Source organism: Mercenaria mercenaria, chromosome 3, assembly GCF_021730395.1.
Source record: "Mercenaria mercenaria strain notata chromosome 3, MADL_Memer_1, whole genome shotgun sequence".
NCBI classification, from domain to species: Eukaryota; Metazoa; Mollusca; class Bivalvia; order Venerida; family Veneridae; genus Mercenaria; species Mercenaria mercenaria.
Window position 1 is genome coordinate 76,605,261 of NC_069363.1, and position 264,991 is coordinate 76,870,251.

A 264,991-nucleotide genomic window follows, 5' to 3' on the forward strand; every position below is an offset into this window, starting at 1 on the left:
GTTTTTCATTAATTGCTAATGACCTAGTTTTTGAAAACACGGCCCACTTTTAAAAATGACCCGATATCCAAGGTGAACATTTTCAACAATTTTTATGAAAATCTCGTGAAAAATAGGGCCTCTAGAGAGGTCACAATGTTTTCTATTTTTTCGACTATGCCGTTTTGCCGACATGACCCAGTTACGAACCGACTAGTATCATCAAGCTGAACATTTCCCCAATTTCATGAAGATCCTTGAGAAAAATGGGCCTCTAGAGAGGTCAAAGGTTTTTCTATTTTTGACCTATTGACTGTTTTTTACCTTACGTGACAAGTTTTTGAACCTGATTAGATTCATCAAGATGAACTTTTTTTAATTTCTGAAAATCTCTGAAAAATATGGCCTCTGGAGGTCCAAGGTTTTTTTTTTTTTTAGTCTACTGACCTAGTTTTTAACCCCCCATGCCCAGTTTTGAACCTCCCCAGTATCTTCAAGGAAAATTCTGACCAAAATTTTTTGAAAATCCATTGAAAAATACGCCCCCCAGAGAGGTCACAAGGTTTTTCATTTTTGACCTACTACCTAGTTTTTGCTGCCATGACCCGTTTCAAACTTGACCTAGATATCTCAAGGTGAACTTTGACCCAATTTTTATGAAGATCCATGAGAAATATGGCCACTGAGGGTCACAAGGGTTTTTTTTTTTTTTTTGATTACTATAGTTTTGCCCCACTGACCCCCTTTCAACTTGACCTAGTATCATCAAGGTGAACATTCTGACCAATATTCATGAAGATCTCATGAAAAATATGGCCTCTAGAGAGGTCACAAGGTTTTTCTATTTTTAGATCTACGACCTAGTTTTTAACCCCACGTGACCCAGTTTCGAACCTGACCTAGATATCATCAAGATGAACATTCTGACCAATTTTCATGAAGATGCATTGAGAAATATGGCCTCTAGAGAGGTCACAAGGTTTTTCTATTTTTAGACCTAATGACCTAGTTTTTGATCCTACGTGACCAGTTTCGAACTTGACCTAGATATCATCAAGATAAACATTCTGACCAATATTCATGAAGATCTCATGAAAAATATGGCCTCTAGAGAGGTCACAAGGTTTTTCTATTTTGACCTACTGACCTAGTTTTTGACCCCACGTGACCCAGTTTCGAACTTGACCTAGATATCATCAAGGTGAACATTCTGACCAATTTTCATGAAGATCTTGTGAAATATATGGCCTCTAGAGAGGTCACAAGGTTTTTCTATTTTTAGACCTACTGACCTAGTTTTTGATGGCATGTGACCCAGTTTCGAACTTGACCTAGATATCATCAAGATGAACATTCTGACCAACTTTCATAAAGATCCCATGAAAAATGTGACCTCTAGAGTGGTCACAAGCAAAAGTTTACGGACGCACGGACGCACGGACGGACGACGGACGACGGACACCGCGCGATCACAAAAGCTCACCTTGTCACTTTGTGACAGGTGAGCTAAAAAAAGCCATGAAGGCCCTATATCACTCACCTGATCTAATTCTTACCCCACATGACCCAGTATACAATTTGACCTAGATTTTATTTGGACAAAACTTAACAGTCTGAACAAGTTTATTAAAAGATCATGAAGAAAAATTGTTTCTACAGGTGTTAACCAAGTTTAACTTTTATGTTTTGATTAATATTTGACCTAGATTTCGTAAAAACAAACATTCTGATTAGCTTTTATGAAGATCAGATAAAAAATGTGGGCCCAAGAATACTGACAAGCTTTTCTCTGAGAATTTCTCCTCGTGAATTATTGATTTACATTGTATACAGACAATACCTGGCCATGTTTTATAAAGATCACGTACAAAACAAGTTTTTTTTTTACACCAAGTGGCCTACTTTTTGACCACAGTTAACTAAGTTTCAAATCTGCATTATATTTGACACAGACAAATATTATGACAAAGTTTCAGGAAGATCATGTAGAAAATGCGGCTTCTGAAGTCTTAGAAGGGTTTATTCTACAATTTGACCTAGTTTTTGACCCAAGATGACCTAGTTTCCAATTTAACACAGCTTTCATAAAGACAAATATTTGGACCATGCTTCAAGAAGAAAATGTTGTTTATGGCGTCCTGAATGTAAACAAGGTTTTTGTAAGATTAAATACAGTGGCCCAAGATGACCCTGCTACAAACTTGACCTACATTTTATACAGACAAACACTGACCATGTTCTATGAAGATCAGACAGAAAGTTTGGCCTCTAGTGTTAACTAGACCTAATGTACACCACTTTTCTTAACTCAGACGACTCAGTGTATTTCACTGAGACAAACTCACTGAATGCGAGATTTGGCCTAAACATTGACCTCAACATTGTTAACAGTAAAATTGTTAATTGAGATGACATACATTGGACACAGCAATCACAAGAGCTCTCCTTGAGCACTTTTGCTCAGGCTAGCTAAAAAGCAAGTAAGCAAGCAGTTTAATTATACCTGTAGGTTCAAAAGTCTAACATATATACAAATACTTTCTGCATTCTGACTGATCAAACTTTTTGAAATCATAAAAATTAACTGATTTGATATTTCCAGTAACAGATCAACAAAGGAATGAGTGAGATCAATGATGCGAAAACCTTTTTGAAATTCTTTTTTCAACCAGTATAAAATGTTCTTAACCACAGATTTTTTCGACCATTAATAAAATATTTTTAAGTACAACTGAATCTTGGTATCTCGAATTCTAAGGCATCAAGCCTTTTACTTTGAGATATCCGAAATTTGACTTAAAATGAGAATCGGACTTGAAAATGTCTTCAAAATAGCTGGAATTTTGAGATATTTTAATTAAGTGAATTCAAGACATTGAGTTTTAACTGTACATAGATGTCTTGAAATTACTAGTAAAAAAATAAAACATAAGAAGTGGCATTATCTAATTTATTCTAAAAAGAAAATGTGTTGAAGAGAATGGTTACCATAATACATGCTGACCAATCCAACACGCGCATAGCCCTCGTGAATGACTTCTAGTGCGATATTTAACTGATTTGTTGTTTAAATGGAAAGAAGCATACTTCTGCTATTTATCATTTTGATTCTAATATCTTGTAATATGTAAAATAGTGAATTTTGGTTTCATATTTTGATAACATTTCAATGTCTGCAAAAACTGTATTTTAACACCAGGACACGTGTGTGACTGCTTCAATGATTCTAATGGCATATCTGCCAAGTGTCCTGAAAAAAAAGAGTGATTTTTCTTTACTGCCTCTTTCCATTTTGAAACTGATTCACAATGCTGTTACCGTATTCATTAAATAAATGGCAAGAATCACTCTTTGCATAATTTGGTTTACTTTCAGCTTATATTTGCCAGAACTCAAATGAAGATATACGGTACTTGTTCACATCAAGCAGACCGAGTCTGGAAAAATCAATACTTTTATGCCAGAAACTTGACAATATATTACATTATCTTCCACTAAAATCTGAGAAATTGGAAAAACAATATCATTTCTGTTCAGACACAATTCATTCATACTGAATCTAAACAGTTAGGCCGGTGTTCAACACCAAAAGCAAACTAAAAATTATGTACAAAATTCTAATAGCACATCAGGTTTCAATCCTTATTTCATTTAAATATGTTGGCAATAGGATATGTCATCAGTATTTTATGATTTTCAACCTTTACCCTGCTATATTTCTAAAATGGACTGGTCTATTATTCAATTTGGGCAGTACCACTTATTATTCAAAGGGACGTTCACTGAAAATTTACTGACTGAAAAGCTACCAGTGCAGACCATAATTTTGATCTGCCTTTGACACAAAGGCAAAATTACTTGCTGCCAGCAGGCTCAAGGTAAAATGAAAAACCAATTCACAGAAGAAAATTGTTGTTGTGGATACTTTAAAATGCTCAGGATTTATACAAATGATTGTACTATTCATCATGTATATCTGTATGTCGAATAAGCAAATGTTCATGAATGATAAACTTCCAACCAAGCTAATTCCAAATTACTCCAAAGAGAGTCACACAGTTTATGCGAGTGTATAAAACAATATAGGAAGCTCATTTTCTTTTAACATTCTGTTAAAAATATCTTGACATACAATATTTTTCTTAACAACAGGCGTATGTCTAAAGTACACTCTAAGTGAAAGTTTTTGTAGGAAAGAAAATGTTTTAGCTGCTTTTTTACTAGTGTATCTTTTCAAAACTCCTGTACTATTACAACCAGGAACAAAAATCTCAAATCAACTCTTAAACTAAATACAATGAAAATACAGATATCTTTTTTTTCAAACCATAGGGACATAACTCCAGATCTAAACAGAAAAACAGATTTATCTGAACTTGAAATATATTTCTACTAATTCAATTACGTGGGCATGAAATTCATATGCTTGGGACAAAAACGGCTATTTCGAGGGGAGAATATAAATTCATGGTTTTCAGCTTCTGGAGATAAAATGAATGGAAATTTTATTTCTTTTTTGGGGATTTGATTTTATGGATTGCTGCAGCCATGAAAGCCACAAAAATTATTTCCCCATAAAATTCAATTATTTTACAGTACAATTATTTTATATATGTACAATGTACACGTGTTAAGGACGTTGTAAACACTTAAAAAATGTTATTGAAATATATATATCCAGAGGCATGTCCTTTTTAAAAGACACATGTCTACTTCTAAACAGGTACTGTGAAATCATTAATATTTTTGGGGGAGTAATTTTCACGGATTTCGTGGTTGAGTCAATCAATGAAATTTAATCCCAACGAATAAGTAAATTTCCCATTCATTTCATGTTCAAAAGTTGTACTGCCCAAACTGAATAATAGACCAGTCCATTACAGAATAACAGACCAGTCCATTATAGAAATTTAGCAGGGTAAAGGTTAAAACACTCTTGTACCAGTTTATTAATATGGTACTTTGTACCAATAAAAATGATGCGAAATTACCCAATATACAGTGACCAACAGCAATCTAAGATTTCATTCAAATCAAACATGCTTGAACAAGGATTTTAACATAGCACTTGATTAATTTTAGCACTTTTCAATGACAGGTAAAAAATGTCCTTAACAACATCACATGTAAATATATCTACCTGTACAACAATTAGGCTAAATAGCAGTTTTTCAAACAAAGTCAATCTTAACTAAAATGTGTTTAAATAGATTTACAATGTACACTATATGTTTAGAAAAAATATTTTCGCTTATTTCGCGCTAGGACCGATGCGCGAATTTAAGACCGCGCTATTATTATTATTTTATTCTACTTTTATTTCTAAAATTGAAAATGCGCGAATTAAAACCTGTGCGAAACAGTCCTTTTCCATGTTTGCGCGAAATTTCATGCTAGCGAATTCAAATGATTTCACAGCATGTCTTATTCCCCAAGGCTGGGAAAGTAGCCCCAAACAATGGAACTTATAAGTTTTAATTTCTAGACTGATTTCTTCATTTTAATGAAAATATATGTAAAATTTCTAAAAAGATCTGAAATGTCAAAGGATATTTTTTTGGTGGTAAAATGTTTTCATTCATTACATAATTTCATTGTATTACGGAAGTCATAAATGAGCCGTGCCATGAGAAAACCAACATAGTGGCTTTGCGACCAGCATGGATCCAGACCAGCCTGCGCATTCGCGCAGTCTGGTCAGGATCCATGCTGTTCACTTTTAAAGCCTATTGGAATTGGAGAAACTGTTAGCGAACAGCATGGATCCTGACCAGACTGCGCGGATGCGCAGGCTGGTCTGGATCCATGCTGGTCGCAAACCCACTATGTTGGTTTTCCCATGGCACAGCTCAAATGGTACTCGCTGTTCATTTCCATTTTCCCATTTTTTATTTCGGCATTGTCTGGGTGTCACAGAAACTTTTTTTTTTATTTAGGTTTTATGGCGCACCAACACAGTATAGGTTATATGGCGCCAAACAGGACTACAAATTTTGGTTTCATATCTCATTTACATTGAAATAAAAACATGAGGTATGGAATCAAAATTTGCATACCTGCTGGAATCACAGAGTTACAGCAAAACCAAGTGATAAGACCCTAGTAGCGGCCTCTTACGATCATGCAAGGGTTAGGCAGTGGTTCCAATTCTTTTCATACACAGATCGTCCCAAAACCACATAGGGCATAACTGAGCCGTGCCATGAGAAAACCAACATAGTGGGTTTGCGACCAGCATGGATCCAGACCAACCTGCGCATCCGTGCAGTCTGGTCAGGATCCATGCTGTTCGCTTACAGTTTCTATAATTGCAATAGGCTTTGAAAGCGAACAGCATTGATAAACCTATCTTTACTCAGGTAGCCCTTTTTGGGACAAGCTATACTGAATAAAATAAAACAAAATTAATATAAACGACATTATATTTCCAAGACAAACAAATAATTGAGCCGTGCCATGAGAAAACCAACATAGTAGGTTTGCAAGCAGCAAGGATCCAGACCAGCCTGCGCATCCGCGCAGTCTGGTCAGGGTCCATGCTGTTCGCTAACATTTCTCCAATTCCAATAGGCTTTGAAAGCGAACAGCATGGATCCTGACCAGACTGCGTGGATTTGCAGGCTGGTCTGGATCCATGCTGGTCGCAAACCCACTATGTTGGTTTTCTCATGGCGTGGCTCATATAAGCTACCTTTATTGCTGAAAAATGCCTAAATGACCGACTAGAATACGAAACTGCATGAAACTTGGTGAATGCGATTAAGGATCCACTACCTAAAGTTTCATCAAATCAAGCCTATATATATTAACAAGACAGCAATTATGGCAACTGCCCACATGACCGTTTTATCCAAGATGGCCCAGTTTCCAATATGCCCTACATTCCATTAAGTAAATCATTTGGACATTGTTATATACAGATCTGGTAAAAAAAGGGCCTCAAAAATGTTCAACAGTGTTTTTTTTTATCTGACCTTGTGAAATAGCTTTTTAGGGTGAAGTATCCACAAATTTTGTGCTAACCTAATCTTATACAGAATTTCAAAATTCAGCCATAGGACCCAAAAAGTAGTTTTACCTCAATCTTTGTCCAACATTTTTTTTTTATTATCAGACAGTTATACTCAATTTAGCAGACATTTACAAACTATCTATCATACGGATTTAATGTGTATATAACCAGCTTTGATTTTATTTATAATATTTATTACAGCAGGCAGTAATACAGCTTATGTGTGCTAAAATTTGTTGGCTAAAATCACATACCACTTTTCCTGTACCTAAAAATGTAAGCTTCATTTTCAGGAATAACATTAATTTAGTCTCCAATAAATTTGGAAAAAAAAAGATGTAATTTTGCCAGTATTTAGTTCCTGCTGCCTTATCAGTTTTCTGAAAATTCTGATTAACGCAGATGACACAGTTTCAATCTTGACCTAGATTTCATACAGGCAGACATTCAAAGTTTCATTAAGATCTAGTGGCAAATGTGACTTATAGAGTTGTCAGAAAGGTTTCTCGATGATCTGACCTCATGACCACATTTCTGATGCCTGACAACCCAGTACTGAACACCTCTGAGAAACTGGGCTAAACTGTGCCCGATCAATACAGAGTGACCACAACTGTGCACATTAGGATTATATCGAAAAATGTAAGAATGTCATGTGAATGTAAATACACTTACAAAAAATATATGTACATGTAGGTAATTCATAGAAAACGTGACAATGTAATTCACTGACATCTAACAATGCTTTAACTCATTCCCTAGTACGGCCTGAATGTAATTCATGGTCAAAAATTTGAATTTTTTCTCACTCATTAAAACAGAAACACTGTTATACAGCCAAAAAATATATATGCTGAAAGACATCGAAACTGAAAATACACCTCAAAGTTCAATAAAGAAGTTAGTGTGAATTCCAAACATTCTTTAAAACCTTATAGTTTCTAAATCTACCTAATAAATAAACTCTGTTTGGCGATTTTAATTGTCAATAAATAATCTAACCCTTATCATGCTGGACACGATTGAGTCTGCCTTTGGGACCAGTGCAGATCATGATCAGCCTGCATATCCAAGCGGTCTGATCAGGATCTGCACTGTTCGCCATTTAGTCAGTATCTTTTTGGTGAGCACCCCTTTTAACAGCTAATGGTACTGTCCAAACTGAAAGATGAACAGGTTCATTATAGAAATTTAGCATGATAAGGGGTCAGGTATCACATAAGTTCTGCCATTTGAGAAGCGTATTCCGTTCCAAGCAGGCCTCGACACAACAATGTAAACTCCTTAACTACAGCTCGAACTTTCATCTTACTACTTCTTTCCCTGAAAAATGAAGAAAAGAAAAGATACAAGAATGAAATGTAGTCAAACATTTTGTTTGATCTATATTTTCTGTAACAAGGCTTGTTCATTATTTCTTTTAAAATACAATAGGGTTGTCAAAATAGTAGCCTGCTTTGGATGCTGAATTCAGCTTGAGTGGATTTTGCCAGGTTGGATCCTGGCAAAATCAATGATCAACTAGAGATGCTTTTGAGAAAAGCGCATGTCTCCCGCAACTGCCTAATCATCTAAATAGTAAGTCAGTCTTTATATACTGTTTACTTAATCCACATGTGCATGCATTTTCTTGACACTAAAAGGACGCCTATACTACTAGTATAATAGGCGCCGGTTTAGGGGTAAAACTGTGCAAGAAATTTGTGTGTTTTTGGTAAATCAAGGGCCATAATTCCGAAGTGCCTAGATCGATTTGGCTAGTTATCGATCTTGGCCCAGCACTTATTGGCAGACACATTTTGTTGAAGTTTGGTGAAGATCGGATGAGAAATGTTCGATTTAGAGTGTGGACAAGCTTTGTGGCACGCACGCATGCACACACACACCCACACACACACCCACACACACACACACACACACACACTGGAGTAAATCAATATGTCTCCCACACCACTGTGTGGTGGGAGACATAATGACAGCCGAATACAACATTTAACATCTGGCTACTGTTATAATGACCATTTTTCTTTCATACCTTCCCCATTTTATTTTTTGTACAGTTTCTAACCAATGAACATCGATCGTAATCGTCATGATTTATCAATTTTAAAACAGACCTGAGTAAGTTTTGTGTCTGCTATTTTAAAGAACTCAATCAAGTTAGAGTGACTGGAGCTGCTTTTGAGAAAAGTGCATGTCTCCCAAAACTGCCTAATAATCTTGAATATATCTGAGTCAACCATACAACAAGACCTGTATCAATGGCATCAGTATTTTCGGTAATTAAAGGGCCATAAGTCCGAAGTGCCTGGGCCGATTTGGCTAGTTATCAAACTTGGCCGTGGACTTATTGTCAAACACATTTTGTTCAATTTTGGTGAAAATGGGATGAGTACTGTTCGACTCAGAGTGCGGACAAGATTTGTGACAGACAGACACACGGACATACAGACAGAAGTAAATCAATGTATCTCCCACACCACTGTGTAATGGGAGACATAATTAATGAAGTAATTCAGCAACATGAACGATGCAGGATTTAAGGTACAATATGGAATGTTTTCTGCCTGTTCGCATTTAGTTGTAAAATACAAGCCATATTTTATTGAATTTATACTGGACTGGTATATGATAAAAGATACTATCATTAAAATAATATATCATTTTGAAGAACTTCAATGGTAGTAACACTTCTTAAAATTCATAATACCTCTTACTAGACTATTAGTTTTTGAATATATGGAAGAAAATTTTGGTAGGGTATTTTCCACTGTAAATTTCAGGCATTAAAGACATAAAAAAACTTTAAAATTTTCTATTTTGAACTTATTTATAAAATGCACTATTATAAAGTTTTCAGGATATCTTTGTTAGCATACAAGCTACCTTTCCATTAAATTGCAAAGGGAAGTAATTCTGATCATAAAAAAACATTTTGTAGTTTCCTATAATCTTAAAATTTTGTTCCATATATTGTAGGTATATGATTTCTTGCATGAAAATGTCAAAAACTGTTAAAATAGTCATCCCTGACCTAAAATCTTTGGCCTCTAAGTTTTGACCTTGACCTCTTAGTTAGACAAGGTACAAACCCATAGTCACTGAAAATGGTTTGAACCAATAGGGTAAATGAAATAAACAATACCATGCATGCAGCTATGGTTACTCAGGAAAGGGATTCTAAATGCAAATAAATCCAAACTTTGGCTGATATTTACATTTCTGAACTTGTACAGTTCTTTCAAGTTTACCTAGAATATAATATTACCTAGAACTCTCTATATTAGGGGTGTAACGATACATCGAACTATCGATGCATTGCGATACTAAGTGTCCCGATAGCATGCATCGATAGAAAAGTCACGATCCAATAACAATCGCCGATAGTTCCTTCAACAATCGATAGGTTCGATAGTTTTGAAATTTTAGTAAATACAGAAATAATTTATAATTTATAAACCAAGAAACAGAGCCAGCTTTCATTTGCGCCTCGGAAAATGTTTACGTCTCCATTACAATAATTACCCTCACGGAATTAAACTACCATAAAGGACTGAGAAGTCTGGGAGATAATTAATAAATTTAGTTTCTTAGAAACTTTGATTAAATATATTTAAATAACCTGTTAATTTTAGATGAGAAAATGTACTATGGACATGGAGAAAGAAGGCTACTTGTATTATACAGGAAACTGTTCGGTAGGGCCCTTCATTTAGTGCTGGTACACCTTAATCCGATCCGTTAATTTTCGTCTTTTTCGATGCTTTGGGTTATTAAACATGTTGACATTCGCAACAAATGGCCGATTCGTTTGGAGTATCCTTGCATAGGTTTATTGTTTTACTTATTGTTCCAAAGCCAAGGAAGGCGAGAAATATTTAATGTTAGAATTATTTCTGTCGTTTCAGTTATACAAACATCTCAATGTGTGTTAACAGCAATTATAAACAGTGATGTCTCTTACACTGTTAACAATGCCAGTTGGTAGCTTTACTGTATAAAATATAATGGCCGATAACTATTGCAATAGTATCGCAATAGTAACCTGCAATAGAATAGTATCGCAATAGTTTTTTTGCAATATCAATAGTATTGCAATAGTCAAAATTGGCCTCAATAGTCACCCCTACTCTATATATATATATTACCTAGAATATATATTCAAGAATAAATTACCTAGAATATATATTATCTAGAATATATATTACCTAAAATATATATGTTCAAGAATAAATATTACCTTGAAATATTTGATATGGAATGACCTTACAGCCAAAATTTCAATCCTTGAACTGAGAACCCAAGAAAAACATTGATAAACCTATCTTCACTCAGGTAGCCCTTTTTGGGACAAGCTATACTGAATAAATTAAAACAATTTAATATAAATGACATTATATTTCCAAGACAAACAAATATGAGCCGTGCTATAAAACCAGCATAGTGAGTTTGCGACCAACATGGATCCAGACCAGCCTGTGCATCCGCGCAGTCTGGTCAGGATCCATGCTGTTCGCTAACAGTTTCTCCGATTCCAATAGGCTGTAGGCACAGGCTGGTCTGGATCCATGCTGGTCGCAAACCCACTATGTTGGTTTTCACATGGCACGGCTCATCTCATCTAACATACCTGAGAACTGCCTTGATAAACTTATCTTTATCTTCACTAGTACAACGTACACTCGGGTAACCCTCCTTGGTGACAAAATCTTGCGACCATATCCTCATTTGTTCCAGAAAGTGTTTACTAAGGCAGAACAACACATCAGCAATACTCTCCATAATCATACGAGGAGACTCACCACCGACAGCCTAATAACAGAACATTTGCAATCTTTTATATCCTGTGGTAACAGTGTTATTTGTTGAAACGCAACCAAATTCAGAAAATTATAACCACACCCTTCCCCACAATAGGATAAAGATTTCATCCTTGAAAAAGCATTGTCTGCTTAGAAAAAGTACTTATACTATAAAAACCAATATCAGTTTGGTCCCAATATCTCATACCTGACTAAAGTTAATTAGGCACAGCAGCTTACATTTTTTAGCCCATCATCATCAGATGGTGGGCTAAATCACTTTGTGTCCGTGGTCCGTCCGTTAACAATTTCTCGTTATCGCATCTCCTCAGAAACAACTGGGTGGTTGGGGGGGGGGGGGGGGGGAACCAAACTTTGTCAGAATGATGTATTTGTACCCTAGTTGTGTCCCCCTGAAAATCAGACTGGCTCAACAAATTTTTAGTGAGATATGGCCCTTCGTTTATTTTTATAATTTACATATAAAATATTACCTATATAGGGAAAAACTTTGAAAATCTTCTTGTCCAAAACCACAGGGCCTAGGGCTTTGACATTTGGTATGTAGCATCATGTAATGTACATCAAGGTTGTTCAAATTATTTCCAGGGGTCAAATATGGCCCTGCCCTGGGGGTCATATGGTTTACATAGACTTATATAGGGTAAAACTTTGAAAATCTTCTTGTCCAAACCACAAAGGCTAGGACTTTGATATTTGTAATGTAGCATCATCTAGTGGTTCTCTACCAAGTTTGTTCAAATTATACCCCTAGGGTCAAATATGGCCACGCCCCAGGGGTCAAGTGGCTCACACAGACTTATATAGGGAAAAACTTCTAGAATCTTTATGTTCATAACCTACAACATTCAAATTTGGACTACATGTATAGTTCTGAATGGCAAGATGAACCTTGACATGAGTTGACCTTTATTTTGACCTAGTGACCTACTATAACATTTCTGTAGCTACAGCCTTCAAATTAGAACCATATGCATAGGTTTGTGTACTGACACAAACTTTGACCTTGATACTGACCCAATGACCTACTTTCACATTTTTGAAGGTACATATTATTTATTATTATTTGGGTTTTACGGCGCACCAAAACAGTATAGGTTATATGGCGGCAAACAGGACTACAAATTTTGGTTTCACATTTTATTTACATCGAAATAAAAACAGGCTTCAAATTTGGACCACATGCATAGTTTTGTGTTCTGAAATGAAATTTGACCTCGATTTTGACCTAGTGACCTACATTCACTTTTCTCAAGCTACAGCCTTCAAATCTGGACCACATGCATAGTTTTGTGTACCGAAATGAACTTTGATCTTGTGATTGACCTAGTGACCTACTTTCACATTTCTGAAGCTACAGGCTTCAAATATGGACCTCATGCATATTTTTGTGTTTTGAATTGAAATCTGACATTGATTTTTACCTAGTACCTACTTACACATTTCTCAAGCTACTGCCTCGAAATTTGAAGCACAGGCTTAGTTCTGTGTACTGAAATGAACTTTGACCTTGGAAGTGATCTAGTGACCTACTTTCACATTTCTCAAGCTACAGCTTTCAAATTTGGACCATATGCACAGTGTTGTGTACCGAAATGAAATTTGACCTTGATTTTGACCTTGAACTAGTCTTGAAATCTGGAACATTCAAAAATAGCTCAATGGTGGGCATCAAGATCACTCTGTGATCACTTGTTTCTAATAAAAGTACCTCATTTATAACATAAGATATAGAGTAAAATACGTTTTATATTTTAAGTACATGTCAAATAATGACCTTGACCCAAGCAAAACAAAAAAGCAACAGAGCCTTGGTTCCTGTGCAAGATATCTAAGTACCAAGTTTAGGCTGAAGTTTTACTTAATGTAACTAACCAAAAACATTTTGTTCTATCTAAGTAACACTGTCCTTGACCTTGATTAAAACTATCAAGAATGCAACCAAAAACAACGGTCTCTATTAAAGCTATTTATAGTCTTGACCTTGACCTCAGTGACCATATTGTAAAACAATCTCCAAAAAAACTATAAAGGTACTAAGTTTAGTGGCAATTTTATCAAAAACAATGTTCATTTTAGTCAGTTGGTACAGTCTGAAGGAGAGACTGTTGTTACATAATGGTCTTGCCATAGCTGTTAGCATTTTTTCTTATAGAAATATTAACTGGCTATTATTAGTTTCAAACTGATCTTGCAAAATGTGTGCACACTATTTTGTTGTAAATCTACAATATATGCATTTCACAGCAGTAATGGGAAGGTGGTAGGTAATTAGACAATAAGCAGTCAAGTGTACATGATGTATATATCAATGTTGTTTGGCTGTTAACTAAAACGTTACTGCAACACAATAACTGTCTATTTAGAAATCTGTTCATTATATATACCTACCCTCAAGATTCTGTCGCTTTGACATATGATTTTGTCCATAAGAACATAACTAAATACTTACCCACATGATTCTGTCCATGGGAACAGAACTAAATACTTACCCTCAAGATTCTTTCCATGGGAACAAAATTTAATACTTACCCTCATGATTTTGTCTGTGAGAAAATAACTAAATACTTACCCTCATGATTCTGTCCATAGGAACAAAACTAAATACTTACCCTCATGATTCTGTCCATGGGAACAAAACTAAATACTTACCCTCATGATTTTGTCCATGGGAACACAACTTAATACTTACCCTCATGATTCTGTCCATGGGGAAAAAACTAAATACTTACCCTCATGATTCTGTCCAAGGGAACAAAACTAAATACTTACCCTCATGATTCTGTCCATGGGAACAAAACTAAATACTTACCCTCATGATTTTGTCCATGGGAACACAACTTAATACTTACCCTCATGATTCTGTCCATGGGAACACAACTTAATACTTACCCTCATGAGTCTTTCCATGGGAACAAAACTAAATACTTACCCTCATGATTTTGTCCATGAGAAAAAAAACCTAAAAACTTACCCTCATGATTCTGTCCATGAGAAAAAAAACCTAAATACTTACCCTCATGATTCTGTCCATGGGAACACAACTTAATACTTACCCTCATGATTCTATCCATGGGAACACAACTTAATACTTACCCTCATGAGTCTTTCCATGGGAACAAAACTAAATACTTACCCTCATGATTTTGTCCATGAGAAAAAAACAACTAAATACTTACCCTCATGATTCTGTCCATGGGAACACAACTTAATACTTACCCTCATGATTCTGTCCATGGGACACAACTTAATACTTACCCTCAGATTCTGTCCATGGGAACCAATTAATACTTCCTCAGATTCTGTCAGTGAACAAACTTAATACTTACCCTCATGATTCTGTCCATAAGAACACAAACTAAATACTTACCCTCATGATTCTTTCTACTGGAACAAAACTAAATACTTACCCACATGATTCTGTCCATGAGAACCTCAACAGGTGACATAAGTAACAATAGTTGTCTCATGACAACATGTTTGACTATTCTAAGGCTTGTCAGTAAAATTGATTTCTATCTTGGAATAGATGTATTATCCAAGTTTATTGGGACTTGATGTGACCTTGTCCAATTTCATCCAATATCTGTGTGAAGTTTCTACCAAGTATCTACCTAAGTTCTGGAGACAGTAATTTCCATGCAAAAACTAAAAACCGCATTTTCCAAATCCAAATTGCGTATAACTTTCTGAGTTATGGGACATACATCTTTCACCATGTTTTAAAGACCTTGATAACTCGAAGATTTATTCAATTCAACATCTGCACTGAATTTGGGAAGAAAAATCTGTATCTAGATTTTCAATGTCAAAGAAGGGGATAATTTTGTTAAAATTCAATCCAGAGTTATTGGATTTGATGCCCTAACATTGTGTTACTACCTGAAAAATGATTGTGACACTTTAACATAGTATCTGTTATAGTGAAAACACAATATTGTATGCTTTGAAAAATACCTAACCAAAATTTCTTAAAAAAGGGGCATAACTCTGGAAATACTGCAGGTAGGGGTACATACCTTGTCAAAGTAATGTACACTGTCACTATGGGAAATTACATCAAGTTTCATTTAATAACCTAAAGTAATGACGAAGATATTGAATCTTGTCATGCTAATGAAAATTGTAACTATGAGCAAGAACAGTGAGTTTCAATTGAATATCTCACCTAATGAAGAAGATATTGGACTAGCTGAACAAAACTTTTAACTAAACCTTCTAGGGTAAAAGAGACACCAGATTTCAAAGTTTACAAGAGCTCATAGAACACGAAATGCTCCCCCCCCCCCCCCCATTCATTCAGTAACTGCACAAGAAACAGAAATCATTGACCTTTGATCTACTGATCTTAAAACTTAAAATCAATAGGGGTCATCTGCTGGTAAAGACCAACCTCACTTTGAAGTTTCATGATCCTGGGCCCAAGCATTCTTGAGTTACCATCCGGAAACCGTATAACTGTTTCGGTTCACTGAGTCCTTGACCTTTGACCTACTGACCTAAAAATCAATATGGGTCATCTTCTGACCCCTATCAACTTTCATGATCCTAGGTCAAAGTGTTCTTGAATTATCATCCAGAAACCAACTCGCCTACATACTGACCGACCGACTGACATCTGCAAAACAATATACTCCTCTATCTTCGAAGTGAGGACATAAAAAGGGGGCATAATTCTTGAAATAATGCAGACAGACTTACAAAACTTGTCATGTTAATGAACACTGTCATTATGAGCATGTGCAAGAAGTTTCAATTGAATAGCTAAAGTAAGGAAGATGATACTGGTCTCCATAAAAATCTTTAACCAATGTGGATGCCAAAGCGAAAGCAAATCTGTCTTATTCATCGAATAGAAGAGTTAACGAGAGCTGTCATAGGAGACAGGGCGCTGGACTATTTCAAGATAGTGACATTGGGTACATCTGACGAACCTGAAGCTGTCACTAGGACCAGTGTTAACAAGAGCTCGTCGAACACGAAATGCCCCCTTGATGCATTCAGTAATTGCACAAGGAACAGAAATTATATGCTCACTGTAAACAAAGTTCTACCATTCTGGTTTAATCTGACCTTGACCTTTAACCTATTAACCTAACGAGATTACAGAGTGATCTTGGCGCCATCCACTGAGCCATTTTTGAATGTTCCAAATTTCAAGACTAGCTCAAGGTAAAAATCAAGGTCAAATTTAATTTTGGTACAAAACAATGTATATGTGGTCCAAATTTGAAAGCTGTGGCTGAGAAATGTAAAGAGGTCACCAGATCATTTCAAGGTCTAAGGTCATTTTGGTAGACAGAACTATGCATGTGCTTCAAATCTGGAGGTTTAGCTGAGAAATGTGAAGCAGGTAATAGGTAAATCAATGTCAAATTTCAATTAGAACACAAAACTATGCAAGTGGTCCAAATTGAAGCCTGTACTCAGAAATGTGAAGTAGGTCACTAGGTCAAGATCAATCTGTCAAGGTTCATCTTGCCATTCAAAATAAACAGTGGTCCAATTTGAATGATGTAAGTTATGGACATGAAGATTCTAAGTTTTTCCCTATACAAGTCTATATGAACATATGACCTGGGGGGTCATATTTGACCCTAGAGGGATAATTTGAACAAACTTGGTAGAGAACCACTAAATGATGCTACATTACAGAATATCAAAGCACTAGTCTTTGTGGTTCGGACAAGAAGATTTTCAAAGTTTTTCCCTATATAAGTCTTTATAAACCATGTGACTCCCCAGGGTGGGGGCATATTTGACCCCAGGGAAATAATCGGAACAATCTTAGTAGAGGACCATTAGATTTTGCTACATACCAAATATCAAAGCCCTAGGCCCTATGGTTTTGGACAAGAAGATCAGAAACTGTTTTAACTGTTCCTGGCCAATGTGACCTTGACCTTTGACCTAATGACCTCAAAATCAATAGGGATCATCTGCTGGTCATGGCCAACCAAACTATCAATTTTCCTGACATTAGACACAAGCATTCTTGAGTAATTGCCTGGAAACCATTTTACTATTCCTGGTCACTATGACCTTGACCTTTGACCTACTGACCTCAAAATCAATAGGGGTTATCTGCTGGTCATGACCAACCTCCCTATCAACTTTCGTGACCCTAGGCCTAAGCGTTCTTGAGTTATCATCCGGAAACCGTTTTACTGTTAAGGGTCACTGTGACCTTGACCTTTAACATACTGACCTCAAAATCAATAGGGGTCATCTGCTGGTCATTACCAACCTCCCTATCAACTTTCATGATCCTAGGCCCAAGTGTTCTTGAGTTATCATCCGGAAACCGTTTTACTATTCAGGGTCACTGTGACCTTGACCTTTAACACACTGACCTCAAAATCAATAGGGGTCATCTACTGGTGATGACCAACCTCCCTATCAACTTTCATGATCCTAGGCCCAAGCCTTCTTGAGTTATCATCCGGAAACGGATTGGTCTACATTCCGACCGACCGACCGACCGACATCTGCAAAACAATATACCCCTCCTTCTTCGAAGGGGGGCATAAGACCTACCGACCGACCGACCGACATCTGCAAAACAATATACCCCTCCTTCTTCGAAGGGGGGCATAAAAATGTGGATGAAGATATTGGATAATAGCTTAAGTCTCAAAAAATTAAATCAGTACAAAAAGAACATAATTCATGCAAAACTTCTGCAAAAGTAATGCACCATGTGTCATATCATGTGGCTAATAATTTGGAACAGCTATTTCTAATCTATTTAGTAACACTGGAGATACAGCTTAAGTGCATTGCAACTTGAACCAGAAATTCTGTTAGTAAAAAGAGAGCATAACTCAGAACATACTGGTGCCAGCATGACCAAATTTGTGTTGAATGATGTGAGTGATGATATGGAACAACCATTTCAAGTTCGATTAAATCCATTTAGTAACAGCAAGGAAACAAAAAGAATCAAAATTAAAGTAATTCTAAGTAAAAACGGGATATAACTCATAAGACATTTGTGCCAGAGTGACTGATCATGTGCCATACGATGAGGATGACGATCTGGAAAAACTCATTTAAGTTTTAATCAAAATCATTAAGTAATGACAAAGATATAGTGAAAGTGCACCACAATTAACCTGAAATTCTAAGTAAAAAGGGGGCATAATCCATAAAACATTGATGCAAGACTTATGGCCCTTGTATCATATGAAGTGGATGATGATGTAGAACTACTCTAAGTCTGAGTCAAATCTATCTGGTAATAACAGAGATAAAGTGAAAGTGCATCAAAACTTCAACCTGATATTCTGAGTAAAAATGGGGGATAATTCATGAAATATTGGTGCCAGAGTTATGACCCTTGTGCCATATGATGTGGGTGATGATGAGGAACAATTATTTTAAGTTTAAAGCAAATGCATACAGTAATAACAAAGATAAAGAGAAAGTGCATCAAAACTTAAACCAAAGTGTGGACGCTGAAGAAGGCCGACGCCAAGTACAAAAGGGGGACAACTTATTAAATGCAGGTGTCACAGTTATGGCCCTTGAGTCAAATGGTGTAGGTGGTGATGATGAACAATTATTTGGCTCTTGAGTCAAATGATGTAGGTGGTGATGATGAACAATTATTTTAAGTCTGAATCAAATTAATTGTGAAATAAAAGAAACATAGTGAAAATGCATCAAAATTAACATAAAATTCTAAGTAAAAAATTAGTGCCAGAGTTATGAACCTTGTGTCATATGATGTGGGTGATGATGTGATAACAATATCTTAAGTTTGAATCAAATCAATTTAGTAATAACTGAGATAAAGTGGAAGTGCATCAAAACTTTAACCTGACATTCTAAGTAAAAAGGGGTGATAATTCATGAAATATTGGTGCCAGAGTGACCCTTGTGCCACATGATGTGGGTGGTGATGAGGAACAATCATTTTAAGTTTAAAGCAAATGCATACAGTAATAACAAAGATAAAGAGAAAGTGCATCAAAACTTTAACCAAAGTGCGGACGCGGAAGAAGAACGACGCCAGGTCAAGCAGGATAGCTCTCCATACTTCCTATGGTCAAGCTAAAAACCAAGCCTCATAATCCTATCCATGAGAACATTATCATAAACCTACCCTCATAATCCTGTCCATGAGAACATAATCATAAACCTACCCTCATAATCCTGTCCATGAGAACATAATCATAAACCTACCCTCATAATCCTATCCTTGAGAACATAATCATAAACCTACCCTCATAATCCTGTCCATGAGAACATAATCATAAACCTACCCTCATAATCCTATCCATGAGAACATAATCATAAACCTACCCTCATAATCCTGTCCAGGAGAACATAATCATAAACCTACCCTCATAATCCTATCCATGAGAACATTATCATAAACCTACCCTCATAATCCTGTCCATGAGAAACACTAACCCTTATAAACCTAACACCTCATAATCCTATCCATGAGAACATAAATCATAAACCTACCCTCATAATCCTATCCATGAGAACATAATCATAAACCTACCCTCATAATCCTGTCCAGGAGAACCTCACCCTGTGACATTACTACCTCCTGTACTGCGGCCACATCTTTCTGCGAGATCAATTCTGTCTGTAAACAAAGATAAAATTAAAATATTTTATAATAACTCAACCCTTAAACTGCAATCAGGTGCTGGTTAAATCCCTATTCATCACATTTTTGACGTCGTGGGAATGAAATAAAGACATTAACCTTTAGCCTGCTAAATATCTAAAATGGACTGGTCCCTCATTCAATTTGGACAATACCATTAATTATTCGAAGGGGTGTTCACTGAAAATTTACTGACTGAATAGCAAACAGAGACAACCATGATCAGACTGCACGGATGTGCAGGCTGATCTTGGTCTGCACTGGTCGCAAAGGCAGAATATCTTGCCGCCAGCAGGCTTAAGGTTAAATAAATTTGATAATAAACTAGTGTAACAAAGCTTTGACGCTGATGTCGTTTCTGGTAAAGGAGACGTTGGACAAATTTATTTGGTCTATAATAGGAAAAGATAGAAGAATGTTTGATGTTTCAGCAGGAAAAGCTTACATGTGATGAAAACAATATTTCATTTGTCTATCCACATTGAATTTATTAAACTTGTTGAATAAAACTGATAAAATGCTCGGCAGAGCCTCACATTCTATTATTTCGTTCAACATGTTTAATAAATTCTATACCAAAGGACTCTTATATAATATCCTCTATATAATACATAAAGTTCCATCAATGGATCAAACATGGATGGCTCGAATTCTCAAATCACACCTCTGGTCCAAATGATTTTATTTTTGTGCAGATAATACCTTTTCAACTGAACAAGAAAAGGTCTGAGTCATACCACAATTACTAACAATTTTCCAAAACTACAAACTCTTGCCATTTCATAAACGGGCAATTAAGGGAATGTAAAACTGCCAACAATTAGATCTCCTTTTTTTTATACTGTGAAATCATTAATATACGCTGGCATTAAGGACTGTTTCGCGCGGGATTTAATTCGCACTTTTTCAATTTTAGAAAGGAAAAAATATAATAAAAATATAATAATAGCGCGGTCTAAAATTCACGCATCAGGCCTAGCGCGAAATACGCGAAAATTCGTCCAATGCGAATAAAAATGATGTCACAGTATTTGCTCTCCACACTGTCTGACGTTTGAACTCGTATCTTTATATTTACATACTGCCTGATTTAACCCGTACCCTGCTAAATTTTTACAGTAGATTGGTCCGTCATTTAATTACTATTCAAAGGGGTGTTCACTGAAAATTTACAGACTGAATAGTGCAGAATATGATCACATTTCCAACAATGCAAACAATCAATATACCTTGTTACATATGCATTGCATCTTAAATATTATATAATTATATTCCTCTGATAAGTTAGATCTTAGTATATAATAAATAATATCACACCACTGGAAAGCCAGTTGGTTCAAACTACCGATGGCCAGAAGAAATTTCAGAGAGCCCCCTTTAAAGAACAAACAAGAGGGTCATAATGACCCTGGATCGCTCACCTAAGTAATATGAGCCACATGTTTTAAATGTCAAAATGATGATTTTTAGAAATTTTTTTGGAAGATTTTCCGATGTACAATCAACTAACGCCTGGGGCGGGGCCAATTTTACCCCAGGGGGTCATGATTTGAACAAATTTTGTAGAGGTCCACTAGGCAATGCTACATGTGAAATATCTAAGACCTAGGCCTTCTGGTTTATTTTTAGAAAATTTTTGAAGAATTTCGTATGTAAAATCAAGTGTCCCCTGAGGCGGGATCAATTTTGACCTCGGGGGTCATGATTTGAACAAATTTTGTAGAGGTTCACTAGGCAATGCTACATGTGAAATATCTAAGCTCTAGGCCTTTTGGTTTATTTTTAGAAAATTTTGAAGATTTTTCTATGTACAATCAAGTAACCCGATGGGGCGGGGGCAATTTGACCCCTGGGGTCATGATTTGAACAAATTTTGTAGAAGTCTTCTAGGCAATGCTACATGTGAAATATCTAAGCTCTAGGCCTTCTGGTTTATTTTAAGAAAGTTTTTGAAGATTTTCCTATGTAAAATCAAGTGACCCCTGAGGCGGGGTCAATTGTGAACAAATTTTGTAGAGGTCCATTAGGCAATGCTTCATGTGAAAATCTAAGATCAGCCTTTGGTTATTTTAGAAAATTTTGAGATTTTCTATGTTAATCAAGTGACCCTGGAGGGGTCAATTTTGACCCGGGTCATGATTTGAACTATTTGTAGAGGTCCACTAGGCAATGCTACATGTGAAATATCTAACCTAGGCCTCTGTTATTTAAGAAAATTTTTGAAGATTTTCCTATGTAAAATCAAGTGACCCCTGGGCGGGGTCAATTTTGACTCCGGGGGTCATGATTTGAACAAATTTTGTAGAGGTCCACTAGGCAATGCTACATGTGAAATATCTAAGCTCTAGGCCTTCTGTTTATTAAGAAAATGTTTGAAGATTTTCCTAATGTAATCAATGACCCTGGGCGGGTCTTGATTGAACAACTTAAGAAAGTCACTAGCAATGCTACGTGTCAAATATCTAGTCTAGGCTTCTGGTTTTTGAGAAGAAGTTTTTAAGATTTCCTATGTAAAATCAAGTGACCCCTGGGGCGGAGTCAATTTTGACCCCTGGGTCATGATTTGAACAAACTTGGTAGAGGTCCACTAGGCAATGCTTCACACCAAATACCTAAGGTCTAGGCTTCTGGTTTTTGAGAAGAAGATTTTTAAAGATTTTCCTTTTGGTTGCCATGGCAACCAGAGTTCTGCATGGAATTCAATTCTTTGAACAATTTTGAAAGGGGGCCACCAAAGAATCATTCCTGTGAAATTTGGTGTAAATCTGCCCAGTGGTTTTCAAGAAGATTTTTTTAGAAATTGTTGACGGACGATGGACGACGCACTACGCATGATGGACGACGCACTACGCACGACCGACATCAAGCGGTCACAATAGCTCACCTTGTCACTTCGTGACAGGTGAGCTAAACATGGTTTGCAGCAACAATGCTAGTAGTGCAAACAGACACTGAAGTTAACATTTATTCAAATTTACATTATCAAGCTACCAGCCCAGGATTTACTCTAGGTTATCTTGACAAATGATGCCAGTTTAATTATATTTATCCTGTCATTTGCAGTATTTTCGACCCGATATCAGGGTGCCTTATAACTTTTTTGATATACTGTCAGTTGATCATGTGACCAGTGATATACGGTCAGTTGATCATGTGACCTTATGATCGATATTGTTGTCATAAGAAATTTTGCAATGAAACCATCATCATTGTGTTGGAAATGTCCGAACTAAGAAAATGAGAGGTGAAATAATGAGTTTTTATTCAAAAACATAGAAGTTATTGCGATTTTGCCGGTAATCTCGTCATTATATAAGTGACGTCATTACGAATATGACGTCATTAAAGCGGTTGTCGCACACTTATTTTTGTAAAATAAATTGCCAAATATCGGAAAAAGAAGTAATGACAAGATAAATAGAATAATAGGTTAGTGCTTAAGATGGAGGAAGTTTATCTGGCTCGGCTCCGGACGTTATCAGGTTCGCCTTTGGCTCACCCGATAACCTCCTCCACCTCGCCAGATAAACTTTCTCATCTAAGGCACTAACCTATTATTCTCTATATATTATGTAGAAGTACTCTGACCCTTATAACGCTGGATAAGATTGATTCTGCCTTTGCGACCATGCAGTCTGCTCAAGATCTGCACTGCTCCCAATTTAATCAGTATATTTTTGGTAAGCATCCCTTTTAACAGTTAATGGCACTGTCCAAATTGAAAGCTGGACATGTTCATTACATAAATTTAGCAGGGTAAGGGTTAAGCCGAACAAGATTCTATTGAACATAATGCAAAAGAAACTTGTACATCACTTACCAGGAATGAGCAGGAGGCTTTCACAGTATGGTTTTCTGGTAACGATAAACCCACAACACCTGAACAAGAAGAAAAATCAACATATTTAATCAATAAACTTACATAACATAATTATGCTTTTGCAGCTGATAATGAACTCGCAAGCTATAATGAGCTGCGCCATAAGAAAACCAAAATAGTGACTTTGCGACAGCATGGATGCGCAGGCTGGTCTGGATCCATGCTGTTCGCTAACAGTTTCTCTAATTGCAATAGGGTTTGAAAGCGAACAGCATGGATCCTGACCAGACTGCACAGATGCGCAGGCTGGTCTGAATCCATGCTGGTCGCAAACCAATTATGTTGATTTTCTCATGGTGCGGCTCATAATGTCACTTACAGTCAGAACATTCCTGAAGATACAATGCTCCATTGGCTACGACTGTTTAGATAAATCACGACATCATCTCAGATAATGAGAAATGGCAACGACAAACCGTAATGACGCATGTTTCCAATTTTTTTAAAATCTCACATTGCTACGACGTAACATAAAGGCAGAACTTCACAGGTTACACAATGCTCCATTGGCTATGATTGTTTACATATAGCATGTCATCATATGAGATAATGAAACCTTTAAACCAAGAGTCAAAGTTAGTTTGCCATCTTGTTTCTGAGAAAGGAATTTCTTCTTGGGTCAATTAAAACAATGTGAATGAAGGAGAAAACACAACTGTAAACACAAGATATATATCAGGGTTAAACGATTTCCATTTGGTATTAAATACATGGTTCTGTTTAAAGTACAAGTTCAAACCTTCGGCCTCCGCACACTTTGAACCACCCGTATGTTTCATTTACAATAAAAAACTACGTAATCAAAATTTATATCTAACAAGAATGATAACATAACAAAAAATACAAAACAGGGCTTTAACTCCAGAAAATATTAACGGACATGGAAGTCCCTAAAATATACACATGTCCACTTCATACTGATGAAGTATACCAAGTTTCATTTTAAAACTCAATCCTTCAACTGCACTTTGGAGTTACAAATTAAAATAACAAAAAGTATTTAGAGTGCCTCTAATTTTTGGTAGATACTATAAAGGGCTTACCTGCTTGAAATAGGCCATTTATATTGTTTCCTGATTCGAAGAGCATATGTTTAGTTTTCTTTAAGACCTGCAATACAACATAAGGTTTTAACCTTTTGTACATTACACTTGCTAAACTCAGGTAGCTAATGGTTTCAAACCAGAAACAATGTATTAGGACTCTCAGTCAGACGTACACAGAATCCAATGTGATATATACACAGAGAATCTGATGTCAGACATACACAAATTATGTCAGGCATAAAAAGAATCTGTGATATTTACACAGAGAATTTGATGTCAGACATTCAAAGATTATGTCAGACATACAAAGAATCATATTTACACAGAGCATCTGATGTCAGACATACAAAGAATCTGAATGTCATATTAACACAAAAGAATCTGATGTCAGACATACATAGAATCTGATGCCAGACATAAAAAGAATATGGTGTCAGACATACAAAGAGATCTTCATAACCTGATGTGAGACATACAAAGGGCAATAACTCTGCAGTTACTGAAAACATCCTGATGAAAGACATGGATGTCCCATCTCCCTATAGTTATATTATTTTTGTGCAAATTTTCATGAAGATCCATCAATAGATTACTTAGACACAGTAAAAAAATCCATTTTTTTCCCCAAATCAAGGGGAAAAACTCTGCTTTAACTGAGTCAAGGAGGATAATACAATATGTGAGTAATGGCCACATGCTTATGAATCATTATGTGATTTTGGTGGTTCTAGTTGAAAAAACTTTTTGAATTATGAGCATTTTCAATTTTTTTTAATAAATCAATGGTAAAACAAGAGCTGTCTCCATAGGATGACACATGCCCCCGATGGCACTTTGAATGAATAGTTATGGCCGATGTTAGAGTTTAGGACCTTTGACCTACGGACCTGGGTCTTGCTCGTGACACGTCGTCTTACTGTGGTACACATTCATGCCCAATAATTTTAAAATCCATGAATGAATGACAAAGATATGGACCGGACACGCCCATCAATGCACTATCATGAAATATGACCTTTAACGTCTAAGTGTGACCTTGACCTTTGAGCTATGGACCTGGGTCTTGCGTGCGACACGTCGTCTTACTGTGGTACACATTCATGCCAAGTTATTTGAAAATCCATCTATGGATGACAAAGATATGGACCGGACACGAAAATTGCGGACAGACCGACAGACTGACAGACGGTTCAAAAACTATATGCCTCCCTTCGGGGGCATAAAAACTCTGCTTTTATTGGGTCAAGGGGGATAATACTAAATATAAGCCAAGGTTATGTGCTAATTAATAATTATGTAAGGTTTGGTGATTCTAGCTGAAATACTTCTTGCACTATAAGCATTTTCATTATTATTATTTTTCAAAAAAATCAAGGGGAAAAACTCTGCTTACACTGTGTAAGTATGAGCAACAGTCATATGCTAACTAATAATTATGTAAGGTTTGGTGATTCTAGCTGAAATACTTCTTGCACTATAAGCATTTTCATTATTATTATTTTTCAAACAAATCAAGGGGAAAAACTCTGCTTACACTGTGTAAGTATGAGCAACAGTCATAAGCTAATTAATAATTATGTAAGGTTTGGTGATTCTAGCTGAAATACTTCATTCATTATAAGCATTTTCATTTTTTTTTTTTTTTTTCAAACAAATCGAGGGGAAAAACTCTGCTTACACTGTGTAAGTATGAGCAACAGTCATAAGCTAATTAATAATTATGTAAGGTTTGGTGATTCTAGCTGAAATACTTCATTCATTATAAGCATTTTCATTTTTTTTTTTTCAAACAAATCAAGGGGAAAAACTCTGCTTATACTGTGTAAGTATGAGCAACAGTCATATGCTAATTAATAATTATGTGAGGTCTGGTGATTCTAGTTTTTGAATTATGTTTGTTTGTTTGTTTTGGGTTTAACGCTGTTTTTCAACAGTATTTCAGTCATGTAACAGCGGGCGGTTAACCTAACCAGTATTCCTGGATTCTGTACCAGTACAAACCTGTTCTCTGCAAGTAACTGCCAACTTCCCCACATGAATCAGAGGTGGAGGACTAATGATTTCAGACACAATGTCGTTTATCAAATAGTCACAGAGAACATACGCCCCGCCCGAGGATCGAACTCGCGACCCCGAGATCCGTAGACCAACGCTCTTACCTACTGAGCTAAGCGGGCGGGCTTTTGAATTATGAGCATTTTCAATTTCAGATGGACTCACACACAAACAGCCTGACAGACAATGCCAAAACAATATCCCTCCTCCTTCGGCAGGGGTTAATAAATTCTAGTTAGCTATGACTATAGGCAGGGATAATAAATTATATTTAGGCTATGGCTATGTGCAGTCAATCAGAACCATATGAACAGAAATGAGCTACAATTGAGTGACTAATACCAAATACAATACATGTACCACTTTGTTAGAGAAAATAAAGACCCTTAACTCTGCAAATGTCATTCATATAAGGTCTACTAAACCACAACATAGGTTGATGAAGAATATCAGAAATAATTTAAGTTCATACCTGAGCAAGCAACAACATGAAGTTCTCTACAATATCTGTGTGCTGATGTATATCTGTAAATGTGAAAACATTCTGTATAAATGTGAAAACATTCTGTATAAATGTGAAAATATTTTGTAGCAAGAGCTATCTTCAGAAGATAGCAACACTTGACTATTCAAAAACCATGTCACTCAAAAATATTATGGGATGTGGCCTTTCTCCACTAGTAAAACTGGAAATTTGATATATCCTTCAGAGAACCTAGGGCCTTTCTCCACTAGTAAAACTGGAAATTTGACATATTCTTCAGGCAACTTAGGGCCTTTCTCCACTAGTAAAGCTGGAAATTTGCCATACCCTTTAAACAGTCATAACATGTTTATGCGCAATTGTGACTTCCACTCAGCATAATATTATAACCTTAAATGTTAATTGATCAAAACATGCTTTTTCTATATATTACATTTAATGTATTTCTTAAACAGAACAAATCAAAAATCACAAAACAATAAAAGCCATTTGGTTGTACCCTACAAAACAGACCATTGACAGTAGAAATATATGTTATACAAAATAATATGTGTATTTCCAAACATAATGACCCCTGTTAAAAGTCTTTCCTACTTCTTCTGAACAATTTAGTATTTAAAGTCAGGATACAATTCCATAATAAAAATACACATTTTGGAAAGCTTACCAAATGAATCATAAAACGACAACAGTTTTGACATAGGTAACCAAACACCTCAAATGAACCTTATAAGACAACTTTTTCAAGATCAGTTATTTACAGTTTCAAGGTAGGTAACCAAATACCTTAAATGAACCTTATAAGACAACCTTTTCAAGGTCAGTTATTTATTTTAGTTTAGCAAGCACTTTCAATGAACCTTAACAGACCACAGTTTCAAGGCTGTTTATTAGTTTTCTGTTTCCATATACCTTAACTGAACCTAAAAAGACAAACAGTTTCTAGATTGTTTATTAGTTTTAAGTTAACAAGCTTCTTAAATGAACCATAAAAGCCAAAAATTTCAAGACTGGTTATTAGTTTTAGCTTACAATCACCTTAAATGAACCTTATAAGACATTTTGTTTTAGGTTACCAAACACCTTAAAGGAACCTTAATAGACAATGGTATCAAGGTTGTTTATTAGTCTTAGGTTAGGACGCACTTTAAATGAACCTTAATAAACAATAATTCAAAGGTTTTTAATTAGTTTTAGAATACCAAACACTTTTAATGAACCTTAAAGGGAAAGGCAATGTTATTTTGATGTTGATTCCATCTGCTAGGATTTCTTTAACCATTTAAATATGTGAAAGAATTTTCAAAATCAACTTAAAAATAAGAAAGGTATGAGCATTTAAATATTTGATCAAAAAGGCAGCCATTTTGTTTCCATGGCAACAAGAAACAAAATGGCAGATTTATTAAATTTCTAGATACATATTTGAACTGTATTTACTTATTATTGTAAAACAATTTCTCCATCTTTTCAAGCTATAATGAAAGAAATTAGCATGTTTTACATAATACATTCAAGAAACATTTAAAACAAGGCAGTCTGAAAGACAGCTAAATCCCCCGCCACTGCTATAGATAGTGAAAGGGTAAACCTTTGATTTTAGCTGTGACCTTGACCTTGAACTGACATGGCTGACTCATGAATTCTGCACAACGTCTTGATGAGGTGATCATTTGACCCAAGTTTCATGAAAATCCTTCAAGGGGTTTAGGAGATACAGAGCTGAAACCTTTGACCTTCAGCTGTGACCTTGACCATGAGTTGACATGGCTGACTCATGAGTTCTAGATGAGGTGATCATTTGACCAAAGTTTAATGAAAATCCTTCAAGGGGTTTAGGAGATACAGAGTGGACACCAAATGGAAGGCTCAAACCTTCGACCCTTAGTTGTGACCTTGACCTTGAGCTGGCATGGTTGACTCATAATTTCTGCATATCGTTCTGATGAGGTAATCATTTGACCCAAGTTTTATAAAATTCCTTCAAGGGGTTTAGGAGATATAGAGCGGACACGAAATGGAAGGCTCAAACCTTTGACCTTCAGTTGTGACCTTGACCTTGAGCCAACATGGCTGACTCATAAGTTCTGCATATCGCCTTGATGAAGTGATCGTTTGACCCAAGTTTGATGAAAATCCTTAAAGGGGTTTTGGAGATATAGAGCAGACACAAAATGGACGGCTCAAACCTTTGACCCAAAGTTGTGACCTTGACCTTGAGCCGGCATGACTGACTCATGGGTTCTGCACATCGTCTTGATGAGGTGATCATTTGACCCAAGTTTTATAAAATTCCTTCAAGGGGTTTAAGAGATATAGAGCGGACACAAAATGGAAGGCTCAAACCTTTGACCCCGAGTTGTGACCTTGACCTTGAGCTGGCATAGCTGACTAATAGGTTCTGCACATCGTCTTGATGAGGTTGATCATTTGACCCAAGTTTGATGAAAATCCTTCAAGGGGTTTAGGAGATATGGAGCGGACACGAAAGTGTTACGGACGGAAGGACGGACGGACGCAGACCATTCCTATAATCCCTCCGCCACGGTGAGGGATTAATTAATCTATTCAAAGAGTTATTTGCTAAAAAAAAAAAACTCAGCAGTGTGTAAATGACATCATAAACACACAAAATGGCTGCCTCCATGATCAGCAATTTTCTTAAATTTCAAACTGCCATATCCTTTTTCAATAGTGGTCCGATTTTAAAATTTCTTTCAACTTTATGAAAGGCTTGATAATGGCTTTTATATGAAATTAACCTATTGTAAGGATTTCGTTGTCCTTTAAAAGACAGCCACTTCAAATTTGACATCACAATCATTATAAAAATGTGAAGCATCTAGGTAGGTTTATCATTCTCCTTGGGTGGGTGGGGATGGGGGAAACAATGTGAAGATTTTCATTTTTAAGAGTTTTAAAGTGGTTTCTGTTTCTACTGTACAAATGCTCATTTAAGTACCTTCTCTGTGTTATTTGTCTGGGTGTATCCGATATGTGGGTGTATAATAGATATTAATTCCTTATCATGTTTGCGACTTTTTTTACGCATTTAAAAATATTATAAGTGCTTAAGTGTTCTAATTTAAAATCTCCTTTCATTTGAAAAAGTTTATTTCAGTTCTTTCTTTGAACTATATGTACCAAATTAGGATAGGTACGAGAGATGTCCAAATAAATTGTAGACACTGGGAATAAATCATTTTTATTGGTGTTCAATAGTAATCATAAAACAAGAGCACCGCCTTACAGGTGCAGATGCTCATCTGATTTTTTTGTCTCTGTATAATAGAAATATTGACCTACCCATGATTTTTTAAGTCCAAAAGGGTCCATAATTCTTGCAAAAAGCAGGATAGAGTTATGTTTCTTGCTGTACAGAGTCAGCTTTTGATGGTGAACAAGTGTTGCAAGTTTCAAAGCAATAGCTTTAATAGTTTAGGGGAAAAGTTGACCTAAACATAAAACTTAACCAAGAAATCTGATATTTTCTAAGTCCAAAAGGGGCCATAATTCTTGCAAAAAGCAGGATGGAGTTATGTTTCTTGATGTACATAGTCCGCTAATGATGGTGAACAAGTGTTGCAAGTTTTAAAGCAATAGCTTTGATAGTTTAGGAGAAAAGCTGACCTAAACATCAAACTTATCCAGGCAACATTGACGCCGACACTGACGCTGACGCAGACGCCAATCAAGTGATGACAAAAACTCATAATTTTTTTTTGAAAAATCAGATGAGCTAAAAATAACTCTCAAAACAAGAGGGCAATAGTGACCCAAAGTCGCTCACCTGAAATTGACTATTTGTCCGTAAACACATGTATGACACAATGACTCCTGATCAAAAGCACCCTCCTGAACAAATTTGAAAGAAGACATGGACAAAATTTAATGAAGATCTGATGGAAAAGTCATTTAAGGGTTATTTCTATTTTAGTGAGTGTCCCTTAAGGGACTGAGTGCCCCCATTTGAAGTAATTCAACACATGACCTTATAAGAACACTACAGAAGCAGACCAAATTTGATGAAGATCCATCATTGGCTTCATGAGGTTTTCTATTTTTAGCTCAAGTGGCCATAAAAAGTGGCAAAGTGCCCCATATGAATAAAATGAAGAGAAGGCCTTATAATGACCAAGACTGATGAAGCTCCATTAAGCAGTTCATGAGAAGAAGCCATTTAAGTGCTTTTTTACTTTTACCTCCCGAGGCCCCTAAAAGGGGCCAAGTGCCCCAATTTGTTCAAATTTGGGAGAGAACCTTATAATGATGCTACAGACCCATCAAGTAATTCATGGGAAGAAGTTGTTTAAAGGTTTTTCTAATACAGCTCTAGAGACCCTTATAAAGTGTCAGGCAGAACCAATAAAAAAAATAAAAACTTAATAAAAAGCAGGATGCTATAGACCAAGTTTGGTGTAATTCTGACCAGTAGTTTTAGAACAGATGTTTACGTAATTGTGGACCATCCACCTACACTAGTCAGCTAAAAATGTTTTGGAGTTTTTATCGAGGTACATTATATGGAATCAGTGCAACCTATACAGCAAAACATGTATAGAAATTGAGATCCATCTTCACACTATTATAAGAAAACATACTGGCAACATTTCCTCAAGAAGTACTGACTGGTATACTCTGATGCCACAATGCCAAATTTCAAGTAAGTGATATCATTAGTAGTTGAATACGAGTATAAGTGATTGAACGCATCTTGTAAACACGGTAACGTCGTAAGATGATGCAGCCCACCCGAAAGACATCAGATTCTGTTTACAATATGGAATAACTCCTACGAAGAAGCTGCAACATGTTGATAGGCCACAGAATGTTAAAGGAGCAGAAGTTTAAAATTGACATTTCAGATTTTCAACTGGACATCCAAAAATCACGCCCTAAAGATAACAGAAAAGCTGCAATGATACCAATATATATTGGTGGTGCAAGACATTGTAAACGCCAACAGGAGGTAAATGCGGTAAGTTTCTGTGAGTTCAGAATGCGGCAACTGTACAGCAAATGCTTATCAATGTGTATCTATGATAGGTTCCCTAGCCATCGAAAGTATATCCACTATGCAGGGAAGTATTTTAAGAAAAAAATTAACATTACGCAGCATGTGGTTGAGGATTATGACGTACTCTGGTTGCTCTCAAATTTGATTTGACAAAAATCCATAATTCTCAAACATATTTTCCTGTAACTTTTCAAGTGTGTTCCCAAACGCAAATCTAGTGAATTGATGTCATTCAGTTTTCTTGTTATTCCCAATGTCTATGACTTAACGGGCCGACCCTTGTATTTCAAGTATAACAGAAGTTTTCAAGAGCCCTTTCTGTGGTTTTTAAAATGTTTTACAAGTTTATAGGTTTAATTTGGTTTCAGTTTTTATTTATTCAATTGTTTATTAAAGTATTTTTAAGACATTTTTTGCGTGGGTTCATGAGAGAAATGTTAAAATTCTCAGAAACTTTCGTAAGTTCTTTTGTGGTTTTAAAAAGCTTTAAGAGTTGAAGAGTTTTGATTCAGTTTCAGTTTTTATTTAAACAATTGTTTATCATTGTACTTTCTGTGCATTTATGTCCAGGATCATCACAGAAAAATCATAATTCGCTAAATTTTTCAAGAGGCCTTTTTGTGGTTTCAAAAAAGTTTCACTTCAAAAGTTTCAGTTTCAGTTGTTTATTTAATTATTTTCCGTGCTTAGTTTCCACTAAAGCAGGCCAGGCAAAATATCATTTTTTAGATTTATAACCTAAAGTATGATCCACCTAATACAGACTATAGCTAATTCTTCTTACCTCCTTGGAAGAGTTCTAATGTTTTATTACATACAGACTGTAGTAAAACTTTCACCACATTGGAAAATTCAGCATCGCTATGGAACATCAAAATAAGCTGAAACAAAGTGAATGTATTATAAAACACTTTATTATTGCAGATCGATTCACAAAAATTTTATTTTCAGCTTTATCAACAAAAAAAATACTGTTTTACAGTATATTACAAGCGTTACAAGTGAGGTCAAGTATTGCTATACCTGTTTGGTAAGATCAAATATTACTACATGTTTGGTAAGACTGAGTGTTGCTACACCTTTTTGGTAAGATCAATGACTGCTATACCTGTTTGGTAAGATCAAGTATTGCTATACCTGTCTTGTAAGATCAAGTATTATATACTATACCTGTCTGGTAAGATCAAGTTTGCTATACCTGTCTGGTAAGATCAAGTATTATATACTATACCTGTTTGGTAAGATCAAGTATTGCAATACCTGTTTGGTAAGATCAAGTTTGCTATACCTGTCTGGTAAGATCAAGTATTATATACTATACCTGTTTGGTAAGATCAAGTATTGCAATACCTGTTTGGTAAGATCAAGTTTGCTATACCTGTCTGGTAAGATCAAGTATTATATACTATACCTGTCTGGTAAGATCAAGTATTGCAATACCTGTTTGGTAAGATCAAGTATTATATACTATACTGTCTGGTAAGATCAAGTTGCTATACCTGTCTGGTAAGATCAAGTATTATATACTATACCTGTCTGGTAAGATCAAGTATTGCAATACCTGTTTGGTAAGATCAAGTATTATATACTATACCTGTCTGGTGAGATCAAGTTTGCTATACCTGTCTGGTAAGATCAAGTATTATATACTATACCTGTCTGGTAAGATCAAGTATTATATACTATACCTGTCTGGTAAGATCAAGTTTGCTATACCTGTCTGGTAAGATCAAGTATTATATACTATACCTGTCTGGTAAGATCAAGTATTGCAATACCTGTTTGGTAAGATCAAGTATTATATACTATACCTGTCTGGTAAGATCAAGTTTGCTATACCTGTCTGGTAAGATCAAGTATTATATACTATACCTGTCTGGTAAGATCAAGTATTGCAATACCTGTTTGGTAAGATCAAGTATTATATACTATACCTGTCTGGTAAGATCAAGTTTGCTATACCTGTCTGGTAAGATCAAGTATTATATACTATACCTGTCTGGTAAGATCAAGTATTATATACTATACCTGTCTGGTAAGATCAAGTTTGCTATACCTGTCTGGTAGATCAAGTATTATATACTATACCTGTTTGGTAAGATCAAGTATTGCAATACTGTTGGTAAGATCAAGTATATATACTATACCTGTTGGTAAGATCAGTACTGCTATACCTGTTGTAAGATCAAGTTTGCTATACCTTCTGTAAGATCAAGTATTATATATTATACCTGTTTGGTAAGATCAAGTATTGCAATACCTGTTTGGTAAGATCAAGTATTATATACTATACCTGTCTGGTAAGATCAAGTACTGCTATACCTGTTTGGTATGATCAAGTTTGCTATACCTGTCTGGTAAGATCAAGTATTATATACTATACCTGTTTGGTAAGATCAAGTATTGCAATACCTGTTTGGTAAGATCAAGTATTATATACTGTATTATATTACCTGTCTGGTAAGATCAAGTACTGCTATAACTGTTTGGTATGATCAAGGTTTGCTTTACCTGTTTGGTAAGATCAAGTATTGCTATACCTGTTTGGTAAGATCAAGTATTGCTATACCTGTTTGGTAAGATCAAGTACTGCTATACCTGTTTGGTAAGATCAAGTATTGCTACACCTGTTTGGTAAGATCAAGTATTGCTATACCTGTTTGGTAAGATCAAGTACTGCTATACCTGTTTGGTATGATCAAGTTTGCTATACCTGTCTGGTAAGATCAAGTATTATATACTATACCTGTTTGGTAAGATCAAGTATTGCAATACCTGTTTGGTATGATCAAGTATTATATACTATATTATATTACCTGTCTGGTAAGATCAAGTACTGCTATAACTGTTGGTTGATCAAGGTTTGCTTTACTGTTTGGTAAGACAAGTTAAGATCAAGTAAGATTGCTATACCTGTTTGGTAAGATCAAGTACTGCTATACCTGTTTGGTAAGATCAAGTACTGCTTTACCTGTTTGGTAAGATCAAGTATTGCTATACCTGTTTGGTAAGATCAAGTTCTGCTTTACCTGTTTGGTATGATCAAGTATTATCTACTATACCTGTCTAGTAAGATCAAGTACTGCTATACCTGTTTGGTAAGATCAAGTATTGCTATGTGTGGAACTGTCTGATACATTTGGACTAGAAGTTCAGCTACATCTTTGGACAGTGGAGCAAAGTCATCCATCAATGTCTGCAGAGATCGCTTGAAAAGTTCACAGATTGCCTGAAATAAATGCTGAAAATCTCATGCACACTCTACAATCATATGAAATTTTGCGGATTAGGCCATACTGATATGGTGAATTTTGTGGATTTTAATTGTTTCAAAGATTAAAAAAACAGAACTTCTTATTTCTTTTTAAGGCTTTGATTTCATCGTTTGACTCAACCATGAAATTCACAAAAATTAGCCCTCACAAATATTGATGATTTCAAAGAATGCAAAAGAAGTTGTGAAAAAAATTGTGCTAATGGGTTTATATGGTAAGAGTTTGCCCCGAGCTTGAAACTGAAACAAAAGTTTGGCTTGTTTACTCTCATCTTGTTTTTTTTTGCACAAAATTCAGCAGTTTTCGATAAAAAAGTTTGTTTTTTTCCTAGGGATATCAATTTGTGAATGAAAAAATTTACAAATGAAATCTACATGTCGAGATGAAATTTTGTAGACTGATACAATTATAAGTCCACAAATATTAATACCCAACCACTAAGGATTCTACATTATTTTTTGTAGTTTTTTTATTACTTCCCTTTAATATGTATGATTTCATCAGCAACAATGGGTGACTTTAATGCTTACTGATGGTGCACAGTCCAATGTTGAGCGGACTGTGTCACAATAACAAATCTGTATTAAATTTACATGTATGAATTACAAGTAAATACCTCAACGACACCTGCGTCATAGATCCAATCTGACACTATAGTCTGGAGAATGGGTGCAATCCTCTGAAGTATCACAAATACCTGTAATAATAAAATGTAAGCTTTAAATATATTGAGGATACTTGTTTGCTTTAGGAAAGATCAAAATACCTTTCACCAAGTGAACTGCAGTGGCATAACCACGAGTGAAAATTAAGTCCTGGTGTTCACGAGTGGAAGGTATTTGATTGTGCGAACAAGTAAATAAAATATCTTTCACCAAGTGAACTGGAGTAGCATAACCACAAGTGAAAATTAAGTCCTGGTGTTCACGAGTGAAAGATAGTTGATTGTGTAAGCATGAAAATAAAATACCTTTCACCAAGTGAACTGCAGTAGCAAAACCATGAGTGAAAATTAAGTCCTGGTGTTCAAGAGTGAAAGATAGTTGATTGTGTAAGCATGAAAATAAAATATCTTTCACCAAGTGAACTGGAGTGGCATAACCATGAGTGAAAATTAAGTCCTGGTGTTCACGAGTGAAAGATAGTTGATTGTGTAAGCATGAAAATAAAATATCTTTCACCAAGTGAACTGGAGTGGCATAACCATGAGTGAAAATTAAGTCCTGGTGTTCACGAGTGAAAGATAGTTGTTGTGTAGCATGAAAAAAAATACCTTTCACCAAGTGATGGAGTGGCATAACTGAGTGTAAGTCCTGTGTTCAGAGTGAAAGATAGTTATTGTTAAGCTGAAATAAAATATCTTTCACCAAGTGAACTGGAGTGGCATAACCATGAGTGAAAATTAAGTCCTGGTGTTCACGAGTGAAAGATAGTTGATTGTGTAAGCATGAAAATAAAATATCTTTCACCATGTGAACAGGAGGGGCATCTGGTAAGATCTGGTTTAGGTCCCTGTAATTAATGATCATTTATCTCCCCTGTTCAAACTGGTCTAGGTCCTGGTGATTATAAAATTTAATTATATTTACAACTGTGACCATTAACCTCCCTTGTACTTACAAGTGTAAGTCTGCATACCGCGGTTACTAATTAGACTAAGACATTAGTGTAGGTCTCAGATTTAACGTGATTGTTTATCTCCCCTATACTTACTGGTTTAGGTCCCTTTGATAAACTGTGATTGTCTATCTCCAATATACTTACTGGTTTAGGTTCCTTTGATAAACTGTGATGGTTTATCTCCCCTAAACTTACTGGTTTAGGTCCCTTTGATAAACTGTGATTGTCTATCTCCCATATACCTACTGGTTTAGGTCCCTTTGATAAACTGTGATTGTTTATCTCTCCTATACCTACTAGTTTAGGTTCCTTTTATAAACTGTGATTGTTTATCTACCCTATACTTACTGGTTTAGGTTCCTTTGATAAACTGTGATTGTTTATCTACCCTATACTTACTGGTTTAGGTCCCTTTGATAAACTGTGATTGTCTATCTCCCATATACCTACTGGTTTAGGTCCCTTTGATAAACTGTGATTGTTTATCTCTCCTATACCTACTAGTTTATGTTCCTTTGATAAACTGTGATTGTTTATCTACCCTATACTTACTGGTTTAGGTCCCTTTGATAAACTGTGATTGTTTATCTCTCCTATACCTACTAGTTTAGGTTCCTTTGATAAACTGTGATTGTTTATCTACCCTATACTTACTGGTTTAGGTCCCTTTGATAAACTGTGATTGTTTATCTCCCCTATACTTACTGGTTTAGGTCCCTTTGATAAACTGTGATTGTTTATCTCCCCTATACTTACTGGTTTAGGTCCCTTTGATAAACTGTGATTGTCTATCTCCCATATACTTACTGGTTTAGGTCCTTTTGATAAACTGGGATTGTTTATCTACCCTATACTTACTGGTTTAGGTCCCTTTGATAAACTGTGATTGTCTATCTCCCATATACTTACTGGTTTAGGTCCCTTTGATAAACTGTGATTGTTTATCTCCCCTATACTTACTGGTTTAGGTCCCTTTGATAAACTGTGATTGTCTATCTCCCCTATACTTACTGGTTTAGGTCCCTTTGATAAACTGTGATTGTTTATCTACCCTATACTTACTGGTTTAGGTCCCTTTGATAAACTGTGATTGTCTATCTCCCCTATACTTACTGGTTTAGGTCCCTTTGATACCTGTGATTGTCTATCTCCCTAATACTTACTGGTTTAGATCCATTTGATAAACTGTGATCTTCTATCTCCCCTATACTTACTGGTTTAGGTCCCTTTAATAAACTGTGATTGTTTATCTCCCCTTTACTTACTGGTTAAGGTCCCCTTTACTTACTGGTTAAGGTCCATTTGATAAACTGTGATTGTTTATCTCCCCTATACTTACTGGTTTACATCCCTTTGATACCTGTGATTGTCTATCTCCCCTATACTTACTGGTTTTGGTCCCTTTGATAAACTGTAATTGTTTATCTTCCCTATACTTACTGGTTTAGGTCCATGTGATTTAAACTGTGCCTGTTTATCTCCCCTATACTTACTGGTTTGGGTCCCTGTGATTTAAACTGTGCCTGTTTATCTCCCCCTAATTCTCTGTCTGTATCAAGAGAAGCAAACAACCAGCTCAGCATGTTTATCTTCAAAAGAAGTCTGTTTTTCACTGATGATGAAGGCTGAAATATAGTAAAACAGACTCCTTACTATTGATCAGGGTTGAAGTATATAAAACTAAAATTGGGGACCAGTCTCAAAATGCAACCTTTTCATTGGTCAATTTCAAGACTGAGGGCAGAATAAACCAATCAGATCACTGAGTTTTGAGACTGGTTTTCAAACTCAATTTTACAGCCTTGGCCAAACAGCTTTTATATTTCACTAATATTTTAGGAAAGTCTGATACTAGGCACTTAAGAATTATCTTTTAAAATAAATTACTTGCTAAATGATCAGCATTTTTGTAATGTCTCAAGTTTCAAAAATATACGTAATACTGGCTCTAATTCTTGAAAACAGTCAAACATTGTTTGCCCGGACTCTACGGGAATTGCGAAATTTGCATCAGTTATGAAAAGTACTGCTCCCCTTGTATATTACTTGTTGTATTGATTATTGCTCCAGTTCTTGGATAAATGGTGTAAATATAGGACTTTGATGACCCAATATGTCACTGTATGGTAATACAGACAATACTGGTCCTATACATGATCTGTTGTATTGATAAAAGATCTAGAACTCGAGTAGGTGACATAATTATAGTGCCCACATGTTCCAATATGTCACTTGATGGTGATTCCAATAAAACTTCTATATAATCATGACATTTTACGTTACCTGTTGTTTTGATAATTGCTCCAGTTCTTGGATAATTGGTGTAAGTATAGGGTCCAGATGTCCCATAATGTCACTGTATGGTAATACAGATAACACTTGTCCTATACATGACATTACACGTATATTCTCACGTGACTGAAAATCAAAAGGAACAAATATGACTATTTTCCCTTGCAAACATAAAATCTGAAGATATACTGTTTTGTTTTGTTTTCAAAATTTTTCTTAAAGTATGACCCACATAATAGCGTACCTCCTTTTTGAAGAGAATTCAATTCCTACAATAAACCTATTATAACTGAAATTTTCAGGAGGCGTAGGTTCAAACCCCACTGGGACCAAATTTTTTTCCTTACATTCCTTTTTTTCTAGTAAGTTCATACCTTTTTCAAGACTTGTTATTGATTTATTGTACAAAAGTAATAAAGTTTCATTTGATAAGTGATTTCTTGTTGTACAAAGTGAATTTACCTCTGAGACAGAAGCGGGTAGAATTAGATATCTTTAAAAGTACTCAGTTACGTGTGGTAAAAGTTTTCTATTTTGCCTTTACTCTTTATATTACATATTGTGGAAGAAATGCAGGTAGGTTTTATTTCTGCCTGAAGGTAATTTTCAAATGAAGTTAGCAAAATTTAAAACAGTCCCACAGGACTCAATGTTAATTTTTCAATGTTTGAGTTAAAAATCTGTCTCATTAAATTCTTTTACTTGAAGCACCTAGAAAAAAATGGTATTCACAGTTTTATTTTGTGTTTTATAATTGTTTACCAATAGCATGAAGTTTCTTTTATTAAAATTTATTGTATAATGAATTCCCTGTGAACGTTTTGGACAGTGGCCATCACTTCAAAATTTGTCTCTACTTGAGCTTGAGGAAATATCATGAATTCTACAAAATTTATAAAAAAATCGGCATGGTAAAAGTTGTTTAAATTTCGCGTACAAGTCTCTAACTGGATAAAATAAGTTGCTGTAACATTGTTTTGAACATTTGAAATATTCATTATAAGGTGGGTCATGTCTTAACCTGAATTCTAGGGGAAATTTCTTTTGTTTATTTTAATATTTTTCAGGAAGAAAGGTACTTCCAATAAATTCATATAATCTATTGTTAAGAGATAAAAATGTACAGTCAACATACATTCTCAAGACAGAATCTTTAAAATGTTATGTGAATGAATGTTTGGGAATTTTTTGTTGATTATTTCCTCAAGGAAATTCACAAGGAAAGTGAAATCATTCATTAACTATGCTAAATGTCTTGGTTTCTATTTACAGAATTAGTTAAGTAATGATAATTTTTGATAGAAATACCTTGAGATTGCCCCTTTCTAGTGCAGCCTGAAAGAGATGGTAACAATGAGAAAAGAAAAACAAGATATTTGTAAAACAAATATTACATACCCACAACCCAGAATGGCCTGTCAAGAGATAGCTGAATGTGTAATTTTCAGTCTCATGTAAGTGGTGAGCTTGACCTTTTAATAACTGTTCATTTTAGCCTCAAGGTTACTGTAAACTTAACTTTAACCCCTCATCTATTTTTTTAAAAATATACCCTGAAATTACCCCTTCCTAATGAAGCAAGAAAATGTGGGGGATGATCAGAAAAGAATCAAGAATGCTGCCAACACTCTATGACACATGCCCATTATAAGATTCTTTAACTTATTGCAAGTGCAGGTGTGAACAGACACCATCTGTGAACAGTGATGACATGGCTCTTAAGACCATCTGTTAACAGAAAACATCTGTGAATAGAGATAACCTGGCTCAGAAGACCACCTGTGAAATATGATTAACTAATTATGAAGACCATCTGTGAACAGAGATAACCTGGCTCTGAGGACCACCTGTGAAATATGATAAACTGGTAATGAAGACCATCTGTGAGCAGACATAATTTGGCTCTGAAGACCACGTTTGAAATATGATAAACTAATTATGAAGACCATCTGTGAGCAGACATAATTTGGCTCTGAAGACCACCTTTGAAATATGATAAACTAATTATGAAGACCATCTGGGGAGCAGAGATAACCTGGCTCTGAAGGCCACCTGCGAAATATGATAAACTAATTATGTGAAGACCATCTGTGAGCAGAGATAACCTGGCTCTGAAGACCACCTGTGTAATATGATAAACTGGTTATGATGACCATCTGTGAGCAGAGATAACCTGGCTCTGAAGGCCACCTGCGAAATATGATAAACTAATTATGTGAAGACCATCTGTGAGCAGAGATAACCTGGCTCTGAAGACCACCTGTCTAATATGATAAACTGGTTATGATGACCATCTGTGAACAGAGATAACCTGGCTCTGAAGACCACCTGCAAAATATGATCAACTGTTTTTTAAAACTAGCTGACATAACCTGGCTCTGTAGACCACTTGTGAACAGAGATAACCGAGCTCTGAATACCACTTATGAACAGAGATGACTCAGCTCTGAAGACCACTTCTAAACAGAGATGACCTGGCTCTGAAGACCACTTCTGAACTGAGATGACCTGGCTCTGAAGACCACTTCTGAACTGAGATGACCTGGCTCTGAAGACCACTTCTGAACAGAGATGACCTGGCTCTGAAGACCACTTCTGAACTGAGATGACCTGGCTCTGAAGACCACTTCTGAACTGAGATGACCTGGCTCTGAAGACCACTTCTGAACAGAGATGACCTGGCTCTGAAGACCACTTCTGAACAGAGATGACTCAGCTCTGAAGACCACTTCTGAACAGAGATGACCTGGCTCTGAAGACCACTTCTGAACAGAGATGACTCAGCTCTGAAGACCACTTCTAAACAGAGATGACCTGGCTCTGAAGACCACTTCTGAACTGAGATGACCTGGCTCTGAAGACCACTTCTGAACTGAGATGACCTGGCTCTGAAGACCACTTCTGAACAGAGATGACCTGGCTCTGAAGACCACTTCTGAACTGAGATGACCTGGCTCTGAAGACCACTTCTGAACAGAGATGACCTGGCTCTGAAGACCACTTCTGAACTGAGATGACCTGGCTCTGAAGACCACTTCTGAACTGAGATGACCTGGCTCTGAAGACCACTTCTGAACTGAGATGACCTGGCTCTGAAGACCACTTCTAAACAGAGATGACCTGGCTCTGAAGACCACTTCTGAACTGAGATGACCTGGCTCTGAAGACCACTTCTGAACTGAGATGACCTGGCTCTGAAGACCACTTCTGAACAGAGATGACCTGGCTCTGAAGACCACTTCTGAACTGAGATGACCTGGCTCTGAAGACCACTTCTGAACTGAGATGACCTGGCTCTGAAGACCACTTCTGAACAGAGATGACCTGGCTCTGAAGACCACTTCTGAACAGAGATGACTCAGCTCTGAAGACCACTTCTGAACAGAGACGACCTGACTCTGAAGACCACTTCTGAACAGAGATGACCTGACTCTGAAGACCACTTCTAAACAGAGATGACCTGGCTCTGAAGACCACTTCTGAACTGAGATGACCTGGCTCTGAAGACCACTTCTGAACAGAGATGACCTGACTCTGAAGACCACCTGTGACAGACATGACCCGGCTCTGAAGACCACTAATGAAAAGAGATAACCTGGCTCTGAAGACCATTATGATCTTGATCCATTTTAACCTCAATCATTTGCTCTAAATATTCCTAAACCTGCACCTGACAGCAACCTGCACATACCATCATTGCCTGTCCGAAGCATGGTCTCCATACAAATGTCTGACTGTATAATCGACAGTCATTCTATTTCTTGTCAACAAACCATGAACTGGGCCCAACATATAACACTGTTGGCCGCAATAACAAATCTGGTCATTGCAAAGACTATTAAAACCATAAAGCGGTTTAAAAAATATTACAAACAGGCAGTGTTTTACTTCTATTAAACAATTTCAAAGAAGATTTAGGTATTAAAAGGACACTAAAATCTGACAAATATTTCAAATTTGAACGATTTGGTCACTTTATGTACAATTATCAAGGTTTAAAGAAATAGGAATATCTGAAAATCAATGAAAACTTCACCTGACAGGCCTGTAATATCTGTGGTACAAAAGGCTGGATGTGTTCCAAAGTTTCCCTAGTGACATCTTTAAGGGCCATGGTTGCTGCCATAGCAACCTCAGGGTTCCCAAGACCCTGTAGTAAAAGTGGTATTGCACAAGACAAGGACTGTGGGTGATAATTCATCCACTCTCCAAATGAACCTGAAAAACCCCCACAAAAAAAAAGGATATAAATAAATATGTGGCTGCCATGGCAAACCCCTGGCTCCTAAGGCCCTGTAAGAAAAGTAAAATATCATAGGAGATAATTTAATCGCATCATTACTATACCTTTTAAACTTTGCAGTCTACTAATTCAAGCCCCACTCCAATATATAGCAACTTTGGCAAAAACACAAATATTCATACCAACAAAATCAACAGCTTTCAAAGTACTGGACCAGCAAAATTGAAATAAAAACATACTAAAGTAATTTTTCTAATTCATGAAGAAGCTTTGAAACAAATTATAGCTTTTATGTATATCTTAACTAGGCCCACCAAGCTCAGTCGAAAGAAGACGCAAGTTTGATCTCCTAGAAATGCAATCTGAAAGAGAGTATGTCAGAAATTCTTGTTTTCCTGTTCTGAATCGTATTGGAAAGTTTTCAGAAATTCTTGTTTTGTCCCTATGACTCATATGTGGAAGTTTTTAGTTAAGACAAGACCTTTCAGTAAAGATTTTGACGTAGGATTGCCGTTATGGACCATCCACCTATACTAATAGCTCACACTGAACACAAGAAATTAATCAAAGCCTTGAGATGTCTGGTGGTTGCGGGTTTTGCTAGAGTTATTTTCATTTTAAATGCAAATCTATAAATATACATGTATAAGAAACAAATACTAATGTACCTCATATCTAAGATAAACTCTGCCTGACCTTACATGAACAGCTGGAAGTCAGTGATGTAACCATGGGCTGGAATACCTAATCATTGACAGATCTTATATAATCTAAATGGCCAGTGTGAATGGATTGAGGATGAATAAGAACTGCTTGATCATTGATAATTCATCCACATTTTTTATGAATGGGACTACTTTGTGTAGCACATGAACATCCTTTGGATGTGATTTGGAATCAAATAAAGATACTACATGATTGTCAGAAATACACTTAACTTTGGTAGCGGGATAAACCCGCAACCAAAAAAAGACTTTGAAAAATATTAAGGACCTGTCTCAATACAATCAGTGGTTAAGACTAAACAAGCACTGATGACCACTTACCTAGCATATATAAAACAGTGGAGATAAATTTAACATTTGTAAACGGTAATTTAGGCAAGAGTTCTAGAACAGATGGCAAGTAAATTCCTTCCTCTAAATCCACGCTCTCTGCCACTGAATTAAACAGGAAAAATACTGCCTCCATCAACTGAAATATATTTTGAAAGTCATATTAAAAGAGAGAATTTTCTGAAGAAAAAAATGCTTTCAGATGGGGCAAATTAACAAAGATTTTGAAAAAATTTAAAACAATGTCCTCAAGCTACATGTTCACCATTTTAAGTGATAAAACATAACTCTATATATTGGTGTGATGCAGGTAGGGAACTTTAATCATTGCGAACCTGCTTTTTAATCATCAGCAGTTAACCCTTACCCTGCTAAAATTCTATAACAAACTTATCCATCTTTCAATCTGAACAGTGCAGATTATGATCAGACTGCATGTATGTGCAGGCTGATCATGATCTACAATGGTTGCAAAAGCAGAACCAATCATGTCCAGCATGATAAGGGTTAATTATATACCTTACTATAACATACAGCAACAAATACCTGTCTATATAAAGTAACAAATATAAGTCAAAATTACACAAATACTATCTGACTTTCTAAAATGATATTCGCTTAATTGTGCCAGTAACTTGTTAGTAGCATATTAAAAATCTCTAGCTGAATGTCTGATAAAGTCGTAGAATGTAATAAAACATCATCAACAACAACGTTATCATCATTATCATAATCATCATCATCCTTGCCATGGTCATGGTTGCTTTTAAAGTAAACACTTCTTTTTATCTTTTTTTTTTAAATATATTTTAACATCATTGCTGTTAGTGGCATCATCTTTATCATCATCATCATCATCATGATCATTTATTATTGTAACAATATCAACTCTACTTTAAACCTGGAATATGCATTTAACTTACAACATTAAACAAGCAATATTACAGCGAAAAAGGTAACAGAACAATTCAGTGAGGAACAAGATTTCAGTGAGGAACAAGAATTCAGTGAGGAACAAGAAGTTATGCAAAACTTACCTCCCATCTTATACTGAGCTCCTTGTCTGTTTTCACAAGAGAAGCTAGTGCATTGCAGAGATATCCTAATAATGGTTCCCTCAATATACTGTATGCATACATCTACAATATACACAAAGTAGAAATAGAAAGACAAGATATTTAACAGACAAGAGTTTTTGTAAAACATATAACTATGGCCTCCATGACTTCCAAAATGTAAGACAGAGTAATAGAACTTGCTATGTGAGGTCATCTTGTGGTGCCAAAGATGTGTGGATGTTCTGAAAGCATTTGGCCTTGCAGTTTTTGAGAAACCTGCTTACATGGTAAACTAGCTACAATTTCAAGGTTAAAATGGGGCACAGTTTCAACAAAATAAAAGCTAGAGTTATGTAACTTTCCTCAGAAATAACTCATGATGCTGAATGCATGTTTGAAGGTTGAAAGAATTTGGCATTGTAGACTTTGTAGTCCTGCTACATGCAAAACTTCTATGACACGGATGGAGACGGAAGTGTGACAAGAAAAGCTCCATTTAAAATGATCCGGCTAAAGATTTAGTTTCAAAGCCACTGTGACCTTGACCTTTGACATACTGACCCTGAAAACAATAAGGACCACAGGTAATCTTCCTAAGAAATTTGACATCACTAGCCCAAAGCATTCTTCAGTTAATGATTAGAAACTGTCTGCAATCTCAAAGTCACTGCAGCCTTGTCGTTTGACCTACTGACCCTGACTGGTCACAGTCAACTATGCCATGAACAATGACCAGTGTAGGCCAAAGCATTCCTTCGTTATTGATAAAAAACTGAAGCATCCACGGACTGATCACAAACCAACCTGAGCATAACACTCCTTCTGTGTCCAGTAATACAAAAATCAGCTATACAATAACTCTGACTTTCAACAACAGCTGTCAGGAAAGTGTGCTCGATTATTTGAAAATGTTTGCAAATAATGAAGAGAAACTTTGAGAAAACAGTGGGTGCAACAGAAAAATTTTAGAAAAATATTTGTTTTAATTTTGAATGAGAGTTTTATGTGTGCATGTTTATAATATAAGTATTTGTGAAACAAACATAAGAAAGATTGTACAACAACAAAAAAAAGAGAAAATTTTTAGATATCAGAAAATAATGGCTATATTTCTTAAGACGATTTTGAAACTTACTGTAAAATCATTTAATTTTGTGTGCATGAAATTTCGTGGTTTTGTTCAAAACGGCAATTTCATGGGGATATCAATTCGTGGATTTCAATTTTTAAACATAAAATGAATGTGAATTTTACTTTTACGTTGGGACTAAATTTCGTGGATTGACTCAACCAAGAAAATTAGTCCCCCACGAATATTAATGACTTCACAGTAATTACTGACAATTTATATGTTATGGAAACACATAAAAATTAGTTGTTTTTACTAATTTTGCCATACACTATTGAAAAGCATTTATAGCGGGGTATCAGAGGTAAACTGTCTTATTTATCAAGCTTTATATTTAATGATAATTAAGTATGTATTCTTCTGTGGTGTATTGGTCAAGAATACAGGAAAATTTTCATCGGCAACATGGCCCGGGTTTGATTCCACACTCAGGCTTATTTTTATTCTTTGATTTGGAACAAAAACTCAATTCATAATAAGACCAAAATTCAGTTATAAAGAAAGATCATTTTTCGCTAAAATCTGGAGGTCAGTGCCTTAAAGATGAAGAATGACACTTTTCATGGGTTGGATTGCATTTTAACCCCTAGTAACTTTGATCTTTGTGCTTTCTATGTGAACTTTGATTATACTAAGGGCAGAAATTAAGGTATAACAGTCAAATAGAAATGTCTTCATAAAACTTTAGCCATCACTATTACAAAATCTGACCACAATGAGTTTGACCTTTGGGGTACCCAACCGAAACCCAAACAATGTCTGCCCCTTTATCCAGGGAAATCACCACATAAAGTCTGATGACAATAGGATCTATGTTTGTATACAAATCTGTTGTATTTTCTATTTTTAGAACAGATAAGACAGCAATTCGGTTGGCAGATGCTGAACGTCCATGTTTTCTGTAAACAGTGATGTTTTTCTCACGGTCTAAACTTTCTTAAAACGCAAATTATATCAATAGATTTTTTATCACTGGAAAGTTCATAAAACAAGCAATTTAATGATTGCTTTTGATTATCATTTTGGGTTAATTTAATGAATGCTTAACTCACAGTGCTTTTCTAAATTTTGAACATCATTATGCAGCTATCAAAATTATATGTCATTTAAAACGGTTATTCATTTGGAAAGGATATTTGAATTCGAAAATATGAAAATTATAAGTGTTTCAAAACTTTTTTGAATTCTGAAAATCCATAAATGAGCAAAAAAGTTATTAAGAATTAAAAATTCTGATCTCATACACAAACGATTTAAAAACATTTGTTTTGCCCACCATCAGATAAACAGATGTTAATGCGTGATGTCACAGCGATCTCTCCTATAGGAGCAGAAGTAGAGAAAATACTTCGAAAATGAGGAAATGTGCCATAAAACTTATAAGTGATGGCAAGTCCAATAATTAAGTGTTACTTGTCTAACTATTCTTTATTTGTAAGGTGATTCTTGTTGGATTTAACAAATTTCTTAAATTCAGTTATGGCCAAGACCAATGATGTATCTAATAGCAAAGAAACTATTGCACCAAATGGTGAGGCATCATTTATTTGGGAGACTGAGAATTCAACTTCTGAAGAAAGCATCATTGTGGGAAAAAAAATTCAGCAAAATCTGGAGCTCTAGCAAAACCCTTCTACGCTAGACTATGACTATGTGTTATCATAAATTTGTATACAAAAAAAATACCTCAGTGTTGTTTTTTTCACACTGAGGAATGAGGCCAGGGCCTTTGAAATTGGAAAAAAAATATGTTGTAAAACGTCTATTGGGAATTTAATAAAAAAAGTCATGTTTTTTAATAAAATGTTTCATTTAAGAACTAGAAATGTGTCCATGGGACACAGATGCCCCCACAACATGACAAAGGACACAGACCAACATGACTGAATGAATCTGGGCGCGAAACCCAAGGTGCACAAGTGCACATGTTGACCAACATTCCTGTTAACTTTGGTGACTCTAGGTCAAATACTTTCGGAGCTACACGCCACATAACATTAAAATGACCAATTTTTAACTAAGTCAGGGGCCATAACTCCTAAACGACTGAATGAATCTTGATGCGAAACCCCAGGTGCACAACTGCACATGCTGACCAACATTCCTGTAAACTTTGGTGACTATAGGTCAAATACTTTTGGAGCTACGTGGGACACAACATCAAAATGACCAATTTTTTACTAAGTCAAGGGCCATTAAATCCTACACGACTGAATGAATCCCTACGCGAAACCCTTAGGTGCACAACTACACATGCTGACCAACATTCCTGTAAAGTTTGTGATTCTACGTCAAATACTTTTGGAGCTAGGCGTGACACAACATTCTCGGAAGGACGGACAGATGGACAGGCAAGGGCAAATCTATATGCCCCCCCAAAGTGGGGGCATAAAAAATGGTCATAAATACATTGGGTTAGCATACTGATATATGTTTCAAATGTTAAAGGTACAGTCTTTGTTGACAAAAGTAAAAGAAATATTTTTTTCTCTTAAATTTTTGAGAATTTTAACTTTCATATTGGGCAATAACATAATTAATTATTTGCAATTGGAATTGGGGCCTAATTTGGCCCAAAATTGGCTTGAAAAAACAACAACATACCATTGTATCACCTATGTCCTGTCTGTAACATCGGAAATGTTCTTTTTCCTCTGTAACACAAAGCATACCATGCGAATTTATCAACATTGTGTAAATTTAGAGTATCTGCATCTTTATTTAAATACGCTTATCATATCATTGTTTTCTGCTGAAACAAAATTATGAAATTAAGAAACAATGCTTAATCTTATTTAATGGAGCATTTTCTTCAGAAATTTGCTGGTCCATAAACTAATAAATTCCATATATTATGAAAACTTGGGTTAATGGAAGATTGAATGCTCTTTGCAAGCCCTTTAGTTCATATTATTTGGTATTAATCCAAGATTTCATACTATTTGATTTTAATCCAAGATTTCATACTATCTGGTATTAATCCAAGATTTCATAATACCTGCTATTAATCCAAGATTTCATACAATCTGGTGTTAATCCAAGATTTCACACTATTTGGTATTAATCCAAGATTTCACACTATTTGGTATTAATCCAAGATTTCATACTATTTGGTATTAATCCAAGATTTCATACTACATGTATTTGGTTTTAATCCAAGATTTCATACTATCTGGTATTAATCCAAGATTTCATACTATCTGGTATTAATCCAAGATTTCATACAATCTGGTATTAATCCAAGATTTCATACAATCTGGTATTAATCCAAGATTTCATACTATTTGGTATTAATCCAAGATTTCATACTACCTCATATTAATCCAAGATTTCATACAATCTGGAACTGATCCAAGATTTCATACTTTCTGGTACTGTTCTAAGATTTCATACAATTTGGTACTGATCAAAGATTTCATACTATCTGGTACTGATCCAAGATTTCATATTATTTGGTATTAATCCAAGATTTCATATGACCTGGTATTAATCCAAGATTTCATACAATCTGGTACTGATCCAAGATTTCATACTATCTGTTACTGATCCAAGATTTCATAAAATCTGGTATAAATCCAAGATTTCATACAATCTGGTACTGATCCAAGATCTTATACTATCTGGTATTGATAAAAAATTTCATACTATCTGGCACCAATTTTACTCTCAACAGATTCCCGTTGGGGAGAAATTACTTCAGACTTTGTTCAACAAGAGCTGGTAAGACAGCCAATGCTCGACTATTAGAAACATTGTTGCAGTTGTTCAAAAGGGGACATAATTTGACCAAAATGCATGTCAGAGTTATGGGACTTGATGCTATCAACAGGTGAAGTTTCAATTTAATATCTGCATTAGTTTTGGAGATAGTAACTTGCATGTAAAACTTTAACCAGGATTTTCTAAGACCAAAAGGGGGCATAATTTGTAAGTTGGTAGTGAGGTTGGTAATTGATCTAGAAAAAGAAAAAAAAAACAAGTGAATGAAGTACCTAATTTTCTCTACTGCAGTATAACATAATGAACTGAAATCTGTCAATGATGTATAAACAAAATTGTATTATATATACAATATAATATAACAAAGCACTTGGATTAAAATTTGCATATATAAAAACGTACAGCTGTTTTCACTTGGAATTTTTTTGGCCAATTACAAAAAGTTATCATAAAAGTTATTTATAGTAACAACAAAGTGAAATTAACCCTTTTAAAAATCTATATAACGTAAGTCCACAAAACACTCTTTACCAGGTACAGATAGATCAAAATACACCTAAAACTGGATGTACAATGCATGTTGTACCACAGAAAAGTGGTCTCGATTTTTCCCTACAGCCAGTAACAAGAAGTTACAATATAGTGTATTTATAGTAACACCAAAGGGACATAATTCTAAAAAAAGTGTGCCTCATGGTGGTGAACATTTGTGCCAAGTTACACCTAAATCCCTCCATGCATGAAGAAGAAATGCTCCAGACAAAGTCATTCTTGAATTTGACAATTGAGCTCTAAGTATGACCTTGACCTTAGACCTACGGACCTGGTTCTGGTGCAAGACAATTCGTCTCATGGTGGTGAACATTTGTGCCAAGTTACATTAAAATCCCTCCATGCATAAAGAAGAAAGACTGTGACTCAATGCAGACTTGGAGTGCCGGTATAAATTACAGACTCCGGTATTTACCGGATTAACTAATTTAAACGAAAAATATCTTAAATGTATATATTTTGCAACCATGGTGATACTAACCCTAACCTTTAGTCAGTATATCGTGCATATTATACACTAAATGCGTGCGGACATGCAAAAATATGCATATGTTTGCCATGCGCTTCAATTGATAATCACTTCTGGACATGCGCAGAAGACCGCTCCAACTCTGCAATGAGTTACATCGAAGAAGAAATGCTCCAGACAGTCATTTTTGAATTTGACCTTTGACCTCTAAGTATGACCTTGACCTTAGACCTAGGGTCGGGGCTTTGCACACAACATGTTGTCTCATCCAGGGGAATGTTTGTGCCAACTGATATTTAAATCCTATTTTGCAGGACAAAGTTATAGACCGGACAGGTAAAAAATCCTATTGACCTTTGATCTCAGTGTGACCTTGACCTTTAAGCTAGGGGTCTGGGTGTTGCGCATGACACGTCGTTTCATCATGAGGAACATTTATGCTGAGTAATATTGTTATCCCTTGATGGATGACTTTCTGGACCGTACGGGAAAAAAAAAATTTATTGCCCTTTTGGCCTCCAATTGTGCCCTTTTGTTCTTTGAGCTAGGGGCTGGGTTTTTTGCGAAGACATTTGTCTCATCAGGGGAATTTTGTGCCAAGAAATTCAAAATCCTTATGGGGCAGAGTTATAGACTGGACAAGGAACAGGGGGCCATGGGGCCCTAATCGCTCCATGTTATCTTGCATTGAGGAAAAGAAGGACAAAAGGTCCTCGAAAAAATATCTAAGCCCAAAAGGGGACAGTACAAAAAAGGGAAAAAATTTAACCAAAAAAGAAAAAAAAATTCTTAAGGTACAGTTTTAAAATGTCAAAAAACACCTACAAATTGGAGGTCCACTGTTGTACCACAAAAAAGTGGTCTCGGTTTTTCCCAGGCCCAATAAAAAAAAAGTTACTAAAAAAAAGCTATTTATAGTACGTAAAAGGGAAGAATTAAAAAAAAAAATTATTGTAAGTAAAGGAAAGAAGGATTCCCAAAAAAATCTGTTGACAAAAATGAAATTTAAATCGTATTCATTAGTTGGGATACCCTTTTTTTAATTTAAATAAAGGGGGGGTAATTTGACATAAAATCAGTCCTAGTTATCTACCCTGATTGGCTGTGCCCAATTTAATGCATAATGAAATTTAAAATAAGCCCTAAAAAGTACTTATGATATAAATCCATTTTGATTACAATGGGGGAGGTAATCAATTAAAAAACTCTAAACCCCTACGCTTGGATCTGATTTGTCAGGGAAACCCCAAGGAATTTTTTTGTTGAAGCTATTTGGAAGTTTGTTCAATAAAACCATAATGAAGTCTCTATATGGCTGAAAAACCCAAAAATACCCAAATTTTGGCCCTTTTAAGGGGCCATAACTCGGGAACCCCATGAAGAAATGGGGGTTTCAAAAAAGGGAACCAAGTTTTTGTGGTGATAAAAGTTGTGTGCAAGTTTGGTTAAAATCAAATCATAAATGAAGTGCTATTGTGCAGACAAGGTCAAAATAGCAAATTTTGGGCCCTTTCGGGGGCCAAAACTCTGGAAACCCCATAATGGAATCGGCCGTTCAAAAAGGGGAACCGAGATTTAGGGTGATACAAGTTTGTGCCATTTTGGGAAAAAAACAAATCAAAAAAAAGTTGCTATTTGCAGAAAAGGGGTCAAAATAGAAAATTTTGGGCCCTTTCAGGGGCCAAACTCGGGAAACCCATAATGGGATCTGGCCGTTAAAAAAGGAAACCCGAGATTTATGGTGATACAAGTTGTGTGCAAGTTTGGTTAAAATAAAATCAAAATGAAACCTCATCGGCAGAAAAGAAATTGTGGAGGGACGAGGGCGATCACAAAAGCTCCCCCCTGTCCCATGGGGACAGGTGAGCTAAAAAAGCCTATTGACCTTTTGCCCCCCCAATAGTACCTTAACCTTTGAGAAAGGGCCCCGGGGTTTGGCATGACATGTTGTCTCATCGGGGGAACATCGGGCCCAGAAATACTGAAATCACTTAATGAATGACCAGTTAGGGCCCAGAAAGGGAAACGACTTTTTTCATTCATGTTACATTGATGCTAATTGTGCCCTTTGCCCTTTGAGCTGGGGTCTGAAATTTGGCATGAAATCATCTTATTATGAGGTAAAATGTCCCCAAGTGATATTAAAATCCCTTGACGGAGGGGAGGTTTATGGACCAGACGGGAAAAAAAAGCCTTTTTGACCTTTGCCCTCCAATTGTGACCTTTGACCTTTGAGCTAGGGCAGGGGGTTTTTTTGCGCACAAATGTGGTTTCATGGGGAAAAATTTTGCCAAGTATTATTAAAACCCCTTCATGGATGAAAGAGTTAGGGGACCGGACACGAAACGCCCCTGTTCATGCCATGTTTACATTTGACTGCAAAGTGTGACCTTGACCTTTGAGCTAGGGGTCTAAAAGTTGTGCAGTACATCTGGGGGAAAATTGTCCCATGTGATTTAAAAAACCCCTTCATGGATGGGGATTTTGGGCCCGGAAGGGAAAAAAAGCCTGTTGACCTTTGCCCTTAAATTGTGACCTTGACCTTTAACTGGGGGGTCCGGTTTTGGGCGCATGACATTTTTTCTAATGGGGACATTTGTGAAAAGAAAATTTTTAAAATCCTTCATGGTAAAAGATTTTTAGGCCCCCGGACACGAAAGTACAGACCGAGAAAATGACGGAATGACAGAACGACGAAAACCCCAAAACAAGATAAAAAGGGTTTTTCTTCAACCAAGGTAAAAGGGGACTAATAATTTAAAAAAGTATATCCCTTTAAATGTGCTGTTGTATTGCATCCCAAATTTTAACCAAGGTGTGACCCCCCACGCAGGGTGATAAATAAGTAGACAATTCTTCGAATAGTAGAGGTAAAAAAGATCCAAGTATGGTTACCTGCAGACCAGGTTTCATAAACCTCGTCAGATGGGTACTGTACTTTGATCAAAAGGTTTTCTATCAAGCCTAGGTAAACAGGCTGGAACATGGGCAGAAGAAGCTGGTACTTCTCTGGTTCCAGGTCTTGTAAATTATCCTGAAATAAATGTAAATTATCCTGAGATATTAGCAAATTATCCTCAAAATACTGTAAATTATCCTGAAATAAGTGTAAATTATCCTGAAATTACTGGAAATTATCCACAAATAATTATAAATAATCCTGAGAAAAATGTTAATAATCCTAAAATAGTTGTAAATTATCCTGATATCAACTGTCATAAATCATTGTTAAGTACTAATATCTTATTATCCTAAAACCCATGTACCTTATCACAATATTATTGTAAATTTCCACAAACTTGTCTGAAAAAAAAGTTAGAGCAAGAACGTCTCTAGAGTAAACCCCTTTTAAAACAGCTTATATTACATGGGTTTCGTTTGAGGGGTTAATTTACAAAGACGTTACAAAATGGGAAAAAGAATTTTCCCCCAGCGTTTCTATTGGGCCTTTTTCCCCCAAAAATCATTTTCCGACCTCCTTTTTTTTTGAAAAATTGAAATGTTTGTCGGGGTTATTTTTTCATTTATAAAAAGACAATGATTTTAAGTCATCTTCTGTTTTGAAAATACTGTTTTTTAACAAAGAAATTTTCCCTCTGTTTAGATGTCACAGCACAATTTCCCTCCTCCTATTAGGCCCTGCCACCATCCCCCTAGAACTGGAAAAGAAGACTCTGGTCTTCAAAGAGTGAAGCCTTATCTAACACTTTTTTAAACCCCGAGGGCCTGAGGGCCCCTATATCGTCACTGGTTTAATTGTTTGGTTAAAAAACTTGCTAAGCTTTCTAAAAAAACAAAAAGTAATGAGGGTCTGGTAAAGATTTTCAAGATAAGTAAAGAAATCTGTTAAAAAATTTTAAGGTGGCCCCAAATCTCCTTTGTGTCTTCAAAAAAAAGAAAGAGGTCAGTAGGTAGGGTTAAAAATTTTTAAAAACCCGTATTGAAATTGTATCAAAAGTTCTACATGGGGTCCAAATTTCCATGCTGATTTAAAAACAAGAGGGCCATGTTGGCCCATATCGCCAACAGGTTAATCTCGACCCGATTCGAACTTTATCTAGAATCATAAAAAAATCATTCTGAAAAATTTTCATAAATACTGAGTCACACCCGTTGCCTCTAGGTGTTACAAGCTTTTCCTGTCTGGCTACTGACCTAGCTTTTGATAAAGGGACCCGTTTCAAATTTGATCTACAAATCATTAAGACAAACTTTGCCCAAGTTTCATAAATAATGGCCTCAATTTTCAAAATTTTTTTTCCCTTTGTTTGGACTCGCCCTATTTTTGATTCCACATGCCCGTTTCGAATTTGATCAAAAATCATTAAGACAATGTTTGACCAAGTTTCATAAATTTTTGGTCACAACGGTTGGCCTCTAGATGTTCCAAGCTTTTTCTTTGCGGCCCTAGGCCAGTTTTTGACCACACAGACCCAGTTTAAATTTTGTCTAGGATCAAAAGAAAAACTTCGACCAAGATCAAAAAGATTGAGTAAAAAATTGTTCCCTCTAGAGTTTAACAAGTTTTTCCCTTTGATTTGATGGGGTGACCTATTTTTTGCCCCCACAGATCCAGTTTCAAATTTGCCCAGAAATCAAAGACTTGTTCTGCTATGTTTCAAAAATATTGGGTCAAACTGGGCCTCTAGGTGTGTGTGTAAGTTTATTTATCCCGCCCCCAAAGGAACCCTCCTCTGGGGGTTTTATCAAAGGTTTAGTCTTCTTAGTTGTTACTTTCTAAAATTTACGTCTTTAAGTTTTTTACATTCATTTATTTGTCTACGTTGTTATTCGTCAAGTTGATTTAATCAAAAGTTGGTGATCCTACGTTTTAATCGTCAAAGTTATTTATAGACTTCTTAACTGGTCGTCTCAGTACAGCTCGATACCCCTGGCTTTTGACGAATCTATTTAAAAACTAATTTTTTGTTCCCATGTATTATGTTTCTGCCTATTTGAGTCTACGGTTCGTCTTCTAAGGGTTAAAAAAAAGTCTGGTTGATCCATCTGCAGGGGCCAATGTGTCCCCAAATTCCCCGTCCCCCGGCATCGACAGTCTCTTTCTGTCACGAAACCAGCTGGGTAAAACAGAAATTTGACAAAACAAAAACTCTCGGGGGATGGCAAATCCGGTGTCGATTTGGGGGTGTCATGGGGCCCCGACCCCAATTTTTCTGCATTGACATGCGTTGTTCCACCGAGGACTCCTTGCCCAAAGTGTTGCATCTAGAAGTCCTCATCCCGTTGTTGACAAGTCCCAGTTGGTGATACCGAAGATGTTTCCAGGTCATTCAGGCGGGTTTTCCGCCGATCTCAAACCCCGGTTCCCCGAGAAAGGCCCAAACCCCAATATCAGTTCAACCGACGTGGATCGGTTTTTGTTCTCTTTCAAAGGGCCCCTCCTCAAGTCAGTCATGTGTCGCAAATAGGTCAAGTGAAAATATACTTTTGCCCCAGAAAAGGACATATTTTCCCTTCCATGACGTGAATGTTCTGCGCTTGGGGAAAGTGCCTCTGAGGTTCACAATTTTTCCCTTTGAACGGCCCTAGGACCTAGTTTTTTTACCCACATGCCCCGTTTCAATTTGATCTAGAGATATAAAGAAACTTTCTGCGGTATAAAAAGATTGGGTCAAAATTGGGGCCCTCTAGAGTGTTCACAAGTTTTTTTCCTTTGATTTGACTGGGTGCCTATTTTTTGATCACACTGACCCAGATTCGAATTTGACTAAAATCATAAAGAAATCATTTCTGACCAATTTTCAAAACCCCGGGGTACAACGGGGCCCTTAAAGGTTTCCCCCGCTTTTCCTTTGATCAGCCTACTGGATTTTTGAATACACAGGGCCCAGTTAATTGTCCTAGAGTCATAAAGGGCAAAAATTCTGCCCAAAGTATCAAAAGTTTTGGGGTCAAATTGGGGCCTCTAGAGTGTTCACAAGTTTTTCCCTTTGATTGAGGGGGTGTCCTTTTTTGGCCCCACATGCCCCAATTAAATATGACCAAAAATCTAAAGACATCATTTGACCAATTTTTTTAATTTTGGGTCACAACTGTGGCCTTAAGTGTTCAAAAGTTTTTCCCCTTTGACCGGCCTAGACCTATTTTTTGATCCAACATGCCCCAGTTTTCTAATTTGCCCTTGAGACTAAGACTAATATTCAGAAAAAGTTATAAAGATTGGACCCAAAAAAGTCCCCTCAGGTGTTCAAATGCAAATGTTCGGACCCCGCACGACGCCGTCGCATGATGGAGCCGATGACACCGGAAAATGACCGGTCATATAGTCACCTTGTGACTTTGGCTTGGTGACAAAAAAAGAAAGTAAGTCAAAAGGGTCGATTAAGATATTCAATTTGATTTTAAAAATCGATAAAAAAATTTAAGGTGGTTCAAATTTTTCTTTACGAAATTTAAAAAACGAAAACGTGGGTCAGTAGGTCACGATTTCAGTGGTCAAGGTCAAGTAAAAAGTGCCCCCAAATTACTTGGGGTAGGAAAAATTATATTAAAACAGTCTAGGAAAAATGATCAGAAATTTTTTAAGTTTCTTTCTATAGAACTCGTACAATGACCCCCGGGGTGGGCCTCTTTTCACCCAGGGACAATTTGAACAATCTTTTTGGGGAACCATAGGCAAGTACATCCAAACAAAGCCTTAAATTTAAAAGGATTTTTGTTTTTTTTCCTAATAAGCATGTAAAATTGGGACCTTTGGGTGGGGTTTTTATATTGGGGGGATAATTTGAATAACTTTTTTTAGAGGTTTACTAGGAATGAAAATACCAATTAAAAGTTTCCCCTTAGTTTCGACAAGAACTTTTTAAATTTTTTCCCCATTCAAGTCTATGAAAAAACTGGGCCCCCCGGGGGGTGGGGCCTTTTTCACCCCAGGGTAATTTTTGAACAATCTTGGAGGGGCCCAAAAGGAAATTACTGCCAAATATCAAAGGCCTAGATTTGCGGTTCGACAAATTTTTTTAAAGTTTTTTTCCAATAACTCTATGAAAAATTTGGGCCCCCCGGGGCGGGCCTATTAAAAATGGCCTTTTGAACAAATGCATAAGGACCAGGGGGTTTGTTACTGCTAAATATTGGCTCTACCCCTTGGGGGTTTTGGACAAAAAGATTTTCAATTTTTCCCTATATAGTCAATGTAAACCCATGTGACCCCCGGCGGGCCCCTATTTGACCCCTGGGGGATTTTTAAAACAATTTTGGTAGAGGACCACTAGATGAGCTCATCCCAAAATAAAAAACCCCTATATCTGGGGTTTCGGGCAAAAAGTTTTTTAAATTTTTTCCTTTTGGTTCCCGGGGAAACCCAAGTTCTGTAGGAATTCAATTATTTGAACAATTTCAAAGAGGACCCCCAAGGAACGTCCCTGTGAGTTTCGAAAAATTGGTTTTGGTTTGTTAGGAGGAGATTTTGTTTAAAGGAAAGTGGGCGGACGCGGACAAGGACCACCATTTCGGACGACAGAAGCCCCCGGGACGGACAGACCCCGGATGGGATGTCAAAATAGTCACCCTTTGGCTCGAGGGCTCTTGATTTTGCTATAGAGGCCTGATTCAAATACTAATTTACATTATTTTTTTAATTTTATAAAAAAATTTTTTCATATCATCTAATAAAATGTTGACAGTATTTTATATCGTTTTGGGTATCATTAAAAAAAATTTAAATCCAAGTTTTAAAACCCAAACAGAAAGGGTCATACAACCCAAAATGGATCTATTTTTAGCTCTCCTTCTTTTTGCCAAAATATTTTGCCAAATCTCCCCTTGGGAACAGGAGGAAAACCAAATAATTTATAACAAAAAAAAAACCTTTTTTATTGTTATAAACAAGATCCTCTTGACAAAAGGGAATAAAAGTGTGTTAAGGTTTTAGCCCAAAATAGAGACCCCTTTTTAAAGAAAAATTCAATTCCTACCAAAACCTATTTACTAAAATGTTAAGGGGGGAGGGGGGAGGAGGAGCGTAGGTTTAAGCCCCAATGGACAAAAAACAATTTTCCTTTTTCCCTTTTTTTAGAAAAGTTTTATTTTTTTTCAAGACTTTTATTGATTTTTAAATTGTAAAAAAAATTGGAAATTGTTAAATTTTTAGAAAGAAATTTCTTCATTCAAAGTGAATAACCTCTAAAAATTTTTAAGAATAACCAAGCAAAACATTTTTTAAAACATTATTTTAAAGGGCCCAATCCTTAAAACCAAGATTTTAAAGTAAAAATGGACTAGTTTTTTATTCAATAGGAAAATCCTCTGTTTTTTGGGGGGTCACTAAAAATTAAAGAAACTAAATTTTGATTTTGGGTTCACTGGTTGAAAGCAAACATTTGCACCAGGGGGCAAAAGTTAAACAATACAATTATGTTTTCAACCTTTTAGTATTATTGACTGAAAATTAAAAAATTAGAAAAAAATCATAATGAAGGGGCATGTGTGTTTTTTTCACTGTTATGTCGACCCTTAATTTTCAGAATATTTTTTAAACCACAAAGCTAAAAAACCACTAACTCAAAAACTAGATCCGATTCGTTATGGAAAATACACAGCAAAATTTCTTATCTAAACAATTAAGTGAATTAATTCCCCTTTTTGTTAAAAAAAAAAACCCAAAGGGAAAATTTATATAAAAAATTTTCCCACAAAAAGACTTAAAATCTGTTTCCCTTTTTATCACTCATCTTTTTTATGGAATGGACAACTCAAGACAAAAAAAAACAGAGTAAAAGTTTATGGATATAATAATTTCAAGGTAGGTGAAACAATTTGCACATTTAATTTTATTTTAAGGGTAATTTCTAAATGTAAAATGTTTCCTAGGCAAAATCTTTCTTTATGTAAACAAATAGAGCCGTGCCATGAGAAAACCAAATAGTGGGTTTTCGACCGCATGGATCCGCCCCCCCTGCGCATCCGCGCAGTCTGGGCGGGTCCCCTGTTCCTTTTAAAAACCCATTGGAATTGGAGAAAATGTTTGCGAAAAGCAGGATCCCGACCAGACTGCCGATGCGCAGGCGGGGCTGGATCCGTGGTCGCAAACCCACTATGTTGGGTTTTCCCCCGGACGGCCTATGTGGGGTTGGTCAAAAAAGCTATTAAAGGGGAAAATGAACTTTTGAAAATAAAATATATGAAATTTATTTGTCACAACGCTTTTTAACCGAAAATCCATGATAATAAGTCCCCCATGCATATTAAAAGAGTACAGTATAGTGTGTTAAAATGAAAAAAAAAAAGTTTATTAACCTCAATAAAAGGCTTTTTTTAAAAAAAAAAGTGCTTGAAAATACGGAAAGAAATAATGTAGAGCACAAACAGATGTGATTTCCTCTGTAGCTCTGGTGAAAATTTTAGTTTGCAGAATCAATAACAAGCTGCTTTTTGTGCAGCTGTGTAAAAATTTCACTGTTTTTTATTTTTGAATGTCTCAAGAGCCCAAAGGTGACAAACTAAAGGGCCCAAAGGGAAAAAAAAAAGGGCTTGAAGAGGAGGAGGGATAATGTTGGGGAAACTTGGGAATTACTTAGTAAAATTTTCTCAACCCCTTTTCCATGTATATTTTGGGCCCTCTGAAGGGAAACACAAAAAAGAGTACTCCCCTAGTTTTTGATACACCCTTGCGACTCGACTTAATATAATACAGAATGGTCGAGTGGCAGCCTGGGTAAAAAATCTTTGATGACAAGATGAAACAACATTCCTGGCTACTGTTTCTACAATGTGTGAGGGCAGATCCTCCCTTTCCCCTTCACATTTCTTTAATTTAAAAAAGGAAAAACAAACTTTAAAGTTGTGGGGACAGAGTATGTGAAGAACATAATGCCAAAATTCCCCCTTTAAACGCTAGGGCTTTACCCCAAAAAAAAAGGCCCCCCCTAAAAAAACAGGAAATTTCCCGGAGTTTATGACAAAATTTGTTTTAGATTCCCCCTGTAAACATGGCCCTTTAAAGCTCAATGGTTAGTAAAAAAGCATAGGGGGCTGGCCTACAGAAGAATGAAAAGATATTGTAAGACTAAGGATGTTTTGTTGTGCAGTGGGCAGTAAGAAAGGTCAGTACAGGAAAATGAATGGAGAAATTCTTCATTGTGAAAGATGTCTGATGTTTAGTTTAAACTCCCAAAAATTACGTGTTACTCCCTTTTGAAAATGATTTTTAAAAAAATTTATCAACCCTCAGTGTGATGGGTCTTTTAAGTTTCTTTTTAAAACGTATTTTTTTATTTTATACAGAAAAAAGCTCAAATGAATGGCAAGAAAACAAATTTTTTGATGTTTGAATTGTTGCTTTTGCATTACAGAACTGTGTTAGACAAGAAAATTCCACATTAAAACAGGGAAAAAACCCGATGCAGGGAAATTTATCTTCAAAAAACACAAACTTCTAGAAATCCTGAAAATCATCATACAAAGTGAGGGGGGAGCACTTCTTTATATCCCCATTGATATTTTGGGTGGAGTTAAGGAAAAAATTTTGGGGGGATAAGGAAAAAACCTTACCCATCAAAAAAAATTTATTTCTCACTTGTTTTCTTTTACTGCCAACTTTAACATTTTGTACAAGAAAAGTTTTAAGTCAAAAATACCTTATGAAAATAAATGGTGCACCGAAACTGAGCTTTATATTTTCCTTCTGAACAACGGCCAGCGGGAAAAAGTTTAGAAAACTCACATGCAGCTTTTAACACCCCCCTTAGTCTCACTAGCTCGGGAACTCTAAAAACATTTTCCCCAAACAATACTGTATCCCCTGGCACTAGCCTTTTTTTCAGCAGTTGAGTTCGTGTTCATCGGAAGACTAAAACTTGCATCGCATTGTTTTTATGGGGGAATAATAGGAACAAGGGTTTTTACTGAGGAATACTGAAACTTGTAGATTTTACATTTTGGAACCCGCATGTCTTGTAATTATTGCAAAAAGAGTCTTAGGCTGGGTTCTCGGAATCAACCCAAAGGCTGAAGAACAACAGTATCCACTGCATTTTGTTTGATTCTGCGGTGGAAAAAACTGTGTTTCCACAAGAAAATAAGACAAAAGTTTAGTCTTCCCAAAAAAAATGTGGAAAGGGATCAATAAATGAGCCCGGATGGATTTGGGGTGTTGTTTACTCTCTGCCTTATTCTTTCCTAAAACAAGACCCACAGTACCTTAGGAGCTGCAGAAAAACATCAGGCCCTCACCCCCTTGTCACAACCATCAATCAAAAAAAAACCCCGGTCACCCAGAAACACGCTAAAATTTCTAGGACAATGTTTCGAACAAGAAAAACGACTATGGATGCTTTAGTTTTTACACAATTCTCTTAATTTCGTGCAAAAAAAAAATGTACAAAAAAAACAATATGTAGATGCTAAAGTATAGTCAATGGAAAACATTTTGAAAAATTTCCCAAATGGATGAAAGCTTGATTTAAGAAAAGGATATATCAATGCTGCCCCCATAAATCAGGGCGCTTTTTTACATTTAAAAGAAATTTTGAAAAAAAAAAGTATGACTTGGTAGATTACTTTTAAAGTTCAAGAATGCAGGGTGAAGAAGAAACCCAACTAGATTCACAATTTAAAATTAACTGGGGTTGCCCCGGGATTTTTCAGATACAATTCGTAAAAAATTTCCCCAGAAATTTTCCCACTGCATTAACAGTTCCTCAAAAGAATATAACCCGTAGTGCAAAGAAAAGCAGGAAAATAAGTGATGCACTCTAAAAAGAACATTTTTAGTACTACTGCACGGATGCTAATATAGATGTTTGACCTGATTCATCGTGTTCAATTTATAAGAAAACAAATTGTTTGTTATAATATTGTTTAGAAAATAGGGTTAGTTGTTAGTCAAGGTATTGCCAAGAAAGTGAATACATGTATTTTATTTTTAATTTAAAAATCAACCCCAACTTGTGCCTACCTTACACAACAAATATTATGTTTACTTTGCTATTATGTTAAATAGACAGTTTCATCTGTTTTGTACTCATTATGTCTTTATATATAAACAAAATTAACTGCTCAAAAAGTCGAAATATTCATTAAAAAATGTAACAATGCATTTCTGTGTGTATGTGTTTGTTCTCAGCTTCCTTTTTAACAATTTTTTGATCATATAAACAACGGTTTCTACTTGTTGCAGTGCGCACAATGTCCAAATTTATAGTGCTGCCTCAATGGAATATTGTGCTGTGCCATGTGACTATCCCTCCCGCACATTACCTAACTTGATTAAATTACCCGGGCCCGTGCTGAATATCCAGGGAAAACCCATGCCTACGAGGAAGTATAGTACCCTTTTCTGGTCCTGGTATACATGGCATGAGAGCAAAAATACCAATTCCCCTCGAAGCCCCTATATAGCCCTTCAATGTATGTACAGAGTTCTGCTGTTTGGGTTTTAGTCACATGGGGCCAAAATAGGTATATAGTGCTTTTCCCGGGTTTTAAAGTGGAAGAAGACCTTGGTTTTCCCCCCCCCGGGATTATAAGGGTGTGGGCTGGCACCTTTGGAACTACACCAGCCCTGGAGGACCATTATTTTACATTCGATCCTTTTATTAGATTTCCTCTTTCTTGCCATTTTAAAGTCAAAACCCACAAAATGTAGCAATTTTAAAATTTTAATGATTGAAAGAAGAACCCAGGGGTTCTCCCGGGATTATTTAAAAGGGGCGACTGACACCTTACAAACTACCCTCAACCTAGAGGTGCCCCTTTAAGATTCAAAGGGGGAACCCAAAACCCCCTGTTGCCAGCTTGTTGCTTTCCCCACATAAAAAATTTTACAGCCAAGAGAAGTTTCGAAATCGTCGGGGCAAATGGTTTTTTGTAAGAGCTTAACATTGGCTATGTGGCCCCTCGTTGTATTGATTATACATGTATGTATTGAAACTTCGAGTAAACCAGAAGGGGAAGGCTACTCTACTGTTTCATACAGGGTAATGCCTGGTATACTTGAAAAATTTTTAAAAATAAAGGCAAAAAAATAAGAACACTTTTGAGTGAATGCAGTTCCAGCTGCAAGAAGTCATATCCTCGGGCATGTCTTTCTGTGAAAAAGGGGGATAACAAAATACCATTCTTTTTAAACAAAGAAAAAAAAAAATTCAGATCCAATTCAGCGTTTGCAAAGTTTTTACTTTTTATCAATTAATACCTTAGGTTTCCACTGGACCTTGACCTTTTTTGTATTGACCCCTAAAACAACAGCTTTATCCCCCGACCACAGGCAATAATCCATTAAATTTTGGAAACAGCCCAAAGTGTTTTCAAATTACGAAGCGAAAAACATTTTCAGTCTCTGGGTCACTGCAGCCATGATCTTTGATATGCTGACCCCCAAAACAACAGGGTCATCTACTGACCACAGGGAATCATTGTATACCAAAGCATTCTCTAGTTTCTGAACCCTAAATGATTTCCTTTAAAAGGTCACGTGCAATTGACCTTTAAAGGATGACTCCAAAAATAAACATAGGTCCCCGACTGAACATAGGCAATATCTTAAAAAAATTTTTTAGGTTGAGGCCCCACCATTTAAAAGGGTTTCCAGTGCAAGACTTTCGTTAATAATAGATTTGATTGTTTTGTTTGTTTTTGGGTTTTTTAAAGCCTTTTAACGTATTTTAGTTTTTTAACACGGCAGTTAACCGAAATAAGTGTTCTTGGTTCGTCCAGTAAAACCTGTTCTCTGAAATAACTGCCAACTTCCCCCCATGAATCAAGGGAGAGGGGAAATGATAATTTTAAAGGGACAATGTCTTTTATCAAAAGAACAGGGAACATACTGCCCCCCCAAGGGGCAAAAATGACCCCTGATCCCAATTTGGGGCCCTCCCCATTGGTAAGCGGTGGTTGTTTAAAAATATAAAAAAGTCTTAAAATATTGTATTAATCAATTACCAAAATGGAAAATATCCTTGAAGATATCAGTACTTTTTGTGGTCATAACACCCTTGTCATACTGACCCTCAGCTGACCTCACCAAGCATCATCCCCCGGGAAAGGGCGAGGGCCCACCATTATTGATGGGGAAATTTTTTCCCTCTTAAGTGTCTGTAACTTGACCTTGAGGGACTGACCACGAAACAATTTGGGGTCCTCCATTGGCTAAAGATAATCATCCAGTGAAGTTTGACCCGCTTGACCAAAGTGTTTCCCAGTGATTGAATAAACACCAAATAGTCAACCTCTGAGGTATTGACCAGCACAACAATTGGTGTCCTCCATTGGCTAAAGATAATCATCCAGTGAAGTTTGACCCCCTTTTTCCCAAAATGTTTTCCCCCCCGTGATTGAAAAAAAACCCAAATAACCCCTGAGGTATTGACAGCAAAACAAATTGGGGGCCCCCATTTGGCTAAGACAAATTCAGTAAAAATTTTTACCCCCCTTTACAAAGTTTTTCCAAGGGTTAATGAAAAAACCCAAAAAGATCTAGTAACCACGCATCAAAAGACTGGCAACAAAAAAAACAATTCTTTTTCCCGACCCCAAAGGGGAGGAGGCATTTTATTTTCATTTTTTATACAAGCTTTTCTCAGATTTTACCAGAAGAAGTCATACCAAAACTAGACTAATGAGTTTCTGTATATCTGACTTCTTGTTTTTTGTCTTCCCACATGACAGTCTATAATCATTTTGTGTGGTTCTTGCTAAGATCTACAATCTGGGGGAATGCCTGGAAGTATCCTGAAAATATAAAGAGCACAGTCAAATTTTGTTAAATGGTTCTCCATAATGATACTACAAACGGGCAATACCCTGGCATGTTCCCGAAAAAAAAAAGAACACAGCAAGTTTTTGTTTAGAAAGGTTCTTGCTAAAGATACTACAATTGGGGAAACCCTGGATTATCCTGAAAATTAAGAGACCAGCAAGAATGTTTAAAGTCACTCTAAATTAAATGAACTACAATAGGCAAATTAAAGTAAAATTGTTCTCCACTAATATATCAATTGGGCAATACCCCGGCTGTATCCTAAAAAATAAGCGAAAGAGTCAAGTATATGTTGGGAAAGGCCTTGCTAATGTATACAATTGGGGAATACCGGCTGTATCCTGAAAAATAATAGGACACAGTCAAGTCTATGTTGAATGGCCTCGCTAATGATACTACAATCCCGGGGAAAACCCCGGCATGTATCCTGAAAATAATGTGACCGTCAAGTCTATGTTAGAATGGCTCTCTGCTAATGATACTACAATCTGGGCAATACCCTGGCATGTATCCTGAAAATATATAGTGACACAGTCAAGTTAGTTTGAATGGCTCTTGTAATGATACTACAAACTGGGCAAACCGGCTTATCCGAAAAAATATAGTGAAAGAGTCAAGTTATGTTGGAATAGTTCTCTGCTAATGAAACTACAATCTGGGCAATACCCTGGCATGTATCCTGAAAACATATAGTGAAAGAGTCAAGTCTATGTTAGAATGGCTCTCTGCTAATGATACTACAATCTGGGCAATACCCTGGCATGTATCCTGAAAACATATAGTGAAAGAGTCAAGTATATGTTGGAATGGTTCTCTGCTAATGAAACTACAATCTGGGCAATACCCTGGCATGTATCCTGAAAACATATAGTGAAAGAGTCAAGTATATGTTGGAAAAAGGTTCTTGCTAATAAATACAATTGGGCAATTTCCCCGGCAGTATCCTGAAAAATATAGTGACACAGTCAAGTTTATGTTGGAATAGTTCTCCACTAATGATACTACAATCTGGGCAATACCCTGGCATGTATCCTGAAAACATATAGTGACACAGTCAAGTTTATGTTGGAATGGTTCTCCGCTAATGATACTACAATCTGGGCAATACCCTGGCATGTATCCTGAAACTATATAGTGACACAGTCAAGTTTATGTTGGAATGGTTCTCTGCTAATGATACTACAATCTGGGCAATACCCTGGCATGTATCCTGAAACTATATAGTGACACAGTAAGTTTAGTTGGAAAGGTTTTTTCCCCTAATGATTACAATTGGGCAATACCCGGCATGATCCTGAAAACTATGTGCACAGTCAAGTTTATGTTGGAAAGGTTCTCCCCTAATGATACTCAATCTGGGGAATACCCCGGCAGTATCCTGAAAAATATATAGTGACACGTCAAATTATGTTGGAAAGGTTTCCACAAGATACTCAATCTGGGCAAAACCCTGGCTGTATCCGAAAATAAGTGACACAGTCAAAATTTATGTTGGAATAGTTTCCCCTAATGATAAACAATCTGGGCAATACCCTGGGATGATCCTGAAAAACATAAGTGAAAGAGCAAGATTTAGAAGGTTCTTGCTATTATATACAATTGGGCAATACCCCGGGATGTATTTTGAAACTATATTGACACAGTCAAGTCTATGTTAGAATGGCTCTCTGCTAATGATACTACAATCTGGGCAATACCCTGGCATGTATCCTGAAACTATATAGTGACACAGTCAAGTTTATGTTAGAATGGCTCTCTGCTAATGATACTACAATCTGGGCAATACCCTGGCATGTATCCTGAAACTATATAGTGCCCCAGTCAAGTTTATGTTAGAATGGTTCTCTGCTAAAGTCTACAATCTGGGCAATCCCGGCATGTATCCTGAATATATGTACCAGTAAATTTATGGGAAAAGGGTTTTGTAATATACTACAATCTGGGGAATCCTGGGAGTATCCTGAAACTATATAGTGACATCAAATTTTTTGGAAGGGGTTTTTGCTAGTACTACAATTGGGCAAAAACCCTGGCATGAACCTGAAAAAAATATGGACAAATCACTTTATTTTACATGGTTTTCCCCTAATGATACAAACCCGGCAAAGTTAAAAGGGGACCCCCTGATCGGAGGGCAGCCACTAAGGGGCTTTTTAAAAACGTCTATAAACTGATATTCATCTATTTTTCATCCCATAATTCTGGTACTTGTCAAAAATCACAAAAAATTAATGCTTTCACCTTCGACTTCTGACCGTTTAGGGGTGTTTCTTTTTTGTTTAATGTTACATTTCCAGGATACACGATTTAATATACCTTCACAAATTAGGTTTTTAGCAATCAAGAATCTGGGATTGTTTTTCAAAAAAGAATTTCATTTTCTTTGGGTCACGAAAACCCCTTCCTATGAAGGGAAAGAGTGCTTTCGAGTTTCGACTTTAAAAACTTACCATGTCATGGTCATTTATTGCTGAATTTAACATTCCTTGTAATTGTAGGACCAAGGGAAGTAACTTCTGTATTGTGTATGGAAACCTGAAATGAATATAGAATAATGACCCTAGGTTTTTTTCCTTAAAAGTTTTCCTTCATTCAAAGCTGTTCTTTTTGCTTGTACAATGTTAATAAGTAAAATGTTGATGATGTATCTAAAACATTTTACATAAAGATTATCAAAAAGCCTGAATCGAAATATAAGATTTGAATACTGTTTCCTATTATTTACCTATGTGGAAAAAAATTCACAAAAATATTTTGAGGAAACTGCTGAAAAAAATGCAGAATACCAACAGACGATCTAAGAACACTATAAGGTTAGTAACTATATCAGGAGAAAAATTTACATGGAGTCACTTGCTTTAATTCACAGACTCCCAAATTCTAATGTGTTGGGTTTGAGTCCCAGCGAGAGCAAAAGTTAACACATCAACACCATTATAGACTTTCCAGCTTTTGATCGTTTATGGAAACCTCGGGTTGACCCTCCAAGCATTATTGTAGGCAAAGATGGGCACCTGGGTAGAACCATCGACCTTCAGCAAGCTGGCTGGATGGCTTGTTTACAGGAAAGAATTGAGAAGCACAAGTGAGGCTGCGAATCCAAATATGTGACGGGAAAGTGTTTCAATGTCAGGCCATGGAGGCCCTAGGTTTATAACAAAACACAACTAAGACAAAAGTTTACCTATGAGAGTCCGGGTGAGAGAAGACTTTGACCAGTGTATCTACAGCTGAATCAAAAAGATGCGGACTGTTGAGACTCTGGAATACTTGAATTATTATCTGTTCTGCCTCGTTCATCTGGATGCCAAAGTCAACCCAGCTCCCAAAACATTTGAGGGCGTGTTCATACACATCGCTGGGAGAGTTTGGGCTCATAAGGTTGGTCAGTAAGGCTAAAACTAGAAAACAGGAGAGTAATGTAGAAACCAAAATCTATCCGACAGGTGACTAATATTCATGATTAGCTGTATGTGGACAATATATAACATTCTTATCAGAATACGAGATACAAATTTCTCTAAAAGTGAAATTAATCTTTAATACATTTAAACTGTAAATATATTTTATAAGTCTTTCCAATGAAATATCTGTTTATTTCTATATTTACTTTTGAGGATATAAATTCCCCTGTGTAATAGTGCAAAGTGCAATGTATTTATCAAGCCAGCACAACTTTAGAATGCATTAAGCCAATGAGGCTGAAATAGTAGCAGAATAATGGCCGTCGAGATTTCCGCACTTTTGCAAGTAGCCTCTCACCACAAACAGTAAATCATGGGTTTACATTTTATGTCTGTATGTCGTTTGAGAGACCATCTCATATGAAGGTGTAACACTGTTAACAACCCTCAACCCCCTATGCCATAAATACCATCCTCAAACTCCTTTGTCATAAATATATTATTGTTGCTTTAGAAATCACATTAGCTTTACCAAGGTCTTACACAGAGTTGTCATTCCTGACCTCAATTTCATCTCTGTCAACTTTTACTTATAGTATGTCAGTGTAATTATATAAGCATCAACAGTAGTGGGGGGGCGGGGGGGGGAACAGCATATGCTTTGGCTCCCCTCTAACCCCCTCCAGTCTTCTGACCCGAATTAAAAAAAACAAGAGGGTCACTGACCCTAAAGCGCTCACCTGTGTATAAGGATTCAAGTGTGTTTTTTTTTAAGTACAGAGTTAGGTTTCTTCTATGTTAGCCTATATTATATACATGTTACACACACTTTTGAACCTAGGGCAATAATTCGAAAATTTATGGTACACATTACAAATCTGATATCACACGCCAAATATCAAGGCTATAGCTATTATTGATTCAGATATATTTATACAGGGAAAAGTGACCACACTCCCTGGCAGCCATGATTTTTGACAAATCGGAATAATTTGATCAATCTTGGTAGAGAATCACACAAGAACCATTTGTGTAAAATTATTTAAAAATCGTGCTTGCAGTTTCAAACAAGAAGATTTTTAAAGTTTCCACTATATACATAAAGGGAAAAGTGACCACGCCCTCTGGCTGCCATGTTTTTTGATGAATCAAAATAATTTGATCAATCTTGGTAGAGGTTAACACAAGGACCATTTGTGTAAAATTATTCTAAAATTAGGCAAGCAGTTTCACACAAGAAGATTTTTAAAGTTTCCACTATATACATATAGGGAAAAGTAACCACACCCTCTGGCTGCCATGTTTTTTGACAAATCAAAATAATTTGATCAATCTTGGTAGAGGGTTACACAAGGAACATTTGCGTGAAATTATTTTAAAATCGGGCCAGCAGTTTCACATAAGAAGATTTTTAACTTTTCCACTTTATACATTTGGGGAAAAGTGACCACACCCTCTGGCAGCCATGTTTTTTGACAAATCAAAATAATTTGAACAATCTTGGTAGAGGGTCACACAAGGACCATTTGTGTAAAATTATTCTAAAATCGGGCAAGCAGTTTCATACAGTCAAGAAGACTTTGAAAGTTTCCACTATATACATATCGGGAAAAGTGACCACCCCTAAAGTGGCCATGTTTTTTGACAAATCAGTATAATTTGAACAATCTTGGTAGATGGTGACAAGGACCATTTGTGTGAAATTATTTCAAAATCGGACCATCGGTTTAGGAGAAGATGTTGTTCGAAGTTTTTTCTATTTTTAGCTCTGGCAGCCCCTGTGTGCAACCAAGCAGAACTGTTTGAATAACTTTGGTAGAAGACCACCTAAGGAACATTATGGCCAAGTTTCATCAAAATCCATTCATTGGTTTTGGAAGAGATGTCCTTTAAACACAAATGTTGACGATGGACGGACAACTTGACGCACACACGACGCACACAGCATGATCACAATAGCTCACCATGGGCACAAGCTAAAAATCTAAGCAAGAGCACCGCCTTGCGGGTGCAGATGCTCACCTGATTTTTTTTCTCTGCTAATAGAAATATTTTCCTACCCTGATTTTAAGTTCAAAAGGGTCATAATCTTACAAAAGAAATGTAGATTACGGTACTTATTGTGCATCAGCTTTTAATGCAAAATATTGCTCTGAGATTTAAAGCAATAGCTTTGAACATTCAGGAGAAAAGTTGACCTAAACACAAAACTTAACCAAGAAATTTGATATTTCATTAGTCCAAAAGGGGCCATAATTCTTGCAAAAAGCAGGATGGAGTTATGATTCTCACTGAACAGAGTAAGCTTATGATGGTGAACAAGTGTTACAAGTTTCAAAACAATAGCTTTGACAGTTTATGAGAAAGTTAACCTAAACATAAACTTAACCAAAAATCTGATATTCTAAGTCCAAAGGGTCCATAATTCTTGCAAAAAGCAGTTTTGAGATTAGGTTTCTTTGTACAGGTCAACTATTGGTGAACAAGGTTGCAAGTTTCAAAGCAATATTTGACAGTTAGAAAATGATGACCTAAATCATATAAATTAACCAGGCAACACCGACGCCGATCATTGATTGACAATGAATCATCATCTTTTTTGCCCAAAATCAGAATTGAATAAAAGGCCATAATGGCCTACATTCGCTCACCTGTATCTTTGCAACTTAAGGACATAATTGAAGGAAATTTAAACCAAACAGGAAAAAATTCTTACAAGATACAGATATGTCAATAACCTAAAAATGGGGTTACATCCATGCTGACCACGAAAAATGGTCTAGGTTTTTCCCAGGGCCAAAATAACAAAAGTTATAAAGCATTTATAATAACATATAAGGGAAGTAATTAAAAACAAAGGGCCATGATGGCCCTATATCGCTCACTGTTAGAGTTGCACTTGAGGACAAGAAGGTCTCAGAAAAATTATCCAAGTCCGAGGACAGTACAACAAGGAAGAAATTAACCATCCAGATCAGTATCTTATTAGGTTACGAGAACACCCTTTTAATTTGAATAAAGGAGGTAATTTGACATAAAATCAGCCCTTAGTTATGCTACCCTGATGGCTCATTCCGAAACTAATGACAATAATGGAAATTTCAAATAAGTCCTAAAGTACTTATGATTAATTCCATTTGATTACAATCAGGGGAGATACAATATAAAAAAAGTCGGAACCTACGATTGATCTGATTTGTCAGGATCCAAGATTTATGGTTGTTGAGATATTTTGGAAGTTTTTCAAATAAAACCATAAATGAAGTATCTATATGGCTTTTCAAAAGCCAAATAGCCAATTGTGACCTTTAAGGGCCAAACTCTGGAACCATGATGGAATCTGGCCAGTCAAGATAACAGATCTGTGGTAAAATGTTGTGTGCAAGTTGGTTAAAATCAAGTCTAATGAAGCTGCAATTGTTCAACAAGGTCCAAAATAGCTAATTTGGCCCATTTCAGGTAAAAATAAGCAAGAGCTTGCGGGCAACTCACTAAAGGTATTCGACAGTTGACAGAAAGTAAAGCCAAATCATAATGTGGTACGAAGTTGTGTGCAGTTGGTTTAAATCAAATAAATGAAGCTGCTATTAGCAGACAAGGTCAAAATAGCTAATTCTGGCCTTCAGGGCCATAACCTGGAACCCATATTCGGAATCTGGCCAGTTCAAAAAGGAACCAAATCTTAAGGTGATACAGTTGTGTGCCAGTTGGTAAAATCAAGTTATGAATAACTGTATTTCAGACAAGGTCAAAATAGCTTATTTTGGGACCTTTAGGCCATAATCTGGAACCCATAATGGGATCTGGCCAGTTCAGAAAGGACCGAGATCTTATGTGATACAAATGTGTGCAAGTTTGGTTCTAAATAAAATCATAAATGAACCACTATCGTGAACAGGCAATAAGAAATTGTTTGACGTTGACGGAGAACGGACGAAGGGTGATCACAAAATGCCACTGGTCACGATAGTGTGAACAGGTGAGCTAAAAAATAGTAAGTGAACAAAAGAAGGGATCTGCCAAATAAAAACAAGAGCACTGTAATGCAACGCAAATGCGGAGCAATTACACACAAAACAAGAAAATGCCCTTTGAACCTAATGTGACTTGACCTTGAAGTGAGACCATCCGAAAATGCGCTCTGCACGTCGTTTCGATGAGTAAACATTTGTGTCAGGTTTCTTTGAAATCCTTTAGGTTCAAGAGTTACAAAAGCGGAAGGGAAATGACTAACCAACAAGCAGATGACCGACACCGAGGCGATATATCAATATTTCTTCGGGCTTATAAATGGTTCATTAGATCTTATGGTGATATAGTTGTTGTCAGTTTTGTTAAAAACCAAATCACAATGACTGCTATTTGAACAAGGTCAAAATAGCTAATATATGGCCCTTTCAGGGGCCCTAACTCTGGAACCCTTTTATGTGATCTGACCTATCATGAAAGGAGCCATGATCTTATGTGACAGCAGGGTTTCCTCAGGTCAATTCACTTTGCCCCAATCTAATTGCAACCAGGAAAAGTTTGCGCAGTGCTCAAGTTGAGCCAATATCTGTCATGGGAGACATACCATTTTCTTTTCAATCTCTTCATTTGATTCTTTACAGTAACCATGCATTTGTCTTGAACCAGCTATCCTAATATCACATTGAATCAAAAATAGTTTTAAAGTCTTCTCAACTATTTTCAGAACATTTTCTAAACAAAATAATTGCTCAATCTATAAAATATCCTATATATATTTGCCATTTTATTATTCCCTTTACGGGTATTTTCCCACTAAAAGATGTTTTCAAAACATGACATTTTTCCTAATATCACATTGATCAAAATAGTTTTTTTAATCTTCTCAACCATTTTCAGAACTTTCTAAACAAAGTATTGCTCAATCTATAAATAATCTCTATATAGTTTGCTATTTCATTATCTCCTTTAATGGTCTTTTCACTAAATAGATTTTTTAAACATGAATATTTATATCCTTATTCGTTTTAACTTTTATTTCAAATTTATTAGGTCTTTATAATTTCAAAGTTGTTTAAATATTATTTATAAGCTTGAAAAGCTTTTTTAATATGTTAAGTTTCACTTATATATATAACTAAATTTCTATTTCCTTTCATACAATATTGTATAGCGATATCCACTAAGGTATTATTACACATTTGTTTTGAAGCTTGGGGATAGGCTTTTTAAATTATCCCCTGTACTCATGCTTTACGTTGGGCAGGTTCAAAAAACTGCTTTAGTTCATTTGTATCTCAAAAATTCTTCATGAAATTATAACGACCGCGTAGATTTATTAACAACCTTGTACAAATTTTATCTATTAAGATCGGAAGTGTTTCTTTTCATCGCGCTTTGACGTGTCATTATTTCCGGCATTTACTCGGCCTCGAGTTTCTTCGGCGAATGGATTGTCATTAAAATAACCTGTAAATTCATCTCGCGTTTTTTGCATCATATAAAAGGTGGTGCACATAGACGAAGCACGCAGCTAATATTTCGTACATTGCTTTCGTGAAAGTAGGAGGGCTAAATTGGCGACTTCAGATTGACTGATAATGTTCTGGTGGAGGAAAAACTCTAGTGACTCTAGCGAAGTTTAAATTAGACCCGAGTGTAAACGATATTGACACGTTGTGTAGTCTTCGGTAGTGATTAAATATCGATACCTTTATTGCGTCATTGAGAAGATCAGATCGCGTATCATGTAGGCGCCAATGAATTCGCCATGATGACTTTTAGCGCTGAAATTTACATTTTGGTCGCATTTGGCCAATTGGCGACGAACGGGAACCCTGGACTGACAAAAGGTTTTATGTGCAAGTTCGGGATTAATTAAACATTAATGAAGCTGCTATTGTGAGACAAGGTCAAATAGCAAGTTACTGGCCTATCTGTGGCCATAACTCTAGCCATGATGGAATCTGGCCAGTTCAAGAAAGACCAAGATTTTGTGTGATACAAGTTGTGTGCAAGTTGTTAAAATCAATCATATGGATTGGCCATTGTGCAGAAAGGTCAAATGCTAATTTTGGCCCTTTTCAGGGGCCATAACTCTGGCACACCATTATGGATCTGGTCGTTCAAGAAAGGAACTGAGATCTTATGGTGACACAATTTGTGCCAAGTCTTGAAAATTCAAATGAAATGAACCTGCATTGTGCAGACAAGGTCAAAATAGTTGTTCATTTGGTTACCCTTTCAGGAACATAACTCTGAAACCCATAAAGGGCCATAAGCTCTGAAACCAATTGGCTTCAGGCCATATCAGGAGGAACCAAACTTATGGGATACACGTTTGTGCAAGTTTGGTAAAAATCAAATCCTAATAAAGCTGTTATTGTGATAAGAGTCAAAATGCTAATTTTGGCTCTTTCAGAAGCCATAACTCTGGAACCCATAATGGAATCTGCCAGTTCAAGAACGAACCAAGATCTATGGTATACAAGTTGTGCAAGTTTGGTTAAAATAAATCATAATTGAAACCAATATAGTGAGAAAGAATTTTGACGGACGCACGCACGCACAGAACGATGGACTAGGGGTGATCACAAAAGCTCAACCCATATAGGGCTGACAGGTGAACAAAAATTAACAGTTAGAAAGGAAAAATTAGAGTGATGCGATATTATGGCTATTGTCAATTGAGAAGAATGCTATCTTTTTTAAATACCATTTCTTAATCAATCCTAGAACACATTTCCACTATTGACAGGTGAGCTAAAAATAACAGTAGATGAAGGAAAAAATTTGAGTTGATGTGATATTATGTCTATTGTCAATTAGAAGAAGAATGCCTTCTTTTTTTAAAATACCCCTTTATTAATCATCCTGTGACACATTTCCAACTTTGAGACGGTGAGCTAAAAATACGAAGTATAAAGGAAAAATTTGAGTTGAAGGGTGATATTATTCTATTGTCAATTAGAAGAAGAATGCCTTCTTTTTTTAAAATACCCCTTTATTAATCAATCCTGTGACACATTTCCAGCTTCAACCCCCTCAACCACACTTTTTTTCATTATTGTTTTTTAAATGGCATTATTTTCCATTATATAGATTGCACACTTTTTGAATTTCAAAACATGAATAAAATTTGTACGATCAACTTACTTTTGGTCATATTTTGGGTAAGTTCGTGCCGTAATTTGCTCTTCTGGCATTTGTGGGTAACTGTAAAACGAAAAATACTCTGTAAAATACCAGTTGTCTCAATTATAATCTATTTCTTCTGAAAATCGTTGTTGTTATAGTTAAATACATTGTTATTACATGTACTGAATCATGATAGAATTTACATTAACTTAATACAGGTAATGATATTAATGAAATTTTAGCCATACTATAAAATTATCGATATTTGTTGGCAATTTACAAAATTTCATTACTTGTCAATCTGTGAAATCAAATTACAAAAAAATAAAAATAAAAATTCTCATTTCATTTTCTAATCAAAGATTAAAATCCATGAATTCATACCCAACAAAATAGTTCCTTTTTCACCAAAATCATGAAATTTCAAACCCATGAATTGATAGTTACCTAAATCATGAAAAGTGAATACTTATGTCAATTTGTTACTATCTACAACGAACTACTTCAGAAGTTAGTACTACCTTTTCGGGAGCACGAATTTCCAAAAAACATACATCTTTGGGTGGACTGAAATAAATAAAGCAAACAATTCAGTTAGTCTTACATTTTAAGTACAACCTCATATTTAATCTTTACCCTAAATTTCTAAAATGGACTGGTCCATCATTCAATTTGGGCAGTACCACTTATTATTCAAAGGAGTGTTCACTGACAATTTATGACTGAAAAGGGAACAGTGCAGAAAAGATCTGCTTGCATGCAGGCTGATGTTGGTCTGCACTGGTTGTAAAGGCGCAATCACTTGCCACCAGCAGGTTAAAGGTTAACAGTACTGAAAGATTAAGAGAGATTAATTTACCGTAAAGTCAGATTTCTGCCGAGGCCAAAACTCTGCTTTATCTGAACTTTGCATTGTTTTGCTTGTTAGAATATTCTTGACATATGATTTGTTAAAATATGTAACTATCTATGACAAAAACAGAAACTTTCACAAAGACTTATTTTCATAAAGACAGACAGTTAGCAAATTAAGTGAAAATAAATCCCTCACAGAACTTTCTCATTTTACAGTACTTCTCAATATAAGAAGTAAATTGTCAAAACATAATTAAAGTTACAAGTATATGTATAACACTAACATACTAACATGACTGGATTGTTAAAACAAATTATAAGTCTTTAGATCGACTGTTCAATGTCCATCTTTTTAAAGTCCTACCACTACCTTAATTTAGAAAATTATGTGCGGAGGGAAAAAAACACAAAACTGTTTGTAACTGCAGATGGGAATATACGTCCTGAGGGTAACTACAGACAGAAGCAAGTTTCTGTGGAGTTACCGTTAACATGTACAAAGGAGCTGAATAAATCCATCTGTACCTACACACAGTCAAAGATACTTTCAATGTATTGAGTATTTGAAAATAAAAGAAACAAGAGGCCCAAGTGGGTCTAAGTCGCTCACCTGAGGTCGACTTTAGCCCAATTAGATCTTGCTTTAGATCTTGCTTGTGAAAAAGTATTAAATATAAAAAAGATTTTTTTTTAAATTTTCAATTAAGAAAGACTTTTAAAAGTATTTCTACTTTTAGCTCCAGCTGTCCCTAAAAGGGGCCAAGTGCCCCCATTTGAACAAACTTGGGGGAGGACCATATAATTATGCTACATTTCAAGTTTGATGAAGATCCATCAAGCAGTTCATGATCAAAAGTTGTTTAAAATGTATTTCTATTTTTAGCTCTAGCACGGCCCCTAAAAGGGGCCAAGTGCCCCCATTTGAACAAACTTGGGAGAGGACCATATAACAATGCTACAGACCAAGTTTGATGAAGATCCATCAAGCGGCTCATGAGAAGAAGTTGTTTAAAGGTATTTCTATTTTAAGCTCTCGGGGCCCCTAAAAGGGGCCAAGTGCCCCCATTTAAACAAATTTGGTAAAAGACTATATACTAAATAATGATGCTAAAGACAAAGTTTGATGAAGATCAATCCAGCGGTTCATGTTAAGAAGTTGTTTAAAGATTTTTATATTTTCAGCTCGAGCGGCCCCTAAAAGGACTTAGCACCCCCTTTTGAATAAATTGAAAGAGGACCTTACAATGATGCTACAGACCAAGTCTGATGAAGATCCATCAAGCGGTTCATGAGAAGAAGTCATTTAAAGGTTTTTTCTATTTTTAGCTCTAGCAGCCCCTAAAAGGGGTCAAATACCACCATTTGAATAATTTGGTGCAAGTCTGATCAGTAGGTTCAGACGAGAAGATGTTTAAGTAACTAGATGCCCACGGGCAACATGTCGAGCCCATCAGCTGTCAAAAGGACTGGGAGTTGCACAGGACACTCTGTCACATTGAGGCAAACATTTATACCAAATAAAAACAAGACTGCAAAAAGTTACAATATAATTTATTTGTAGTAACAACAAAGGGAAGTAAATCTTAAAACAAATAAAATTATAAGTCCACACAAAAATCCTTACCAGTAGAGATAGGTCAAAATACACCTCAAAATTGGATGTAGCATGCATGTTGTACTACAGAAAAGTGGTCCTGATTTTTCCCTATGACTAGTAATAAAAAAGTTACAATATAAGCTATTTATAGTAACAACAAAGGGAAGTAATTCTAGGTTCTTGTGCATGACACTCCATCTCATGATGGTGAACAACTGTGCCAAGTTACATCAAAATCCCTCTATGCATGAAAAAGAAATGCTCTGGACAAAGTCATTCTTGTATCTGACCTTTGACCTCTAAGTGTGACCTTGACTTTAGACCTAAGGACCTGTTCTTGCCATGACACTTTTCCCGTCTCATGGTGGTGAACATTTATTGCCAAGGGTTCACATCAAAATCCTTCCATGCATGAATGAAGAAATGCTCCGACAAAATTGGTCATTCTTGTATCCTTTGGCCTCTGAGTGTGACCTTGACCTTAGACCTTGGGCCCTGATTCTTGTGCATGACACTCCATCTCATAATTGTGAACAATTGTGCCAAGTTACATCAAAATCCCTCTATGCATGAAAAAGAAATGCTCTGGACAAAGTCATTCTTGTATCTGACCATTGACCTCTGTGACCTTGACCTTAGACCTAAGGACCTGGTTCTTGTGCACGACACTCTGTCTCATGGTGGTGATCATTTATGCCAAGTTACATCAAAATCCCTCCATGCATGAAGAGGCAATGCTCCGGACAAAGTTGTTATTGAATTTGACCTTTGACCTCTAAGTGTGACCTTGACCTTTGAGATAGGAACCTGGGGTTTGCGCATGACACTCCGTCTCACTGAGGTTAACATTCATGCCAAATATAAACAAGGCAGTCTGAAAGACAGCTAAATCCCCCGCCACTGCTATGGATAGTGAAAGGGTAAAACCTTTGATTTTAGCTGTGACCTTGACCTTGAAACTGACTGGCTGACTCATGAATTCTCGCAAAAACGTCTTGATGAGGTGATCATTTGACCCAAGTTTCATGAAAATCCTTCAAGGGGTTTGGAGATACAGAGCTGAAACCTTTGACCTTCAGTTGTGACCTTGACCTTGAGTTGACAATGGCTGACTCATGAGTTCTTGATGAGGTGATCAGTGAACCAAGTTTGATGAAAATCCTTCAAGGGGTTTAGGAGATCTACAGAGTGGAAACCAAATGAAGGCTCAAACCTTCGACCCTTAGCTGTGACCTTGACCTTGAGCTGGCATGGTTGCCTCATAAAATTTTTGACACAATCATTCGATGAAGGTAATCACTTTGACCCATGTTTTAATAAATTCCCCTTCAAGGGGTTTAGGAGATATAGAGCGGACATGAAATGGAAGGCTCAAACCTTTGACCTTCAGTTGTGACCTTGACCTTGAGCCGACATGGTTGACTCATAAGTTCTGCACATCGCCTTGATGAGGTGATCGTTTGATCCAAGTTTGATGAAAATCCTTCAAGGGGTTTAGGAGATATAGAGCGGACACAAAATGGAAGGCTCAAACCTTTGACCCTAAGTTGTGACCTTGACCTTGAGCCAGCATGACTGACTCATGGGTTCTGCACATCGTCTTGATGAGGTGATCATTTGACCCAAGTTTTATAAAATTCCTTCATGGGGTTTAAGAGATATAGAGCGGACACAAAATGGAAGGCTTAAACCTTTGACCTTAAGTTGTGACCTTGACCTTGAGCCGGCATGGCTGACTCATGGGTTCTGCACATTGTCTTGATGAGGTGATCATTTGACCCAAGTTTTATAAAATTCCTTCAAGGGGTTTAGGAGATATAGAGCAGACACAAAATGGCAGGCGCAAACCTTTGACCTTGAGTTGTGACCTTGACCTTGAACCGACAAGGCTGACTCATGGGTTCTGCACATCGTCTTGATGAGGTGATCATTTGACCCAAGTTTCATGAAAATCCTTCAAGGGGTTTAGGAGATATGGACCGGACACGATTTTGTTACGGACAATAGGAAGGACGGATGGAAGGACGGACGCAGACCATTCCTATAATCCCTCCGCCACGGCGGGGGATTAACAAGATTGCTCCATGCATGTCAGTTATGGTCCTGACAAACAAATCCGGACGGATGCACACACGGACGCACGCACGCACATACACCGAACAGCCATTTGGACGACTATGTCTTCGCTTCCGCAAGCGGGCTCAACAAAAATGTGGACAAAGGACGATGGACGCCTGACCATCCACCCTATGCAAATAGCTCACGATGAACCTTTGGTTCAAGGTGAGCTAATAAAATTAAGCAAATGAACTTCTTACTTTTTACAACTTCTTTCTTACACAATTGTACAATGTATTGTGAAAATTTACAGATTCATTCACAAATGTAGCTCCTTTTGACATCTGTCATTAACAGCATAAAAGTCATCCTATCAGCACCAGTGAATTGGTAACTCCCTACCGATATGCAAAATGGTCAGTCTTGCTATAAATTGTTACAATTACACAACTAAAACTATTTTTCTTGGGGATTTTTTTCACTTACGTTAAGTGGTGATGAGTCGTCTTGAAACATGATGATCAGGGAGTCTATGGGATTAGGCCAGACTTGAGGCATTGAATGCAGAGCTAACGATGATAGCTGAAATATTCCAATGCATATTCATTAGACATTGATTTCTTTTCAACTTTATTCCATTAACAAAATTAATACTTTTTATTCTAATTTACCAAACGTTAATTTAATAGTATGCAAAATTTATCCGCCATTCAAAATTAAAGTATCAATATTAAGACCACAAAACTTTTTAACTATCTGACTTTGATTGAAGTAAAATAAGTAAAGTTGAAAAAAGGAAATGGAATATGTAATTTCGCTGCAAATTTCGGGTGTTTTTCTACCCCGGCGTATGTAGCTCAGGTTAGCAAAATCATCTAAATTGTACACTCTTGCTGTCAAAGTAAAAAATGATCTATCAATATTAGTGTAGTCTGCTAATAAAATTACATTTTTCCCCACTGTATTATATATTTCATCCATTTAAAGACACTGGACTCCAGATTTTGTCAAAGAATGACGTACCGGTACTTTAAAATTGAAATTTGGTCATATTAAGAACAACATAATATGACTTTTTGTTTCTAAACTATCTTAAAACTAGATGCCCACTGGCAACATGTCAAGCCCACCCTTTGACCCCAAACTATGACCTTGACCTTTGTGATAAAGTCTGTCTCTTTGAGTCATATATTCATGCCAAATATAAACAAGATTCCTCAATCAAGACAACTCAAGTCAAAGTTATGGGCTGGACAAGATCTGACATGATCTTTGACCTCCCCAACTGTGACCTTTACCTTTGAGATAGGATCCTCAGATTTGCGCATGACACTCAGACTCACTGAGGTTAACATTCATGCCACATATATGTATGATTCCTCAATGCATGTCAAAGTTATGGGCCAGACAAGATCTGACATTACCTTTGACTTCCAACTGTGACCTTGACCTTTGATATAGGAACCTGGGATTTGCGCATGACAACCCATCTCACTGAGGTCAACATTCACGCCAAATATAAACAAGATTCCTCAGTACATGTCAAAGTTATGGGACAGACAAGATCTGACACGACCTTTGACCACCAACTGTGACCCTGACCTTTAAAATAGGAACCTGGAGTTTACACAGGGCACACCGTCTCACTGAGGTTAATATTCATACCAAATATAATCACGATTGCTCCATACAAGTCAAAGTTATGGTCCAGACAAACAAATCCAGAACGACCCATGCACTGATGCACGGATACGTGGACACAAGCACATACACCGAACAACTATTTTGACAACTATGTCTTCGCTTCTGCAAGCAGGCCCAACAAAAATGCGAAATTAAGAAGAGATTTCTCAAACTGGGGCGCCTCCAAAATAAAAACTCTCCCACCTTCTTGGCCGGAGGAATTCATATTCAACTACAGTTAAACCATTACAAACGCTTTTCAAATTTTAACTGAAAAAAATACAGAGTGTCCATAACATATTATCTGTCAGTAACTAAGTTTCAAAGCCTTCTTAAGAAATATAACAATAATTTCTTGATATCTAAATAATTTTCTTTTTTATAATAGAATAAAAATCTTGAAGCCAGTGCCTTTAAAATTCATACGTCTATAAACATTCTATTAATGATAATTTTTGAACATATTCTTGGAAACGTTACCATCCATTTGTTCGCTTCGATGTAATTTATATTAATTTCAATGGTAAAAGAAGACTCAATAAGTCTCTCCAGATACTATTTTAGACACAATTTAAAACCTTGGTAGAACCCTCAACATTCTGCAAACAAGCTGCTGGCTTCCACACATGAAAGAATATCTATATCTCAAGTGAGATTTCAAGCTCATGGAGGTGAGGGACAAGACAGCGACATTAACCACTTGGCCACAGAGACCGTTATCAAACTGAGTAAGTATAAAGACTTACAGCAACACAGAGTCGTGTCAGGATGAGTTTTGGTCCAGTAGCTGAATTGACAATCTGTTCAAGGATTCGGCTGCGCAGAGATTCATACTGGTCAGCAGGTACTTCATTCCTATAAACAAATGGGTTTATATTAACCTAACAAATGAGATGTCAATCTTAGTATCTCTTTAACCTTAACCCAGCTAAATTTCTAAAACGGACTGGTCCATCATTCAATTTGGGCAATACCATTTATTACTCGAAGGGATGTTCACTGAAAATTTATTGACTGAATAGCGAAAATTCAGACCATAATCAGCCTGTACTGATGTGCAGGCTGATCTTGGACTGCACTGGTCACAAAAAGAATTACTTGCCGCCAGCAGGCTAAAGCTAGTAAAGGTTAAAGAAAGTACAAAACCATTTTTAAATTAATTTGTCCCAGAGATATCATGAAAATGCATCAAAATTCACCTTAAATCTAAGTAAAAAAAAGGCACAATTTATCAAAAATTGCTGCCAGTGTTATAGACCTTTTGTCATATGATGTGAGTAATGATGTAGGACAACAGTTACTGTTCTAAGTTTGAATCAAATCCGATCAAAACTTTAACCAAGGTGCAGACGCAGAAAGATGCCAATGCCAGGTTGAGTAGGGCAGCTCTCCATACTTCTTATAGTCGAAGTAAAAAGGCCTCTTGTTACTTCAGCATTTCTGTTAGTTTGTTTAAATGGGTTGAACTGCTTTTCAACAGTATTTCAATTATGTAAATGTGGCAAGTTCACCTAACTATTTTTCCACTGATGTACTTGTTCTCCGCAAGTACTGTAAAAGCAGAAATTTTCGCGAGGGTTAATTTTCGCTACATTCGTGAGGCCCTACATCTCGTGAAAATTAATTCTCGCGTAATTTTTACAATGTGTATAATTCAAAGAAAAGTAGGATACCACTTTTACAATTTCGTGAATATTAAACCTTGCGAACAAATTCAAAATTTCAAATTCGCGAAATTCTGACCCAGCGAAAATATGTGCTTTTGCAGTAGCTAACAGCTTTACTATATAAGTCAAAGGTGAGGTATAAATCACTTCCAGAAAACAATCTTCAGTCAAATCATCACAGAGAAAATAGACCTGGGGATACTACTGGTGATTTCTGACTTAATTGCCTATTGCAACACCCATTGCGGTACATGTTACGGGATATAAGAATCTTTCATTGGTTGAAGGTGCAGATGAAAATAACTGGCTCATGGATAACTGTCTGGCATGAAAAAATGGAAGTGAACATGCAACTTTAAACCAGGCTAAAATTGTACATGTACTAGTAAATGGGTCATTATCCTACAGACTACACATACTTGCCACTAATAAACTCAAACAAACAAAGAGCCATAACTCATTCCATTTTACTAGATATGAACACCTAATTATAGTTCTTTCATTCAGCAAGCCAAGGAATACATAATATCTTACCAGTATCTGCTTATTTTAACATGTAAAGTGCTTGCCCCAAAATACTGGACTTGAAGACTCTAGAAAAAAGCATATACAATATATGAGAAATATCATTTAAAGCTACATTTCAGAGTAATCTATTTCACATACAGTAAGGGTATTTTTCTATTTCCCTTTGATTGAATAAAGCATAACAATACAAAATTTGAAACCCTGCCACATTAGATGGACAGCTTGGTCTAGATAAAAATTAAATAATACATAGCACTTCAACATATATATAAAAAAATTAAAAAATACTTGTCAAAACACTGATCAAGGAGGAAAAACTGGTCAAAACAATCCTTTTTCAATGACTGCGTCTTCAAATTTACCCAAATACACTAATTTAAAATTACATTACAATTAGGTACACTTAGAACATTGCTACTACACTGAGGACAGAATTTTATGATTTTTCAAAACACGTTTGAGAAAATGCGTTTTTAAATTTTGATTTTAAGTGAACTGTTTGATTTGGGTTAAGCGCAGTTGTTCACAAGTATTTCAGTCACGTTATGACAAGCAAATTCAGTACCGATGCTAATCTGTTCTCTGCAAGTACTTCCAATTTCTCCACATGATTCAGAGGTGTATGACGAAATGACTCCTGATACAATGTTTACTACTAAAGTAAAGCCTAAGACATACAAACAGAATCAATGACCCCCCGCATTAACATACTCTCATCAACTGTAAGGTACCTTTTTATTTTATTTTATTTTATGCAATGTATTACCTTATCTGGTGAAAGAAGCTGCCAACAAAATGACCACGCTGCAGACGACACCTGAGCTGCCGTCAGCCACTGATGAGCTTCTTGCTGCACTGAGGCATTACAGTAGAAATTGTTTACAGCCTGAAATAATAATTAGTTCCAACATTAACCCTTACCCTGTTAAATTTCTACATGTAACGAATTTGTCCATCTTGCAATTTGGACAGTACCATTAACTGTTAAAAGCGATGCTTATCAAAAAGATACTGACTGTCAATATCCATGTCCAAAGAGGGCCATAATTCAGCCAAAATAAATGACAGAGTTATGTACTCTAACCTACAGATCTATGGAGATCATGATGATACAAAATGTAAGCAAGTTTTCAAGTTTTAAAGCCAGCTGTCAAAAAGTTTATACAGAATTTGGACTTGTGTGAAAACCGAATAGATTTCCAAGTCCAAAAGGGCCATAATTCAGCCAAAATACTTGACAGAGTTATGTACTCTCGCCTACAGATGGAGATCATGATGATAAATAAGTGTTCAAAGTTTCAAAGCCATATGTTAAATAGTTTTGACAAAACATGGACTTGTATGAAATCTGAACCAATTTCCCAGTCCAAAAAAGGGCCATAATTCAGCTAAAATAGACAACAGAGTTATGTACTCTTGCCTACAGATAGAGACTGTTATAATGAACAAGTGATAAAAGTTTCAAAGCCATTATGTCAAACAGTTTCCACAAAATATGAACTGGTACAAAAAACTTAACAAAGATTTTAAGTTAAAATGGGCCATAATTCAGACTAGACAGAATCTTTGATAGAGTTATGTACTCTTGCCTAAAACTGGACACGATGATGGTACACAAGTGTTGAAAGTTTCAAAGCTTTATCTCAAAAGGTTTTCTCAAAATGTGAAATGGTACGAAAAACTTAAAGTGGAATTATGTGCATTTTTCATGTAAAAACATAGCTGAAATAAATTAGTGTGTAAAAAGGGTGGAGGAAATTATAGCTTTTAACCCAATATACCAAACTCTTCCTGTTACCAGTACGAAATAATAGCTTTCCAAATATTACTTTTCTTATTTTGACTGGGGCATTCTTTTTAAGAAAAGTCAAACTGCACGAAAGAGTTGTTTCCCTTCAACTACAGGAACCTCTTCCTATAGGTAAGGGAGATCACTTTGTAGAATATTGAAGAAAAGAGCTATTATTTTATTAGTCCGATTTCTTTATTTCTAAAGCATCAACTTCAAATACTTATGCGGCATTATCGTTAATTTAACTTATTTAAATGCACAGCAACCGAATATTGCTTTCATAAAACATTCACCAAAATCACACTATATGCAGTAAGATGCGCATACTGCCACTTTAACCAAGGTGTCCTGCCGATGCCAACACAGGCGCCATGGTGAGTAGGATAGCTCTAATTATTCTTCAAATAGTCGAGCTAAAAACACCATCAATGATAAAAAAATAATAACATATATATGAAAGCATACTTTTAGCAAAATAACAACATCCTTTGGGATTTTTCACTGATCCATTTTTATTGGTTGTGTAAGTTTGGCACAAGTACATCTGCAGGCAAGAGCTTAGTGAATTCTTGAAATATTTCTTATACCTTTTCAACATTTTCTACTGTGAATTCTGTCCCCATAGCCATTGTTGACTATCAGTTCTTCTTATACATCAACTTTCTTTATGTTTTCATACTGTGTGTATTCAACCTGAGAATCAGAAACAAAATACTTTGACATTTTGAATATTCATAGCATAAAATAATCTGAACTGATATTTAACACAGAGCTTGACCTTAAGGATGTGTGCTAGAATTTGGTGCGAAAATTTTCCCAATAACAGAATTTCTTCAAACTTTGGATATTGAAGGGCAATCATCTAAGATTAAGAAACAAAAAAATGCAATAAAAATCATAGGTCACTGGTATCAAAAAAGAGTTATCTGCCCTTGAAAACGGCATTTCCCCCAAAAATATATGAAAGATCACAAAGACTAATTCTCAGATAATCATGTACTACTGTTTTTGTTGCTATACTGTCATTACTACTGTTTTTGTTGCTATACTGCATTGCAATATCTCACCACATCAGCGTGTTACACTTGGGCAACCAAATATTTGGTTCGGGCAAGTAAACAAGAGCTGTCAGTGGACAGCGCGCTTGACTATTCTCAGTGCTTGATAGTATAACATAAGCAATGAGTAAAACTTTAACATTACAATAAGCATATTCTATGTCAAAAAGGGGCCATAATTCAGTCAAAATGATAGAGTTGCCTCCTCCTTTATACAGGGTCATGATGGTAAACAAGTATGCAAAATATGAAAGCAATATCTCAATGGACTTTGAAAATATTTGGGGTGGTACGCAAACTTTAACATTTATTCTAAGTCGAAAAGGGGCCATAATTCAGTCAAAATGCTTGATAGAGTTGCCTCCTCCTTTTCACACACTGGGGTCATGATGGTAAACAAGTATGCAAAATATGAAAGCAATATCTAAATGGACTTTGAAAATATTTGGGGTGGTACGCAAACTTTAACATATATTCTAAGTCAAAGAGGGACCATAATTCAGTCAATATGCTTGATAGAGTTGCCTCCTCCTTTTTACAGACTGGGGTCATGATTGTAAACAAGTATGCAAAATATAATAGCAATATCTCAATGGATTTTGAAAATATTTGGGGTGGTACACAAACTTTAACATTTATTCTAAGTCGAAAAGTGGCCATAATTCAGTCAAAATGCTTGATAGAGTTGCCTCCTCCTTTTTACAGACTGGGGTCATGATGGTAAACAAGTATGCAAAATATGAAAGCAATATCTCAATGGACTTTGAAAATATTTTGGGTGGTATGCAAACTTTAACATTTATTCTAAGTCGAAAAGGGGCCATAATTCAGTCAAAATGCTTGATAGAGTTGCCTCCTCCTTTTTACAGACTGGGGTCATGATGGTAAACAAGTATGCAAAATATGAAAGCAATATCTCAATGGACTTTGAAAATATTTGGGGTGGTATGCAAACTGGGAGACAATCAAAATCCCCTTGATCAAAATCCCCTTCATTGAAAAATGATAGGGTGTTACAAAATCCCCTTCATACTTTTGCAGGGGGTATCATAATCCCCTCTGTGATTTTTACTTATTTCATCAAGTTCAAATACAACTATATACAACTTAAAAGTCTATTGCATAAAGCATGTAAATACAATGCCTTTAGCAAACATAATATAATTTGGAGCACTAATATCTATATATCTATAATGTTAATCACAGAGGGGATTATGATAACCCCTGCAAATGTGTGAAGGGGATTTTGTAACACACAGTCATTTTTCAGTGGAGGGGATTTTGATCAAGGGGATTTTGATATACACTCATGCAAACTTTAATATTCGTGTGACGCTCACGCCGGGGCGAGTAGGATAGCTCCCCTATTCTTTGAATAGTCGAGCTAAAAAAATAGTTGAAGGTGCCCTTTGGGAAAGTGTACCACAGAGTTAAAGTCAAGCCCCATAACAATAAAATGAAAATATTATGGGTAACATGGTATCCTAATGTGTTGGATGCTAATTTTCACCTTTCTCAATTAGAACAAGACTGATAAAATATGCCTCTTCAGGGTTTCCGCTGCAATTCGCCAAAGTCGCCAATGGCGAAAAAAAATAAAAATTGGCGAAAAAAGTTTTTGCTGTAAATGTGTTTTTTATAATGTATATTATGTCTTATTACTCTCTGTCTTGCCTAAGAAATCAGTATTACCCGCGGGCGTTTCCGTTCATAATACACAATACACAGCGTGTCACCAAACGAGGGATTAGCGATTCAGCATCAATTACACAAGCTGCCACGTGCCTCTCGATCTTTTGACTTCAATTTAAACATGCGATAAACCAATGACAGCTTTGGATGTAGAACGCGTGACGTATTTTATCGGCAAAATTATTAAGCTCCGCCTTTACATATGTCATCGTTGATTGAAGTAACATGGCGCGGTAGTAAACAAATGAAAGTCATCGATGTTTCACGGACTGAATTAAAAGACACTGATAGCAGATGTATACATGTTTTAACAAGCGGAATCACGAAAGTAGTGTCAAAGTAACTATTTCTAAGTTATATTTTGTAGCAAAACTTCGGAATGAACGACTGAGGGGACATCCGCGATAAATTCCAATAATTTTTAATAATCATGATCGTAGATTGATTTTGGCAAATTCCAATGAAAAACTGCGATAAACAAGCAGAAATCAATGGTAAAAATTAACTCTGGCCATAGAAAATAAGTTATAAATTTTCATTTTATAAATAATGCTAGACTTGATTGCCTTTTTTTTTTCGTTTGTCACACATTTTTGAGACCCCAATTTATTTCCGATTAATTTTGGTCATTCAGAGGAGACCTACCTATGCAAATTTATTTTTTTTAATTTTTGCTGAGAAGTTACCTGCTATTTTGGCAAAGAAATAATAATAATATTTTCTCAAAATTTAGACCAAGAAATACACCAGAGGCTACCATTCCATACCTGTATTTTATAAATTTTTTCCAGGGGGAAAACCCTCTGCCCCTCACTCATAAAGAGGGTACTAACCCCGCCTTTACCTCAAAATTTTTGACCTTAAAATCCACCAGAGGCCACCATTTCATGCCAGTGTTTCAAAATGTCCCAGGGGGAAAGCCCCCTGACCCCCCCCCCCCCCCCCACCACCCGCCACTCCTCATCAAAAGGGTACTAACCTCGCCATTATCTCAGAATTTTGAAAATAAAAATGCACCAGAGGCCTTCATTTCATGCCTGTATTTCAAAATTTCCAAGGGGAGAGCCCCCTACACCCCCACCTCCCCCCCCCCCCAACAATAAAACTGTAAAAATGACAAATTGTTGCAACATGCACAGTGTGCTGGAGAATACACTCATTGGAAGCCCCCTCCCCCTATGTGTCATTGACTTCGATATTTTGTGGCGGAAAAAAAAATGGGGCCAGTGGAAACCCTGCCTCTTGGTAAATATGTTGGATGCTAATTTCACCTTTATCAACTAGAACAAGACAGATAAAATATGCCTCTTGGTAAATAAAATCTTTTAGATAAAGGCAGACTTCAGGAAAGTTGGAAAATACCCCTCTTGGTAAATAATGGTAGTAGACTCATCATGACACTTGGCAACAGGGGTTGTTTTTTCGGCCATTTTTATAGCTGTTGTTCGGCTATATTCCCAATGCCAAAAAGTATGTTTGTTTCCCAAAATGAGCGCAAAAATTTCCAATCTACATGATTGTACATTCTGAAAAAAATTTCATCAAAATTGCACAAACATTGACCAAATTATGGACGATTTTGTAATGGAAGTATGTTAAAGAAGTTGTACAATGTGAAACAAGTGTATGAGAAAGTACTTCAACACATCCTTACTATATCCTATGAGACTACATATTTCCCAATTTGGAACATTTATGCGTCAAAACTCCCAATTTTGGGGGTATAGGCTATGTTCCCAAATTAGCTAGAAAAAACCCTGTGCAATTTCCATTTGATTTCTTTTCTCCTTATGCAATTGGCATTTTTCAGATGTAAAGTAGCTAAAAGCGCATATAACTTTTCGTTAAAGACGGAAAAAGCCGACACTGGCATATGGTAAACAAGTAATTTGATGATTGTCATTTCGGATACACTACCTTAATGAGTCATCAACTTAAATTGAAACAAGAGCACTGCCTGCCGGTGCCATCACTCGTCTGTAAGTGCTGGATGCAAGAAAAAAGTTATGGTTCTTAGCCTTCTTACTCATCTTACCGGTAATTGATGACAAAAAAAATGCATGAAGTTTCAAAGCTATAGTAAATATTCAAGAAAAGTGAACTTATTAAAACAAAAAACAACCAAGAAATACTGATTTTCTAAGTTAATACCCTCCGGGCATATAATAATAATGTCAACTCCTCTCTTGAGTGTTTTAAATAAATATGGCTAGGCAGGTTATTCCAAAGTAAAAAGTTCTGAGTGTGGATAGAATGAAAATTTGCGGTAATCAGAGGTGACCTGTATGCCCTTTTCTCAAGCCCCGTAACTGGTATTTCAGTTCTTGTAACAGATTTAAGTTTCAAAAGAGTTTTGTTATAGTTTGATACTCTAACATCTAAACTTAAAAAATCCCCATGAAGAAAAATTCTGCAGACTGTTGTCAATCAATAATCCAGACTTTCACATGATGACACTCACTCTCTGAAACAGCCAGATGCTTTCTCATTGAACCGAGACTTTATTATTATTATACCAGATTTCATGATAAAGACGTTCAAAGGCGACTGACTTGTGATCATTTGTACTAGCTCTCAAAAACTATGGCTTTTTTTAAAAAAAAGTTCTTTTTTAAAATTAAGAACAGATATGTAATTGTGTTTGCAGACAAAAAAGTTTTACAATAAGTGGTTTCTGTTTTCTATATAAGAAGGTTATATATTACCCAAGTGATTTTAGATAAGCAAATTTTGTGCCTATTTTTCTGTTGTGTATATTTCTATATTTTAATGTGAGTAACACTATTTTCTTTTTATTCTTGTCGAACTGTCGTATGATTTGCCAAAACATGCATAAAATTTAGAAACAGAAAATAGCTGCAAGTGCAAATTTTCCAATGGCTCGGATCAATGTGAAGGCTTGAGATGATGAGAAACATTTGTGCCAAGTTTCTTTAAAATCCTTCAAGCAGTTCAAGCGTTACAGAGTGGATACAAAACAAAAGTCATATGACCTGCTTTGACCCCTAAGTGTGACCTTGACCTTGAAGCAAGCCATCCAAAACATGCACTCAGCAAGTTGTCATGATGTGGTGAACTGCTTTGACCCCTATGTGTGACCTTGACCTTGAAGTGAGCCATCCGAAACATGCGGTCGTGGGTTCCTCTTGACGTGGTGAACATTTGTGCCAAGTTTCTTTAAAATCCTTCAAGCAGTTCAAGAGTTACAGAGTGGACACGAAACAAAAGTCATATGACCTCTGACCCCTAAGTGTGACCTTGACCTTGAAGCAAGCCATCCAAAACATGCACTCAGCAAGTTGTCTCGATGTGGTGAACAATTGCGTCAAGTTTCTTTGAAATCCTTCAAGGGGTTCAAGAGTTACAGAGCGGACACAAATTGCAACAGACAGACAGAGTTAGTGTTTCCTGCAGACTCTTAAAGGGGCATGGTGCTTCCCTTGAAAAAGGGCATTTTTAACACGCGGTTTGGCATTGAAAGGGCATTCATCCAAGAACGCTTGCCGGCGTCATTTTTCATACTATTTTCTCATTGAATTTGAGAATCTTTCATATCTCAGATATGGGATAGATATTTTGTATTATTCTTTATAATGCATGCCTACCTTTCTTTTGTTTTAAGATGACACTGATGATTCATACTTTCAAACATTCTTATACTGTTAACCTCATGAAGTGTTGGCTTGCATTTTCAGAGACAGATATCAGGTGATAATTAATAAGCAACAAGTTTTATTGAACAACTATCAATGCGCAACTTTATTTTGTCAATCATATCATTTCACCACTGATTTAGGTTAAGAGCATAGGCAGTTCGTCAAATCTACATGTAATCAATGACTTTGTACCTATATTGCTGATTAAACCCATTGTTCTTCGTTGCCAGTAAGATTTAGACGACAGATCGACTCGGAAAGTTATATTTTGCTAGTGTTTTGGGATGCGAAAACGAAAGTAGAATGCGACCTAAAAAGTATATGCTGTGAAATTTGCTAGATTAGATCGTCTGCCACTATTTTTATCACTCCCCCGTTGCTCGGAAGTTTTTGCGATACATACAGTGACTGACTATGAATCTGTTTTTTTTCCATCTAATCATACATTATTCAGTAATATAAACATAAATGTGAATACCTATGGTTCATTGCATGTAATAACTCAAAATTTCGGCTTGCTTGACGCATGCGGCCGTGCACTTTCATCTTAAATTTCGGCCTTATAAAATCATTTTGACAAATTATTTACGAAAACAAAACTAGGGCCTTGCATTTTTAGTTTATTCATTTAAATCCCGATCAGTTTTTATAACTTAATCGCTAAGTTATCGGTTATTTTCATACCGATGTATGTTTTTTCAAATTTTCAAGATGGCGGCGACTTCTGCATCGGCGCGCCATGAATGTGCTTTGGAAAGTACGACTTTCGTAATATTATAAATCAAGACATCGGTCGATTTTAATGAATTTGGTATCATTCTAAAGCTTAAACGTTTATCTTATTATTTTTATAACTGATATCCGTAAAGGAATGAAATAAGTCTTGTAGATAAAATTGATATAAAATATTTTGAGTCTGGTCAATTTTCATGGGTTGGTCGGCGATCAGCAAACCTTCAATATTTTATTTTCAAAGGCCTAATTAGCGCATCGAAAATGTGCGATAATCAATCTACATTTTAAATGATTACAACCTTTTAAAATAATTATCGTTGAATTGACCTTTTTCAATCATATCTTCCGTAAAAAGGCTACATGTAGCTTCACCGTCGACGTGCTAAAAACAACAAATTTTCATCTACTGTTCCCAATCTAACTATCATAAAACAGTAATTGATTGCATAATCCTGTCAGTTCTTAATCAGGGTCATTCACGGTTGATGTGTCGACCTGTTGATCACAGCTGCTAATTGACATGGCCTGCTGACATTGGCTATCCAGACTGGTTTTGAAAGGGCACTTGTCAAGATAAATACACAAGCTTTATAGAATAAAAGGGCACGTGGTGCAAACGGGCGGTTTGAAGGGCAGCTTGGCGGCACTTCAAATGGGGCATGGCGCTGTGCCATGTTAAAAAGGCCCGCAGGAAACACTAAGAGTGACAACGGGGTCGTTACATGCCCTTCAGGCATATAATAATATCAACTCCTCTCCCGAGAGTTATAAACATGGGGTGCATGTAGACTTGTTAGTTAAGGTGAAAAAGGATTCTAAAAGACTTACGGGTTCAACATCAGCTAAAGTGAGAATTGGCTAAAAGAATGTTAGCATGGTGTGATTAGAAAAGAACAAGCACTAAATGATAAAAAACATTGCTCTCTGGTCTAAGTACTGGATGGTTGCCATGGCCATCTTGAAAGTATCAAGGTTAGGTTATTCCACACTAAAACTAGGTGTGAATTTGCCTGAAGGATTTTTATTACTTATTCAACAGAAAATCTATTACCGGACGGCTAGAAAATCCCCTGGAGATTTCCTAGCTGTCCGGTAACTGGACGGCTAGAATGCAGGCTAGGCGTCTGCCAGGGTTGGCAAAAACCCGGGTTTTAAGTATATTGCCCAGCCCAGTGGTTACCGCACAGCTAGACGTTTCCTTCGTCGGTTGTTGTGTAAGCCTGTTGTAAAGTTTATAGCAGAGATCTGCAAAAATTTCTCTGTAGGTAAGATCATAATTTATGATTATGATGACTAAGTATTCATCCCTTTGTATAATTCTGACATTTTTCAATCAAATTAAGAAAGCAAATATATAATCATAAAGATTCAACATTCATACATAAAATGTGTCCGAAAACTAGGCCACTTTTGCAGTAATAGTCTAAAATATCCAAATGTTGCAACTTTTTGAAGGAGGACGTCTTCTAAATAATAGGAATCAAACTGTTCTTAGCGTAAACATAATGCTCAAAGCATACTGAAGGCTCAAACACGCAATAAATTTACCTTTTTCAACAGCTGATTTGCAGAAGGAACGGGCACCGGCTAAAATTCGGTGCATACACAAACAATTCCCCGTTTGTAATGTCCCCTACGGTCATCTCCCGCTAAATTGCGAATAACGTTCAGCCAGGGATGCGGCGCCAGACAGATATAGTTTTCGTTTACGGAATGGCCAAAAATAATAAAAGGGGGATGAAAACGTTGATTTAGTACCCACTTAGAATGCACAGATTTAAGACATATTCGATTTATAAATCATGCTAAAACAAGCATTCTAACATGGCTAGATTTGACTTTCAGTTTAACAAAGAAGGAATCAAGCTCTACATGTATATTTTGCGATAAACAACGGTTGACGCGCGGACCGGTAAGAGGGCATTATGACGTCAATTATCACGTCAAATTTCCGCATGACGTCAGATACATTACTCTACGGGTAAATGAAGACCAGCATAATATTTATTAAATTATGTCAGTGAGCATGTCAGAATGAAAACAATCAAGGCCTTCGAGTGGTTTATCGTCTAATTCACGACGGTTCAGAGTTCATATGGGTAAGAATTGAACCACGGGGCGTTTATACATTATGGAGAACAAGAGTGCCAGAATGTCACAATATACGCCCGTCATAGCAAATATACACTATCACCTGTATCAATTATTCTATTTAAATATCAATATGATTCTGTTCTATTCTTTTTGTTAAACTTATCTTAAAATGCTTTATTCTGGAAAGGTATCTGTTGTGATCTATGAAATTGCAAAATACTAATAACTTACCATCCTCAAGTTCTTGTATCATGTTTTCTGGTGTTTTACGTCTGGTGGCGTTTTTACGTAAAACTGAGTCTTTGTAGGAAACGTTGGATTTATCAATGTGTCTGAAGCTGTAATTGTTATGTACATGGTTGTCCTTGATTTAGCAGGCATTACTATGTTGCTTTATGGGTATATGACTACTGGTTGATGGATTATGTTAAAGAACATTACTAAAACGATCCCCAGTTTTTCTTAAATCTAATGTTTGCCAATTCAGATTAGTTAATATTCATGGCATAAAATAAGCTCGGTATTTGGGCAAAGGGGAATAAAAAACCTGATGTAAAGCCATTTTTGGGGGAAAACTGCATGATTTAAAAGAATTCTTTTTAGGAGAAGGGGCCAGTTAATGACCCCTTTTATAGAAGAGTTAAAAGAAAACGGCAATATCCGGTTATAGCCCCCTCCGTTCACGGAATGTGCAAAAATAATAAACGGGAGTTGAATACATGTATATTGATTTAGTAACCCCTCATAATGCATAGATTTAACACATTAGATTTATCATGCTGAAACAAACAATACTTATACATATGGAGAAAAATTAGTAAGAGCATTTAATACACTCTGTCTGTCTGTCTGTCTGTCTGAGTTTCTTTGTTGCCTAACCCTTTACAGAGAGGCAGACACTTCCGTCTGCGTCAATGTACAAAGATTGTTTTTGGAAATAAAAGGAAATCGGGCAAAGAGCATTTTGTAATCACATCCTCACGATCATCTGTTTATGAATTTGTTGAGTATTTCTTCGCGTAATCTAAGATAAGATAAGATAAATTTTATTTTAAGTCGGCCAGACAGAGGAACATTAAAGCAAAAGCGGCAAACACTTTTTAACCGACTATATAATAACAAAGATAAAACAGTTAAAAACATATAGTAAGTCAAGCTGTAAAATAAGAGATTAGTGTAATACAAAATTACAAGTGCCAGTACAAAATTGACAGTAAACCTGTGAAAGATCTGCTGCCTTGACCAAAGCCTAAGAACTACTAAAAGAAACATGAAATAAAAATGAAAGCAAAACTGGCGCAAAGAACTGAATAAAATATGCAAAAAAATATCACTAAGATCAGATCTAAAAATGAACTGAGCAGCAGCTCTTACAGTAGCACATAAAACATGGCATGAAAAAGATAGATATGACAATACAGACAGAGAACATAAAAGTATGCAAATTTTTACAAAAAATAATAGAATGGAAAAATGCAACTAAAGCAACTAAACAAAGAAACTAGCTAAAGCAGCTAAACATGGAGAACAACGCATAGATCTATGTCGACTATACAGGGAAACAAGGTATCCAAAAGGTAGCTAAAGCATGCAAAGCAAGTCAAGTATTGACAGCACAATGAAAAAAGCACAGTAAATAACTAAAGCAGTTAAACATGGAGAACAACGCATAGATCTATGTCGACTATACAGGGAAACAAGGTATACAAAAGGAAGCTAAAGCATGCAAAGCAAGTCAAGTATTGACAGCACAATGCAAAAAGCACAGTAAATAACTAAAGCAGCTAAACATGGAGAACAACGCATAGATCTTTGTCGACTATACAGGGAAACAAGGTATACAAAAGGTAGCTAAAGCATGCAAAGCAAGTCAAGTATTGACAGCACAATGAAAAAAGCACAGTAAATAACTAAAGCAGTTAAACATGGAAAACAACGCATAGATCTATGTCGACTATACAGAGAAACAAGGTATACAAAAGGTAGCTAAATCATGCAGAGCAAGTCAAGTATTGACAGCACAATGAAAAAAGCACAGTAAATAACTAAAGCAGCTAAACATGGAGAACAACGCATAGATCTATGTCGACTATACAGGGAAACAAGGTATACAAAAGGAAGCTAAAGCATGCAAAGTAAGTCAAGTATTGACAGCACAATGCAAAAAGCACAGTAAATAACTAAAGCAGCTAAACATGGAGAACAACGCATAGATCTATGTCGACTATACAGGGAAACAAGGTATACAAAAGGTAGCTAAAGCATGCAAAGCAAGTCAAGTATTGACAGCACAATGAAAAAAGCACAGTAAATAACTAAAGCAGCTAAACATGAAGAACAACGCATAGACCTATGTCCACTATACAGGGAAACAAGGTATACAAAAGGTAGCTAAATCATGCAGATCAAGTCAAGTATTGACAGCACAATGAAAAATGCACAGTAAATAACTAAAGCAGCTAAACATGGAGAACAACGCATAGATCTATGTCGACTATACAGGGAAACAAGGTATACAAAAGGTAACTAAAGCATGCAAAGCAAGTCAAGTATTGACAGCACAATGAAAAAAAGCACAGTAAATAACTAAAGCAGCTAAACATGGAGAACAACGCATATATCTATGTCGACTATACAGGGAAACAAGGTATACAAAAGGTAGCTAAATCATGCACAGCAAGTCAAGTATTGACAGCGCAATGAAAAAAGCACAGTAAATAACTAAAGCAGCTAAACATGGAGAACAACGCATAGATCTATGTCGACTATACAGGGAAACAAGGTATACAAAAGGTAGCTAAATCATGCAGAGCAAGTCAAGTATTGACAGCACAATGAAAAAAGCACAGTGAATAACTAAAAGAGCTAAACATGGAGGAAAAAAGCATAAAATTATGTCAACTACACAAGCAAAGCAAGGTACACATACTAATTGTAGCAAACTATGAGGAACAAGGCATACATCAAAAATTCAAAATCAGTTAACAAAGCAAAAACTTTCAAGGAAATAAAAATAAAAATATCAAAATAAGAAAGCAAAAGAACACAATGAGAGTACAAGCATAGAATTAAACTCGTTGGGTGTTATGAAAACGATGCCGTCCGGTCCTGCAGAACAAGCTGTTAAGTATGTTTGCACATTGAACATTTGCAGTCTTGACCATTCCAGTGTGAAATTAAGCTTTTGAATTGATTAAAACTAGATATTTTCCTAAAATTTTCTGGGAGCGTGTTCCACAGAACTGGAGCGGCATATCTGAAGCTGTTCTTACCATACCTAGTTGTTATTACCCGGGGAACTTCTAGTAGGTTGGAATACCTAAAATTGTAACCAGTATCATGAACATGACGAAGAGCTCTTTCTTGTATTTTTTCAATCTTATTTGTACTTTTATTTGAACAAAAATGCCATGTCAGAGGACAGAACCTGAAGTTTAATAAGATAAAAGTGTGAAAAATAGTTAACCTACTTAGTTTACATAGATTTCTGCCTATTCTTTTCAATAGTTGTTTAGTTGTTGTGCTTCCTTACTACAAATAGTACTAATATGATTTTCAAAAGTGAGAGAAAAGTCACAGTTCACTCCTAATAGTTTACTACATCTTCACATTCTATATTGGCATTTTTAATACTGAGCTTAGGCTTCATAGAGTGTGTTTTATTTCCAATAGCTTGCTTGAAACTTATCGGGGTTGGCCTGCATACAATTAATAGAGAACCAGTTTATAAGAACATTGCTTTCATTTTGAAGGACTGTAATTACAGTGTCGAAATTTGATGAGCTAAAAGAAAGGGTGTTGTCATCTGCATAGTTGTATAAAGATCCTTGTTCAATAAAGTAAAATATATCATTTAAGAAGATATTAAAAAGCAGAGGTCCAAGGATCGAGCCCCGAGGCACCTCTTTAACTACCTCAGCCCAGCCACTAGTAGTATTTCCTATTTTAATCTGTTGTTTTCATGTTGAGAGGTAAGATGTTAACAGAATTTTCAGACAAGCCATATGATTTAAGTTTACAGAGTAATATATTATGGGGAAGATAGTCAAAGGCCTTAGAAAGGTCCATAACAACAGCAGCAACAAACTTATTAGAATCTAATGCAGATTTTCAGTCTTCAACTACATGTACATGTAGTTTTAAAAGGGTGGTCTGACAGCCATGACCTTTTCCAAAAGCACATAAAGATTTATTAAATATTGGTTAATTGCTCAGCCAAAACTTTTTCGAATATTTTTGAAGGTGCGGGTAAAATGCTGACATGCCTGTAATTAAATTTTAAAAGAGGATCATTTTTCTTAAAGATTGGAGTAACTTGAGCTTGCTTTAGTCGATCTGGGAAAATGCCATTGTCAATAGAGCTTTTTATAAAATTTGTATAAAATGGGACCAGTGATTGTGAGCCTAGTTGAAGTAATTTTATTGAAATTTTGTCAACACCTGTGGCTTTCTTTGCATTAAAATTGCATATAATTTTAGAGACTGTAGACTGACTTATATGATTAAAATTGAAAGAGTTTGATGTAATATTTTGACCCAAGATTTTGATTATACTTGGATGACTAGCCTGATCAAAACTGACACCTTACCAATATCTCTGGCAACATTTGCATATTTTTTTTTTCAAAAATTTCTGCAACATCTGTATTGTCTGATACTACTTTGTCATCTTCGTTTAATATTATTTTGGACTGATTGCTTTTGCTTTTATTTGACATATAGGGTTTGATCGTCGTCCAAAAATCTTTCTTCTTACATTCACCTATGCATCTTTCCTGAAAAAAAAATATTAATTGAAATACGTTTAGGTTTATTTACATAATTTCTTCTCTTCCTATATTCTTCCCATGTTTTAGCATTTTTATATTTCAAAAACTGTGTGAAACATTTTCTTATTGTAGATTGCTTTTCTTAATTTTCTGTTCATATAAGGCAGTTATACAGGCTTTTTGTAGACTTGTTTAAGAGGTGCATGCTTATCAATAATATTTATTACATCTTTCTCAAAGTCGTTATAAGCAATATCTATGTCAATTACATAAATGTTCCTACCGTCAGTAATCATACTCAATTCATTATTAAAGATTCCATAATTTTTAAAACTTCTAAAATTTACTTTTTGTTTCTCATTTCCTGGTACACTACTATTTATCACAGTACTGATCATACTGTGACAGTCACTAATGCCGGTTGAAAAATTCAGAGTTTTGAAACAGAGGTTCTTATGATTTGTTAAAAATACATCTAAAAGAGAGGGAATACAATCTTTTTTAAAACAGGTGGGGGTTTTAATAATATTTGATAAATTAAAAATTTCCATAATGTCCAGGAGTGGTCTACTTTTGGATTCAGACAAGAGATCATAATTCAGATCCCCTAGCACAGCATAATAGTCATAGAGACTATCACATCTATCAAAAGTTTTACAAAAATTTTCATCAAATAAATTATTTTGCATACACGGAGGTCTGTAAACACAGAAAAAAAAAACACCATTTAGATTTGTTCAAATTTACCTCATATATAATGTTTTCAAAATAGTCAGATTCAATATCTGTCCGTCTGCGTGATGGAATGTCAGTACGGATAAAAGACACTAACCCTCCTCCATAAATGTTCCTGTCTCTTCTTTCCAATTTAAATCCCGGTATTTCAAAAATGGCATCACGATAAGTACTGTCCAATTTTGTTTCTGAGATAAATAAAAGATCAACAAGTTTATCAATCAGAATTTCGTAAATTTCATCAAATTTGGACTTAAGAAAACTAATCTTCAGATGGGCCACTATTCTTTTTTTTGATCTGGTCAATAATATATGATGACATCCGTGGTTCAGTTGATAGCTGATGGTTAGTTTCTTTAATAGTATTTTGTTTCTTTGTGTGTATCTTTAAGTCAGTTGATTTTGGAATACAAAAGATATAATTTGAGATTCCAAGGGAAATAGTACTTTGTTTCCTGCTGGGTATCTTTCAGTTAATTGATTTTCGAATACAAAAATATGGTCACTGATTCTTTGGTTTTTGTTATAATACTGTCAGGTTTTCTTTCTCTTGGAATCAGTGACCATATTTTTGCATTCGAAAATCAATTAAATGAAAGATACTCACAAAGAAAAAAGCAGGGGTATCATAATCCCCTTCATGAAAATATTAGGGCTATCATAATCCCCTCATGAAAGTTACAGGGCTATCAAAATCCCATTGATTAACCCCCCCCCCCCCCCCCCCCCGCCTCCCAACCCCCACCCAAACCCCCACTGAAGAAAATATTAACAACGATAACTTTCAAGTTAATATTTGAAGAATTGTGTGGTTCCTATATCCATAAAGTGATAATAATTATTGGACTAACTGTATTATATAGAGGATATTACATGAGTGTCTTTTCATATTGAATTTATTAAACGAATTGAATAAAATAATAAAGTACGCGTCTCTGCCGAGCATAATATTCTTATTCTTACGCCGGATAGACCTGGGCCCAGTTGTTCAAAACTTTAACCGGCTGTTCAAATAACCGCTGGTTAAACTTTGATTCAAAGCACTAGTCTTGATGGGAGAAACAAGTATGATGTTTTGATTTTATTGTAAAGATTTTTCAAAGTTCATAATTCTTAACTCATACAGCTGTTTTTCTAAGTCTTCTAAAATGTTGAAAAATAACCCTAAAAGTTAATCAACTGTTAGCTTAATCGCCTGTTAAAGTTTCGAACAACTGGGCCCTGGGCAGTGCCGGGAAGCCAAACGAACGCCTATAGCCGGTTGTACGCGGCGAAACGGCGTACGCCGCAAAAGTGAAACGAATTAGCCCATTATTCATACATCAGTACGGAAGGTCAGAGGGGACAAGTCAGCGTTTTTTGACAGGTAGACACGTGTAAACATTTTTTTCTACTCCGAATAGAATGCCAGTGCGGGATAATCTCATGACCGGTTAATATCATGTTAGGGCGATATTGTATGAGTATGATACATTAAAGCCCATGTAAATCTGTTTCAATTACAGTCTGTACTGCGTGAGTAACACAGTACATTTCTTCTTGATAAAGAAGAAATCTGTTTATACAAGATGCTGTTGTACAGATTGAACACAAATATATCCTTCTATGTTGTTTAATCTAATTCAATTTTACTCTATTTTCAGTGATTTCTAGGAAGGCGTAAATCGATTTGGATGCTGAAATTGCGCATTGGATCTTTACAATTCTTTCCTACTCGATCTGTTGTTTTATTGTACGAGAAATTCATTTGATACATTAAATATTTTGTTCAGTTTTTGTGTTAAGTTATACCCTTACTCCAAACCATATAATGCAGGGTGTTCGAAAAGAAAGGTAACTCTTTCATACTTTCAGAATTTTGATTTAATGTTGGAGAATTTGCATCAAAATACGCACACATATAAGATAAAGATGCAAGTTTTGTGGTAAAACAGTGGAATAAAAAATATGTCAACCAATACTACTATCATTTTCACATTTTTAGTACAAAGTACCTTTTGTGTCAAATGCATCATTTCGATAATTAATGACATTCTCAAGATGACGGCCCTTAATCAGCTTTTCCTGTTTAACTTGCACTATGAAATTGTAATTGACATTTCCACACATTTCTTCATTGATCTTCTTCACTTCCCGTTTGATGTTTTCCACAGCATATCTTGTAAATTGGCTTTGGTCTGTAAACAGCCGACCTCAGGTAGCCCCAGAGAAAGAAATCAGGACTGTGCAAGCCAAAATTGTCCACAATCCTTCACTTATGGGTATCATCGGGAAATCACCTTATCGCCGAAGGTTTCATGAAGATAATCTAATACAATATGAGATTATGTGCCGTCGCACCATCCTGCATGAACCAGACATTTTGTATATTCCGTTCGCTTTCGAAGCGCTGTAACAAACTTGTTTTTTCAAAGCGACAGGTACCGTTGTGAATTCACATTGTTCTTAAAGCCCTGCTCACCGGCTATTCAAATTCTTTTGTGTGTATGCAACCCATGATTACAATAGGTAGCAGTTAACGGCCACGTGCCACACTTTAGCACGCAAAACCACAGATATTTCATATAGAATTTTATATAAAATAGACTCTATTTTAACAAGTGGCACTGTTCATAGTCAGGGTTTTCATGCTTTTTCAGTGATAATTCAAGGTTAAAAGGTAGGACGGGAGCAGGGCTTTAAACACATATGGACCGATTACTTCGTGCAACAACATAGCACACCAAACCGTTAATTTCTCACTATGCAATAGTCTGTAAAACAATGAAGCTGTTCATTGCCCAGAATCTCATGTTTTGCTTGCATACATGGCCAGACAGCAGGAAATGCGACTCGTCTGTAAACCATATATCATGAAATGCGTCAGCGTAATCGTCGGCAACGTCAACTGCCCAGCGACAAAAATCAAGTCTCTGAACCTGATCTGTGATATTTAAACTCTGCATAATCTGAATGTTTTAAGAAAAAAGTTTAAGGTCCTTCCTTATTATGTCATGAACACAAGTTTTAGGAATTCCGGTCTCTGAGGAAGAACGTCTCACTGACTTTTTTGGGCTATTCAAGAGTATTTCCCGAAGCGAACTCACGTTTTCGTTGCTCCTACTGGACCTCGACCGACCTGCTTTTGGAGCATCCGCTACTTACCCGCGTCGATCAAATTTATGTTGATGTGTTGGTAGAAATTTCTAGTTGGTATGTCGAAAATCGAGTTGCATGCCGAAATTTTGACTTTATACTTTATATCATTGTAGAATCCTTATAAACGCATATTAATATACATGTACACGCATAATTTTATTATATATTTGTATGTTGTTAAAGGACTTTTAATACGTCTACTTCTGGCGCAAGACATCAGAATGAGTCAATGTTTACTATACTTTTTTCTAAAATAGATATTCTGCACTAAACAATGCTCACTGAATAGCGCCGCGGCAGTGTAAATCCTACTTAATCCTGCTTAATGCTAGCCGTGCTCTTTGTGTGGTATTTAAGGAGTTTACTACCCATTAAATACTGCAAACGTAGCATTGTTCTCTGTACAATGTTCACTGAATAGCGTTTACAGCTATGTTCTGACCGATTAATGCTGACCGTGCTCAAGGGGTAGTATTCAATGCACAGCGTGAATTATCCACTATGCAGTGTTCTCTATATAATGATCACTGAATATCGTTTACAGCTATGTTCTGACCGATTAATGCTGACCATGTACACGGAGTAGTATTGAAGGCACTGCATATACTATTCACTCAATATTGTCCCCAAGCAGTATTCTCTGTACAAAGCTTACTGAGTAACGTTCACGGATAATGTTGACCGATTAATGCTGACCGTGCTCACGGTGTAGTATGTAAGGCACTCACTGCGTGTATTGCCCACTAAGCAGTATTCTCTGTACTTTCCTCACTGAGTAGCATTCACGGCTTATGCTGACCGATTGATGCTGACCATGTGCACGGACTAGCATTCAAGGCACAGTGTATATTGCCCACTGGGCAGTATTCTCTGTACAATGCTCACTGAGTAGCATTCACGGCTAATGCTGAACGATTAATGTTGACGGTGTACATGGACTAGCATTCAAAGCACAGCGTGTATTGCCCGCTAGTCAGTTTTATCTATACAATGCTCACTGAGTAGCGTTCAGGGCTAATGCTGAACGATTCATGCTAACGTTTTATTAGAAATGGGAGAGATGGTATCTCTTGTTTCTATCGTATCTAAAATGCTGTCCGCTTTAAATTGTTGGGATATTTTCTCTTTCGTTTTGTTTGATTGTGTTTGCTTGGAGCGCAGTATCTCGGATGATCTCGGAGCATTTTGTAATACGTAATTTGTTGTTGTTTTTTTCTTCAAATTCCAGTGCAACACGGAGGGTTTCCATTTATTTGAGAGAAATAAAAGCAAAAAAAAAAAAATATTCTTAGCGTTGTGTTTTCATATCCTAATCCGTAATACCTTTGAATCTAAATTTCATGCTCTCTGTATTTCATCATTGCCAGGTAAAATACACATCAGAGGAAATACAACTAATGGCAGAGCTTTTGCGAAATGACGCTTTGCGCGAGAAGAGAGAAAAGGCCGCAAAACATTCTGGAGTCCGAGCTTAAACAGGTACATATTTAAGGGTCTATAGTTGTAATTACATGTACTGTAATTCAGTAACTAACATTCTTATTACAATATTTAGTATTTAGTGACGTCAGCATATAGGATCTTATTATTTTTTTTTGTAAAATGATACAGAATCTACAGCATATCATCTAAAATGAAAATAAGAAGTATGTTTATAAAATGAACAAATATATTCCATCTTATTTTATCTTCTTTTTTTCAGGGACTCCCGCGAAGTCGTAAATCGATTTTGGATGCTGAAATTGCGCATTGGATCTTTACGACAGGCGTAAACTCGGACTAGTTTTTTAATACTATCTCTAAAGACACAATAAAGCTTTTATGTATAATTTTCATCATATTTTGGTGTTAATTTATACCCGAACTCGTAATGTCTGCTGTGACAGTCCTCGAAATTTTGAAATTGCAAGAAGATTAAAAAAAAAAACTTTTTACAAATTTGAACATTTTGAATGCTCGTTTATTACGCTTTTGCCATAAAAAGATGGGTCTGGGGTTGAGAACCAGTCTCAGAACTCTAGCATCTGACTGGCTTATTTAAACTCAGTCTTTAAACTGACCAATGAGAACGATGATGAATTTTCGAGACCCGTCTCAAACCTAGGACCAATGTCGTGTATTTAGCAATATTCTATATTTAGAATCTAGAATGAAATCATATTATATTAAATATTGTTTATGTATAAATCAACTGACAAATGTAAGTAATTGCATCACTATTATTTCAGCTAAATACTTTTTTCTTCATATATGTTTGTGTCCGTTTCACGCGGTATGTCAGAAATTTTGACTGCTGAATTTAGAATTTGCATTATTCCCCAAAGGCATAGGTGTAGGAACAAGGGGGCGGGGCAGGGTGCGGGGCAGGGGACGCCCCGAAAAACATGATATGGAGGGAAGTAGCCGGGGAGGGTCAACACATGCTTTGGACCACAGCGTTTGGATCCAACACTAAATTTTTGCATTAGAATACAGTATAAACATTTCATGTTGAACATGATTAAAGCTAAAAGTGTTTTCGATAAAATAGTAAACTCAACGGTTGCTCAAAACGTTTTCATGACTAACAAGGATATACAGCTCTGGAAGATTTATCCCCTCTCAAACTCCCTTAATTACCTAGAAAGAGGCAATGAAATAAGAAGAAAATAAAACAAAACAAAAAATATCACTCACGACAAAAGAAAAAATCAGAAAATTTTGTTTTGTTTCCGAGCGAGTCACGACATCACAACGACAAAGCAGTTCTGTATTTTTGCGTGACATAATTTTAGAACGACAAAGAAAAAATGATATTTTGTCATTGCCTTGTTTTGTTTATTTTTCATTCCTCAACAAAGACAATACAACAGTTAGTGTGTTATCAAGGTTTGCATAAGTGCCGTACTTTCGTTCTGTCGCCGCGCTGCATACCTCGGTTTGGATGGCGCGCTATAATCAATGAGAGAAAGAGCATAATAGCAAATGTTGTCCTGAAATTGTAGCAGAGGAGAAAGAAAAAGGAACAGCAATTTTCGTTGTGGCAGAAATCAGACACCACATCTAGGAAATTCAATTACATTAACATTACAAACAAAGAGACCTTATAGACAAACAACATCATTTTGCAACAAGGTTGTCGTTGTTCGTGTGTGTGTTAAGTAATAGTTATAGTATGTGTGAGAGTGTGTTACCAGGATATATCAGAGCTAGGGGTACATCGAGGGTATTTTTCTCTGCACATATCGTCGAGGCTGGTAGGCCGAGACAGATATGTGCAGAGAAAAATACCGAGATGTACCCCTAGCTCTGATATATCCTCGTAACACACGAGCATTACATATTATAACTGTTTTATCGCATAGTTTTATCATTAAAATTTATATATTATTTTCATTTAAATTTGTTTATTATTATTTTTACTCTTTTGATTCCCTTTCTGCGCCTCGCTGACTGAAACACTAGAACTTCTGTTTTAGAAAATGTGTTCCCCAGATTAAAGTATCCAACAGAATTCTGCATTGGTTTTAAATCTTTGCATTTCATTGGCCAAACATATTGTAAAACTTGTTGTTTTGTTTGTAAAAAAAAATCAAATAGAGAAATCTCAGAATTTCATGTATTGCTGAATTTGGTGATAACTATCGAGTTTTTGAAATATTCTAGTTTATTTATTCTTTTACTTTATAAATGTAGGTGTTTGTGATAATTCTTTCTCTGTGAACTGTAAATTGGAGCTAAAATCATCTTTTCTTTGAAAGGAAAAAATTATACTCCCTCGATAGGACCTCAATAGAGAAAAAGTGTTGCGATATATATCTGAACAGTTTTACTGTGCTGATATATATATATCGCAACACTTTTTTTCTAATGAAACTCTATAGAGATTTCTGTGTTGATATATATCGTAACAGTTTTGTAAAATATCAGCACAGGTTTTGTACTAATAATGTGTGTTACCATGTTTAACATACTGCAAAGATCAAAGCAAAACTGCCGCACTATGCGATAATTTATGTTTATATGTGGTGTAGGTTTTCAGTTTTTACGATAAAAATATTGAATATATGACCGTGACCGTGCCTTTATCTTCCAGAAACTATATTAGGAAGATTTGGATATTGTTTTATCGTTTGTCTTATCAAACGATCGTCTTATCTATAGGAGCATAGAGTATATTGCATTTCCGCCATATCTATTATGTTGTTTACAATCATCGGTCTACTAATTTGTCTTGGTGGCTCGCTGTCAGCTCCATCGGTTAGGAGAGGGGCACTTTCCTCCATTGTCGAGAGGGGCTGCATTTACACGGCACAGTAAGAGCATTTATAGATGTATATTATTTTTCGTTTGACATACTTATAAATATCTTGCGTCCCTTTGAAATTCTGAGTTCTTACGTCGTAGAGTGTAAATATATATGTAGGTACGCATATTAGTTCTTTGACGATTATTGTTGTTTTTGCTACGTCACTGCGTCTTTCGGCGATTTCTACTTCTACAGAGTGTAATTTGATTACGGAGCCCGATTGAAATACACAATCAAAGCCTTGAGACGTCCGGTGGGGCGGGTTTGGTAGAGTCATTTTCTGTTTCAGTGCAACTATTGCGCATCTCTATGCCATTCTTTAACAGCGAATACCTGAATTTACATTTTCTTTTTAAAATGTCATGTCATCTGTACAAAATGTAATTTTATAAAACAAAGAACAACAAATAGTTTGCATACAAAACAAAAGCAAGACTTCACTGTAAAAAATTAACATTCTGTACCTTTACTTCGTAAATATCTTACATATTGCTTTATTAATGATCTATTTGTGACACTGTATTTGTAACAAAACAAATGCCAGACTAATAAAATCTTATATGAAAGCTACAAATCTATAGTGATATTTACGTGACCTCACATGTATCAAGAAGTAACCTAGTCTAAATGGTCAGCTGGACGACTCTTATTCATTATCATGGATCTTATAAAAATAATAGATATTATATAAATCAAAATGGTCAGTCTTAATGGAGGTTAAATTAGGACTGTTTGATAATTGATTGATGTTTGATGTGGTTAGGAATAAAATAAAGATTCTATGACTGTCAGAAATTCACTAATAACTTTGGTTGTGGGTAAACCCGCCCACAAAACGTATAAGGTTATGAAATATAAGTGTTTTATTGTTTAAGTAATGACTTTCATTTACATTATCTCCCTTACACACTAAAATATTTAAAATCTAGTTATGTCCGGAATAATTACTACGACTACCAACTGAAACGTCGCCAGGTAACGATTGCCATGACAACGACAGCTGCACCAACGACGCTTAGTACATATATAGTGGCTACAACACATCTCAACTGGGTGTCGCATTTGTACGACACAATGAGAAAAGATTACGTACCAATGGAACTATTTAAAGGTAGAAATAGGAAATATTCATGATATTTTATCGAGCTTCCTGTGTAATTTTACTGTTAAAGTTGCACTGATAGTTGTGTGCTTTTATCTTTTACATCTGGTAGGTTTTATTCTGCCAGTTTGAATTCGGAAAATGTCATTTGGTTTCAGATGGAAAGCTTTTATATCAATAAGGCATTGTTAATTTCTTTTTCCAAGTTTTGAATGAAGAAAATCCCGACATACTTTCGTGCTTTTTTTTGGCAGGCTTACTGGCTTGAATTCTATTTTTGTTCTTCAAAATAAGCACCATGATGTGTCATTACTTTTATGCATTTAAAAATGTTGCAACATTCTTGATTTAGAAATTTCTTTTTGAACTATATCTGTCTATACATAAAAAAAGATGTTTTTTTTAGACAAAAATGAATTAAATCATTTTTAGCATATACATTTGACATGTTAATATTTCTAATCCTTGTCAAATCTGCTTAAGTATTGAGATAAATTCTAATGAATTAAAAACGCACACCATGAAAACATTTTAATAGCTCGTTTAGCTCATTCGTCGAAGTCCACAAATGAGCAAAATTTCAGAAAACTGTAGGGGATCCTCCGTGGACGGGTGGTTTAGGTACCTGACTTCGAATCACTTCCACCTAACTGTTGTAGGCTCGAAACCTTGCTCATAGTGTAGAATTCTTTCATGTGAGGAAGAATCCAACTGGCATACGAAGGTCAGTGGTTCTACCCAGGCACCCGCTCGTGCCAGTAGAAGTACCCGGATGGACATCCGATATCTCACTTCACCATCAAAAGCTGGAAAGTCACATACCTATACAAGTATCGCTGTGACGTTAAACCCAACAAAATACTTAAAATCTTCTGCCCTAACCATCAAGAATTTACTAAAGGCTCACAGATAGATAGATAGATAGATTTATTTCGATAATTGAACAAACATAACATAGTTACAATACATGCATATAATAAAATTTATAATCACATATAAAAGTTGTCATATGAAGTAATGTGTTATGAACTATGCCAGTCACATCAATATCAAGGATGACACAAGAAAGAGAAAAACAATCTCTTATTTCCATTGTGGTCCTTGGTACCAATGGTCTGACATAGAGAGGCATGAAACATTAACATGAATATATATAAAAAAATTACTGAGTTCATTATTATAAAATAACGTATATGTTATGCATATGTAATTATAATTGCTCAAACTAATCAATTTATGATTCTTGATTAAACGAAAGACAGATGAATAAATAGACACCAATATCACATCAATATCACAGTACATTGTGAAAATATAATTTCTTAAAAAAATGCATTACAACCAGGGACTAGATAACAGAAAAAAACACATAAGTTCAGCAACGAAGCTTATCGTTAAGAAAGTGGTCCTTTACCGCCCTTTTAAAACTAGATATGTTGGGCAATTGTCTTATGTGGGGAGGCAGCATGTTCCATAACTTGCAGCCCAAGTAGGAAAAAGACTTTAGACCAAAACCTTCAACTTTCGGTGGCACAAATGACCCATTTTGGCTAGATCTAGTTTGGTATGCGTGAACAGAATCCTGTTTAACGATATGATGACCCATGTAATCAGGGGATTGACCATTTTTTATTTTAAAAACATGACAAAGAGTAATTTGTTCAACTCATCTGGAAACGGGTAACCAGCCTAGGGAAATAAAATGATGTTGTTCAATATGACATCTGTGTTCAAAGTTCAATACAAATCGGATCAATTTATTTTGTGTAACCTGTAGTTTGTCCTTCCAAAATTTTGTTAAACCAGGATACCAAAATGAACAAGCATAGTCAAAATGGCATTGATAAAGGGATAAAACCAAAAGTCTTTAAGTATGTTCATTAAGATAGGCCTTCTTTCTATAAAGAAATTTTAACCTGGCATTAGCTTTCTTAATAATGGAACTAGCCATAGATTCACCAGTTAAACTCTGATCTAAGGTTGCACCCAAGTATTTGACAGCTGAGGTAGGATTAATATTTTGACCATTACACTGTATATTAAGGTCCCTATTAGTCCTAAGTTTAGGCTTGGAACCAAATATAATAGATTCAGTTTTACCCAGATGTAGAGACAATTTATTATCAATTAACCATTGACTAACCATTTCAAGATCTTTAGCTAGATCATTTTCAATAGATGACTTAGTTTTACCAGAGACCATTATAGCAGAATCATCAGCATAGAGTAACAGTTTATTTTTAACCACTGCAGACATATCATTCACATAAATTAAAAAATCATAATGCCTTTACTTAAAATACGGCTACCACAGTTTCCGTTATAAACATAAAATACATTAATTTCTTGTTAAATCCTACTTCTGATTATTACGTTATTTAACTTTTGTTAAAGGTTTTAATATTGCTGAATATATAAGAATTTTTTTTAATCTATAGTTTTTATTACCTCCCTTTATGCCTCTAAATATAACAGTTCGTGTTCAATATTAAAGTAGTGTTTTTCTAACCATGTAAGTAGGCCTTCGCATAACATCTATTTGGAAAACTGTTTTATCTGCTTTAAGATGAATATTTAAAGCATTATTAACCTTATATATACATATATACCTTGATAACAAATAAAATAGGGTTATTATAATAGTAACTTGATCTGGGATGCAAGCGCACCGAGTGTGATCCGACCTGGCAGAATCCACGAGAGCCGAATACAAAATCCCAGATCTAGCTACTGTTATAATGAACCTTTTATTATATACCACCATATTTTGTTTGTCGTTGAAAGTTTTAATGTTTTAACAGTGAGTGTAGTTTTGTGCGCGTTATATTTTATTAATGAAAGTAGCCTGGCAACATACAATACAAAAGGTACGATATGGATTTTTATTCTGCCTGTTCATATTTACTAGTAAAATACAAGCGATATTTTTGACAGAATTATTATAGGTAGATAATAAAATAAAATATCAGAACAAAAATTAAATCTTATATTTGCAGCCCTAGTCAACTGCGGAAAAGAGTACTCCATGTATGCCATCAACGCATCCAATGATTTAAAGTCCAGACTAAATGTTGACTACGGTACAGTGCCAGGTCTGGGATAACTGTTTTGTGTGATTCTCCTGTGTGCTGATCTGGATTTTTTCATGCATGTAATTTATTTGAATTTTTTTGTTTGGTTACATGTTATACTGACACAATTTATGTTACACAGATGGCAAATAAAGTCTGTAAGAACACCGTGTGGAAGCAGCAAAATAATGGCAGACTATGGTTTGATTGAGCCTGTTAACGATAGGGACTGAAATGTGCAACATCACGTTGCACCGTTGTACACTGTGCTCTGCTACAGTAAAAGTATAGCAAGTCATATCCATACAGTTTACATCATAAGAAAACTTTTTGTGGGATAATAAGACATACCGTCACAATTTAGGTGATATGTCCTACACAGTTTAGGTAAAAAAAAAAAAGAAACTGGTTGAACAGACGGCCATGCCCACACAAGTAATGTCACATGGATTATTTGTTTGCATGTCTTATCCGAATAATTTAGGCCAAAAAGAAACTTACGTTTGAATGACAGTCATTCCCACAAGTAAGCTAAAATGGATCTTTTCAAACATTCATGTGAAAAATTAAAGGAAAGGCGAGCACCTCGCGATAAGTCTCAGTTGAAAGAATTCTATCAGTATCAGTATATGAGCTTTTTTTAATCCACTGTAATGTATTCAAATATCTCTTACAAGGTTGAAAAGATAAGCAAGACGGGATTGTCAGAATAATGTGTATAGTTGATATATTGCTGATGTAATAAGTAAGCGTCTCCTTTCCGATAATTATAGTTCAATTGCTGTAGATAATAGGATTTTGGTCATTTATGGACGATTTGGGTTAATTACAGTGATAGTTATACGAATAAGGTCAGTAATTCGGTCGAAAATGTGCTTCCGTGGTGTAGATAGGAATAAGATCAGTAATTCGGTCGAAAATGTGCTTCCGTGGTGTAGATAGGAACAGTAATTCGGTCGAAAATGTGCTTCCGTGGTGTATCGAAAGAAGTCCATAATAAATAGATCCTAATTTTCCCATATTTTTTGCGCAAATTCTTGTAGAACGAGTGCTGTAATCACCATTTTTCACCACTAGTATACATTCTGCATGAAATGAGACGGTTTTCATGTTCATACACCCCACATGGCAAGTTTTGCAGAACGAAACCGGAAGTAGGTGTTTATTGCGCGGACGTGAGCAAATATGCGCCATTTTTAGGGTAGAAGACCACAATTGACTGGCATTTCACTAGGAACTACATAACCCCATATTTTCTTTTCATTTTTTCGTTACTTTGTGATAGAATTTTCATAAAAAATAGGTGTATGAAAAAGTGATGTTCTCTGAAGATACGTAAAGACGACCTGAAGTTGTCGTTTTTTATATGAAACAAAGAAGGATTTGAATTAATGACCTTTAACCTTAAAGGGAACTGCAAGTACCTGTTGTAAAATACTCGGTACTTGTTTGGACCAATCAGAAACAAGTTCTATAAATAACACCAATTAAAGCACACTTCTGCTAAGGTATAAATAGGTAGGTGGATGACAGAGAGGTCATTCTGCCGTCTATATACTCTGCGTGGTACTTCTATGCTTCATTGTGTCTGAAAGGGCGGATGGACCGTTATTAAACTTAAACACTGACTGAAAGAGATCATTCTGTATTCAGTGATTGATGTAGACACATCGGGGATTCAACTAATAATTTATCCCAGTACCTTGATGAGGAAGTTATTGCAACTTCGCTGTCAGGCCGGATAAATTATTAAAAAGGCGTTTGAAGGTCATAGACTAAAGAAGAGTTGCAGAATTTCAACAAGGCTTTGAGCTATAGGGCAGCGCATAGGAGTTTTACCTTAACGGTAGTGGAATGTTATAAACGTTAGCTAAACTAGGCTGAGCATCGGAAAGCTGAGGCAGAGACATAGTGGTTGGTAATCTACTGAGATAGTAGGAGAGTTCAGCTTATAGACACGGTTCAGCGTTATTGGCGAAGTACAGCCAAGGCATCGGGGTTATACCTATATGGTAGTTGAATGCTATATGTAATACGTTGGCGCTGAGCATCCAGGAGTTAGAGCAAACATTGAGCTGTAGCTTCAATTAAGAATTTAAGAGGACATAAGCTGAGCATCTATAGGTTATAACACACTAAATACATGTAGTTGTTGTTCTTTATTCTATATAAAATTGACCTATTTCTAATGACCGCAGCACACATCAGGACCCATTTTAAATGTCTGTAACTTACATTTTCTTGAAGAATATTGTCAGTGCTAACTAAAAATCAAATAGAAAAGTGGGGGTCATGTTTGATGCGAGAAAAATAATTTCAGTCAAACACACAAACTGCAAAATCAGCTAAAAAGTGAGACCCCAAATTATACAGGTGGTGTATGATCTAAGTTTCCATGAAAAATTTTGTCATGTTATTTCATTATTTAGATGCTACCTACATGTCAAGTACAGATCTGTCATATGATTTTTTTGCCAAAAAAATTGCAAAGAAAAGAAGGGAAATAGCTCTACAGAGCAAAAAACTGAGGACTATTTGTATCCGCCATTATGCGTTAGTGTCTGTATGCCTATACGATATGACTCGTATGTTGTAGATTCAAAGACATTGTCTGACGGGAACTTCAACAAAAAGACCAGTCAAGTAAAGTGTCATCAGCCTATACGATTTTGAGCCGATTTACATTAGTTTAAAACATTTATTGATTTGCCTGATACCTGAAATTATGTAGCTCATAATTGAAATCGTTTACGAATCATTGGTCACGAATAGTTTAGGCAAGGTAGCCAGAGAAAAATTTTATACTGTATACGAGATATTTGGTCTCACTAGCTATACGTTTTAACAAATGACATTCTACATCATTTGTCAGCTAGTCTAAGACATAGTTACCTTAGTGCATTGTTCAAGATACTAAAGGCGTAGGCACTTCCCTGGGTCTTATAATACGTATCCTGACAGGGATTCGTATGAAATTATGGATGGTTTACTTTACAACCATTATTATGAGGGCTATTAACCTTTACTCTGCTAAATTTCTGAACTGGACTAGTCCATCATTCAGTTTGGGCAGTACCACTTCTTATTCAAAGGAGTGTTCACTGAAAATGTACTGACTAAATAGCGAAAAGTGCAGACCTGCAGGCTGATCTTACCTTAGTTTACCTTAGTTGATTTCTGGTAGAAGGTGTAATTCCTCTGACACCAGCTCTCGGCAATTTATATCTTGTCCGGTAGTTATTTTTGCCTCAAAGTTATATAAAATTTCTTGGTTTTGCCAATATTTATCCAGCCTCGATTCAAAGGTTATTAGTGTCCCTGCACTTATCACATTATCTGGCAGCGAGTTCCACATATCCACCACACGATGACTGAATGAATACTTTCGGATGTCTAAGCGGGGTCTAGATTTATACAATTTCATGGAATTTCCTCTGGTGGTACAATGTTCATTCAGTGTTAAAAGTTCCTTTTCGTTGAAATAGTATTTTTTGTTAAGCAACTTGTACACTTCTATCATATCCCCTCTTGCTCTTCTATAGCTTAGTGTCGGTAATTTGAGTTTGCGGAGTCGTTCTTCATAGTTGAGGTGAGATAATCCAGGGATCATTTTAGTTGCTCGTTTCTGCAGGTTTTCAACCATTAAAATGTCCTTTTTCTTGTAAGGGCTCCAGATAGGGTGTGCATATTCAACATGCGGGCGGACTAAGGCTGTATACAGTTTCTTAAAAGTTTGTAGATCTAGGTATTCAAAGGACCGCCGCATAGCTCCAAGCACTGAATTTGCTTTGTTAACCTTTTCCACGAGGTGTTGGCTGAATGATAACTTATCATCTATTACCACGCCTATGTCTTTTTCAGCACTGCTTTTTTCCATTAACTTTGAGTCAGGTTTAAGTTTGTATGATCGTTCAGGTTCTTTCTTGTTGCTGATAGTCATTGTTTTACATTTATCTGGATGAAAGCGTAAAAGTCACTTGTCAGACCATCCACTCATACTATAAATATTTTGTTGCAGTAGATGCTTGTCATTTTCGTTTGAAAGTTCTCTGAAGATCTTTGTATCGTCCGCATAAAGGTATAGTTGGCTGTGATTCTGGATATTCTCGGTTACCGGTATGTCATTTATAAATAGCGCAAACAACATAGGCACAAGCACTGATTCCTGAGGAATACCACTCGATATTGGCTTCCAGTCTGATTCATAACCATTCAATATAATTTTCTGCTTTCTGTCTGAGAGGAAATTTCTTATCCAGTTAATGTATTTTTCACCAAAGTTGTAAATTCTAAGTTTATGAAGGAGACGTCTATGTGAGACCTTATCAAACGCTTTCATGTAATCACAGTAAGCTATGTCGATGGATCCACCTCTATCAAGAATATCTGTCCATTTATCAAGAACTGCCAAGAGTTGTAAAACTGTTGACCTTCCAGATATAAATCCAAACTGTTTATCACTAAACATGTCCTACTTCTTCATGTGTTTCACCATATTTTCTCTCACAATTTTCTCTAAAAGTTTACATAGTATGCATGTCAAACTCACAGGTCGGTAGTTCCCCGCATCTTTCTTGTCACCTTTCTTGTAGATTGCTGTTATGTTTGCGGTTTTCCATTCCTTTGGTATCTCGCCAGTGTTTATGCTGTTTTCAAAAATTATACTAATGGGTAAAGCTAGGATATCACTAAGTTCTTTCAAAATCCTTGGGCTTAACTTATCTGGTCCTGGGGATTTGTTGATCACAAGTTCATCTAATTTTTTCTTAACTATGTCAACCGTTATCACGATTTCATTTTCCATTGGGCAATCTTTTACTCTAATGTCTGGGAGCTCATCTTGTGGTTCTACTGTGAACACTGATGAAAAGAAGTCACCTAAAACATTAGCCTTTTCTCTGTCTGACTCAGTCAATACACTCTTGTTTTTATCTTTATATAAATCTGATATTGAAGACTTAGTTTTCGACTTTGATTTCACATACGACCAGAATCTCTTAGGATTTTCCTTAGCCGCCAATGCTATATCTTCTTCATACTTTCTGACAGCATCTCGTGACAGCTTTCTTACTTGGTTTCTGACTCGCTTATACTGTTCATAAACACTTTCATCTTTACTATCTCTGTATTTCTTCCACAATCGCACCTTTCTTCTCATTTTGGTCAATGTCTTTCTATTCAGGTGAATACCATTTTTCTTACTAGGTTTGCTTGTTCTAATTTTCTTCAATGGTATAAATTTCCCTGTAGCTGTATTCAAATATTGATATTCAAAATACCGACTGTAATGCAATGTGTATATTTCATTGTGTTTATTTCCTTAATATTACCATCACATTCTGCTACATTGTAAAAACAACATTGTTTTTGCGATCCATTCTTTCTTGCAACGAGCTCAAAATTCTATCTTTATCCGCTGAATTTTCACTAACCTTATTTGTCTCTGTACTCACACCTCCTACCACACCAACTACTGACTTTCCTGTGTCTTTGATCTCCTTCAAGAGTTCTTCCTTCATGGTTCATATATCTGCACGCATGTCGTCCATGTTCTGTTCCATCTTAGCCATCCTGTCCTCCACCATTTTTGAAAAGTCTGAAAGATAGTCTGAACAGCGATCTTCAATAGATTTAGCATCTTTCAAAATACTAAGTGATTTCGACATGCATTCATTACAGAACCATGGCATATCAGGTCTGCTGCTTATCGCTTTATACACTGTCTTTGTGAATCCAAGACATTTCAAGCACCTGTGGTTTCCACAATATTCACAAGTCAACAGACAATCATTCACATCATCAAATTTTCAATCACAGACATCACAATTCCAAGTCTCAATCTTGCTAGGGGATTTCTGCCTTTCAGTACCACCATTCAAATTGTCTCTAGACCCTGACCTCCCTCTATCTTGTTTACTTAGGGACATTTTCCTATCTTTGTCTTTGTTTACATTTTTACCCATGGGGGCCGCCATTTTGTTTCCGCCATTTTGTTTCAAGTCACTCGCTTCAGAGCCTTTTTCTGCCATTTTCTCCCAATTTTTTACCTGTCTTTCTCATCAGAGGGTTAAAATAATACCTATATTATACTTGAGGCTTAACTTTACAACACTCTACCACCTATAACAATCAAAATTATTTAATTTTTCTGTCTCTTGTTTTTTCACCACACAACCGGAACTACTTTCTTCCCTTATGATCTTGGTCTGCACTGGTCACAAAGGCAAAAACACTTGCCGCCAGCAGGCTAAAAGTTAATGCCCCATACTGCTAACCTGACTCGGCCATATTTTCTTCTTATTCCGAAAGACGAACTTTCTGCGTGTCATGTATTAGATCAGGTAGAAAATGTGTAAGAATTGACAAAATTACCTACTTTTTACACCTAACTTTTAGGTTGTCCGTGCCCACGAAGTTGGATTTGACACAAAAGCATGATCGGATGAAAGCAGTGTCTTCATAACAAGGTCCTTCTACGACTGACTGAATAAACTAGTTGTTAAATTTAGATGACCTAATTTAAAATGTTAACACAAACATGCTGATTAAGTAGCGTGTACAAAAATGTGGCGTCTGGTATGTTAAGAAGGTTTTTCTATAATTTGACCCAACGATCTACCGGTATTTTCCGAGAAAAACATAGCTAAACACTTTATCTACATTTTATAAAACGATACAGGACGGTAAACATGTCTTAACTTGGATGATTGTGTTCAGGTGAAGTAGCAATTTTCTTTTGGAGATACAGGTCGTTTCCAAACATATAGGCCGAAGGTCCTGTACCGCCCACCTGACCTAGTTTGACTACAGCTGACTCAGATTCCAATTTGTCTTAGATTTCATTTATACAAACATGTTGACTATAGGGTTCAAACACGTTTTTCTATGATTATTACCTTGTGACCTAGACTGACCCTATCTGACCAAGACTTCAAAAGACAAAAATATCATCCATGGTTTCATGAAAATCAGAGAGAAAATGTGGTAAGATCAAGTAGAAAGTAGAAGCTGCATTTATAGAAAAGTGCACGTCTCCCCAAAAGCATAGTCGTATAGGCAAGAAGTCAATAGGGGACAAAAGCAAAAGTGAAAGAGACACTGATGGTTGGCTGCAATAGGGATCATCTACTTGACATGTCCAATCATCCCATTAAGTTTCAACATTCTGGGCTAGGTTCTCAAGTTATCAATTGGAAATGGTCTTCCATGTTCAGGCCCATGTGACCTTGACCTTTGATCAAGTGTCCCCAAAATCAATAGGGGTCATCTACTCTGCATGTCCAATCATCCTATTAAGTTTCAAAATTCTGGGTCAAGTAGTTCTCAAGTCATTGATTGAAACGTTTTCTATGTCCATCCCCTTGTGACCTTGACCTGTGATGGAGTGACCTCAAAAACAATAGGGGCCATCTACTATCCTATGTCCTATCACCCTGTGAAATTTGAATTCTAGGTCGAATGGTTATCAAGTTATTGACTGGAAATAGACTTGTGTTCTGTCAGCTGCGACCTTGACCTTTAATAGAGTGACCCAAAATAACAACAGGGGTCATCTACTCTGTAAGTCCTATCACCCTATGAAGTTCAAACATTCTGGGTCAAGTGGTTCTCAAGTTACTGATCAGAAACGGATTTCCATGTTCTGTTTGCTGCGACCTTGACCTTTAATAGAGTGTCCAAAGAATCTATAGGGGTCATCTACTCTACATGTCCAATCATCATATGAAGTTTCAACATTCTGGGTCAAGTGGTTCTCAAGTTACAGACCAGATATGGTTTTCCATGCTCGGGTCCCTGTGACCTTGATCTTTAATAGAGTAGTCCTAAAAACAATAGTGGTCATCTACTCTGAATGTCAAAGCATCCTATGAAGTTTCAACATTCTGGGTCAAGTGGTTCTCAAGTTATCAATCGGAAATGGTTTTCCATGTTTAGGCCCATGTGACCTTGACCTTTATTACAGTGGCACCAAATTCAATAGGGGTCATCTAGTCTGCATGATCAATCATCCTATGAAGTTCCAACGTTCTCAAGTTATTGATCGGAAATAGTTTTCTATGTTCAGGCCCCTGTGACCTTGACCTTTGATGGAGTGACCCAAAAAACAATTGGGATCGTCTACTCCATAAGTCCTGCCACCCTATCAAGTTTGATGGTTCTAGGTCAAATGGTTCTCCAGTTATTGATTGGAAATGAAGTGTGAGGGGCGAACGGACAGGGCAAAAACAATATCTCCCCCAAGTGGTGGGAAGACATAAATAATGCCTCTGGTGTGTTAACAAGGTCTTACAAGACCTGATCTGGTGACCTAGTTCTTTTACGTTTGATGATCGAATTTCAAGGTCACCTGCATTTCGTAACTATCATTCCGACAGTTTCATGACAATCAGGTAGAAATTGTGGCCTCTGTTCATGTTATTTTTTTCAAGTTCACATAGTGACCTACTCTTTGATACCACTAAGAAAACAAGGCTTTTTCTAAGATTTTATCAAAACTGACAGTTTAGACTAAAGAGACCCAATTTCGGATTAGAAATATATTTTTATTAAGGCAAACATTCTATGTTTCATTTAGAACTGGTAAAAATATGATAAAGCTTTTTCTGTGAACTGACCTTGGTGAACTAGCTTTTTAAAATTCCAGATGACCAAGTTTCAAACTTGACCTAGATGTTATGATGAAAATCCTTATTGAGTTTCATGCATATCAAGTGTAAAACCTTTGTACTCCTTGATAACCCTGTATAAAACACATCTGCACATTTTAGGCAGATATTTGGACCAATTTTCATTAAGAGCCGAAACTGTGATCACAGAGATGTTGACGGACGCACGACGGACGCCGGACATTGAGCAGTCACAATAGCTCACCATGAGCCTTTCGCTCAGGTGAGCTAAAAATTGTTGATGAAGCATGAAGGTCTACAACTGATACAGGGTGATCACAATACCTCAACTTGAACACTTTGTGCTTAGGTGAGCTAAAATGTGTTATCTAATTAACTTTTCAAGTGAAAGGATTAAAAGAAAACAATATAGATATGAAACAATGCATTGACTGCATAAAGTTTATTTTCATCATTTCTGCAAGTTAATACCTTTGGCTTGAGGACATAATCAGTGCTCTACACAATATAATACTAGTAATAAAAGCTTAACATGTCATAAAATTTACTCTAATATTAGAATAACATCTGTTTATATCAATCTCTGTGTGTTTCTGAACTTCTGTAACAACTGAAAGAACTTCCAAGAGTAACCTCCCTTTTTGTGATAAAAACAAAAACCCATTTTTTTTCAAAGAGGCATGCTAGTAAATAACCATCAAAATATCTAAGTTACCAGAAGAGATGGTGAAAGTTCATAACATTTTAAGATGCTAATTCATACAATTTTTTCTTACTATAACTAAATTTGTATAATTTTACATGCACTTTTATAAATAAGTACTTTTTGGAACTTTCCAAAACCAATTTGTTGTCATTTTCTTTATAATATCTCAATAATGAAAAAATCTGACTTACATTGGACAGCAGTGTCTCTTTAATGTAACTAAAAAGACATACTGGTACTTAAAACAGTCCAAAAAGATCGCTCAAAGACTGTTTTCCACAGTGTTTTTAAAAAAACTAACTGGTTCACAGAAATTACAGCTGACACTTTTGGGGTAATATCCCTTGAAGAAATTTTTTTAAAGTTTTTAATTTTTACCAGTATTAGTGAGTATTAGCCATATAAAGAAAAATCCCAAAATAAAAATAAAAATTCAGAAACACACAGAAAATAGACAATTCACCTGCTTTATTTTTCGTTATACAACATAAATTTATTATGAGTGTTTACTGATTTTGTTTTACAATTTACATATTAAATAAGGCAATAAGACTTCCCCAGGATGATCACATAATATCTCAAAACTTCAAATACATGCAATAAAACACATCTCGTGGGCTGAGTGCGAAACTATTGCATCTTGTTCTTTGTTCATATACAGTTACAATAGTTTCGCGCTCAGCCCTCGAATTCTATCTTTGGTATACAAGTGGATTTCGTGAGATTCTACAGATTTTTTCACTGTAATTTACAATTAAAAGTTCTATATTTAGCCTAAAACAACAACATTAAATACCCATGATTCTGATCAACTAATAGGAGAATTTTCCTACAGTTAATTAAGTCATATGTTCCTTTACCTAACAAAGCAGGCCTGGCTGTATATAGCAACAAAAAATTAAACCATTTTTTCTTTTCCCTAAATAGATATCCAAAACTTCTAAATTCAAAAACGAAAATTCCCTCCAACAGTAAAATTGTTTGAAAAAAAAAAGGTTTTAGAACAAAAACAAAATGTACTGCTGTTCAAAGATACTAAAAGACAGTAACATCAAAGATTGAACTTACTTCCCTAAAAAAAAAGAAATTTACATTTCTTACCACCAAATTTGAAACTTGAAACTTATCAAACAATTCTAAAACATGAATGAAACTGTAATGACAAGTACCCTCAATTTTATTCATACTTTTGAGGGTGCCTTTTTATCTTTTTTTTATTTCCTGAAAGATAAAAATAAACTAGACAACAGAAAAGTAGAATGGACAGATGTCACACTTAGGAAGCCCTTCTTTATGATTGTTTTCGTAGCATCCTACTCCATAATCACATAATATTATTTGGTCAAAGCAGAAATTTAGCCAAGCATGATGACAAGTCAAACCTTATTAAAAACACATTCACCAGTGAAAACTGGTTTGTAATTTTGTATAAATATTGTGCACACTTGAAACAATTGTATTATAGAGTTACAATCATGATATCATAAAATCAAACAGTAACACGTGTAACTTATGGATATATTTACAGAATGTCTCCATGAAATTGCATAGTGTTATGGCCAATGCTTATTTTTAGACACAGTTTTCCTATTTCGCTTCTCAGTTTATCAGCATATCATAACAAACTTATTGCTTTACACAAGGTATTTAGCAACATTTAAAGAACCACTATCTGTTTCCGAAACTTTTTTCAAGTTCTTCTGAATTCAGTCAAGCATTAGTACTAAATATCTGGTATTATCTTCAGCTAGTTTGAAATGGAACAAAAAGACACAAAGAAATAAACATTTAAAGATGAACTTTCAATGTAAAATGAAAAAATAGTTTTTGACAGTTAAAACCAGATAGTAAATCTTTAAAAATTGCAGAAGCAAACATATTTAAGAATATGAACATTTAAAGGTTTACTTCCAACATTAAATGGTAAAAAAAGTTGACATTTAAAGCTGATAGTGATTCTTTAAAGGTTACAAAATGCATGCAAACATAATTAACTGCATAATACTGAAAGACTCCACTCTAGTAATAAGGCAACATTTTTTATGAAATGCAATAAATATTTCAAAAACAACAAGCATATATATTAACTTCAGATTCAATCCCAAATATCAATTACTTTGTCCTTTAAAAACCTACTGGAATCAAAAAACTTCTTTCAAGCAGAATTTCAAAAGTTGATAAAGATTTGGATTTTCTGGAAGAGAAATAATGTTGATAAGATAAAGCGAAACGATCAGTCATATCAAAAGCTATTGTTGTTAGTGTGTGGCAAATGTTATGTTAAAAATCTGCCACTGTGTGTACATAGGAGATACAGAATATATTTTTCCCCAAGAACAAAATAACTAAACAACACAAAAGGTATTTATTTCAAATAGTGCTTAAAAACAGTTGAATAAAATGCAAAAAGGTCAATTTTTTTTAACAAAAGGCTGCTTATAAACAGGAAGTTAGTTGAATAAACATTTTTAACAGGATTTTTATGGAAGACTTGGCTTTTACAATACACAAAGTTTGGAATATGTTTTTGTTTGTTTTGGGTTTAACGCCGTTTTTCAACAGTATTTCAGTCATGTAATGGCGGGCAGTTAACCTAACCAGTATTCCTGGATTCTGTACCAGTACAAACCTGCTCTCCGCAAGTAACTGCCAACTTCCCCACATGAATCAGAGGTAAAGGACTAATGATTTCAGACACAATGTCGTTTATCAAATAGTCACGGAGAACATACGCCCTGCCCGAGGATCGAACTCACGACCCTCGCGATCCGTAGACCAACGCTCTACCTACTGAGCTAAGTGGGCGGGCTTAGGAATATGTGTTCTATCCATTTAAACCTGATATTTGTATCAAGCTGAACACACAGCCATTCTTTTTGCATGTTTTCTTGTCAAACAGAAGTAACTTTTTCTCAAGTATCTATTCTACCATAACAGAGAGGCTGTGATTTCATACTTAACCCTTACCCTGCTAATTTTCTATAATAAACTTATCCATCTTTCAATCTGGACAGTACCATTAACTGCTAAAAGGGGTGCATACCTAAAGATACTGACTGGATATTAACAGTGTAGATCATAATCAGACTGCACAGACGTGCAGTCTGATAATAATCTACACTGGTGGCAAAGGCAGAATCAGTCGTGTCCAGCATGATAAGAGTTAAATGGTTATTTGTATGTGTGTTTAAGCACGATTTTATTCTTTATTTCAGGAAGTTATTTATTTATTTGGGTTTTACGGTGCACCAACACAGTATATTTCAGGAAGTGTCTGAATTCAGAAAATTGAAAGTTTTACACAATTTAGCAGTACACATTCAAAATATACTTGTAAAACTCAATGTAAATTGACCTGTAGAAAGCAACTTGGTTCTGTGTTTCTCTATTTGTATTTTTGTAGTGACTCCATACCATTAGATCTAATATTATTCACACTGATACAGTGATTTACTTTGTACTAATTACCACACTTCCCAGAACTGCTCTTTGTTTCAGTACAGGTTTCTTGTAACCTTAATATGCCAACAACAGCAAATATATGCCGTCAGTGTGTGAAAAAATGAATGAAACCTCAACAAAAGAAAGAGAAACGGAATATACAAAGGCATTACAATATGTCAATACAATGTCCTGACTCGTCCCAGTCACATCACAGATGTATTTTGATACTTTACAAAACAAAATAATCCAATCTTTGTAACCACAGCCACCAGTGTGTTAACTTGGTTACCATGATAACAAAATGTCCTATACACATCAACGTATACAATGTTTTCCAATAATAAATTAATTTCTATGTATACAAAAAATGTCTGTATTTACAATATATACAATAATTAAAAGCTTATATACACAGCTGTACAAAAAAAAAATCACATTGAACAAAATCAAAATAAAACAACGAAAAGTGGACATTAAAACTTTGCCGTGGTTTAATTTAACTTGTGCTAATATGGTAAGTTGAAAAACATTGATATGAGTTTTAAGAAGCTTCAACTGCGAAAATAAACCGAAACTTTCAGAGTTTCAAAATCAAAAAAGAGGTCCAAGCCATGCTCGAAATACAAAACTAAATGATGGAAGTGAAGATACTAGCTACGCTTTTCTTGCAAGATATTGTAGTGTGAACATAAACAGGAGATGTTGCAAATGGGAGAAACAGAGGAGAGGGACAGAACAACTACACACCTCGTTGTTTCAACCTCGTTAAAAATGCTGGGATCGATTATAACTTCGTCACAGATTAAATTTTTTTTTCATTTTGCTTTTTATTGGAGTTTGTTTAAATGTTAAAGCAAAATAAAAAAAAAAGAAAATGTAAAATAAATCAATAGAAAGAATAACAAATAACATACCTGGCAAGATTTACAAAATTTATGCTTTGATGTAGGACTCTTGATATCTTACGATGTGAAACTTTTAATATTTGAGGGGGGATTTATTTGCGTGGTTGCTTCAATGCACAAAATGTAATCCCAACAAACACATCAAGAATACGTTCTTTTATCCTGGTAAATGGACATCCTTAAATTCATGACCCAACGAATTAGCGGCTTTGTGCAAAACCCCGAAATTTTATACCCAAAACATGTAACCATTTCAAAACATACAAGATGGTTAAAAATATGTCCGATATCTATTTGATAAGAATACTAACTATGATAATTTAACAAATAAGATTCAGTTCTGGTGAAATATTTCTGCCTAATGGAAAAGTCAGGTTAAAACAACTTAAAATGGAGGTTGCAAGCCTGATTAAAATTCAGCTTCTACTCTACGCTACTTTTTCTAAAACTATAAATTCTCTGATCAACAGAGCCTTATGTACAGAAGAGGGTCTTTAAAGAAAGAAATAGTAGATCTACCTAAATAAACAACTGTTGTTTAAATGTTTCAGTTTATATTTTATAAAAAAAGTCATGCGATATAAAAAAAAACTTACGAGAAAAAACATGAAAGAGACATGATTTTACTGTTATATAAGTTCATTGTTTTCTGAAAGTTCGTAGTTCACATGTCATTTCTTTCTCTTTTTTTTTGAAAACTTGTTTGTTTACATGTCACGATCTAATGTAACAATGACCAAGAACTTTTTTCATTCAAAATTTAATAATGATTGATATCAGATCTCATTAAACGCATCTGAGCCGCACACTAACAGTTTCTCTATTTGCAAAAGGCTCTGACAACGAACAGCATGGATCCTGAACAGACTGCGCGCATGCGCAGGCTGGTCTGGATCCATGCTGGCCGCAAATGCACTATGTTGGTTTTCTCATGGTGCGGCTCATTTCAATAACCTACAAAAACTAAGGCGACCCCTTAAAAGTCCTCTTAAGACAGGAAAAGAAATGCAAAAAGTTTATACATAAGAAACAAACGATAAGATCTATATCTAATTTTGGCACCTATTCGGAAAACAGTGATCACACAACACAATCAAAAAATAAATAATGTATACAAACAAAAATGCATAAAATGACAACAAAATAATAAACGAAAATGAACAAAAGTTATCCCATGCATTACAAAGTTCATATTCCTTTCATCCCAGTTGAAAAAAAGAAATACTGCAGTTTATTTTCTTTCCTAACACTGTGAATGCTTTAAGCCTATGGGAGGTAGAATTGGAAAAAGCCACTTTGCATTTTGCAGTTTATTACGTTCTTCAAAAGTGTTATAATGTGTATGCATTAATGAAATGTATCTCTCCGTTCTAATTTACAAGTAACGAAATATTACTAATGTAGATTACACATCACTCTGGATAAGATATAGTTTTACAATGTTTCTTTATCAACTATTACTTGATAAACGACACAGCTAGAAAGTGCTGAAAACTGTTTTTATTTTATTTTAATTTTTTTTTAATAAAATGTCTCCAATTCTGAAATTTTAAAGTATATGTTATTAACAGTATTCTAAAATGACTCTCTAAACGTTGAACTTACATATCTGACAAAAAATTACACAAAGTCATGGAAGTTTTTATTTGAACAGTTGTATCAAATTTATTTTTTTTATGTCATTTCTATTTTTATAGTAGACATACAACATCATGTGTTTATTTCATATCTATTTCTAAAACAGATGTATTTATATCATGTCTATTTTTAAATCAGTTGTATGTGCATTTATTCCAGTCTATTTTTAAGACAGTTTTCATCATCATAATTATTCAATTATATTTTATGTATTTTTCACTTTATTTGTATCATAATATGTGTTTATATCATGTCTATTCTCAAAACAATTATGTCGTTACATACATCTACAACATGTGTTTATTTCATTATTTTTTAAAACAATTGTTTCATAACAATATGTTGAAAACATATGTTTATATAGTCTATATTTAAAAACAGTTGTATCATATAATACATTAATATGGCGTTTATTTTGAAACATGCAGAAATCACAGTAAACTAATATATTAAAACTATTAATGCTAGTATCTCAGCAGTTCTCTAAACCTGAGTCTTCTCCATTTTTATAATACTACAGAGACATTTGAGGTTTCTTTGCATTTTCTGTAGACTGTAAATGTAGAATATGTTTGCAATTCAGTGCGGTCACCAATTCAGTGAGGCCACCAATTCAGTGAGTCACCAATTCAGTGAGGCCACCAACTCAGTGAGGTCACCAATTCAGTGAGGCCCAATTCAGTGAGTCACCAATTCAGTGAGGCCACCAACTCAGTGAGGTCACCAATTCAGTGAGGCCACCAATTCAGTGAGGCCACCAACTCAGTGAGGCCACCAATTCAGTGAGGCCACCAACTCAGTGAGGCCACCAATTCAGTGAGGCCACCAATTCAGTGAGGCCACCAATTCAATGAGGTCACCAATTCAGTGAGGTCACCAATTCAGTGAGGCCATGCAGATTTTCGAGTTTCATAATCATCTGTCAAATTCAAAGTACATACAAACAAAATTGTTTAGTCTGCTTTGAAATATTTACTCAACCACAAGACAGATTGCTTATAAGACGGGGGTTTAACTTCACGCAAAGAGCTCAGAAGAACGATAAGCATTATTTTTAGCTTGTATGCAAAAGTTCAAGTTTTTCCTATATGGAATGCATAAAAAAATAATCAAGTCATTGATAAAATTTCTCAACCTTTTGCTTATTTGCAAAAAAAAAACCAACAACACAAAAACATAGAACTTACACAAGTTATTGATCCACTTTATGTAGTGTTGAAATTTTGGTGACACTTTTTCATTTGACAGTAGAGAAATTCGGTAGATAGCTTTTGTTTTGCTGAAAGTTCTGCCTACATATATTTCTACATTTACATTTTATTTCAAATGCCTACCTTACAACATTAAGCCAGATATATAACTCTATTCTTCATAATGAAAAGTTAAAAAATCCTTTTTTTTATCTGTCTCTAACTGTAGAATACAATATGCTTTTTTTCTGAACTGGGAAACTTTTGTCATTTTGCTGATGTGCCCTCTGCAAGCTTTTGTCATAATCATGTTTATAAAGATGGTTAAATAACTGACTGATGCTTAAAAAGCACAGATTTTTCTACTATATATACATGTACTAAAGAAAGTTTAAGCTACCAAAGGTCATTTGTAAGGAACCTACACATGTTAATGTCAAAGCTGCAACTGTTTTCATGTGTTGTTGTCACAATGATACAGTTCAGTAAATATGGTGACTCTCCAGCTTTTTTGGTAGTGAAGAACCCAAAGGTGTCCCTATGGCACTGTTGTTTTGGCATCAGCGGGGTAGAACCACACACCTTCCTGCTACACAACAACTGAAGCAAATTCTATGTGACTATTATCAGTGTATCAAAACGTGTGCTACATATGGCCATATAAGACATTACTGATAGGTAACCTTACATTTATGTCATTAATAAATTATTAGATTAACATTACAATTCAAACATGGCTGACTTAGCAGTAAAATGAACATCATATATTAAACCATTATTTGTGAAGCTTTTTAATATGTAAGTGAAACTAAATTCCAAAAATATCTGTCCTTTCTGAACATGATTACTTAAAAGAAAGCAAAGTAATAAACTTTCCAAAATACATGTATTTACATAACTCAAATTAACTGTACCTATATGCAAACCAACAATCAGCATCCTGATTTTTTTTTTATTGAAACAAACTGTATACTTCGAGATATGAAAACTATAGTCTGTTTCCAATAATATGTTAACAGGTCTTTTCGATAAAATCTGTCAACTTTCATTATAAATGTTTTATACTCAACATTTTTATCATGATTTTATGAGGTAGATTATGACACAACACCGATTTGTAGAAAAGAACTGCATAAAACCCTGAGGTTTTGTTAACAATTTATTTCTTCCTTAAATCTAAAAACACAAATGTTTCTAACTGATGACAACAAAAGAGAGAATTAACTGGGTCTGTTTTGTCAGTGCAACTAAACCTATGTTCAGACATGTACTGAAAATCCATTTACTAGTAATTTACGGAGCTATTTCTTTTTTTATCGAATTAAGGGAAACAATCTTTTCATTCTTCATTCTCAAGTCAAGGGAGTTAATTCAAAGTAAATTTAAGAATTTTGCAGCGACTTATACTGATATAAGGCACCAAACAGTTCCATACATCAAGATCTGTTTCTTATGCAGTTCCCCCTAAAACAATACATACATCGACCTTGTAAAACTTTTTAACCACCTTTAAAAATTTCATTCTAACAAGAAAAAATTTGATAATTGTTTTATGAATGAGTAATAAGCATGATCTTTTCAAAATTACATTTGAAATACTCTACATAAAAAAAAAAATGTGTGCTATACATAACTGTGTACATAACATGAAATGGTTGTGAGTCAAAGTTCACAAGTTTGCATATTTTATGCATAGTAACAGATGAGGTGAAGCATGTGTTTGTTTCGTATGTAGATGGATGCTACTTAGACGACAAAACAATGTTTAAAAAGCCTGTTGATGCTTCTGTATCAATGCAAAATCTCTTAAAGACTAACAATCAATGTTTTTATCAATATCAGTATTATTTCGTTTTAAAAGCCTACTGATGCTTCTGTATCAATGCAAAATCTCTTAAAGACTAACAATCAATGTTTTTATCAATACCAGTATTATTTCGTTTTAAAAGCCTACTGATGCTTCTGTATCAATGCAAAATCTCTTAAAGACTAACAATCAATGTTTTTATCAATATCAGTATTATTTCGTTTTAAAAGCCTACTGATGCTTCTGTATCAATGCAAAATCTCTTAAAGACTAACAATCAATGTTTTTATCAATATCAGTATTATTTCGTTTTAAAAGCCTATTGATGCTTCTGTACCAATGCAAAACTCTTAAAGACTAACAATCAATGTTTAAATCAATATCGGTAGTATTTCATTTTAAAAGCCTGTTGATGCTTCTGTATCAATACAAAATCTCTTAAAGATTAACAATCAATGTTTAAATCAATATCAGTATTATTTTATTATTCCAATTGCATCTGAAAGTCAAAAATACCAATTATTTTGGAAGAATTGCTTTGCAAAATCTTATGAATAAATCAACATACCCCGTATATATTTTTACAAGTCTGTTGATAAAACATCAAATTTGAATTCAAAGAGTATAAATGATGAAACAGCAATATCAAGTAAAAAACAATGCAGTTAATCTTTTAAGATAAACTGACATTAATAATCAAACCAAGAATATCTCTGCTTATGAGGACAATTAAACAATTTAATTTAAAACCATGGACTACCTTGTTCAAAGTATATTCAATTTTTGACCAGTCTTAAACTAGAAAAGTTCTACCTTTTCTCTATATAAACATGTGTGCAATTTTCATGAAAATAAAAACAGAAATATATCAACAAACTGGTTATTAAATTAAATTTGCATAGTTTTGTTCAATATGAACATATCAACAGCTATACACAAAAAAGTTGTCAAGTGTAATGTTTAAAACTTCGCACATTGAAATACTGTCCATTTGAGCCATTGATGCTCAAGCATTCGGGCTGTAACACTGAACACTTATATGCAGAAAACAGTAAATAGAATACTGCCAATTGGATATTATTTGTTTATTTACATCATTTGAGTTCAAAGGCTTATTTAGTATGAGAATTAATTTTGTGAAAAATAATCTTGACAAAGGCAGAGCACAAAAAACCATGAAAATTGTGACTTGATTTCATGCTTGTGGTTATAACATCTGAAACCTCATGGGTAATGACAGCTTTTAGATTACTCACGATCATATCTGCTGTCTTTAAAAGTGCTAAAATGGTCCTGAAAATGCTTCACAAAAGCACTGACCTCGTGCAATTATTGCCAAATCTGGAAATGATTAGGGAAAACCCAAACTCGTGTAATTCTTATCCAATTTTTGGCACACGTTACACTGTCTTTAACATATCGTCTTAAGTTTTAAACAGCATTCGCTGCTCGAGGTGAACCAGTATGACTCAATTTGACATTGCATACAGCAAACGCTTGAATGACCATGGATTCACAGATTTCGAACCTGAATATTGTAGATGCACACATCATGCCAAAAAAAGGACAAGCTTACTATCAACTGACTCTTAATCCAATGAATATTTTATGGTTAGACAATGACTTGATTCTTTCAGATTTACCTTTTTTCTTAAAAAATCAGACTTTGTGTGAATTCCATTAATTCAATCAAAAACAAAATAACAACATACATAAGAGATGAAACAGCTTTCAACTCACCTTAGGCTTTCAATTAAAGGGGAAAATAATAAAAAATAAATAATAACAACAATGGTTAATCTATCACAGCCGTTCTCAGCACTTAATTGTGCACAATCTCAATTTATATTCCCCACCCACAATAAACCCACCATGATGACAACAATATTTTTTTAACATTATTTTTACATGTCCGATTTATTGTGTTCACATCATTTGTGTGTTCAAATCGTTTGTATATATCATCCTTTTTTTAAAAGAAAAAGAAAATTTGTGCACAATGTTGCCAAGTTTAAATGTGAATCTATTCCTTTGTTGCTGAAATTATTTCTTTAGAGTGCAAAAACAAATGGCAATATGCTCTAAAACTTTTTATCAAAAACAAAAACAAAACCTTTATGTAATAATACAATATCTGCCAGGACAAACACGATGACAAATATAGTCTTACTGCATCAGTTCAGACTGTTGTATTCCTTAATCACCATGGTGATAATTAGCCCCACCCCCTTCAGTTTGACTGCCCCACCCCCAAATGACTACCGCACTACTGTGATTGTCAGGTGCCTTGAGGTTGACCCTGTGCTGGTTGTTTTGGTGTTGGTGGCCCTGGAGTTGCAGGCCCCTGGTGTGAGGGGGTTGGAACATGGGAGGGGCCAGCTGACTGCCCCGCCCCTCCATTACCCGTGTTGTTACTGTTACCGTTGCTGTTTCCATTTGTATGATCCATACCCTCTGAGTTATGAATCACTGGAAATATTCGATCTGAAAATAAACCTTTAAGATGTAAACAGAACTTGGGGAGGTTAAAGTTCAAAGTCTACAGTTTCATTGAATTGCATTTACATTACAGCAAGACTACAGAGAAATTCTCAGATATGCTCCATAAATGCTTATTTTGAACTAATTGTAACAGGCATTTATTCAAAACCTTTGGTACACCAAGAAAGCATTTATATTCATGAGGTGCAGGTTGTATCAATGCACAGAATTAAATCCTAGTAAACAAGTGAAATTCACATTCATTTCAATGGTTGAATTCCACTAATTCCTACCAATATAAAATTATAAAGCATATTTGGCAAAAAACATAAAACATTATTTGGCTTAACTTACTTTCCAGGCAACAGTCTAATTCCTTCTGTAAAGGGTTCAAAAATCTGCTACATCAGGGTTTCGCATTCAATGCTCTACCTTAGACTGTAGAACCACCTCTATTCTTACTTACCTTCACTCATAAGAGGTTCATCTGGGTTTACATGCATCATAGTGGCAAGCATACTATTGTAGTCCATGTTATCATCTAATGGGATCCCGAAAGGTGTGGTCCAACGAGGTATAGGCGTCGACCTTGGTGTCGTACGTGGCGTTGCCACGGGTGACGAGATCAAACTCAGTGTTGTTGGACTGATAACTCCACTGAATGCATTGACTGGACTTATATTTGGATACGAGAACAACTGAAACAGAATAGTTAAGCAACTTGCCATGAAATCTGACATACATTGATCTTTCAAAATGCAGATATCAATTCAATGTGATAAACCATTCCTAACATATAAGGACAAAACAAAACCTTTTGTTGGGGGATAAAAACACAACTGTTAAAGGATTAAAACATGACCACCATATATACAAAAGGGCTTGAGTGTTTTTGCTACCTACTTCCCCTCCCACATCAAGCTTGTTCATTTGTGAAAGTTTGAAGCAAATCAGGCTAAAAGTGGGGGAGGAGTTTGACACACAAGATTTCAGGACATACTGACAGCAGCAATTAAGGTGTGGGGGCATAAAAATGTCTACTAGAAATCCATATAAGGACGCTACAGACAAAAGTTTGGTGAAGATTTATAAGAAGTTTCTCACTGTTCTTTTTTCTCTATTTTTAACTTTGACAGCCCCTTAAAGGGATCCAACAGAACTAATTACAAAAGGGCCATGATGACCCTATATCGCTCACCTGAGTTAAATTGCTCAAAATGATATGATCAAGTTTTGACATAGAGCACATAAGCTTACACATTAAATATCATCAGGATAAATATTTTCTTGTAACGGTCCCTTTTGACCTAGTCAGGGCCAATTTCCATACCAAGTTTGAAGGTCCTAGGCTCAAATGCTGCATTTTTGTACTAGCATGACTATTCCTTACCCTGGAAGACTTAAATAACATTTGAAACCAATCTCATTAGATGCTGCTTAGATATATTCATTTACATAAAATAAAGGGAGGTAATTTGTCATAAATTCAGTCAAAAGTTATCTACCCTGATTGTCCGAGTCCATCTGATGGCATAAATTACATTTCAAATCAGTATCTTCATTGGTTACTAAGATACACCCATTTTAATTTGAAACAAAGGGAGGTAATTTGACACAAAATCAGTCCATAGCATAGCTATCTACCCTGATTGCCTCAGTCCAACTAAAGACAATAATAAAATTTCAAATGAGTTCTATAAATATTTACCGAGAAAAATCCATTTTTATAAAAATCAGGGGAGGTAATCATGCATTGGTATACAAATGTAGAAGATACAGAGTACACGCCTATACAACAATATATTATAAAAGTATTCATATTGATAAATGTTAAATTAAGAGTAATCTAACATGACTATTTCCTACCATGGAAGACATAAATAACGTTTCAGACCAATCTAATTAGAAGCTGCTACAGTGTATTCATTTAGATAAAAAATAAAGAGAGGTAATTTGTCAAAAATTCAGTCAATATGTATCTTCACTGATTGTCCAAGTCCATTTATTGACATAAATGAAATTTATAATCAGTATCTTCATTAGTTACAGAGATATACCCATTTTAATTGAAATAAAGGGAGGTAATTTTACTTAAAATCAATCCATAATTCTCTACCCTGATTGTCTCAGTCCAACTAATGACAATAATGAAATTTCAAGTGAGTCCTATAAGTACATACTGACATAAAACCATTCTGATTACAATCAGGGGAGGTAATCAGATATAAAATAACTCAGGAACCTATGATTGGATCTGACAGATTGTCATGGAATCCAAGATTTATTGTTGTCAAAGATATTTTGCAAGTTTGTATCAAATCAAACCATAAATGAAGTCTCTATATAGCTGCAAAAGCCAAAATAGCAAATTTTGGACCTTTTTGGACCTGTGCAAGTTTGATTAAAGTTGATTGTAAAATGTGGTCTCTATCGTGTTCACAAGCAAAAAATAGCAAATTTTGGCTCTTTAAGGGGCCATAACTCTGCAATCAATGAAGGGATCTAGCCAGTTTTCAAAAGGAACCGAGATATTATGCCAATACAAGTTGTGTGCAAGTTTTATTAAAGTTGATTGCAAAATGTGGTCTCTATCATGTTTACAAGCCAAAAATGGCAAATTTTGGCCCTTTAAGGGGCCATAACTCTGGAACCCATGATGGGATCTGGCCAGTTTTCGAAAGGAAATGAGATATTATGCCCATAAAAGTTATGTGCAATTTGAATAAAATCAAATTAAAAATGTGGTCTCTATTGTGTTCACAAGGAAATTGTGAATGGACAACGGACGGACGATGGACGAAGGGTGATCACAAAAGCTCACCCTGTCACTATGTGACAGGTGAGCTAAAAATATCATTGAGACATTCCTTTATAAGGATGCTACAGGCCAAGGTTGATAAAGATCCATCATGTTGTTCTTGAAAACAAGAGATTTAAAGGTTCTTCTATTTTTAGCTCAGGAGACTCCTTCAAGGAGCTAAGCAGAACCATTTGAACAAACTTGACAGGTCCATCATGATCAATCAAATAGTACATATGTAGACACTTTAAGGTTTTCATTCTGTTTCTAGCTCCAACAGCCCCTAAAAGTGGGAAAATGGACTTTACAAGAGCTGTCTGATGACAGCCCACTCGACTTTTCTCAGTGCTTGACTCTGAATTTGAGCTTTGCCAGTAAAAACTTTCTAAAACGTTAACCAAAAAAAGTTAAAAAGGGGCATAACTCTGTCAAAATTCAAGTCAGAGTTATGGGGATTGTTTTGTGCAAACTTAGTAAATAACTATTTTAAGTTTAAGTCAAAAGCTTTCATAGTAACAAAGATATTTGACTTTATCAAAAACTTTAACCAAAAAATTCTTAGTTAAAAAGGTGCATAACTATGTCAAAATTCAAACAGAGTTACGGGGGATTGTTTCTTCTGGTGCAGACTTTGATAATAAATAATATTTTAAGTTTCAAGTCAATAGCTTTGATAGTAACAGAGATATCTGACTTGATCAGAAACTTTAACCAATAGCGACAGCAACGCTGGGGCGTGAACAATAGCTCTGCTTTTTCTCCAGACAGTCATGCTTTTTTGATACATATCAGAATTTGTGTTGAACCATCTAGTGGTTCATATTGTTTAAAGTTTCTTTTTCTATTGTAAGCTCTTAAAATACTTCTTAAATTAAAAGCAGTTTCAATTTTTTTTAACCAAATCAAGGGGAAAGACTCTGCTACTGGGTCAAGGGGGATAATGCATTATGTGAGTAAAGTCAGAGGCTAATTAATAACTATGTGAGGTTTGGTGATTCTAGCAGAAATATGTTCTGACTTAATAAGCATTTTCATTTTTTTCCCAAACAAATCAAGGGTAATAACTTTGCTTTTGCAAGGGCATGGGGGATAATACTAAGCGTGAGCAAATGTCATGTGCTAATTCATAACTAATTGAGTTTTGGTAATTCTAGCTTAAATACTTTTTGAATAATAAGCATTTTCATTTTCAGACGGATGCACACACGGACATCCGGATGGAAAACGCCAAAACAATATCCATCTGCCTTTGGCAGGGGATAAACCTGAGAGAGGTCCATGCAAGAATGCTTCAGACATATGATGTGTTGACTATAAAATTTTTGTTAAAGATTCTTACAATTCTTCACTGCGGATGGAATACCTTAACAAATGAATTTAATTATTTTTGGAGTTCATGTGACATGACCGCCAGAATGTGATTGGAAAATCCATGAACTGCACAAGCATATTTTTTTGCCTCATCTTTTCTGCAAATATATTGTCAAAAGACATTTGATAATTTTATAGATTGATAAACTGGTAAGTGCCTTCTTTATTTATATTTATAGAGCCTTCTGGCTCTAACACCTTGAAATACACCTCAGAATTTTTCACGTTTTAAAAATCATGACATTAATTTCCTGTCCCTTCCAAGGGTCCTGAATTAAGAGGAGACCTCCTTAAAATGTTACATTGTTATCTATATAAGCAGTAAAAACACTCTGTTACCTGATGTCCCTGTGGGTGTATGTGTGCAAAGCCGTGTTCCGGCCTCTGTAAGACTGAGAAAGGACTAGACATAATAGATCTGTTGGCTGGAGGGGTACCAGGAGAATTACTCACTTGCTGACCACCGCTGCTGCTAATAATGGAGCCTGGAACCAACACAATATGATTTTATAAAACTGAAACAAACTTAAAACACTGCTCTAGTAATATTGACAACCGGCACCTATACACAATTTTCATACATGTATCATCGCATACTAATTGAACACATTTTCTACATCTAAATTATAAGGTACTTTTTTAGGCATGTATGGACTGAATGACTGCATCAGTGATAAGATTACCTTATTCAAATCAAGAGAAAACATACTTAATGTTGATACAGAACAATGGAGGATGGAAAAACTCATTAGATATTCTGACACATACTTGACATTGAAGTGGAACTGTTTGTGCTAATAACTGTCCCATCTGACGTTCTCAAAATAGCAACCGGTCGTGCCAATGTAGGAGGTGGTGGGGGTGGGGGTAACATCCCCGGGGTATAATAGTGAGGCATCTTGCTTGAGCTCTTCCCTGGTGGAGAAGGGGGCGTTGACTGAAAAGAAAATTAAAAGTACTCTCATAAATATAATATAATTAAAATAAAATACAAGGCAGTTCACTCTGCTCTTTCTTTACAAAGACAACATGAATTGCTTTTAAATTTCACACACCTTCAAAAGTCCTACTAAAAACACCCAAAGAAATGTGGTAAAATAAAGTGGGTGATGCAGACATACAGAAAAAAATCCTCATTTTCGAAAAGCATTAAGTATTGTTACATAAAGAAATGACCTTCAAAATGAACATACAGCTACTTTCACACCAATGATATTTTAGGTGCACTGACATTTTTTTTTGTTAACACGAAGTGTACCAACGCTCAACTATTTAAAGGCTTTGTCATCAAAAAAACGTAAAATAATGACAAGAGGGTCATGATAACCCTGAATTGCTCACCTGAGTAATATGAGCCACATGTTCAAAATGGCAAACTGATGCTAAAATATTACAAAGTAGGTCCGTTAGTCATATTTATGGTCACTGAAAGTCAGTTTTAAGACAGGTGTGCAAAACTGTACATGTCATCCAAATTTAAAGGTTGTATCTTAAACAAGAGGGCCATGATGGCCCTATATATTGCTCACCAGAGTTGGTTTGGCCTACTGACCTAGTTTTTGACCCTACATGACCAAGAGTTGAACTTGACGTAAAGATCATCAAGACAAACATTCTGATTAAATTTCATTAAGATTTGGTTACAACTGTGGCCTGTAGAGATTTCACAAGCTTTTCCTTTGACTTGACCGGGTGACCTAGTTTTTGACCCCACATGACCCAGATTCAAACTTGACCTACAGATTATCAAAACAAACATTCTGACTAATTCTCTTGAGTTTCAAACTTAAATTGTGGTCTCTAAAGTGTTGAAAAGATTTTCCTTTGATCTGGCCTAGTGACCTAGTTTTTGACGCCACATGACCCAGATTCAAACTTGACCTAGAAATGATTAAGACAAACATTCTGACCTAGTTTCATAAAGATTGAGTTACAACTGTGGCCTCTAAAGTGTACACAAGCTTTTCCTTTGATTTGGCCAGGTGACCTAGTTTTTGACCCCACAAGACCCAAAAACTTGACCTAGAAATGATTAAGACAAACATTCTGACCAAGTTTCATAAATATTTGGGCACACCTGTGGCCTCTAGAGTGTTTACAAGCTTTTCCTTTTATTTGACCAGGTGACCTAGTTTTTGATCCAACATGACCCACTTTCGAACTTGACCTAGAGATCATCAAGACTTACATTCTGACGAAGTTTCATAAAGATTGGTTCAAAAATGTGGTCTCTAGTGTGTTCACAAGGTTTTCCTTTGATCTGACCTACTGACCTAGTTTTTGAACCCACATGACCAAGTTTCGAACTTGACCTAGAGATCATAAAGACTAACATGCTGATCAAGTTTCATAAAGACTGGGTCAAAAATGTGGTCTCTAGAGTGTTCACAAGCTTTTCCTTTGATCTGACCTACTGACCTAGTTTTTTGATCCAACATGACCCAATTTCGAACTTGACCTAGAGATCATCAAGACTTACATTCTGACCAAGTTTCATAAAGTTCGGGTCAAAAATGTGGTCTCTAGAGTGTTCACAAGCTTTTCCTTTGATCTGACCTACTGACCTAGTTTTTGATCCAACATGACCCAGATTCAAACTTGACCTAGAGATCATCAAGAATAACATTCTGACCAAGTTCATAAAGATTGGGTCTCAAATGTGGTCTCTAGAGTGTTCACAAGGTTTTCTTTTGATCTGACCTACTGACCTAGTTTTTGACCCTACATGACCCAGTTTCAAACATGACCTAGAAATCATCAAGACTAACAGTCTGACCAAGTTTCATAAAGATTGGGTCACAAATGTGGTCTTTAGAGTGTTCACAAGCTTTTCCTTTGATCTGACCTACTGACCTAGTTTTCAACCCAACATGACCCAGTTTCGAACTTGACCTAGAGGTCATCAAGACTAACATTCTGACCAAGTTTCATAAAGATTGGGTTATAAATGTGGTCTCTAGTGTGTTCACAAGCTTTTCCTTTGATCTGACCTGCTGACCTAGTTTTTGATCAAACATGACCCAGTTTCGAACTTGACCTAGAACTCATCAGGACAAACATTCTGACCAAGTTTCATTAAGATTGGGTCAAAAATGTGGTCTGTAGAGTGTTCACAAGCTTTTCCTTATATCTGACCTACTGACCTAGTTTTTGACCCCACATGACCCAGTTTCAAACTTGACCTAGAGATCATCAAGACTAACATTCTGACCAAGTTTCATAAAGAATGGGTCGAAATGTGGCCTCTAGAGTGTTCACAAGGCAAATGTTGACAGACGACGTACGACCCACGCCGACGTACCCCGGACAATGACCAATCACAATAGCTCACCTTGAGCACTTTGTACTCTGGTGAGCAAAAAACAAGAAAGTAGGTCAGTAGGTCAAAGTCACAGTCAGGTGATCCCTAATCACTTGGGGTCATCAGGTAATTACAATTAAACAGTCTAGAAAATATGATCTTTGTAAACCTTAGGACCCCCAGGGCAGGGCCTCTCTTCACCCCCAGGGGCACAATTTGAAAAATCTTAATAGAGGACCATCAGATGATGTCACATGCCAAATATCAAGGCTCTATGCCTTGTAGTTTTTGACAAGAAGATTTTTGAAGTTTTTCCTTTTGGTTGCCATGGCAACCAGAGTTCTGCATGGAATTCAATTCTTTGAACAATTTTGAAAGGGGACCATCCAAGGATCATTCCTGTGAAGTTTGATGAAATTCTGTCCAGTGGTTTTCATGAAGAATTTTTTTTTAGAAAATATTGACGGAGAGATGACACACGACGGACGACGGATGACGGACATTGAGCGGTCACAAAAGCTCACCATGGGCCTTTGGCTCAGGTGAGCTAAAAACATAAACATATCTAACAAATAAGCAACATCTTAGCCTGCACTGTTCCCTATTCTGTTAGTTAATTTAAGTGAACACCCTCTTGGATAATAAATGGCACTACCCAAATTGTATGACCAGTTCATTTAAAAATTTTAGCAGGGTAAAGGTTAAACAGGTTTGTATTGTTATGTCCAAGGCCAATGCAACCTTGAAAGTACCTAAATGTGCAAGTCATATGGTGCTGCTGGTATCAAACAAGTATCAAAGCTTGGTAAATTATTTCTATGGTAATAAAATCACACTAATCTCTTTGTTGACTGTCTAATAAAGTATCAAGAAACAAGTGTTTCATACTGTCCCAATGACAGAGCCTCTAACTGTCATATAGGCCTGCAGTCTCAGATAAGTAATTACTTCCCATTACCTATACAGGGCTGTCAAGAAAACACTTTCAACTGAAAAAATGTTTATTTTTAGAATTTAGAATAAATAAAGTCCGGTACAACCCAAGTTATTATTTTTTTATGTGGTGTAACATCACACTGACCCAACATAGGTCATATGGCGACATTCCAGCTTTGGTGGTGGAAGGAGACCCAAAATGCCCCTCCATGCATTATTTCATCACAAGCGGGCACCTGGGTAGAACCATCAACCTTTCGTAAGCCAGCTGGAAGAATTCAATACCCCTAGTGAAGCTCAAACCCACAATGGCGAGGGGGAAGTGATTCAGTCAGTGCCCTTAAGCACTCGGGCACAGAGGCCCCCTTGTACAACCAAAGAAATATTTAACAAATTATGTTGTTAGCACTGACCTGGCCTTGCTGTGAGGGATTATTGGCCTCTTGGCACACTAGGGATACAAAATCCTGGAAAGTGTCACTGTTGTGACCACTGTGGCCTGGCTGTTCCGGAAACTTCATCTGTCCATGACCATGACTCGAATTTAATGACATTGGCTGCATACCTGAAAATAGATTTTTTTAAGAGTCGGTGAGCACTTAATTCATACACAACACACATCAGCTTTGTGTTAGTTTAAACTGCTTACAAAACACAAGTTTACAAGAAAAAACAGAAGACTGGAACTAAGTTATTACCTGGTTAAACGCTGTATAAATAATTCTTTTTGCTTCCGGAATTAATAAAATATACAAAAGATGCAAATAATGTTAAATCCTGATTAAATACTTGCAAAACAGCTGAGCCCTTTCACCTGGATTAAAAGCAGGTGCACTGCAATGCATTTAATACTACAACATTATCATATAACTTTTTTTTTTCACTGCTATGTACCAAAACAACTTAATGTAGATTAAATGCAAATAACTTGAAATATGTTCACTGAAAATTCTATTTTGCTAATGGCACTTCAATTGTTTGTACAGAAGCTGAACTTGAAGATGAAAATAAATCACTTAGTTATTAACATTGAACAAATAGCTGAAATTCAAACTAGAAATCATATGAACAGAACTAACACAGACTGGTTCATAAGCATTAAAGCTTTCAGAACAAACAAAATAAAAGTCTCATAAATAAAAATTCTACCGCATAAATCTGTACGGTCAGATTCATAATTATTTTGTATTAAACAGATAAAACATTTCATAGTGACAAGCTTCTAGCACTATAGCATCACATCTCTTAATAGATTTAAAGTGTAGGGTACTAGACCCTGATGACAATGAGCAATTTTCCGTTGCATTATGTTTAAACCAACATTTCGGCATTCCCGAACATGTGCTAATATGAGCCACAACTGTTGAATAATGTCAAAATACTATAAATAATCATTTGGAACTTGCTGATAATCTCATTATGGGTCAACTACCTTTAATTTCTACCATTATATTCACTATTACTGGAGATATGCTGAAATGCAATTGATCCAACTGTGACAAATATCACTGTTGTCACAGACTCGGGATTCCAATGTGCCTTTATAAATCAAAACAAAATTCACTATTTTTCATGGTGGTTTTGGTAATGGTGAACCATCCTGTTCCTTGAGCCAAGCAATTCTTTCTATAGTACTTTTATGCGCCTGGACTTTTGGCAACAACAAAAAGCATAGCTCAAACCCATGATCCCATAACCCAAGCAAAATGTCATAAACGCATGCACAATCTATATAAATTGGGGGTTTCTTTTACATCAATTTCATAATAAATAAGCTTTCCCCTGAATTGTAGCAATCTACAGATAAACGTAGAAGGTCCTTAATGCAGCAACATCCCCGTCGTATGCACGACTTTGAGGAATTTTCAAACATGTATAATGTTTTCATTTAGCGCCAAACAGATGCTTATGGCATTCAGTTTTAATGCTTTTATGTTAAATCTTCTTGGATCATCTTGTGCAGAAATATAGGTCTAAAACAACTTGAACAATAATAAGTTTACTAAAAACACAAAACGTTTGATCTTATCAATAAAAAGGATGAAAAAACACAACAGCTGAAAATCAGGAAAATCTGCTTTTTTTTCTTTTTTCTGAGACAGAATTTTTTTGCATTAACATATTCATAAAAAAAAAAAAAAAAAAAAACAACATTTTTTTCTGAAAATGCATAGAAATACAATGAACACATCTGGAATAAAAGAGAAAGAGCTGAAGTAGGGATACCACCATTAAGCAGATGGAACGCATTGCAGTAACACACAATCCTCAAATCACTCTTTGTGTTTATGATTACCTTTTCATGATAAATGAAATTGCTTATTTTGTACTACATATTTCTCCTCTAATCCTTATGAACCAAAGTGCAAGCTTTGAAATGTGTAACATTAAACAATAAATGTAAATAATTTTTCTGCACTGTAACAGCTTTAATAGATATAACACATTTTTACTTGTCAAACAAAACTGTAAAAACAACTTAACTCTTACTACTGCCCATTTATTTTCTTAAAAAACTGTTTTTGAAATTTTTAGGAAACAATGCTATTTTTAGTAACATCTGAAAGTGTAGTACTGAACACAGGGGACAAAAAATCAATAAAACAGTTGAATGCATTTATTTACAACTGTAGTGAATCTGTGTTACTGCAAGTATACGGAGGAGGGTAAGAAAGATAATTATGAAGAACCACAACCATCTAGAGAGAAATGATGAAGGTATTATCGTACCAACTAGAGTGGTGAAGATCGGCTGAAAACTAGCACTGATCACAGACGCATGCCGTGAACTTCTCGGCGAGCTTTTCTCCTCGTCATCACTGTCCGAGATTTCTATATATGATGAATGGATGAACAAATGTATGAAAACATGATCAAATGAATGTGACAGTATGAAAATTTCAGTTCAGATTTAGGGATATCATTCTCTATCAGAAATTTAAACAATAAAAATATGAAATATTGCCCTATGTAACTTACTGAATTATCAAACTGCTGTTTAAAGCTGCCATTTACCTTTTTTCATGATGGTCTAAAATGCTTAATACATTATTAACAATAATACAACTTTCCTGATATTTATTTCACTATTATTCATAATAGCACGTAGGAAGCATTTTCAGACTGAGGGGGGTGGGGGCTCACATTTTGAAAATCAGCTGACCTATAACAGACACAGATCACAGATTTTTTTTTTAGTTGTGTGTGCTGCTTAGCTCATCTAAAACAATTACAAAACTGCAGGGAACAGCTAAAATTGACTTGCTGTCAAAAAACTGCTAAGATAATTACTTTAATCGGTACCCCAACCCCCTCCGTTCCTATGGCCCTGATAATAGTATGACAAAAATTTTTAGAACAGTCAATACCAGTATCTAGATGTGACTTTTTCAAAATATGAACAATTCTTTACTTTTTTTCTTGAGTTAAATGTAACATCAACATAGTAATAGGTCATATGGCAACTTTCCAAGGAAAACCCCAGGTGCACGTCCAAGCATTATTTCAGGCATGGGCTGACACCTGGGTTGATATTCTGTATGCAAGTTGAATGGCTTCTTCAAACAGACAGCTGCGAGGGGCAAGTGTATCAAAAATCAGGGACTTAACCAATCGGCTACGTATATGTATATGGGTAAAGGTGACACAAAATATTCTAAATTGCAAAAGATATCCCTAAATCTAAACTTCACCAATGAAAAAAGGGTATGTTTTGGGAAGTTAGAGTTACACAGCAAATGAATGATATGAAAATGACTCCAATACTTTGACTTTGATGAAATGTGATTAAACATTACTGGGTTGAAAATAACACAGAATAATATTATTAAGTACAAACAATTTTCAGTCAAAATAACATTCAAGACTAGCATGTATGACTAATATGGAATCTTGATAATATAAACGAAAATAAAAATCTCGAAAATTCTAACTATGAAGGCTTGCAACTAGTATATATAAAATGTTACCATGTATTAAATTAATCCATGTATGGAAAAAACGAAGTTCAAAATTAATTCATTCAATACAGAATGACAAATTTTTGCAGACCCAAATGCATAAAAAGTAGGGGTAACTTAAAAGAAAATAAACCTTCTGAAAAGTAATCTACGTAAAATCTTTTTTCTTTTTTTTTTCTTCTTTTTTGACAAAATTCAAGCAATTTTAATCACAAATACATACTACTATATATACCTTTCCGTAAGCGTTTAGATTCGTGTAGTTTTTTGTTTCTTATTCTGAATTGTAACATTTTTCATATAACAGAGAAGCCTTTTGATTCCACCAAAAGAGCAATGGTTTTACGATTTCTGATGAAATACATAGATAGGTATGACTAAAAAGGTTTAGAAAATGAGATCAAAATCACCTGTGGCCCTGAGATGATGTGGCGGGGTTTCACGATCATGACTAGAATCCACTGCTTGACCTACATGGTTAGTCAGAGGCCTAGGGGGTGTTCCCACATGATCCGATCTCACCTCATGGTGGGAAATAACAGGCGCGAACCCTTTACCATCCCCAGAGGATTTGGCTTTCAATGTGTGTATGATATGAGGGGAAAGCAGCTCCGAAGATGAATGTGCTGCTACAAGACCTAATGAATGAGTGGATGAAAAAGAAATAAACACATTCCAGTTGAATACGAAGCATACACATCAAATCATTGTTATGTTGTGCGATTATCAGTCTTAACATAATGTGGTGTGATATCAATCTTTGTTATACAGTGAAATTTCAATTTCTGTTACACCGTATTACAGTATACTTTAAAAAAATTTTACAGTGTAATATCAATTATTGTTACACAGTGTAATATCAATCTCTGTTTCAAAGCATACTATCACATTTTGTTACATCAATTTTTGTTACACATCGTTATACCAATTATTCATACACAGGGTAATATCAATCTTTGTTTCAAAACTTATTATCACATTAATTTTTGTTAAATCATGTAATATCAATTATTGTTCAATAAAGTCATAATTGAGCCGCACCATGAGAAAACCAACATAGTGGCTTTGCGACCAACCTGGATCCAGCCCGGCCTGTGCATCCCCGCAGTCTGGTCAGGATCCATACTGTTTGCTTTCAAGGCCTATTGCAATTAGAGAAACCTTTAGCGAACAGCATGGATGCGCAGGCTGGTCTGGATCCATGCTGGTCGCAAAGTCACTATGGTGGTTTTCTCATGGCGCAGCTCAATTATCAATTTTGTTGTAAAATTGATGGAGTGTGTAATTTTGATTGTTGTGAAACCTTAGAATATATTGATTTTTGTTTAACATGTAGAACTGGTTTTTGCTACACCGTGTAATATCAATGTTACACTGTAAAATATACAGTTTTGTCAATTCATATTACATGATGTGACAAAATTTATATTGATCTTTTCGTAAAGTAATGCTGATATGATGTGATCATGGTGTAATATCAGTTTTTGTTACACATAGTAATTATTGATATGTGTATGGTAGTGCAACATTAATTAATTGTGCATAATTGTTCTTACAAGTCTTTTGCATTCTACAGGCAACTTTGTAACTATTTCGTTTCTTTGTAGGTTTTTTACAGTATGGCTACACCCTATCTTAGCCCTTTTTGTGCTCACTGTGACCGTCTTGGTGAAATTCCCTCTTAATTCTGATTTTGTCATAATTAAACAAAATTTGAAAAGCCTTATGAGTTATCTCCTATCAACAAGGTCTGAATAAATTCTAGGTATCTGGAATGGTATACTACAGTACCAGTAAGAATCACAAGGGATCAACAATATTAGCTTATTATATCCCAATCACCTCCCCCCCACCCCCCACACCCCGGAAACATTCCTGTTTCTGATTATGTGAAACCTAGTGTTGTTTAACCATTTATAAATCTTTTTTTTTTTTGGCTTATTTTTCTTGGTGCAAAAATATCTGATATTAGGGAGCACTGAGCCTAACAGACAAGCTGTAAATTTCTTAATGTTGAATGATTTACACCATGTCACATAATAACACAATTTTGTCTATGCGTTCAAAACAAAAATATCAAATATAGACAAATATTTTTTATATGCATGGCTTAATGCTAACCTTTTTCACTTAATAACTCAAAAATATAGTGTATTTTGTCTGGACTGAAACATTATGTAATGTATAATATTAAGCTAATACATGAAGTTTTGTGAATAAAATTGACAAAAGGAACTTTCAGCATAATAAATATATTGAATCATCAATTGTCATGTTTGAATTTCATTAAATAAATATAAGCTGATTAAAAGTGTATGTGATTATAGATCCTCACATGAAAAAAAAAAAAAAAAAAAAAAAAAAAAAAAAAAAAAACGAAAAATTGATATCACACCAGAGCGTAACAATCCATAGGTAGTAATGTTAAATAGCCTCAAATGCAAACGTAATGAAAAACAAACCAAACTAAATCATCCAATTGTGTGAAATGTTAATTTACTACATTGATGATAATGATATCATATGTGTAAAGATAATTTTCCGACTAGCGCCGACAAGTTACAATATCGCTACAGCCTAAGAATTAATATTTTTAGGACATCATCAAATATTTAGCAAAAGTAGAAATTCTGGAACAGTAATTATAGATCTACAGTCTTTTAGTAGCTATAAGGTAATTTATAACTTTTCGTAAAAAACTGAAAACACTATACAACAAATTCTGCGGTTACCTTTAATTCCAAAATGACGCAAGAAAAGGGAAATAAAAGTAATCTATGAATACCCTACAGCATTTGATAACAGATCTATAAAGCCTACAAGTTGTTACGAACTACTTTACTTTTAAGATGCGTGGTTATATCGCTGTATTTTCTAGAATACGATCTTACAAAATTTTTGCATGCTATAAATGATAATATTTTATGACTATTCTGATATGCTTAAAACAGCAATTGCTTGTCTGCTTACAGATAACGTTTTCCAAGAAAAAAACGAAAAAAACATGGAAAACTAAAATTTCCACATCCTCTTCCTGACATGCAAACAGGTTAAAATGATTTTCGCAAGCCATGACACTCAAACAGCAAAATACAGATCCCACTTTCAACTTACCTGGATCCATATTCGGGTCCTGCCAACCGGACTGACCGGCCATGCCTCCGGATTTGTAGTACGTAGACATTTGCTCGGTATCATCACCAACGCTCTCCTGATCTTCATCCGCCGATGATATTGAGCTCATTGTCGATCGTTTCAATCGTTTATGAGGATTTCCTGAGGGACTGAGTTGGGACTGGCCATTCGGCATTCCGTGGTGCGCCGACATGGCAACCATATGTTGCTGGTTAGGGTCCTGAGGATGGGGACTGTAGTTATAGTAACTAGGGCTGTCAATCTTTGGGGGCGGCAACATGGGATGTGTCCCGTTCGGAGGCATCATTATAGATGCTGAAAGTATACAAAACAGAAAAAAAAGTCATAAAAATCAATTCTGACTAAAAATGTTTTAACCACATTAAAAAAGTATTTTTTTATCTTAGAAATTTCTAAGACTCTTCCATATTTACTCACTTAACTTACAATAAAGATGGAAAGTTTGCCTCAAATTTGAAAAAGAAGTTCATGACCCTAATTTTTTTGTTATACCATTAAAATAATAAAAACACAGACATACATATAGATTATGAGAACAAAGTAAAGCAATTGAAAAACAACAAAGTATGGGATGAATGAAATGAAAAATGATTAATGCAGGGAATACACTTTGAAGATGGTAAAGATGTCACAAAAATGTCATATATATGGAATCCTATTTGTGCCACCAACTTCCGCCTTTTTAAAAAAAAATTCAGATGAAGTAATGACTTATACAAAAAAAAAAAAACGAAGTATAAATTTTCTGTTTCATGTTACCCGACGTCAGTAAAATATGTTAATTTTTTTAAATGAATCCAAAACGTATATCATACAATTTGATCATTTTTATTGAATATGACACAGCTAAAATGCCAAGTCTAAATTTTGTTGCTTCAGTGTTTCAATGTTAACACCAAGATGACTATTTTCTAGTTTTCAATCACAAAACATGATGGCACATATCAGACACCGTAGAAAAGAGATATAGAATGAAGAGGAAAGGAAGAGATTTTACAAACCGTTAGCCTCTTCCTCATATTGGTCTTGGTCGCCATCTAACGGGTCTAAGGGGTCTAAAATGAAAATGAGGTTTGAAAATGATATGAGATATGTGGTTTATCAAAATGACGTTTTAGTTTGCAGCACACAATAGACATCACAAAATTATAAGTAGCTTAGCCAAGCAGTGCACTGATAAAACTTTTTGCATTTTTTCAATTTTTGGTGTTTTCTTTTTCTGCTATGATGAGTGTATCTTTCTCCCTGTCTGAACAAAACTATAAGTAGTTATGATATTCAAGTTAGGCAGTTTCGATGTAAATACGAAATATATGGGTGTGTTGTAAGTGTGAAAAGGTAAATGGCCATTATGTGTAGTTTGAACAAAACCATGTATTTCATAACAAAATGAAAAAACTTAACTGCTATAATATATCAATATGAGCAGTGCCATGGGAAAACCAACATAGTGGGTGTGCGACCAGCATGGATCCAGACCAGCCTGCGCATCCGCGCAGTCTGGTCAGGATCCATGCTGTTCGCTAACAGTTTCTCCAATTCCAATAGGCTTTAAAAGCGAAAAGCATGGATCCTGACCAGACTGCGTGGATGCGCAGGCTGGTCTGGATCCATGCTGGTCGCACACCCACTATGTTGGTTTTCCCATGGCACGGCTCATATGTATTTATACCTTATATGTACAGTTCTGGCTTCTAGAATTTAATCGTATATTTTGAAATGAAACTATCAGGTTGATAATTTCAACTTTTCTAAACCCTTGTCACAGAGTGCAACTAGAAAATCTCTACATAAACTAAACAGCGCCCTTACCATAAAACACAAGACATACAATAAAGAAACCTAATTTGATCAGTGCAACATGGATATTATCCTATATACAATTTGCTGAGAAATCCTGTGCAAAGAAATTAATTTTTTTTTTGTAAAATCTGTCTTTATCGGAAAGATTCATGTCAGTTTGATAAATAAACATACATTCTCACGAATCCGCAATATTAAAACAAAACAACAAAAACAACAAAACAAGTCTAGAAACATTTCTGATGGATATAGATAAATACACAAAACAATACTTTGATCAAATTCAAGCAACAATTCATCGTAAGTTTTCTCCTCTTGCAAGATTTACATTTATTTTAAAGGTTAAAAAAAAAATAAGAAGAAATTTTTTTCCAACACAGTCAATATACTTTGTCAAATGTAAAATATATTACCCAGGACATGTACACACTTTTGTAAGCAAATGCCTAGTAATAATTTTAAAGACTCCTAGGCCTGTGCCCATCAATGTTTTAAATCGTAAACTTTCAACTCTTAAAAATGCTGCATTTTCTTTTTGTTAAATTAACACAGCCAGTAATGAAACTTTGCATAAACCTACAATTTGCAGGTACTGACATCTCTGTAAAACTTCAGCACTTAAAATATTTGAGCCGCTCCATGAAAAAATCAACATAGTGGCTTTTCGACCAGAATGGATCCAGACCAGCCTGCGCATCCACGCAGTCTGGTCAGGATCCATGCTGTTCGCTTTCAACGTCTTTTGCAATTAGAGAAACCATTAGCAAACAGCATGGATCCTGACCAGACTGCGCGGAAGCGCAAACTGGTCTGGATCCATTCTGGTCGAAAAGCCACTATGTTGGTTTTCTCATTGCACGGCTCATTTAAAAAAAAAATTCATCACTTAAAATGTACTAAAAACAAAGATAAAGGAAACTGAATATTTGCCGTTCTTTAGTCTATAAGTTTCAGACTAAAAATATTGATGAATACAGACCGATGGAATAAAATGACTTTTTTTGTACTGGTAACATTGAATTTTCAATTTCCACATAAGTATTCTTACTCAATGTTAATTTTTTAAAACTTCATAAGGTTATGCATGCATTCGATCAGGTCAAATTCTTTGAAAAACAATTACACATGCAATCCATCTTATTTCAAATTTCATACCAAAGAATTACATTATTTTAAAATAAATATACAAACTATACATAATAAAAAGTATGTTTTATTGTCTCCATCGCATGCAACAGTTCCTGTCACGGCATGAGAAATTGCATTCAAGGTCACGCAACGTCACCTTTCCAGAATTTATGCAAATTATTATTGTACTGGTTTCAGTATTATAATTCTACTTTAGGAACAAATTTTTGGTAAAGTTACCGTTTATCCCATTTTTATTACAGACCCTATCTAATACCTTCTAGTATGATGTGGCTGGGTGTGAGCCATGGAAGACATGCTCTCTTGTTGGTTAGATATCTTCCCTGACCGGTATCTAATACCTTGTCTGATTGAGAATCATAAGCCCCAGTTTTCTGGTGTAAGAGTTTTTTGTTTGCCCTTTTTGGTTGGTTGGGTTCAGAATCACACTAACTGAGGTGATATGGCAGGCCCCCCTCCTGGCATTATTTTAGGTGCAAACAACATTTCTGTCAACTGTGTCTCCGACTTTCCGTAAGCCAGCGGGATGGTTTCCTCACATGGAAAAATTCTATACCCTAAAGCGAGGTTTGGATCCCACAGCTGCGAGTGACAGGTGTTCCAAAGTCAAATTCACTTCAACTCAGACCTGCAACCTCAGTGTTAAAGAGTCATAATATGTCCCACTTCTACACCTCCCAGTTATATTACAACTTGCAATTTTTCTTTCCCAAAAAGCTGCCACAAGGGTAATATTTTCATATATAACATTTGCAAATGAACAGAGAAAGGAGGGACGTCTAAAAAATTGAACATTTAGTCTATAGATAATTACTAATATTACACAAAATGTTTTCTAGAGAACCCACAACTACTGTGAAATCATTAATTTTCGTGGATTTCGTGGTTGGGTCAATCCACGAAATTTAATCCCAACGAACAAGTAAAATTCCAATTCATTTTGTGTTCAAAAGTTGAAACCCACGAATTCATGTCCCCACGAAATTGCCGTTTTGACCAAAACCACGAAATTTCATGCCCACGAAATTAAATGATTTCACAGTATCACATACTTGTATCAACAGTAACTGTGTTTTATTTAATACCTAAGACAATTAAAAATTTGTACACCATAAAAAAAAAGGCAGATTAACACGTAAAAAAATAACATATCATGAAACAAAGTAACAAATATTCATTCTGTAAGACTACTGGTACAAAAGCAAGCGTGCATAAATCTTAATATGGGCCGCGCCATGGGAAAACCAACATAGTGGGTTTGCGACCAGTTTTTCTAATTGCAATAGGCTTTGAAAGCGAACAGCATGGATCCTGACCAGACTGCGTGGATGCGCAGGCTGGTCTAGATCCATGCTGGTCGCAATGCCACTATGTTGGTTTTCTCATGGCACGGCTCATATGGAGATATTCACAAGATACATTTAACCTTTAACCTGCTAAATTTCAAAAATGAACTGATCCATCATTCAATTTGAGCAACAGCATTAATCATTCCAAGGGGTGTTCACTGAAAATACACTGACTGAATAGTGCACAGAGGAAAACCATGATCAGCCTGCACGGACATGCAGGCTAATCTTGGTCTGCACTGTTCGCAGAGGCAGAATCACTTGCCGACAGCAGGCTATAGGTTAATATTCTTAACATTTCTGTACAAGAATTAAAACAAGAGGGCCATGAAGGCCCTGTATCGCTCACCTGACCTATTGACCTAAAGATCATCAAGATCAACATTCTGACCAAGTTTCATTAAGATATGGTCATAAATGTAGCCTCTAAAGTGTTAACTAGCTTTTCCTTTGATTTGACCCGGTGACCAAGTTTTTGCCCCCACATGACCCAGATTTAAACTTGACCTAAAGATCATCAAGATTAACATTCTGATTAAGTTTCATGAAGATACAGTCATAAATCTGGCCTCTAGAGTCTTAACAAGCTTTTCCTTTGATTTGACCTAGTGACCTAGTTTTTAACACACCTGACCCAGATTTAAACTTGACCTATAGATCATCAAGATTAACATTCTGACCAAGTTTCATTAAGATATGGTCATAAATGTGGCCTCTAAAGTGTTAACTAGCTATTCCTTCTATTTGACCCCCGTGACCTAGTTTTTGACCCGACATGACCCAGATTCGAACTTGACCTAAAGACCATCAAGTTTAACATTCTGACTAAGTTTCATGAAGATATAGTCATAAATGTGGCCTCTAGAGTGTTAACAAGCTTTCCTTGATATGACCTAGTGACCTAGTTTTTGACTCCATCTGACCCAGATTTAAACTTGACCTAAAGATCATCAAGATTAACATTTGGACCAAGTTTCATTAAGATATGGTCATAAATGTGGCCTCTACAGTGTTAATTAGCTTTTCCTTTGATTTGACCTGGTGACCTAGTTTTTGACCCGACATGACCCAGATTCAAAATTGCCCTAAAGATCATCAAGTTTAACATTCTGACTAAGTTTCATGCAGATATAGTCATAAATGTGCCTCTAGAGTGTTAACAAGCTTTTCCTTTGATATGACCTAGTGACCTAGTTTTTGACCCCACCTAACCCTGATTTGAACTTGAGCTATAGATCATCAAGATTAACATTTTGACCAAGTTTCATTAAGGTATGGTCATAAATGTGGCCTCTACAGTGTAAACTAGCTTTTCATTTGATTTGGTTCGGTGACCTAGTTTTTTATCCTACATGACCCAGATTCAAACTGGACCTTAAGATCATCAATATTAACAACCTGACCAAGTTTCATGAAGATACAGTCATAAATGCGGCTTCTACAGTGTTAACAAGCTTTTCCTTTGATTTGACATGGTGACCTAGTTTATGAACCCAGATAACCAAATATCGAACTCGTCCAAGATTTTATTAAGGGTAACATTCTGACCAAGTTTCATTAAGATTGGGCCAAAAATGTGACCTCTAGAGTGTTAACAAGCTTTTTCTTTGATTTGACCTGGTGACATAGTTTTTGACCCCAGATGACCCAATATCGAACTCGTCCAAGATTTTATTGAGGGTAACATCCTGACCAAGTTTCATTAAGATTGGGCCAAAATTGTGACCTCTAGAGTGTTAACAAGCTTTTCCTTTGATTTGACCTGATGACCTAGTTTTTGACCCAGATGACCCAATATCGAACTCGTCCAAGATTTTATTGAGGGTAACATTCTGACCAAGTTTCATTAAGATTGGGCCAAAAATGTGACCTCTAGAGTGTTAACAAGCTTTTCCTTTGATTTGACCTGATGACCTAGTTTTTGATCCCAGATGACCCAATATCGAACTCGTCCAAGATTTTATTGAGGGTAACATTCTGACCAAGTTTCATTAAGATTGGGTCAAAAATGTGACCTCTAGAGTGTTAACAGTCAAATTGTTGACGACAGACGGACGGACGGACGGACGGACGACGGACGACGACGGACGCCGGACACAGGGTGATCACTAAAGCTCACCTTTGAGCACTTCGTGCTCAGGTGAGCTAAAAACAAGAGCTGTCCATAAGACAGCCAAGCTCGACTATTCGAAATATTGTCACAGAAGCAGGAAATTATTACCCAAAATGTTAAATATCAAAAGAGTTTTAAGTTCGAAACAGGACATAATTTGACCAAAATGCATATCAGAGTTATGGGACTTGATGCTATCAACTAGTTTAATAACCCCGAAGAAACATGTTAAGTTTCAATTCCATATCTGCATTAGTTTTGGAGATAGTAACTTGCATGTAAAACTTTAACCAGAATTTTGTAAGTCCAAAAGGGGGCATAATTTGCTCAAAATACATGTTAAGAGTTATGGAACTTGACCCAGTGAGGTTGGTAACTGACCTAGAAAAAGAATAAATAAGTTTCAAAGCTATATGCCTTTTGGTAATAGCTGTATGTACTTGCACGCAAAACTTTAACCAGGATTTTCTAAGTCCAAAAGGGGGCATAATTTGACCAAAATACATGTCAGAGTTATGGGACTTGATTCTATCAACTAGTTTTATAACCCCGAAGACACATGTGAAGTTTCAATTTAATATCTGCATTAGTTTTGGAGATAGTAACTTGCATGTAAAACTTTAACCAGGATTTTCAAAGTCAAAAAGGGGGCATAATTTGCTCAAAATACATGTCAGAGTTATGGGACTTGACCCAGTGAGGTAGGTAATTGATCTAGAAAAAGAAAAAATAAGTTTCAAATCAATATGCCTTTTAGTAATAGCTGTATGTACTTGCACGCAAAACTTTAACCAGAATTTTCTAAGTCCGAAAGGGGGCATAATTTGGCCAAAATACATGTCAGAGTTATGGGACTTGACCCAGTGAGGTAGATAATTGATCTAGAAAAAGAAAAAATAAGTTTCAAATCTATATGCCTTTTAGTAATAGCTGTATGTACTTGCACGCAAAACTTTAACCAAAATTTCTAAGTACAAAAGGGGGCATAATTTGGCCAAAATGAAGGTCAGAGTTATGGGACTTGGTGCTATCAACTAGTTTTATAACCCCGAAGACACATGTGAAGTTTCAATTCAATATCTGCATTAGTTTTGGAGATAGTAACTTGCATGTAAAACTTTAACCAGAATTTTCTAAGTCCAAAAGGTGGCATAATTTGCTCAAAATACATGTTAGAGTTATGGAACTTGACCCAGTGAGGTTGGTAATTGACCTAGAAAAAGAATAAATAAGTTTCAAAGCTATATGCCTTTAAATGATAGCTGTATGTACTTGCATGCAAAAACTTAACCAAGGTGTGACGCCGACGCCGACGCCGACGCCAGGGTGAGTAGAATAGCTAGACTATTCTTTGAATAGTCGAGCTAAAAAAATGACAGCAGCAAAGATTCAATATACAATATAATCTCGCAAACAAATAAGCAAAAATAGCAAATAAAAGTGAAAATGTGTGTGTAGTATGTAATGATTGATGGATGAGTAGCGGCTCAGGGCACTGACATCATTATATCTCTGCATGCAAACAGTTTCCACGTGCAATACACGTGCAATCGCGTTATATTCATGTCTAGCAATTACAAATGCATCTGCTTCGTAATTTTAAACTTATCATTACCCCCTCCCCCATCCCTCCAAAACAAATGGTCCTTTTTAAAGATAATTTAAAAACTCAAGTTCTTTTACAGGCACAATTTTTTTTAAAACATTTGACACAATTTCGACAATGAAAAACAGCAGTAATTCATGCAGATTTTTCAAATATTTCAACCGCATAAAATTTGTCCTGGTTATTTCAAAACAAATGTTTCCTGTTATTAATTATTCTCTTTTACAAAGAAATTTTCCGGAAACTGTTTATCTTGTATCAGAAAACGCAAAATAAATAGAATCTACATTTCAATTATGGGGCATATGTGTTTCTAACATTTCAATAATTAACTTAGGAATTGGCAGTAAGCTACATAAGTCAATCGAAAATATTTAATTCCGTCTGCTGCATTTTAAATAGTTCTGTGAATAAGCTAAGCAGATACAGAAATAGCAAATTGCTTGACAATATATACAAATTCAAACCTCGATAGTAATTTCTTTAAACATCTATACAAAAATCTATACAAATATATTGCATTATCATAAAACAGTAAAATGGTGGAAAAATTCTAAATGATGGTTTGAATTACAGAAAACGCAAGACATAAAATTGCTACAAAATTTAGGAGCATTTTCAAGATCTTTCTCTATATCAATGATAAAGTTACTTAGGAGTTTTTGCAGAATGGTAGCATCTTTCATGAAATTAAATTAATCGAGGTTTGAAATTAAATACTGCATATAAACGAATGATATTTTTGGCCATGCTGATACTTACGTCTTGTGACCCGCATTAATTCTCTAGCACTGAAAACCCCCGTGGCCATAATGCTGTCATTGCCTGATACCCCTGAATGAATGTTGCCCGGCACTGAAACATGAATGGTTAGCATGAGACAAAAATGATTTACAAAATGTATGACTGAATTCACCAAAAATAGGTCTAACATAATTATTTTCCCTTGATGCCCATTTTTTCTGTAGCAAGTTTTACTTAAATGCAACCAGTTACCTCTATCAAACAACACTGCTTGGAATTTAAGACAGATATTTTGTCTTTACTAAGAGACTGTCGCTTTAGAGAGGTTGTCGCTATATAGAGTTTGTCACTATAGTCAGGTTGTCACTACAAAGAGGTTAATTTACTACAAAACTCATTATAAAACCAGAGTTGGGAGATCAGTCTCAAAACTCCAATATCTGATTGGTCAACTTGAAATTGACCAATAATTGAGCAGGATTCTTAACTGGTCGCCAAACTCTGGATTATAACCTCTGACCCTGATCTAGTGCCAGTGAAAAAGATCTGCCCCATGTAAATACCCCAATCACCTATCAAATAAAGAGCCCATTAAAGCTACAAAATGATACTCTTGTTTACAATTTTCTTTCAGGACATTCCTTCAGCAGACAATCAGGATAACTGTTGTAGGGCTTGTTAGTGCATGTGTGTATCATTATAAATGATAGATATAAGTAGCCTTTCCCATTAATACCCATATATCATACATGTTATCTTATCTCTTTAGAAAGTCTTAATCTGTTGCAGGAATCTTCAGCTAACTAATCTTGCAGACTGCTTCCAGGTGTCTAAACACATTTTTCTACAGCATAGACATATTCTAGGTAACACAGTCAACAGATCTATTTATGGTAACACAGTTTAAGTGAAAGGGTAGAGCAAAAACAATCATGGACTTAACTTCGACCCACAATGCCTAGCCACTGCAGAATTTTTTTTCCAGTTTCAGTTTGTACTGTTAGGTTTTAAATTAAACCCAAACAGTTTAGGTCATTTTGATGACCTTCCAGCTTTAAATGGTGAAGGTCAAGACGAAAGGCCCAAGATAACCCTCAGGACAGGCTGGCACCTTGTTGATGATTATAGAACCACAATCTTGAGTCTGCAACCTGTAGAGGACTGAGTGGTAATTGATTTAAGTTCAGCGACCTTAACCACTCCAGCAATGAGGACCATTCAGATCAAGTATTTTAACACTAATTTTAAAGCATGCAATTAATACATCAAAATGTCTTCCTTTTTCTTCTGTTCACATACAATCTATTTTTGATGGTAGCAATTTATCAAGCACATTTAGATAATTAAATTATACTTATCAAAGACAAATCAACTTTATCTCTCTAGTGAAAACATCAAGGTAATGGGGCGGATACATGCTGTAATATGATAAGTTAAAATGCAATCTTGCTTCTGTTTGAGCATGGGGACTCCTTCAATATGTGAAGTTATCTATATCTTGAAAGTCTGAAGTGTATTCTCGAATTTCATTCATTTCTACGATAACATACACAAGTGATGATAACAACGATAATTCTTCGATTTCATTCATTTCAATGATAATTCAAATCAGACACGATAATAGGTGATAACAGGCATCAATGATGATAACGGGACTTGGGTCGTTCTACTTCCTTATTTTCTATCGTGTAATGCATCAATTTTCGCAAATACGTGTCTGCGTCCCATGGTTGCGTATGAAGCGTATTGATATCCTATCAACTTTAAAAGTACGTCTTTGATATCTCTGTAACAATCAACTCCTTTAAAACAACATAAAACGTTTATGTGAAAATTTCTTTTACCAATATCAAAAGTCTCTTCAGAGTATAAGAATATTCTCCGCAATCAAATTATCGCTTCATTTCAATGAGAATGCACCCATTATAGATATAACACAATATCATAAAAACTGCAACTGCCTCTTTATATACCAGATCATTGTAAAATATATTATTCTCTCCGATATCTGAGAAATGAGAAATTTGGTTACTTATCTGATTCAAAATAAGCTTGCTAAACAAGTATACAGAAACTTTTCTTTTAAACTTTATCCTGCTAAGTTTTTAAAATGGACTATTCCATCATTTAATTTGGGAAGCACTACTTATTATTCAAAGGGGTTTTCACCTAAAATTTAATGACTCAATAGCGAACAGTGCAGGTTGAGCTTGGTCTGCACTGTTGGCAAAGGCAGAATCACTTGCTAAAGGTTAATAACAGAATAGTACAAAAACTTGAAATATACCACCCTGCACTGATGGACAGAACATACCAAGTTACCAAGTTTCAAGTTTTGTTGCAAATAATTATTATGAGCTGCGCAATGAGAAAACCAACATAGTGCGTTTGTGACCAGCATGGATCTAGACCAGCATGGTTCCGCACAGTCTGGTCAGGATCCATGCTGTTCGCTAACAGTTTCTCTAATTGCAATAGGCTTTGAAAGCCAACAGCATGGAACCTGACCAGACTGCGTGGTGCAGCTCATATATGAAACTGATACATACATCTTTTGATGAATTAAAGAAAAATTCGCACCACCTAATTTGTATCCAGTCGTTTTCAGAATTCTGCAGGGCATTCCGTTTCCTTGATCAATTGGAATTTATCTGAAGCTCTGTGTACTTTTTTTAATTAAACCTACCAGTACAATTTTCCTGTTTAAACTTTTGTATCTTTGGTTTATACTAATTAAGTTTATACTAACTTAGTTTATACTAATTGAGTTTAACTCGCTTTTAATGAAAGCGTCAAGTTTATCTGTTCCAATCACATCCTAAATAAACCAGTATTGGTATCATATGAGAAGGTGTGGCTTTAAATAAAAAATCCATGCAAATCCATCAAAAAGCAGTGAAATAAATCTACTACAATAATTTTTCATACATGTTCCATTTATGCAATAATCAGATACACATACTCAAGGTGGAATCAAATCGGGGAAAATCTTTGATTGCTCGGAATGATGAAGTTATTAGGGCTTTATCTCCCTTCAAACTATAAACATCTGTTGGAATCAATCTACTACATATGTGTTCAAATCCTTAGAATATTAGCGAACGTAATTACGTGAAATATCTACAACTGGTAATACCAGGTATATGTGCTTGGAATGTTCAAATTGCATTTCCGTGTAGCAAGGACAATGTTATATATTAATTTACAGTAAAACAGTATTCACAATATTGTTATAAAAGTTAGCTGCAAATAAAAGTTTTTTTCTGTTCATTTCCACCCCCACCCCCCCACCCCAATTACTGATGGAAAAACTCGTTTTTTTAATTAACTGACATTTTGTGAAGTAATTAATAATGCTGGTGATAAGACCCAGATCTGCATAAAAACGCAACAATCAATCGTAAAGTATGCATCAAATATGTAAAATTAATCAATTTGAGAGTGATGCCTTTTTTAATTACACATTTTGTATCAAACTGTTCAATCCCTGTGTTGCATCAAGACTGTAAAGTAGGTAACATTCACAATGGTTTTATTTTCACAAATTTTCGCAAAAACTTGTGCAACATCCCAAAAAGTATAACCTGAGCTACGAGTCAGGAACTTTTGAATCAGCAGTACCCAGGGCTCTTGTCTGACACAACAGCTTTACCTCGTAAGACACTCATACCAGTTTTTTAAGAGTGATTCAAAATAAACTTCAAGATGACAAGCTTAAATACATGAGCAGAAACTAAACTAAATTCTAAAGAAAATAAAATTGGCACAAAAATTTGCCCAATTAACAGTAAAATGGTCTAATGCAGAAGATAGGCGGCGAGTCTGAAATGTGCAGAAATCAAGCCTGTCTCAAGTTCTAGTGTATAATAAGCTAACTGCAGAATTATTGTCATTTAACAAATCTTTTTAAAGTGGTACTTAATTATTAAATGTCCATTTTAAGAAAAGTCATATTTTCATCAAACTCAAGATTCATGAAAGAAATTAAGAACAGAGAAGGCAAGTCACAATTTACCCCAAAACAGTAACACCATTTTTGAAATTTATGAAGTTGTTTCCCATTATGAAATCTTCTATAGAATATTAAGACAAAAACTGAAATGACATCATAATGCAGACATTTATACATGATATTTTTCTCAAGAACCGCAGACATTTTTACAAAGAAGAAAACTACAAAGGGAGGTAATTCAAAATTAACTTTACATACTTCAACTTTCTTAAACAAACCTACTTTCTTTTTCATGGCCCCTAGTCATTACTTACAGGTCAACTCTCATACATTTTTTGTTATTTCAAGATCTGTGAAAAGACCAAAATACTTAAAAAAGAAATTGCATTGCATTATTTTATCATGAACAAAATGTGGAGGAGTGACTTTTTAATTATATCATCTTTTCCCTAACAATATACATCTGGAGACAAAGTTGAAATGACCTGTAGCTTATACAGAAAAGAAAACATCCGTCACGCTAGCTGTATATGCTGTTTTTTGACTGATACCGCAGACATGAAGACTATTTTCGACTTCGTAGCTGAAGAGTGCACACTCCAATTCGTTCTAGACTATGTTGTAAGACAATGTTTCTCTGGAATTTGACAGAAACCCTCAGGGTAATGTGATTTATGAAATAAGATTTATAAATATTTGCCTGAGATAATGTTATAGGCTGGAGAGGTCCAAGCAGTGGATTCTGAGGATTTACCAGTCCAGACATTTCATTGCGACATTAATTGGAGATTTAGTTATACTGGACACTGGTGCGTCTCTAATCTCCTCCTATCAAAATATGTTAGTTTTGACATTCATAGACTTATTGTTATGATTTTCAATGAAAAAAACAACAAAAAACAACATTACACATAAGCTTATATTAAATTCTTACAAACAAGTTAGTCTGGGTATGGTGAATAATTCTTTCTAAATCAAGTTTCTAAAAATGCTTATGTCAATCATAGATGGTGAAAAATATGAGTCAGGCCTTTAATTTCCCGTTTCATTTCATATTACAACAATAAAACACAGTCTTGCTTGCTTAAATACCAATTTCTTTGTCATTTTTTTTGCAATTCTTTGACTTTAAGTTGTAAAATAGATCATAAATAATTTTGGTTTTTTCCTTCGAATGATTTTCAAGCATTATCTGTGCCTACAGACTAAAAAGACTTAATCTGACAGAAATACAGTCGCAGCAAATTATTTTTTTAGCAAAAATATTTCATGCAAATAGTTGAATTGAAAACTATGAAAATTAATTTTGAAATAAAAGGAAATGCGTAAAAGACTTCCAACAGCTCACTGTAGGTGAAAGATTTTTTTTTTTTTTCAAAATGAAGTACAGATATAACCTTTAATATTGAAGTGTTACTTATTTATCGATTTACTGTTTTCCCGAGCAGTGATTATTCGTAAGTAAGACGGAACTGAAAGATTGGTCTACAAAATCCATCTACAAATATAGAAAACTTGTTGAAATTTTGACCACAGATTGATCAAATCTAGCAAGTTTCAACAAACTAGTACCGACAATAAGAAAAAATCTGTCGTCATGAACTGACAACGTGTAACAACAAAAATGGTAAAAGAGCCAATTACTTTTGTAACCTACGGCATTGCCCAGACTAATTAGTCACTAATTTACAACAAATCACTTGCCTCCATATTAAATACCTATTTTACATAGGTTACCAGTTTGTTCACCCTATGAACGGTCTTTCAGTGGTCATTTACCCTCGTAAATGACACCTAATGAATTGAAATAAATTCAAATACTAATTTGCTGTCAAGTGAAATACAGGTGGACAAAAGGACAAATCCTACCTAAATTGGCAAAAAATTAAACTTGATGCCAAATACCTGTAAGATGGGACAAAACAACAGGTGTGTAAGTAAATACAGTATCAGTAACAATATATCAACAAGAAACACCCGGCACTAGCCCACCAAATTCGATTAATATTATTCTAATTTATTTTTGCTAGATTGTGAAATAAAACCTTTCAGCAAAATTATTTTTTGAATCACTCTCCAATTTGCTTCTTTGAAACAACTGAGTCCTTGACCAGGCTCAAAACTTCTTCATCTAAATAATTGTTCCCGAGCACAAATTTGAAATTGACCAATACAAAAGGCTGTCATAATTCTGAAACAGGTAACCAGTCCTAGTTTTAAAACCTCTGAGCTAGTGCTGCTGTCCTACAGAGGGGACACTGCCAAGAAGGAAGCAGACACCTTACTCGGCAGCCCGTTGACCAACAAATCATTCACCAAATTAACTTTGATCACTTAACCATGTGACTGATGGTTCCATTTAATTCAGGTGGATTTTTCTTTAATAATCTTTCAACTGGCCAAGAATGGCCAAAGAACTAATAATAACTAATGCCAAACTAATATATGCAAGATGCAGCTGAGAAACAAGGCCATCAAAAGACATTTCGCAACAAAGAAGAAAAAAACTCATCAATGACAATTTTGAATGCAATGTTCCTATAGATACCTCCCTACATATGGTTTCATTTTAACAAAACTTATGTAAGGAAATTTCCTATATATACATCCCAAAATATGGTTTCATTTTAACAAAGCTAATTCAATGAATAAAAGCTTACATAAGGAAATTATTAAAACATCCCAAATATGGTTCCATTTGTCAAAGCTTACTAAAGGAATTTTCCTGTATATACATCCCAAATATGGTTTCATTTTACCAAAGCTTACTCAAGGAATTTTCCTGTATATACATCCCAAATATGGTTTCATTTTAACAAAGCTTAGTCAAGAATTTTTTCTTTAACAAAGCTCACTCAAGGAATTTTCCTATGAATACATCCCAAATATGGTTTCATTTTAACAAAGCTTACTCAAGGAATTTTACCTATATATACATCCTAAATATGGTTTCATTTTAACAAAGCTTACATAAGGAATTTTTCTTTAACAAAGCTCACTCAAGGAATTTTCCTATATATACATCCCAAATATGGTTTCATTTTAACAAAGCTTACATAAGGAATTTTTCTTTAACAAAGCTCACTCAAGGAATTTTACCTATATATACATCCTAAATATGGTTTCATTTTAACAAAGCTTACATAAGGAATTTTTCTTTAACAAAGCTCACTCAAGGAATTTTTCTTAAACAAATCTTACTCAAGGAATTTGTCTTTACAAAGCTTACTCAAGGAATTTTTCTTAAACAAATCTTACTCAAGGAATTTGTCTTTACAAAGCTTACTCAAGGAATTTTTCTTAAACAAATCTTACTCAAGGAATTTGTCTTTACAAAGCTTACTCAAGGAATTTTTCTTAAACAAAGCTTACTCAAGGAATTTTCCTATAAATACATCCCAGATAAGGTTTTATTTTAACAAAACTTACGCAAGGAAATTTCCTATATATACATCCCAGAAACAAAGCTTACTAAAGTGACAAACTGAAGTCTTCTATTTTGTAAGAAGCTGTACAATTTCAGTTTAATCATCCCATACAATCTTTTTCCAAAACAGGTAACAGCAAGTAGTGTTATAATTCAGTCCCACAGAGATGTGTGATCAAGAGTCAAAAGCAAAGAATATCTTGGTTATTAAAACTAAAAGCAAAACCAAAGAAGACTGAAAAGAGTAAAACTATTATCCTGGTTAAAGAGAAGATCTTGGTTATTAAAGCAAGTCAAATTAAGAGCAAACCTTGGTTATTCGTGGTATTTACCTTTAATATCCTGGTCATGATGATTCATCGGTATCTCTTGGTAATCAGCACGTGGGTCTCGAGGGTCCGGTACTGAAGTAGAGTTAAAGTAGGTCAAGGCTTTTTTTTTAAATGTAACAACTTTTAAAGGTATACTAGACCTAAATTTCTATTAACATAATTTATAAACAAAATTCTATAATATTAATTTTGTCAATGTTCGTAATTTAGAACCAGATTTTAATGACTGACAGACCTGGGTCCAATTACAATTATAATTTAATTACTTTTGAAAATAATTGAACCCAGGTCTGATGACTGACCCCGAACATTTGGGCTGTTGTACAAGAATATCAGTGGGTTGGGAGTCCTGAACATTTCTGTATTGAAGAATATAGGCAAAATGAATGTTGCTTTTTTAACTAAAGCTATCACTAAAGGTGATTAATACCCCAAAGATGCCACTTTAATAAAGGGAAAGTATATAGTAGTGACCATGATCTTTGACCTTTAAGTGTAATCTTGACCTTGAACCTAGCAATCTAGACTGTGCTCTGTACATGTCGTTTTGATGAGGTTAAAAACTGATGCAAGTTTTGCGTACTTTGTATCTGGGTGCATAAGAACTGTCCTTAATAGTGTAGTATTCTTAGAATGCCTGTAAGTGGGGCTGTACTGCACTTTACCATTATACTATAAATGCACTACATTTATACTTTTTATAATATCTGAGATGTGCCATGGAAAAACCAACATAATGGCTTTGCGACCAGCATGGATCCAGACCAGCCTGCGCATCTGCACAGTCTGGTTAGGATCCATGCTGTTTGCTTTCAAAGCCTATTGCAATTAGAGAAACTGTTAGCGAACAGCATGGATCCTGACCAGACTGCACGGATGCGCAGGCTGGTCTGGATCCATGCTGGTCGCAAACCCACTATGTTGGTTTTCTCATGGCGCGGCTCATTTGTGCTTTTAAACTGTCAAACTGACATTTTATGTTTGATGCTGCTATAAATGCCAACATTTTTTTAAACATTAAAAATTTTAAGCATACCAGTATCTTAGGTCAAGGTCAAAATGTTTTCAAAAATAACGTCCAACTGTTAAATATTCTCTTTTGTGTGACCAAAGTCTTCATACTTTAATGCTTCTTTTTAACAAAGTATCTGCGACCAAAATAGTATCCTTTTTTGTTCTGCGATAAGTAAAGTTCCATGAAATATGTCTCAAATTTCACGGAGAAAATGGTGAAACTGGGAAGAATTCCTATACCTTAAGAAGCTGTAGATACTACGTATTGATCAAAATTGCCATAAACAATGGCCATCAACTTACGATATACAAATTAATGTGTCCCTATAGGTACAATATACTCCAAACATGCTCAATGCATTGTTGTTAACTAGTGAAAAATGCTGATCTATGTAGGCCATTCGATATAGAATGTAACTCAGACTCGGGAAATTTGCGGCAGCCGAATATGGTGATAATATAAACATATTATATAGGCAGAAAGAAGAGGACTATCCCTTGAAATAAGACAGTACAATATCAGCGATTCTTAAAGGTGAACTACGCTCACCATATACTAAAATATTTTATCATTACATATTTATTTCAATCTGGAAAAACCTATATATTTAATTTGGCTAAATATTATGAACTTAACTGTGAAAGTACATGTGAACACAAAAGCAGCCATTTGTTAAAAACAACTTCCATGCTTTTCTTAAGTGGTTTCATATATTTATACTTTGTTTTACCTTTAATTTAAAATAGTCTGTACTAATTTAAACCTAACAAACTACTCTTTTAACAGGTGAAATTGCTCTTACTTTCAAATATGAAATTTGGGCATAATATGTCTTTAACAAAAACTTGCTTGACATTAACTAAATTGTTGATGCATGCATTTGAACTGGAACCGCAACTGACACTAAAGAAACATCTATTTCCCAAAAAGTCCCATAATAACTTGTAATATTAATGGTATTAAATAATCAGAAAACCAAAATTAAATTTCAAGATTTTTTTTTTGTATTACTAGGCAGCTTAACAAATTGCTCTTCACTAAATATCAAAATTGCCAAAAATATTTTAAAAACTTTTTCCCTGATCATCGTTTTATCTGTGTCACATTATTTTCACAATTTGTGAAATTTAATTCATAAAAGAAACAAAAAACAACTTCTTTTTTTTTTTCAACTAATGTATAATTTTCTGCAATGTTGCACTTTTTTACCCAGAATACACGGTGCATTTTTCGTCTAACATTTCTGTTGTGTTTTTTTTTCTACACTAGATGACAATGAACTTTTTTTTCACAAGCTCGTTTCAAATCAATGTCATTTAAAATATCACATGGACTATAAATAACAATTGGTCTTCGACTTTACAATGGCATTTAAATACCAGTAAACAAAAACGCTAGCTTTACCGACTATTATCTCCCGATTTATGAAAGATTTTTGAAAAGATATCTTTCACGAGTGAATAGGGAAAAAAATCGTAACAAAAGAAATATTGTTATTTATCAAAATCTGCAAACCGACATTTTATCTGAACATTTGTAATGATGTAACAGCAACTTTGAATATTATTGTACTGTAGTGTACCGGTATCGTAAGACCCTTAGAATCGCCTGATCTGTATTTATACAGTATAAAAGTTATCATTTCTTAATTTGAGATTTTATTTATACCATTCAAACGAAACAATATATCTCTTTAAGACATGCAAATTGATCAATACTAAATTTAAAGTGCTTGTATGAAATTTTAATGATTATAACGGGTATCGTATATCCGTGTTTTTTTTTCTTCTGATAACTAGAACTTTATCAGCAAAACTAACTTGTAACACTTACAAAGCTATTTGACTTGCAAATCAGTCAAGTTCAATACCATTCTAGTACATATGGATTTTTCTTGCGTAATCTTCAAGATTAAAAAAAAAACAACCTCATTTCAATGTGTAATAAAAATGCAGTTTCATGAACCATTTAAAGAGGATCATAAGAAGTCACACTTTTCCTTGGATCAGTCTTTCCTTTCAGTTGCAAATAGTATTAAAAATTTTGTCATTATATTCACAAAATGGAAGAAAAATTAAATCTTATAATTTCTTTGAATGGAAATTTTAGCTAGCTTCATTTATCAGTATACAATAATCAAACCAAAATTAATTTTCTGAGCTTCAGATCTATCTGCCCGAGAGCAATGGTATATATAACTAACTAATATCAAAGTAAAGTTACGGTAACAAAAATTGTTATGGAGAAGAAAATCTATCCCTTTAAGTTTTATATGCTTAAATATAAGCATGCCCGATTAAAAGATCACTGATATTTATTTACATATAAGGTTAAAAAATATTTGAACCGTGTCAGAGATCCGATCAGATTAATTGTGTGTAAAACGTTATGTGCAAAATTAGATATTATGTATATCGTAACTAATTAAGAAGATTAACGGATCAAATTGCAAAGTAAAAATATTAAATTTGATATTCGTAACATGTCAAGGTCATTAAATCCCATTGAACAGTAGAAAAATGATAGTGGCACAAACATGCCAACTTGACAGTTTCTACGATACGCTGGTCAGTAAATGGTGTCCATAGAAATATGTGTCAAAATTCTACGTCTCATGTTTTTATTACCTCGTAATCTTCTCATGTGTATTGTCATTTAATAAAATTTTAATGTCCTTTTTTAAAAAACCTTTAGTAACTAATTAGGCGTAAAAAAAAAATTGTTTGTTTCCGGTATCCCGACCTACCCTAAATTTTTGGCCCGACCCAAATGTTTTTATGGCCTTGGAGAATATTTTTTTCAACTTTTTAACAAAAAGATGCAAAACTGCATTTTTTATTCTTTAAACATGGCCAGTGATGTTAGAAATCAACTTACTGATGCTCTAAAGGCATAACCCCCTTATTTGTAATCATTTTTTGACAAAAAATTAATTTCTGAAAAGTCTCCGTTAATAAAAAAAATTTTCAAAAAAAAAAAAAAATTCCGACCTACCTACCCTAATTTTTTTGAGCATGTTACCGGAAACAAAGAATTTTTTTTTTAGGCCTTATGACACTCGTAACATTAAAGTCTCGAAGAACTAAAAACCCCTTACATGAGAACCCCTTCCTGATACTGTCCCACCTCTCTGCTGTCACAAAAAGCTTCAAGTTTTATTAGGAATTCCAACCAGTATTCCAAAGTACCCCTTTAAAAACAAAATCATGAATTATACCTAGGCAGAGAAGATAAACTGAAATTTAAAAATTTTAATGTACCAACCAAGGCTTCAAACTTGGAACCGGCCACCCACACGTCAAACCCCTTCAGACACAAACCTCTGATATTAGACCATTTTAAGGATAACAAATGAAAAAGCAAAGGTACGCCTATAATTAGATCATACAAGACGTGGAGTCTCTCCTGTCGACAGATCTGTTACATTTCAATATGTCTATCAATAATTGCCACTGTCTGCTGTTAATGAAATGAAGCCCCAATCATTTTCAGAGAAAATATGCCCCAGCAAATTATCAATCACTTCTACTCTCATCAACGGTACAACTCTTCTATGAAATTATCTCTGTCTTTCAAATAAAAACTTTTTTTCCTATCTTCCTATCTTCCCCCCCCCAATACTTTGAAATCATAAATATTCGTTGGGAACTAATTTTAGTGGACCTGGTAGTTTCATTAATTCAACATGTTTAATTCCAGACATATTAACATGTACCATGTTATATTTCTAAAGTGGACTGTTCCATCATTCAGTCTGGACAGTGCCACTTACTATTCAAAGGGGGGTTCAATGAAAATGTACTGAATGAATAGCAAACAGTGCAGACCATAATCAGCCTGCACGGATCTCATGGTGGTGAACATATGTGCCATGTTACATCAAAATCCCTCCATGCATGAAGAAGAAATGCTTCGGACAAACGAATCCGGACTGACGCACGCAGCCACAATGCAGGCATATACACCTAACAGCCATTTGGACAACTGTGTCTTTGCTTCCACAAGCGGGCTTGACAAAAATTACTAATTCAGCAAAATTTTGTAATTATTTTAAACATGACTTTTCACATAAATGAATGAATAAAGCTGCATCTATCATAAGCTTTGAATGTACATTTAGACAACTGTTGTAGAATAGACAACACGTGTTACCATAACACCATCCCAGTTTTTTTCTCAATGTGCTATTCTGACAACTTGTATATTAACCAGTAGTTTGTTTAAGCATTACTTTAGCCATTTGGGACGAAACTTTATGCAAATGCCGTCAATTCATTACATTTCTTTCAATTCGCCATTGCATCTAGACCTGCTTAGAGGCCCATAAACACACAATGGTAAATAATATATAAGTATTAACCTTACATAGATAAATATATAGACTCCCATGTTGACAATTTTCTATGCCGAAAGGAACCAATCAAACACAGTAAAAGTAGATAAGAATGAACCTTCCACACTGTAATTCAATTTTTTCTTTAATTAAAATTCCGAGGAAAAAGTTGCTATAAACAGTTACAGTACTATAGAGAGCAGCATGATGTTTCTTAAAGATGTCTGAAGCTCGTTACCCTACATTTCTTTGTCCTTCCCCCACCCCATCCCCCTACCCCCCATACCCCTCCAACCCCTATGCTATATCTTAATTTTGATTTTTGTGACATTAATCATAAAAGTCTAAAATTCTATCAATAAAGACTCCAAAAGTCCACAGTTAAAAAAAGGTACCCACTATTATATAAAATAGTTCATATATTGTGGGCACTTTTTTTAAAGACAGACTTCTGGAGTCTTTCTGACAGAATTTAGAATTCAGACATTTAAATACAGATGTAATGGAATGCTCATACGTACATACTTCTGCTTACAGCACTGAGCTTAGACTTGTATGTACAACAGTAACCAGTTCTACAAACTTATAGAACACTTAACAAAATGCTTTCAGGACCTACATTAAATCCTGCTGTTATCACACTCTCATTCCTGATGCAATCTGAACCCATGACCTCAAGGATGGAAGTACAATGCTCAACATTACCATACTGCTGAGTTTCTTATGAAACCTGACACAAAACAGATGTCAAAACGCTCAGCCAATTGCAATGAACATCAAATAAAGTTCTGCCCTTTTATAAACATGGATATTTCAAATCTCTCGACTTTTCAGAACTTGATCACAGCGCAGTTTTTTATCAACACTTTTTTTTACATCAGAAAACACTATTTGTTAACGTATTTTAAAGATAGGAACTTTCAGAAAAAAAATCAGGTTACTAGACATATTAACAAAAGTAGCCATTAACATCTTTAAAACATTTTTGATTTTACGATTAACTTATGTCTGTTTTATTATCTGTTCTCCTTCTATTTGACCTACTCCTGTATGTAACGGTTCCTGCCGGTTCCTGGCTTCCGTTCTAATTAGGTTTCAAGTAACCTGTATAAAGGCTAATTGGAAAATGGTGTTAGTTCAAGAGATTTTACCACTAATCATAACATTCCCACCTGGTTAGAAGACTTCAAATATTACCCCGATAATTTGGTAAATAGAAATAGCTGCTTCCCTGTGCCTTGTAACAACATAAAGTACGTGCCTTGTAACAACATAAAGTACGCAGAATACTTTTCATGTGGATGGCGACCACTATATCCACTGTTCCTTTATAATTTTTTTGAACGACTTATATGTTTATCGAGGTTTAGTACAAGAGTTGTGTCATACTTTAAAAGTTATAATATGCCCAAATTTCAAATTCGAAAAAAATTAACAAGTAAACACTGTCTAAGTAAGCTCAAGATAGACATGTTTATGTGTATAAAAACTGAATTAATCCATGAATTCAAGGAACATTTTAGTTCCGAATTTAAATAACAACTCTTAAGACTGCGAAAGAAAATTACCAGTGAATGTATAACTTTCATCTTCAATTGCACTGTTTTGTTTTTGTTGGTAAATAAGCTATAATCAGTGCTTGACACTACTTTGCAGAAGACAAATAATGTGGACTAATTTTTGCGATGTTTGTGACTACGTCAGTCCACAAAGCTTTTTTTCGAACGAAACAAAATAAAAATTTCCTTTTTCTCCCCTTTTAAATAGCTGTTTAAAAATTTATACTGAACGACAGAATTTTATGCCAACAAAATGATTTTATAGTAAGCTATTAGCAGCACTTGATGTTTCTTCGAGAAGTTGAAATGCTTTAAATTACTACCTGGAGCTACCTGGGACTACTTTGCATACCGATTACATTTTTTACCTGCCAAAAAATGAAATTTCTAGTCTTTATAATTAATGTGTTTTTTCTCTTTCATTACAGAAATAATTAGCCTGCATTGGAAGAAAAATTTCATTTTACATATGTAAAAGCACTTAACTGGTTGACTTTCCTGAGATCTAACAGACTATGTGTAATTCTTTTCAACATTAATAGGCAATTTGTTGGGAAAAAAATCTCAAAAGATGTCATAATAGAACTGCCGTTTACCCTATAGTTAGTGTTTTATCAACTAGTGGTTTTCACACACGGAGATAAAAATGTGATGTAATTCAATTATCTGAAGTGTGTGTTGTGTTTTAAGCTGATAGTGATTTCTTGAACCTTCTCTGCATTGAATTGTTCTTTCTCTGCCGTTGCTCTTTTTTTTTCCGGAACAAATAAATCTTATTTCTTCCTAACATCATAATACTTGAATTCTAGCCTTCAAAAGTTGTATGCCAGCAGATGCAAAAATTTTTGTTCATGATTGATAAAAAGTACTGGTAAATACTGTGAAATTGATTAATTTCGTGGACAAGCAAAGTTCGTGGTTTAGACAAAAATGACATTTCGTGCGGATATGAATTCATGGATTTCAGATTTTGAAAATAAAATTAATAGGAATTTTAACTTTCTCATTGGACTGGTTTCTTGGACTGACTAACCACAAATTCACAAAAATTAGAATATTTATCATTTCACAGTATCATATAAAGTAAATGACATATGAGCCGTGCCATGGGAAAACCAACATAGTGGCTTTGCGACCAGCATGGATCCAGACCAGCCTGCGCATCCGCGCAGTCTGGTCAGGATCCATGCTGTTCACTTTCAAAGCCTATTGCAATTAAAGGAACTGTTAGCGAACAGCATGGATCCTGACCAGCCTGCGCATCCGTCTGGATCCATGCTGGTCGCAAAGCCACTATGTTGGCTTTCCCATGGCACGGCTCATATACTGACATCTGATTACTCCAGTTGGAGCTTGATTACCTTTTCTCCGTACATGCAATTTCTACATTCCCCCACTGTTACGGAAAGGCCGAGTTATAATAGTCGAAGAATGCCACTATTACATCAGAGAATAAGCGATTGCTTGTTGTAATTTTGTTAACAAATTAGAATCTTGTTAATAATATCTCCTAACTCACTGAAATGTTCTGTTGTTCCTTATTATCTACCATCACAATGATTAGAAAGTTCTTTTTTCCATTTTTAAAGCACAGGCATGTTGCATTGAGATTATTTATGTCTTATTGTTTTGGGGAATATAGAAAACTTCAATGTCCTCTTCTTAATGTACAATGTATGTATTTTTGAACTGATTAAATTATTTTTGTATTCTGTACCACTATTGTCAGCCCCTGGTAGTGGTAAGTCATATTAAAGTTTTTCACTTCAAACCTTAAATCGAATTCATGAAAGAAACGGAAGGAAGACCAGACATACAACTAGAAATGTGTCCATGGGACACAGATGCCCCCACTACATGACAAAGGAAACAGATAAACTTTGGGAAAACAATACGCGCGACAAAACATTAAAATGACAATTTTTTCCTAGGTAAGGGGCCATAACTCCTATAATACTGAATGAATCCAGACGCGAAACCCCAGGTGCACAACTACACATGCTGACCAACATTCCTGTAAACTTTGGTGACTCTACGTCAAATACTTTTGGAGCTAGGCGCGACACAACACTAAAATGACCAATTTTTACAAAGTCAGGGACCATAACTCCCACATGACTGAATGAATCTGGACGAGAAACCCCAGGTGCACAACTACACATGCTGACCAACATTCCTGTAAAGTTTGTGACTCTACGTCAAATACTTTTGGAGCTAGGCGCGACACAACATTCTCGGAAGGACGGAGACAAGGGCAAATCTATATATACCCCCACCCCCAAAGTGGAGGCATAAAAAAGCGTATGCACTGATAAAAATTGAAATAATTATAAGTTAATTATTTATTTAAAAAAAAATCATTCTCTCTAGGAGGTTTATTTGAATTAACCTACCCTTAACATGTCCAATTTTGTACTTTTTGACTGTTGAATATTTTCTACTTTGATCAAGAAATACATGTAATAAAGAAAATTGGCTGAGTTCTTATTAAAAGTTTCTCAAAGATTAAACTACTGAAGATTTTGATGCTTATAAATGAAGTGCCTTGAAAGCACCTTCATAGATAAAAAAAGTCCTCATTTGGTTTTCATGAAACGTGTGATTTTGTTAAATACAGTTAAACCTGTGTTAAGTAGCCAGCAAAAGGAGTACATAATGTGGCCACTACAGCAAGGTGGCTGTTTTAAGTCAGTTGGAAAATAGAGCAAATGTGGGAAGACTGCTGAATAGCAGCTTAACCCTTATCATGCTGGACATGATTGATTCTGCCTTTGCGACCAGTGCACATCAAGATCAGCCTGCATGGAGTGCAGTCTGATCATGATCTGCACTGTTCGTCATTCAGTCAGTATCTTTTTTGGTACTCACCCCTTTTAAGAGTTAATCGTATTGTCAAATTGAAAGATGGACAGTTTTATTGTAGAAATATAGGGGGGTAAGGGTTAAGGCAAGTGTCAGCTTAATACTGGTGACCACTTTAGCAGGCTCCACTGTATTTTAGATCTTTTTTTTTTATATCTATTTCATTTTGACCAAAGTTTTACTCATTTTGGACTTAACATATATGCAGCTATATGCTTACACATCAGATTATGCCTATACTTACCATAACTATGTATAAAGTTGGCAAGGTAAAGATCTAGCTCCCTAACAGATACTGATATATGGTGAGGATTCACGCACAGATTCGGATGTAAACAGTCCGGTGACTTTTCAAGTCTTTCCCCGTCTGTGCTTTCCAACGGAATAGCTTTAAATAATATCACCATTACTAAATCCAGTCTCCATACTTTGTCTGCCTGTCTCAGACAGTCTATTCGCCGCATTTTCCCTTTCTGATCAGGATTACTTAACACACATAGTGGTGGTCTTTTACCCGAGATACTAAGCACAAAGTCTTCTCTACACTCCTGTGTGATGTCTTTTCGTAGTTTTGCCAGGAGCCTTGAGGCCCACTTTTGTTTGATTTCTGGTTTTTCATTCTGAAGATGGAAAAATACATGCTAAATATGTGGAACATATAAATTTGTTAAGTGACCTGATGAATATTTTGCATGCTACTGTTTGGAATAAAAATTTCTGTACCCAAGGTTATAAAGTGTATGGAACCATCTCATTTGACACCACTTGACACACAACTTTAGTTTTACCCTTTTCAGGAAAGTTCAATCCAGTTATTTTTTCAGTAATTAGACAATTTGAAGACAAGTCTCAACAAGAGCTGTCTGATGACAGCGCGCTCGACTATTTGAAGAATTGATTGAAGAATGGGGTCAAAATATTTCCACGGATATTCAGACAAAAGGAATAAATAGATTAGACAAACAATGTTCCTGTATTACTTTGATTTCGTAAGTCTTGCACTAAATGGCAATATATGAGCCAATTTCAAAGTCCAAAAAGGGCCATAATTCAGTCAAAATAGTTATGTTATCTTGCCTACAGATGGAAATCATAATGATAAACAAGTGTTCAAAGTTTAAAAGCCATATGTCAAATAGTTTTGACAAAACATGGACTTGTATGAAAACAGAACCAATTTCAAAATCCAAAAAGGACCATAATTCAGCCAAAATAGATGACAGAGTTATGTTCTCTTTCCTACAGATAGAGACTATTATACTAAACAAGTGATAAAAGTTTCAAAGCAGAATGTCAAACACTTTACAAAATATATGAACAGGTACGAAAAACTTAACAAAGATTTCTAAGTCAAAATGGGCCATAATTCAGCCAAAATCCTTGATGGAGTTATGTACTCTTGCCTATAACTGGACATGGTGATGGTAAACAGGTGTTGAAAGTTTCAAAGCTTTATCTCAAAAGACTTTGTCAATATATGAACTGGTACGAAATATTAACCCAGATTTCTAAGTCAAAAAAGGGCCATAATTCAGCCAAAATCCTTGATGGAGTTATGTACTCTTGCCTATAACTGGACATGGTGATGGTAAACAAGTATTGAAAGTTTCAAAGCTTTATCTCAAAAGACTTTGTCAAAATATGAACTGGTACGAAAAACTTAACCATGATTTCTAAGACAAAAGGGGCCATAATTCAGCCAAAATCCTTGATGGAGTTATGTACTCTTGCCTATAACTGGACATGGTGATGGTAAACAGGTGTTGAAAGTTTCAAAGCTTTATCTCAAAAGACTGTCAAAATATGAACTGGTACGAAATATTAACTCAGATTTCTAAGTCAAAAAGGGCCATAATTCAGCCAAAATCCTTGATGGAGTTATGTGTTCTTACCTATAACTGGACATGGTGATGGTAAACAAATATTGAAAGTTTCAAAGCTTTATCTCAAAAGACTTTGTCAAAATATGAACTGGTACGAAAAACTTAACAAAGATTTCTAAGTCAAAAGGGGCCATAATTCAGCCAAAATCCTTGACTGAGTTATGTGCTCTTGCCTATAACTGGCCATGATGATGGTAAACAAGTGTTGAAAGTTTCAAAGCTTTATCTCAAAAGACTTTGTCAAAATGTGGACTGGTAGGAAAAACTTAACCCAAGGTGTGACGCCGACGCCGACACCGTCGCAGACACCGTGGTGAGTAGGATAGCTCTACTTATTCTTCGAATAGTCGAGCTAAAAAACTCTAGCCTCTGATTTCTTAGCACAAATTTAAAATTGACCAATGGCAAGATTTCATTCTGAGACTGGTCTGCTTACTCATCTTCCAAAAACTTAGAACCTGGATATGGATAGCTAATGAAGACCAGCTTGTGTGTAGAATAAAGTCAGTTTGTCTATCTTCCTTTTAGTTAAATGAAATTTTTCCACAATATTCCAGTTAACAGTATGTAATTAAGTCAGTTAATGCAACCAGTGATCTACAAGTTGCTGACAATTTTCTTCAAAATGAATCAAGCCTTTTGGAGCCTTTGCACTACCAACTAGGCTAACCCTGCTTGATGTTCTATTAAGAAGACAAAATTAAGATCACCTGTAACTCGTCCTTGACCCTACGCTCCTCCTCCATTGACATTCGTTTCTCATGTTTCTTGAAGTGTTTTCTTTTAGCTGCCTGTAGGTTGAACCATGTATAGGAGAAAGACTTCACATGAGGCAGTAAAGCCTCAATAAACGGATGAAATTCATCCTGGAACGAGAAAAAATATACAACTTATAGTTCAATCTCTACAACAGACTAAACAATTTTTGAAAAGTTGATGAAATTTTCTCAACACTGTACACTCAGCTGGTTGCTGTCTCTGTCTTATACATTAAAAGCTTTTGAAGGAAACCAATTCCTCAGATGATTAACTAACCATAATGTAAAACTTGAAAATGATCACTATTCTTTAATACATGATCACTATTCTTTAATTAATGTGTAATTATTATTCTTTAATGTGTGATCACTATTCTTTAATGCAAGATATCAACATTCTTTAATGTGTGATCACTATTCTTTAATGTGTGAGCATTATTATTTTATTTGTGATTCTTTAATGTGTAATCATTATAATTCAATGTGTGATCACTGTTCTTTAATGTTAAGATCATTATTCTTAAATGTGTGATCACAATTCCTTAATGTGTGATCACTGTTCCATAACATGTGATCACTATTTTTTTAATGTGTTATCACTAATGTATGATCACTATTCCTTAATATATGATCACCAGTCTTTAAAAAGTGTGATCACTTTTCTTTAATGTGTGACCTTTCATGCGTGACTGCCAATCTCTTAATGTATGGCAACTATTCGCTATTCCTTAATAATGACCACTTTTCTTAAATGTATGATCACTATTCATCATATAAATTGTTATTTTTCTCAGATATCATTACCTGTATCATTAAACAAGAGCACCGCCTTGCGGGTGCTGACGCTCATCTGATTTTTTTTTTGTGTAATAGAAATATTGTCCTACCCATGATTTTCTAAGTCTAAAAAGGGCCATCATTCTTGCAAAAAGCAGGATAGAGTTATGTTTCTTGATGTTCAGTGTCCACTTATGATGGTGAAAAACTGTTGCAAGTTTTAAAGCAATAGCTTTGATAGTTTATGAGAAAAGTTGACTTAAACATAATACTCAACCAAGAAAATGATTTTCTAAGTCCAAAAGGGGCAATAATTATTGCAAAAAGCAGGATGGAGTTATGTTGCTTGCTGTACAGGGTCAGCTTATGATGGTGAACAAGTGTTGCAAGTTTCAAAGCAATAGCTTTGATAGTTTAAGAGAAAAAGTTGACCTAAACATAAAACTTAACCAAGAAATCTGATATTTTCTAAGTCCAAAAGGGGCCATAAATCTTGCAAAAATCAGGATGGAGTCATGTTTCTTGCTGTACAGGGTCAACTTATGATGGTGAACAAGTGTTGCAAGTTTTAAAGCAATAGCTTTGACAGTTTAGGAGAAAAGCTGACCTAAACATAAAACTTAACCAAGAAAACTGATTTTCTAAGTCCAAAAGGGGCAATAATTCTTGCAAAAAGCAAGATGGAGTTATGTTTCTTGATGTACAGGGTCTGCTTATGATGGTGAACAAGTATTCCAAGTTTCAAAGCAATAGCTTTGATAGTTTAGGAGAAAAGTTGACCTAAACATAAAACTTAACCAAGAAATCTGATATTTTCTAAGTACAAAAGGGGCCATAAATCTTGCAAAAATCAAGATGGAGTTATGTTTCTTGCTATACAGGGTCAGCTTATGATGGTGAACAAGTATTCCAAGTTTCAAAGCAATAGCTTTGATAGTTTAGGAGAAAAGCTGACCTAAACATAAAACTTAACCAGGCAACGCCGACGCAGACGCCGACGCCGACACCGACGCCGACGCCGACAACCGCTCAAGTGATGACAATAACTCATCATTTTTTTTCAAAAAATCAGATGAGCTAAAAAAGGAATTTTGTAACCGTTATAAATCAAGTGAATGCTTCTATCAACCAAAAAAAATTTTCTTACAAAGGTGTAGTCCATAAAAAATTAGAACTTATACTACAAATTTGGGGAAGCCCAAAATTGTTTCCAATATATTTGAATTTCGCTGCATTTATACAAGTGGGCATCATGAGGACTGATTGACAGCATAATTCTCTGTCATAGGTCTGTTCCTCACTTACTGTTGTTTATCATATGACTTCCTTCTTTGCTTTTTTGAATATACAGAGCAAAACCATCTGTTCAACAAAAATTAGCCTTCCAAACAAGACTCCACTCTTCAGATGACCAGTATTTCAAACAAATAAAAAGCCTTAGAGAATGACCACTCTAAACATCACATTATGTACAACAAATACAAAATTAAAGTATCACTTATCAAACACAAATCCGGCAATGACCTGCAGCCACCTTTTGCAGCCCTAGGTTTATGTCTGAAGGGCAGAAATTGAACCAAGCATTAATTTATACTGTCTGAAATATAAATAATCGCCTGTCCTCTTAACTAGCTATCTACCTTTTGAAGACGGAGAATTTACATCCAATTACTGTAATGTTTTATATACTTTCTTACACCTACACCTTAAAGGTGGTCTATCCGATTTTAATCAAATAACAGTTTTGTCGGACACTTTAGGTTTTCTCTGTTAACGTCTCATCATTTAAGCTTTAACTTATGCTCATCGAGTACTTACAATGCATGCTAGATTTTCACTGAAACTATTTCTTAAATTTATTTTTTCTATCCTGGTTGCCCAACCAAGATAGCAATCTTTATTCCATTGTGTTAATCAAGAGTCGCGCCGACATCATTTAGGTCCTATGGCGAATGTTTCAGTTTTTTTACACATGGGGAAGACACCATGTGCCCCATCATGCCTTGTAATGGGCATCTGGGTAGCAAGAGTGACCACCCACCTTCCATTAGAATTCTACGCCCCAAACAAGGGTTTGAACACATACTGGTGCGGGGCAAGTGATTCAAAGTCAGTGACCTTAACCACTCAGCCATACAGACCCTCCAACAAAGATTATTTTTCTAGTGTAAGTATAAATTTACATACTGATACCAATATAAAAACAGTTGTATTACAATTGTCAAATATTTACATTTAAGTTATTTGTTAAGCCAAAATACATAAGAAATGCAAGTTTGTATTTGTCAAATAATTATTACCTCCCCATTGCTAATCTAGGTTGTGCCACAGACGTATAATAAATGGGTTCTAAACCTACACAGTATAAAACCCTGCCTTTTGGTTCAGATTGTTGATATACCCAGATATATCTTTAAAATGAAAATTAAGTCTAGAAATTATACCGAAATCGGAAGAAATACTTAGCTTTTTTAAATACATGTACCTTAATATGAACAATTAAACATACACTTCTAATAGGAAGTTAACTCTAATTGTTATGGTCTTATGGACAATTTTGTTCCTTTTAAGACCACTAACAGAATGTAGGAAAATAGAAAAATTTCCTAAAATGTTGCACAAATGAGAATGACCACCTTTAAAACCTGTTATTCAAATTGATGCAAAGCTCTATCACCTTTATGTTGACATTACACTCTTTTGGGATGTTTTTACTTAACAAAAAAACACCTTATAATTTCATATATTTGTATGTGCTGTTATTTGTAATTTTGCACATGTATATGTCATTATTTTTAATGACCATCATTATCTTTAATTACTGCAAAGTTGTAAACAGTTACAGAATGGTACATGTACAACCTGGAGCAATGATATCTTTTTCCTAGGTACAACTGTTACTTTTCTTCATCTAATGTTTTTAACGGTGTATGAGACAAGTAATTTGAACAAAATTTCAGAATTTTTTCCAAACTTAAGAAAAATCCCCAAGAAGCTGTATCAAAAACAATGATAGCTTTATGGACCTAAACCAAGACAAAAATGGCCGCATTTACATTAAACTACAACTAGTTTCAAGCTTTTGATGGTGGACGAAGATCCCTGGTGCCCCTTTGTGTATCTTTTCAGACACCGGCAGACACATTGGTGCAACCACATACCAGCTGGATGACCTCCTAACACAAGACAATTTTGTACCCAAAGCAAAGTTTAAATTCCACAGCGGCCTCAACTTCTTGGACATGCAGGAAGATTACATCATCTAAACAGCATATAAATTTTATTTCATAGTTACCCCATCCAACATTACAAAGAAGCTATTTGACCTATATAATCCAAGAAAAAAAAAAGCTTTCAAGAAAACTAGGTACAGATACAGAACATTCAGGGAGTAAACCAGCATGTTTAATTTGCCGTGAAACAATATCCAGGTGAGCATGTTCTATAAGAGATGCATCAGATCTGAATGGAACTGATACAAATCTTTGATCAACATGTAGATAGGACAGGTACCATCTGTTTAATATACAACATTCTGCTATAGGCTACTTAAAGAAAACATTCCAATCAGTTGAACAAGTAGCTTCAAATGGCTGCAGACTGTATGATAATGAAGATAAAAATGTTATCATTGCATTTTGTTTGACATGTCAACATTCTGAGCAAGGTAATGCAAAGATTGTTGATACCCAGTATAACTTAAGTGCAACTGGACCAGGGTCTCTCTAAACTATTTTTAACCTTTAGCATGCTAGATAAATTGTCATCTGCTGGAAATGTCGTCTGCTAAAATTGTAAAGTTCATTCAATTTGCTCCAAAATTGGAAGAAATATTGTCAGAGTAGCAAACAGCTTGGAACCTGATCAGACGTCGATTTAATCGGCGTCTGATCTGGTTCCAAGCTGTTTGCAAAGGCTGTTAAATTCGCCTGCAGCAGGCTAAGGGTTAAAAGACCATACCCTGACCTAATTTAACACTGCAGCTACCTAAACCTTTACCCTGCTAATTTTCTAAACTGGACTGGCCTATCATTCAATTTGGTCAGTACCATTTATTATTTGAAGGGGTGTTCAGTAAAAGTTTACTGACTCTAAAGATTAAACGATTGAGATGATCATACTGAAAGCTGAAAATATCCATCACATCATTCAGACAGGGCAAAACTCTTATCCAGATATGGTAAGAATTTCTTAAATCTTGTGAGTACATAGAAGACGACATACTGTAACTGACTGTCATGAGAAGAAGTTTCAGACTGTAATACTTGCAATATATAATGAAATAAGTACTTCTATCATTCATGGAAAGTAATCATGATGTTTAAATAAGTCTTGCTTTATTGCAAACTATCAAACTTAAAACCATATATACATAAAATATTAAATTTCGTCAGAATCTGTTACTCTGCTGCAAACTTATTCAAACATATATGAAATTTCATCAAAATCTGTCAAAAGTTCTAGTAGAATGAGTAATAGAAAAGAGAGAATTTAACTAAGTCCAGCACCCAATAGCCAAAATTTGCACTGGTCATTATTCAGAATTTTAGATATTAGACCAAGTATACAGTATTAGTAAGACTTCCAGCCCATATTTGGGAGAAAAGGGATGGGATGGCTGCTAAATTATACCAGATCATAGAATAAGCCATCCCGTTAACCAAGTGAGTAACGCTAAACATCCCGACTGAACTCCGGTAAATGAACAAATCATAATATAAGCCAAGTGAAGGTTTATGTACAACTAAAAGTCATTCATAATGATAAAGAATGGCAGATAAGATCAGTTGTAAGCAGTATGTATACAGATGCATACATACCTGTGTTCACAGAACGCATTTACAGCATATTTCTAATACCCAGCTGAACTATTACACCTTGTCTTTGTTACACATGTACTTCTCATTGCTCTTTCTCTCTCATTCTCTCTCTCTTATTTTCTATATGAGCCGTGCCATGAGAAAAACAACATTGATCCAGACTAGCCTGCCCATCCGTGCAGTCTCAGGTCAGGATCCATGCTGTTCGCTTTCAAAGTCTATTGCAATTAGAGACCCCATTAGTGTACAGCATGGATCCTGACCAGACAGAGGATGGGCAACTGTTAGCAAACAGCATGAATCCTGACCAGCCTGCGCATCCACATCCTGTGGATCCATGCTGGTCACAAAGCCACTATGTTGGTTTTCTCATGGCATGGCTCATATTTTCTCCCAACAAACAAAATCATAAGCATGCAAACTTTTGTTTCGGAGCTCCAGGCACATTCCACAGGAATACAATCAAAACACTGTAAAACTTCTAGAAATGTTGTATGGGAAACTACACTTGGATATATCAGTTTGCTACATATATTTGAAAACCTTGTTTTTCAATAGTTCTTCAATCATCCAAAAGTGAAAACTTAAGGTAGCGGACCCACAGTGACAACCAGCAATGACTACTTGTAGAAGCATTTGCAGTATGCGATTAAATTTATTGCAATTTTGGCATTATCTGGTTGTTACCAAAAACCGTGTCATTGCAAGAGTTATATTAACACCCGAAGAATGCCGCAAAATAGCATACGAGAATACGCTATATAGCATGGAAATCATTGAATGTGACTTCAGGGTCCACTATCTTTAAAAACCTTTACCCTGCTATATTTCTAAAATGGACTGGTTCATCATTCAATTTGGACAATACCATTTATTATTCAAAGCGGTGTTCTGTGAAAAATTACTTACTGAATAGCGAACAGAGCAGACCATGATCAGCCTGCATGGTCGCATAGGCAGAATTACTTGCTGCCAGCAAGCCTAAGGTTAAATTATAACACAAGTTACCAAGAAATTTTCCACACGCAGCTGGATACATTTTTAACTTCAGAAAAAGGGTATTAATACTGACTGAACAAAGTACACAATCATATATTTGTATCAATCATTAAAGCAACCACTGGGACCAAAATAGGGACTTCCTCATTTAACGGTATCCTGAATAATGTTACAACCAAACTAAGAATGATGGCCAGTCTTTACATGACAAATTCCTTGAAACGACAAGAAAATACAAAACTTACTATCAATATTACTACCTCCTTATAAGGATTAAGCAGCTCAGTAGGGAGAGCATTGGTCTACCGACCGGGGGGTTGCAAGTTCGATCTCCGGGCGAAGCGTATGTTCTCCATGACGATTTGATAAAAGACATTGTGTCTGAAATCATTCGTCTCCACCTCTGATAATTCATGTGAGGAAGTTGGCAGTTACTTGTGTAGAACAGGTTTGTACTGGTACAGATTCCAGGAACACTGGTTAGGTTAACTGCCCGCCGTTACATGAAATACTGTTGAAAAACGGCGTTAAACCCAAAACAAACAAACATGTAAGCATGAATTTCAATTTTTCTCTCTGACATTCTTCACAGAATCCTCACTTTTGATTTTTAAAAAAATCTTCATCTTTAAGTGCTGACAGTTCCAAATGCTGAAAGAAATGGACTTCGCCATCAGTCACATCTCAAGAGCAAACAATACACCCTGACATGCTCCAGAAAATGTACAAGAAAACAAGGCGAACAAATAATATACCAAACTGTTTATTGCAGAAAATTTCTGTTCAGCTCTACCCTACCCAGCAGGCAAACCATGTAGATTTTTATTAAGAGATAGGGAAAGTTAAAACCTGCTGAAACATCAGATGAGCCATGCCATGATAAAACCAACATAGTGCGTTTGCGACCAGCATGGATCCGCACAGTCTGGTCAGGATCCATGCTGTTCGCTTTTAAAGCCTATTGCAATCAGAGACCCCATTAGTGAACAGCATAGATCCTGACCAGACAGAGGATGCGCAGGCTGGTCTGGATCTATGCTGGTCACAAAGCCACTGTGTTGGTTTTCCCATGGCAAGGCTCAGATGAAAATGATCTAAAATTGTAGCGCATCCCTGTGTGAGAGTAAGTGGGTCTTTTAAAATAGCAACCAGAAAACATGAAATAAACATGGTGGTAATAAAATTTTGAAAACATTGGCAAAAAATTGAGAATCTTATAACAAGTAACTTTATTATGCAATTTATAAAACAGAAAGTGTCAAGAATTGTTAAAACTTCTGAAGATTATATAGCTCATGTCTAGATAAACAAATAAAAACCTGCACATACTTAAATAGAAATTATGAAACTATAAAACTGCTGTTTTTTCTTTAAATTCACTTTTAAACAGTGTTTATATCTGGCAACTTAACTATTGATACATGGTGTAATATTCTTGCAGTACAAGACAGAGTCAGAACTGCCAAAAACGGACAAAGTCATATTTTTTAATAAGAAATTAAGAACATAAAATATATTGTCAACAGTGAACACAATGCACAATGCCATGTTCTAAATAATCAGCCACTTTATATCTTTCTTTATCATCTTCAGAGTTGTTAGGAATTGTATTTGATTAAACAATACAGGGTAACACAGTAGTTTTAAGTATGTTTTCTACCCGGCTATTGATCTCGGGTATTTATCTGAGTCTTAAAGTATTAACTTCCATTTAAACTAAATTAATATCCCAACCAGGTCATATGGTCAAAATAATCTTTGCTGACCATTTAATTCATTTGTTGACGGATAAATACGTAATTTTAAGCGCCTCATCGAATAAACCTGGGAAATGCTGTGTGAGCTTAAAAAAATAAGTACATCAAGTCTTGCGGTGACAAATTCTGCACATTTTTACTTTAATAGACTAAACAATGATGAAACACACTGTCAAAGTCGGACATGTCCTTTTTACTGCTTACAGTTAAATGCAAAACAAAAATGCCTACAGTAGCTTTGTATATAGACCTTTATGTTAGATACATGTCTCATTTAATCTACATTAATAATTATCATCTGAATATTTCTTACTGTATTTTAACAACTAAATAATTAATTTACTACCATGCTGGCATAGTCTGCGTACATCACTTCTCCGCCTCCACCCCACATCTGGATGCTGGCAATGTATAATCCTTTTATAGTCCCATACTTATTTTCCACAACAAATCATTCTCCATGTCACAACAGTAAGGTCACACTGTCTAACATTTTCCTATTCCATATTTTAATATCAACCAAAAAAATTAAGTGCAAAAATCCAACTTTCATCTATTCAACAAATTTATATAAAAATAAAAAAACACCTTCACATGAGAAAGCCAAGCATAAGCATTGGTATTAATTAACAATTAATCCGCCACATACTTCATAACAGTGTTTCGTTATTATGAGAAGGTATTTCATTTCTTCCTCTTTTTTTTTCAAAACTGTATGGTTACAACAACTACGGTGCAAAAAAAACTCTGTGTGTATAGTAACATTATTTGCTTGAATATTAGCTACCGTCAGTTAGAAAATGTACATGTGTAACGAGTAATAGAATATGAATAGCGGGGCAATCATAATAATCCAGCTATATTGTTCTTTCGTGTTTCCATTCAATATGTTATTATATTTGATCTGTGCGGCTAAGTCAGGAATAAATACGATGTCTACTCAACCGAAAATAAACCTTGTTAAATTACCCTAAATCTCCAAAAGGATGAACATTATGTTCAGACACAAACTATTAAGACATAAAACTTCTGACTTATGTTATTGGAGAATAAATATGATCAAATATTGCCGTGCTATGCAAATTTCACTCTATTTATCAGCAATTTTATTTATATAATACAGACGTTTTTATTTTATATCAATATTGGCTATATCCTGCGTTTTATCAAAAAGTTATTTATTTATAACGGTTCACAATATAGCAAACTAAAAGCCGACAATTATTTTCAGACGGTACATTTGCTGTCTGAATGAATGTGTGTCCTTATAAATACATAATTAGATGTTCGCAGAAATTGTTTCTTTAAATTATATTTATGGATTAATTCATTTAATGAAAAAAATATCAAACGATATACGATTAAGATCAAAGTAAGACTTTAGTTTAAGTTAGCGAGATCTTGACGAAATAAATTTTAAAGAATAAGAACATAATTACAGACTTTGCAGTCCGGAAAATAATTTTCATTACAATTTAAAATCAAAATTAATTTAGACAGAATGAAATGACACAGATAAATATAAATATAGTCCCTTTTAATAATTCCTACTCAATTCAGAACTACATTTTGCAATGTACATAAATTCTCTCATAAGAAAAAATAGTTCTGATATACAACAGACTTAACAAATTTTAAATAAAGACGTGTTCAATTGCTTTTCCCTTTCAAGTGAAAAAGGAAAAACCTATAATATTGGAATACAATGAAGCTCTGGCAAGCAGAGTTATATAATCTGACTTCTTCGGCAGAACTATTTTTTACAAAGTGTAATGAGACAGGCAGGGCATGCCTAACTGCCTTGTGGTTTTGGAAGCTCAGTGCTTAGTACTAGAGTGTAAGGCTTAATAATGAATTGGGAGGTAGCATGTTTGATCCTTTAGCAAAATATAATATCCTCTCCGGGGATTTTAGTTTTAACAGCCTCTGAGATGATATGCAACTACGTTTGAAATAACTGATACTCTACCATAGAATTAAATGTGTTAGTTGTAAGTTAATAACAGTCCGGGAACACTGAGTCTTGTTAGGCTAATTGAGATACTGTTAAAAAGCTAAGTAACACATAACAAATAAACAGAAGCCTGAGCCCTGAAGGTAAATGTCAATTTCTTCAAACGATACAGCCAAAACTGGAGGCAGAATGACCCTTTAACTGTATCATAGTAACCTTAAAGCTTTATTGGAATGATGGACATAATCCCCAGTTGGAGACTGGACTCATACTGATACTGTTTTGAAGCAATACATGAACACAGAACTTGGAGACAAGAGTCAACATTTCAACACCCGATTACCTATTTCTGGGAACTATTTGGAAACTGACCAGAGCAGTAACTGCTGTATTCAGAGACTGGCCTCCAAATTTTAACCCTTACCATGCTGGACACGATTGGTTCTGCCTTTGCGACCAGTGCAGACCAGGATCACCTGCACATCTGTGCAGGCTGATCATGGTCTGCACTGTTCGCTATTCAGTCAATAAATTTTCAGTGAAATCCCCTTTGAATAATAAGTGATACTGCCCAAACTGAATAATGGACCAGTCCATTTTAGAAATTTAGCAAGGTAAGGGTTAAATCACTTCTACTACTAATTTTCTCAAGAAGAAACTTTATGCAAAACTGAGTAGAAATAAAATGGTAAGTACGGTATGAACTAATGTTTCAAGAAGGGAAAATGGCATGCCATTTTCAGGGATCAAACTTTAAGTACTACCGGTATATTGCAGCAATCTAATTAAAATTTCTCTGAAAAAAAAAACCACTATCCTACAAACATCTACCTGAGAAAAAGGTCCTTCATAGTTTTCACACACAAATTTTTTTAAAAAGCTAGTAAAAAAGTTCATGTCAACAATCAACAAACAAAAAAAAAGCTATGAAACACCAGGTACATTGTAACATATTACTATTATAGCCTCTAACACAAAGACTATGAATAGTTCAAAATAATCTCTAATACAAAATGTTATGATGAGGCATGTTTTCCATTGCTCATGAGTACAATTCCAACATGAGCAAGATTTATCTCAATTCCGCACCAAACAGAAGTATGTTCAAGTGGATCAGACACATAAACCTTTCAACAATTTCACAAAACTTGGATAAACCATGATTTATAAAGACCTGCAAAGAGCAACTGATTGAAAAGCTGAATAAAAACAAAAGATAATCATACAGAATGTATATTAACACACTGGTACTACAGATAGTTATCAAAAGATTTCTCTTTGGGAGGCAATGTCACCCGTGAGGTAGCTGAACCAGGAAAAGCTGTTACATTATTTAAATAGAATTCTGATGTGCCTGCCGCCTGGGTACTGCTTCCCATATAGTTGAAGGCTTGATAGCGCAGTAAGTGCACTGTATGATTGTGAAGTTTTTTCTGTCTTTGGACAAGCCTTGTTAAAGAAAGAGACATTTCATAGTTGTGCTGACAATATGAAATACATTTGTACTATAAACTAGTCAGGATATAATTATCTACTTAGTACAGTAAGAAAAACAGCAGGAGGCTTTGCTCAGATTAGTTGCAAAATAACAGAAAAATATCTATCATTATAACTGGACATAATATACTTCTAGGTCATAATTATGCAAAATGGTTTTTCATTGTAAAATCATGCTTGATTACAAAAAAGCAACAATTCTAGGGATACATTCATTGATGGTTCTTATTATGCTTCCATGCCTGGCTGATCATGAATGCTTACATGTATTTCGCTTTTGGTTACGATACCTTAACCTTTAGCCTGCTGTCAGCAATTTTTTCAGCCTTTGCGACCAGCACAGACCAAGATCAGCCTGCACACCCATGCAGTCTTTTCATGGTCTGCACTGTTCGTTATTCAGTCAGTAAATTTTCAGTAAACACCCCTTCAAATGATAAATGGTACTGTCCAAATTGAAGGATGACCAGTCTATTATAGAAATTTAGCAGGCTAAAGGTTAAACACAGCACAGTGTCCGTGTTTCAATATTAGTCACTATTTACATAAAATGCTTCAACATATTTCCAGCATGTGTTTGTATCATAATACTTTAAAGAGTTAAAGCAGCTGTCTCAATCAATTTGCCAAAAACAAACCATTTAGTTCTCAATTTGTAACTTTTCACAACTTTTTTTCTCAAATTACATGTTTTCATGACTATCAAATATATTTACCAAATTACACAAGACGGAAATTCCCAATCTGACTAGTACAGTACCAGACCCATTCAACATAATAAAAAACACTGGACAGCAAAAATCAAAACTTAACCGTTCAGTCCCTGATCAACAGTATTGTAAACATCTTCCAGTGTTTGAAGAGAGTCCCCTGAACAGAACTTAAGGTTTAGGAGTATATCACCAAAACATAGAAATATTTTATAAATGAACAACTCGTTACCAATATTTTACCTGACCATTACATGTTCTGCCGTACTGTCCTGTACTAAAAATATTCTGAAAAAGTTGTCCCCCTTTGAAAATGAATACAATTTGTAAAGAAATAAAAATAAACAATTGTTATAACAATAGTTATGTGGAATTTCAACACTCGCACTAGAATATCAAAGAATACTAGATATCAAATCATGTAAATTAATGGGTGATATCCAGGTCTAGTACTCATATAGGAAACTAAATGCAAATCCAAGCAAACTTTTAGCACAACATGTTTTTAAAACCGAAACTGCCATAAGGAATAAATCTTGGCCAATCATTTATTTGGGTTTTACGGCGCACCAACACAGTATAGGTTATATGGTGCTGAACAGGACTACAAATTTTGGTTTCACATCTAGAATGTGTCTGTAGGACACAGGGTGTGCCCCCCACTGGTACATTTGTCACAAATAAGGGGAAATAATTCAAATGTTTGATGGGGTATTGCCTGAAAAAAAAATTATGAAAAGGATTCATTATTCTATACCACATAATTTTTGAGCTATGAGCATCACAAACCAAAAATCCACTATTTTGGCTATTTCAAGGGCCATAACTCAAGGTCACATTATGATAAAGACTCAATCAAGGTTTCATGAATTTACATTAAATACTTTTTGAGTTAGGCATATAATTTGGTGAAAATGTGCATTTTTGACTATTTCAGGGGCCATAACTTTAACATAGGGGGAGAAGCCAGCAAATAAATAAGAGGTATGCAAGTTAATATCATGTTTAAGACTCATGTAAGTTTTCATCCATTTATATCTTATACTTTTGGAGCTAGGTGCGTCACAAGATGAAAATGTGCATTTTTGACTATTTCAGGGGCCATAACTCTGAAAATAGGGGGCGGAGGCAGATAAAAAATAGGAGATGTGCAAGTTCATATCATGATAAAGACTCATGCAAGGTTAATCAATTTATATCAAATACTTTTAGAGTTAGCGTGTCACAAGGTGAAAATGTGCATTTTTGACTATTTAAGAGGCCATAACTCTAGAAATAGGGGGCGGACCCAGATGAAAAATAGAAGGTGCGCAAGTTCATATCATGCTTAAGACTCATGCAAGGTTTCATGAATCTATATCAAATACTTTTGATCTAGGCGTGTCACAAGGTGAACATGAGCATTTTTGATTATTTCAGGGGCCATATCCCTAAAAATAGGAGGCGGAGCCAGACGAAAACTAGGAGGTGCGCAAGTTCATATCATGATAAAGACTCATGCAAGGTTTAATCAATTTATATCAAATACTTTTTAGTTAGGTGCGTCACAAGGTGAAAATGTGCATTTTTGACTATTTAAGGGGCCATAACTCTGAAAAATAGGGAGCGGACCCAGATGAAAAATAGAAGGTGCGCAAGTTCATATCATGATAAAGACTCATGCAAGGTTTCATCAATTTATCTCAAATACTTTTTGAGCTAGGCGCGTCACAAACTTAGGACGGACGCACAGACAGACGGATGCATAGACAAGAGCAAATCTATATGCCCCCACCACTCATGTGGGGGAGAGAGGGGGGGCACAATAAAAACATGAGGTATGGAATCAAAATTTGCATACCTGCTGGAATCACAGAGTTACAGCAAAACCAAGTGTTAAGACCCTATTAGTTGCCCCTTACGATCATGCAAGGGCAAGAAGGGCAAGGCAGTGGTTCCAATTCTTTTCATACACAGATCGTCCCAGAACCACATGGGGCCTTGGCCAATCAATATTGACCTAAATTGGGTGGATCTGCGAAAACTGTGCACATTATAATATATCCACCCAATAAGGGCGGAACAAATACTAATGGGAACATAAAACAACTGAAGACAATCCACATTTTTGTTAACATCAACATCTGAGAAAGCAATGATCAAAGAACAGTATACCTGTAATGTTACATAAATTATGCACTTTCATTATATGCTGTCTGTATGGATGCTTCTCTCCCAATATACCTAGCACAACATGTACATGTATAATTTACCTGTGTTGCCTGCTTTTACACAAAACATAAAACAGTTTGAAACATATGTTTACATTAAGAGCTCAATATCTGTTAGTTCCTCGTTTTATTAGCTTTGAAATGATAATTATTATGGTAAAAGATGATAGGATTTATGTTTACTCAACACTTACGTACATAACCGATAACATAATGAGGAAGTGAAATATATATACCCTAAGCCATATACAAAGATTACTCCTTAAAGTAACTATTGTAATGACTAAAAAAATAAAAATTGTACAATCAGTGAAAATAATATACATTCAGGTTTTGTTCCGTACTTTGGTAAGATGACTGTTAGTTTTGAGAATAAATCTATTTTAGCAGCATCTTGGTCCAATTTTAGAGAAAAAAATACCATTTTCCCATCAGATAATTATATTAATACCAACAGCATATTTTGTTATTTTTCATACTAAATGAACCCTTTGCAGAGTATGAATCTCTTTTTAATCAAAATTAGTTATAGAAAGGATATTTTTTTATTTGGGAATAAGCTAAAATATCTGCCAGAAGAAAAAACTGCATTATCTAAGGAAAATTAACGATTATGATCATTATCAAAATGCAAACTCCTTTGCTTTATTTCTAATTTTATTTCCAGAACAGAGACAATTTGCCCTTATTTATCAAGCATAGGAAATTTCCTAGTTCTTAAACGTGACAAGCAATACTGAATATTCAAACTGTAGCCCTTATCATACTGGACAGTGGTCGCGATTGATTCTGCCTTTGCGACCAGTGTAGATCATGATCAGCCTGCACATCAATGCCGTCTGATCAAGATCTGCGCTGTTCGCCATTCAGTCAGTATCGTTTTGGTAAACACCCCTTTACACAGTTAATGGCACTGTCCAAATTGAAAACAAGACAAGTTCATTACAGCTATTTAGCAGGATAAGGGTTAGTGTTGCTTTTCTTTCTGCAATCTGATGCAAGTCACTTATTCTCACATTGTGCCGACTTCTTTATACTAAGCTTTCAACATATTTGATTGAAAACTTCCCTGAAGGGCTACTAATCCTGGACTGGATGCAACTTTGGCAGTCATATCCTCATGTGTACTATGAAAGTAGAACAGACAGGACAGATTATTCTTGGTTCTTAATTCTATTACAAGTATACAGATTTGTGAAAGTTAAAACAATTATGGGAGAGATCGTAGCAACTAGCTCAGTCTGTAGCATACAGGAAATATACTAAGCTTTCTCCCCTCATCCACTCAGCCATGGGTTCAAAGCCTAACACGTCTCTGAATGGACACTAATTCCCGTCACATTTGGTGTTCATCACAGAGGTCACGGTAGTCCATACTTAATGTCTTTTTTTCTATAAACTGTAAAATATCTCTAATGTTCTCTTTTCCTGAAAAAATTTGATTGGCAAACATAATTTGGTGTTTGTGAACTGGGAGGGAGACCTACCATGGTTAAGTTATCGAACATTTTGTACATGCGTACAATTTGGAGATTATCTGTGCGAGTCATCCAGGAAGTAATATTAGCATCCTTACTTTTACAAATTTGTGTTTTGGTAACATTGGTCTCATTGCACAATCTTATCCTCAATGAAGGACTCCATCACGAATAACTGAAAGACTTTAAGTCACCTTGTTATAGTGAATGTTCATCTACATATAAATAAATTTTGGACAAGATAAGTGCATTAATTCCAAAAGCACATATTGTATAAAGTTTTTAAAATTAAAAAACTAAACATTTGTGCTGGAAATCTTAATTTTTTCTGGTGATATTACTTGCCAACATTTTATAAAAGATTCATACATCTTCTCAGTTACCCGAGCAGAAGAACCACCAACCCGAGCCTCTGTATCCCTGCTGGAAGATTCTCCAATGAAGCGAATAGGTGAGGTTCATGTGGTATAAAGGGGAAAGGGTTTGCTGGCTTGTAAACACAGAAATCAAATTTTGAAAACTGCAAACCATGAAGAGGTGTTAAAGATAAAAAAGAACAAGTTAGCCAACACAACATGATAAGTCTTATTAAAATATAAATTAATGAATGCACACTTCCTTTTTACCTTACAGTAAATATTTATTATTGTCATTGACATAAGCGGTATGAAGTCTTACCTGGATTTCCAAACTGACCCATTACGATTCCAGTTTTCAAGCAAAAAATCGTTTACAAAAGAATCTCACCATGAAGCATGAATGAAAAACCACACAAACTCAACCTGTATGCATCTTATCAACAAACTGAGTAACAATATTGACTCGGAATTTTCTAAAAACACGTTAGAACACGAAACGACGGCCATCTTGAAAATTAGTTCTGGCAAAGAAACCCAAAAAAGTTGGCGAACAACCCAAAAATTTCGTTTGCCAAAACTTTATCTGGCTCATATACAATTCTTCAACTCACTGGCAACAAACACACTACAATCAAAGCTTACCATGTATAGATTAAAGAATCAAAGTTTGTGTAAGTCCCAAGTGGAAAAGTCGAAACTTCTTTCACATACCATGGTCATTTTACAAAGAATTTCTGCTTTATCACATTGCGCGTTCTGTTCAATGTTTCATTCAAATGTGAAACGAATCCTTCAAAAACACTTTTTCGTTCGCTTTAGTCTTTCACTGTAATTGTGTTTACAAATTTGTCGGTAATTCTTTGACCTTTAATCTGGCCAACATTAATGGCGTAGTGTTTTCATCTTGGGGCAAATTGTTGTTGTCTGACTCCATATTTGGACTATACGTATCCTTACTCTTGAAGTTAGCCAATCAGCAACGGGATTACCTGTAATGCTGCGGTTGTTTCCCTTTGATTAGGTGCGTGAGAGGATGCTGCGTAAATACCTGTATCGGTTGTTGTGAGAATACAAACGTTTTAAATATTACCATAGCATATTGTCACGACAGTCTGTTTATAACGATATTTCTGCAAGCCCGTGCAACATTTGTTCTTTATATCGTGTCCAGTTATTCACAGATATGAATTCTGAAACCGAAAGTAGATAACATTTTGAACCTTTATGGGCCCCTTTAAATGACAGGGATTCCCTTGCTGCAGAATTTCCTTACCGGTATCAGGTTGCCCAAATTAATTACTTCCCATTTCGGAAAATCCCTTATGTTTTCTTTATACTGCACTTCTAAGTATTTTTTTTTCGGATATGGAATCGTTTGGTGTACTATATCCCAGTTAATTCCTAGTCTGTATTTGTGAAAATTAAAAAAAAATCAAATATGTATTAAAGGATACGTGTACATCATGTACATGCAAATAATATTTCACTTTTCAGGTACTGCGAAAGTGACTATAATATAGAGTCTAGTGGACATACGAATTTTGTGAGATGTAGTAAATTCCCAATTCTTTGAAAAAAAAAAAAAAAACACAAATAAACCCACAATGTTTTGATACTGAAATAAGAGAGAAAATCAACAATCAACCTGCGATTTTACCAGTATCTCGCATTTTATTTTTGTTCAATTTATTATTTTCAGTTATACGCTGTGCGTTAAAACTAGGATGAAAATATGATCCCAGCTGCGGGCGGGTAGCTCCAATTAATAAGAAATGTAGTAGATTTATTAAATTCATTTAGCTGGCACTAAGTGAATGGAAAAAAAACGCCATCTTTTAACTGCATGTTATTTCATTTCATTAATTCAATTAGGCCTGCTTTAGAAAAGTTTTGTCAAATTGTCAGACTTTCACAATAACTGTAAAATTTTGTCATGATTCCATAATTTAACTGTCCTCCCCGATTCCCGCATCATACTATGTGTCAAAACTAGCCACCCGTAACATACTGCGGATGTAAATGCATTTGCCCCATGATAGACCTATCACGTATTTTGAAGCCTTGTCAAAGAGAAACTACTCGATCTGTTTTATCAACATATCCTTACAACGTTGCATCTCAATGTCAAAGTGGCTGACATAAAACAAGTTCATATATAAAACATAAGTATGCAAATGTCGATATAAATTATTATTTTTGTTGGGTTTGGGAGTTTTTTGTTGTTGTTGTTCATACTAGTACCTTAAGTTCATTTTACCAAAAAAAAAAAAAAAAAAAAAAAAAAAAAAAAAAAAAAAATGAAAAGCTGCAATATGAAAAGGATGCATGCTACATGCTAAATACATTGAAATTAAGCGGTGGACAGAACATAATTGTATTGTGTTGCATTGCTGTTTGAATCAGTAATACGATAATACTTGTGTTTTAATCTTACTGAAAACTGAACTATTTGAAGTTAGCTACACATAATATCTTTTAATGTGATAGAACATCATATCGGATATAAACAAGTAAAACTGCATTTTTTTCTCATTTCTAAACTGTTTACAATTCCAGTGGTACATTTTTAAAAGAGAAAAAAAAAATGTTTAGTTGGGTTAGGAGCATTGATAGTTGAGTATTGCGAGATGAGAGTTGCTAGATAAGCATTGAGAGATGAGCAATGCTAGATGAGAATTCTAGACTCAGTATTGCGAGATAAGTATTGTCAGATGTGGAATGACAGTTGGGCAATGCGAGATGAGAATTCCAAACTGAGTATTGCGAGATTAGTAATGCGAGGTGAGTATTGCAAGATGAGTATTGAGAGTTGAGCAGTGCAAGATGAGAATTGAAAACTAAATATTGCGAGATAACTATTGCAAGATGAGCATTGACAGTTTGGCAATGCGAAGTAAGAATTCTAGACTCAGTATTGCAAGACAAGTATTGACATAATGAGGATTGAGCATTTAGAGTTGAGCAATGCGAGATGAAAACTCCAAACTAAGTATTGCAAGTTAATGAATACGAGGTTGGTATTGAGCGATGAGCATTGACAGTTGAACATTGCGAGATGAGAATTCCAAACTGAGTATTGCAAAGTGAGTATTGAGAGATGAGCATTCAGAGATGAACAATGTCATAAGAAAATTCCAAACTGAGTATTGCAAGATGAGCATCAAAAGACGAAAATTGCAAGATGAATATTGCGAGTGGAGCATTGAATAACGAGCAATGCGAGGTGAATATTGTATATTGAGTATTGCAAGGTGAGTACTGCGGTCTGAGCATTGCGAGAAAGCATTTCAAAATGAGCACTGAAAAAAATGTTGTTGTATTTTTTCCCCCAAAATAACTTATTGCGAAATGACCGCTGCAAGACAAGTATTGCTAGATTAGTATTGCAAGAAAATAATTGTCAGGTGTATTACAACATTTGCTGACAGTATTGCGGTGTTTAGACTTCGGGAGATATAGGCCACATGCGGTGACCATAAACTTTGCCCTACATACGATGCTGCGTGCAAACTCCATGATAAGAGAAATCAGTAACGTTGAAAAAGGAGAAGCTATGTTACAGAAATTTTATTTCGTTTTAATTTAAAGAAGATTCGTTAGGCAGTATTTCTGTCTGTAGTAAAGAATTTTATGCCAGGTTCCATGTGCGCAAATCCAGGCAATTTTAACCGTTAGCACCTGCAGCTTATTACAGTAAAACATATTGCGAGGCACAGATCTATCAGACAAGTTAAGTGATATATCTTTCAAATTAGAAGCAAACTTTCGCTTTAACTGATAACGTCGATTCTTGACAAAATGATTCAATTATTTACACTGATTTATCTGGTAGATAAGCACGGTTAAATTGGGATTTATGAACGCACGAGGGCTGTTGCGGTCAACCCATTGACAGCACCCCATTAGCCCAATTAACAAAATTTGCTACTGGTATTGAATTATTAAATGCTCATATATCTGTCTACAAGAAGCTTTATAGAGACAACAGTTTATTATATTATTCTAATTATCCATAACTGTGACCGTAAATTAAGTTGTTTTCCAATAAAATTGGTTGTTTCCCTTTACTATAGAGCAGTTCTTCACAAATATTTTCTCATTTTTATTTAAGATAGTGGGTCCGGTAACGACGATCGACAATTTCCGTGCAATGACGTAATTTCCGCACGCGATTTCAGCATCCTTCGGACATAGTCGTTATAACCGGAAGATGCCGAAATTATATACGATAATACGCAATCAAACCGACGAAAGTTGATTTAACACCCATAAAAATCAGTCCTTGTATTTACAAAAAAAAAATATATACACAAAATTACAAAAAGGAAGAACAACTTCTATTAAAAATGATGGCTCTTCCAATTACAAAAATGTACCTTAATACACTGTATATCTTCCCAAAATTGTTTTTTTACATACTGAAAAAATGTCAAATGGAGTCTAAGAATAATATGAGCCGTGCCACGGGAAAACCAACATAGTGGGTTTGCGACCAGCATGGATCCAGACCAGCCTGCGCATCCGCGCAGTCTTGTCAGGATCCATGCTGTTCGCTAACGGTTTCTCTAATTGCAGTAGGCTTTAAAACCGAACAGCATTGATCCTGACCAGACTGCGCGGATGCGCAGGCTGGTCTGGATCCATGCTGGTCGCAAACCCACTATGTTGGTTTTCCCGTGACACGGCTCAATTATTTTTATGTTTTTCTCTTACACCTCCTGGCAAAACCCTGTGAACGATTTCGTTTTCATAGTCAAATTGACAATATATAAAATGACAGTATAGTATTATGTTTTGTTGATCAGCTGATGACTACGAATATTCGAATACCAAACATGCTATTCGTTGCCACCCCTGGATAATACCTATTTGTACATTATACATGTATATTCAGATGATACATTAATTTTGACAGAAACTGTATTTTCTTATATATGTGCACAAACTGTTCGATATTTTCGGTAAAAGAAGACAAATTAATACTTGCCAAAAGTTCTACGCACTTGGGTTTATTATTGAATTATATATTCAAATAACTGATGATACCGTCATTTAATGCACATATCAATTAAAATTGTAATGCAAGTAACACGAACTCAGAAATTTGCAAATACTTTGTCATCAAAACTCAAAGTTGCAAAGAAGTCTGTATTGACACGCAAAGGATAGGCACAAATTCATTCGAGTTCGAACAAAAAAATTCAGATCTCATGCACAATGAATAGTCTTTTGCAAACACTGAACTTCATAATTGTTGTTGTGCAAATATACAAAACAAAACTGAATTTCTATGGACTGACATTAAACTACTGAGTGTTTGGACATGGTAAGACTAAAGTCTAAATACAACTGTACTGGTAAAAACCGCTGGTAAATGGGTTAAAGTTTCTAGTATATCTACAAGTAATTTTTGTTAGCATTTTAATTGCATTTGTATTTAATAAAATATTTTTTTTTGCCACAAAGGTTATTAAATGGATAGTATAAAACTTCTTCCAGTCTTATAGCGTTTTGAACATTGTCATCGCCCCTATCTTTTACAAGGACTATCGGAAGAACATGCTATTGTTATCATTTTGTAACTTGAGAAGATTGCTATATAGCATGCACTTAAGGTTCTTGTCCCATATCTCACATTTATTATATGTACATACTGTGAACGTAAGATCAAAAAGACGGTATAGAAGGACACCGCTACGCACTAGGCTTTAGGTATATATTTCAATTTAGTATCAAATATTTGGAACTGGCCTGGAAGACAGCAGGTTGTACACGAAACAAGAAAAAAAAGTCAGTATACAGTATCCATAAACGAACACATTAAAATAACGACTTATGGGTCAGTCTGTTAATTCTTCAATGTTTGTCTTTTTTCTATTTTTTCCAGTCCGCGTGTACAGGTACCAGAAATCGTGCTTACAGGGGCACACTGAGGATCATTTTGGCACTGGCGCTAAGTCGCTGTGAAGCATCGAAAAAAAAACAACAATTCATGCGAAAAAGTCATACAAACGTTGTTCCAGATATTCAGCAGTGTCTATATCAATCAGAGATGAATGTTCAACCAGAGGGAAAAGTGCTTCTTAACGAGGTCTATGACCACGCGAAGACCACATAACGTTTTCGTTCAGTTTTCTGAACGAGGTAATTATTTGCTTGTAACCAATAAAATCATAAAGATATGAAACGTCCTATTAGAAAACCAAACTTTGTTGTCGAAATTTGGTAGAGAAGAAAACAGAAGACGCAAAATTATAAATCTCGTAAGTCCCATTCTGCTCTCGTTTGACAATTTTTCGTAAATGTAAGTTTTATGAAAACCTAATTACTGTTGAGCTTTTCTGAAGTTTGAATTAAGCATTCGGGTAAGATATACAAAAAGCCAACGTAAATATGAGGAGGACCGAAAGAAAGCGAACAAAATAATCTAATGAACGTATACGCTTTGTTTGATTTTATATTTGCAACTCAAAGTTTATGACACATTCTAGCATAAAACTGCTGTTATTGTCACTTTTCGGGGCTGTTTTAACAGGAGAGAAAACGTGTGTTAACAGGGAGATTCTCGCGCTCACGTGCTGTTATAACACCTTTTTGTTTATATATGCGCGTTCCGTGGTAGAGCGTAAACGTATTACAGCTCCAAAACGGATAATTCAAATGGAAATGATGTCAACGTGGAAAAACAACTCGGATATTCCCGCGCATTTCATGGAAATTTAATGACGTTGAGGGATAATGTATTCATTTATTCGGTTTTTCGCATCCCTCGGGATTCTGCAGACGTCATAACATAAAAAAAACAACATGCGTTATCCCTACATTGGTACAAGCAAAACAAAAAAATGCATGCTGAAGCTAGAACAAGACAATCTCTTTAATAAATGCACATCAGTATCCTGTATGTTAAATAACCGACGTTTTTAGCTTTTTTAACCATGCAGTGAAGTTTTGTATGTGGTAACGCGTTTCATAATTTCGTGTTATGAAATGCCACCACAAATCAGCTAGGTCAGAAAATTAAGGAATGTTTTAGAACTGAAAATAATGGTAAGTTCTCTTACTGCAAAAAAGAAATCAGTCAACTTTGTTGTTGTTTTAACTTCTTAGTTATTTGCTGCTTTTTTTATATTTATCTATTTGCTAATTTTGCTTCTATGCCCGCTGTTAAGTTTGTACTGCTCGAAGCCTTTTGTTTAGTTTAAGCGATATTTATTTTTGGAACAACATACACATAACATGTACAACGCATTTTTACAGGTCAAATACATGGATTGGAAAACAAGCTGATAGCTTATATATAGCCTTTTGTTTGCTTTGCTGACTACCTTGTTGCTTACTAATTATAATTATATTTTTTTTTCAGTATAAGTGTAAGTATGCTTCATCTGCAGGAGTCTCAGGTTTTGTTGATGTGCTGTTCACGTGTGTATTGTAATATATAATATATCTGTGACTTTTGCTTTTTTCAATTTATTTAATTTGTTTACTCACAAATTCAATGGTAGAATTTTATCTAGTGAGTTTTAGTAACCATTAGTGTATTATCACCAGTGCTATATTTTTCACGTCAGTAGGAATGGTTATCTTCTAATACTTGGTCTGTTCAGCATTTATTATGTTTGCAATAATATGTCTGTCATTATTTAATTTGATTAATTCAAGTAAAGCTAGTCTGCTGGCGGTAAGTGATTCTGCCTTTACGACCAGTGCAGACCAAGATCAGCCTGCACATCCGTGCAGTCTGATCATGGTCTGCACTGTTCGCCATAAAGTCAATATCTTTTTTCTTTTCTTTTTTTTTTTTTGTTGGTAATCCCCTTTTAACAGTTAATGGTACTGTTCAAATTAAAAGATGGACAAGTTCATTATAGAAATTTAGCAGGATAAGGGTTAAAGCTAGTGTGTAACTGTGTCTATTTCAATGATCATATAAGCTTTGTTTTAACTTTGTTCATTATTTCTTGATTATGTTTAACAGTTTCAGTTTATAAACGGTTTATATAATGTGTTATGAATTTGTGATATAGATGGCACTTGCCGGATTTAAACCAAAACGCCTACTTCAATTAGTTATCTTTATATCCTAAACTGTTATTATCCTAAGCTGTTATTGAACTCACAGATTTGTAGGTATGAGAGCGTTGCCTAAAGATATTACCATCTTCCTATAGTTTATATTTCATTATGATCAAAGAAATGTGCTTTCTCACGCACTGGAAATTGTTTAGAAATACCTGAATGTTTTTTATATATCGGAATTGCAATCGGCAGTTGGTTAGTTGCGTCAAAACATCTTGTTTTAGGATAGAAGGTCGAAGTTAAATATGGTACCTGGCATGATTTTTTTTTAAAAAGGGTAATGTCTGTCTTTCTTTTACAGAAATATACATAAATACATACTAATGCGAAACACATACAGTCGTTAATGTCAATATAATGTGATCAGCATCTATCTATGTAACAAAACAACTTGGAAAAAAGGAAAGATAGAAATTGTTTGCGTACTTGAAGGTGAGTCTCATTGAAAAACATAATAAAATCTGTGAAAATATCCCTTGAACGCACAGAACGCAACCAAGCAATACTGTTTGATTGAGTCTGTTCATGAATGGTAATGCAATGTTCAACACCCTTTTACGCCCCCTAGCATCGGCATAAGCGGAATTCGTTTACAGTACAAATGAATATTCTCTATGATCCCAAAGAACCCACAGAGTACAAAACATTGAACAACATAACTCGTGCAGAACTACCTTAAATGTTCACTGTTGCCACATATATGTACCACATGGGTCTATGACCTTCTGGTTTAATGAAAATACTTTAGTAAACTTGACACAAACTAATATTTATAAAAATGCCAAATCAAAACATACATGGTGCTAAGTTAAATAAATATAGATATTTCAGTAATTGTCCAAACACTCTTTATTACTTTCCACATTTTTGTTGTGATAATTCGACAGTTTTTTTTTTTTGTTAAATGACTGACTTTTTAAAAAAAAACATTTACGTTATTTTATGTTATAGATATGAGTATTGCTGGATTAAGGTGATGTACAACGCTTGGCTAAAATCGTCAAAGATACCTTGTGTATCATAAATTATGAAAGTATATAAATCTTAAAATTTGAAAGGTCTTTTTAAATGTCTAAACAACATTATAAATATAAAATAAATATAAAAAAAAAACAACAGCAAATGATCATATAGCTAGTGACTACTAAAAGATATAGGCCACTAAAGAGAGCAAGTGTCCAACCCATATATTGTTGTAAGCGGTCACACATTAAACCGGACTCCACCTAAAAACCGGAATACACCGGAATACACTTTCCATAACCGGAATACACCTGCATTTTTTAAATTAAAGGTATTTTTGAAGGGTTTTTGATATAATTTAATATAATTTCCCGTGCGCTCAACAAATTTTCAACCTCGTATAAAACGTTTTGCGCATTTTAATTTCCTTTTGTAAATTAATTATTTATTTTGTAAGTGATCAATATTTATGCTTATCTTTTTACTTTTTACAAATAGGGTGAGAGAAAAATGAATAAAATTATAAAAAAAAAATGCGTATTTTGATATTTTTGAAATTTTAATATGCTATTAACAACACTTCGTTCAAAGCATATGCTGAATTAAAAAAATACCTGTAGTAATTTATCAGATATTGGCTATATAGCAAGTGGCGGGTTAGCTGTTTTGTTCAGTGTGCACTTTCTAAAATAATAAAAAAAGACATACTTTTTAGAGAATAATACTTCTTAAAGGTCTTCTGTGAAAAACAAGAAACGCTAACGTGTAAGTTTGGTATTTTTTCAACACATCATTTGTTACTTGAATTTTTTTTTTATCCAGCACTATTATGCATAATGAATTAATGAACTGTACTAAGATAGACTACTCTTCTAGTAATATACGCTGTGTCTGTCATGTCGCATCGCTTTGTTCATTACACGTCAAAACAATGTAGCTTTCAGTGAAACATCCTTTATGAACTATAAATAAATAAATTCTGATTGGTCAGACTGACATCTCATTTCACGAAATACCACATGGCACTGCACAGTTTTTACTTGAATTTGTAAAACTATTTCGTAAATCTGTTATTACTATGAGATTTTAACGATTTGCACACATTATGTATATATAATTAAAATGATAATTAGTAGGACCATGTGTTTAAATATTTAAACACGACGAAGATGTGATACACGTGCGGAATAAATTCACGGGGGCGTGGCTCGATTGAATTATTCTACGCAGGGTATAGCCGACTTTGAGTGTTTAAATATAATAAAACATGGTTATGCAATAAAAGACGACGTGACGTCAACTAGGCGAAGAGATTACACGTTCCGCGGAATAATGTTTCAAGTTTCAAGTTTATTCAAATATATTCCACTGGGCTTTAAGTCCATCGTGACAAACATTTACATAATATATGACGAACAGTGATATATATGGGATAATATAGATCAGGAATGTGTTTTAATTTTAAAACCATTAGAATCGCCACACCTCCGCCTTCGTCATGTTGAAATTAATTAAAACGTGCTTCTTATGTACATGTATGTTATTTCGTAAATACTGCACATGTGATAACAAGCCTTTAGTTGTGTTATATATATTTTTGGATATTTTGTAGTCTTTGTACATTAACTTTCATTTCATGTGTATTTTCCACCTTACATGTCTGAAACGTTTTCAGTGTATTTCGATATACTTTGATGTTTTCGTCTGTCGTCGTAAAATATATTGCGAAGATTTAATAAACAAATGAATCTGTCAGATCCTGGAATAAATCGTAACAAAGACAGGATCCTCAATTTCAGTTGGCTACAAAATTGTATTTTTAACTGGAAAAATGTGTAACGCTCTCATATTTCCGGTTGAAATTTCAGTTTTGTAGCCAATCGTTTTTCTTGCAGATTCTTTTGCTTATCAAATTTCTTCATGCATTATTTATAAACATTTTTTTTTGTATTTTGTATGATATGTACGATAGTTTGTACATTTTGAATTACAAACATTTCTATTGTGCCATTTTAAGTTACACACAAACATAAAAAGCTCCAATATGAGACATAATGTTTGGATAAAATTCCGAATAGTTTTGTATTTCGCAAATAGCACGTTGTGTATAATTTACCGTGTTGAATGCGCATTCAGAAGTAAAATGCTATAAAGTCATACTATGATTTTTTCAGACCTATAGACAAATTTCATTGAATATTTAAAATCCCTTAAGGTAATTCTGCACCTTTAGATCGAATTTTTTTCTACAATGTAGAATTTGATTAAACTCTGATTTTTCAAAACTTCAGAATATACCTAGAAAATTCAGTAAATAAAAAAGATAGGATCGTGTGCTTGATTTTTTGCTAGACTGATTTGAAATTTGGACCTCACGCAATATTTCATAATGGGAGTCTATGGGAAAATCATAACTTTCATAACATTTTCGCGAATAGAAATTTTTCTACAATGCAGATTTTGATGAAACTTCTCACAGTTGTAAATAAATATATGGCCTATAATTTGGTGAAATAAAATGTATAGGTCCGTGTGCTTATTTTTGAGATATTTGACCTAGATTGAAGTGAACCGGGCATTTCACGCTAATTTTAAGACATTTTTTGAAGATTTTAACGTGTCATATATTTTAATATCATATTTTGACTTTAGTATTATAGCAACAGTGCCATTGTAATAAATTTACTCACAGGTTTCGATTAAATCATAAAATTATTTTCATTTCCGTACGCCGAATCCAGGCTTTATTCTACGTTTTCCGGATAAATGACGTTACGCCATCACTTCCAGTTTATCAAACGTGCAGAACTACCTTAAGAAACAACGGAATACATATGAGCCGCGCCATGAGAAAACCAACATAGTGGCTTTGCGACCAGCATGGATCCAGACCAGCCTGCGCATCCGCCTATTGGAATTACAGAAACTGTTAGCGAACAGCATGGATCCTGACCAGCCTGCGCGGATGTGCAGGCTGGTCTGGATCCATCTGGTCGCAAAGCCACTATGTTGGTTTTCTCATGGCGCGGGTCATATCCTGTTCTCGGTCACCTCCAGACCAGTTTTCAGTAGAATAATTTTCTCGGGCTATGCTCTCGTGCAATTATTCCACAGGCATATAACGTCTTTGTCGTGTTTGAATATATCAAAACATGGTTCTGCTATGTATAGTTTATGAAATAACGGGGTATAATTAGAATGTACATTTGTTTTATGCTATTTACTGCTTCATTAGATTATTATTATTAAGTTATTTGATCCAATAATGATTCCCCTTTCTTCAGTGCTAAAAAATGATAATACACTAGTGTACTAAAGCTTTGACGCCTACGTCGTTTATAGTATAGGAGACGTTGGTCAAATTGGCTTGTTTATATATTCTAGCATAAAACTGCTGTTCTTGTCACATTTCGGGGGTGTTTTAACAGGAGAGAAAACGTGTGTTAACAGAGAGATTCCCGCGCTCGCGTGCTGTTATAACACCTTTTTATATATGCGAGTTCCAAGGCAAAGCGTAAACGTCATTCGGCCCCAAAACGGATAATTCAAAACTAAATGACGTCAACGTAAAAAACAACTCAGTCATTCCCGCGCATTTCATGGAAATTTAATGACGCTGAGGTAGGATGTATTCATTTATTTGTATTTTTTTCCGCGTTTTTATGCTAGAATAGCGTTAGCGCATGTTCATTTCGTGTTATAACATCTGCAGAATCCCTCGGGATACGTTGATACCCTCGCCCTACGGGCTCGGGCACCAACTAATCCCTCGGGATTCTGCAGACGTTATAACACGAAAAAACATGTGTTATCCCTACAGTAAAAGAAAGTAGAATTTTTGATGTTTCGACAGGAAAGGCTAACATGTGATAAAAAGAATATTACATTTGTGACTTTCCACACTGAATTGATTAAGCTCGTTGAATAAAATTGATAAAATGCTCGGCAGAGCCTCGCATTTTATTATTCTATTCAGCTCGTTTAATAAATTCAATATGAAAAGACACTCATGTAATATCCTCTACGTATCATCACTCTGCAGAGAGTCAGACAGATGTAGAATCAAAATCAAGTGAGTGTAGAGTGATATAAATCAATTGCACATAGAAAGAAATAATGATATTAGCTCTCTTTAGAAAATCGAATAAGTAAAGAATGGAATAAAAAGATTTCACACTTCTACAGAAAGCTAAACAGACGTAGTTCTGTCTCTTTTTAGAAAGCAAATACAATGAATTAAATAATGATATCTTCTCTCTGTAGAAAGCCAAATGAAGCAGAATTAAATAATGATACCATCTCTCTACTGACAGTGAAATAGAAGTAGTATCTTCTCTATGAAGAAAGCAAATTGACTCAGAGTTAAATAATGCTATCTTCTCTCTGTGGAAAGCTAAATGAAGCAGAATTAAATATTTATATCTCTCTATAGCAAGCTATAATGAAGCAGAATAAAATGATGACATCTCTCTATAGAAAGCCAAATGAAGCAGAATTAAATAATGATATCTCTCTGTAGCAAGCTAAACGAAGCAGAATTAAATAATGATATCTCTCTGTAGTAAGCCAAACGAAGCAGAATTTAATAATGATATCTCTCTATAGCAAGCCAAATGAAGCAGAATTAAATAATGATATCTCTCTGTAGCAAGCTAAACGAAGCAGAAGTAAATAATGATATCTCTATAGAGCAAAGCAAAATGAAGAAGAATGAAATGATGATATCTCTTTATAGAAAGCCAAATGTGAGCAGAATTAAATAATGATACCATCTCTCTACTGACAGTGAAATAGAAGTAGTATCTTCTCTTTAAAGAAAGCCAAATAACTCAGAATTAATTATTGCTATCTTCTCTCTGTAGAAAGCCAAATGAAGCAAAATGTAATAATCATATCTTCTCTCTATAGCAAGCTAAAGAAACAGAATGGAATGATAATATCTCTCTGTAGCAAGCCAAATGAAGCAAAATTTAATGATGATATTTCTCTATAGCAAGCCAAATGAAACAGAATGGAATGATAACATCTCTCTATAGCAAGCCAAATGAAGCAGAATGGAATGATGATATCTCTCTATAGCAAGCCAAATGAAGCAGAATTAAATAATGATATCTCTCTACAGTAAGCCAAATGAAACAGAATGGAATGATAACATCTCTCTATAGCAAGCCAAACGAAACAGAATGGAATGATAACATCTCTCTATAGCAAGCCAAATGAAGCAGAATGGAATGATGATATCTCTCTGTAGCAAGCCAAATGAAGCAGACTTTAATCATGATATCTCTCTATAGCAAGCCAAATGCAGCAGAATGGAATGATGATATCTTTCTATAGCAAGCCAAATGAAGCAGAATTAAATAATGATATCTCTCTATAGAAAGCCAAATGAAACAGAATTAAATAATGTTATCTCTCTATAGCAAGCCAAATGAAGAAGAATAAAATAATGATAACATCTCTCTGTAGCAAGCCAAATGAAGCAGAATTTAATAATGATATCTCTCTATAGCAAGCCAAATGAAGCAGAATTAAATAATGATATCTCTCTATAGCAAGCCAAATGAAGCAGAATGAAATGATGTTACCTTTCTATGGCAAGCTAAAGAAACAGAATGGAATGATAACATCTCTCTGTAGCAAGCCAAATGAAGCAGAATTTAATAATGATATCTCTCTATAGCAAGCCAATGAAGCAGAATTAAATAATGATATCTCTCTATAGCAAGCCAATGAAGCATAATTAAATAATGATATCTCTCTATAGAAAGCCAAATGAAGCAGAATTTAATAATGATATCTCTCTAAAGAAAGCCAAATGAAGCAGAATTTAATAATGATATCTCTCTAAAGCAAGCCAAATGAAGCAGAATGGAATGATGATATCTCTCTATAGCAAGCCAAATGAAGCAGAATCAAATAATGATATCTCTCTATAGTAAGCCAAATGCAGCAGAATGGAATGATGAGATCTCTCTATAGCAAGCCAAATGAAGCAAATTAAATAATGATATCTCTCTATAGAAAGCCAAATGCAGCAGAATGGAATGATGATATCTCTCTATAGCAAGCCAAATGAGGCAGAATTAAACAATGATATCTCTCTGTAGCAAGCCAAATGAAGCAGAATTTAATAATGATATCTCTCTATAGCAAGCCAAATGAAGCAGAATTAAATAATGATATTTCTCTATAGCAAGCCAAAATGAAGAAAAATGAAATAATGATATCATCTCTCTATAGAAAGCCAAATAAAGCAGAATAAGATAATGATATCATCTCTCTATAGAAAGCCAAATGAAGCAGAATTCAATGATGATATCTCTCTATAGAAAGCCAAAAGAAGCAGAATGAAATAATGATATCTCTCTATAGCAAGCCAATGAAGCAGAATTAAAATAATGATATCTCTCTATAGAAGCCAAATGAAGCAGAATGAAATGATGTACTCTTCTATAGCAAGCTAAAGAAACAGAATGGAATGATAACATCTCTCTGTAGCAAGCCAAATGAAGCAGAATTTAATAATGATATCTCTCTATAGCAAGCCAAATGAAGCAGAATTAAATAATGATATCTCTCTATAGCAAGCCAAATGAAGCAGAATGAAATGATGTTACCTCTCTATAGCAAGCCAAATGAAGCAGAATTAAATAATGATATCATCTCTCTATAGAAAGCCAAATGAAGCAGAATTCAATATGTATTCTCTAAGCAAGCAAAGAGAATAATATGATACTCTCCTTAGAAGCCAAAGAAGCAGAATTGAATAATGATATCTCTCTATAGAAGAAGAATGTATGCAAGCCAAAGAAGCAGAATTAAGTAATGATATCTCTCTCTAGCAAGCCAAATAAAGCAGAATTAAGTAATGATATCTCTCTGTAGAAAGCCAAAATGAAGAAGAATGAAATAATGATATTATCTCTCCACAGCAAGCCAGTGCAGCAGAATGGAATGATGACATCTCTCTATAGCAAGCCAAATGAAGCAGAATTAAATAATGATATCTCTCTATAGTAAGCCAAATGAAGCAGAATTAAATAATGATATCATCTCTCTATAGAAAGCCAAATGAAGCAGAATGAAATAATGATATCATCTCTCTGTAGAAAGCCAAATGAACAGAATGAAATAATAATATCTCTTTTTAGCAAGGCAAATGAAGCAGAATTAAGTAATGATATATCTCTATATCAAGCCAAAGAAGCAGAATTAAGTAATGATATCTCTCTCTAGCAAGCCAAATAAAGCAGAATTAAGTAATGATATCTCTCTATAGCAAGCCAAATGAAGCCGAATGAAATGATGATATCTCTCTATAGTAAGCCAAATGAAGCAGAATTAAATAATGATATATCTCTGCAAGAAGCCAAATAAAGCGGATCTAAGTAATGATATCACTCTATAGCAAGCCAAATGAATCAGAATGAAATGATGATATCTCTCTATAGCAAGCCAAATGAAGCAGATTGAAATGATGATATCTCTCTATAGCAAGCAAATGAAGCAGATTGAAATGATGATATCTCTCTATAGCAAGCCAAATGAAGCAGAATGAAATTATAATATCTCTCTACAACAAGCCAAATGAAGCAGAATGAAATGATGATATCTCTCTAAAGCAAGCCAAATGAAGCACATTGAAATAATGATATCATCTCTCTATAGAAAGCCAAATAAAGGAGAATTAAATAATAAAATCTCTCTTTAGCACAGCAAATGAAGCAGAATGAAATGATGATATCTCTCTATAGCAAGCCAAATGAAGCATAATGAAAGAATGATATCTCTCTATAGCAAGCCAAATGAAGCAGAATGAAATAATGATATCATCAACTTACAGAAAACCAAATGAAGCAGAATGTAATAATTATATCATCTCTCTATAGAAAGCCAAATACAATAAATAATGATACCGCCTCTCTTCTTACAGTGTAGTAGAAGTAGTATCTTCTCTCCATAGAAAGGAAAATGAAGCAGAACGAAATAATGATATCCTCTCCCTATAGAAGGCCAAATTACTCAGAATTAAATAATCAGAATGAAATAAAGAAATCATCTCTCTATTCAAGCCAAATGAAACATAATTAAATAATGATACCATCTCTCTATTCTAAGCCAAATGGAGCAGAGTTAAATAATGATATCATCCCTTTAGAAAGCCAAATGACTCAGAGAGGAATAATGATATCTTGTCTCGATAGCGAGCTAAATGAAGCAGAATGAAACAATTATATCATCTCTCTATAGGAAGTCAAACAGGCGTAGATTCATCTCTACAAATTTATATGTATATGTATATTTATATATTGCTTCCTTGGGTATTTATATAGATAATACAAACCGATCTACATGTTAGAAACGAGGACACGAAAGTACAAGTCTGTTCCAGAATTCTTGCAGTACATTTAATACATACTGCTGTCTCACGCATGTCCTGTTTATAGCTAGAGAGCTCACTTCTTAGCTACTTGAAACAAAGAAATTACTGGGTAGCACAAGACTACATTGGACTACAGAAGTAGGAGAAGAGAAAAGTGCTGAACACCACAGCAGTGAGTGTTCTTCGTACGTACAGGGTACGTCGTACAGGGCACTTACACCCACTTGTTAGGCTTCGAAATATTCAATGCTTTAGAAAATAATTTCATCTAAGTGGCTAAAGCAATAACTTAGCAATAAACAGTTCGACATACCTATTTCTACCGACTGCTTGTTTCATATAACGTATGCACTCTACTTGTCGATAAATAGAAAGGGTAATTTGTTTAGAAGAAGGGTAACTATCTATGCTTGACATTGCTATGGCAAAAACCATGCAGCTGCACTAGTTAGAGACTGCATTTCTCATAGCGGTAACTCTGTAATAGAGGTTAGGAAATATATATTGCTGGATTACAGGTGGTTGTCTAGACTGTAACATTTACACAAGATGATGTTCAGGTGGGAATGAAAAGCATGTTGTAGATCTACACTCACTTGCAATCTCTGTGCAATATCTTAATACTTGGCCTGTAGATTACATAATGTGTTCTCTGCACTATGTTATACTTAGCTTTGTAGACTATATAAATGTCTCTGGTTTCTACCTTTTTAATATTAATACATTTACAACGCAAGTATTTACATAATGATCTGGAAAAAAGTTAAGATTTTTGAGAAAAAAATATTTAACAATTATTTATTTGGAAACAAACTTAAAACAGAGTAAGACGCTTTCTGAGATAGAAATATAAACAATTTAAAAACATTATTAACATATAAGAACCCCATTTAGAAAAGAAATATTAACGCATATATATATAAAAAAAACAAAAAAAACAACAACAACAAATGTATATAAGTAACTCGTTTTGTTCCGTGTCATCAGGCGGATGAATTTTTCATAAAATACAAAATATTTGAACAAAAATTTGTTCTTTCATTACGAATATACAAATGTTTGCTATTTTGATGAAATAAAAATAACTGAAATATTAAGACAGAAAAAAAATGTATTATCTTTCTTACGTGACCTTTACGAATACGGGTAAAATATAAAAATTGTAGCAAATGTACAAGAAATAAGCGTAAGGGAAAAATCGTTTGGTGAATTTTAACTTGGCATGTTACTGTACATTGCACTTACAACTGTTTGTTCCGTTGTAAAGCAGAAATTAAATACTTGCTTGCAAACGACTGTGTGTAGAAACTTTCACAATGATATGACAGGCTAAGTTTGAACAATAAAGATAAATAAACCGCAAACATAAACATATTTTCTGCAAAAGCAAGACTATTCGTTATCAGACGAGAATATGTACGTTTACAAATGGTGCCTTTATCCGTTGCAAAGGGACAAGGTAAGTGCATATATCAAATTTACTGTAAAACATTTATGAACGAAACAGATGTGGTACCCTCAAACTATATGCACATGGTTCAAATAGGAGCAATGGCTGTCAACAAAATAAAAAAACCACACTTTAGCCTGTTAAAATTCCACAGAAATTAACTAAAATCAATCACCTTTTCAAAATTTGACAATAACACAAATAATGTAAATGCTCCCTCTCTACAGCGGTCCTCTGAACAAAATTCCCGCCTTGCAACAACACTTGCTACTGACTTCAAAATATGCAAATTGTTCTTTATTTCACCTCTCTACAACGATTCCCTCCGAACAACAACCAAATTTTCCGTCTCCCAAAGGGTGTTGTTGTAGAGAGGGAGCGCTGTAGATATTTCAATTTTATGAAATTCCAGTCAAAATACCTGGCAAAAATTACATGCTTACATGTTAACGTTGGCGTTCTAATCTTACAAAACAAAACCTGCTGTTGGCAATGACTGTAACCCGATGTAATTTCTATAGGTGATGGTAGAGAAGAGCTAATCTGCAATATGTTTATCTGACATTTTTTCCTTCACTGATTGATGTCTAAAATGCATTTGCTTCCATCATACTAAACCGGAAAGCATGGACGTGTTTATTGTCGATAGAAATGCATTTCATACCGGTGTCAGGTCACGTGTAGATGGTTTAATACAAAGAAAATACCGTAAAAAATGAACGGTGTGATAGTTGGCATTAATGCTCAAATTTGTTGTCGTTTTCGTAATTTTCTTGTTTTAGGCACTGTTTCTTCTAAAAATATAACTATATACAAGATGTTTAATTTATTATCAGGTAGTTCTATTCACGGTAAAGTTCTTAAAGTTTTGATTTTTTGACACACAAAAGCGACAATTTATAGTTTAAATACATTTAAACATAGCAGTATATCGTATATGATATATGCAATTGCTAGGAATATCTAGTGCAGCATTTTATTTTATTGAAAACGTGTAAATATTCGGGATAATTGAACTATTTTTAGCGCTTCAAAACCACAAGTAGAATTACATAGAGGTCACAGTTCACATGCGCAATGTTCTCGAATGCTACAAAATAGCGTCATTAGTGTATTAGGTATTATATATGTAGGACTGATAAATAATCTTTATTTTATTCATTTAGCTTTTGTTGCTTTTCTCTCTCTTCACTGTAATAGAGCATTGTAATAGAGCGCGATTTACAAACCAAAATTAATTTGCATATGAACTTGACGATACGTCTGCCAACATATCCAGTTACATTGCAAGCAGACGGCCGATTTTTCCTAGTATTCCATCCTCTTGCTGTTGATAAAAAATAACTTGAAAACTTTATAATTTTCCATATTTTTAAATCGAAATATCCGCGCAACTATGAACTTCATTCCATTTCTCAAGATATTTTTAATTCGGGGTCCTTTTTTCCTGTTATTTGTTTCTTTCGCACAATATATTAATATGATGTTACATGACATTTTACAAACTTTAAGGTTAGTTTGTATTCTAATCAGTCTCACAAGCACAATATATGTCAAGATTTAATTCAGCGGGGGAAAAGTAATAATAGCTTTGGCCTTCGTTAAACAATTTAAATTATAGACAAAACGTATTAGTGAAACTAAGGTATTTAAGTATAATGAGGTATATTAGAATTTACAGTTTCATCTAGAGCAAGACTGCCCTTCTTAATTCTAGTTTGTTTAGTTTTGCTCATAACCGTATTCTCGTTTAGTAGGACTGTCCCCTTATTAACTGGGAACAAGCCGTCGCCTTTTAACGGAAGCAATTTAGTGTATAATTGACACGGCCTTATTCGTTAACTTATCTGCAGAAGCCTCGGTCCTTGTAACATGTGCAAATGTTGCGTTCTGCTCAACCCGGGGCTAGAGGAGATTGGCGGTAGTATGCATAACTATTGGCTCAATCAAACGGAGCCTTTTCTCTGTCCTTTGGAGCAACCTGTGACTTTCCATTTTTCCTATTTTACACACTTAAGATACTTGTGTGCGCCCAGTTTGAACTGGACCTAAATACATGCATGCAGTTATTCATTACTTATTTTACATTTTTACAAAAGGATGTCAGTCTTACAGAAAGTGGATTTTATATTTTCAATACCTTTCTTCAATATATGTCCACTTTTCACAAAAAAAGCATATCGTATCTCAGAAAAAAAACGCGGTTATATTCTTGAAACCAAGAGTTTGAAATTTCAGCAACCCTGTGTAATAACGTCTATTATCGATTTATAATTTACAAGATGAGATTTCTTTCTGCTCAGAAACTCGTACATAGCTGAATCAGCGGATTAATCTACAAAAAAAAAAACGTTCATGTGAGAATTTCAATCCTCTGGTAAAAATTTTGTAATTATGGAAGCCAAACCTTTGTAAAAAGGTACACTTTTGTTATATAATTAGATTGCTTCTACAAACAAAGGGATAAACAATGATATAGATACGACAATATAATGTTTTTCAATTTAGAAAATACCGACTGAAAACAAATGTTTACTTGTTCACCATTATATGAAAATGAATAGATAATAATAAAATAAATAAAGTAAAGACGAAAATGAGTAAGATGTCAATAAAACCTCAACAAAACATTGACGCTTAGCCTTAGATTGGAGAAAAAAGGTTCAAACAACATCAAATCATAGAAAGAAAGGGTCGTTTAAAATGAAAATTGAACAGCATATAAAATATGTATATTACTCTATAAAACAATTGATAGTATACTGATATATACATTGAATTCCGGAAAAGGGCTTCATAAAGGGGTCTCACTTTCGGACAGTTCAGCGCTTTTAAAAACTCTCCATTTTCAAAACAAACTGTTACATATCTTCGTTTTGATGCATTTGCAATAATTTCATATAACTTTTCAGCGATAGTTCTATCTCTGTACAAATTATTGTACATTGTACTATTTATTTGAACTGCCAAAACATGTACCCGGCTTTCATGTTAACCTCATACAGGCGTGAACAGAATATAATGAAAGCCAGGAACATTTTTTGACAGTTCAACTAAAGTGTACACTATATTCATTTATTGGGGTGGGGGCGCAACTTTTTCCGAATGTTTTAAGTATCCATCATATGGGACAGTACGGCAGAACATGTAATGGTCAGGTAGATTGTTGGTAAAGATGTTGTTCGTTTATTTCTGTGTTTTGATGATATACTTCTTAAAATGTTTACTCAAGTTTTTTTCCTTGAACAAGGGCAATGTTTACATACTAATCGATTTGGGTAAATAAGAAAAATAAAATTATACAAATAATTTGTTGAATATGTAATTGTTTTATTTGATTCTAGCAATGTCTGAAATGTTTATGTGTTGTACTGTGCTGTACTGTTCACCATCGAATGGTACAGCATGCCTCAAATCGTATGATTGTTTTATTTTAAATTTACATTTTGATTCTTACTAGTTTTACTTACTTGCACCAGTTTTCGTAATCACATAAATTGCTTTTTTTTGTTGTAGTCACTGAATAACATATTGCTCTGAAAGTTGATCTTTAGCATTTTGAATATTAGCTTGCTACGTAAGTTGTTTCTTGAACAAAATAGCTCTGTGTTAATAGGTTCGCAAAACGTTAGGCAAAAAGTATAACGACCTACTGCTTTATCAAGCACGTAAGAAGTCAACGAGTTTCTAAGTATTTCATATTAGAAAGACATATGAAAAAATAATGCTCAAGATCTTTTGTACCAAGTTTTAGCTATGATTTAGACAATATTGATAATTATAAACCAAATAATACCAGGCGAACGTACATAATGAGGTAACGTATCAGACATGACTGGTTTCTTTCTGCAAAATGTGCTGTTTCTATAGCAGGTTTATAAGCCTGAGCCTTTTAACCTTTACCCTACTATATTTCCAAAAATGGACTGATCCATTGTACAACTTGCGCAGTGCCATTTATTATTCAAAGGGGTATCCACTAAAAAATTACTGACTGAACAGAGAACAGTCAGTGCAGACCATGATCAGACTGCACGGATGTCGCAAAGGCAGAATAACTCGCCACCAGCAGGCTAAAGGTTAAACGATCATTGTCAATCGATAACTAAACCTAATCTAATAATTAGTTTCTGATAACGTGATTATCTCATTAGATTGTAGGAATGGCTTGCAATATCCTTACTGCAGATTTGTTACAGATGTTCATAACTTGATGAACTGCAAAATGACCTTACCCTTTTTACTTATTAAAGTATCACAAATTGCATAATAGGTCTTAATTACTGATTAAAGATATTGCTAATTTTTAACCTCAGAAACATTTTTGACCTCAAAAATTGTACTTTGCTAGCTAAGAGCTAGAAAAAGTGCTTTGCTATAAAAATTTTCAAAAAGTCTTGACAATAACTTGAGTATGAAGTCAACGAGTTATTAAGTACTGGAAATGAGATGATGAAATAACTTATTTAGATACTGTTGTGCTCAATATACAAGTTTCAATATATATATTTCATGGTATTGAAACCCTTTCTGATTATTAATACAGTTTACACCAGACGAAAATATATCAAAGTAATGGTAGCCTATGCTGGTATTCTTACTATGTGATGCGCTGTTTGTATACAACAGCAGTTGTTGGTATATGATGTTGTGCCTTTTAGACGATCATGCTTTCAGTCAATAAAAAGGATCCATGCTGTTCGCTTTTAAAGCCTACTGCAATTAGAGAAACCGTTAGCAAACAGCATGGATCCTGACCAGACTGCGCGGATGCGCAGGCTGGTCTGGATCCATGCTGGTTGCAAAGCCAATATGTTGGTTTTCTCATGGCACGGCTCAAATTATTTGTCTTATGATGAGACTATTTTATTAGAGAAATGTTCACCAATTACCTGCTTATAATGCTAAATGTATTCGTTCAATTTGTAACATGGTTTCGTCGAAAATTTTCTATAAACTTTGTTCTTAACGTTTTTCACTTATAGAAATATAAATTATGATAAATTGCATGATATTTAGTAATTACTAACAAAAATATCACTTGTTAATGACCTGAGTTCTTTAATATCAAAACATTAGTTGAAAACCTTTCTACAAGCTATTACAATTGTACTTGAAGAAACGAGCGTCGTGTTAATGGATGCGCAAATGCTTGCCATAGCAAAAGTACTTCCGCATAGAACCTTGGGAATAACCGTTTGCAATATTAGTAAGTATTTAGTGAAATATTTAGCGAAATGCGACATACATATAACGAAAAAATGTAGGTAAGTTGCTATTGTGCTCAGCATCTATGTTGAGTGCAAAGTTTCAAGTTTTTGTGATCTTGAATACCTTGGTAATTATTAGAACAATTACTATCGCACGAACATGCATACAACATATAATGTAGAAACTAGTCAGACATGATGAGGTTTTTTTCTATGACATTGTTGTTTGAATAGCACAACAAGTGTTGCTGTGTCTTTTATAAGATTATTTGCTGAGAAAAAAAGCTTTCAGTGAATAGTAAAGATAATCTTATTAATCGTCTGCCATTGGATTCTAGGCTGAAATGTTTGCACAATTCTGACCTAAGGTTGTATGCACATATACAATTTCGTTGACAAATCCTAACTTAAGAGGTACTGAAATGGCACAAACTGCGTTATATTTTGTAACTGTTGATCAAAGTATCGTGTCCATAACCTAAACAAAATCTATACAATATCTTAATAATTATTTTGAATATCTTAACATAAGTTACACTACCAACTTTACACAAGTTATTCTAGCGGATGAGTGCCATGCTAGTGAGTGCGCAAAATGTTGATCATAGCAAAAAGTGTAGTTACGCTTTAAAAATGATTTCTGAAGGTTTTGACTTTTTTTTTCAATATTAAGTAAACATGAAGTTGATAAGCGTCCCCTATAAAATGTATAACCGGTAATTTAAAATATTCAATGGGATTGTACTTGTATATTAGGAGTTGTGCAGAATGTATATACAATGTCATAAAATGATTAGACTTAATTAAATGAACTAATAAAAATATTAAGTATTGGAAGTTAAAATACATATGATTAATTATACATTTTTGTATTTCTATCAAGAGTTGTATAATATATTTCAATTCTGCAATGATATTGACAACATTTGATACCAGATGAACTTGCATATAACAAATGAAGAAGCTTATCAGACGTGATGTGTTTTTCTACAAAACAATTATATGTGTAGCTTAGCAATATTGCAGGTTCACCATCCTAAGCCCTTTTAAAGGATCATTTTCTGGGAAAAAAGCTTTCTGTCAATAAGAAAGATAACCTAATAAATTATTTGCTGACTTGTGAGATTCTAGCAATGTTTCCCAGCAAATGGCTTATTTTTTCTGACTGCAGGTTCGTTCCAAATTTCTTAAAGTACAAACCCACGCGTATCATAAAATTAGTGTATCATGAAAATTGACCCGCACCATGAGAAAACCAACATAGTGCGTTTGCGACCAGCATGGATCCACACCAGCATTCGCGCAGTCTGGTCAGGATCCATGCTCTTCGCTTTCAAAGCCTATTGCAATTAGAGAAACCGTTAGCGAACAGCATGGATCCTGACCAGACTGCGCGGATGCACTATGTTGGTTTTCTCATGGTGCGGCTCAAATAAATGGTATGTGATGTATGTTTTTGCAGAAATATATTTTTTTCTTATGTCTTATATGCATATTTTACTGATAAATAATTATTTTCCCCCTTATTATAAAGATACCAGCTAATACTTAGTTTACCTCAAACAACACATTCCTTTTGTTTATCAAATGTAAATTCAGAATCTTTCGCTTGAACAAATGTTTACAGTATCAAGAAAGTGACCATTCATCTTAAAGGTATTTAATACTTTACTATAAATTACCAACTTTATTTACTATAAATTACCAACTTTACCATATTACTTTACTATAAATTACCAACTTTACCATATTACTTTACTATAAATTACCAATTTTACCATATTACTTTACTATAAATTACCAACTTTATCATATTACTTTACTATAAATTACCAATTTTACCATATTACTTTACTATAAATTACCAACATTACCATATCTTACTTACGTACTTCTTGGCAATTCGCTAATTTAGCTACCATATTCTTAATAACTTTAAAGGTGAATTGCTTTAGACCAAAGAGAGCAATTTTGGGGGAAAAATCTAAAGAACGTGTATGCAAGATGTGATCCCGCTTCATGCGTGGGTTTTTCCCCTTGCTCGAGGAACACTTCGCGGATTTTTTTCTTCCATTTTGCTTATTATCACATAAAACTCATGTTTTTGTTTTTTTATAGAGTTAAATTAAGTATGTTATATTATAAAAGAGTGATTCGACATTATATTCTCTCAAAGAATTATTTCACTTTTAAAGGAATTTTTTAACTTTTCAAATTGTCGAATAGAATTTACTTTGCATGATTTTTGCTTTGAAGTTGGACAACATTATTAACTTATATGAAATATAATTATTTTAGAAAGACGACAAAATATCATTCTTTTATTTTTCTTTAAAACCATCTATTTCATCTTAAATACATTTCAAATGGCTACACTACTAGTATAGAGCGATTTTGGTGATTTTATAATGCTTATGTTTCAAAATTCATTTTTATGTTTTAAGAAATAAAATTGCTGGAGCATTCATTCATTTATTTGTTTATTGTTTTCTAAGGCATTTCCTTGCATGTGAATTGGTACAGCACAAATTCAATAGAATGTCAGATTAGCACAAGTTTTTGCCATAGCTGTCTTTTTTTGTGTGATAATTTTCAGACGTTTCGATCGGAAAATAGGAACTGTGCAATTTTTGAAATTATTTCCCATGAAGATATTATCAGAATTAACGAGAAGTAGATATTTTGACAATTTAGTTTTTCTTTTCTGACAAGCAAGTAGATTACTTTGATTTTTCCAGTCTCAACTTTGAAGTCAGGCAAAAACATGACGGATCCTTTTGTTGTTGCTTGCCGGCAATTGAATTCATTTTTTACAACAACAGGTATCTTTTTAGTATTTCAAACATGAGTAATTACTTAAATAATTAGTCAAGCGGTTTTTTATGCAATTTATCTAATGTTTGTTACATGCTTAATTCCGTATACTTATATTTTGTAGAAACGTAGTCACTTGACAAAACGCACTGTAACTTTAATCCACATTTTCTTTATTATCTTTAAATATAAGATGTCACATTTATTCATATTATACATCTTTCCAATAAGAACATTTTGAATTTTTTTAATTAGCTTTTTTTTAAAATTATTTTTGGAGTAACCGCCAATACAAACAGTGTTTAGACACAAAACGTTATAAAATTTTGTTTTTGACTTTATTTCTTTCTTACTACTTATAATGTTTCCAGAATATCAAGTAAAATAAAAATGTTAAATGTTGAAAAAGATTCGATTTTTTAAAAATTTACAAGGATTTTACGCAGGGAATAGTATATGTTTAGCATGAGCTATAATACTGAAAGCATCCTGAGTGCCTTCTGCTTCTTTTACGCGTGTAAGGGGTTCATTTGGGGGATAACTTTCCTTCTAGGACAAGATGGGGATTAAGACTGAGGTTCGGTGAACCAGTATATGGTTTAAACTATCCAACCGGTACTCCACTGTATTCCTTCATTTGTATGTCTATATGTTTTTCTTTAACTACGTAATTTTCTGTATATTGTCATAATATATAATCCATACCTATCTTGCTATAAGGTGTAAAGGGGCGGCTTAACTTTATTTTGAAACAAAGAATTTAAAGTGTGACCTTATTATGCTAGAAAATCACTATTGTAAAATTAACGTCATAGCGTCAAACGTTATAACAGCAAGCAGATATGTGGCAAATGTCATCAAAGATGTAGATATTAATCCTTGATATCGTGTTAGAATATAAATAATAGCTATCATTTTAACAAAACCAATGTTTGTCGTTCAGATGTGTATTATATATTTCATATAACTATATATTAATATCTGTCAAAATGCGGCTTGTATTTCACAAGTAAATTCACACAGTCAGAAAAAATTCCGTATTGTACCTTCTGTATTCTCTATTGCCGGACTACTTTCATTTAATGCGCATGACCTGACACAGCTCTATAAATAGAAAACAAAAGCTTTACTCAATTCTATTTAAACAGGATTTCGTTCGATGACAAAACAATAAACAAAAAGGCGGAGGTATATAATTAAAGAGTCATTTTAACAGTAGCTAGATCTGGAATTTTGTATTCGGCTCTCATGGATTTTGTCGGATCACTTTTATGCTAGAATAAATGAATATGACGTTGTAAGTTTGCGTAGAAGATGACAATATATAATTTTTGGAAAGACTGGTATTCATTTGCATAAACCATGGAATGTGCTATAAGATGTTAATCAAACAGTAAAAAAGCACAGTGTACTTCTCATTGTTATAGTCTTAGATATTTTAGTGTAAATGTTCTACTTATTTACAGAAGAAAGTAATTTTAAAAAATAGGAGATAAGTATGAATATTAATTTATTACTGTTCCTGATTGCTATGGAATTAAACAGATAACTTTAATTTGTAGAGAAAACCATTTCCCGCCGCCTTGATGGTTAAAACGAACATAACATTTTGCGCTGTTTATGCAATAAGGTATAAAGCTTTTAGTAAAAATGCAAAACACGTGTAAATTATGACTTACTGCACTTCATTCAACGTACAACCTGGAACATCTGTAAAACTTTAAATAAATTGAATATCTGCCTTATATATCGCCCTCAAGTTACTGACGATGTATGCTTTGATCTTGGAAACATAAGTGGCAATTCATGGATTTGTAAAACGTGAATTATCAATGTTTACATCTGTTGTTAACGGTATCAAGTAACCCTATTCAAAACAAATTGTAGCATTTAACCCTTAGCCTGCTGGCGGCAAGTGATTCAGCCTTTGCGACCAGTGCAGACCAAGATCAGCCTGCACATCCGTGCAGTCTGATCATGGTCTGCACTGTTCGCTATTCAGTCAGTAAATTTTCAGTGCAAACCCCTTTGAATAATAAATGGTACTGTCCAAATTGAAAGATGGACCAGTCCATTATAGAAATATAGCAGGGTAAGGGTTAACAAATGAAATAAACGCATGTTTCCATTAAACGAGCATTTATTATAATAATTGTACTAAGATTCGCCTTAATGTGTACTATTTGCATAAGAATAACACAAATTGCAACGGTAATCTAATTAAAGGAAAGCGCACTAGCATTTAAAATATTAACAGAACAAACAAAAGAAAGGCTGGAAAGTTATTAAATTCAGGAAAGTGTCTAATAATATAAACAGTATTAGTGTCATAGCGAATTACACATGTGAGCTTTTTGTGGCAGTTTCATTTATTTCGTGCAATAGACGATTTTTAACAGCCATTAGATATAACAAACACTGTAAGCATTTGTTGCATAAAAAGGGGGTGAACTTACTGACGACGTAAATAATAGACCTACAATGGTACACACTTAGCAATGTTTTTCATAGCTTCAGAAATAATAGATAAATAGATCTGTAGCGGCAAAGACTTTTGCATACATCCTTATCGCTTCTATCCTGCAAAATTGCAAAAAAGTATGTTATGTACAAATGCCCGGGATCTTTGTGACCAACAGGCTATCATTGAGAGAAGTTAGACAGAATGGAATTAACGAACAAGCCTTTGCTGGTGCAGCTTTTAGTATGTCATCACACATTCCTAAGCCATCAGATTATCTTACTTTAAATTAATATTGATGTTATGAAATGATTAAAACCTCTTCAGTAGTTTATATACAGACTTTATGGTTCGAAGACTGAAAGTAATGATAGATCTGTCCAAAACCTGTAAGTTATGGCAACAAAAATGATCTTGAATTATGACTTAACATAATGGGACAGAAACGTTTCCTTTTTTTTATATTGTTTTCTAAAATATATGTCTCGACGGTGAACTGATGCCGTTCCTCGTAAATAAAACATACTTTATAATGGTAGTTCGGGTACACATCTCTTACAATCAAACAGTGTATATAAACACTCATATTATTAAAACAGACAGACTTCACTTCAAATTAATGGGAACAAATATCACGGAAAGTGGGTTTTATTTATGATTTTCGATATGCCAATAAGCAACAATAAACCCGCAAAGATATGCAGTGTATGCGGCATTGCTGTTCATGTGAACAATTTCTTAGACTATCGCCAATTTGTTAATCTGTATTATCCGACTTACTAAATACTAAACGGGTTACGCATATTCTATTTTAGAACGTTATATAACTAAATGAGACATTCGTTGTTTCGTAGGATGCAAAACGGAATCAAGTTCTGATGTGGGTCGATCTTGTAAGGTGCAATTTTGATTTATCGAACATGTCAAATGGCACAGAATTTTACCACAAAGGAAAAATAATAATTTATATAGTGTAACGACATAAAGTTATTTATATTTGCTAAGTCAGTATTATATTATTCAGGGTAGTGCCGAGCAGGTGGCTTTAAGTCCTTTTACCTACATACGAATTTAGTAGCCTTAGACCTACCAACCTAATTAATATTCCAGCCTCGTTTTGATGTCATGGCGGCCCTTGCAAAAGAAAGAAGTTTTTAACGAGGATTTTACTTTTGGCTTGTCCAACTTCATGTCACGTCATGTAATACATCTCATATTATTTTTACTGTTTAATATTTAGTAATTTGTGCCTTTTGATAAATCGCCTGTATCTACAGGAGTCAGACATATTCAATCCGGCTTATGCGTTGTTTTCCTTTGTCGTGTCATAAATAGAACTGCAGTGGCGAGAGAGAGCAAATATAAAAGGTCTGTTTCTGGCTGGTTGATTAGGAAGTAGCGACATACATAAATGTACCGGTGCAACTTAGATACTTACTAAAGTACAAAAAAATGGACTGTTTCAACAATTAAGGAATATGGTTTGCATTTAATCTCTAGTAATATTTTATTTTAGTACATTATATTATGCACAAAATAAAATGTTCTTCCGCATGTATTTGATATACAAGATATACAAAATATTAATATTTCGTTATTATTCAAAACTGTAAGAATGTGCATAAATATATGTATAAACAAATAGTAAACATACTGCAAAGAAGTGTTCAAATGTACATAAGTGCTTGGTCATAGGTATATCTTATGTGTATAAGCATGTATGTTTTTTTTGTTGTTGTTTTTTTTTTTGTTTTGTTTTTAGGGGATGGGGGTGTTGTTTGCTTTCTGTGCAGTATTTGTTTATATAACTACTCACCTTATAATTTTGTGATATTTTCATGTAACATTTCTAAGTCTTGATAATATTTGTTTTAACAATGTAACAGGATCACAAATATATTACTAGTGGATAAAATATATATTTATTTATATGAATTTTCTTTAAAAAACGCGATATAAGCTGATTAAATTGATTACGAAGCTTGTAATGTATGGGTTTCGACATTCAAAATCCGAAGTGTTGTAACATGAAAACATTCATGTTCTTATCATTAAGTTGTTTTACAATAACCAAATTACTCCAGTCTTCGAATATATTGCAGTATCAAAATGTTCGGCATATTTATAGATGTTTTTATGCTAACCCAATTTAGTTACCACATGCTGTTGATGTTTATAAAGATCAAGGTAATTCCTCAGTGACCGGTTTAAAGAAAACCCCTTAAATAAGATCTAACTACCTGTACTGCAATGTTTGGACTAACTTGAAGAAACCAAAATATTAAAAAAAAAAAGAATCAAACTATTTCACGTAATGTTGCCTCTGAAAGTCTGAGATTGGACGAAAAATAGGAAATATGTAAATTTCAATACATTTTATCCTGTATTGACAGACAGAGTTATATTAAAACTCGATTATTTTATATTTGTGTTTTGCTAACCTGATCCACATATACCAGGTAATATGTTATGATATTACCCAAAATTGTTTTCAAATTAGATTTACCATTTTACTTTTGATTTTTTTACCGACATTTCGTAAGACTGTTTATTTCCAGTTATATTCACGATTTCAAATGCAACGCGAATAGAAACAAAACGCTAGAAGTATACCGCGGACCTTTTTTAATGAATATATAAATATTCTTAGATACATATAAACTTTATTCGTCATTTACGTTGTTATTTCTTGACCAATCTATAGCTTTTTAGTATAATTTTTACAACAACACATATTACAGTGTTGTATGTCAGATAGCGTTGTGTTGCCAGTTTTTTCAAAATTGTTTTCGTCAACATAATATATTTATATTCATCCATTGTTGTTCTAAATAGTTTTCTTGTCAGTGCCTATATATCACTTTTAAAGAACAATTAAGCATGGAAAACATTTTTTTATCACGCACAGAGATCAAGCTTTTCGAGCCTGTAGCACTAGCAGTTCATTGTGCAAGTAAGATAAATCTAACACTATTTACATGAAAACAATAAAGAATTTCAAATGCAACTGAATTCACTTTGGGACCATTGTTTTCTTGGCAGTTTTGCGCGTGTCTATGTGGGAGGCGCAACAAAGTCATGATATAAGATAATTAAATGTTTATGTCATTCATGATTTTTCACATAATAAAACGCTAACGAAACACAACAGCGTAGCGAGATCGTATCGAACAACACGGTGTTAGTCTCGGTAAACAATGTTAAACAGCTATATAAATACCACTGTACATGCCATAGATATGTGCTTTTTTAAATTATTGCTCAGATATATGTTTATAAGATATTCACCCGAGTCAAAGAAGTTTTCCTTTACATATGCTAAGTATCGCAATAATGCGTGCAAGGGAAGTATGGCCGACTCTTGACCCGTGCATTGCGTTTTGAAAGCCTTATTCATGCCAGATAACAATAGATCAGTCTATATATGAATGCACAGAACGCAACTAAGTGATTAAGTCAACCTTTTTCATGAAAGGTAATGAACAGTGCAACACATTTCATACCCCTAGCACCGGCTTAACACCGGGATAATCGCAAAGACTTAGAAATTAAAACAGCACCCAGTCCAAATACGGGACGGGATTTATGAGCTTTTTACTAACAAGAGATGTAAAACTGACTGTTAAAAAAAAAATTAAACATATACATGTACTTTAAAATATCGTAAGCATTTACAGTCTATTTGATCTGATCGGAAAGAGGAAAAGGAATTTAAATTATTTAAGAAATATTTACTTTAACCGTTTGGAATTTCGAAACGAACATTACTGAGCAAGATTTTATCAATTAGCAATCTGTCATTGGCTAATAAATTGGCAATACTGTTTTCAAAACGGCATCGGAATTCTATGTAACTAATTAGTACGGAAAGCAATTTACTTAACTTTTTTTTCTAAAAGGCTGTCACATTCTCCTGCTAAACAAGGTAGGCAACAAATGTTTTAAAGTTTCTAAAAAGGCCACGCGTTCACTTTAGTGACATCCATGTAATTTAAAATTGTCGTTTTTAGATCATAGGTTTCCATTTGAACAATATACCCCCTGTATTAAGTTTGGTAAGATAAGATATGATCGTGATCAACTAACTCTAAATACAAACCTACAGATTAAATATTTCATATTGTGTGTAAAGTTTCCTTTGTTCAAACTGTCCTTAATGTTTTGCAAGAAATACTGACCAGTGCAATTATGCTTAATGTTTAAGCTAATCAGATGTTCATGGAGGAACTGTGTTCCTAAATTAGCAAGACACAATGTATGCATTAAATTAAGCATTTTACTGTCAATATATCTAATTGACCATGCAGCTAGTTCATGATCAAAGCAGCTCTTTTCCCTAGCTGCTGATTCGTTGTAAAAAGTCACTTAAATTACACTTCCCTACAATATTTGCGCCTCTTGAAAGTACTTGTGAAACTTGTTTTTACTCAGACAGAAATAAAGGAAGAATGGAATAATTTGCCAGAAATTTTGTTTGTTTGTTTGTGTTTTGGGTTTAACGCCGTTTTTTCGACAGTATTTCAGTGATGTAACGGCGGGCAGGTAACCTAACCAGTATTCCTGGATTCTGTACCAGTACAAATATGTTCTTCGCAACTGCCAACATCCCCTCATGAATCAGAGGTCGAATGATTTCAAACACAATGTATTTTATCAAATCGTCACGGAGAACATACGCCCCGCCCCGGGATCGATTTCACGACCCCGCGATCCGTAGATCTACGCTCTCCCTATTGAACTATGCAGGAGGACTTGACAAAAATTACATTAGTATTTGCTATAATGGTACATTTTAAGGCATACATTAGATCACTCATGTGGATGAGAAAGGAGTACGGTATTTCCAAATGCTGACAACGAAATTTGAACACCTCACCAGGTTTACAGGATACAAAATTCGAAGTTAGTGGCATTATCTTTATAGTCAATTGGTTACAGCGTAAATTGGCGGAAACCGGAAAACCATATTGTGTCACCGTACCATATTGTGTCACCGTCTCATTCAGTCGTCTTGCTAAGCCTGTAACATTGTGTCACACACTCGCTTAATGGTCGACACAAAGTAAACTGAAAGAAAGTCCATTTTGTGACACTGTTTCACCTATTCCATTGGTAGGGGTTTTGGAGTGAACTGAAAGCGAATCCATTCTATGATATTGTATCAAATAAATCGCCTGACGCTCGATACAAAGTAAACTAACGAAAAGTCCATATTGTGATATTTTCTTAATAGTTAGAAGAAATTGTCAATTTGTACGAGGCATGATTGATAGAAGTATTAAACATTAAATACCATGCGAAAATAATCCAAATATTTTGTCTATGAAATTTTGGAGGGAACATTGAATCTATAAATAGGTCACGACTTAACATGTGCATGAAGCAATAAAACCGTTGATCTTTTTGCAACATACATAACTTTATTGCGTTCAATATACATGTGTTTCAACAAACCTAGTTTCTAGACATTGGCACATATCAGCTCTTTCATAAAGTCTCTCTTTTTTAAAAAGATATTTTAGAGTTGTATGCAAAATAAACAAGAAATAACTCATTATTTAAGGATTTTGTTCCTAGAGTGTCCCCCTTTTTTCTTCGGCATCAATGCCCATATATTACATACCCAAACATTAGCTAATAAAACGCAATTTCATTCTGAAATATCGTATTAAAAAAGATATTGTATACAAAACAGTGTACATTCAATTTTGTCTAAATTACATTGTCTATTCTTTTAAAACGTATGTATTTAATTAACCCCGCTGCCTTTAGAAAAGATATATTGTTAATTAACTAATTATCTACAAATACAGAGTAAAAATGAAACGTTCATTTTGTACAGACTACGAGAATAAAATATTACATAAATTGTGGTACATCAAGAGCATTTCTGCAAACTTTAATGAAATTCACGCTGATACTAACCACCTTAATTCCATGTTTTGTGATACATGCTGTTTCATCATCAGTTATCTAGGCACATGTTTCAAAAATGCTTTCCTCATTTATTCTAAAGCTACTCGTTTACAGTTTATTCGAATATTCGAATTTATCCATATGAATGTTTGAACACCAGTTTTCAATATTGTTAGAATGTTAATTTTGTACATAATTCAAAGGCATCACTGATGTTTTACTTCCTTTAATAAATAGCTTTTGTATATCCTTTAAGGCTTTGGGTACTTTGAAAAAAAAATGTTAATGGCAACATTTATAAAATGCAAATATTAAAACTTTTTAAATGCAGACAGTATTTTTTATTCGAATTTTCAAGTAGAAAATAAGATAAAAACAATCTATGTTAGTTTCAGAGTTCATATAGAAAAACTTAAGTTGTTAATATGTATAATCTTGTGCAGTTGAATTCTCCGTTTGTGAGCGAGTAAAATTTTGATGTAAAATAATTACTTAAATATTTTTTCTTATAAAAAGCCAACATAAATATATCGTAATTTTAAAATATCAACTTCTCAGTGAACGTAGGACAAAGAGTGTTGTCCGACCTTAAAAAAGTGTTGAATCGCTGTATTCAGGCAGATTCGCCAGCGTACCTTTAAATTGTTCGTTTTCTGAAAAATAATAGCATTTCATGTAATGTGACCTGTTGTGCAAGAGTTAATAACTTTGATCATAAATTTTGTTTCAAAACATATTTTTTTTTGCAGAACTATTTTCGGCAGGTTATAACTCAGAACATTTCCAATAATGTACATAAAACCGGAATCTTGGCACAGCTGATATACCTTATCTGAATGTGTCACGGGTGCTAAGGCTTGTCCAAACGTTACAAGGACAATCATGAATCTTTTTACTCCCAGACTCTGGTCTCGGTAGCTTATTTCAAGTGCAGTGAAAATATTTTTATGCAATTCAGTTCTGTGAAAGAATATTGAAACCTACACAAAACAATATAATTAGTAGAAACAGCAAAACATGCATCACATAGAAACTTATTATATCACATATTGTAACAAAACACATGTAACATGCAAAAGACGCAAATACTGCTACTGCGTAAAAGTGTATTTTTCGTGGAGACAGTTTTCTACAAGTCATTCAGTTAAAAGGAAAGTACAATCAGCCTTTTAAGACATATTGCCTCTGTAAAATATTCTCAATTTCGAGTATGATCTAAATTCTGAATCTTTTGTATAAAATGTAGAACATTTGGTAAGGAAATTGGAGCATGTCAAAAGAAGATACATTTGTCTGTTGTATGATCACAAATAAGGCTTATTGTAAGAAGGCTGTGTTTTCTATAGATGGATATTTTCTATTAAAACTAATACATATTCATTATTGTCAAGAAAACAATTTTCACATGAAGCGTGCATATTAAGCTGTAATCACTTTGGTTGTAAGGGGCAAATGGAAAAAAAGAAACGTTGGGCATTTGATATTTGATCGTAATGCAAAATACAATGCAGATACCATTTTAAAACATATAAAGTATATCTCGTTCCGACTTATATTTAAATAGTATGAAAACTATGTGAAATATAAGATTTTTGTCGAGGCTTCTTTGCTCAATACTTACGTAACAAATATATATAGATACCATTACAGACTTATTGCCTGCGGCCTAAAGGCCGCAGGTATATTGGAATGCAACAAGTAGTGTAGCACATGGGGATTGGGTGATTTCACGTGACTTTTTACAGATATGCGATTGGCTTATCGCATTTATGGAACGCCGTTTTTGCAATAAAGCTGGCACTCTATATAGAGAAATATATGTGAATTCCTCTTTCATTATTTCATATAATTAATTTAAACTTTCAGCAATGATAAATATTGATACCTAGTTGTGCATAAAGGATATTTTAAATGGCTCTTTAGTTTCCTGGATTATTGTCCTTTGTTGTCTTGCTCTATATGTTAACGAATTCCAGGTGAAGGCATGAATCACATTTGTGATAGCTCTAGTAAAGTATTTCAATAGTCAAGGAATGTGAGATGAGTTTAAATTTATGTTATACATGAAAGGGAATATTGTTATTTTTGCTCAAAACAATAAGCTTCATAAATTAAGAAATACATAATTCATAGATCTACCTGTAAATCATGTAGAATGGAGTAATATTTCCTACATTAAAGCGTAACTGTATAATAAAAAAAACAAGCACGTTATTCACCCATAAGTTTCTTTTTTAGGCGGAATGGTCACACATACATTAATAACAATTTCTGGTCTGTATAACTTCTGGCCGCAGGAAATCTTTTGACTTGTATATTAAATGATTTGAAGTCCCTTTACAAATGGTGGTGTCAAATATAAGGGACGTCATTTTTTACTCTAACTAATTTATATATCAGGTAAATATTGATGATAATGGGAAATACAGATATTCTTGTATTAGATGCACTCTGCAACGGAAATCTGATATACATGTACCTATAATAATCATTTTAAACTCAAACAAAATTTACTGCAGCTGTGTGCAACGTTAATAAAAACTGTACATTAGTTGAAGAAACACATAGTGAATAAGAAAACAATGCTAATACGAAGCTGATGAAAGACTTCACGTTGCAATTAATGAATCATTACATATAGTAAAAAAAGTCATTACTGTGGATTATTGCTTTCATTAAAGTGTTATGCGTTAATCCATAAATCGTTTTAATCTTTTAATCTGCATTATCTCCAGGGTTTCAGAAGTGAACAGCACTGAGTGATGCCAACATATGCAAATTGAAAGATAGAACTGTGAAACTGCAACAGAAAGAAGACATCCATATTGCAAAAACTAAATTGTTGCGTCTGTCTCCTGCGCATGCGCCTATCTAGTCCCATTAATATACTGGTTTGGCCATAACTTGCAGTTCATATAGAAAAAATGAGTCTCGCCCATCGCATATTTAGAAAAAATCTAAAAAAAAATCATAAAGACTAAAATGAACAAGTAACAGAATCCATCAGGGTGAAAAAAACACTGCAAAAATGAATGTTTTATCGGGCCGTTTGATACTATAAAAAGTGTGACAAAAAGTATTGAAATGCACCGCAAAGTGCTTCCAGACACACTGAAAATAAAACCTAACGATGAAGAAGGTCACATCATTAAAAAGTAGCAAAGAGTACCTAGTGATGACTGTTTAATCGTTATTTTCTTATCTTACTTAGACATCACGATTTGACTAATAGCTTTTGCACTTGCACATACGAAATTTTAGGAAAGGCGGCAGAACTTTATCGAACTTTCTACACAAGTTGTGCCAAAAATTTGCATGGCGTTGTAGAAACGCTTCATTTACATTGTAAAAAATTGCTTTTATCGATCTTTGGACAAACTTCCGCCCTAGGCGTCATAACAACATTATAATCTATGCAAGGATGATAGTTGGTACACCTGTTAATCCAACAGCATAAAGTTAACGCTTACAGCGAATGTCTATTCCTTTGTACATTTGTTTGGACATGTTGGACTTATTGCAGATTGATTTAAGAGGAGCATTGGCTTGACTATAAGTGCCATTGCTCCAATCCGTACTGAGACCGGCGGGTGTGATATGTATGTATTTGATGTAAATTTTAACTGCAGAACCGCGGTTGAAGATGAAGAATTGTGTGATATAATTGTTTAATTTAAATTGCAAAGGTTGTTTTTTTTAAAGAAAGTCTTATAATGGTATACATATGCATAGTATTCTCAGTGAATATGATTAGCTTTGAAGTATCAGACTTACATTTGAATACACGCAGCAAGTATTAAGCCTATATGTTTTTTAATATTTCTATATATAAATATTATGTGGGCAGAGAGGTTTGCATGATTTTTGCTCTTGAAATGTCAATGTATTCAGTTTTATTGTATCATGCAGAGCGAGCTTAGCCTGTCTTAGCACGTCTCATCCCATCATGCGTTGTTTTACCAAAGGCAGTGTCTTACACGAAATCACCAACTATTATCTGCTATTTATAAACAAACATGTTTACATCTTTTCTCGCCAAATTCTGCTAAACCATCGTTATGTTTAAAAAAAAAACAACGACATTACTTCTTTGAGAACGTGATCTGTTTTTGTTCGCTGGTCGTTGCCTTATGTGTAATATGCAATAAGTTACGGCAAACTGAGTACGAGAGATTTGAGTAGTAAATAATCCTCATTACACCCTACTTTACTACTTCGCAACAGAGTAAAATTGCATGTAGTCTCTAACTCCTACGACTCAGTTCAATATAAATTTATACTGGCTATTTTTCTGTTACAGCGTACATATCAATCTACAACCAAAAAATAAAACTATACCCTTCAGTCATTGTAACATATAAACAATTTCAAACAACTGACGTTTTTGAAAATATATGTTTAGAAAAATTAAATATAAGCCATTTCTATTGGATAATTAACTTGCCAATACACTGGCGCAATATAATTAATAACTTTATTGAGGTGAACTTTAGATTACACACAGTCATACAAGTATGAATGCAGTCAAATATTTTTTATAGTGGCATGAATTTCACAAACTATAGACATATATGACATAGACTTTCATAACACAAAACATATTTTAACTTAGGTGTCTTCATATAAATTTTGAATCAAGTATTTTACAACCCGTATATGAATTTCTAGTCTCCTTTATATACAATAGGGTTTTTATAATAGCAACATGATGTGGGATGCTGTATTTGGCTCGAGTGGATTTTACCAGGTCTGGTCACACGAGATGCGCAAGCGCCGAGTGTGATCCAGCCTCGCGAAATAAAAACACGAGAGCCGAATACAACATCCCAGACTTAGCTACTGTTATAATTCCCTTTAATTATATAAATTCGCCGTTTTGCTTGTTGTTTTCGGAGGAAATCTTCAAGGTTTGTGTAAAATAGATCTGAGTGGGTTTCCGTATGCGCTATTTGTAGAACTGAATACAACTTATGAAAATAGTACGGCAAGGTGCACAATACAGGATTTACAATATGGTATTTGTTTTCTGTCCGTTCGTATTTACAATTGAAATACAAGCCGTATATTTACAGAATTTATACAGGCATATAATACATCATTTTATAATATACATATATATATTCTGTTAAAATACGGTCTGTATTTAATACGAGCTGCCAGAAATCAAAATCCGTATTGTACTAGATGGAGACCCTATTCCGTGTCATGCTCGTGGGGTAAAGGGTATAATAGACTTAAACAATATCTACATATCGGTTATGTAAACATAGAATTACCAGATTTATGTATCTATAGCACTATGCATTAATTTTGAAATAATACAAATGAATGTATAGCTAAACATAGCATAATGTGTACTTCTACTAAAACCGTTTTTTTAAATAATCGACTGTTACTGCACAACATTTAAAAACATGTGAATGTAGCTCTGTATGCACAAATATATCTAGTAGTCTAGACTTGAACACATTTGATGAGGATTTTCTAAATTAGTAGTAAGTTTCTGAAGATGAAATATTTTTGAAAATTTAGTAAAGATGGACACTGGATATCTTTAATATTTTTTCGTATCACAGTATATGAATAGTTCTTTGTTTCAGAGCTACTGTTATAGTAACCGTATTATACCAGTACTTGAATTATGTACAGGTTTCTTGTTTTTCAACATTTTCTGGACTACCGTGAATATGGAGTAAGATTGCAGATGGGAAAACCTGATAAACAGTCCTACCCGTGACACACGTGCCATCTAAATAATAACTGACAAGTTATTGTTCACTTATTTACGAGGTTATGAACATTTTTCCACTGTTGGAGGGAATGCAAAGATGCAGGAACAAGATTAACAGTTTTACAGAAGAAATCTATTTTATCATTACATGACTTCCACAGTACAGACGTGAGAACAAGGCATGAAACAACCAGTTGTCAAGCTACTGGCTGACTGTTTTTTTCTAGTTTAAAAATCACTATCTATTTTATTAGTATTGTCGAAGATAATGAACATAACTTATACAGCGAACAGTCTGGGAATGTACGTCCAGTTATACAAAAACATATGGTCTTGATATAGACAAAACATATGTTCTGCATACAAACAAAACAAAGATGGTCCGAATACAGACAAAACAACAATGAATAGACTGCAGATGGTCTGAATACAGACAAAACAACTATGGCCTGAACTTAGACAAACAGCTATGGTCCCAATACAGACAAAAGAACTATGGTCTGAATACAGACAAAACAGTTGTGGTCTCAATACAGGCAACACAACTATTGTCTGAATACAGACAAAACAGCTGTGGTCTCAATACAAACAAAACAACTATGGTCTGAAGACAGACAAAACAGCTGTGGTCTCAATACAGACAAAACAACTATGGTCTGAATACAGACAAAACAGCTATGGTCTCAATACAGACAAAACTACTATGGTCTGAATACAGACAAAACAGCTGTGGTCTCAATACAGACAAAACAACTATGGCCGGAATACAGACAAAACAGCTGTGGTCTCAATACAGACAAAACAACTATGGTCAGAATACAGACAAAACAGCTATGCTTTTTGCTTTTTGGTTTTACCGCTTGCCAACACAGTAAATGTGATATGAGGCTAAACAGGACTAAACATTTTGGTTTACATCTCCTTTACATACAAATAAGAACATTAGGCATGGAATCAAAACTTGTATACCTGGTTATATCACTGAGACAGGCCAAAACCACTTCAGACCTTTTTATCATGCAAGGGTGAAGCAGTGGTTCCATTTGTTTTCATAGACAAGTTGTCCCAGAAAATAGACAAACATATGGTCCGAATACAGATAAAATAACTACCTGAGATTACATATAAAGCGTTGGATGAATCATTAATAAACAAGCAATACAGTGACATGCCGGAAAAGTTTTTTATGTACATACAGGAAAGAAAAATGTGATGGAAATCATGAACGTTAGACATTATATGAAACAAAAGAAATGTTGGATTTTGTCATGATTGGCCCCATGACTTACGGTATCCGATCCACAAATAAGCAAGTTCTATATAACAGTGCTATTAAAACATATCAAATTTTGATGACTGGTAAGCTCATATAATTTTGGTATCGTCCGAAAGTGCATTGTCTACTGAAAAAGAAAATATGTATTGAATGACAAAATATGTTAATTGTTTTTTTTTTGTTTTTTTTTTTTACTTTATAGTCTTCAATGATACTTTAAAAGAAATCCACTTATAACAGAGTAAATTTTATCATTTCGCAGTCAAAAACGTTACTTTAATGATTCTTGCATATTATTTATGGTCATCTTGTTTACTATTTCTTGTTCAGCAGACACAACTCTTTCAAATGATACCAAAAAAAGGATGGGGTCACCAGGCACCGAAATGTTACCTATTGTGGATCGATACCTTAAGTTCATTGTATCTAAGTAGTCAGGATCAAACGTACAGACTTTTGTCTCGTAGTTCTCATAAAAGAATTGCTTTTTACAATAAAATTTACAAGTACTTGGAACAATCCAAGAATTGTATACGTACGTACAGTTAAAAAGACAGTTAAGAGATACGATCTTTTATCATTTACTACCGGGTTGTTCTTAGAAAGATACTACATTCTCTCATTATTGCATAAACCTTTTTACCATTATTACTAAACCTTTTAAAGGAGCAAAATGTGTTTAAGTTGTAACACAAAAGTTCGCTTGAATTTGCATATTATTCCAAATACTGAACGTGCCTCGCTAACACAAATGGTGTGGAACTTGAAGACAATAGTTACATGATTTACTGGCTGCCAATTTGATGAGATTGAGTCCACCTTCGTTGGAATGGAATGTTAACAAATTGTTGCATTTGCAATTTACTTCTGACTTGTAATGTAAAACGTCATAAATATGCCTGCCATATAAATGAAAACATATTGTACAAGTATTTATGAGGTGAGTGTTATTATTATTTCTACACAAGGTTAAGTGTATAACATGATGATTTAATACCAGTTCGGAATGTAAAATTATGATGTAAAAGCCGCCGGTATATGATTATCTATTTTACAAAAGGAAGCGATGTCTTGGTTTCCTGCATACCGTTGTTAATGAAAGTACATAACACGGCGACAGGCTTTTGTAAAAATCGAGAAGAAATACCGTTTAACGCTGAAGGAAGTATTCAAATAAAACGCCATTAATCATATCCTAACACATGGCGTGTGCAAATGATATTTTATACTCTGAAGAAGAGTATAAAGATTTCTTGAAAGCTCACATGATATATTATACCTTCTAATACAGATAAGTCTGTCGTATTTGTACGGATTTATCAAGTTATCTAGATAGAGAGTTTCAAATTTTATGCAATATTTATTAACCATAGGAATTATTTATTCTAATCAAAACTTCAGCATTTTCCAAGATGATTTGATTATACTCGACACGGGTTCCATAAAATTAATTGAGGTATTTTGGTATTTAATAACACATTTATGAATATATTTTCCTTGCTTGGTATTTACTGCTCACAAGCAGACTTGACCCCATATTTGATCATTATGAAAATAAATGTCATTTAATATGTAAAATTTGCTGATTATGCAATTTAGTAAAACAAAAACATTCCCATTTAATAAAAACTATTTAAAACAAACTTTGAATATTTCATACACAATATGTCGTCTGCTTGTCAACAAGTACTTAACAAGGCAATGGGAAGCACGCGTTCTGTTTGCATTCCTAGAGCAATTTATCATGTAAAACCCGTGTTGTTTTCATACTTGCGCGACAGCACGTTGTCTTCATCCATCACCGGCATTTTAAACAAACTTCTGAAGCCACGTGCCGAGCGTCCTTCCATTTCCAAACAAAATAAATGAAGCATTTCACGAATGATAATAATACTTCTAAATGGGAAAAACGATCCGATGTATTGCTATCAAATTGTATGCATTTCCAGACACTGATTCAATGGCACATTTATTATAAAATATGATTGTTGAAACATATTTTATTTTCTTCGTTTTATATTTTCTATTTCTAAAATATTTCATTTTGTTTAGTGTACGACTTAGTCTGTCTACTATACTGTTAATAATCCTCATTTCACAGCTTGAAATGATTATTTATCCATTCAATGAATAGAAACATGTATCCATTTATAACATCTGTCACTGATTATTAAATTTTATTATAATTTCAAATATATAAACCATTTGGATGGCAGATCAGTAGGCATTCTTATTTTAAGGGGAAATAGTTTTCTAAATGAAATAAAATATAATAAAAATATTACCTTATTAAAAGAAACTTAAAGTATACTTTTAAACATGCGATAGTAATAATATATGAATCGTCATGATTTAATAATAATGATAATAATAATAATAATAATGATGATGATAATGATGATGATAATGATGATAATGGTAGGATACTACGTCTTTACATGTTATATTTTCTATTATCTGCTGAAAAAGACTAAACCTCACTGCGGTGTATCGGTCTTGAATTTTATGTACACGTATATAATCTTAAAAATCATACACTTACCGGAGGATAGCCTTCGTATGGTGGAAACCAGTCCCCAGGAGGCGGGCGTGGTCCTGCTAACTGTAACATGAAAAAAGTCATGATATTATTCCATTGTTTTATATTTCCCTTTCAAAGTTTTCTGTCATTCACGAAAACTACTATAATGCAGAGGTATCCTGTCAGATGTATCAAATGCAAGTTATTTAATTCAATCAGAAGTATTTTTGTAATTCTTCACACATATTAGCCTTACAAATAAATTCATATACAGAAAAGGTCCTTATGATTTATTTTCTTTTACATGACAGGCAGCGAATACCATAAAATAAGGCCTGGTTATATGCCACTAATGCATAATCTTTCTTTATAGGCAAAATTGATATCACTCGAAAGCATGTTAACTACACAAAAATATCAGTCTTTCTTTTAAATATTATATATTGTTTACTGAACAAAAAATGTTCCCATTAACAGAAAGAAACTAATCTTTACACATGTTAAATAACAACTATTTGCATAATCGTAAGCGATAATACTATTGTAAGCTATGTTTTATTTTACCGCAGGGTTTGATTGTTTCCATCTATATTAAAATATGAAAAAAAAACACACACAAAAAAAACATAATGATAATCACATATTTTATAACTATTCTCCAACATTCTATTTATTTTTTATGTTTATTAGGTTTTATCGAAAACCAAAACACATTTTATCAATTTGAAGTTATGAAACAATATGTGTCTTCAAAGACAAAGAGAGACAATTACACTTGTATGAGATATGATGGATATATCTTTAATATATTTTAGTATTATCGTAGAAAATGATTTAAGATCATGCTGTTATCATGCTATTATGTTTGAACAGATACGCGCTCAGACATTATGCAAGAATTGAAGAAATTTATATCTTTTCAACACCTCACAGAACAAATGTATGCCTTTAGGGAATGCTTTATTATGCTTTTATTTATATTATGTTTTGTTCAATAATGTTTTACAGGAAATAACAAATTCAGCATGCAAGAGCGCAGATGTTAAGGATATAGTGCGAGGTGCTTATTTAAATCCATTTTTCATGATTTAAAGTAAAATCATATGCATACCTTACATGTTTAGACCTTACGAAATATACCATTGAACAATACGCAGCTGATATAGAATTAAATATTCCTTTAAAGTATTTAAGTGCTCCATGCCAACAGAAAATTCACAGAAGTTGCTTAACCCAAGAACCAAAGCAAAAATATGAAATTATTCTCAGATTATTCATTGTTTTGTCCAAACCGATACACACCGTACATGAAATAAATCCGGAAATCATTGATGCGAAATGTGTGAATTGAAGCCAACATCGAACACGAGCAAGACTTCGGCCAGCCAAATGCTCTTCACCAAGAGCCAAGTATTCTAATCTCTTTAAATACTTATTTCTGGCAATTCCAGGTTCCAAAATAAGAATAACCGTACAGTACATTGCCAAAAATTTTATTACGACGAGATTTATAACTAATAATACAAATGAAACCTGCTCAGTAAATCATTCATAATGAAAAGGGAATTATTCTCATAGGTGCCAATTCGATAAATTGTAATTTTCATGTTACAGTATAATCAATATTAATGGGATATAAGAAAGGTATTTTTTTTTCTAAATTTAAAATAAATGTTAAAATTATCTTCAATTTAAAGTTAACTTTAATTCTTAACTATAGTATTCAAGTTTCAAAACAAGTTTGTGATAAAGGACATTTTAAGGCTACACTCGCAAGTGAGCGAAAATTAAAAATTACCAACCGTCGGCGGGAAGCAATCATAGGGGTGGCACCTGTCCGGGGGTCGCAGGAACCCTGTTTGCTGGTCCCGTAGGCACATCATTATATCCAAGAAATATAAATCCGTCTTTTAATTTTCAACAAAAACACAAACAAATAATCTAACTACACTTAATTCTATTTTAAATGACGTCAAAATTAAATCCGTGCACATAAATCACACCTTTTTTCATTTAAACAAAATTCTTCTTTATTTCTTTATTATTAGAACAATTTTATTCAAACCGAATGCTCTTAAGATAATATTAAAGTTAATTACTTATCACGGAATAAATTGATAATAAGACTGCTATGCCTTCTCATAATTCCAAGTAACTTCTATTAAGTTATCAGATAATCTTGAAATCAAGAACTTTTATGATGAGCCGCTTCTATAAGTTTCCATTAACATTTTTATTGTTATGACATAATCGCACATAACATATAAGAGCGACTGCTTCTCCATTTTCTTTTTATAACCTCCGCAAGATCTCGCGTACGTTGTTTAAAAGGCAACTACTGATTCTCATTAGAATGGAAGCGAACAGACCTCTGCGACCCGCGTTCCTTTTCATTACCCTACAAATGAAAGACAGCAGACGACTTCATGATTTGTACAACTGCACAGCCTATTTGATCTTTCTATGCTTTTGTTTTATCGGCGCATGCCTTTCACTTAACCCCTATGTAACATAGAGTAGATAGATTTTGCGTTAATCTAACATACATCAATGTATCTGATGTACCAACTATAACACTTTTAACGACCAGCCGATGCCACAAGCATTTTACTTTCGTATTATTTTTCGGCAAAGCCTTTCATGTTTTTCTACCTGTTCGAAGTGTGTAACGCGAACAGATAAATTCAATTACTACTGGGATAGATATCGGTTAAAGCATCTGATTATTTTAAACATTTTTTTGTTGATCAAGCATACACAATACAATCTTTTTATACTGTTATATAAGAGTCTAGGTTCTCTTTAATTTTTTTCAGAAAATAATCTTTTAATTTGATAATTTTGGAACAATGCTTAACTATTGTGTACAAGTTATTCATGGTATTTCTGTTTTAACATTCTGCCTCCGTGGATTTCTGCTTTGCTTTTGTGAACGCTAACGCTTTATATGCAAACTGGGAAGAATAATTATTATAAATTTTAGATTATAGCATAAAGGTAATACAATGTATCTGTTGAATTAATAAAAAAATGGAGAAAATGTCAAAGTAGGACATCATTTACAGAACATTTATGAGTATATTATCCAATATATCATTCAGTTTTACCAGCATACTCCTAATATTTGGTGAATAGTAGGTAGAAACGCACGAATGAAACAACTGTTATACACGTTAAGCAAATCTTATGTATTAAACGACATTGAAAATAAGTGAAAGTTTATGGTCAAATGATCGTTGATTAAAATTTAGACCGATTTTGTCAAGTCTAAAATGGAAATAAAATAAAGGAAATATATGTAAACGTAATCACGGTTTTGTACCGCGTTTTGTAAACGTATAACTTATATGCAAAACAAATACCATAAAGTTCAAAACACACGGCACGAATTTAAATAAAAATAAACATGCGAATGGAATAATAGATAACACAAAAATAGTACTATATTTCACAAATATTTTTGTTACGAACGGCATATCAATGTATGTTTACGACGGGTCAAGACTTAAATATATAGAAATACATAGAAAATATTAAAAACTCTTGTTGAGAATTTAATGCGTGATTACCAGCGCACGAACAAGCCGGTGTGCTACAGGTGATATTATCTTTGAGGAATTAATCATCAAAAAGTTGGTCAGTGGAGCGACTAATTATTCATTATACCGTCGGAAACGGTAATTGGGTAAAGATGTGAAACTTACAGGTAACAGTATACATAGACCATGGTTAGTCTGTAAAGTAAGTCATTTTGCAAACCTGAAATAAGAGTTTCCTCTTGCCCTTTTAGTTTCCTAACATTGATTCAAGTTTATACACTGAATGGCGAGTTTGATTGCAACCCTGTTGTCATTTCATGGCTTTACATTTATGGTCAAGTGCATATTATCATATTGTCAAATCAATGTCATCTCGTATCGCGAAACACCAAGCAAAGAAACATTCAAAATTGTGTATTAAGAATTGCACATACTGCAGTGGGCATTTGAAATAAAAAGAAATAAAAAAGGTATAATTTCGAAGATCTCTGTAAAAGATAAATGTCCAGAGACGCAAAACTGTAACGGCAATTTCGACTGCTTAATTACTTTGTAGAGACAAAGTCTATAAGTATGAACATGTACGAATATTAATATTAAAACACTAATTGTAACATTGGGTTTGGAAAAACAGTCCTTGACTAAAAGCATTTAAATTTGAGTACCTATACGCTAATGATTATTGTTGAATGGTTCAGAAATGGTTGAATAGTTCATGAGTTTGAAAAGTTATTGAGTACTTGATAAGTTTTGGTTGGCTGCATATACATCTTATACATGCCCATAACAGGCACGAGGACATTTCTTGATTAAGAACTGTAGATTTTAGTTTTGGAGTTTACATGTTGAAAAGCAATATTTTATCTCATTCAGTCTTATTATTATTTGTTTTTCAATTTAATCATTTTGTTTCAAATACCCCCTTCTTCCATGGGATTTTTTCCTCCAGTAGGATTTTTTTTCCAATGGGATTTTCATCAAAATGTCCTGTTATGACGAGGGCGGTATAATAATATGTAAAATGATTTTCTTTTCGGTTATCTTTCAGATGAGCAAAGCAAAAATAACAATTTAAAATATCAAATTATCAAGTTAGACAGAAGTACACATATGTGTAAATATCAACGTCTTTGTTACTTCTTCGATTGTTTCAAAGATGTAGCGTGTGCACCGTAGCTTCGAATTTGCTACATAAATAACTTTATACACTTTGTAAGTTCTATCTAGTTTATTTTCGTCAAGAATAACGAAATTTCTAACTGACAGAACTAACAAAATTTCATCAGATATTAATTTCATAAACTCAGATTTAACGTGTGGTTGGCCGCTCTGCCTTCTTCGGCTACATCGCATCCACCGAGCAACCACGTGGTTGCTGCGCCTATTCAAGCTTATCTGCCAGTAGTAAACAGTTTGATCTATAGTTGTACAGATTGGTCAAATACGTCACTTACGTTACCAAAATATATTAATTCTGGCCCAAACCGCATGTAATAAACAATTAAAAGTTTTCTTTAAAAATATCTGTAACTTGTCATGCAAGTTATGACCTGTGTAGTCTGCCCGCCTTGCTCAAAAGAGAGTGTGGATACAGATCATGGGATCGTCAGTTCGATCCTCGGGCGAAGCGTATATTCTCCGTGACGATTGATAAATTGTGTGAAAACATTCGTCCTTCACCTCTGATTCACGTGGGGAAGTTAGCAGTAGGTAATTACTGGTAAAGAATCCATGAACTCTAGTTTGGTGAACTGTCCTTCGTTACGGAAACTGAAATTCTTTTGAAATACAATGCTAAAAAAAAAAAAAAAAAAAAACCTGTGCCAATCCATTCACCGTAATACATGTATAACATCTATAGGACCTGACTGACTAATTGTTTTAGGAGCATTTTATTACACTTCGTAGAGAAAAAATAAGCTTCATGCTTATAAATTAACCTAGATTCTGCTGTCCCTAGTTTCAACTTTTGTGAACATGTTTTATTCTATTTACTTATGAGAGTTTTTCTTATACAAAGAAATCATGTCAACTTCTTTACACATAAACTTGATGTTTCCGTAGTTTCGAATCACCTATAGTCACTAAAAAGAAGTGTCAATATCATATATAGCTTATCATAACTTTCAATTTTTATTAGAATTTTAGATTTTTCTGTGAAAAAAAAATCTGATTTATTTACTTATTTATTTTGTTTCCAGTCAATTAAAAGATAAGGCTTTTATTGAACGAAAGTATGGAAGCCAATGCAAAAATATGTGAAAAATTGGCTAAAACAAAACATCTGACCGTTGAAAATACAGAGTTTAAATATAGATCAAATAAGATTCTGATGTTTTTCCGTAAATATCTTTGTATGTATTATAATACTAAAATGACATACAAGTGTTTTGCAAGTTATAATTATTATGTTTATGAAAGGAGAAGACAAAATTAATAGTTTCCAACTGTTAAAAATGTTTGTTTCAAACACAAAAGGAGCATGTAAGCATTGATTTATTGTAAATTGGCTGAATTTATACACGTCCACTACAGTATAATAAATATACAAACATGGTAAGAACAGAAGTCTGTTCATACTTTAATGTAATGTAAACAAGTTACAAAAAAAATGGAATGAAAGAAATTACTGCTTTCAACAGAACCAATGTTTCAGTTAGCTTCTTTTTGCATTATTGTTTTTGACGGTACTATTTCTGTACGATATTAACATTGTAGCAACAACAGTAATATACAGAATATCTAGATGACAAAATATGTACTAAGATTATATCACAACTTGTACGAGTTGCCGAAACTTGCAAAGACTAGCGGTTGCAGACACACGCGATGCCTATCACTCGAGTTTGTGACGTAAAGCAGCCACTCAGGTAACTTATAATGACTATATCACTATGTTTTATTGTTCATAGATCTGTCTGCTGAATCAACATTATCATCATTATACTGTATTTACCGTGACACAACAAGACTTTAGGAACAAAACTGTTATAATAAAAATTCTATATTGGTATATCGGTGTTTTTACGTATTTCGTGGACAATCTTGTGCTAATAATTTTCATTCCTTTTAACAATACCTCTGTTGATAAGCAAAATAGTTTGTTCTTATCATATGACCAGTTGTAATACTATAAACATTTAACGTTGATAGCAATGATAGTTAAAAATGCTATGGATTGTCAAGACCATTATCGCTATCCATTTGAGCATTGTATATGGCATTAGAGATTTATCTAAAGAACAGAAATCCAAATTATGTAAAGTTAGATCCATATCAAAAGGGAAGTTTTAATCTGAATTAATCTCTCTCAAATCTTTCCTGGTTGCGCAACAAAGATTTGTAAATTGAGGTACATTTGAGCCACGACATGGGAAAATCAACATAGTGGGTTTGCGACCAGCATGGATCCAGACCAGCCTGCGCATCCGCACAGTCTGGTCAGGATCCATGCTGTTCGCTAACAGTTTCTCTAATTGCAGTAGGCTTTAAAAGCGAACAGCATGGATCCTGACCAGACTGCGCGGATGCGCAAGCTGGTCTGGATCCATGCTGGTCGCAAACCCACTATGTTGGTTTTCTCATGGCGCGGCTCATTTGTTTTGCATACTTGTACTTCTGATGGATTTCGGCTAAATAGATATTTGACATTAAAACACTGCATCAATATCATATTGACAAAGGATGTTTATTAAATTTAAACATATGCTTAAATAATAACTCTGTATTGGTTCGACAACCAGGATAGGAAATTCAAATTTTAGGGATGCACAAGGGAAATAGCAACATGTATTAAGACATAAGGGTAAATGAGCATCTATCAAACTACATGTAGTTGATAAAAATTTGATTGAATACCATAAAGCCATCCATCTGACTAGAGAAAAGGGTGTTGTTTTAACCTAGTTGCCCCAACCATGCCTGTTATAACGTCCGGGGGCATCTAGGATCGTTTTCAACCATTAAACGTTAGAAAGTCGCTGTCTGACTTATAACTGTGTCGGTACTACGTTGAACACAACAAAAACAAATCTTGTGAAATCTACTACTTCTTTCATTACCTATGAACACATTTCAAACTTTCAATTCCTTAGATTTGCGACATACTTATCATTAACTGATAATTTCACCGATACTCCAATCTGTTTTAAATGGTCGGCATCTGCGTATACGTCATTTCCGGTTGGGCGTTCCATTAGTATTGAGACATTTTACATTAAGCATACCAACACACTAAACACGCCATTGCAGTTTCGGTTCAATCATTTTATTGCATAGAATATACCAGTCGGATTCCGCTTAGATACCTTTAGATAATCTTGTCTTTTAAGTCTTAATCTTTGAATATGTTTAACAATCTACATAGTTTTTGATTTCATGCTCAGCGTAATCATAGAAAATATGTCACACATATCATTCTAAGGTTATCCCCATCCAGATGGCTGGTTTTGCAGGTGTCCAGAATGTTTATTATAGCAATTTCAACTTATTCACATATAAATCAAATTGAAAGATTAAGAAAAAGCAAAGATATTTCTAAATCATTCATATAATACAACATTATAATGTTTGCCGAACAGTTTAGCACATTTTCTTAAAGTGCTATAAAAGTAGTTCTCTTACAATCAAAAGGACATCCCATCCGGACTGTAACGCTACTGCCTAGCATATATCTAGCTAGATGATATATCACATGGTTTCGAACGTGTCGTATAGGCTATGTGCAACATTTGGTCCCTAGCAGATGGGACAGATCTATCCTTACCTTTTATTTTTTTGTAGGCATAAACGACGTCTTTACTCTATATAAAGCTTACAAATCCCCAAAGTATGCGGTTCAAAGCAAAACACCTTTTAGATATCTGTTAGATTTTCTTGAAGACCACTGTCAGTTAAAATGAAAAGAAACGTGGGTTCCTGTTTGATGAAAGACAGATATCTTTAGCCTACCAAACACAAAGTCAAATTAGCTAAAATATTTGTTTTCAACAGTATTTCAGTTATGTAAGGGCGGGCAGTTAACCTAACCAGTGTTCCTGGATTTTGTACCAGTACAAACCTGTTCTTTGCAAGTAACTGCCAACATCCCCACATGAATCAGAGATGGGGGACGAATGATTTCAAACACAATGTCTTTTATCAAGTTGTCACGAAGAACATACGCTTGATCCGTAGATCTGCGCTCTGCCTATTGAGCTAAGCGGGCGGGTAGCTAAAATGAGACCCCAATATCGTAGAGGTGGTTTAAGGCCAAAGTTTCCACGACATATTCTACAGCATAAGTATTTCACGGTGAAAATGCCATAACAATGTCAAGCACAGACCAGCGAAAAAATACAATGCAATGAACAGATGAAATTAAAGGAAATGGACCAAAACATATTTGAGTCCGCCATTACGCGGCTGCATTTTTTCGTGTCATTTTCAATATTAGCGCCTATTTGCCTTGCAAATCTCCTTCAACTATTTATGACCGGACTTTTTAAATTCCCTTTTGTGTTTCAGTCCGAAATTAATTTATAGCCACAATTCTTCAATACTGGTATAACTGAGGGTAATAAGAGTCTGCTGTTGTTTTGCTTTGTTGAGTTCTTTGCTTCTAAAGGATCTTCATACATATTTTATTTATTTTAATGAATTATTCCGCAATGATAGTCAAATAAATAACACCCATGTTTAACATTCAATGCACGTGAGGTTGCATTCTCTTTCTTACAACGAAACACTCGTATACAGTCATTAAGCATTTTTCTCCAGACAAAGTCACAATTGCAACCACCTTGAATAATTAATGAAACATAAGCTAAAAATCAGAAACATTGTTTCTTTGATTGTAATCTAGAAAACAGACGTCGGAAGTTATTCTGTCTTCGAGTGAACAATACCAGCTAAATGTGTAACATCCAGAACATTGTATGTCTGTCTGTAGATCGGAAAAACATAAGGAACTGGCGTGAGCAAGTTTCCTGATAATTTAACTAGAAGTTTACCCGCTAAACAAGAGAATTTTGATGTAGAAGGTATTTAAATCCATATCTTATAATGTTTGGATAAAACAGCCCTAGACAAGACGTCAGTTCATTATATACGTGCACTACTCTAAATAAATATTATCTTTTGTTTTCATTACTCTCCTTCAGTATAAGTAGAATGTCATATGTTATCATCATATTCTGAAGAAAACTAGATATTTTTATGCTGAATAGTAAAATAAAACGTTTGGAAACAGCATATAGTTAGAATGAATAACCACTGCTTGAAATCAAGTTATGATATATACGAAGTTAATTGAACAGTTTACATTTTCCACCTCTAGAGTGCACCTGCAAGTCGGTTTATAAATAGCAATTTGTGATATGGATCACCATTCAAATGACTGAAAGTTTTAACCAAAGTAGATAAAGTATTCACCTTCCATACTGAAGCCTATTGATATTTCGTTAAATTGTGCATGTTGGGCTCATAACAAAAATAATACACTTTTATGAAGACTGTACCAAGCAATGGTTCTATTTTACTTTGTTTGTTTGTAAGCATGTGTAAGCGTCTAATATAAATTTCAGATAATAAGCTGGTGATAACATTTAAAAACACACTGACTCAATATATTCTAAAAATTTGCTATTATCGGCGTTTCACCTTAATTAAATTTAACTCAAAACAACATGACATCCAATTCTTTACCAGCAATTTGGTGCAAATGAAATATTATAAAAAAATTCCTAATTGAAATATTAAAAAAATAACAACACATAAAATCAGTAACGGATGTTTTGGTGAACTTTTTTATGACATAAATTATGCTCCTGTAATTAACTGTTGTGTGTTTGTAATCTGGAAGGGCTGCAGAAATGATAAAAAAAATGAAAGGAGAAAATCTGACCATGCATTATGGTCAGTCAATGTCCTTGTAGTATATTTCCCTAGTAATTGTTTCGAGTTATGGTGCGGTCGGTATGCGGTCAGTCTTCTCAGTGTAAGTCATTATTTACAAGCTACTGTGTCTGCTAATGAAAGAAACGCCAAATGATATTGGAATTTGAGCATAATGTTGTTAATAATGTCTGTTATATTGGACCAATGTGTAATATATATGTTGCTTGTTGACCTTACCTCACCTGGTCAAGTGTTGGGAAGGTATAGTCTTCTGATCGTTTGCTGATTTCGTTCTTTATCAGTTGTCTGTAGACTTGTACGATTGGTACCAAACAGGTGTATACCACTGAGGAGAGCGTGACATGTTTTTTTTAATTGTTCACAAAACATTACATTTCGAGATTTAAAAATATATAATCAGAAAAAGACACGTGTTAAATATTTTGATACTACCAAAGAAAACGCTGGAATATAAAAAAAAACAAAGTTCAATATATGTATACATAAACAAGAATTAGAGAAACTATAAGCGCCAATTTTATAAGATATTAATTAGCGAGTGATATGTAAAATATTTACAGCGTGGGAACATGCATTTACCTGGTTTTTCGTGTTACAATTTCATTTTATATATAACAGACAGCATTTAAGCACGTTTACTGTCATAATGATAATAATAGGTAGTTTATATTGGAATGCGAATATGTATATAAACGAGATACTGCATTTACGTGAATAAAGGGAGATCACTCGAACATACAACATATTAGAATTCGTATTGAATATAAAGACAACAAAAATATTTGTAATTGAAATATCTATTTATTGGTTTAGCCGAGTCGTTTCGAATATCAAATTATAATTTTCTGGTGTTTATGCATTTGTAAACCTGCTGAATAACGTAGACATTGATGTTAAATGTTTACGATGTGTTTGACTCAATGTTAGAGACCATAAAATGTTTTCCCCTATACATGTACTTCCATTACAACATTATGAGTGTATAGCCTTCCATAAATCCAATCATATATATGTAATAACGTTTTATTCAAGAATAACCTTAGTTCCACTAAAAAACTTATGAATAGCGATACTTTACTTGAGTATTTTTCGCGTGAATGATATAACCCCTTGTGATATCATTGCCATTGGTGGGGGTGGTGTGTGTGTGTGAGGGGGGGGGGGCATGAGAGAGAGAGAGAGAGAGAGAGAGAAAATCGTTTGATGAAGCTTTTTTCAATACCCATCAAATGTAGCAAATATTCTGAAAATGTATAATGAAATACTGTAAACGCAGTAAATAGGTTCAATTTTGAAAACAAATAACTTCTTGGGTTTGTTTACATTACTGACCAATCTAAATGAACTAAAAATCACCTTAGTCTCAGGTATACGATTAACTTGTTCCCAGTAAGCTCCTTGTACTTTTATGAATTGGTGGTCTGTAACCTATACGCTGAGTTACGCCCATAATTATAAAAATGATAAACAAGTAGTCCGCTATACATTAATTACTTAATCCCATTTATTATTTTTGTATTCATATGCAGATTTTAGCGCTGCACAATTGTTGAAGAAATTGATAAAAAGCTGTTTTCAGAAGGTGCTGAGTGCAAAAAGCAGTAATGCGGATATACGTTTATTTGAAACTATATGAATTAATAAAAAAATCAGTTGTCCATGCTTGTACAAACCCGGAAGACTTTTATGTTATATGTGTGCGTGATAAGGCAGAACTTAGATAAGCAAAACCACCGGAAACATAAAAAATACATATGAATACTGCTATTAACAATTTACGAGATTTTGTTAGTTCGGCTAAAATATGAAAAATATTCCCACTTAAATATTTTACTTGAACTGGTCAACTTATATATCTTTTGTTCGTATTGTCATCTCTCTCTCTCTCTCTCTCTCTCTCTCTCTCTCTCTCTCTCTTTCGTTCTTCAAAGTATAAAGTAACTGAGCCATTTCAGAAATTTCTGCAATTTATCAAAGTTAATGTACTGTGTACCCCATATGGTTTGCTTAAAACCCTCTTCCTGCTAAACAAATATGGTATTATTTCACTCAATAATTAAGATTTGTCATTCATCATTTCATCTTATGGTATGAAAAGAAAAATGCACAAACAACAAAAATGATCGTGTTGCTGTTATTTATGATGCTGTCTTCGATAAATAAACACTATTGTCATAATGACTGAGTGCTTCTCAGACTCGGAAATATGATTAATTCGGAAATTTGGAAATGTAATGAAAACCATTCGGGCCGGGAGCTATAATGGTTTTGCTCTTTGCTTCACTGAACGTTAACAAGTATTTTCGACTATACATTAACAGGTCGAGTAATTCTAGATTCTCTGTTTCCGTAGGCCTTAAAATTGTGCCTCTAGCATATACAGGTATGCAGATTTATAATTGATGGTTTTTTATTCAACACTAAGTTACATCCATAACTGACTAAAATTTGAATGACGTTGATATTGTGTCAAATAGCAACGTCATATCTTAACGTTTCATCGTTTCCAGTAAAAATAGGACCCAGGGCCTGGCAGTGCGAGAAACATATATTAAATAATCAAAAACATACTAAACAATTTCGAAATTGCAACAATACCAACAAATATCAAAATATAAGAAAATAAATAGACAGTAATATTAAGAGTTAGGTCCATGTTTCGTAGAAAAAGTTTGAACATCATCAAATCATAGAAAGAAAGCATTGTTTTACGTGAAAATTTAACAGCGTATAAAACATTTATACTTTTCTACAAAACTATTGTCAATTTACTCATATATGCATTGAATTCCAGAACGGGACTGCATGAAGGGACCAAACTTCTGGACAGTTCAGCGCCTTTAAAAACTCAGCTTTTAAAAAGCTGTTACATGTCTTTGTTTTGATGCATTTGAAACAATGTACGAGTGCTTTAACTTTACATAACTAGGTAAAACATCGTTTTTGAAAATTGTTTACATTTTTTTTCTTTTCTTTACAAATGACATTCTTTTTTAAAGTGGGGACAACTCCTTTAGAATATTTTCAGTATCCAACTGCATGGGACAAAACAGTAAAACATGTTTTGGACAGATAAGTTATTTGTCAATATGTTGTTCCTTTACTAAATTAAACTGTTGTTTTGTAATATACTGCTAAACCTTAAACAAGAGGGCCAAGATGGTCCTAGGTCGCTCACCTGAGAAACACACCATAACAGTGTAAACATGTTTTACCTAGTGATTTCATGGAACAAATATTCTGACCAATTATCATTAAAATTTGAGCAAAAATCATGAGTAATAAATAAGTATTTTCTTTGATTTGACCTAGAGACCTAGTTTTTGACCCCAGATAAACCAAATTCAAACTTGACCTAGATTTTATCAAGGCTATCATTCTGACCAAAGTTCATGAAGATACAGTCTCTATCGCATACACAAGGTTTTTCTTTGATTTGACCTAGTGCACTACTTTTTGACCCAAGATGACCCATATTCAAATTGACCTAGATTTCATCAAGGCAATCATTTTGGCGTAATTTTATGAAGATTAATTGAAAAAATATAGCCTCTATCGCATACACAAGGTTTTTTCTTTGATTTGACCTAGTAACCTACTTTTTGACCTAAGATGACTCATATTCAAAACTTGACATAGATTTTATCAATGCAATCATTCTGACCAAATTTCATGAAGATCAATTGAAAAATACAGCCTCTGTCGGAAACACAAGGTTTTTCCTTGATTTGACCTAGTGACCTACTTGATCCGAGATGACCCATTTTCAAACTCGGCCTAGATTTCATTAAGGTTATAATTTTGACTTAATTTCAGGAAGATCAATTGAAAAATACAGCCTCTATCTCATATACAAGCTTTTCCTTTGATTTGACCTAGAGACCTAGTTTTTGATCCCAGATAACCCATATTCAAATTTGACCTAGATTTTATCAAGGCAATCATTCTGACCAAAATTCATGAAGATTAATTAAAAAATACAACCTCTATCGCATACACAATGTTTTTCTTTGATTTGACCTAGTGACCTAGTTTTTGACCCCAGATAACCCATTTTCAAATGTGGACTAGATTTTATTAAGGTTATCATTCTGACCAAAATTCATGAAGATTAATTGAAAAATACAGCCTCTATCGAATACACAATGTTTTTCTTTGATTTGACCTAGTGACCTAATTTTGATCTCAGATAACCCATTTTCAAACTCGGCCTAGATTTTATCAAGGTCATCATTCTGACCAACATTCATGAAGATTAATTGAAAAATACAGCCTCTATCGCATACACAAGGTTTTTCATTGAATTGACTTAGTGACTAGTTTTTTACCCCAGATGACCCATTTTCAAACTCGGTCTAGATTTCATCAAGGTCATCATTCTGACCAAAATTCATGAAGATTAATTGAAAAATACAGCCTCTATCGCATACACAAGCTAAATGTTGAGAGACGACAGACGACGAACGCCGGAAATCGAGCGATCAGAAAAACTCACCTGAGCATTGCTCAGGTAAGATAAAAAGATGTAATAAAACAATACTCGTCATTTATTTATACTTATAAAAATTAATCCTTAAAAGGAATTTGTAAATTATATGTATCAGAATATTGTTTTTTTTTTCTATTTAAATGTTTATTCCTCGTAGAAGTGTCAATTCTTCAAAAAATCAAATAATTGGGAATATAGTTCAATAACTGTTTCCGTGACCAAAGGTTCCTTTGGACATAATTTCACTACAGATCAATATCACTCAATAAGGTTTTGGGTAGCTGTCGAGGGCACTCGAAGTTCGAAGATATCAACTAGGCTTCCTACGGCATCTGTGTGTTTATTTTTCTTGTCAAAGTATACTATTGTCATGGACTTTTGTTGAATGTGTTGGCTTGGTTAATTAAGGCATCATAATCAGCAGACTTTTCCGCCCCAAACCACCGACTTCAATGTCAAATTAGAAACATTATATAACTATGTATCAGCATTATCGACATTTTAAGACATTATAATTATACCGGTACATGAAAGAGAGGAAATGATTCCCTCTCCAAAGAAGGGATGAAAATACTTAATATGTTTTTGAGAATAAGCAAATTTGGCACTGATAGAAGATGAAGGTGTTCCTGTATTTAAGAGAAACAACATCGTTTATTTGTTATATATTACTTAACACTGATTATACCTTATTAATTACCTTATCAATATTCGCCCTTACCGATTTTATTTATAAAATGTCTTTGCAAAAAGGAATTGTGCACATATTGTGTTTTATTTGTCTCAACATTATTAGAGATTTCACTTCGAAATTTAAAAGAAACATCTCTATTCAAATTACATCTTACAGCCAAAAGATGTCACAGTCAGTATGGATATATATTTGGATTATTCTATCTAAGTTCCTTCTTTATTTAATGTAAAAAATGAGGCTTATGAGCATTTCAATAATATGACAAGAATATATATTTAGTTATTTTTACATTCTTATGAAATATAGAAATAACATGAAGGTGTTATGTTAAGTAAAAGAAAAATATTTTGTTAAGAAGGAAGCAAAAATAATCCCGTGAAAACTGCACAATTAATAAAACTGGATTTTGGTAATGCACATTTAAATTAATTTAGATTTATCCATAATACAGTCAGCAATATACTACTGTCACACAATCATAGGTCTTACTATAACATATTATCAATATTATTGAACTATATATTTAACTATGTTCTCCGTGACAATTTGATAGAAGACATTATGTCTGAAATCATTCGTCCTCCAACTCTTATTCATGTAGGGAAGTTTGCAGTTACCTGCGGAGAACTCAGGATCCAGGAACACTGTTTAGGTTAACTGCCCGCGAAATACTGCTGAAATACGGCGTTAAACCCAAAAGAAACAAACAGACAAAACCGTATCACGTAACATTGAATAGTCACTTCCTATTTGGTGTAAACAGCCCTGCAATCCAAAGAACAAACAGGTATACAAGGGTCATATCCGTTTATTTAAACTCTAAGCTAATAAGGAAACATTAATTTACTTGGTATTCCTTGTTATGATTTATGATTTTGTTTATAACAGTTGACTTTGAAACATAGTTTGATGTAATAATGTAATAATAATATCAGGTGGTTAATAACATTGAAATGCAATATGCAAACGTGATAATAAGCGAAACAATGCTATTAACAGAATCATTAGACTATACAGCTAATAAAAGGTATAAAATGTTTTGCATATTCAGATGTTCAGGGACTATCAAGCTGAGTACCCACCCACGAAAGTCTGAAAAACCGCATAAATCCACGGCAACGGTTACTTAAGAAATTCCATTGTTAATTATACATAATTATGATGCGTTCTCTATATATTGTTTCATTACAATGCGTTTTACAAGATACATTGTCCCTGATGTAAAGTCAAAAGCGAAATGTCATTGTTAGCTGTCTGGTCTAAAATAATATTTCCAATTATGCGTTACATACACACATATATCGAGGAATAAACTTCTTTCACAACACTACTAGTAATTCTGATGAGGTTCTGTAACTCGAATTGAGCCTCCGTAACCCGAACAAAGATACCAATGTCTTATAAATACACGTGTTATAAGCAAATACACGTGTAATAAGCTAGATTTTTTCGTAAATATGATTCTTATAACTGACTTAAGTATAGTTACGGTCTGGGGCCGTATTCATAAAGCATCTTAAGTATAAGTATAAGAAATTGATTATTTACTTAAGTATTACTTAGGTAAGCAATTTATTTTACTTAAATATATTTGTTATTCATAAAACAACTTAATAAGACATTCTTGTTTTTTTATTGTGGACGAAAACATTAAAAAAACAACATTAATTTCAGACAGATACAACATGCACAATTATGTTTAAAGGACTTTTATCTGAAAAACAACACTTTAATCGTACCCACCACGCTATTTTATTTTCTGACTTAAATCATTTCTTACGTATCTTAAGTTTAAGCTGTTTTATGACTAGGACATAAGTTTTTACTCAGACTTAAGCTGAAATCACCACAAACTTAAGTAAAATCTTCAACTTAAGTCAAAACTTATACTTAAGATGCTTTATGAATACGGCCCCTGGTGTTTCATTATTTGTTGATAAATTGTCATTATCGATGCGTCTCAATTAAAATCAGTTGTTTTCCTCTCTATCTGGGCTTATTCCTAAACCATAATATATTTAGTTAATTTTCAGATTAACATTTCAGAAATTTATAAATTTAATGAAGTCAGTCTATACCTATGTCCAATAACATGACCTAATTACTATCAATTTTCAGAGAAATTGTCTGAAATCGTCTGACTTCTGTCGCTATTTTATAATTGCAAAAAGATGGAATTTTCTGACAAATTCTTTATTATCAGTCCAGTGGCTAGTCTACCTCTTTATGAACATCCGACATTGAAAAATAAATAACCAGCATTTGTGCCAATCAATAGGACATAGAGCCATGCATATAACTTCACATGATAAAGTTCTTGTCAATGCAAGTATCTATTGGCATTTTAATAAATAGAGAAAACCTTTTGTTGTAAGTTTTATCAATACATATTAGTTCAAAATATTATATTACACGAGAAATATATGCCCACATTGTGTAAGCTTTATGTTATGTACATCTATAATGAATTCGGTTGGAATGAAAATTTAAAGTGTAATTGAGAGATAAATAATTAATGAATAGTGCTACCAGTTAGTATGTATTGCTGCTGTTTTGATATATTTTCTTCGGACAAAGTTACAATTGCAACCATCTTGAATAAATGAAATATAGGCTAAAACCCAATGTCTGAAGTTGTTCTTTCTTCGAGTAAAGATATAATATTATAACAAAACAGAGCACTTTGTGTTCGTATTCATTTTATTTTCATTTCAATTCTTTATTATTTCTACATTTATTTATGATGAATGCAAAAGGAAAACTACTTGAAAACCCTCAATATATTGCAAAGGGTAATATTTGACGATCCTAACCACGCGAAAAATGTCAGTCTAGTTTATATATTGGGGTTCTGAAAAGGGTTCCTGAAGAAATATTGCACGGCGATAATATTCAAATGCAATTTCACCAAGTAATGGTTCCTTTCATATCATTTGTTTTCACCCACTGATGCTCCTGTGTTTACGCCGAATATGCAATTTCTTATGATAAGCTTACTATAATAACATCAATACACAGACTGATTTAATATTTCTCTGAATGAGAGAGATGTCATTGTTACCTAAATTAAACATAATAGGTAAAAGAATTTTAAAAAGAGCCGCGCCATGGAAAAACCAACACAATGGGTTTGCGACCAGCATGGATCCTGACCAGCCTACGCATCCGCGCAGTCTGGTCAGGATCCGTGCTGTTCGCTAACAATTTCTCTAATTGCTTTAGGCTCTGAAAGCGAACAGCATGGATCCTGACCAGACTGCGCGGATGCGCAGGCTGTTCTGGATCCATGCTGGTCGCAAACCCACTATGTTGGTTTTGTCATGGCGCGGCTCATTTAAAGATCCTTTGGAAGCATAGAACGCAACCAAGCAAATATAAAACAGCAGACTCGGTTTGATTGACATGTATCAAACCATGAAAATAAATATTTTACAAGTAATAAGATCACATAGAATCTCTGAAAAATATTGTCTGTTTAATATATCTAAGAATATACAAATAAAAAAAGCAATGCTTTAGATGTTTTTTCTTTTTTTTTTGTGTGTGTGTGGGGGGGGGGGGGTGTTGATTCAGGAGAGAGTCTTGTCTAACTGAGTGTTCAATGTTGCTGGTCTGAAAAGGTAATAAAATGTTGCTGGTCTGAAAAGGTAATAAAAATGACGAAGAATGTAAAACATGTTCTATTGTCAGTCAATGTCCTCTGGGTATATTTATCTGGTAATTGTTAAGCGTAATGGTACGGTCGGGAAGCGGTCAGTTTTCTTAGTGTAAATCATTATTTACAAGCTACTGCGTCTGCTTATAAAAGGAACACGCACATAATATTGGAATCTGAGCACGATGTTGTTCATTATGTCAGTAATAATAGACCAGTATGTGATATATATGTTGCATGCTGACCTTACCTCACCTGGTCAAGTATTAGAACAAATAGGCGAAGTCGTCTAAATTGTTGCTAATTGTTCTATATCAGTTATTTTTAATGATGCTTGATTGCTAGCATACAGGTGTATATACTTGAGGAGGAGAGTTTGAAAATGTAGACAAAAGAGTAGAATGTACTGTAAATAGTTTGTGTCCTGATTGTTATCAAGTTATTAAAGGTTACATTTCGGAATTTGAAAAAATATCTATCTATGATAGAAGAAATCGCAATGTAATTAACACTAACATATCATATAATCAACCATGAAACGTAAAAAATCAGAGTTCAGTATGTATACAAATTAACAAGAATTGCAGGATGTATTTATTTTATGAACTATAACCTATGCTTGATATTTAATGAATTATATGTGAATTATCTAAAGATTGGAATATGTATTTACCTGCTTTTTGAAAGTGAATTGTTTTATCTAAAGACAGAATTATGCTTCAAAAACATAAGAATTTAAAATAAAGTTCCAAGTCGTGGTTAGTAAAACGCATGGAATGGCATTGTTTATAATACAACTGGTGAGTGATTTGTTTGCAAAGGGTTTCACATGATTCGAAGGAGCAAATCAAATCTTTATATATGAATAATGAGATTTTATTTCCGGCCAAAATATTAAAAATACCCATAACCTAACTCTATATGTATTTAATAGCGTGGATATCTTTAATTTGTATTGTTATCTCTCGTGTTCTTTGAAGTACTGAATGTAGAAACATCGGCCATATCATCAAAAGAAGAAGCCGTTATAAATTGTTTACGAGTGTGTATCATAAGTTTTGTGTAAGGAGCATTATCAAAGCTTTATAAATGATTTATTAGGTTTATGAAAATATGAAAATGCATATAACCCATAGTTTTATACTTGCGCTGGACATTTTTTAAATTTTCTATCAATATCGCTGTATTTTGCTTTCGATGAAGTATTAAATGTCAACCAGCTATTTCCAGAAATTGTTGCAAGACACCAAAGTTAATGTCCTGTAAAATCCATATGGTTAATTTTGGGGGAAAAAACTTGCTTGCCTAAACAAATATGACAATATATCAGACAATAATCATGTTTGCCATCCATCTTTTCTACAGTTGGTATGAAAGGAGATGCACCAAACAACAGGAAAGATAATGCTGACTTTATTTACGATGCTGTGTTCGTTAACCTTTAGTCTGCTGGTTGCAGTGATTCTGCTTTTGCGACCATTGTAGACCAAGATGTGCAGGCTGATTATGGTCTGCTTTGTTGGCTGTAAAGTTTTAGTTAACACCCCTTGAAATGATAATGATATTGTCCAAATTCAATAAAAGAAATTTAGCAAGGGAAAGGTTAACTCATTTGAAGAAACACTGGTGTCATAATGCTTGAGAGCTTCTCAGACCCAGAAATATGATTAATTCGGTAATTTGAAAACATTCCGGACTGAGAGATATAATGGTTTTGCTCTTTGCTTAAATGAAAGTTGACAAATTTTTAGTGTAACTAGTGGGTAATTCTAACATTTCCATTTCAGTTGCTAGGCGATCCATGATTTGAAAGTTTATACCCGTATAAACGCACAAAAATATCATTTAATTCTAAAAAATTGTAGAAAGTGTAATTGCAATATTGTCAGGTATTGTCTTTAGATGTATATTATTGAGAATCATTAGCTTTCAAACTTTTAAAGTCAATTAAATTGAGTTATATTTATGGAAAAGAAGTGAAAATGTCAATGTTTGATGATTTGTCAATATCTGTTCAAAGAGTAAATTTAACTGCGATCGGTCGGTCTTCTAACAGAGAATGCAACATTTTCATTTTTGTTTTTGTCGTATTGAACGATCTGTTGAGTTTTCACTTTTCTATTCCATGTTCTGTTACCAGTTTTTTAAAGCTGAGTTGATTCTGTTAAGTATCTTGGTGTAACTTTCACTAATACATTGGATTGGTCCAAACACATAGAAAATGTGTCTAGCAAGGCCACTAAAACACTGGGTTTCATACGTCGTAACCTTTCCTTTGCCCCACAGGGGGCAGGAATTTTGGCAAACAAAACCTTGGCCAGGCCCTAAGTTGAGTATGCGTGCCCAGTATGGAATCCATACACCCAACAACATGTACAGAGAATTGAAAAGGTGCAACGCACTATGGCAAAGATGGGCATGTAGGAGGTGGCGTAGGAGTAGTTTTGTGGGTGACATGTTGTCTTAATTAGATCTGGATAATTTAGAGCATAGAAAAAAGTTCTCAAGTCTAACTTTTTCCTAACCTAAAATAGGCAATAATCTAGTCTATATTGACAAGGGTCGGTACCTGACCCCGATTACAAATAGGTCACTCAGATCCAGACACAGTCACTCCTTTCAATACCATAGACCTCCCACACACAGACTGTTTCAAGTTCTCTTTCTTCCCTGGATTAATACTAGTCTGTAATGGTCTGTCTGAGTCAGCTGTCTCCATTAGTACAGTGGACTCCTTTAAGAAGGCATTTATGTCAATGTAAGGTAGTATAGCCTTGTACATAGTTTTAACAGGTTGTTTCAGCTACCCTTTTTAAACATGTAATTCGGCTGTCAAAATTACTTCTTTTATAAATTTTATTACATATGGGTAGTTGTTTTATCAACTTTTCTGACTGCTTGAATTGCCACCCGCATGAAGTGATGATCAGTATTGATCGAAGTCATTAATGGAAGAAAGAAAGAAAGAAAGAAAGCTATTTAAAAACGTAAATAATAATATATGTAATGAAATTGTTGCATGCTGACCGTACTTCACTTAACTGAGAAAAGGAAGGTATGTTTTCTTTTTAATAGTCACACACCGAAAATAAAACGGTGACTGTTTACGGAAACATTTAGGTTTTAGTTCTACGGCAGAATATTCTCTAAACATAAATGATGTAAAACTGTACTTATGAGAAAAAAGGTATTAACAGTATGTGTTCTGTTTGGACTCGGATAATGAATAAAGGATAACTATTGGAAATTTTGCAAAAAAAACAACAAAAAAAAAACAACAACAAATTCTACAAAAATACAGAATGATCATTAACATTATCGTGATCATGTAAATTACAGAATAATACTTTTGAGATGGCAGAATATTCATTTTATGAGTTCATTGTAATTATGTAGGCATCGTTCTAGATATTATAATAGTTACACATTTACTTGTCAATCTTTTGACGTACGATGACACCTGCTTATAATTATAACATTTTGATCAATCAAAAAATATCCTATCTGCTCGGTAAATTATTAAGAATTAGTCCTCTTTTACACCGTAGTTCTAAGAATGAGCTCACAGAAGCATCACTGATGCAAAGTTAAGTAAAATTATAAGAAAATAACATATTTGTCTTAAATGTCACAGTTAACTTACATATGTCACAGTTAACTTACAGTTAACTTACATATATCACAGTTAACTTACATCATCCTATTTTCTCAATTCAGTAGTCTCCCTTTGACTACATCCTAAACAAGATGCCTGCATGAGCGACCGCGATTTTAGAAAAATATATCTCAAAAATTCATTTCTTATAATAAAAATAATATAAAAATATATTCCTTTTGATGGTTCGAAGCATTAAGGAATAATTTATCACTTTTTAATCAATTTTTTCTAAGTATATGGATATGCATCTTAAAAATGCATACATATACAAAAAGCATCTATCTTTCATTTCCGCTATATTTTTGGACATTTTAGAAAAATGTTTCGTAAATTATATGTAATGCACTTGCCTGGTACTTCTTGCTATGACTATATTTTATGAACTAGTATTATAACTTATTGCTTTAAAATTGCTGTAACAGTGAAAACAAACTGGAATGTAATAACGTTGAAATGTGTTTCCTGTTGTTATACAAGTTTGAAAACAAATCAGTTGAAAGGGAGATTACTAGAAAATAGAATTTATCAGAAGGACAGACTATTCAGTCAGGACTAGTAAGAAGTCAGAAATGCGTTTGGCCCAGAAATAAAGTAAATTAAGTAAGAGCCAGATGATTTCCGATCACCAACTCGAATAGTGTTTTCATAAACTGAAAATAATTTCCGCGACCCACAATATAATTTCCTAACTCTTACACAATGCAGTTTTCTGCAATCCAAACGAAATATCGTTCTTTAGTCATTCAATGTTTTCTGTTTATATTTACCTGAAAATTGGCCAGAGTAATGGTTCATTTGGTATGTGGTCAGTTATCTGAATGCGTCGTTATCTAAAGCTATTTTGTTTGCTTATAAAGAAACATGTATATGATATTAAAACATAAGCATAATGAGGAAAATTAACCCAATAATAAGTGACCAATGTGTAATATATATGTTGCCTGTTGTCCTTATCTCACCTGGTCAAACTGTAGAATAAATGGGTGAAATCTTCTGATCTATTGCTTATTTGATCTATATCAATTGTCTGTGATCATTAAGATTGACAAAAAACAGATGTACGTGAATGAGGAGCATGGAAATTCAGACAAAATGTGCTAGATCTATGAACTCTGTGTACTATTAATTGTTGTTTTATTTGTCTTACTCTCAAACTATTAAAAGTTACATTTCGAGATTTAAAAGTAAACATTCATGCTAAATAACATTATATGAAATAATCACGAGAACAGTTAAACATAAAAAGTAATCAATTATGTACTCAATAACAGACACTACATGCTGTATTTTAAGAACAATAACCATTTATATTTATAGGTAATATTTAACGAGTTTTATGTAAACTATTTACAGCCCGGGAATATGCGTTTCCCTATTTTTTCTTTTAATAATTTCATTTTAT

At 34.6% G+C, this 264,991-nt stretch overlaps 4 protein-coding genes and 1 long non-coding RNA gene across 15 annotated transcripts; 2 read left to right on the forward strand and 3 right to left on the reverse strand.

Annotated features, from left to right (window-relative positions):
* Nucleotides 1–6,666: 6,666 nt before the first annotated feature.
* On the reverse strand, nucleotides 6,667–96,480 carry LOC123525673 (importin-13-like). Its single transcript, XM_053539771.1, has 29 exons — nucleotides 96,432–96,480; nucleotides 88,330–88,435; nucleotides 86,717–86,836; nucleotides 85,957–86,015; nucleotides 84,502–84,610; nucleotides 82,559–82,654; nucleotides 78,117–78,129; nucleotides 77,581–77,640; nucleotides 70,239–70,455; nucleotides 69,505–69,589; nucleotides 68,752–68,853; nucleotides 67,721–67,822; nucleotides 55,231–55,432; nucleotides 50,199–50,248; nucleotides 46,445–46,546; nucleotides 45,399–45,546; nucleotides 44,146–44,327; nucleotides 41,418–41,444; nucleotides 40,101–40,235; nucleotides 39,311–39,442; nucleotides 36,814–36,894; nucleotides 36,014–36,151; nucleotides 33,707–33,803; nucleotides 27,894–27,946; nucleotides 25,364–25,430; nucleotides 24,261–24,319; nucleotides 20,330–20,416; nucleotides 11,622–11,803; nucleotides 6,667–8,314 (listed from the first exon to the last, which is right to left on the reverse strand). Exons 2-29 carry the CDS (start codon nucleotides 88,369–88,371, stop codon nucleotides 8,206–8,208), a joined length of 2,856 nt encoding a protein of 951 aa, XP_053395746.1. The 5' UTR covers nucleotides 88,372–88,435; nucleotides 96,432–96,480; the 3' UTR covers nucleotides 6,667–8,205.
* A 10,504-nt stretch (nucleotides 96,481–106,984) lies between these two features.
* Nucleotides 106,985–107,454, forward strand: LOC123523421 (uncharacterized). Its single transcript, XR_008370410.1, has 2 exons — nucleotides 106,985–107,098; nucleotides 107,322–107,454. It is a non-coding gene; the product is annotated as an uncharacterized LOC123523421 (long non-coding RNA).
* A 2,304-nt stretch (nucleotides 107,455–109,758) lies between these two features.
* LOC123523419 (uncharacterized) lies at nucleotides 109,759–114,252 on the forward strand. The gene is made up of 3 exons (XM_045301101.2): nucleotides 109,759–109,914; nucleotides 110,837–111,018; nucleotides 114,006–114,252. The coding sequence occupies exons 1-3, from the start codon at nucleotides 109,799–109,801 to the stop codon at nucleotides 114,110–114,112; spliced, it is 405 nt and encodes a 134-aa protein (XP_045157036.2). The 5' UTR covers nucleotides 109,759–109,798; the 3' UTR covers nucleotides 114,113–114,252.
* A 2,994-nt stretch (nucleotides 114,253–117,246) lies between these two features.
* On the reverse strand, nucleotides 117,247–118,020 carry LOC128555936 (uncharacterized). Its single transcript, XM_053539773.1, has one exon. It carries the CDS (start codon nucleotides 118,018–118,020, stop codon nucleotides 117,247–117,249), a length of 774 nt encoding a protein of 257 aa, XP_053395748.1.
* Nucleotides 118,021–123,410: 5,390 nt separating this feature from the next.
* Nucleotides 123,411–243,129, reverse strand: LOC123524327 (nuclear factor 1 X-type-like). Of its 11 annotated transcripts, XR_008370293.1 has the most exons (16): nucleotides 242,460–243,129; nucleotides 240,679–240,738; nucleotides 179,239–179,394; nucleotides 176,890–177,265; nucleotides 166,877–166,948; nucleotides 159,184–159,276; nucleotides 151,403–151,456; nucleotides 150,360–150,695; nucleotides 147,656–147,883; nucleotides 146,017–146,118; nucleotides 143,700–143,851; nucleotides 139,818–139,986; nucleotides 139,389–139,534; nucleotides 135,345–135,576; nucleotides 132,746–134,881; nucleotides 123,411–132,393 (listed from the first exon to the last, which is right to left on the reverse strand). XR_008370293.1 is itself a non-coding variant. In XM_053538969.1 (15 exons), the coding sequence occupies exons 1-15, from the start codon at nucleotides 242,538–242,540 to the stop codon at nucleotides 134,676–134,678; spliced, it is 2,463 nt and encodes an 820-aa protein (XP_053394944.1). In that variant the 5' UTR covers nucleotides 242,541–243,129; the 3' UTR covers nucleotides 123,411–134,675. The 11 variants fall into 11 exon arrangements, 10 of the variants coding, with proteins under 10 accessions (XP_053394944.1, XP_053394945.1, XP_053394949.1 ...); XM_053538969.1 differs by having other exon boundaries at nucleotides 123,411–134,881; XM_053538970.1 differs by lacking the exon at nucleotides 242,460–243,129 and adding an exon at nucleotides 241,960–242,035 and having other exon boundaries at nucleotides 123,411–134,881.
* Between the last annotated feature and the right edge of the window lie 21,862 nt (nucleotides 243,130–264,991).

Excerpts from the sequence above, each read along its gene's own strand:
- LOC123525673 (XM_053539771.1), bottom strand. The coding sequence starts at position 88,371 with ATGGCTATGGGGACAGAATTCACAGTAGAAAATGTTGAAAAG. Across the intron at positions 70,456-77,580 it reads TACCCAAAATATGACCAAAA|TTTTAGCCTTACTGACCAAC; the intron begins GTAAGTTGATCG and ends CCTGTTTTCTAG. Across the intron at positions 24,320-25,363 it reads AAATGGCCTATTTCAAGCAG|GTGTTGTGGGTTTATCGTTA; the intron begins GTAAGCCCTTTA and ends CTTCTTGTTCAG.
- LOC123523419 (XM_045301101.2), top strand. The coding sequence starts at position 109,799 with ATGTTGTTTACAATCATCGGTCTACTAATTTGTCTTGGTGGCTCGCTG. Across the intron at positions 109,915-110,836 it reads GGCTGCATTTACACGGCACA|TTATGTCCGGAATAATTACT; the intron begins GTAAGAGCATTT and ends TTTAAAATCTAG. Across the intron at positions 111,019-114,005 it reads ACCAATGGAACTATTTAAAG|CCCTAGTCAACTGCGGAAAA; the intron begins GTAGAAATAGGA and ends TTATATTTGCAG.
- LOC128555936 (XM_053539773.1), bottom strand. The coding sequence starts at position 118,020 with ATGACTATCAGCAACAAGAAAGAACCTGAACGATCATACAAACTTAAA.
- LOC123524327 (XM_053538969.1), bottom strand. The coding sequence starts at position 242,540 with ATGATGTGCCTACGGGACCAGCAAACAGGGTTCCTGCGACCCCCGGAC. Across the intron at positions 150,696-151,402 it reads ATATGAGGAAGAGGCTAACG|CATCTATAATGATGCCTCCG; the intron begins GTTTGTAAAATC and ends GTATACTTTCAG. Across the intron at positions 135,577-139,388 it reads TACACCCACAGGGACATCAG|TTGTTCTCGTATCCAAATAT; the intron begins GTAACAGAGTGT and ends ATTCTGTTTCAG.